This window comes from Vipera berus (genome assembly GCF_964194415.1).
Source record: "Vipera berus genome assembly, chromosome: 5".
NCBI classification, from domain to species: Eukaryota; Metazoa; Chordata; class Lepidosauria; order Squamata; family Viperidae; genus Vipera; species Vipera berus.
The window spans coordinates 23,692,646-23,955,760 of NC_138207.1; the positions used below are offsets into that span (position 1 = coordinate 23,692,646).

The 263,115-nt window shown below is 38.2% G+C and overlaps 3 protein-coding genes across 3 annotated transcripts; 1 reads left to right on the forward strand and 2 right to left on the reverse strand.

Moving 5' to 3' along the window:
* Positions 1-69,120: 69,120 nt before the first annotated feature.
* LOC308668870 (lysosomal amino acid transporter 1 homolog) lies at positions 69,121-80,578 on the reverse strand (the record flags this gene model as incomplete). Its single annotated transcript, XM_081329125.1, has 7 exons — positions 69,121-69,530; positions 71,388-71,573; positions 72,453-72,548; positions 76,536-76,654; positions 78,730-78,826; positions 79,019-79,148; positions 80,397-80,578. 7 exons carry the CDS (start codon positions 80,576-80,578, stop codon positions 69,435-69,437), a joined length of 906 nt encoding a protein of 301 aa, XP_081185251.1. The 3' UTR covers positions 69,121-69,434.
* Positions 80,579-103,365: 22,787 nt separating this feature from the next.
* On the forward strand, positions 103,366-223,692 carry VEPH1 (ventricular zone expressed PH domain containing 1; the record flags this gene model as incomplete). Its single annotated transcript, XM_081328516.1, has 12 exons — positions 103,366-103,503; positions 113,227-113,442; positions 118,583-118,757; positions 135,619-135,785; positions 137,295-137,504; positions 153,687-153,907; positions 167,002-167,396; positions 194,066-194,205; positions 198,870-199,004; positions 208,760-208,877; positions 218,263-218,399; positions 221,923-223,692. 12 exons carry the CDS (start codon positions 103,366-103,368, stop codon positions 222,157-222,159), a joined length of 2,289 nt encoding a protein of 762 aa, XP_081184642.1. The 3' UTR covers positions 222,160-223,692.
* On the reverse strand, positions 123,319-130,234 carry PTX3 (pentraxin 3; the record flags this gene model as incomplete). Its single annotated transcript, XM_081328517.1, has 3 exons — positions 129,957-130,234; positions 129,145-129,684; positions 123,319-123,938 (listed from the first exon to the last, which is right to left on the reverse strand). Exons 1-3 carry the CDS (start codon positions 130,087-130,089, stop codon positions 123,319-123,321), a joined length of 1,293 nt encoding a protein of 430 aa, XP_081184643.1. The 5' UTR covers positions 130,090-130,234.
* Positions 223,693-263,115: the final 39,423 nt, after the last annotated feature.

Genomic DNA, 263,115 nt, shown 5'->3' on the forward strand with positions numbered 1-263,115 from the left:
CCTGTTTGTAATGTTGACACTGAGTATTTGTACAGATCCTTTCCTTCTCTGCCCTGATACCAGAAGCAGAACCTTTTTATGATTAGTCTCTCTGCTGAATTTTCTAACACCAGATGAGTGGGGATTTATCGTAATAGCATGTGTTTTGTTTCCTTTATTTCTCCCTCAGGAGAAGCACTTGTCAGGTCAGCCCCCATTTCTGAGCCTGAAGCCATGCAGAGAAGGGATATCGTGTTTGCCTTGTTCTGAAGGAAGCTTTTTCTGCCGACGGCAGTGATCACATAGATACCTGCAGGCCAGAGCCTCTGAGTCATCAGTGGGTGACCTCACTGACAATCCACAACCACAAAATGCAGCTTATGAAGTTCCCGCTAAAGCAGTCAGGCCAGATTGAAGCAGTGCAATGTCAATAAACAAAAATGGACATGGTCCAAGCTGAACATTTCCAGAAGAGCATGTAACTAATTTCAAAGAATAATGGTGGTATAAAGCTCCTTGAGGAATGTTCAGAACACCATTACCTGAAGCACTTTTCAATAAAATCCAAGGTACTTAATGGAATTTTCTCTTCAGGGCTCTTTCATCTTTTAATCTGTAATAATAATGGCTAGGAACAATGTAAAATTTAACAAGCAAATGCATTTTGTACTTTTTCATTGACAGCCGATATCCCAAGAGATGTTTTGAATATGTTCTTCTGTGTTTCTAAACAAAACCCAGAAAAGCAAGAAACTGAGCATTATTTTCTAGAGCTTTTAAAAAAAGAATTCTAAATCTTCCTGAATCCCTTTCATGTTAAAGATAAGTACATACTAGCAGGCATTTCTCTTATTTACGTGATATTTAAAATAGTACAAAAAGAATATTCAAGTAAAGTAACATGTACATTTCTGCAATATCCAGAATTATTTTTGAATCAGGCAAGCAATTATACTGTCTTTAAAAGAATATAAGGTTTTGCTAAAATCTGAAAATAGATCAGAATTGCATTTTATTTTATTATTTCATATTTTTAAAAGGAAATGTGGACATTATTTGCTTATACCGTTTTCCCAGCCATGCTAATTACCTAGTATTCCAATGCAATCTTAACCAAATATATTGGGACACATATATTATTACTGTTTTGTATTGCTTTGATCTCAATATACCAAAAAGATGCACCAAAAGATGCATTTAGAAGACACTCTATATAGCATCTTGGCCTAAATAATTTAGTCCCTTCTGCCACTAAGCTCTCTTTTTTTAACCTGATACCTTCCAAATGTATTAGGATTACAAATCCCAGAGCTTCCCTAAATTATAATTCAAAACTAGAAATTGAGAGCTTTAGGTGCAACTAATCTTGAGAATACCAGATAAGTGATGGCCGCACTGAGCTGCTTATTTTTCACCTAGCAACATTGAGGTTATTGAGAAAATATGATCATTGACAGCCTGAACCCTGAAAAATGAAATTTACTTTATTACAGAAATTAGCCATTGAGCGCACAGCCAGCTATGAGATGGATCATTGGACTTTCATTGTCTCTTCAAATTTTTAATAGGACTTATTTTCCATGTGACATCAAATTGAGTAATAAACTCTTAATGTGAGAGAAAACTTCAAATTAAAATTGAGGGAAGGTTGATATTTAAACATTTTAAGAAATAACATGGTAAGAAGGTTTATATAATTCAATCTTTTTTGTGCTAGAATTTTCGCCCCCCCCCCCCCAGTAAGTGTCAAAACAACGATAGAAGTGGTTTGCCATTTCCTTTTTCTATAACATCTATAGAGATTCTCAGTCATACAGGTCATAGTTGTCCCAGAGGTGCTTTTTCAAAAGGCAACTGGACTTCATTTTTCCTTGAAGGTATTTCACTTCTCATCCAAGAAACTTCTTCAGTTCTTATTGAATGGTGGAGGATGGAAGGATATATATTCCTCGTGGTCATCTGATCATTAGCATTCATTCAGACAGTCATTGAGGCCACTTGGAGGTTTATCTGTTCCCTCAGAATAGTGCAAATAGGGATGGAACCTTCTTGGTGAATGTTTCTATATAACATTATTTTCAACTTCTGAATACAAGTAATTTGGTGGTCTTCCAAAAAAAGTATCACATTTTCTGTTTCAGATGACACCTCCAAGCCAAAAAAACAAAGCAAAAACCCAAGGCTACAGTATCCATTGATTTAATCAATAGATTTGGTTTGTTCCCTGACCTAGGGCAACAGCTATTGTAAAATCTTGTTCTCTGTAAAGAGATTTAGCTTAAAGGACATCTTTGCAGCATAGTACATACTATATTTTTTTTTGCTACATCTTGTACAACTGAGAGGAATTACATGATGGCTAACACATAATCCACGTCACTGCAGGTTGCAATTCAAAATGCTAAGTATGTATTTTTCTTTCTCTAATACAAAACAAAAAAAATGCTGTGCCATATTTTAAGGATTGTAATGATTGAATATTTGCTGCTTTTGGGCTCAATGAAAAAGCAGACTCATAAGTGCAATGATAATCAGCCCTTAACATGTCCTAATGAACATCCTTCGCATTGAAAAATAAAACACACAGAGGTTTAAAACTAATTATATGCAAGCTATGGTAACAGATTTATGTTACAAGCACTGAACTATGATCCTCATTTATAATAACATGCTTAAGGGAGGGGGGAACATCTTAACAAGACAGTTAGCCCCGGACTACAAGAGGAAAAACCAGCTTTTGTTTTGAAATGCTGGTAACTGTTTAGTTATTTATAAATAGCTTGAACAAGAAGAAAAGGTCTGGAATTAAAGATTGATTGGAACATCATATGAAAACCTCCATCCTCATTTAAGTTCTTTTGTTGAGATACATCTTAAAAAGGAAAATAGAAGCTACTTTAGGACACAATTGTATATTTCTAGAATTTTATGGAGTTGTTCTTTTTATTGTTTATAATAATCCCACTAATTTAGTTTTGAGACTGTAATCATTCTGAAAATTTAAGCACCTATTCATTCATATAGAAACAAATCATTTTTCTGGAGCATCTTCCTGATCTGTGACATCTAAATAACACCAGTTCTGGGAAGTATTCTCAAAACATATATAGAACACCAGGTTGGACAAGGACGGTTTAGCATATTAGTACATGAACCCTGACAGCCACAAAGAAGTCTTCACTGTCTCTTCTCTGCACAGCTGTTTCGTATACCTATTCTACAAGCAAATCTTCATTGTTGAGTTCTACAGAGATATAGAAATCACTTGTAGGAATTAATAAATATTACTTTGATTTTCCTATAGGTGAGAATGGACTCTCTTATATAAACTGAAGTTGTGTGAAATTAATACTCACAATAGGTAATGGTAAACATTCCAGAATTTCTAATGCTTTTTGTACTCTTAAGACTACATCAGCAGAAAGGTTGGTGCAAGTCCACAAGGAGCTAAAGATGAGATCAAGCATTTTGTACTACAAAGCTACATAGACATCCTATCCACAGAGATGTGGGACATCAGATTTTGTTGGAAGACAACTGCTTCATCCCTAGCCATAGGCTACGCTGCTGGTTGCTGATAAGAATTAAAGTCCAACAGTGCAAAAAGATCTAAAGGTCCATATGAACTCTATTTTTTCTTTTTCTGTCATGCTATATTTTTGAATTCTGAATTTCTTTTTGCTAGTTTCTCAGCCGCATCATTTCTCCTGTTCTTTTTCTACATCTCAAATCATTTGCTAAGATGTCTTTAGGGAGCTAACCATATGGCTTGGCTTCATCTCACATTTAGATTACTCAACCTATGGGGACGGTCATGAGATAGCTCACTGCATATTTAATATATATAGAAGCAGCAGCTAAAAGAGAGATGCAATTTGTGAGATCTCCAGTGTTCAGAAAAGGAAGCTACAGGGAAGAAAAACAGTTTTCTAACAGCCTTTTGCACACAGTTAAGTAAATTAAATTAACTAATTAAATATCCTTTGGGAACAATCCAGTTAATGAATGCTTGGCTTAATAATTATTTCTGAATATAGTTAGGCCAGGCACAAAAGTAAACAAAATGTGGTTCTGTTTTCTTATTAATCTAATGAGTGATTTACTAAGCACGTCTGTTAAAATATCACTGAAATTATACATTTTTTGTATTGGTGATAAAACCATAGAATATGTTTTCTGACAGATGGACTCTGGATGTTAATAGCAGAATGTGGCGGCTGGGGAGAAATGGATGAAGTTGTGAATCAAGGCCAAAGCAGCAGTGTTCCATGAGCTCCTTATAAATTCACTGATACTGGCTTGACGTCTCTTCCTCAGATATGTTTTGGATTCGGCAATATTTGCAGCAAGACACACCCATACAAAAATGATAATATGTGGACAGTGACATCATGATACACTTGCATTTTGATGTCTGACGCAAATACCCCTTGCCTTCTGCACAGATGTCCAACCACAGGTGCCTTGGTCTGGATGGTGAAAACTGATAAAATATTTATTATCCTTTAAAACAAGGTTTTTTTAAAAAAAACAGTGACAAAAGCAATGGGCAGAATTACTACTTGCTAAACCCATTCGGCTCATAATAATTAAGCTAAAAAGTGTAGTGAACAACTTCTTTTCGGTAAAAGAGAAATTGCATGGGGCCAGGGGTGTGAGCAGTAAGCTGTGATTTTTTTTACAATGAACACATATTGTGATGCCACAATAATCCCTTCTCTTTAGGTATTGGAATGCAGGTACAAAAGGGGGGATGAGTTGTGGTATCATAATGTACATTTCAATATTTGCCTGCCATGTTCTTCCTCCCTAGCAGATACATAGGGCAGGGCTAATTTTTTTATCTTTTGAGAACCAGACGGTGTGAGATCCTCTGAGCCTACATCAACTCATGACATCTGTCAATGGGCACCATCAGATTGACTGAAGTAAACAATTATTTATTTATTTATGCTACTTATGTCTAACCTAAATGGTTATTGGCTCAACAAATTCTTCATCATACTTTTACAACAATAATAACAATAAAATCTTAACACCATAGTACTGTTCATTCACCTCAGGGTAAGTAAACATGTAGTGTTGGAGTTCTCCTCATCTCTTTGGTCCACAAAGGCTGCATGAAACAACCTGGTCATTACTAATTTATGGCAAATTGAAAGAGAGGGAGCTGCTCTCAACTCAGGAGACCCAATATTCCACAAGGGAGAAGACCAATCAGAAACTGCTCACTTCTGAATTCCGTCCTCTTCACCTCATCGAGGATGGAGAATGAGCATCCATGCTTTGCAGGAAGATCTCACATGCGCCTCTTCTACTTGGGCTAGGCAAGCTCAAAGAAAATAGCCATATGCCAACACTACAAAAGTTGAAAAGAGGAGACATTACTACTTAGAATAGAAAAGAGCTGGAAGGGGCTTTGGAGGCCTTCTAGTCAAGCCCCCTGCTCAAGCAGGAGAACCTATACCATTTCAGATAAGTGACTGTCTAGCCTCTTTTTAAAAATATCCAGTGAAGGAGCACCCACGATTTCTGGAGGCAAGCTATTCACTGGTTAATTGTCCTCACTGACAGGAAGTTTCTCCTTAATTCCAGATTGCTTCTCTCTTTGATCAGTTTCCCACCATTGTTTCTTGTCCAGCCCTCTGGTGCTTTGGTGAATAATGTGACCCCCTCTTCTTTGTGGCAGCCCCTCAAATACTGGAATACTGCTATCATGTCTCCCCTATTTCTTCTTTTCTTTAGACTAGCCAAACCCAAGTCCTGCAGCCATTCTTCGTGTGCTTTAGTCTCCAGGCCTTTGATCATCTTAGTTGCTCTTCTCTGGATTTTTTTCAAACTCTCAACATATTTTTTGTGATATGGTGACCAGAATTGTCTGCAGTATTCCAGGTGTGGTCTTACTAGGGTTTTATAAAGTGGTACTAATACCTCATGTGATCTTGATTCTATGCCTCTTGTTATACAACCCAGGATTGTATTAGCTTTTTTGGCTGCTGTTGCACACTGCTGGCTCATGATTAAGTGATCGTCCACTAGGACTCCAAGGTCCCTCTCACAGTTGTTGTTTTTAACCCAGGTCTCGCCCAATCTGTACTTGTACCTTTGATTTTTCCTGTTCTCCACATTGAAACTCATTTTGGGTAGGGCCCATTGGATAGGTCCCATTGTTCAAGTTTGTCAAGATATTTTTGGAACCTGAGTTTGTCTTCTGGGGTGTTAGTTATTCCTGCCAGTTTGGTATCATCTACAAATTTGATAAGTTCCCCTTCAATCCCCTCATCTAAGTCATTGATGAAGATATTGAAGAGTACTGGGCCTAGGACAGAAACTTGTGGTACCCCACTGCTTATTTCTCTCCATGTGGATGTAGTGCCATAGTGCTCTTCTACTTGGGCTAGGCAAGGTCAAAGAAAAGAGCCATATACCAACATGACAAAAGTTGCAAAGAGGAGAGATTACTATTGTTTGTAACATTTAAAATATAATATGTTTTCGTATGAAGCACATGCTGGAAGTGACAGATTAGTGATAGATCCCACATCCTCCCTGCTCATCTTCCTTCCCTCCCCATCTTTTAATTATAGCTGACAATTTGTATTTTATAGTATTTTAATTTTTATGCATGTTTTTGCATTGTTTTATTCTTTCTTATTATTGTAGTCTGCCCAGAGTCACTTCTTGGTTAGAGAGTGGGGCAAACAAATTTAATAAATAAATATCCTGAGATGTAATATGCAGTTCAAGTGTCAAAGTACATACTAGAGAGAAAATACAGACATGGTCCCCAATTAGAAGAAAATCATATTTTTTTCAAATTTATATGCCATTTTATCTTTTCCAATGACATACGCCAGTTTTTCCTCAGTGATGTACATTTTGTGACCAACCTCTCTTGATCCTGCTTCTTCATTGTGCATTACTTATATAAAGCATTGGTGAAGCATAAGTAGAGTTAAGAGGGGAAAAAGGTGAAAATGCAATCCATCTAGTTAGAACAGCAGCAGCAATTAGGCAAAGGAGGAAACCTACTCCCACACTCAGAAACTCTTACCACACAATCTCCTTAATCACTAATTTTCCATCCATCTTTCAATTACATTTAAGGCACAAAATGTTAGTTTTCTTTTCCTTAACACCCCTGGGTGGTTGTGGCACAATACAGTAGCTGGCAAATGAAAATGAGCCCTGAATCCATAAGATAGCCTTGTGGTTAGATAAGTAAGATTCCCATAAATATTTGAGGCAGGGTCTTAATCCCTTTTACTTTTGTAAAGGCAAGCATAAGGTTGTAAGGGGTTCTTATGACACTACATTTCAACCTTTTGTTGAAGAGTATTAGTTCAGGTTCTGCTTAATTCATCCAATTGTTTCTTGCCATCCATATATATGTGTGTATAAAATTAAATTTGAATTATTGATTAAAGGATAAAAAAATCATAGAAGGCCAGTAGCGTGAGTGGAATTAAACTGCCCTCAGATACACGTGGGAATAAAAAGTGGCAACCCCTTTTTTTTACTTCAAAAGAGGGGGGAGAGAACAGACAAGGGATTCTGGGTAACCTTGAATTATGGCAAACCTCAGTCAATCATTTCCAGTTCTCTGTGCAATGGGGAAATTGTAAAAAAAAATCAATTAGGAAACTCTCCCCAAATGCTAAAATTAAGTCTTTGTCCAATTTCAAAATTTATTCCATACAAAGAAACAGAATGGATAGAGTTGTGCTTTTATAAGATAGATTTTGAATTAAACATTGTCTCATCTTTGAGAGTTTGAGTCGTTTAAATTCATTTACCCTCCCCAACCCACTGCTTTTTGTTTCCTTAGCTCCTATCCAGCACCAGAACCCAGACTATAATTATCATGCAAAACAGCATCTCCCAGGCTCATTAATGCATTTCAGACTTTAAGTTCCTTGAAGTTCTGACGATTTTAAAATATTGATACTCATTCATAGCATGACTTCCTAGGACATAATGATATTTATGGACTTGAACATGGTTGACACAGCTAAAAAAAGAAGGACCATGTCATAAGTGTTTACTCTTGTGAAAAACTATACCATGTTAATATATGCCAATTTCTTAAATTCTGTTAGCAGTTGTAAGACAGTCAGATACCACCCATGGGATTGTGTGCCCTCATGAAACACAATTACAATGAGAATATCTCATTATCTCATTGGCTTTAGCTTACTGTTCTGTTACCATGGTTTCAAATACACTGAGGAGTCTGAAACTAAGAGTGCTGCTAACAAAGAACATATCCTTGTACAATGACATCAGATCATGTTAGACAGAATAGACTTAATTAAATACCCCCTGATGTAGCCCAAAATATAGAAGTTGTGTATACCTTTTTCCCCCCCAATAAGAAACATGTTATTAGAAGCAGCTGGGAAATACACACACACACACACATACACAGAGAGAAAGACCCACACAAATACGTATAAAAAGAAAACTCTTGTGGTTATTGAAAATTAAATGTATTACAACTGTTTATTGCAAGAAATCTATTACAAACAAGAAAATAGAAACATAATGGATGGATCAGATAAAGCGAATGATGTATATTTCCTTGGTGAATATAACTTGCTGTGGATGAAACGTGCACCATTTTTATTCTGGTAATTTAGACACTGGCATTCAACATGGAAGTATAGGGACATGCCTGATTCATTATAATATAGCCTAATTTAAGAAGACACATTTCTTGGACTATAAGTAAAAAGTGTATATAACCTATTTCAGGAAGACTGTAGTCCTTTGTCTTTACATTCATCTGTTACAACAAAAGACTGTTTTTTCTTGTAAGTTTCTAACTCTGCACTTTTAAAAAACTCATTGAAACTGCCATTACATAAGCACATGTACCAAAGTACTTGATTGTGACCATTGGTTGTTTTTTTTAAAAAAATTAGAAGATAAGAGGCCAGTTATGGGTGAATGTGTACCATTCCATATGGTTCATGCTATATGTCAGCTATCCTCTGTCTTGTGACCCACAAGATGTACTTGGCATGCTGTCTTGGAATTCTAGTAGCTCTTATTGGTTCATATCCCTAAAAGGGGCAGTGCTCTGATTTATCTGTCTAATCCAGTGAGTTACCCTGCATTGTTTTAAGTAAGGCCCATAATATTATTTAACAATTAGACTGTGCAACTCTGCAAAAAGATGGGGGTGCTTTAATATTTCAAAAGGAGGTGCTTTGAAAAGAAGTCCATATCTTTTTTTCAAATGACTTGCATTAGCTTTGCTAAAAAAATATTTTTGTGGGGGATGGGGTCATTTCTGGAGGCAGAACAACACATGGATATTTATTTCTTGCACAGATTAGATTGTCTCAAGACCAAAACAGGAAAAGGTTGCCCAGAATCTGTGGTACATCATCACTATCAGGAAACACCCACAGAGAGAATGCAACATGCATAATTTAGCCAAATTTCCCATGTTTTTGTTTCAGAGTCATGGCATTAAAAATTCCACAAATCATTTATTCACCCTGGAGGATATCATGTGACATAATGTGACAATAATGACTTCCCTTGTGGTGTTAATTGATTTTGTCCTGGTAGAGAAGGCAATTTGGCATCCATAGCAGTTTCTAGATCATGGACTTACTGATTGTCTGTCTAGGTAGTATTACTGTTAATGAAGAGAAAACACACTTTCCCCTTTAAACACAGTATGCTAATTAAGACAGACAATAGTGAGCCAGAGGTCATTTATTATTTTTAAAGAGAGAGTTAATTATAAATGGGCACAGAAATACAAAATGATTGTAAATTAGTAAGTGTGATTCTGAACTCATAAAATCTAGTGTCATATTCTAACCATCTTAACGTTTTAACATGTGAATAATTAACAGTCTGAAGTTGAACAATTGCCAGCTTGTAAAAGGTCTGATTGAAAGCAGCATTTATCATCTGCCAAATGAACACAGCTCATTAGGTCAACAATTTTTAATTAATGGCTTTCTGGTAATCTAACATATTTTTAGCATCATGGCTTTAAAAGCTTGTAGTTGCTGTTGATTTTATATTTAATCTGCACAATAATTAAAAACTGTGCCTAAGCTTAAAGGATTTTCATAGCACTTGAATAACTGTTAGAAAGGATATGTCATTTCATTCAATTTCATTTTGGTACCTTTAGAAATTTTGTCCCAGCTCTCCCAGCAACCATGGCAGTAAACATGTGGGGGGAGGGAGAGACTTATTTAAATGGTCCTTCCCATGTCAAAAGCTTCCCTCCCATTGAAAAGCAGACAAAAACATTCTAGTCTAGTTTTCTGATTGCACAGTCATCCTATTTGGCATTTTTGTCTAACTATCAAGTCCTTACCAAGGACCTAGGATAGGCAGATGTGGATGTTTGATGGTATTACAGATATTGTCGCAGGATGGAAGCAGTTCCTAGTAAGGCCACCTCTTGCAATTGACTAATGATGAATTTGTCAATGCCAATAGTGTTCAAGTGGTGCTCCAGTTGTTTTGTGATTGCACCCAAGGCACCTATTACTATTGGCACTATTAGTGCTATTGCTGCTATTATTATTATTATTATTATTATTATTATTATTATTATTATTATTATTATTATTATTATTATTCAGGAAAATTGAAGATTGTTGAACATGAGTGTCAGCTCTATGAGGTAAACCATGCAGAAAACATGACCAAATAAGCTAATGCTGCTTGATAGTAAAGTTAGGGTAAGGGTTAAACAAAATCTTGCAAGTCTGAAAGTATATTTTTCCCCCATCCCCGGTCTTTTTTTCAGCCCAAGAAAGTAAAGAGGGTCTCTTTCACTGGCCCATTCCTGCTGCAGACTAAGCTGCATTTTTCCTGACTGTTCCCTTTTTGCCCTGTCTCCCAAGGTCATCCCCACATACTATTATGATCAGAAATGCCCCATCAGGCTACCTGAATACTTTAGATGGTGTGTGTGTGTGTGGGGGTTCCATTTAGATCTTTGTGAATTCTGGAAATTGGAGCTTCAGTACAACTGGAGGACTTTAGAAAAAACATAAAAACAAGGCAGGTAAAACACATATGATTAAGATATCTAGGAAAATATTAATACATTCGCATCAAGAATTGGTCAAAATCCTGCCTGATAAAAAGAATCTTTACCAAAGTTAGTGAGTGTAAAAAAAACATTATTATACATATTTTTATGGAATCTGTTGTGTGGGGTAGGAGTGGGCTTCTGATGTCCTTCAGGCTTGTCTTCCAGCAATAATCTTCTGGATTATAGTCATACTATAATCTGTTGCAAAAATTATTATATTAAGAATCCAACTAAAGCAACCCCATACAAAAATAATTGCAACAGATCATGAGGAAAGAATTCAATAACAAATAAATGGATGATTGGTGTGTAAATCATCACAGAACTGGTTGATAGCGGAAAACCACACAGAGAATGCTAGACTTCTTATACCAAAATCAGAACTAGTGTCCTCCAAAGGAATAATTTTATGTTTTCGTTCTTTCTAGATTTATAATCTGTGATGTTATAACTGTTATGTTGACCCAATGAGACAATACTGAGCTGGACTGGGATTTTGATGCTTAAATACAGCTTTGCTGCAGACAGAATGAGGCATATACACCCATGCAGCTTTTGTCGTGGTGGTGTGTGTGTGATGGAGGTGTGGAGGTGGGGCTAGGCTTTAATGATACGGATTCATAATTTATCAATAGAGTGTGTAAGTGATCATTTGCAATTTTAGGTGCACAGTTTCCTTTTGAAGCTCCCACATTAATGTTAATAGGAACAGTGCTTACATTAAAAGGAGACCATCCCCCTTGGGTGTTTAACAACTGATTTATCGAGGACTTAAACTGCATTGTGAATGTGACTTCTTTTACTTACCAAGATGACTTTTTTATGTTTCTTTTATTTCAGCTGCAGAGCAAAAAGAAAAAATGAAAGTGGAGAAGCAAATTCTTAATAATCTGAGAAACCATGATTTAAATCTAGCTTTGTATTAAACTAAAAATAGGTCAATAACCAAACTATATAGAGCCATATAGCTACAGAAGGTGCAGCTGCTCAGTTTATTGTTTTTCCCTCTTTAGCTTTGAAATCTTCCTCCTCCCCATATTATGTTGAAATGAATTTTGAATCTCTTCTCAGTTCCATATTTTCAGTCAAATACATTTTTAAATAACTATCAGAAAATTTTTTTCCTGACTCTTCTTTGGAATTCGTCAATTTAACTTCATTTGCAACATTAAATATGGCCTTCAGTATTGCAATAGCAGATATGGAACAGAAAGGGAGCTCCAAATGCTGCCTTCCACTCCTGCCCAAGAGTTATTTTAGATAGCAATTCAAGTTGCAAAATCCACTAGGCAAAATAGTTTTTTGTAGTAACACTACAGTATTAAAAGAGGGTGCAATGGCTCAGTGGTTAAAGATGCTGAAGTTGTCAGCTGAAAAGCTGACAGCCAGGTTCAAGACCCAAGGACAGCGCAACAGGTTGCGCTCCTGCTACCTGCTCCAGCTCCTGCCCCCCTACCAGTTCGAAAGCATGCAAATGTGAGTAGATAAATAGGTACCACTTTAGTGGAAAGGTAACAGTGTTCTGTGCACCTTGTCGTATAGTCATGCTGGCCACATGACCATGGAAATGTCTTCTGACAATGCTGACTCACTTGGCTAAGATGAGCACTGCCCCTAAAGTCAGACACAATGACAGGAGAAATCTTCACCTTTACCTTAATAGCACTATTAGATCCAACCAAGGTTAAGGTTTTCAAGAAGACTGCACAAATAAGATCTAGATGAAAACTACGTAAAGCTGGATGTAATAAAGCATTGTTTCAATCCTGCATGGGACTGAATCTAGGAAGTTCTTAGTGTCCACAACATAAGAATAGACTTACCTGTGCAGGTGCTTCCCAGTGTAAACATGCAGTTGTTTATCTTCTTGCCCTCTTTTGCTCCCTAAAAAAGAAATCTCAGATCTCAGTAATTCTCTCTAAAAAAAATAGATTCCACAGATTTTAAGCTAGATTACCTAAATCACTAGAAGGATTACTTCAAGAAATATTGGAACTTTTCAGGAGTTCTTCCATTGTGTAACTACATTCCATATTTTTGTTGCTTTGCCTATAACTATCCCTTCAGTTGAATGTATCTTCAGCTTTTGAAGCACACAAACAACTCTCACCATTCAGCAATGGAAAAGAGCTGATAAATGCCTTGCTATCATTTATGGCGTGACACCATAGCAAGGATAGAATATCTCTCCTTGACAATGAGTTCATTTTAGTTGTCACTAATATTGGAAGGCTCTGAGCCGATCCCGCCTCCCCGAAAGCCTACCTAGAAAATAAACCAAATACAGTATCAAATGTATACAAAAGAAAAGCAATGGAAAGAAAATGTTGAAAAACATGTACTTACCCAGTTCAACAAGCCCACAGTTCCTTCTTTTCTTGATGGAATAACCATATCTTTGCAGATAGTCCTCAATTTATGACCACAACTGAGCCCAAAGTTTCTGTTGCTAAGCGAGACACATGTTAAGTGAGTTTTGCCCAATGTTATGAACTTTTTGCCATTGAATCACTGCAGTTGTTGAGTTAGTAACATGGTTGTTAAGTGAAACTGGCTTCCCCATTGACCTTCTTGTCAGAAGGTTGCAAAAGGGTCATGTGACCCTGGGATGCTCCAACCATCATAAATATGAGTCAGTTGCCAAACATTTGAATTTTGATCATGTGACCATGTCCATGCTGCCATCTCCTATGATGAAGGACAGAATACCACCCAGATAGCAAGAAAAAGAAAAGACTGGATCTTTGGGAATTAGAGAGGATATTTTTTCAAGGGTGGGGGAGGGAATTACAGAGAATCCAAACTATTCAGTAAGCACAGCTAAATAACTGATTCCTCTGAACCAGTGAGTAGATAAAATCTCTGACTTGGTAAATTAGGAAACTCAGCAAAAAAAAGGACAATGGCAATTTCATAACAATCTATAGGACAAGCTCTTTCTGGGACATCTGGAAAACCAGATTTAGCCATTGGCTGCTTAAGAAATTTTCCAAAAAAGTCAAGATATCTTTGAGCTTGGATGTAACTCTTACTAAGAAAAATGAAGATAACATCTGTTTTGAAATTTTACAGTTGAAGCCATTTGTTGGATATAAAATAAATGAATGAATGAATCTTTTAGACATTAAGCTGAGAATCAGGATTGGGATTGCGGAGGGGGGGCATTGTGAGGAGTTTAAAAGTGGTGGGCATCAAGCAATACTGGTTTCTCCTATTCTTCCCACCATAGCCCTTCACTACCAGCTACTTTTTCCCACACAAGATAAGATAAGTGCAGGACACAAAGATGTGGAGAGGAATAGTCAGTGGTGTTGATAGATTGACCCATATTTCCTTTACTTTTTCTTATCTCCTGCCTTTAATTTCATTGTCTTACTATTTCTTACTCCTTTTCTATGCTTTGCATAACACAGTTTCTCCCAAAAGAGAATTTCATGATGGGTACTTTAAACGGAATTTGGAAACAGATGAATTATCATATTATGAGGAGCAACATTAAAGTCCCAATTAATAATCTGTCATTCAGTTTCAAACTACTTGCAGTTTCTGGGACATTTTCAAAGGCAGGGTCTTATATCCCAGACTCTAGTAATCCACAGCTGCATGCAACCTAGGGTGTTAAGTATTATTATTGATTTTTAAAAATGCTCCAAGTGCACATCAATGATTTGTTCAGTTGCAAGCTAAATCTTTACCTCCAGAGAATGTTGGAGAATGTTGGAGAATGTTGGAGAAGATTGAGTTTAACATTCAGTGAAAAATCATATATATATTGTCCAAAATGTATACCAGAGAAGTGAAAGTAGCTAAATTAATATTAACCCAATATAACTTTGCAATATATGCTCTAATACTCAGTATATGCTCTTATACTCAATTAGGGAATTATATATTTCAAAGCTCTGGACAATGTCTTGTCATTACAGAATGTCACTAGTTTAGTGGATCCTTCTTCCTCTTTTTATTTATTTTATTTTTATTTATTATTTTATTTATCAAACTGGTATGTTGCCCATCTCTCCAAGGCGACTCTTATCTTGCAACAAAGAAAATAACCAGTGCATTTGAAAATATCTTCTCTTACTGGAAGTTTACATGATCCATTATGTACCAGTTTCTATAATTTTTACTTGCTAAACGCAAGATATAAAGTATTACCTACTCTTGTTCATGTATACCAAAGACAGGAATATATGCAGTGTGACTGTGATAAATATATGGTAGTGGCCTGACCCAGGCACATTCAACCTCACAATCACAATATTGTATTAATGATAAAGTTTGGAAGTGGCAGAGGTGGCTGGGTGTTGGAAAATAGGCTTCAAAAAAGCTGGGTAATTTCCTACAACACACTGGAGCATTTGGTATTCATCTCTGTAAGTTTCTGTGCTAGTTCCTACATTCCCAGCAAAAGAGAAATGTATTCTTTCCATTTAATCATGCAAGAGGCAGAGTGGTCAGAATGCGCTGTACAATGAATTATGCATTTCAGCCCACCTGGGAGTCGATATTTACCATATCACACTGAAATCCATTATGTAGAACAAACATTCTATTTATACAACAAGTTGCAGAACTATTCATTTGACTAGCTCCAGGTTGGAAGACAAGGCAATGGCACATCCCACTGCCTGCAAAGAAATTTTATATTGCAGCATCATTTTCTCAGAGCACAGGACAATGTAGTTATTTCAAACAACAAATGGACATGTTCTAATTACAGACAGTGACTGACAGGACACTGTTTTCCTGGGAAAGCGCATATTAGGCTAGGAGTGCTTAGTCCATCATTTTCATAGCTGGCAGAAAGGCTGGGTATAAATCTGACAAACAAATGAGTGATGGTAGAAAGAAACTACTAGAAGACTACAATGCAATGATTGTGTTGCCAAAGTTTTTTCAGTACCATAGCATTATATTGTTGTAATAATCACAATTTCCACTTTTCTTATCAATGGAATAACATCAATATGAAAAAAAATAATTGCCACTTATAAAGCTAACAGGCAGCAGAAGCAAGGTAGAGAACAGAAATCTGAAATCTCATTAGCTCCTGGCTTATTGCTGTCAATAAGCCTAGAATTTAATTAATCATGAAGTGTTAATACCACTTTACAATGCCTCGGTAAGGCCACACTTGGATTACTGTATCCAGTTTTGGTCACCACGATGTAAAAAAGATGTTGAGACTCTAGAAAGAGTACAGAGAAGAGCAACAAAGATGATCAGTGGACTGGAACCTAAACCATATAAAAAACGGTTGCTGGGTACGTCTAGTTTAATGAAGAGAAGGGCAAGGGGTAACATGATAGCTGTGTTCCAATATCTCAGGGGCTGCCATGAAGAAGAGGGAGTTAAGCTATTCTCCAAAGCACCTGAAGGCAGGACAAGAAGCAACAGATGGAAACTAATCAAAGAGAGAAGCAACCTAGGAGAAACAGAACAATTAACCAGTGGAACAACATGCCTCCAGAAACTGTGAATGCTCCAACACTGGAAGTTTTTAAGAAGAGACTGGACAACTATTTGTCTGAAATGGTATAGGGTTTCCTGCCTGAGCAGGAGGTTGGACTAGAAGACCTCCAAGATCCCTTCCAACTACTACTACTACTACTACTACTACTACTATTATTATTATTATTACTACTACTACTATTGATCATCGCACAGTCAGCCAGATGTTCAGACTGGATTAGGCATTTTTGTCTACCTATTGAGTCCTTACCAAGGACCTGGGATAGGCAGATGTGGATGTTTGATGATATTACAGATATCGTCGCAGGATGGAAGCAATTTCTAGTATTATTATAATATTAGCATATTATTATTATTATTATTATTATTATTATTATTATTATTATTATTATTATTATTATTATTATTATTGCTGTTGTTGTTACTGTTATTGTTATTAATCTGTTAATCATTAAATAATCTGAATAATTTGAAAATGTCATAGTTTTGGGAGCAGGGTTCTAAGCACATGAAGAAACATATATACTTGGCTGTTTCAGAAGGAAATATGTCTGAGATTTTCTATTTCTATCATTGACAGATGCTTTCATTATTTTGGGGGCTGAGGGAGGGGGGAATCAGAAAATGGTAGGGATTGCTTATTACCACCCAAAATTATTCACAAAATGATTTATTGCCTTTTAAGGATTTGGAGGTTTCTTCATTTTCTCTTAAAGTTTATTGGCAATAGAAAGCAAACCAAACAAGTCATGTTCATAGGTATAGAAGAATCAAATTCACAATAAAATTACAATATAAACCTGGATGAGCAGAAGCCTAGTTTAATATACAATAGGATTGGTTAATGTTAATTCTCAGTATGAAAAATAATCTTAAATTTATTTAAAATTTTATGGTACAGATTTGTCCAAAGAAAATAAGATGTTCTCTGAACCCTGGAGGAACAAGATAGCTATGCACATCTATACCCCATTGTTGATTTGCCTTAGACAATGGCAGTCTTTACCCAATGAAAGTGTTCAGTAGGGTAGAGTGGATCAGCTAGGTATTTCCCACTTGTCTTCACTCATTTTGTATGTTATTGCTACTGCAGATCCTTTATTGTTTTCATTAATAAAATCCATGATACTTTCAGCCATCCATGTCACCTTTCCAGTGTGTGGATAACAAATTGTACAGAATGTCAAATCCCCGGTCTGTGTTAGATAGATAGATAGATAGATAGATAGATAGATAGATAGATAGATAGATGGAATCAATAAAGGAATAAAAATGCCAACTCCAGTCTAAACATCTGGATGACTCTGCAATCAATAATAATAATAATAATAATAATAATAATAATAATAATAATAATAATAATAATAATGATGATGATGATGATGATGATGATGATGAAGAAGAAGAAGAAGAAGAAGAAGAAGAAGAAGAAGAAGAAGAAGAAGAAGAAGAAGAAGAAGAAGAAGAAGAAGAAGAAGAAGAAGAAGAAGAAGAAGAAGAAGAAGAAGAAGTCTGGATAATAGACATGTCAGTACCTGGAGATAGCAAAAAGAGATAGCAAGATGAGAAAGAACTGGAGAAGCAAAATACAAAGACTAGCAAAATAGAAATAGAACAATTGTGGCAAAAGAAAACAAAGGTAGTACCAATAATAATAGTCTCCTTGGGTGCAATCCACAAACAACAGAGCATCGTTTGAATTCTATCAGCATGGACAAAATCACCATCAATCAATTGTAAAAGGCAGTTTTACCTGGAACTCTTTATATCCTGTGACAATACCTTTAACGCCATCAAATTTCAACATCTCTTTATCCCAGGGCCTTGGGAAGGATTTGATAGGTGGATAAAAAAGCCAAATTCAGTCTGAACATCTGGCTGACTATGTGATGAACCATAACTCAGACATTACCTCAATATCAGATGTTACCTTAATAATCTTAGATCCTTGGTTCCAACTTGAATTATTAAGGTTCTATCAGGCTATGAATTTAACTGTAGATTACCAATAACAACAACAACAATAATCCAATAGCAGCCACAGACTAATTTCATGAAGTGTAAAATAAATCAACAAGGCAATCAAGTGATAGACAAGTGGATAATACTGATTTAATATATATGATCTCTGCCCTCTATAAATGCCTATTAATGTTGATTTGGTTCAGCTAGCTTCAAGCAGGTGCATTCATGATGAAGAGTGACAGCCAAGGCAAAAAGGATGGAAGCGTTTGGAAAACAAATGCTATTCTTGGCATATTCACAAAACACTAATTGGTTAACAAGCTGGAGCTCGTGCAATGCCAGTCACAGGGCTTTATTTTCCAGGAGCAGTGTGCTTGATACATAAGTCCCAGCAGCAGTAATAAGCTGAGAAGTTCACTCACCTATGACAGTATTCCCCCAAATGCTCATGTCCTTTTTCCAGTTAATATTTGACAAGATTATGAACAAAAATGCATTTCATTCATACTTTATAGTAGTCTTTCACTTGACTGATAATTTAAATTTTCTCTCAAATAACGTTCTTTCTCTCTTTCTCTGTATGCATATGTGTGTGTGGGTTTAACTCAAGAGAGATATTTAAGTGCAGATTCCTAATTTATATTCCATTAACAGAAATTGTTCAATCTTCAAAATATACAAGCGCTTTGGGGATTATGTTCACAATGTAATTTTTGCTAAAACAGACATACCGACCAGCCCTCAGTCAAACAGCAATTCCCAACTTAATTTTCAGACAGTTCTTGCTATAAAAGAGAGAACATACTGAGTAACGTGTATCAGCTGAACACCTAATGAACACTTGCCCACATGCTACAGATGAAATTTAGCTCTTTCAGGCTTGTGTAACTCTAGCAGGTAAATTAGTACAGGTAATCCTCAATTTACAACTACAATTGGGACCAGAATTTCTGTTGCTAAGCAAGGTGCTCAGTTTTACAACCTTTTTGTCATGGTTGTTAAGTAAATGCTGCAGTTAAGTGGTTGTTAAACAAACCCCTACACTGCCTTCACTTGTTGGAAGATGGCTGGGAAGGCCACAAATGGTGATCCCATGAGGCTGAAATCATTATAAATACATGCCAGTTACCAAGCACCCAAATTTTTGATCACATGGCAAGCAAATGCTGCAACAGTCATCAATGCAAGGACTGGTTTAATACTTTCAGTGGGATTGTAACTTCAAACAGTCACTAAATGAATGGTGGTCTGTCAAGGACTACCTGTACTTAAAGAGAATTTCTGCTATGTAATCCTGCAATACCAGGAGAAGATATACAGACTATTAAAGATACATGCCAACGTCAATACCAAGTGATATTTAATATTCTATATTTAAGCCAAATATTGAAAGCAAAATTTTAGGAAATGAACTCTATAAAGTTTGGGTGCTTTCTAATTCAATGAAGTGAAGGTTTATCATGTTACAGGGACTTTGTGGACATTATTTATTTATTTATTTATTATTTGGATTTATATACCGCCCCTCTCCCGAAGGACTCGGGGCGGTGTACAGGGCAATTAAAACACTATATACAACACATAATATACACAAATTAAAATAAATTAAACCAAGTAGCCCTAAACAATAAAACACGTTCTAAAATTTAAAATCTAAAATCTAAAACCCCAATCCCTCAGTCCAGGTCGGCAAGTTCAAATAACCAAGACTTCAGGTCACGGCGAAAAGAGTGAAGGTCGGGAGCCATCCGGAGCTCAACAGGAAGCTGGTTCCAGAGGGCAGGTGCACCCACAGAGAACGCTCTCCCCCTGGGGGCCACCAGTCGACATTCCCTGACCAACGGCACCCTGAGGAGGCCCTCTCTATGGGAGCGCACAGGACGATGGGAAGTTAACGCCGGCAAAAGGTACTCCCATAAATAATCTGGGCCCATGCCATTTAGGGCTTTATAGGTCATCACCAGCACCTTGAATCTCACCCGGAAGACAACTGGAAGCCAATGCAGCTCGCGGAGCAGAGGTGTTACATGGGAGTATCAGGAGACCCCCATCACAACTCGCGCGGCTGCATTCTGCACCAACTGGAACCTCCGAGTGGTATTCAAGGGCAGCCCCATGTAGAGAGCGTTGCAGTAGTCTATCACGAGCGCATCCAAGTCATAGGACATAATCTCGTGAATTTTGTTTCTTCTTTATGAGCACAGAAAAATTTTATTTCCAGACATGGAGAAAGCTGCTAAAATCCCTCTTCTCCAACTTTTTTTTTTAAAGGAAAGCTGTAGGGCAGGCATGTCAAACCCGCAACGTCACGTGACATCGTGTGACGTATCACGACTTTTTCCCCATTGCTGGCAATGGGGTGGGTGCGGTTTCAGCATGATGCTGGCAGTTTGACATGCCTGCTGTAGGGTAAGCAATGGGCATGCTTGATTTATGTGTATTTAGCCAATCATTAACTCTCCTACTGGCTATGTGAGTAAGCTACAAAGGTGGCTTAGGTTATATGTATACATTAAAACTTCTATAATTCATACTTTTATGCCATATTTTGTGTCTCTCTTTTTCAAACTTCCTTCCTTTATAAAAACTTACTGGGATTACTCTTGCTAGAAGTCTAAATGACTTCTCGTAAAAAACTTTGAAAGTAGGCCAAAAGCTGTTTGAATTTAGGTTAGGATTCAGGCTACAATCCCTGATGTCTAGCAAATGAGTTTCCTAGAAAGGTGGTCTTCCTAATCTGACTGCAAATCCATTGTATTGATCCAGGTTTCTTCCTTTCTTCCCATTACTTAAGTTTCCTGGACCACCTTGCAAAATCTTCATATTAGTTTCAGAATGCAAGAATTACAGAATGAGAATTTTTACAGCAAAGAGTTCTGTTGAAAGATACTTATAACATCACAGTCATGTTAATGTTGTGTGCACTACAAATGATTTTGAAAAGTTTCTCTCTTTCTTTTAGAATTTGTACCAATTAGAAGTCATCTATAGAGTATTTAACTATGGCTATTAATATGGAATAAGGGACACGGTGGCTCAGTGAGTTAGGACGCTGAGCTTGTCGATCAGAAGGTCGGCAGTTTGGCGGGTCGAATCCCGAGTGCCACATAACAGAGTGAGCGCCTGTTACTCGTCCCAGCTTCTGCCAACCTAGCAGTTCGAAAGCACGCAAAAATGCAAGTAGAAAAATAGGGACCACTACGGTGGGAAGGTAACAGCGTTCCGTGCGCCTTTGGCGTCTAATCATGCCAGCCACATGACCACGGAGATGTCCTTGGAGAAGCGCTGGCTCTTCGGCTTTGAAACGGAGATGAGCACCGGCCCCTAGAGTCGGAAACGACTAGCACGCATGTGCGGGGGAACCTTTACCTTTTTATTAATATGGAATTACATTAAATGTCACCAAAAGAAGAGAATATTTGTAGCTCAAGGTTGAATTGTGGAATACTTGGTGCTCTCTGAGCTTGGTGGTTTTCTTGCAGACATTTCATTACCCAGCTAGGTAACATAATCAATGCTCACACATGAAATGTATTTATGAACAGAATAAAAACATTTTGGAAGTTCATTAAAATATTTTTTAAATACCCCTCTCTCTCTCCCTCAGAGTTATCTAAGGCTTTCTAAGAAACATCATACAGACTGTGTCATATGTAAAAGAACAAAGGAAAACAAAACTGAAAAGAGTTTTTCTTTTTACAATATACTTGCCAGACTAAATGATTTGTTCACAAGGATTACAAATCAGTCATACTTTCCTCTTTAGGGTATTTCTAGCAAGCTAAAATTAAGTGCAAAGAGATCAGCTGATGAAATGCTTTTCATTTCAAATGAACTGTAAAATGTTTACATATACTAAAAAAAATGTTTAGAAATCCCTGGTCACACTTGGACTTGAGATCTCACAGGATTTGAACTTATCTTGTTTTCACTGTGTAGTGTACAACATGTAGAGGTACAGGCTTAGCCAAAGACTAAAAAGCGAAAAATATCCTCTTTCCTACCATTATAAAAAAAGACCCAAATCACAGTAAAAATAGATAGAAATAGATGTTTACATTATTTAAAATTGATACAATCGCAAATAAAAAACTACATTTATCTAAGTTCTGCCCTGAAAAATTGCCATTACAAAATTGTACAGATAATATAGATTTCATTATCTGACCTGTTTTGATCTCTAGCAAAGTAAGCTAATTTTACAAGCAGTATTAATTGCTTTGATTTGTTATTACAGTTGATTAACAAAAAAAAATTCCTTCATTTGAACAGGACTTTTCCACGCATGATGAACCTCTCATCCAGTCTGAGATTTGATCACTCTTTACCTGGAGAGCAGGGGATAAGAAAAACGAATGGGAGATTCATCTTCCTAATCAGGTGATGCCCCATAATTTTATTCATACACTCTAATGATGATCAATAGTTTAGCGTGATGTCAAATTTCTTTCACTTCTTCAGTTACATCCCAAACAGAAAAACTCTGCAAGGAACATAAAGAAAGAAGGAACAACTGTTAAAAAGGCACTGCCTAAATCTTTCTACTTTACTTTACTAATATCATATGATCCCTCTTTCTCTTTTTTTGTTCCCCTTCCCTAGAGCAGACATTTTTCATAATAGGAACGGGCTCCAATGTTTTGTTTTATACGATATTTAAAAGGTCTCTGTAAGAAAGAGCAGCCTTATGAGAGATTCCTTGTTGCAAATATCTTTCTAGGCCTTAAAGACGATCCCTATCATTACACTTGTCTCCAAGCTAGGAAGCATTAACAAAGTTATTCTCTTTCATTCTTTATTTCACTGAAGTGCTGGTAAATGGAAGTGGCACATGGCATGTGTGAATACTGACAGTATAAAATTTAAGTAAATGTCAGGTCAATTCAGACAAAAAAAAATATCTCTCGGGCTACAAATTAGTGATGAACTAGAATAAAAGCTGCCCCAGGTGCTTAGAACTGTTGATGTCACTGAATTTCTCAGTGTATTAAAAGTTGAGCAGAAGTTTTGGATTGGATGGAACATAGTTGAACTTTTCAGTTATCCCCTTAAAATGTTAGAGATAATTAAAGAAGAGAGCAATACACGTTTAAAGATGTTAAGGTGACTGTATCAAGCTTGGGAAAAGAAATGCTCTAGTCCATGGGTGTCAAACTTGATCACATCACGTGACATATCGTAATGTTTTTGCCTTGGCAGAGCCGGGGTGGGCGTGTCCTGCGTGTGACTCATTTGGCCCCTGGGCCACCAGTTTGACACCTGCTTTAATCAGTGTAGCATTCAATGGAAAAAAAATTCTTAATACATAGAAATGGCCTTACATCTGTGGTATCAGGGCTCAACTTCTCATGCCTCCTGAAGCTGCCAGGAAAGGTAATCCTTCAGTTTCAGGTTAGATATCATTAATATGTTGATGATAGCTAGTTGTACATCTTGATCCCATTCTGATCACTGTTGTTGAAGTCTTGTCACAGCATCTGGAGTCTGTGATGATCTGTACGGGGAGGAGCAAGCTCAAGTTCACTCCTGATAAGGGCAAGAAGCTGTGGAATTTTTGGACAACCTGGGTCTGGTTCCATCTTCAATGGGGTGCATTTCCCACTTAGGAATGATATGCACTTTGGAGGTCTTCCTAGAAGCCCAGCTTCTTCTGTGATAGCTATGGCCAATGAGATCCCTACACCAATTCATCTACTGTACCAATTGTCTCCCTGTCTAGACAAAGATGCCCTTGAGACAGCATGCAACTTACAAAGTACCCACCCACACTCCCCAATGTCCACCTGTGACACTCCCCCATGCCTCCATACTCTTTACCTAGGACTCCCACCTTTTGCCACTTAACTCTTCTAACTCCAATTAGAACTGAGGAAGCTTCTTGGATGCAAAGTGAAACATTTTCAAAGCAAAAACCTAAAAAGTCCAATTACCTTTTGGGAAAAGCACCTTTGGGATAAGCAAGAAAAACTGCTGTTGTTCAATTGCCTGAAAGTTTTGTCTTCTCATTTGCTCCCAAATGTTTCTGGCTATCTTTTCTTCTTGAGGATTGTCACACTCAGCAAGAAATCTTATTCTGTCCTTCTTGATTGCATTGCTCAAGGGATGTCATGATGGATTTTTACTTGGAATATCCAGATCAAATTATGGTTACTATTTTTTTTTACTTTATTGTATTGCCTTTCCTCACTACCTTTTGAGACAATTCTTTGCTTGCATTTCTTTTTAGTCATGGCTTCTTACCTACAGGTTGGTCTGTCATCAAGAAGTATGGTATCTATACAGGCTTTATTGCTTTTGATGGATTAATTTTGATTTGTCTATGAACTTGTCAGTCATTTCCAGGAGCTTGGTTTTTGTTTCTGTAGGACTTGTGTACCTGTTTCTATTATTTTCTTATCTCTCCGAGTTATTCTCCACTGACCTTCCTGTTTCTGGTTTTTGTCAGCCTTACTCTGGCCTTGTTTCAGACTTTTCACTCATTGTTTCTCTTATGCACTAAATTAGAACTATTAGGTAGTCCTCAACTTAGAACAGTGCATTAAGTGACAGTTCCAAGTTACAATGGCAGTAAAAATGTGACTTAGGACCATTTTTCACACTTATGAGCGCTGCAGCATCCTGGTGGTCAAAATTCAGCTGCTTGGCAACTGACTCTATTTAAGTCCCAGGGTCATGTGATCTCTCTTTGTAATCTTCTGACAAGCAGAGTCAATTGGGATGCCAGATTCACTTAACAGCCATCTCACTAACTTAACAACAGCAGTGATTCACTTAAGAACTGTGACAAGAAAGGTCATAAAATGGGGGGGAAACTCAGCAACAGAAACTTTGGGCTCAATTGTGGTCATAAATTGAGGTCTACCTGTAGCTTAATCTAAATTTCCATATTATACAGAGTTTAACCTAAATTAAATGCAACATATGCTACTTCAGGATTGTGCAATTATAGTACGCAGGATAGGTTAAAAGCACAACTGTACACCACCTTCAATACAGTTTGTCCCTATATGTGAGTTATCTAGTTAATTAATTACAAACCCTTGAGTTAAGAACAGCCAGTTGGTAAACTTCAACAATTTTTTACCAACTTGACCTACCTCTGCATCTCTTCCAAGGGCATTCTGACCTGGCCCTTCTACTTCAGCCACCCCACCAAGCACAATTATTGCTTGAAATCAGGCATTGTTCCCTGGGTAACCGGGGAATCTCATGAAACAACACCCCAGATGTTAGCCCTCTACATGCTAGCAGAACTGAAAGATCTAGAGACTTCTAATGCATCTGAAACAGAAAGTCTGCATCTCCTGTGTCCTAGAATGACATAATCTCAGATGCTAACATCGTATTTGAGACATGAAGAGGAACAATACATATATCTGAACAGAAAATTTCACACTTCGGTGCCTTTAACACCATGAGGATGTTACCCAGAACATAATAAATATGGGGCTAAGATACTACTGTATCAACAGCCATATAAACTTGTTGAAGATGTGCACTGACTGCAAAGATAAAATCTGTATACGATTAAAACACTTGCGTCTGTTTGTTTGCACCTTCAACTAGACAAAATTGGAACATATAGGGGAGCAATAATTGATCCAAGATAACTCAAATGGGCTAGTTTATAGTATGCCAGCCCCAATGACATCTATGGGAATGAAATTTGGGAAAGCTGTGGCTGTTTTAGTATCACCACACTTTCCAATTACACTTCCCAGAAACCCATAGATTGCATGATGCAAGGGAATATGGAGGGGTGTATCTCCATTCATTTCTTCCCCCCTCCCACTTTCTTTCCCACATCCCTCTGACCACTGTACCCAATTGGTTAGTACTAAGGCCTAGTGATTGAGTGGCTATTGGATGCTTTGGAACTAAGGGTAAAATTTGAAATCTCTTAACAGTGGTGACTGGTGAGGGAAGGATGAGGGAATGACTGGACTGCCTGTTGGTGAGTTAGGGCTGGCTAGGGGGCATCAGAAATCCACAGCTGAGCCTTCTTCTTTTTCCTGGAGAAAGGGGGCCTTTGGGGACATGCTGGAATGGGGACTGAGGGTGCAATTTTCTTTGCAGTCTGGGGGTCCCTTTGTTTCTCCTCCCCCAGTAAAGTGACAGGCAGTTCCACAGGGCAGCAAAGGAGGAGGAGGCTTCATTGCAGCTCTCCTGAGGGTCATAAATGGAAGGAAAATGGTGCAAGTTTATATTATACATAGAAAGAAGAATGACCAAACTGATCATGAGTTCTTTAGTAAATAATAATACGGAAAAACGTTTAGATTTTTTTGGAGGTACAATTCATGTTTGAATATTCCCTTTCTTTGTATTAATAAAAAGAGATTTGTTAAAAGATTTCACTGAGTTCTCCTGTAGTTAAAATTTCCTTGTGCCTCATTTCCCCTTAAGGTCAGTCTATGTCTTTATTTTAAAGTCTTTTTACTTGGAATGACGTGCTTTCAAAAGAAGGGAAAAAAGGAGCAAAATTTGCTATTTGGATCTGTTCATCATTCAGCGACATTACTTATCAAACACATTAACCTATTTAGTACTTTTTTGATTGATCCTGTAATTATGAAAATTTGTTTAAAGTTGTTATACTACCTCCTTATTTGACACAATATGGCACAATTTTGTTAAAATATTGAAAACCAAATAAGACAACTGCAGCTGGTAACGTTTCAAAGAGATATCCCCTTTAAGATGAAATCAATCCTGTTTCAAGTTTATTCCCCTGCTTTATGATGGAGGCTCTAGGGGTATATTTTGCTGAAAAAAATGTCTTTTTGATTTTTGAGAAAGTCTTTCGATTAATATGCAGCTGTCATGGCCAGGCAAATCTAGATCTCCTTTCATGTGGCTCCCCTTTCCTGAGGCTGCAGCTACTGTCTACCTCTGCTGGAGAAGCACCCGTTCATTTGCAACCAGAGCCTTTCCAAACAGGTCATCACGAAAGGATTCATCAACTCATATTCATTTGAAACGTGTCACCTGAGCCCTATTTACCTTAAGTGAATCCACCGCATTTGCTTACAAGGTTCAACATTAATCCTTTAGCAGGGATTTCAGCTCATTTTAAATGCAATGTTATGCCTGGGCGGGAAACCAAATGCAAAGTATATTTCATCCCTTTTATCCTTTGTATTATTGTTATTTCAAACATATCTTTTGAAAACACATTTAACTTGCAGACCATATACAGTTTTCTTTCTAGGGGCATACCACTGAATAAATAAGCACTGATGGCTGTACGTGGTGTTTACATTTATATACTCTACCGATTTTTCCTACAATTTGGAAACACACACATAATACACCCAGGCTGAGGAAAATGGTGAGTTCCCCATATAGTGAGAATAAGGGCAAAACAACCAGGGTTTCTCTTCTTTGGGAGAAGAAGGCACCAAATATGCTCTGTTTCGACCATTCTGTAATATTTATTTCCTAGATTCAGTACAGTTGTACAGTTTGGCCATTTCAAAAACTTAACAGTGGATTATTTTATTTGTTATATGAAGCCGTACATCAACCCTTTGGGGCTTAAGACCCCTGCTATTCTTCCACTGAGTGAGTTTCAGGAAGGGTATTTAGGAAGTGGTCAGGATATTATTAAAGATTATTTTATTTGCGAGCGGGAGAGGGGTGGGCACTTTGGTGTATTGGTTAATGCAGGGGTGTCAAACTAAATTTCACTGAGGGCCGCATCAGCATTGTGGTTGCCCTCAGGGGGCTGGGTGGGTGTGGTCTGGGTGGGCATGGCCTACTGGGTGGGCGTGGCTAGAGTGCGTATGGCCTACTGGGTGGGCATGGCCAGCTCTATATCGTTCGCATCAAGGGTGCCTATGGGGGCCTAGGCAGGAGTGGGACAGATCTGGGTCTCTGGCAGAAGGAGGGTTTCTGGGCCAGGGCCAAGGCAGTGGGGGCCGTTCCCTCACTGTTTCCAGGATGGCTTTGCGGGCCGCATGAAACCACTTCGCGGGCCGTATCCGGCTCCCGGGCCTTGTGTTTGACGTGTCTGGGTTAATGCATCAAGCTAGAAACCCCGGGACTGTGAGTTCAGGTCTCGACTTAGACAGAAAACCAGCTGCATGACTTTGGGCCAGTAATTTTCTCTGTGCCCTGGGAGGGAAGCAAGGCCAAACCACTTGTGAAAAACCTTGCCAAGAAAACTGCAGGGATTAGTCCAGGCAGCCACTAGGAATCAACACTGACTTGAAGACATGTATATGTGGGCACACAAACATATCTATGTATAAAAAAATATATGTATGGAAATGTCTTTGTGTACATATACATACATACACACACACAAAAACATACATCTATATATACTGTATATATAAATATACTTTACATAAATATAATGTACATATATGTATATGCATACACAAACCCACAATCACACACATATAGTACCTATACATGCAAACATATATGTATGTAAATATATGTGTGTCCAGAACAGCATAGGCAGAACAATGTAAAAAAAATACACTCAAACTGACTCAGTGACCTAACCTCTTTCTTTTTTAATACTTCTAGCAATTTCCAGCAATAAGGATTATTCTTTTAACCAAGGTACTATGGTACTAACTTAGGTCTAAATTAGGAACATGTAATTTTGCAGCAATACTCCCAATTCATCAGCTTACTATTGGTGCAGATTCTAGAAATTGTAGATTACAACATCTGGAGAACACAGGTTTCCTCAAAGCATGGGATTCAAATGAAATGGGAAATAATGGGACAATACCCTCCCCCCATTTTTCAGGAGTACACAAGAATTTGTAGGTTTATTTGGATGATCAAATGCATGCAGATGTTGGTTGTCATTCATAGCATATGCAATGCTTTCTTCCCCTAATATATAGCAGAAGGATACAATCTCTTCATAAAATTCAAGATCATCATTGAATTACTACTAGTTAATATGTAATTCTTTTTATATTTCTTATCAAGGGAACTGTCCCTTTTTTGTTTTTGTAAGATGACTTTGAACTGGTCTCTGAAATGCTTATTTAACACTGAATTTTTAAAAATGTTTTATTGATTTTTAAGAATTACAATCTTTAGTGCTTAGTAAACAATGTTTTGTCTGGGCTCACATATTTAACATTAACTTCTTCAATATAAATCTGTTCAGTACTGCACAGTCCAGTATTTTTTCCCTGATCCTCCTTTCTTCCCCATGTTTTTTCCACTTTCCCCTCATTATGTTATGTTATGTTATGCTTTTAATTTTCCTTGTAAACCGCCCTGAGTCCTACGGGAATAGGGCGGTATATAAATTTAATAAAATAAAATAAATAAAATAAATTACACAGTTACAATTTTTGCTGATATTGATGTATACAAAGTTAGATATAAATATTCTCGTCATATTTTACTAATATTATACAAATAACAATAATATCAATTCATAAATTAATATCCTGTTTTTCATGCTCTATTAAGGTTTGACTTCCCATCAGTATTTGAAATATCTTTGTCAGTTTGATTTTCTCAATATTAATTACATTTATAAGAGTTCTATTCATGCCAGCCATTCTCTTATTTTCATATTTCCCATTTCAAAAAAAATACTATTTTAATTCTAAATCGTATCTTTCATTATAGAAGTCTAATTATATCTAAGGGTCATCCGTTCTTTTAATCATATTCAAACAAATATAATGCCCCTCTAATCGGTCAAATCTTCTGTTTTTTAAATCTAACTCTTGCTTTCTTTCTTTGCCAAGTAGCTTTCCAAGCCAAGGCAATTAAGTTGCCGAAGAATTTTCTTTCTATTTTTGTAAAAGTCGCTTGGCATGAGGAACACAGCTGACAGCTCTATATTCCATTTTTTAAAATCTTCCATATCATCAGGTATATTTTGCAGACCTATTTTCATTGTTATGGCTAAGTCTTGCAGTATTTTATTTATATATGGTAGTTTATATTTCCCTTCTTTTATCTTTTCTGTCTCTAGGTCTATTTCCTCTGCTTCATCTTCTGATTTCTGGTTTATTTGTTCACACTTTGTACTCATCTGGGAATTTTCTGGTTGTAGATTTAATTTTGAGATTTGCTCATTTATATTATCTAAATTATTTTTAGTCTCATTATGGTTTATTTTTGTGTCCTCTTTGTGCATGACAATTGTTTGGTGAATTAGTTGTAGCATAGAGTATATTTCCTTTCCTTTTTCTTGAGGCATCATTCATGGAGATTCTCTAGTATCACCAATCTTAATAAGAGTAGAACAAAGTTTCATCTAATTTTCTGGTCTTTATGCGTAGCCTTTATAATCCAATAGGTTCCAAAATGTGGGTCCAGTCTTAAAAGCAATATTTTATAGTGATCTTTTGTCTCAGGTGTCCAAGAATTGTCGGTCAGGCAAGGTTGTAATCCACAATGTTCAAAGTGTTCAAAATGTTCAACCATCCTGAAAACAGCTCAAAAGTCTCTCCCAACCAGACATAGTCAAAAGTCAATTTTTTCTTTCTCACCCAATAGTTCTTGAGATTAAAAGTCCAAGTTCAGTAAGTGTTTATAGTCCAAGAAGGTCAGGGTGATAAGTATGCGGCATGCCAAAATATTTTCCTTTATTGCCAACTGTTCTCAATTAAGCTAGGAGTCACCAAGCAGCCAGGAAGCTAGTTGTAGTGCTATACTCAAATCCACCACTAGATGTCATTCAAAATCCATTTTCCACTCTTAAGACAAAGGATTGATTTGTTATATTTCACCTCAATGGTTGTTGTTTTTTTTCCAAAGAGAAAATCTTAACAATTATCTCAGTTCTCAAATTTATCAAAATTGTAGCTTTATGTTACTTCCACTTCAGTATTATGTATTTCTATCCCCCATAAAAGAAATTAAAACGCCACTTCTGTTCACTTTCAGAGGGGTTTTTTTTGCATCTTGGGAGCCTTTCCCAGGAAATTCAGTTGTAAAATAATAAAGAAAGGATCAATATTCTCACCTAGTTCCAAACATGCTGTTTACGATCTGCTAATTAGGGCTTTTCTTCTTCAGTTGTCAGCAGCTAATGGCTGGCCACAGGAATGTAGCCAGTCTTTCCCCTGCCAGTTTGGAGGGCTTTCCTCTGATTGAACGGAAAGACCATGCATCTTTTGACTTATTGTATATATGTAAAGCATATATTTTAGGGGCATATTTTAAAATAGCTGTTTGTGGTACCATTTGCTGAAAAAATATTTCCTCTGTTGCCAAATAGCATGTACCATTAGTCATTACTATAGGCAGAAAGAGCTGGGACTGTACGCAGATTCCATTCTGCATAAAGATTTAAGCCATTGCTTTTACTATTACTTTGGTCTCATTCTTTGCTCTTTTTCTGATATGGGGAATATCCCTGAAAACAAATAAGGAGAATTTCTTTAAATATATTAACATAATATATAATAATAGAAAAGGGAAGTATTTGTTGTTGTTGTTAGCTGCGAAGTCGTGTCCAACCCATCGCAAACCTATGGACAATGTTCCTCCTGGCCTTCCTGTCCTCTACCATCTGCTGGAGTCCATTTAAGCTCACGCCTACTGCTTCAGTGACTCCATCCAGCCACCTCATTCTCTGTCATCCCCTTCTTCTCTTGCCCTCAATCTTTCCCAGCATTAGGCTCTTCTCCAGTGAGTCCTTCCTTCTCATTAGGTGGCCAAAGTATTTGAGTTTTAGCTTTAGGATCTGGCCTTCTAAAGAGCAGTCAGGGTTGATCTCCTCTAGGACTGACTGGTTTGATTGCCTTGCAGTCCAAGGGACTTGCAGGAGTCTTCTCCAGCACCATAGTTCAAAGGCCTCAATTCTTTGGCGCTCAGCCTTTTTTATGGTCCAACTTTCACTGCCATACATTGCAACTGGGAAGACCATAGCCTTGACTATATGCACTTTTGTTGACAGGGTGATGTCTCTGCTTTTTAGTGTGCTGTCTAGATTTGCCATGGCTTTCCTCCCGAGGAGCAAGCGTCTTTTAATTTCTTGGCTACAGTCCCCATCTGCAGTGATCTTGGAGCCCAGGAAAATAAAATCTGTCACTACCTCCATTTCTTCCCCATCTATTTGCCAGAAATTGAGAGGGCCGGATGCCATGATCTTGGTTTTTTTTAATGCTAAGTTTCAACCCAAGTTTTGCACTCTCCTTCTTCACCTGCAACAAGAGGCTCTTTAGTTCCTCTTTACTTTCTGATTCACCCATCAGTGATTCAATCATCCATCAGTGATTCAATGAGCCAATGGATTTGGCTCAGCCCAGCTAATGACCTAAAAATCATAATTTGTCATCTATTTGTCCATGTTGTATATACTGTATACTGTTAGCATTACCATTTATGAATGTTATCCTTGGCTATGGTTCAGGGCTGTCAGCTTTTTGTAATGTAATGTGTTAATTTTGATCTCTGACCTGTGGCTGGATGAAGTACTAATCACATGCAAGTAGTGTTTATAATGTTGTGCATACATATTATGAGTTGTTGTGCTGCTTATTAAGACAGAAGGAATTATAGTACTCTACTGTTAACAAGGCGTTAAAGATATTCCTGTGGGTTTCAAAGAGCATGTTCCAGCAACATCAAGCACATTGTTTTCCAATATTCCTTTGAAAAGATTGCACTTCCTAATAGCTCTAAACAATGTACAATGTAAAAGGATTTTCATTTATTTCATACAATAGATAAACGTGTCATTTAATTAATTTTAACTAAAGAGGAAGGATCAGCATTCACTAACCATCTTTCCTTTGGGGATGGGCATGAAAAATCCTTGTTTTATTCAATACAGCAGAGAGGAAAAAAGACTTAGTAAGATATCACTTGCCCTGGGAGAAAAATATTTCAGTTTGTATAAGTTGTTAGTGTGCCATAGTTCTTAAAGATATGAAGGAGGAGGAGGTTCAAAGGCAAAGTGGCATAGTAATTAGAGCATTGAACTAAAATTACAAGAAAGCAATGTGCTCATTGCTAAGAATTCTGGAAGCTGAAGTCCAGAAATCTGGACAGTGCTATGGGGAAAATCAATTAGAGAATCTGGATTCCAATTTCTTTAGATAACCTTTAGCCAGGGTCCAATTTTCATTCTAATTTAGCATTCTAACTTGTATCATTTGTACAAGATTCCAGCCATTTTTTAACTTTCCAATTTTTATTAAACTAATACAATGTTACTAAAGGATGTCTTGAATCATATCTGTGCTCTAGCAGTTGTACATTGCATGGAACTTGAGTTAGGTTTCAGTATTATGTAAAAAGAGCATATATGGAAGGACAGACAGTTTCCAGGTTAAGAATAAGTTCTGTTTCTAAGTCTCTCTTTATACAGTGCTCACAAACCAGGATGTATTACTAAAAATGGGGGACAATGTTCTCCTTGCTTGGATCGATGAACTGCTGAAGCTGTGTAATGTTTTCATAAACCACTAAAAAGTGGCTGTATAAAAAGGGAGTGGCTTTAGCAGTTCATTGGCCCTGGTGGCACAGTGGTTAGAATGCAGTGTTGTGGACAAACTCTGCTCACAGCCTGGAGTTCAGTCCTGACAAGGCTCCAGGGCTCCTTCCATCTTTCCAAAGTTGCTAAAATGAGGCCTCAAACTGTTGGGGGCAATATGCTGACATTGTAAACCACCCAGATAGTGCTGTACAGTCCTATAAGGTGGTATATACAGCAAGCCTAAGTGCTGTTGCTGTTGTTACTGAGGAAGGAGAATGCTGTCCACCATTTTTAGCAATAGACAGTAGAAGTATGAGTCATTCATAATTTGAACATTCTTAACCTGGGCATTGCCCATAATTGAATGAGAAAATTTCTAAATACTGAAGATATTATTTACTTGGTATAAATGTGGATGTGGCGATATAGATGAGATATTTGTTTCCATGTAGCTATCAAGAGATTTTATGTTCCCTTTATCTTACTAGTGCTGAATAGATCTTATTTCCCACCTGCATTTCAATAGGTAAAAAAGTTCAAATCAGAAATTCCTGAATGCATCTTTCAGTTTGAAAATCTATTGCAAAGAAATTATATTTAAGTGAAGAACTCTGAAGAACTCTGTATTATAACAAAACATATACAGCTTCACCGAAACATTATTTCCTCCTATTTTACAAGCAATGCAAAGTATTGCAATGTTTATATACATACATAGATAATCCATATTACACTGAATTATAAACTAGCCTAACACACTTGAGTTTCTATCATCTGTTAAAATATAAAACAATGACAATGAAGATTAGCAAATGTTTACCTGGCCAGATTCAATGTGTGTGTGAACCCAATTCCCACTGAAGAGGATCCCACTTCCTCTGGGGTAACTGGTTACACTGAAAAAACATCTTCACTTAAGATTTTCCCCCAGAACATTCAGCCACCATCTTCTTTTCAGTAACTTTAAGCCATTATTCTATATCCTGCTCACTGGAATGAAAGAGAGCTGAATCTGACCTTCTACTTGTGATGTTTACTCAGGTTTTTAAAGAGTGCTCTGATATCCTCCTGAATCTTCTTGCCAGAAGACTAAACATGCCCAGCATTTCCAAACTTTCTTCATGGGACTTAATTTCTAAGGCTTTGATCAAAGACTTCTTAGTGGTTCCTCTCTGAATTCTCCTTAACTGTGGTACTCAGAACTGAGCTCATCACAGGCTTTGACCAATGAAAATTAATGTCAATCTAATAGTTCCGTGATTTGGAATTTATATTTCTGTCATGCAACCTATAATTTGATTTGTGTTTTTATAGCCACACTAAACTGCTGACTCACCTTCAGTTTGCAATCAGCTACTTTTCCAAGATAATTTTTACAAGTGCTATTGCCAAAGCAAGTGTCCCCCAACCTATACTCACACATTTAATTTTTGTTTTCTAAATGCTTAACTTTGCATTTATATCAATTAAATTATATTGCATTATTTTTAACCTGTTCATACAGCAACTTATAATTTTGTCTTCTAGAATGTTAAAAGATAGATGTTCCTCACTTTCATCTTACCTATACTACTTTGAGTATCAATTTCTTCTAACAGCTAATAAATAGCAAACATTTTGCTTATTAGAAAACTGCAAATTGTAACAAAGAAAACAAGAAAGTCCAGTTGCCTCATGAAAAAGCATCTTTGAGATAACTATGACCTGGATGACTGAGAATCTCCATAGACATACTAACTTGGTTTGCTTCAACAGTGTTTGAGTTTTGATGAAAGTTATATGGCATTCTCAAAAGGTTTGACACACAAGTACTTCCTCTTCATTTTATGCAGATTTATTAGCATAACAGCAATATATTCATTTTATCCACTTGATTATATTTTCCTTAGCTAAGATAAAGTTTTGACCTTCTTTCCAAGATGGCTGCTACCTCTTCAAAAGGATTCTCTCTATATTTTGTAGTTCTTTTGGGTCATATCTGCAAATGAGATACTTGGTAACTTGGCCAAGACCATTAGGGTATCTTCCTATATCCATTAATTTTCTCCTGTTTAAACCTCCATAATATTACCGATACATAAATGCCATTATTCATTTTTCATCATGAGGAATTATTCATCCCTGATAATAAAAAATATCAAATAATTTAGAATGTTAGCCCTAATAGTGCATTCTAATAAATTAGAGCAGCCAAAACATTGAAAGAAACAATCTTTGTAGGTTAAACAATGTTAACATAACAGTGGCAACAAACAGAAAGTAGGAGTAGACTTGCCCTGAACCTTACATTGTAGAAAGTCCACCCTGAGGAATAGTGACAATTGATGTCTTTTATTAGAAATCTAGTTTTCCCATGTGCATCTTCTTGAATCCAGGTGTCTTCTGATGATTCCCTTGGAATTAAGATGGGTTATGACCAAGATAAATCTTTCAACAAAGGTCTTGCATTGCTAACTTTGCTATCCTTTTCATATTCTCAGCCTTTTACTCACTGTCAGTATAAGAAATGTTTTTATCTCATTCATGCTGGCTTTATGAGATTTTAACATACATCCTTGTTAAAATGAATGCTTTCAAATAATTTTTTAACCATTTACTATTTGGTCCCACTTCTCAGGCATGGGAATAGTAATATATAATGTCTAGAAATACATAAGGCAAAGATAGGCATTAGGAACTTAATTCTGTCTATATAAAACCCGAGACCTTTCTCACATAAAATCTTGAAATAATGCTCTATTGTTGTGTGTTTCTAACGAGTATATTATATGTAAACTACATAGCTGTCTTCCAGCGTGCAACTCTATTCTCTGATAAAAATGTCCAATTTTATAGCTGAAGTTTTATATAAAGACTGTGTTGTAATAAAGGTTGTGTTTATTTTTCCTCCATTTTAAGAAAACCCTCTTTTGAAAAAAAAGACAATGCTTAGAAATGTTTACAGCACGCATAGCAACCTAATACCCAGCAGCCTGGAGGAATCTGTAGCCTTGGCTTACTCGTCCCAGTAGAATCCATTTTTATATTATGGAAATTTCTGCAGACCTTAGGCTATGAGTATTGAACAACTTTCACCTTTTGTGGCTTCTCACTGACCTACGGAGCAATATAGGGGATTGTGAACATAAAAGAATAATTGACAACCATTATATTATTCCATGAGATTGCTTACCTATGTGGTAAGGAAAAAACATTCAAATTTACAATTAATTAGGAGTATGTTATTGAAGATAAACCTTTAGTGCATTAGAGAGGGTCAGAAAAATGAATATACTTTCTCTGTCAATTCTTATTTTGATCTTTCTCAGCAAACAATGTTTTGGTTCCGCATTAATACCACAATCTCATTTGCAATGTTTTTGTTTACCACAAAGTTATTTTTATGGTCAGGCCAACTATTTCTGTAGGCAAGCTTACATTATAGATAATATTGTATATGGATGATATATTTTCTACTTGAGCCCAAAATATAAGCTTTCCAAAGCTTCTTTATATGGTCTTTCACCTATTAATGGAAGATGGTATTTTCAGAATAGTAATTATTTTCTTCATTTTTTTATATTATTAAATCTGTCATGTGAACTATGAATTCAGGCCAGCCTAAGGAAGTTCATAGAACTGAATTTATTTATTTATTCATGAAATGTATTGGCCGCCCATCTTATCACAAGGAAATGCTTATTTGATAATAATATCTTATTTGATATTATCTTATTTTAATTATTTGATACAGTTTAGTACTAGATGACCTCCAAGGACCCTTCCATCATCATCATCATCATCATCATCATCATCATCATCATCATCATCATCATTATTATTATTGGATTTTGTTGTTCCAAAACTCCAAACTTCATAGATATTTCATACATCAACAAGTATGCTGTAAGCAACAGTAGAGCTTTAATGGAAAAATGGGATCACAGTAGGAGTAATGAAATTCAAGAAATACCTAGATTGGGATTGAAATTCTGTAAAGAAGTAAGGATACAAAATTGAGTTAGAATGCCAACTTTATTATTTTTTACTTAAAATATCTCCAGCGATCTAGCTCTAGTCTAGATAGTTCCTCTGACCCTATTAACTGAAAGCATTTGCAGGATAACTCTCTCTCTCTCTCTCTCTCTCTCTCTCTCTCTCTCTCTCTCTCTCTCTCTCTCTCTCTCTCTCTCTCTCTCTCTCTCTCTCTCTCTCTCTCTCTCTCTCTCTCTCTCTCTCTCTCTCTCTCTCTCTCTCTCACACACACACACACACACACACAGTGTGTGTGTGTGTGTGTGTTTGTGTTTGTGTGTGTGTGTGTGTGAAAGAATAGGCTGTTTGGGAAAACTGGAGGCACCTAGGCTTCTTCCTTACCTTTTCATTTTAGACTTTTCCTCAGTGTCAGCACAACAGAGTTGCCAATAAAACAGCAACTTTGACATAGGTGTGGGAGGAGAAGGAATGAGGGAAGAGAAGATGTATGTTTTTGAAGCTCTGCAGGCATCAGATAACAGAGCATTGCAGCAGTAAAATGACAGAAGGTGTGTGTTATCTTTTTCTTTCAGAGGGAGTGGACTGTACAAAGGAAACAAAAGTATAGAGGTCAAGCAAGAAAAAAACACAACTTGGAAAGGTACAAGAGCTCTACCCACTGGCTGTAAAAAGTGACAACAGAGAAGAAAAATCCCGGGAAGTGTGTGTGTGGGGGAGGCAGAACAGGCTATGTAAGAAGAAAACAGTGATGTATAGTAGATAGCAATACTGGTAGACAACAACATTGTAGAGTATGACTATATTACAGAGATAATTATAACTGTAACAGAATAAAAAACAGTACTAGAATCTAGTATAGGGGTAATAGGAAGCACTCATATTATGTATGTATGTATGCATGCATGTATGGTTTATAGATCCCTTCATTTTAGAAAATCAAAAGTTTATCCTTTATAGGGAGATATAAAAGAAACTACCTGGTCCAGGGCCCAGTGTTTGTGTGTCTTTTTTGAGTCTGGGTTAATCTAATTGGGTATATGTTCAAAAAGAGCCCATTGTGTGTTGAGGGAAATAATGGATGCAATGATTCTGTAAGGTTCCATATATTGGTTTTTATTTTAATAAATCCACACCCTCTTTCCTCTGACAGGATTTCAAGTACCGGAAGACTGTTCTTATATATCCTCTCTCCTTAACCTTCTCTTCTTTAGGCTGGACATATAAGAACCTGTGCCAAGAGAAATCCTCACTTTAAGAATGGAACAAGAAGGTAACACTCATGGTTGTCTCAATAGCAGGTTGAGAGTGACATAGGAGTGAGGTCATAAAGTTATATTCCTTAGAAGTGTTTATCCAGGCAGCCTTGGGTCACAGTAAGTGGAATGTGGGGATGAGACCTTTGTCTTCCATATAAACTATAAAATGTGCTATTTCAAGCAAACCATTGGGCAGGAGAACCCTGCAGGGTGAAACTTAATTCTGGATAATTTATGCATTAATTTTAAACATTCTTTTCTACAATTCTTCAATGGGCATAATATTGATACATAGTTGCCCACCATGGAATGCTCTTTTAGGCTAAACTTTATTCAGATTATACAAAAGAAGAAATAGTAAGTCAAAGAAATTAATATCATGAGATAAGAAAAAGGAAAAATAGCTATGAGAGGGATCTTGGGGTCCTAGTTAAATATGAGCCAGCAGTGTGCTGCAGCTGCCAAAACAGCCAACACAGTGCTAGGCTGCATTAACAGAGGGATAGAATGAAGATCACATGAAGTATTAATAACACTTTATAATGCCTTGGTAAGGCCACACTTAGAATACTGCATCCAGTTTTGGTTACTACAATGTAAAAAAGATGTTGAGACTCTAGAAAGAGTACAGAGAAGAGCAACAAAAATGATCAGGAATTGGGTATGTCTAGTTTAATGAAGACAAGGGATGACATGATAGCAGTGTTCCAATATCTCAGGGGCTGCCACAAAGAAGAGGGACTCAAGCTATTCTCCAAAGCGCCTTAAGGCAGGACAAGAAGCAATGGATAGAAACTAATCAAACAAAGAAGCAACCTAAAACTAAGGAGAAATCTCCTGACAGAACAATTAATCAGTGGAACGACTTGCCTCCAGAAGTGGTGAATGCTCCAAAAAGTTTTTTAAGAAGAGACTGGACAGCCATTTGTCTGAAATGGTATAGGGTTTCCTGCCTGAGCAGGGAGTTCAACTAAAAGACCTCTATTATTGTTATTGTTGTTATAAGAGTAATTTAATCCAATGCTGCTCATTATGCTTCTCGATACTTTCCTACCCTTAGAAACAGTCCTTGTGTCTACCATATTTATACACGGTTTCATGCACTGTGTTCTTTCAAATTCTCTCACTGCTGCCTTTTTGAGGATCTCTTCAATTTTATCCAGTCAGAACATTTCCCTTCTTCTCTATCTATTCACTCTTCCAATCAGAAGTCTGGCAAAAGTCTTCCCAGGGAACATCTCCTTGCAAACATTGCGTTCCCTCTTTCAGTTTTTCCTTTATTTAAGGAAATAATAATGGTGTTCTTCAAATAATCAGGAATAGATGTTTTCTTTTCACCTATGTTAAACAAATCAAGCAACAGCCCTTCAACAACCCACATACATATTTTAACATTTCTCTAGCTACACTATCTACATGGGTGGCTTTCAATGTTCCCACTTCTTTAACATTAAGATTTTTCTTGGGCTTTAACATGAAAGCTTACATTTCAGTCCAAATCTTTGATATAATTCTATCATTTCCATAGAAGCCTCTAAAATACTTCTTCCAGTATAGGTAGTCCTTGATTTACGACCACAATTGAGCCCAAAATTGAGCCCAAAGGGGATGCTGCGATGATTGTAAGTGTGAAAAATATTCATGAGTTACTTTTTCAGTGCTGTAACTGCAAACGGTCACTGAGTGAACAGTTGTAAGTCAAAGACTACCTGTATTCCCTTCCAAATCATTTCACTTTTATTCTTAATTACATTCACATTATTTAGCCTTTTCATCCACTTCAGAACTATTTTATTTCCATTAAATTTGTTCTGCAGTTTTACTAATTCATTTCATCTTAACAGCTCCTCACTCTTTCAGATCATATTATTTGCATTTTTTTCTTCATATCCTTATTATACAATACCTTTCAGCCCCATTTTGTGTAGCAATATTCTCTTACAAACATGTCTTCCTCATCTACAGCCTCTTTCACTTCATGATTACACCTTTCTTCCTCGTATTTTGTATCACTGTAATTCTTTGCATTTCTCTGGCACAGGGTTAGATTTTCTTTTTCACTCAGTGCTAAATATCTTCCATATTCTCTCTCCATCTACTCACTTTTCATTCGACTCTTTTGGGGGATCTATCTGCCATCTAATATTGTTTCATACAGGATATGTTTTATTTTATTTATTTATTTATTTATTTATTCATTCATTCATTCATTCATTCATTCATTCATTCATTCATTCATTTATGCATAATGGTATACAAGGCTGGGGAGTTACAATGCTATGCACACATTAGTAATTCTGGCAGCTGACAGTCCCTAGTCCACCAGTGTTGCACCAGTACAAGATGGAGAACTAACGTAACACTGGCTGGTTTGCAGCATTCTCAAAGAAAGTCACCTCATCCAGGATTTTCCTTCACCACTCCTTCTCCAATCGTGTCTGGGCAGATTCAGCACTGGTTCCAGCTGCCCATGCAAAATGCAGCCAGCAGTTTCCCATCACCAAAATGGCAGTACCTATCTATCTATCTGCTAGGTGGGCAGGGGCTAGGAACAAGAGACAGGAGCTCACTCTGTCTTGCAGAACTGGACTCAAACCACCAGAGTGATGGTAATTGCTCAGCAGATCCAGAATCATTAAGCCTCTGCACCACTGCATCTCCCCCATAGACACAAATCTACTACCATTCATTTATTCTTTCCATTTCTTATAATAAAGTCAAATAGCTTTGCTTTAAAAAAAAAGTTTGGTCATGTCTATGCAAAAGAGACTCACTGAGTCACTCAGTGTCACTCTTTCTCAGGCACACTATGGATGATACTTTGAGCTCCTGAATGAAAGGCAGGATATAAATCTAAGAAAGAACAAAAGGGAGTCTTAGAAAGCATTCCCTTTTTCTAAGCTGATATTCATCAAATATTTGCCACTCATTCATTTTTGTATGTCCAAACTGCCCAATCATTCTTTTCTGCAACTATTCTAATTTCTTTCACTATTTTCCTTTTACACCATGTCCCTTTTTCTAAAGTCAAAATTTGTAACTACTAAAACCTCATTTTTCCAATATTCAGAACTTCTCATCTTACCAACTACATGTAAAAGACACAGATAATATATTCATTTACTCAGGACATGCCTCAAATTAAGGCAATTATTTTCAGCATTCTTAATCTTATCATTACTTCAATACTGCAAGCTTCATAAATGATGCAGACCAGAGATTTGTATGCAAAACTAGTAAATGTTATGAATTTATGACATGTCTTTCAGTATCAAACTCTAGAAGAGTATGCAATTTAAAACAATAATTCAGTGAATGCAGTGAGCTTATAAGATGGAGTATACATCTAAATAAATACATGCAAATAAATAAATAAATAAAATGACTACAACCAATGTATTAAAATGCATAACAACACAACTCATTTTTCTTTTTAAGGGGTATCTACCTGTATGCAAAATATTGAGCTGGCCTGTTGGAAAGAAGACGTTTTTAGTAATAGATGCCATATAGAGAGAAAGCAGGGACGCGGTGGCTCAGTGGGTTAGGATGCTGAGCTTGTCGATCAGAAGGTCAGCAGTTTGGTGGGTCGAATCCTGAGTGCCGCGTAACAGAGTGAGCGCCTGTTACTTGTCCCAGCTTCTGCCAACCTAGCAGTTCGAAAGCACGTAAAAATGCAAGTAGAAAAATAGGGACCACTATAGTGGGAAGGTAACAGCGTTCCGTGCGCCTTTGGCATCTAGTGATGCCGGCCACATGACCATGGAGACTTCCTCGGACAAACGCTGGCTCTTTGGCTTTGAAACGAAGATGAGCACCGGCCCCTAGAGTAGGAAATGACTAGCACGCATGTGTGGGGGAAACTTTGCCTTTACCTTTTACTGATACTGAAAGCTATTGTTAGTGAGCTTCTTTTGCTTTCTCTCTAAGGTAAAGGTAAAGGTTGCCCTGCACGTGTATGCTAGTCATTTCCAACTCTAGGGGCCGGTGCTCATCTCCGTTTCAAAGCCAAAGAGCCAGTGCTTGTCCAAGGACATCTCCATGGTCATGTGGCCGGCATGATTAGATGCCAAAGGCGCACGTAGTGGTCCCTATTTTTCTACTTGCATTTTTACGTGCTTTCAAACTGCTAGGTTGGCAGAAGCTGGGACAAGTAACAGGCGCTCACTCTGTTATGCGGCACTTGGGATTCGACCCACCAAACTGCTGACCTTCTGATCGACAAGCTCAGCATCCTAACCCACTGAGCCACCGCGTCCCTGCTTTCTCTCTATATGGCATCTATTACTAAAAATGTCTTCTTTCCAACAGGCCAGCACAATATTTTGCATACAGGTAGTCCTTAACTTACAACAGTTCATTTAGTGTCTGTTCAGACTTACAAAGGCACTGAAAAAAGTGACTTATGACGGTTTTTCACACTTACATCCATTGCAGCATCCCTATGATCACATGATTAAAATTCAGACACTTGGCAACTGACTCATATTTATGATGGTTGCGGCATCCCAGCATCACCTTTGGAGTCAATGGGAAGCCAGATTCACTTAACAACTATGTTACTAACTTAATAACTGCAGTGATTCATTTAATAACTGTGACAAAAAAGGGTTGTAATATGGCCAAGCTTCGCCTCTCTTTGCATAATTATCAGTAATGAATAAAATAAGGGAGAAAAGACAAGGAATAGAAAGTTAGAAAGTGAATTAAGGAGAAACTGAGCATTAGATAATCTAGAGATGAGAAAAAAACACTATGCTTGTACCAAGATTTCTTCGTAATCTTCAAAAACCACACATAAATTTAATGACATGGATCCACACCAAGTTGTAACAGCTAAATAGGGATTTTTTTTTTAATCACTACATCCTGTTTGCTTCAATAGAAGCATAGAAACATGGCTGGGATCATAGACAAACTTAAAAGTCACTAATAAACTCTGGACAACATATAACATTCTCATTCTAAGATTCATTATTCTTTTAATTCTTACATTTATTTATCTTCTTTTAATCTGATAGTTTGTGGTGAAAAGTAAACTAAAATTAATTCTAGATAAGAATATTGAATATTATATTTGTTTGTTTATCTTTAAAAATGCTTTTTATTGCTGATTGCAATCTCTGTGTTGTGTTCTAAGAGCACATTGCATGTTCTGATATGGGTTAGTTGCCCTAGACTATGTGTAATTAATACTAATATTTATATTTTAAAGGATCAATATCAGTTCTTGACCTCAACATACAATATAAGCTATTACTACATCACTAAATATGAAATGAACTATAATACATTTGAGAGACAAACCACTTATATCGAACCCAGTTAATACAGATGATATTTTATTATACCAAATGAAAGCAGTGTGGCTCCATTTAAATACTGCAAATAAGTAAAAGGTATATTGAAAGATTTTTCCATCTTTAATTTACTGAAAGCACCGAGGAGGTTAATCAGTGCATTATCCTTTCTGAAGAAGTAAAGCAAATGTTTATGATTGAAGCTCCTATGCAAACTGAAGTAAGAATAAAAAAATAGTATATTAATGTAGTCCAATTACAGTGTGTGTATGTGGGTGTGTGCATAATAGTACATATAAGAAATATAAACTATAGCGCAGAATAAAGGGAGCTATATTTCACTTTTAAGATGCTACCTCATAAATCTTTATTACAGGCTTTAGAAACATTAATAGTGAACCCACAGAATATCCAAAATCACCATTTTCCTCAAGGCTACAAGATAACCTTTTGACTTACGAAATTTTTCCCCTATGTACTAACATAAAGCATGTATTCTTCTATTGATTAGACAAGAAATACTTATCAGAAGATTTCCATTAGTTAAAAAATTAAAGTAAACCAGTAAAAAGTGGAATTAAGTCAGCTGATAAATTAGTTCCTACTGCATGGACAAAGACCACTGTACATGGTAGGGCAACATGTAGGTAGGCCTCTGCAACTGTACATTGCAGATCTTCTTTGACTATTTATACATTTCATCAATATACGGCGTGACTTTTGAAAAGGAGAGATTATTCTATATCATGTTTTCATTATTCCATTGCAATTGTAATTCCATTACTTCTATTGGCTCCACTGTGTTCAAAATCAACATTTTTGGAACGAGGTGCTTTAAACCAGCAAAGGCAGTTTCAAGCATAGCCTGTAGAGAAACAGATGGAAACTAACTCAGAATCATATTCATGTTCCTGAATAGTTGAAAAATGATTTATAGCCTATTCCTAATATCAAGCAAATGTTTGAATCTGAACACATTTCACAAGATTTGAGAACAAGAGAAAAAACTAGAGATCATTACCTTCACCATTTGCTCTTGCTTCTGAGACGAGGCTTCCTTCTGTCACAGAGCTATTATGCAAGAATAAAGAAACACATACTATTAAAAAGTGAAATGAGGATTTATGGATTGAAAAACATGAGAATTTAATAAAGGATTGAAAGGATTTCTGGAAGATATAATAGGGAGGGTGACAATGGTTTTGTCAATATCTGTTGATGAGAAGGTCAAACGCAATTATTTTTCTTAGCTTTAGTTTTTTTCCTATATCTTTTTTATTTTTTTCTCTTTCTTCTCTATCTTTTATTTTAGATTTGTCTTTTACTTAATGAAAAATGTTCAATAAATATATATAAATAAAGAAGCAGGTGCCACTAAATCATCAGTAGGATTAACAAGGGAAAAAAAGGCTTCCTTTTTTGGGAATGGATATCTTGCCAATAAAAGAAATAAAACCGAATACATGTTTTACAAAATAATTGCAAGCAGACAATAATGTATAAAAAAATCCCTACGAAGAGCTGGCTATTAATATTAATAAAACTGACAACAAAAACCCACCATTAGTTGAATGCCTTAGGAGTAGAAAACCAGCTAAACTGTGTAGGGTTTCAGATTCCAAGGCAAAAAGGGACTCTGGAAGACCTAGATCTTTTTTTTCTTACTATTATGCATCTGCCAAGCAAAACAAGAAATAGTCTGCTTGGTTTGCAGTCCCTATTATGTATGTGCCAATGAAATTTTGCCCTTGAGTCTCTTGGGTGCACAGCCCTACTAAGGAGGGAATGGTAAGGTTGGATGATAATAAATAGAAAGCACTTTCAGTGCAGAATTATGGCAGGTTGATGATGCTTTTCAAAGGAGTGGAGAACAGTGGCGTAGCGTGGGGGGTGCAGGGGGGGCCGGCCGCACCGGGCGCAACATCTGGGGGGGCGCGCTCGCACTCGGGAGGGATGGAAGACGCGCCGAAGCGCCCTTCGCGCAGCTGGAGTCCCGCGGGGGGGATCCGGGGCTGAGGCGCACTCGGGGAAGCAGCAACTCACAACCAGCTACTCTTGGGGGACGGAGGCACAAAGCCGGCCAGACAGGGCTCGGAGCCATCCCAGACCACAGCTGCACTTCCACCTTTCCCAGGGCGGCCCCCGCAGACGGAGCGCAGTGCAGGGCACCAGCATGCCCCACTGCCAGAGAAGCGCCCGCCGGTGCGGCCCCGACTCCCTCACCCCGCGGCAGGTGGTGGCGGCGTAGCGGGACTTGCGAAAAGCGGGGCGGTCGGCGGCGGCTGCTCCCGGCGCCGGGCAAGGGCAAGCAGGGCAAGGTCGCTCCTGCTCAAAAGCCAGAGTTCAGCGGCTGGCGAGGCACTCGCGCGGGGCTCTCCCGGGGCTGGCGGGCCGAACGGGGACCGGCCTCCCCCTCTCCGCGCTAGAGCGGCCCCCGTGGTGGCGGCCCGGCGCACATGGCTGAGGGGGCGGCGGTGGCGGGAGGGGGGTCAGAGGAGCGAGCCGAGCTCTCCCGGGGCAGCAGGTGCGGGCTGGTGCGGCTCCAGACTCAGCCGCAGCTCCGGCCAAGGGCTGCCAAGCTCACGGGGCATCGTGCCGGCCCCCTCCCTCGCTCCCTGCACCCGGATGCGCCCCCGGCGGAAGCCCCGGCCAGCCGCGGTGCATGCCTGAGCGAGACGGGCAGCTGCGCTGGCGGGTCCCGCTCTCTTCCAGGCATCAGAGGTAAGAAAGGGACGGCGGCGCCCCCAGCCGCCCCCCCGCTAGCTCCGAAGCGGAGGCTCCGCTGCGCCGCCCGCCTCCTGGCACGGCCTCGGGTCCCGGCGCTTCTGCCGCACGTGAGGGAGGGGATGCCGGACCTTCCCCCTTTTCCCGGGGGAGGCGTGGGTGGGGGGTGCGGCGGACGCCCAGGATGCGGGGCTCCCTGCGGCAGACTCGAGTGCTAAAATCCACGGGTTAGGGGGCGCAAATTACTTGCCTTGCCCCGGGTGCTGACAACCCACGCTACGCCACTGGTGGAGAACATCCATTGGAAAAGGGATTTTGGGTGGCAGAATCTCCTTGGATCAAAAGAAGATCATGAGATAAACCACATGCATTCTGGATGTTCCTTTCTAGTAAGCTGCAAAAATGGAAAGGTGACCTGGGAGTTGAGCAGCTCAGAGACCCAGGATTCCATCTATTCTTACAACTGCAGTGTAGCCTATAAGGACATTAAAATCTGCCTTCCTCATTTCTTAATTACTTTTGGAAGTATTTTATCTAGGAGCTCAGAGAGATTTCTTCAGCAGTGAAGATAAAATTCCTTGTAGTCAATTTTTTTGGAATTACAGAGAAAAAAACTTAATAAAGAGATTTATGAAAGTTTTGAACAGTTATTTCTTTACTCTTTATTTCTATTATTTTTACTTTTAATAAAAGTGCTTTGGTATAAATTTGTACTGAATCAGTTAAAGAGACCAGACCTTCATTGGAAAACTTTTTGTTTATTGTTAAAGATTGCATCTAACTGGCAAACTCTACATAAGAAAAGATATAGTAATGAACTAGACTGTAATGTTTTGTTGCCATAGAGACATGGCATGTGTTGTGGTTTGAAGTTAAGGAGAGCTATTAAACTGAAAGTATTAAAGTACAGAAAGATAAAAAGGATTTTAAAAGATGCTTGCCTGTACCTTTTGCCAGCTTGAGATATTTTCACTTTTGGAGATTATAATATACAATGGCAAGTATGAAAAAAATGGCAAGAGAGGCTAGAAGACGTCACTAGAGCAACAGGCAGAAACAATAGTTACAACAGATTTGCTTCAGAAATTATTTGAACAAATGGGAAATAAATGGAAAAAAGAATGGATGAAGGACTTCTAAAGTTGGGAGAGTGAAAGAAGATACTAAAAAGATGGAAAGTTCTATTAAGCAACTATCTGGAGATGTAAAACACAACAGTGAGAAAGTGGAAAATTTAGAGAATAAGATAGAAGTTATGAATAGAGAATTGGAAAAAGAATTAGATGAAGTAGCCTTATAGATACTGAGAGAAAAAGAATTTTGAAATTCAGAGCTGTTCCAGAAGTTTCAAACAACAATATTAAAGAAAGGTTTATTAAAGTGTTGGCAAATTTTCTGGTTTAGAAGATATGGAGACAGAAATTGATAAAGTCCATATGATAAACTCTAGATTTGCAAGAACAAGAAATGTCCCAAGGGATATTTTGGTACAGTTTGTTACAAAAACACGAGGGATCAAGCTCTGCAGTAGCATTTAATGGAAGATTTAAAATGGATAATAGAGATATAACTGTTTTGAAAGAGAACCTTATCAGAATTTTATATAAAAGAACATTATTTTGTAGCTGAAAAATTAAAACAGATTCCATTTTATGGGATAAATTTGAAAGTGTGATTTTTATTATTTTAAGCAGCAGAGCTTTAGACTGAATTCTGTTCAGAAGGCAAGAGAATTCTTAGAAAGATTCAAATGAGAAATGTAGAAGATATAAACAGAAGGCTCAGAGGAAATAACAGGAAAAAAAATCACAATGGCTGCAACAGGAACTAGAAAAAAATGATACTAAATTAGGTGCTAAAGGTGATTTTATCTTACCTATGTATTTGTGATTTCTGTGGACCAGGGTAGCACAGAACTAAAATTAGAACTTGCAACTGATTGATGAACATGGCAGAGAGTTGATATCAATGTATTGTGAGGCAGATATTAGATAATAGATATGATCTAATTAGGGACGCGGTGGCTCAGTGGGTTAGGACACTGAGCTTGTCAATCAGAAGTTCGGCAGTTTGGCGGGCCGAATCCCAATTGCCGCGTAACAGAGTGAGTGCCTGTTACTCATCCCAGCTTCTGCCAACCTAGCAGTTCAAAAGCACGTAAAAATGCAAGTAGAAAAATAGGGACCACTACGGTGGGAAGGTAACAGTGTTCCATGCGCCTTTGGTGTCTAGTCATGCTGGCCACATGACCATGGAGACATCCTCGGACAAGCGCTGGCTCTTCGGCTTTGAAACGGAGATGAGCACCAGCCCCTAGAGTTGGAAATGACTAGCACGCATGTGCGGGGGAACCTTTACCTTTACCTATGATCTAATTAGTTATTAGATATGTGGCAGAGGATTGAAAGGGCAATATTCAAATTTTGTTTTGTTTGTTTGTTTGTGTTTTAAAAAGACAAATTCAAGAAGATCCAGAAATTTGTAAACTGATCTACTAGCATGTGTTCTGAGTAAACTGGTAGAAAATGTTAGGCTAAAATTATGCAACAGTACAAAAGGTTACTTAAAAAGTTAACAGATCTTCTGCAAAGATAGCATCTTTCATTTTTAAAAAAGTTTCAGATCACTTTGAAAGTTCGCTTACATTTTCCGAAAGGATCTTGGCAATACAATTCATGGAAGACTCCTGAGAAATTATAGCATAAAACAGCAATACTGTAGATATTATCAAGAACTGGATCCACATCTATAGATTCTATCTAAAAGGTCATGAGCCATATCTCTAATAATTGTGTACTCAGCAATAATATAAAAGAAGTTCTATATAAGCATACAGCTAGGCATCAAAGGGCTTTTTGTTGTCTCTGGCTTCCAGTTGAAATGGAGTAGCTGTTTAATTGTTAAATGGGTGGCTGAGAAACAATTAATAGGCTCAGTACAGCAGGAATAATAGATGATGTGAAACCAGGAGTGGCAGACAGCTCCACTCATTTCTTAGGTTTTCTTCCTTCCTTCCTTTTTTAATGCCGTGGATAACCAGATTATCTTGATCAACACAGGACAATCACTCAAGGCCAGTTTAAAGATAGAAAGCCTTGAGAAAGAACGTTGCCCAGTAGTAACGTTCAGCACCTGGACAGCACACTCGACAGGAATACACTTCAGTTTGCCTACTTAATGGTATTATAATTCTCTATACAGATTTCATGAGAAACCATGATCTTTCTAGTAAAGTATTAACTGGAGATCCTTTGTAACAAATGAGGCAGCAATGAACCTGTCTGAATTTCTGGGGTCTTTCTATCCTTTATTTTTTTGTGTGCCAGCCAGGAATATGTGGATAGTTTAGGATTTCTTGGGCATATAGGTAAATTCCTGACCAAGTCACCTCTCCCTTCAAAATGTATGTATTCATGTTTCCATGTCAATAACAATTAAACAGGAACATATTCATCAACAGCACAAGAAGAGAAGTGCTCCAAATTTCCAGTAAACAGTTGAGTAGCTTTCTTCTCATAGAAACTAGCCTGAGAAAAGCCCTGAAGTGGGGCAGGGCTGTCCATTCTTCTCCAAGTTCTGAAGTAACAGATAATCAATGTAAACAGTCCAAATTGCCTCAGACAAAAATACTTAGGGTGGGGGAAGTGGGGGGAAAGAATGTTAAGTTACAAGAGAATCAGTTTGGCTTTCAAAAAATAAGTGTAACCCCAAGTGAAAAAACTGACATAAATTCAGCAAGATGGCAAAATAAACAATGCCTGTTATTCTGAAGTTTCAGAGGGTATTCATCATTGTCAAGACTTTCTGTACAGTATAACCATTACAGCACTTCAGAAAAGTGGCAGGTCATCTCAGTTTTTCTATATTTCTATATCTTCAGGATATTCTTTTCAGACTTGGGGGAAGGGACCAACAGTACACAGAGAGAAAGCTAAAGCATTTATTCCCCTCTTTGGAAAGCAACTTTCCCCCTCTTAAATCTGATGTTTTTAAATAGGAAAATATTGATACTTACAGGACAGTAGGAGGGAGGTAATGTCAATGATAGCAACATCAAAATGGGAGACTGTATCTTTTTGCCCCCAAAATACTAGCCCATTGTCCTCATTAAAGGATCAGAGTTACCTGATGTTTCAGCTCTTTTCCAAGGTAACATAACAAAACAGCCATGATTAGAGTAAGGAAATTGCTACAAAGTGGTCAAATTAATCTCTTGCTGCTGAAAATGCAATACAAATATATATTTTTAATAAGTACTCATATTCACCAGAATTATCAAGAATTGTAGATCTTGAGAAAGATGACTAGAGTAAAATCACTTTAATTTTGATGGGATGGGGAATTCCAGAGTGGATTTAAATATTTTTTGGAGAAATGCCAAGGGCAGCCAACAGGGGAGGAACAGACTAAAATTCCTTGGAGAGAGAGAGAGACAGAGACAGAGATTGATTGATTTCCAAAGTCTTGGTATTACTGTTCAATAAAACCCCATCTTAGCTAATCCCCACCTAATATTTTATATTGTGAGAGGATATGAAACAGAATTTCTAAGGGAGAACTTCAACCAAAGGATATGATATGAGATGGAAACAGACAATTCTTAGTAACTTGGAACCACACAATTTAAAAGGACCTTTCTCAAACTAGTGCTAGCCCAATATAGGGGACTTCATCTCCAATAAACTCTATCTCAACACAGTCAACATCCAAGGTTCATGGGATTTGAAATTCCTTATATATAAAGGGTACCAATTTACCAAGTCATCTTTCAACATCACCTTCCTCACTTGGTTGATGCTGGGGTGATAAAATTGGAGAAGACAATTGTGTGTGTGTGTGTGTGTGTGTGTGTGTGTGTGTATATATATATATATATATATATATATATATATATATATATATATATATATATATATATATATATATATATATATATATATATATATATATATATAGTCTTCAGCTGCTAGAAGAAATGCAAGATATGCTTCAAATAAATGGGTTCAAACAAAATTTAATTTAATTTAATATCTCTTTTTCTTGCTCTTCTGAATAACAGCATCTGCTGAAAGACAACCACAGTCCTTCCCTTTTCTAATGTGGCGTTAATGAAGTGGCATTGCAATTCATTCTTGATTGTATCACCAGTGAGCTCCAGGTTATTGGAAACTGTGCAATTGAGCGAGGTTGGAAAGATTGTTATTCCCTTCTGTATATTAATATGGATAATGGAATTCTCTTGTTATTTGGGTTATCGCTCCCATGCTATTTTCCCTACTGCATAAATACTTTGCACCAATTAACTTGAAATATGTGTTCTCTCTCTATAGCTGCTGACACAGGTCTATAAAAAACAAGTATCAATATTAGAGCAGTTGCACCACCAAACTCTTGCATTGAGAAAAGCACCTGTAACAAGATGAACGCATACATCCATAGATGAATAAAGAAATATATCTACGTCTCCTCTATCCAAATACTTGCAATATTTTACATCTGGACACAATTGTACAAGAGTCAATATACTGCATCATCAGTTCTTATACCAAAACATTTTAACTTAATTAGGGAAAACACACCCTGATGGTGCATAATACTCTATGTATAGTAGCTTTTCTTTCACCAAACTGAATTACTATAATTATTTCTAATCCCTGGAAATCATCCACCCCCTTTTTATCAGAAGTATTTCTTTTTGATTCACTAAAAATCTCCAATTCTTCCAATTGTGAATTGCTGTAGCTCAGTATTTTTCAAAACTTTCAAGACAAGTGGACTCCAGCATGCTTGAAGTCTACACAACGTAAAGCTGTCAAGTTTGAAAAGCACTGCCCTAATTCAGCTTTAACAGCTTTTCATTCATGGAAGGGCAATTTACATCTTGCACTAGATTAGAATGTTATGTGAGATAAATTAAACTCAGAAATCTCTTCAATTTTTTTGTACATGGGATGACTGAGACTTGCTTCAAAAGTTATCCACGTGTAATTCTATGTAAAAGTTATTTTTCAAGTTATTGCAGAATATAGTAGCTAGTTATTATTATTTATTACATGTTTATGCTGCCCATCTCCCCTACATGATTTACAGGGTGGAAGTGTATTGTGACTGCAGCTCCCAGAATTCCTAGCCAAAACTCCAAACACAGAATTCTGAAAATTTCCAAAATCTGTGAAGCATTCCAGACTGAGGATGACCATTGTAAGCTGTTATAAATAATATTTATAGCGCAAATCTGTCTACTTATCAGGCTTACAAATACCTGTAAAATAAATCTAATTGTGGCACCACTAGTCCCATAAATTATATTATTCAAACATTAATCACATGTCATAACACATATAACTCTTTCTGGTGTTGATCCCATTTATTAGAAATACAAACAGCATATTATATGGCCATCTTTCCATTCAAATGACTTATTCATTGACACACTAAAACTCAATCTCATTTTAAACTAATAATTTGAAAGCTAAGCCATCAGTGTCAATTAGATTCTCAGTCACTGAATAATTACACTGCAATCGGCAAGGGTTAATTACTACTATTGTAAATGAAATGCTATGCGCGGGTCTGAGATGTGCTTGAATTGTTTGGTAAGGTGAGTTCTGAAATTGTGGCTCTTTTTTACATATTCGGAATAGTCTATAAATTCTGACAGTCCATCATTTCTGTGGAGACTAGAGATTTCTATTTTAATTACTGTTTCCTTCCTTCCAGTAACCAAGAAACAACAAGAACAGCAACACAACAGTAATACTATCCATTTTTAAACAACCCCACTCCCCAATATGACCCAAATGAAGGCTTTTCTTGCTTGAATACACTATCTTTATTACAAAAAATAAAACAATATGCCAAATGTTAGGAGCAACATTCAGTCACTCAGGTGCGAGTGAAAATAAGATTAGGGTTTAAAACATTTGACAAATGTTTTCCAGGCAAATCCAAATGGCTCTGCTGCACTACATATCCTATGACAACAAATAATCTGTTGTTTTGGTAAGGTTGCTATAGAAATTAATTATTGCATTCTTTGGCAGCTGGCATTTCTCAATATACAGGAACCAGGTGGTGCTCTGGAAGCAGATATTTCCAACCTGAAAACTTACTCCTAGAGGTCTCTTTCTGAATGTGCCCACACTTCCACTTTGCTGGGTTTTTTCCCATCAAAGTGAAGTACCATGTTTTCCTGAAAATAAGACCTGGTCTTCTTCTTTTTTATTTGCCTCCAAAAGAGGCACCAGGTCTTATTTTTTTTGAGGGGGTGTCTTTTTCACAGTCTCACCTCGCAGTGGTAGCACTGACAGCCCCACCCCACCGGCCCACTTTTTCTGTGGCTGCTCACCGCCACTCGCGCGCGTTGCCCCCAGCCTCCATTTTGCTGTCAGGGGCCCTCAGGAAATGCTTCTGCAGCTGAGAATGGAGCTCTGGATTGACATGTACGGTGCCCCCCAGTCTGCATTTCAGGTTTTGAATTTGTAGCTCGGTTCTCGGCTGCAGAGTCCTTTCTGGAGGGCCCCTGGTGGTGAAATGTGGCTACAGAAGAAGTGGGCCGGCGAGGCAAGACAGGTGTCAATTCATGGGAGTCCTGGCTGCAATGGTAAGTGAGTGCAGGGAACGTGGGGCAACTGCACACACCCCACCCCCACCCTAGCTTGATTTATAGGCATGCACCTCACCCCAAAACTAGGGCTTGTTTGGGGGGTAGGACTTATTTTAGGCCCACCTCCCCCCAAAAAAATCAAGCTAGGGCTTATTTTCAGGGTAAGCCTCACTTTCAGAGAAACACGGTAGGTGTGTAGAGGCATGTGTGCAAACAGACAAGGTGTCAGGCGCAAAATATAGCGAGTCAAGGCTAAGTCAAAAATGAGTACAAGTTTATTGCATGCTACCTCTAAACAAGAATCTGAACTACTAACAGTCAAGGGCAATTGGCGGTAGATAAGAGTCAACATAATTCAAGGAGGGCTGAATTTGTGGACATGAAGTGACTCTAAACTGATTATGTGCTTGGCTCCTCCCTCAGGCTCAGCCCAATCATCTCCGAAAGAAGGCTAGTTTCTGAAGCAGCCAATGGAAGTCCTACAAAAACCAGAGCTGCTCTAACAAGGAAATCCTTCATTGGTATTTGTCCAGCTCTGTTATACCTTCTTCTGTTTTCTTAAGACTTAGGCAATCTCCACAGATTTGGCCCAAGGATTAGAAGTTTCCAGTGTTTGTTCTTGGATATAATCCAGTTGTTTCTTCCCTTTCCCCAATCAATGAGAAAGGCTGAGTGTGAAGATGTGGTACAATGACATCACAAAGTATATAGGCATAGCAAGTTGCAGCTTACATAACTGATAACTTGCTGCATTCCATAGGATCAAAGCACTTGATCTCAGGTTTTTTAAATATTGATGACCCTGATCTTTTTTGCAGGGAGGGGGAATCACAAACCAAAACAATAACTTCATTTGGTGTGTAAAAGAGGCCAAATAATTACCGGTAGAAAAAAAAATCATTGAAATATTTAAAGCAAACTGCAACAACATCCATGTCATTAAAAAAACCCTTCTAAAATGAGTAAATTTGTCAATTTGAGCTTCTTTCTCTGCAGAAATTACCATTCATAAGTATAATTTGTCTGATTTCCACATAAAGATTTCTTTTAATTTTCAAAAAGTTTACAGTTCAATTTAAAAGTGTTAGTGTGAACATTTATTCAAATATACACATTTTTATATTTATTTAAAAGATTTATATGGCTGTCCATCTTAAACACTTATTCTTGCCTAGTGTATTTGTGTTTTTTATTTATTTATTTATTTTATTTTAATTCCATTTATATCCCGCCCTTCTCCGAAGACTCAGGGCAGCTTACAAGCTTAGCAGTAGCCTTCATTCTATGTATATGCCTGCTTATTAGGGCTTTCACACACACCCCAAGCGGCATTATTACAAAGTCAGCTTAATTGCCCCCAACAATCTGGGTCCTCATTTTACCTACCTCGGAAGGATGGAAGGCTGAGTCAACCTTGAGCCTGGTGGGACTCGAACCTGCACTAATTGCAGGCAGCTGGTGTTACTGAAGGAGGCATTAGCCCACTGCTCCACCAAGGCTTTTGACATTTTTAAAAATGCCGCAAACATTTGTATATTCTTTTCAAGGATCTAAAGGAGTTTTGCGCAGATAATTTTCTTCAATTTTTTTTTGAAATATGAAAAACTCCTTTGTAAAATTCAGAAAATTGTGCTCTCAATATAACTAGGTTTCTGTTTGGGCAAGAATTTAAAAATAAAAATGCAAACTAGATTTCTCTCCCCCCCCCCTATGATTTCTAAATAAATTCCTAATGAGAATGAAGTGCTCTCTAGAAGTTGAAAAGGGTGGTTATCTCTTTTAGGGGGATATTGCCTAAAATATAAATGGATTTTCTTTCTGAAGCTCCCTTTTGCCCACAATAGCAACAAAGATTATATTTCAGAGAAGGGGTGGAGGACATACAACAGAGGCCAATGCAATAGCTTTTGGTGGAGGTCATGTCAAGGGTGATGCTCATCTTTTCCATAACCTGTTCAATGCATACTAGGCAATTCATTATGGTGATGTGATTGGTCTCATTTAACCACCAAGGAGGACCTGGGAGATTTTGTTAACAAAAACATGCTGAACATCTTGGACAAAAATACAACCAGCTGACAAACAGTCAGCATTTTTCCATGTGTGTGGCATGGTGTAGCTGAAGGACTCTTCCCAACAGAACAAGAAAAATATATCTCTTTTATTAATGTAGTGGAGGATTTATAGGCAGAATTGCTTTTCTCAGGACTAAATAGCTGGAATCTTTTCATAAGCTGATCTGCCACTTCAGAATCACAAGTGCTCCATCTAGTGGTTCACCATTTTCTTTACCCGCCTTTCAGTCTGCTGTTTCTTAGTAAATGTTTAGTGTAAATGGAACATATGCAAAATAAGCCATTTTTTAAAATATCAGCTAAAGAAAGAGAGGAAAATGTTGAAACACCAAAAGGACAATATGCTTAAAACAGTCCAAAATTTGATCCAATAATTCTTCCAGTCATATTTGAAATGGCATTGGAAGAAAAAAATGATTTAAAAGATTATGGCCTTTTTTATAGGACTGCTCGGCACACTCATCTCCTTGCTCAAATGATGCAAAACTTCAGTTGGTATTCATTGTAATCAATTTGTTTCTCTAGGATTTAGCTAAGACTAGCTTCTCCATACAAGGACTGAAAGTTATTCCCGTATACCTCAAAAAGGAGACATTCTTAAGCAGCAACCAGTTTTACCAAGAAAGAGGAATTTTAAGACTGCATCACATATTCACCTATTTTAATTGTCAGGGCAAAAACAAAAGTATCAGGGAGAGGAAACTATTTTATTTATTAGATGCTGCCTATTTCACCCAGGGGCAACTCTACGTGGCTTATCTGAGCTATCACTCAGATCCATGGTTATTTCTCCCTTCATCTTTCTTTAAAATTGTAATTCATTTTTCTCAGCCTCAATTAGGGTTTATTTCTCCTTTGCAAAGTAATCTCAGCCAACCAGCAGTGAATAAAAAGACTTTGTGGCATTTGACTGTTGGTCAGATTTGTCTGTGTAATGATGTCAAGGGAGGACAACTGAAGTCAACTGAGATCAAAGGACTGACCTCATGATCTCAGCTGCTTAGATGGTGTCACTCAATTCCTCAAGTTTATCAAAAGCTGGATTGCTTCTTCCTATGGTTAGAAATAGTTAGGAAGATGTTTTATCTTAGCCCTCTGTTCCCACAGAAACCACTGGCAGATGAATAGACTACAAATGTCTTGATGAATGCAGTTTAAAAAAACATAGTCTACTACTGAAAATTTCAGATTGCAGCAATCTCTTCCAGCTAATCTACCTCCAGACTAGGTAGGGCTAAAATAGGAAAAAGAATTTTACTGGTCTTGAGAGAATTAACAAGAATGTTAATTAATGCTATTTCAAATAATTTTTCCTTCTTATAAATGTATTCAGGTATTTTACTTTTTGGTTGCCAAAATTTATCAGTATTAAGAAAAGTGTGTGATCTCCAGAAGTATTCTCAGACAAAAATCCTACTCAATAGCTTAGGTATCTTATATTCAAAACAAAATTCTTTCATATAAAATGGAAGAAATGCCTATTTATGCAGCAGAAGCCACAGCAGCTGCAGTGTTTAAAAACACAAAATTAACAGCTGTTGACAATATGATTGTAGCAAGAAATGTATATCATTTCTTTAAATATATAAAATATTAATTTCTTATTATCTGTAATGCTTAATGCTATATTTTAATGTACATGTCACATAAGTAAAATCCGTGTGATAATCCAGCCGATTTACCAGCACATTCACTCTTAATATAACTGTGAAAAATATATAATACCGTATATACTTGAGTATAAGCCGACTCGAGTATAAGCCGAGACCCCCATTTTCACCCCCAAAAACTGGAAAAAGTTCGTGACTCGAATATAAGCCGATCCGCCGTTCTGCAAGCCTCCGCCGCCAGCAGAGGCTCGATCCGCCATTTTGCAAGCCTGAATACACAGGAATACCCTGTGTGGCCGCGGCTCTCGGGGAAGCCCTGGCTGTCCGCTTCCTCGCTCCACGCTGCCATTCGGGGCCCGCGCGTTCCCCGGGCAAATCGCGGCGCCCAGCAGGCGAGGAAACACGCCCGCTCCAGTCGCCCCCCCTTCCCTCAGGAGACGGAAGCAAGTGACCGCCCGGAGCTTACCGAGGACTTGCGCGCGGCCGAGGCTTCGGTGCTTCCAGGATCGCGCGCACCTCTCCCAAGCCGCCGCCGTCCGGAGACCTGCCGAAGTTTGGGGAGATTTGGGGAGGTGCGCGCGCACCTCCCCAAACCTCCCCAAACGTCAGCAGGTCTCCGGATCTCCGTGCCTTGCCTGCCTGCTAATTTCCGCTGCAGAAAGAAGCAGGCAGGCAAGGCACGGAGATCCGGAGACCTGCTGATGATTGGGGAGGTTTGGGCACCTCCCCAAACCTCCCCAAACGTCGGCAGGTCTCCGGATCTCCGTGCCTTGCCTGCCTGCTTCTTTCCGCTGCAGAAAGAAGCAGGCAGGCAAGGCACGGAGATCCGGAGACCTGCTGATGATTGGGGAGGTTTGGGAACCTCCCCAAACGTCGGCAGGTCTCCGGATCTCCGTGCCTTGCCTGCCTGCTAATTTCCGCTGCAGAAAGAAGCAGGCAGGCAAGGCACGGAGATCCGGAGACCTGCTGATGATTGGGGAGGTTTGGGCACCTCCCCAAACCTCCCCAAACGTCGGCAGGTCTCCGGATCTCCGTGCCTTGCCTGCCTGCTTCTTTCCGCTGCAGAAAGAAGCAGGCAGGCAAGGCACGGAGATCCGGAGACCTGCTGATGATTGGGGAGGTTTGGGCACCTCCCCAAACCTCCCCAAACGTCGGCAGGTCTCCGGATCTCCGTGCCTTGCCTGCCTGCTAATTTCCGCTGCAGAAAGAAGCAGGCAGGCAAGGCACGGAGATCCGGAGACCTGCTGATGATTGGGGAGGTTTGGGCACCTCTCCAAACCTCCCCAAACGTCGGCAGGTCTCCGGATCTCCGTGCCTTGCCTGCCTGCTTCTTTCCGCTGCAGAAAGAAGCAGGCAGGCAAGGCACGGAGATCCGGAGACCTGCTGATGATTGGGGAGGTTTGGGCACCTCCCCAAACCTCCCCAAACGTCGGCAGGTCTCCGGATCTCCGTGCCTTGCCTGCCTGCTAATTTCCGCTGCAGAAAGAAGCAGGCAGGCAAGGCACGGAGATCCGGAGACCTGCTGATGATTGGGGAGGTTTGGGCACCTCCCCAAACCTCCCCAAACGTCGGCAGGTCTCCGGATCTCCGTGCCTTGCCTGCCTGCTTCTTTCCGCTGCAGAAAGAAGCAGGCAGGCAAGGCACGGAGATCCGGAGACCTGCTGATGATTGGGGAGGTTTGGGCACCTCCCCAAACCTCCCCAAACGTCGGCAGGTCTCCGGATCTCCGTGCCTTGCCTGCCTGCTAATTTCCGCTGCAGAAAGAAGCAGGCAGGCAAGGCACGGAGATCCGGAGACCTGCTGATGATTGGGGAGGTTTGGGCACCTCCCCAAACCTCCCCAAACGTCGGCAGGTCTCCGGATCTCCGTGCCTTGCCTGCCTGCTTCTTTCCGCTGCAGAAAGGAGCGCGGATCCAGTGGGGGGGGGAAAGCCCTTTAGCAGGATTTGCCTGCATGCCGGCGGAGGCTGGATCCGTGCTCCACAAGCCTCTGCCGCCGGCTGGATCCGCGCCCTGCCGCTGCGGAGCGCGGATCCAGCCTCCGCCGGCGGCGGAGGTCTAGGGGTAGTGGGGGGGGGCCCTCGGACATAGATGGGCTCAAGTGGAAGCCAAGCAGCCCTCCCGAATCTGGGCTTCTGGACGGAGCAGCCGGTGGTGCGTTTCAAAAAGCCAGATAAGGCAGACAGGGAGATGAAGAGTTCAACCGAGTTTCCTCTTTTGTTCAGGCTCCCCCGATCAGACAAAGAACTAGCCAGCGGCAGGTTTCTCCCCTTTTCCCTCCCATCTCTCTTCCCCCAACCCTTGGGTCCCACAGCAACTCACGAACTCCAGCCGCCCCTTCTCCTTCGAAAGGTCTAGATCCCGAGATAAGATATATACAGAAATATACATAAAGAGAGACGGATGCAGGCTGTTGGTTTCTCGCCTCATCCCACGCACGCACGAGGGGGAGAAACAACGCTCTGGGCGGCAGAGTCTTGGAGAAAGAAAAATCGGCTGCAGCCTCGGGGTAGGCTTCTCCGGGGGCGCCGCCGCGATTCTGCAGGGGCCAGGTAGGGAAAACTCGCCGGGGAAAACGGGTGCCGTTGCAGCGCCCGGCGAGTTTAAAAGCAGCGGGTGCAGATGCCTGAACAAAAGAGGAAACTCGGTTGAACTCTTCATCTCCCTGTCTGCCTTATCTGGTCTTTCAAGAGGAGGGTATTCCTTTCACTTCTTGAACTTTCCCAAAGACTTGCAAACTTTTCCAACCATTACTTCCAAGGATCTTTGATGGGGAGAGAAAGCACGGGTGAGCGATGGGGAGAGAAAGCACGGGTGAGCGATGGGGAGAGAAAGCACGGGTGAGCAATGGGGAGAGAAAGCACGGGTGAGCGATGGGGAGAGAAAGCACGGGTGAGCGATGGGGAGAGAAAGCACGGGTGAGCGATGGGGGGGGAAAGCACGGGTGAGCGATGGGGAGAGAAAGCACGGGTGAGCGATGGGGAGAGAAAGCACGGGTGAGCGATGGGGGGGGAAAGCACGGGTGAGCGATGGGGAGAGAAAGCACGGGTGAGCGATGGGGAGAGAAAGCACGGGTGAGCGATGGGGGGGGAAAGCACGGGTGAGCGATGGGGAGAGAAAGCACGGGTGAGCGATGGGGAGAGAAAGCACGGGTGAGCGATGGGGGGGAAAGCACGGGTGAGCGATGGGGAGGGAAAGCACGGGTGAGCGATTGGGGGGGAAAGCACGGGTGAGCGATGGGGAGAGAAAGCACGGGTGAGCGATGGGGAGAGAAAGCACGGGTGAGCGATGGGGAGAGAAAGCACGGGTGAGCGATGGGGAGGGAAAGCACGGGTGAGCGATGGGGGGGGAAAGCACGGGTGAGCGATGGGGAGAGAAAGCACGGGTGAGCGATGGGGAGAGAAAGCACGGGTGAGCGATGGGGGGGAAAGCACGGGTGAGCGATGGGGGGGGAAAGCACGGGTGAGCGATGGGGGGGGAAAGCACGGGTGAGCGATGGGGAGAGAAAGCACGGGTGAGCGATGGGGAGAGAAAGCACGGGTGAGCGATGGGGGGGGAAAGCACGGGTGAGCGATGGGGGGGGAAAAGCGGCAGCGGCATTTTCGGGAGCAGCGGGTGAGCGATGGGGGGGGAAAGCGGCAGCGGCATTTTCGGGAGCAGCGGGTGAGCGATGGGGGGGGAAAAGCGGCAGCAGCATTTTTGGGGGCAGCGGGTGAGCGATGGGGGGGGAAAGCGGCAGCAGCATTTTCGGGGGCAGCGGGTGAGCGATGGGGGGGGAAAGCGGCAGCGGCATTTTCGGGGGCAGCGGGTGAGCGATGGGGGGGGAAAGCAGCAGCGGCGGTTGTTGGGGGCGCAGCAGGCGAGGCAGCTTCTCTCAGCAGCCTGTTCCGAACGAAGGGACAGTTCTTTTTTTTTGTTGACTGGAGTATAAGCCGAAGTGGAGTTTTTCAGCCCAAAAAGTGGGCTGAAAAATTCGGCTTATACTCAAGTATATACGGTAACTCAACGGTCTTGTGCTGTTGCAATTCAGAACATCTCATTCAATATTCACATGAGACTGGAGAATTTGTTTTTAAAGGGGGAAAGATTTGATGGCCTAAACTGTGGCCTGCCACAAGGTTGCATTATACATTTGATGACACAAAACCCTAAGTAAACAAGTACCGCACAACCCTAATTGGTTTTGGTAGAGAAGATCTTCCAATGTGTAACTCGTGTTAAGAAGTCTGATAAATAAATGAATGTGCAGTTATTGTAACTACCTTATCAAATGCAGTCCTAGGAGTGGAACTGAAGAGAAAGAAATTTCACGGGTTACACTGATAAGCTTCCTAAGTGAATGAACAATGAAATTTTGAGCAGGAGACAGCTTACACTGATTTAGTCCAATTAAGTTCAGTAGGATTAGAGCCATCTAAGGTGTCTGAGAATTACCCTAGAGATCGTCCCTGGGCTAACTTGAAAGTGTCAAGTAATGCAAGCTGTTTAAAAGACATTATCAAAACAGACATTTCCATTTCTGAAAAGTTCATCTTCCCCCAATTTCAAAAAGTCTGCCTTAGCAATGCACAGAAATCTTTTCAATATGTCAGAGGCCAAGATCTGCTGATGAGACAAAAAAAAAACCTTACTTTTTTTTTTTTACTTTAGATGATTATTTTTACCTTTCAGAAATCAAATGGAATGTTGAGAACTTGAAAAATATTGATTTACTGACAGTTGTTGAAAAGAGCAGCCAGGGTTGGAAAGGCTTTGTTTATTTCCATTATTATTGGATGAACTGTTTTTATTTGTCTTCCATGAATTACTGAAAATTCAGACAGCAATCTTCAAGCATTTGATTATTCATCTGCTGTTTTATTTTTTGCTAGTACAGTGCAGAGGGGCAAGGTCTGAGTTATCTCATCATATGTTTATATCCAGTTTGAAATGTTTGCAAGGAAAAATAAACTGATGTATTCAGATAGGGTGGAAAATAATCCTTGCCCTTCTGCCATCTGATTCTGCCTTGCAAATCCTTTCTTCTTACTTCTGCATTCTGAATGTAACCACCTGTGAACTTCACATAAATCCTGTGAACTTACCCATGACCAGTCTGTACCCTGCAGGATCACTCCCCCAATCATGCAGCATGTAGTGCCAAACTTTCAGTCCATTTTTGTTTGTTTGTTTCCAAAGCATGCTGAAAAGCAATAATAAAAGCCCAGAGGCGTCCATTTGTAAAGCACCCGTTCTTTCCTTTAAAAATGCCCTCCAATAACTGGTCCCCAAATTTGGAGTCAGTCACTCCAATGATGTCATAATGTTGCTGGTGCCACTTCCTAATAGCCTTCAGAATCCTTTAAAAAGGGGGGGAGGGTTCCAGTTATAAGAACATTTTGTATCATTGTGTAGAAATGCTACCCAAGCACAATTTCATCTAGAACTTATAAATGTTCTGTACCAGCCTGCTACCGGCCCTGCAGAAAAAGCAGGGACAACCCCTTTACAAACGGCAAGAGGCTGGAATAAAGCCTGCCAAATTTATTAACATAAAACAAAGCAAAACAAGACACCAACCATGAAACAGGAGCTATGAAACAGGAACTATTCAAGCGGTTGCCTTCAGCAAACCAGCCCTCCCACACATTCCCCTTTTATACAGTTCAGGGCGTGGCTTCTCTCTGCCTCCTTCCGAGAAGCCCCATTGCCTTCCTCTGTTTACTCCTGATTGACTGCCTCCTGCGTCGGGCGTCCTTGAACAGGGCCAGCTGTGGGTCATCTTCATCCACGCTGTCAGGCTCACACAGCTGGGTCTCCGTGACCAGGTGGGAGGGGCCTGGCTGAGGGCTCTCATCAGCAAGCTCTCCAACCCCCTCAGCAAGCTCTCCAACCCCCTCAGCAAGCTCTTCAACACCACCCTCCTCCTCTGAGTCGTCCGACCCAACTGCCGAACCCACAGGCTGACCCTGAATCACAACAATAAAATCATTCAATTTTAAGATTGTTGCACTATTTACCTATGGATAAGTGCAACTGAACACATTAGGGACTTATTCCTAAACAAACACACCTTGGATTGTTATTCTACAAAATGCTTTTTATATTGGGAAGTATTGATGGATGTATTCCTCTTGGTTTCTTTTTCCTCTACTAATTTTCTCCTGCCCTGAAGTTCTGTTTTATTGTATAGGCACCTTTCCCAATATTTATTGTATTTACTACAAGGAGTTTATAGATGGGAATATTGTATGGTTTTACTTCTCTACCCACAGACCTGCAGGTGGGGAGCATAAGGCCCAGACGGAACTCTTGGAAACCTTGCTGAAACGTATGAATGTTTCTGTAGTCATGTTGTATGTCCATATTGCAGTATTTTATGAAACTGACAGTTTTGCAATTGCATTGCAATTTATACTCATTAACAATTGTGCTTTTATTAAATTTGCTTTTTGTTGAACTGGATTGCCTGCACACAAACACACAGCAAAAATAACCATATAATTTTTAAAAGTGGATCTATACTACTTTTCCTTTGCTGCTTGATTGGTCTGTCCCAACAAAAATCCTAATCTTAATCTCATCTATCTCCTTGCCATCAAAACATTCAATTGCTTTCTCTTGTCTTCTGGGTTTAATGTGTATACCCTCCCCCAACCCCCCCAAACAAAAATTCTACTAGATATATGGAACTATTTAGGCCAGGGGTGTTAAACTGCCAGCCCACGGGCTGGATGCATCATAGCGAAACTGTGCCCACCCCATTGCCGGCAATGGCAAAAAAGTCGCGATACGTCACGTCATGTGACGTTGTGAGTTTGACACCCCTGATATAGGCACTCCTGACAAACTGAAAGTTTCAGTGAATTCCTAAATGAACAGAAGCTCACAACTGTCCATACAATATGACAACTGCAAATCTGCAAGTATATTTATTATTTACAGATTCATAAGAAAATGAGACAAGAATACATTATTTTTCTATGTGGACTAGATTTAATGATAAGCTTTATTGAGTAAATGCCATACAGGTATTTATTCATAAGCAAAGCTTTAGATTCATATCTTATGAGATGACAATGGAATGTATGAATGCAAACATTTATTTAAAATTGTTTTAGAAAATAATAAGTGAACAGGGGAGGAATTATGAAATATTTCAAATGTGTATGAAGGTTGGTTGCCTCTGATAGCAGTACAGGTTTGCATGGGTTTAATGAAATGTTTAGTGTAATGGCTCAACACATCCATGGAGAACATGTAGTGCCCCCTTGTGTTGTCAGAAAAGATCACTCGGTTGAGATGTGAATACTTCCCAACCAATCTGTACATTTGTTTCCTGTCAATCCAAATGATCTGCAGCAAGTACTGGATGAATGACACAATAAAGAGACTGGATCTAAATATTAGTTTATCAGAGACTAAAACTCTGTGTTAGTGGAGATAGAGGGTACAATCCACCATTTACATTCAACTAACCAGTGTTTCTTTGACACACAAAACTTTCAGAACACTTTTTCTGTTCTCCCTTTTCTAAACCTCTCCCTTTACTTACACATCCATGTTCTGTATGACTGCTAGCAGTTCTGGGCTACAAGAATCTAGATCAGGTTTTGTGTTTCTTGGCTGCCATCTACTGATCCTCCAGAATGGAGATGTATATGATAGTTCTAGCTTCTACTGGACTGCAGTAGACACAGAGAATACACCTCCTCCCCAAGACGGATGGAAGCAAATTCTCCTTCTCTGCAATACCTCCTTCCCTTTTCACTCCCCGCCTTCCTTTTAGGGAAGAAGGCAAGAGAACTTGCTAGCTAAGCCAGAAAATCACATGTACAGAAAGAGGCTTTTCTGGAGTCCAATGATGCCACGTGGACCAAGTGTAAGGAACTCAGTTTAGTCAGATGTTCATTCTTTGCTCACTATCAGTATTAGATTTACTCTCAGAAACTGAGCACATTTGAGACCAGGCAGTGGATACTTAATGCTGTTGGATCTAGCAAGTCTCTCTTAAGATACACCATGATCTCCTTTAAGGCCATGGGCAATGCCCCCCTCTACAACAAGGCATTAGCAGTCTCCCAGATCCAGGAACTAATCATCTTCCCAGCTACACAAAGGAGCCAGGAAGGACAAAGATCCAGCCCACTGATGAGAAAGGACGTCTTAGAGAGCACCCTCTCCACCATCAGAGTAAGCCAAAATGCATCCCAGAGGACATCACAAAACAAGGCATTAGCCTAGGCTTTGTTTATGTGAAGTCAAGACTCAAGTGCATCTGAGTGATATTAGTAAAAAACTGATCAGTGGCCAGGTAGGAATGAGAGGTTAGGCACCATAAATACAGCTGCTGATCAACAACCACTGACATAAGAAAAAAATTTTTTTTATGGAGTAGGTCTGAATCTTGGCCTGAAACTATGCTGACATCAGGTTTATTTTTTTTACTTTTTCCAGTGATGCTTCAGACGTCGCTTGTTCTACTGCATCTCCCAGAGCCTTCAGTAAACCAAGAAACCATTCAGAATCTGAAAGCTTGGACATGGGATGGGATGGAACAGTATAGAACAGATTCTTTGGTCAACAAAAGGAAGAGTTTGGTGCAGTTTGAGGAACTATTTTTGCAAGCTGTTTTGAAGTATTTCCTTTTCTGGAACTTCCTTGTCCTTATAATCATGTACTCAGCCATTTTGACAAGATGTCACACACATTTGGCAAATAATTAAATCATCTCCTATTTCCAGTTGACTATATTTATTAAAAAAACCAAGGAGGAAGAAGTCAGATGCTTTAAGATTAAATAAAGACATATATGTATCTAAATCAAACTTACCAGGAATTTGAAACCTAAAGCAGGTTTCAGAGATGGCCTGGGAATTCAGTGTGGAATGTTCTTGACTTGTCAATAGTTCAAGGATAAAGGAAGACCTCATAATTTCTTCAGGGATGGGTAATATTAACTTTCAGAACAAGACTGAAAGTGCCTACCTAATCAATACTTGGGGAAAAAACTGATGTTGATATTCCTCCAGGTGATTTCTATTTACATTTAAAATAAAGTTGATGTTTGGGAAATAAGAAAGAAGTCAGTTTTGAACGTGTAGTAATGATGTCTTTTATTTATTTTTTTAGTCTAGTGTAACTGGGTTGGAGACCTCTAAGCATGTTCTTTGTCTGAATACAGAGGCTAGTAAGAAATAAGGAAACATTGCGTTTGTCACAAAACCTTGCATAATATGATGATGAAATACTGAACATATAAAAACAGGATTTATGTTAGGTTAGATGCAAATGACATTTAACTTAAATGACAAGATCATGGGTAGCACAATGTTTTTTAAATATTTTTTGATATTAATTTACTAAGAAAATATTTCTATTGTTTTGATTAGAAAGCCAAGGTAAACCAAGATATCTCTGCAAGGTAAAGACTTGTGCTATTATTTTGTCCAAAAGGGTTTTATAACAAATCTAAACATAAATTGAATTATTAACAATTCAATCAAAAAAATCCAGTCTGAAATGAAAATAAAAAAGTCTAATATGTACCTGAATATGTTTAACTTATTAAAAAAAGATCTTTTCCCGTTACAGGAGAAATGCCCAAAGGCAACATAATCAAATTCAAGAGATTCCTTTTTTCTCTACCCTGCCATCCTACAGACTCTACTCTTCAAGTATGCATATGTGCTTAGTTTAATGTATTAAGTTAAAATTCAATAATAATCAAAAGAAATAAAGTTTTTATACACAAATGCACACAGAAACGTAAAATTTGTCAGTATCATTCCATGCTGCTCAATATTTAATTCTTTTTAAAAAGTTGACTCAAACATCCCTCTGTACTTAATTCCAGCCTAAGCAGCAGTAGATAATAAAACCTAAGGGTCTCATTAGGATTAGAAGCAAGGCAACCATCCAGAGGAACAAGCTGCAGAAAACTACAGTTTAAAACTTGCTTAGCTTTTGGTAACTGATAACAGCTAGCAAATTTTGAAATTAAAACTCAAAAGAAAGAGTATAGTTTTTCAACACAATGCTGGGATAACTCCAAAGCACACTGTAATTCTTTTAGCGGAACTTTAAAACAAGCACTTGTGGAATTAAAATTGATATTTGCACTCAAAAATATGGATTCAAGCTGCCTCATTTTAAAATACTGAGCACAGCATCTTTATTCCCATTGTTCAGATATTGGCAGGAGGAACCACAAATGTTAGGAATAAGTACTGACAGAGATGGAGCACATGGAGTTCTTCAGCCCTGCTGCCTGCCAGCATGTTGCTTCCAAAACATTCTCCATGGATGGATGTTGCCGTAAGCCTCAACAGAAAGATATTCTATTCCTGCGGTAAACTGTTCTTACTTTCATGTGAGACTGGGACTTTCAGTGCACTATTGCTGTGAAATGTGGTTATCCATCTAAAAATCATTATGAAATGCTAACATCAAAGGAGTTATCATGATGGTTTCTTTCCCTTCTTCCTATGTTTGGTTCTTCAACAAAACAAGGGGGGAAAATACAGTACCGGAAGCGTTTTAGCAAATGATATTACATTGGCCACGCTTAGCATGCATTACACTGTATAAATTGTCAAGAACTATATATGCAACTGTAAATGTATTTAACAATTAACACCAATAAAAAAGGGAAATAACAATAACTGGTATCCAATGTTCCAAAGACTGGATAATATCTAAGAGTTATAATTCTTAAAATCCAAGCAATGTATTCACCCTGAAACTTTTAGCTTTGGCTTCATTACTTGTTGCAAGAATTTAAGATTAATCATAAATCAGCTTTAAGACTAATGTTAATGATATGGCAATCGCTTAGGAACCTAATTAGCACCATTCCCTGCTTACAAAGTTATTAACACTTCAGAATGAATATACTGGCAGGGATCCAGAATTGATCTATGCAGATCAACAATCTACTTAGCTACAGATCCATGTTAATCTAAAAGAATGCGACACCAAAGAAATGTGCACATTAAGAATCTTCATTTATCAGCAAGGGTTCCACCTCCAAGGCCACTGAACCAAGTCTCTTGTTTTGTTGTCTGTATATAATGAATTGAGCAATTATCTGGATCTAAAGTTAAGAGAAATGTTATTGAGGTCAAACAAAAGCAATTTGAAAATGAAAATGGCATAATTTAAGAAAAATTAAAAAAAACTACTCTTACCACTCGTATACAAAAACAAGGAAATATACAAAAACAAATTCATATATAGACTGCTTATCCCTTCTCTGGAGCTGGACAAGAAAATGTTCCTTGCTTCCAGGGCTGCAATAGGTAACTGCATGAGGATAAGAGAGAAAGGCAAACACACACACATGGGAGGGGGAGGGAGATTTTCTGCTTTGAAATAAAAATATTGGGAAATATACATCACTGGGAAATATACAGGTCCTTGACTTATGACCACAATTGAGCCCAAAAGTTTTGTTGCTAAGTGAGACAGTTCTTAAGTGAGTTCTGCTCCATTTTACAATCTTTCTTGCTGCAGCTGTCAAATGAATCGCTGCAGTTGTTAAGTTAGTAACACAGTTGTTAAGTGACTCTGGCTTCCCCATTAACTCTGCTTGGCAGAAGGTCGCAAAAGGGGATCACGTGACCCTGAGACACTGCAACGGTCATAAATATGAATTAGTTGCCAAGCATCTGAATTATGATCTCGTGACCGCAGGGATGCTGCAACAGTCGTGTGGAAAATGATCCTAAGTCACTTTTTTCAGTGCCGTTGTAACTTTGAAAGGTCACTAAATGAACTGTTGTAAATCGAGGACTACCTGTGTAGCTTCTTGTCTTTTTGATACTTCTAGCTCAAACATAAAGCCCCTTAACTTCTATATTAACAGTTTTCAAAATAGCCTACAGGAGGGAAAGGTATACAGTACTTCAGTAAACTTCTTTCTGCTAAGTGGGCTTGCTTGCAAAATCAACCAAAGAACAGACTCTTTTTATTGCTTTGCTATGAGAAAGAAACTATTGCAACAAGAACACTGAACTCAACAAAATTACCTGCTACCAGCTGTTAGAATATAACAATTACAGTGTGGAGAATAAGAAAAATGTATTGAGTTATACATTAAATAAAGCTTATCAGTAAGCACTGGTATTTTATGAAGGATTAAGACAATGGGAAAGGAAAAACAGTTTGAATATTAAATTATATTTTAAACATTTTACTTACAATTACAAGCTAGAGATTCAGCACTGAAGACATTAGTTTTTTATATTATGCTAGATTTATGTAATAAGAAAGTTTAAAAATGGGGATACAAATGTTAGAATAAAGCCAATTTGCAGAACCACAATATATTATTAAAATTTCATTCAGAAAATGTTCACGTATGGTCTACCAAGTAAATGCAGGACTATTTGTAGATAAGTCCTAAATAATGAAATGTTATTAAGAGTTCTTAAGGAGACAGGGAAATAATCACCAAAGTCAAATAAACATTTACTTTAAGATTTTTCCCCCCCAATGTTAGCTCTTTGTTAGCTCACTTTAGGTCCTTGTTATATTAGAGAAACAATGAAAATATATAAACATGGAAATGAGTTCACTCAGTTTTTATAATTTAATAAGAACTTAGGTTTACTTCCCAAGAAATGTTCTTTTTGATTTTATAGTTACAGCATAGGATACAAACAATTTTTTAACCCAAAGATTAGCAGATTCAAGCTATATATAAAAACAAGTTCGCATCTTAACTAAAATGTCTACATATATATTCTGTTCTGCAATAACAATAAAACTTATACCAACTGATCAGAAATCTGATGACGAAAACTAGCAGTCCTCCTTATCAATTACTATTACATGTAAAACCCTGAAAATATTTCAGATAAATTACTTTATCATTTGTCAACAAAGTCCTATTAATTTAATTAAGAATTAACAAGATTATCAATTTTCATTAGAAAAAGGATACAAAAATATCTAGTAGCAATACTCCAAAGCTCCCAATAAACCAAGGGAGATGATGCCAGAAATAAAGCCTTATAAGATATTGTGTTGCAGGCACCTTTAAGACAAGACTCAGGCCATATGTGCCGTTTCCTATCATGGCTAATGCAAACAAAAGATAAGATGTCCCATCTGTCGATCTTCTTTGGAACTAAAGGATAATATAGCAAAGCAGTGTTAAAGGTAATTTATCATGTATCTGAAATAACTGTTTCATGACCATTGTAAGCTTTTGAATTCACGTTGTCCACAGTTCCTATTCAACACAAAAATAAGAACACAGGAAGCTACATTAATCAAATATAGTGAAATTGGACATAGATGAAACTGGAGTCTAGTATGTCCTTCCTTAAATCTTCCAAAATTAAAAAAAAACCACCAATTGGAATCATTCTTATTTATTATTCCATATTTAGCATTAATAAATTAGTGGTCATTAAAAGAATGGAAAAATGGGGTAGAATTGAAAAGGTGACTGAGAAACTTGAATCCTGAATAAAAGCACTCAACATTACAATCTTTCCTTGAAAGGCTCCATTTGTAAAAAAAATATTCAAGATTAATCTCAAATGCAGATCTACAGCCTTGTCATCTCTAATCTCAGGAAATTTTTAATGACTCAGCATAAATAATTTCTATTAAAACTATCAGTTTTTGTTGGATACTGAAGAAATTGTTATAATTATTCCAATCCTGTTTCTTTTTTTAATCAGTGAAATCTAGCATTGCTCTCAATAAACTGAAATGAAATGGAAGTCCCCTGTTAAAACCAGTAAGCACTTAGCAAATTCAGCTTATTTCAAACATAGCTCAACCGATATTGCTCTATTTACTGATCATTTGCATAATTTTTAAGGTTTTTATTTTTAAATAGCAAATGGATGATTTGTAATTTTGGATATGAAAATAATATGTGATAATATGCGTGACATGGTCTACAGTGATTTTAGAAGTGAGATTGTAATTCATCATTCACTTTACCTATGAATGTTATAGGTAGCCACATTATCTTCAGAACCAATAAACTTACATTTTTATAGAGCTGAGGAATTCTAGATCCCAAGTAAAACACACACGATATATAGCCACAAACAAAGCCTGATGTTTCAACAATGCCGTGAGACTTCTGAAGAGTTAACAAATAGAAAACTATTAAAATTTGCAGGAGGCAATTCTAAAATAACGTGAATAGCATGCTAGATATTAAAACAGTGAATATGGCAATGCTTGTCAAAACTGGAAACTGAGTATTCTAAACCTTAGGGCTATTAGATATTTTCTATATAATTTGAGTTTGACGCAATCATTACAAATACTTTATAGTTCAGACTTCTGGTTTTGTGCCGTAGTTCATGGCCGAGGGACTACGGAGGTCCGCACCCCACGGCAAGTTTCACCCTGCCAGGAGACCCTAAATGGGTCTAAAGTTGCCCCAGAGAGGCAACAAAGAAAGAGGGGCGCCCCAATGATCGTGGAACAATGGCGGTCATCCTGTGTGATCCAGGGGAAGCCCTCTAACCCGACAGGAGAAAGGTTGGCCACACCTTGGTGATCAGCTCAAGCTACTTGCACCCAAAATCCAAAGGCACCAACCAGAACAACGGTGAACAGTGTGCTTGAAAGTGGGTGAGGAATTCGATCTTTTCTCTCCTATTAAACTGTTAAAACTCCATACCAGAAAAAGTATTGATGAAATTATATATATATAAAAAATAACTCTTTGCTTCAAAAGTTGGAAAATGAACAGCTACTGACACCTAGAGGAGGATTAGAGAAAACTATAGCTGATTCAAAATTTGGCAAGACGCCCAGAAATAGCAAAAAAAAACAGCTGGGAACATAGGATTGGGCTATTTAATACAGAGTGAAACTATATATGTTTAGAAACTGCTGACCTTCTGGAATTATAAACACACTGAGCTGCATTTTTAAGTTTAAGAACTGTTTGCAAAGAAAGAAAAACTTTGGCCTTTGGCTAATCTTCTACAGGGGAAGTTACTGGAAAGCTTTCAGGTGGTTAAACACTTCGGACTGAAATCTTGGCTGGATGATAATCATAAGACCCCTGAAAAGAAGAACTGTTACAAAACGCTGTTTTTAGTGGTGCTTTGAAAGGGCTCGCAACTTGGGTGTCCTCCTGGATTCACGGCTCAACTTGATCATCTAACGGCCGTGACCAGGGGGGCCTTCGCACAGGTTTGCCTAGTGCGCCAGTTGTGCCCCTTTTTGGACCGAGATGCCCTATGCACGGTTACCCATGCCCTTGTCACTTCTCGTTTGGATTACTGCAATGCTCTTTACATGGGGCTGCCCCTGAAGAGCACCCGGAGGCTTCAACTGGTGCAGAATGTGGCCGCGCGGGTGCTTATGGGGGTATCTCGGTACTCCCATGCTACACCACTCCTGCGCGAGCTGCATTGGCTTCTGGTTGCCCTCCGGGTGTGATTCAAGTTGCTGGTTTAAAGCCCTACATGGCTTAGGCCCGGGGTACTTGCGAGACCACTTGCTGCCATTGTCAACCTCCCATCACCCGGTTCGCTCCCACAGAGTCGGCCTCCTCAGGGTGCCGTTGGCCAGGCAATGCCGGCTGGCGACCCCCAGGGGGAGAGCCTTCTCTGTGGGTGCGCCGACCCACTAGAATGAATTGCCCCTGGAGCTGCGGACGACCCCTGACCTTCAGTGCTTCCGCCGTGACCTGAAGACATGGTTGTTCCAACAAGCGGGCCTGGACTGACTACGGTTTTAATTAGCTTTTACTGGTTTTAAAATTGTCATATAATTATTGTATTTATTGTTTAATTCTTTTTAAAATTTTCTATTTTATGTTTTTAATTTTTATTGTTGTGCACCACCCTGAGTCCTTAGGGAGAAGGGCGGCATATAAATTTAATAAAGTAAATAAATAAATAAATTGAAAATGTATTGGATTAAAAAAACCATATATACAGATAAGAACTACACAAGATTTGGTTGTTTGGATTCTAAGATGAGCCTTGGTGGAGCAGTGGGCTAATGCCTCCTTAAGTAACACCAGCTGCCTGCAATTAGTGCAGGCTCGCATCCCACCAGGCTCAAGGTTGACTCAGCCTTCCATCCTTCCGAGGTAGGTAAAATGAGGACTCAGATTGTTGGGGGCAATTAAGCTGACTTTGTAATAATGCCGCTTGGGGGTGTGTGAAAGCCCTAATAAGCAGGCATATACATAGAATGAAGGCTACTGCTAAGCTTGTAAGCCGCCCTGAGTCTTCGGAGAAGGGCGGGATATAAATGGAATTAAAATAAAAAATAAATAAAGCTAATTAAAGAGACTATGGCACCGGTGAAAGATTACTTAGAGGAGGGAGACAAAATGGAAGTTGTATATTTATCTAAAAGTGACAGAAAACCACGCCTAACACCTTCTCCTGAAGACCCCAGCATGGAACATCAGAGATCTGCAGGAATAATGACTCAAGACAAAGCAAATACATTCCAGGGGAAAATATATGCAATATATGCAATGCTGTGATAGATTCAAATGACAATTTGAGATTAAAAACAACTTTGATCACATAAATGAACATATTTCTAACCTAAACTCACAATTAAACACTCAAAAAATGACAATAAAGAATGAACAAATAAATCAGACAATAGAATACAAATCAGAGGAAAAAACTTAAATATGAGCTACAAATGAAGACAACTACAACGTAATACAAACAAAAGAAAATCTGCAAAATTTTGCTATAACAAAGGAAATAAAAAAGATGCTTTATCTTCCAGGACTTCAAAACAAACCTGAGGACAAAAAGGACGATTTAATAACATGGATTAAAGAGCTGTCAGAAGAATCATTAAAATGTGGGAGAGAAAAAGCGAATATTCTACTTGATTTGTCTTTTTTATCTCCAACAATAACTACAAAAATACAACCTGGCAAGCTAAACCTACTGATTTGGAAAGCGACCTGGCAAAAGAAGAAGATTAGAACTAGATTTAAGAGATGTGATCCAACTTACCAGATGGAATACTATATGACTAAACACCTGTTTGAATACAGTTAAAAATATAAAGTATGGATATAAAGAGGTCCTATAGTAAGATTGCTAGATGGCGTATTATATGATTAAATACTTGTTTGAGCATGGTCAGAAGAATAGACAAAGCTTGGACATAAAGGGGCCCTATAGTAAGAGGGATAAAATATATAAATAGTATAATATTTTTATAATATATGAAATGTAAAAATTTTGAGATAGTGTATTTGAATGAAAAGTTTGGATGTTCAAAGGTAATGAATTTTGAAAAAACTATGACTAATAAGAGTGGTTTCAATACTGAGGAGAAATTAAACAAATAAGAATCTTGAAAACAGGACATAGAATGACTTAATAAGATGACTTCTATAAATACAATTAAAACATAAGCTGATTAGAAAAGATGTTATATGTTGATGTTATTGTTATATGTATAAATATTAGAAAAATGTTTATACCCAACTCTATATGTATTGAAAGTACTAAGAATTATATTTCTTTAATGTAGACAAAAGGAGAATATTGCTGGAAGAAGAGAGGATCAAGGAAATATATTACCAACATATTGATCAATTATAAAAATTAATTATTATTGTTTTAAATATATGAACCCAGACAACACATTGTTCACTAAGCACTAAAGATTGTTACTGTAAAAAATTAATAAAATACATTAAAAATACTTTATAGTTCATAAATATTAAGATAAGTACTCCCTCAGGTACAGTTCACCTTCTGAGGATTATAGTGATATGTCTACAGAGTTGTCTTTGCAAAATATAGAAAGGGTTTGCTGCTGTCTTCTTCCAGAATGTTTTTTTCCCAACTTCCATTATAGCCTACAGCAGGGGTAGGCAACCTTGGCTCTTTTATGACTCGTGGACTTCAACTCCCAGAATTCCTGAGCCAGCCAGGAGTCATAAAAGAACCAAGGTTGCCTACCCCTGGCCTACAGTCATGGGATTTCCCATCCAAGTACTAACTAGCTCCATTTCTATCTAGGGTTTTGTTTTTGTTTTGGGAGATCAGTCAACGTCAGCTTGCCTAATGTATCTATGTGACAAATTTGACAGTAATTTAAAACAAGGATTTACCTTATTGGATCCCAAAATAGTATTCTGGACTTTATTTCTCATTAATAGCTGAGTAGGTAAGAGCAAACAGAGTAGTAAGCATATCATGACCCAGGCTATACAAGAATACTTCATTCCGCCTTGAAAGACAAATGAAAAATAGGGCAAACAAAGTATTTGATTGCTTTAAAAAAAACTGTTTGCAATATAATTGGTAATATTCTAATATACTTGAGCAGCATAGGGTTTTTATATTGACTCAAATGTTTTATCATCATTGATCTTACAGGAGACATTTTGCAATAACTCTATGTAGCAGCAGTAATGTTTATTTGTTCAATGTCTAGTAAAATTTTAAAATATACAACACAAAAGTAAAATCAAAGGGATGAAATAAAATACCAGCATAACAAGGAGGTTGAAAAGATGTAAGATAACCTATTATAATTATATGTTAATTAACTGGGCAGATGTAAATCTAAAATATTGCAATATATAAAATAAAAACACACGTCACCTAAAACATAGTAAACTGAAGTGATAAATAATATAAAAGTGGTTATTCCAGGGACCAGTTTTTTCTTATTTTCATTGCGCAACTCAACATTTGGTTACTGACCAAGTAATCACGGATTTTGAATCTTCCAGATGATTCACATACAAATAATCTGGCCTTCCTTGGAATTTAAATATTAGGGGAAGAACATAAGTAGACCTGAAATCCTTATAGAATTTATAGTGCAAAAAAACATGAAAAATAGGTTTGAATTCCTTGTAATCAAATGGGCAGGCATGCTTGGTTAATGGGGTTCTGAAGTATCTGCCTCACACCAATGCAGATGGTAAAATATGCTATCCTCAACCTGGGGAAAGTTAAGATTTTGTAAGTATTTACTGCTCCTTCTTCACTGTATCCAATTTCTGTTATATTGGGGCAACCTATTATTTTAGCTTCCTCATACCCTTTATCCTTTACTTGGTCATATCCTAAAGAAATTAGGAATACTCTGGAAAACCTGCACAATGCCAGCTTCTGCTCAGCAGCCTATTTCCAGGATTAAGGAAAATTATTTGTTAAAAGTAGAGGGGTTAGCCCAGTTTGAAAGAATTGGATTTTCAGCAATTAATTCATTCACTTCCTTCATCCCTTAACCTGGATTATGGCATTCCTATCTTAAGCCTTAACTGGGTGTTTGCTGTTCCATTGGGAGCAGCAAGGACTGAGTTCAAGAATTTTGTTTGCACCAATTCCAGTGCATCCTTCTTTGCATAAATGACCACTTGTGCATTGTAAAACATTTAGGCCAGTGAACTGACCTGCAGGACTAATTGGTCTCTCTTTATCTAGAAAAAGCACTTTATAGTAATTGAAGATCTAACGGTTAGCTACGTTACTTAATTCTGGTGCTCATTGCAAGTTCCTTTAGAATGGAAAACCACTGCAAAGAATATGCTCTACTATGTCCATACTTGAGTGTCTCTAGCAAAGACCAGATTTTTAGATTTCTCAAAATTTACAACCAGTTGATTTTGTCTGCAGTACCATAATATTGCTGCCATTGTTCTTTTCAACCCTATATAAGGTTTGTGAAATTATGGCAGTTTCCTCAGCATGGAGGAGTATAGGAATTTTGCACCTTGATAGTTTAGAAGTCTGGGTTATGAAAAAGGTCTATCACTGAATTGACATATATGTTCAAAAAAGAGGGGATAAAAATACATCCCTAATACATAGAACAATCAATATGTCACAGAGGGACCTTTGGGGATTACACCTCACTCTTATATCCTTATGGGAGACAGGAACTGCCTTATGCTGCCTTATGCTGTTGAAATGAAGTAAGATCACAAATGATGTTAAATGCATGGCACTAATGGAATGTGATATATACTTCCTTTTTGTTGGCTAATACATACAGCTGTTACTGTACACAAATTCATGCTGTAATTTGCCAAGTCAACAAAATATCCTTCAGCAACCAGGCTAGTGATGAGTTATTCAGGCTTTTAGCTTTATCTTGATCTTGTCAACATGTTTTTTCTGCTGACGTTTCATGTACACTATTCTAAAATTACAGAATTATAAATGCAACAATCTTAATCTTGCCCTATAACTCCATCATGCCATTTAAATTTGCATAGTTTGGGCAGTTTGAAATGTCACACATAAATATTGAACAAATTACACACTACTACAAAAATCTCAATTGAAAACACTTACATTTTGTTATCTTCTGATTTTTTAACTTATAGTAGAAAAACTGAGTTATCACAATTATGTCCATGTTAATATAAAAAATTGCAGTTACAGTCTGGAAAAAAGTAAAAAGAATCAAGCATAATTTCTTATATCAATTGATAGAATATATAATAATATACATATCAAAAGTTTTACTCACTCAGTCTTGTTCTTTTCTTTTTAGAGAAGATTCAATAAAAAGAACATTCAAAAGTGCTTATTTATGTGTATTAGCCACTGTCAAGTGTAATACAGCTAAATTTACCTGTATTGGAAGTTGATTTGTCAAATAGCACCCAATAAAATTGGTGAGGTCTCCTGCAAGCCAACAGAGCAGAAAACCCAAAGACAGTGCTTGCTCCACTTTTCCATTCTGGTAGGCTACATAGAGTTGACTGGGGGGAAAAAAACAAACAACAGAACTGTCCAGCAATTCAGAGTTCATAAAATGCATGTCAGTCAACACAGATAAAAGCAAAGATAAGGGCAGTATAGAGAAGTAAAGAGCCCTCTGAAATAGAACTGAATAGACCCATATAATATCGACAGTAATTATTTTCAGAGTACAAGAAATACCTTCTCTTTCAGGTTATTAATTAATTTGTGAAGACAATTAATAGTACGGGTAAGTCCCTTATGACCATTCATTTAACAACTGTTTGAATGTACATTGTTGAAAAAAAAGTGACTTGTGGCTGCTCTTTCCACTTCTGACCATTGCAACATTATCAAAATTTGAGTGCTTGACAGCTGGTTTAACAACCACAGTGATTTGCTTAACAACTGTGGCAAAAAAGGTTGTAGAATCAGATGCTGTAATGACTGTATTGCTTAGTGACAGACGTTCCAGTTCCAACTGTGGTTAAGTATCTAGGACTTCCTGTATTCATAGTGTACAAACAAGGAATGAATTTGTTCTTCTCGTCCTGTTTTGTGGCAAACTCCACTTGCTTTGCACTGCACTCACTTCCTTCAAACAGCAAAGGTATCAATATATTCTTCTCTTTAGGTCTGAGAGATAGTGACTTGCTCCAAGTTGGCTTCCATGTCCAAGGAAGGACTAGAACTTGGCTCTCCCCATTTCTAGTCCAGCCCCTTAACTACTACACCATAATGGCTTTCTATGAGCAAACTATGGAAATTAAGGGATTATTCATTAGGATTTCATGACTGAGAAAACACTGAGCTATTGATTATTCTGGCTCATCCCATTGTGGAGGTTTTCCCCTCAAAACACACATAATCATAACGTGGAACTGAGTGCAGAAAGAGCCCCAGTGAATACAGAGCAATGTATCCCACATATGCCAAGAATGGTTATTTCTTGATTTTCAAAAAATAGTTGTGTATTCATTTTTCCTCCAAGATAAAGGAGGAGGAAACATTGTGTCCACTGCTCTTGTAGGAAGAGGTTTCAGATAACATAGATTGGTGTTTTCAAGACACAACCACAATAGAATAATTTATCAACCATCACAGTAACTTAAACAGAAGAAACATGCTGCTCCGGCTAATCTATTTATAATATGTAGAAAGAAACAGAAATCCATCAAAGAATAAACCAAAGTGGCAATTTCTGAGTAAAGCCTCAGGCAAGATTGCTCATGTATAAAGCTGAAAAATACTGAAAGATTTAAACTCACGGCAGTGCAGCAAACAGAAAACAGGCAATGGAGATCAGTCCCAGCAGAATGCTCCAGTACTCCCATGCATTCCTGACACATTCTCCAAGAAGATGCCAAATCCAGGGTGTTCCATTCAGACACAATTTCTTAGCCTCTACTGGAGAGATATTTAAAGCAGGGGGATGAAGCTCAAGAGCCATCTATTCAGGTTCAGGGATATTACTTCAAATTTGGCTCTGCTCTGAGCCCTATACAAATCCTTTTATCAATTTTGAATATGTTCTTTCCCTTGTCCAAGCTCCCACACAGAGAGGGATAATTTGCTTCAAACCTCACAGATGGGCCTGCAATTCAAACAAAATAACACACCCAGCATGAATACATCAATTTAAAAAGACAGATCCAAATTATTCTATTTGGACACATATGAAAGGCAAACTCAAAGCAAGGAAAATATTGTAGACATTAACCCACAGTGCTTAAACATTTTTGCAGATTGAAGTTGGACATTTTTGTACAGTTATTGTTCATTTTTAAGTCCAACACAAAAGTTTAAAAGCAGTTTAAAGCTCTTAATCCGGCAAAAAAAAATTAAACCTGTGGTTTCATAGTTAATAAAATTATATATATGACAGCAGTGGTGAAAAGCTGGGGATGTACCAGGGCCTGAAGGAGGAACTAGAGAGGATGTGGAAAGTAAAGGCCAAGAAAGTGATGGTAGGACCATTTGGGCTGTGACACCAAAACTGGAAAAGTGATTCCAACAGATCCCATGGACAACATCATAGCTCTCTGTCCAAAAGAGTGCAGTGCTAGGAACAGCCAAAATAACTGTATAGAACCCTCAAACTCCTGGGCCTCAGGTAGAAATCCGAGACTGATACCTGACATATACCTCTCATACAGATGGGAAGAGAATTTTTTTTGGAAAACAGGAATATTAGCAAATAGACATAACAGAAGAAAGGAAAAACAATTATCACATACATTTTTATTTTTTATAATAATTTGCCATTTTCACATTATAAGAATGGATGCCTATTACTAAAACATTTAAATATATGGAATCAAATGACTGAGCTTTTTAAACAGATTTGCCACAGTTCTCCTGAGTTTAATTTACTATATTTGTTCTATATGTGTATCATGTTGCATCCTTTTGACCATTATCCAAATGTTAACGGCATTGGAAGAGGGGAGAGTGGAAAGAGAAAACTGCTATTTTCCTGACAGAAAGAGTGTTACTTCTTACTTCTTCTAATTCTTCTTCTTTCCATCTAAGATCTTCCAATATAAAACAGCACAAGGCTCAACAGAGCAAAGCAGTTTCCAGCATAAATCCAATGTCCTTTCTTGTACAACCCTGGTTTATTTCATGCAAATTCTTTTCACGGAGTTATATCCTTTGTAAATATTGTATTTGGATGGAATATTTTATTTTTTTAATTATCATCATTTGTAGAATGGCATTTGTAAAGTTGTTTTGGAATAATTTCCAGATAGATAGCTTACTATATAAAACATACCTTGAAATAAATAAATAACTCTAAAAATAATTTTGCTCAGTTCATTTTTTTTATTTAAGATGCTACAAAGCTCTTTATACTATTTATATAACTTTATTTTTTAACACAAAAGAACTGATTCTTGATATAGAAAAATGTTTAACTAAGGAAAAATAACCCAGAAATATTTAGGAACAAATATGCATTAGAATGAAAGATAAATTTTAACCCTTTAAGATACATTTATATTCTGTGTTTTGAAAATACGGAATCATTATCAGATATAGGTTATATAGTTACAATGATTAATATGAATATCCTGTTTTGTTGTCATATATTTTATCTAAAATATAAATAAGAGTAGCTAAGAGATTTTAAAAGTAATTCTCCATATTATGTGAATACACATTCTGTGTAACTAATTTTTATTGAAAATTAAAGGATTGAATTTAACTTCCTAAAACTGAAACATTAAACTAACAAAATATGAAGGCAATATATCTTGCACTGAAACTTTCTAAAATTTATTTGTATATTCAGTATTATGAAACCAGAGAAAAGATTAAAATAATGACCTAAATCTGACCTGACCCTCCTCCCCAATCTAAGGGTATGTATAGAAATGATAGAAGCAGGATGATCCCTCAAATACCATGACTCGATCTCATGTAGGGATTTGTAGGTAATAACCAACACCTTGAATTACATGTGGAAGCAAACTAGAAGCCAGTGCAGCTTGCAGAGCAAAGGTATAACACGGGCAAAGAAGGCACACCCCTAATTTTCCATTCCCGTCCCCAGGCTAGAGACTTCCCAATTTCCCATCACTGAGAAGCCTACTTACCTGCCCCATCAAGGAGTACCTACTCAGAATGGCTTCTGCCTACAGCACTCAACACACCTCCTGGCTTATCCATACACTCACATCTACCCAACTCTCCTGCTCTCACCAGGTGCTCATCCAAACAGATTTAAGGGTGATCAGAGGCAAGGGTTATGCTTTCACACATCTGCTCTCTTCTGAATAGTTTCCTAGTGCTAATTAGCAAAGTAGATATCCCAAATATGTATATAAGGTACTGTATATTTGAGAAACAGTGAGATGGACTGATTGCAGAAAAACTGGGATCTTTCGCATCTGCAATTTTAGATAGTACCTGTTATGTATAAAAGATAGGACTTTCAGGTATTAAATAGTAGACTTAGGTTGTTGCTTCATTTTATCCTCACAATACCACCTCTGTGAGACAACTTGGCTTGAAAAAGAATGACTGGTCCCAAATCACTGAGTGACTTTATATAGCTGAGGCCAGACATGACACAGGTCTGCCAATCTTTCTTCAATACCTCAATATAATTTGATTTACTGAAGATGAGATTTTGTTTTTACTAGAATGTAAAGATTATCAGATGTTAATCAATTAATCACCTTCAAATTGCTTCAGCTTGTATCCCATATTGCAATAGATATTGGAAAATACTGCTTATACAATGACATTACATTTTATTTTAGTTTTGGAAATTTAAACAACAGACAAAACTTTTTTCTTTAAAATTATTTTTTTCTTTTAAAAATCTATAGAAACTCAAGAGAATTTCACATCTGTATATTGCTCAATGATGTTACAGATTATTGGCAATTTATTATACTAATAGAGATTACTTTTCCCTTATGTTGAAAAAGAGAATTTGAAAGCCATACTACTGTACTGTACATTTTATTGTTTGCTATTTGTTGTATTGTTAATTTAATTAATTTGTCTTACACTGCAATCTTCACATCCAAATTCAGAATCAAGGCCTTTTGTGTTTAGTGGGGATCTTACTCTTAGAGAAATGACTAAAGAGTTAGAAAATTAGTACTTTTCCTTAAGTTCATTGTCTTACTTTCAACATCTTAAGAACTCTGACATTTTTTTTAAAAAAGACTATGTTTTATCACCATTTTTTTAGTTTGAAATGGAGACAAAGAATGTGAAATCAGAAAAAAAATCAAAGTAAACAGCTGTAAAACTAAAACAGTAATACAGTGGGAGGGAAATCAATGCAATGTATTATTAAAGTAGAATACACTTCATTACCTCAGGGTCTGCATGTTCTTGAGAGGCCTCTGAGAAAACTCTAACAACATCAAACTGGTAGTGAATATTGGTAGAAATTAACATCTTGTATCCTTTAAGAAAAACAAAACAATTTGGTTTAGTCAAACAAACATTTTGTTATGATATCATATCTTACCTCATTCCCTTCTAGGAGTATGCTCAAATTTATTCAGTGATATTTACACCTTAAATTTAACTGGACATCTATAAGGCTTAGCTATAAGCAGTATTAGAGAAAGCAAGAAATATTATTTATATAGGTAAGCCTACAACTCTTATGAGGCTGAAGGTCTGACCTTTGCCTTTCTGCCTTTACAATATCTCCTTAGATTCCTGTTATTCTGCTGTATGTTGCTAATTAATGTTTAGTCCATACCAGCAATTGTCAAGCAATGGTCTTACTATAGCAAAATTTTCATAGAAAACCTGTCAGATGTGCTCATAGCCAAGGCTGGCATATGCTTTTAACCCAGTTTTACACCTTAACCTTTGGAGATTAACTGTTAAAAAAATAGTTTATATTTCAGGCAAGAAGATTCAAAAATAATCTCCAAAGTAAACAATTCCCAACAATGTAATTAACAGAAAAGAACTAGCCATCTCCTACTAGATATACATATGCAAAGAGAATGATCTGGTTCAAACACTGTTTTACATCATAAATTGGGTTTTACAAATCACAGTGAATAATGTATATAAAATATTATGCCAAACCCTCATAAGCCACATTATGATGCAATGCCATGTGTGAAGATACCTCACAATCACACTTTGCCAACAGGGTGCCTGCACAGGAGCTAATATCATACAGTAATCACAGATTAATAGAGAGACTGGCCCTTCAGCATTCTTCCACCACTTCTTCACTTTCTTGCCATTATAAAGAGATAATTAATTAAGATAATGCTCTCTACATGGGGCTGCCCTTAAGGACCACTCAGAAGCTTCAGCTGGTACAGAATGCAGCTGCGCGAGTTCTTTTGGGGGTCTCCCGATACTCCCATGTTACACCTCTGCTCCGTGAGCTGCATTGGCTTCCAGTTGCCTTCCGGGTGAAATTCAAGGTGCTGGTGATGACATACAAAGCCCTACATGGCATGGGTCCAGATTACCTACGGGAGCACCTACTGCCGGTGTCAACTTCCCTCTGTCCTGTACGCTCCCACAGAGAGGGCCTCCTCAGGGTACCACCAGTCAGAGAATGTCGGCTGGTGACCCCCAGGGGGAGAGCATTCTCGGTGGGCGCACCAATCCTTTGGAACCGCTTACCGGCTGAACTACAGATGGCCCCCAACCTTCGCTTCTTCCAGCGTGATCTAAAAACTTATCTATTCGAACAAGCCGGCCTGGCCTGATGGGTTTGGGGTTTTAACATTATTTTTAACTAACTTACTACATTGGGCACAATCATTTAACTTTAAATCTTGTATCCTGTATTCTTATTTTTATTGCCCTGTACACCGCCCTGAGTCCTTCGGGAGAAGGGCGGTATATAAATCAATCAATCAATCAATCAAATAAATAAATAAATAAATAAATAAATAAATAAATAAATAAATAAATAAATAAATAAATAAATAAATAAATAAATAAATAAATAAATAATCTTAGGCAATGCTACAGTTGCCAAAAAAGGTAAGTCCCCTCAGTTCCAGGTCAGCCTTTTTCAAATATCCATGGAAAGCAAGAAAGAACGGGTGGAAGGGAAAAATGAATGTTATCTCAAATTTGCAGCTTCACATAAAGATTTGATCTTTGAAATGGTGCCTATGAGTTTAGAAACAGGATTAATGCCTGGTTAGATGAAATTCTCCATATTCACTAGCTATCCGACACTGACAAATTATTCTGAATATATCAACGGAAGAGCTTTCACCTACAACTAAATTCTCCTCTCCTTCCTCAGCTTGGTGCCCTTCAGAAGTGTTGGGGTCCCATCGGGTGGGATTCAAATATGTGAGCAACCGGTTTTCTGTGTGGATGCTGCTGCTGGAAGTCCATTCTGGGCCTGGGCAACAAAAAATTAGCTATCGGTTCTGCCGAACTGGTGTGAACTGGCTGAATCCCACCACTGGTTCCCATCATTCTCTTAAGAGCAATAATAAAAAAATGTCAAATTTCATGTTTCTATTTCACACTCTCGCTCTCTCTCCCTCTCCTCCCACCCTGCCACCAGATGCCTTCCGGCTATGTTGGCCTTCAATTCTCATAACTGTCACCCTAGCCTACCCTTCATCCTTAATAGATGGGAACTGCGGGAACTGAAGTCCAAAATATTCGAAAGCCACCAGGTTGAAGAATGATGGCTTTAAAACCATCCTTAAACCAATGTAGGCTGATGAAGCGCTCGGAAAAACCAGGCAGATGTTTGGCTCCAGGCTTTGGGCTCAGTGTTTGGAGAGGTCAGGGATGGTTCTTATCTGACCCGGGAGAAGCCTCCCAAAGGCTGCCTCCGCGATCCCTGGTTTTCCAAATCGGTCTTCACTTCGGTCCCGCTGTCTGCTTTCTTCTACCGCCTGCCCGCTTCTCCCCGCGGTCCAAACCTCCTCTCTCCTCGACTCGGCCAACAAAAGCAGCGGGACGGCGAAGCGCACCCCCGCGACACCAAGCGCCGAGCGGCCGTTTCCTTCCTTCGGCCGCAGCGGAGGAAGAGAGAAAGGAGGCTGAGGATTTGCAGCTCCCTCTGCTGCCCGCCAGCCGCCTTTTCACAGGCGATCCTCCAGGTGGGAGAATAGTTTCTCGTTTGTCTTGTGTCTGTGAGTGTTTCGGGGTAGAGGTGTTTTTTTTGGGGGGTGTCTTGCGGGTCGGAAGTTCCAGACATCCCATTCAACGTTTGCATCGTCCCGGCGCTGCTCTGTTGCGTAGGGACATCCTGGGGGGGAAAAAAACCTCCAGTATATTATTTTATTCCGCCCCCCCCGTCTCAATTTAAGCCTGAATTTGCTTTAAAACGTGGCTCTCACACACGAATATTCTATGAAATAAAAAAAAAGATGAGGTATAAATCAAAGAAACTTCCTGTCAATTCATTATGGTTTCAGAGCCTATTTCCATCCTGCCCATATACTTTTCCTCGCGATGAAAAGCGCTGCATAAAACGGCTGCTCGTGACCAAGGAAATGAGATACTGCTTTGCCTTTGTTTGTTTTAGAACATAACCATCCCTATCAGTTACCTTGTGTGGTAGCCTAAGCACATACAGGTCCTCCCCCCCCCCCCGGATAATATGAGATTCAGCGTGTATTAAATTCAGCACACAAAAAAGGTAATGAAATGAAAAAGAATAAGGCATTGCTCTAAATGTTAGGTCTCTATTGGGAATTATCTTCCACCAATAAGACCAAACAAACATATATCTGGATTTTGAGAGTACCAAATAAACATTGTGGAATTGTAGAAAAAAAAAAGGGAGGCCTGCAAGGGGAGTGATTAAGATGGCAGCTACAAGCATGTGATCAAAACCCTGCCTCATGATGTAAGCAAAAAATGGCAGGACTTCAATCACATGGAGGTGGCCACCACCATTACCTTATTACTTTGTTTATTGGTTTATTTATTACTTTGTTTCTCAAATTTTTCAGTCGACCATCTCACCAAAGGTGACTGTGGATAGCATATAATAAATAAAAATTGTTACTATTAGTATTTTAATAAATTAAAATTACTTTTTAATTACTATTTTTCTTTCCCTGATTAACTGAACGTTCAACCAATTTCTGGTGTTACTTTTACTTGTAACTTCATAAGACTAATGGTAGCAATTGTTAAGCGTGCCCCTGTAGTATGTTCTCCATTGGTCTACCACTGACACTGACCACTTGCTTAGATCGATAATTAAAATGTTTATAAAATTCATGGAAGAATGGATATAGCAGTGATAATCAGTTAAGATATTAAATACACATTCATGCTGAGATACACTTCCATATAGCGGATGCTGATACAGAATATAAGGAATGGTAAAAGTTTCATAGATTTTGGCTGCTTATAGATTATTGCAAGCAGTATTTTCTGCGGTGTAACAAAGCAATTATTACTATACACGCTTCAAAATAATTTGGAAAATACTTCACATCCTGAATGAGTTATCAAATCTTGCTGATATTCATTAAAACTTTATTTTTCCAAGCTTCCACATGAACTTGAAAAAAAGTCAAGATCATTACATATAATTGAATCAGGTTTCACTTATCATAATTGCATGAATAAATGCTCATTACCTTGAAACATCCAATCCTTGGATGTTTCAGTCCAAAAGCAGAAAGATGCTTCAGAGTAGGCATGAGCATACATGCTGTATCTTTGGTCCTTAAAGATATTTTCTTTCTGAAATATTAAAGAATTTTCCTTTTCATATGGTTTTCCTTTAAAGAAGCCTCATCTTTTCTTGAAATGGCATATTGTACATTATTTTCTTACATAAATATGACCATGTTATGTATATCGGTAAGTTTACTCCTTAGTTCTTACTAAGGTAGTTTGACTGACTGAAAATAATACAATATATTGCTTATGAATAAAGCATGTGTTTATCTGCTCCTAATCTTTTAACAGTCTAAATCTGATCAATGCAGGGTTTTCAATCAATACATCATTTCCAAATTTTCTGCTGAAAAAAATCCTAACAATCTAGTGATGCCTGTGATAATAGCAACTTGTTATATTTGCCACACTTAAAGCCATATTTAGGGGTTTTTTTATTAATTCATTTTCAGTATGATTTTTATATAAACTTTGAACAACACCCTCAGATAGAATCCTTTACCAAACTTCAGTCTTACTTAGGCCTACAATTCCTGGAACTCATAGCCAGAGCTTCCTGGGAATTCTTGTGGCAAAAACATTCGCATCTCTTCCCGTCAGCAGCTTTAAGATGCAATACCAATCTGATAGCTGCACCAAGTTAAAGTGAAGAGAGAAGAATGGGAAAGGTACAGAATGGGAAAGGAGCAGTCAGAATGGTGGTGCAGTCAGAATGCAGAGTTCGGTCCTGACCAGCTCAAGTTTGATTTAGCTTTCCATCCTTCCAAGGTCGGTAAAATGAGGACCCAGATTGTTGGGGGCAAAATGCTGACATTTATAAACCTCTCAGAAAATGCTATGGAGTGGTGCATAAGTCTAAATTCTATTGCTGTTGCTTCAGCCAACACAAACCATAAAAATATCTGGCATTTTTAAAAACAAAACCAAGGATCTGAATCTTGCTTAGTGTGGCACTTCTTATTAGAATCACAATGACCTGGGCCCCTTTTTAATGAGTATGGTTAAAATTCATGTTCTGAAGCTTCATATGCATTTTTAACAAATACAGTACATGCAGAGAACTAGATTGTGAGTGCCACCTTGTGAGTGAAAATGTGTGCTTGTATCTGCTCTGAACTGTGGTGTGTTTCTCAAAACATCTGGAGGCTATTTTTCACATTAATGTTAATCAAAGTAAGACGTGCAGTATTGACAAGATTGTTCTTAACATTAATTCTAGGAAATATTTTTAATGCCCCAAGAAAAATTACTGCTGTAAGAACAAATTTCTTATTTTTTTATTCTCTAAAATAGACTTTCAGTAGAGTAAGGAGTCATTATTGCCTTCTCATGGAGAGCTACATAGATACTTTAAGAGGAAAGTTGATATGTTAGGCCAGAACACTAACTTTATTACTAAGTGTTAAATGCAGATCAAATTATGTGACCAAGTTAGATAAAACAATCACATGAGTCTGGAAAGAAAAATGAATTGTACATATATAGCTAATACAGGCAATTATTTTCTCTCTTAAAAATATTGTAAATATTTTAACAACTGTAAAGCTATCTGCAGTTGTGATTGGAATATTAAATAAGTAAGGACACAGTATTATCTCTAACCATTTTTATGCTGAAGAAAAGGGCAGGCAAACTCAATTCACTGTATTAGATCTCTAAAGAATTCCTTATGACATATATATGAAATGTTCATCTTTTTAAAAAAAAAGTTTCAAAGTTCTCTTGGTTGTACGTACCATTATTTTTAAAATGCATCTGATTTAATTTTATCTTGTGCACAGAAGAGCAGCTCGACCATTGCTCAGTCTAGCTTAGGGGTCTCCAAACCCTGGTCCGTGGACTAGTACCAGGCCGCAGCATGCCAGCAACCGGTCCGCACAAATAAAGAAAGCCCCATCTGCAGGATGTTGGCAGCACACAAAACCACGCCCTCTCCGGTCTGCAGAAAAACCTCTTGCCATGGAACCAGTCCCTGGTGCCCAAAAAGTTGGGGACGTCTGGTCTAGCTCATTCAGCATACTGCAGTTGCTAACCAGATTCCTTTGCAAAGCACATCAATAAGGCCCTAGCAAGAAATATTCCAAAGCATATTCTATTTGAATCTGGAAGTGTGGTTTACAAAAGAGTCATAATAGCAAGTGCAACAGATAAACATTTCCATCAGGTAATCATCTAACCTCCCTCAAAACATCCTAAGTGATTATCAGTAGAAGTGACCTCAAATTGAAATGTAGTAAATGTGGGGGAGAGTGGCTAACAGAAAACAAAAGGAGTAAGAAGGAGTAAGAAGTAACAAAAGGAGTAAGAAGGCTTCCATTGGACTGGATTTTCACTTCCATTTCTCAGATCAAGAGAACTAATCGTCCACACGGTTTGTTATGGGAAGTGGGTCGAGAAGTTATTAACCTGATTGAAGAATGGTTACGAAGGTCCTGTAATGAATTTCAGAGTGCAGTATCATGTGTTTGATGTACAGTAAAAGCTTTTGATGAGTTTGCACATTTCTAAAGTAAAATTAAATTTGGCTGAAATACCATTTATCTTTTAAAGTGTTAATCTGATTTATCTCTGTTTTGTGATCTTTCTCCCTAATGTACTTGACAGCAAAATTCAATCGCTTTTACTACTGAGCTGGGCCTGAAAGGCCAATGCTCAATTTTCTGTTTCTCAGTTTTTATGCAATGTGTAAACTTGGGCACTTGATAAATTCAGACCTCAGGGACAATGCTAGAAAGTTATATTGTGAATATGAGGAACCATTTCTTTGGTTTATGTAATAGAGATTATTGGTTTATTTTTTTAACTTTATGAGAAAAATTGATCTCTACAATATAGTGGAAATTTAGACTGCTTTATTTCTGTTCAAGAAGTTTTGTATCATTTTAAAATAATGGCAACTTCAGAGAATAATAGTGAACTAACAATGTTTTTATCAAATAGGAAAGTAATGAGATAGGGTTAAGGTGGCAAGGGACAACTTTAAGACAGCAAGGGATAAATATGGCTAAGATCTAAAGATTTGCAGTAACTATTGCTTATTGGGCAGCTTGTTTCTTAGATAGACTTGTTCTACAAGAGTAAACGTTTTTGAGCAGGTATTTGTTCCCCTACCCATTACTTTGAGATACTTTCAACAGTGTCAGATTGTCCGTCAATCTAGTTTAACACTATGTGCTCCAAATGACAGTATCTCGTTTGCCATCTGAACCTTTTAACCATGATGTTAAGGTTTGAACTAGGATTACAGATAGTCTCAATTTATGACTACATTTTGAGTCCAGAGTTTCCATGCTAAGTGGAACAGTTAAGTGAGTTTTGCCCCATTTTATGAACTGCCTTGCTGCAGTTGTTAAGTGAATCACTGCAATTGTTAAGTTACTCACAGGGTTGTAAAGTGAATCTGGCTTCCCCATGAACTTTGCAAAAGGTAATCATATGACCCTGGGACACTGCAACAATCATAAATATGAGTCTATTGCCAAATGTCTGAATTTTGATCACGTGACCATAGGGACGCTGCAATGGTTGCAAGTGTGAAAAACACTCATAACTCATTTTTGTTAACACTGTTGTAACTTTGAACGGTCACTAAACGAACTGTTGCATGTCAGGGATTACCTGTATAAGCATGCAAAACATAAAATCTACCCATGAGTTAACACACATATATATGTATACATACACACATACACACACACACACATATATTCATTCATATTTACTCCAGCATTTTTTTCTTTCCAACATTCAGTAAAGTTCATCAGTTTTCTTAAGGGAATTTTTTTCTATTATCAATCTTCTTGAATTAAAAAGGAATCTCAAATTCTTGATGACACTATTAGCTACTAGAATTCGAATTCATATCATCCAAAAGGGATTAATGTTATTCTATTTAGGCATTTTAACAAAGCATATGCTTTGGGTTTTTTTCCATGTCACCTTTAACATATTTGCCTTAAGCATTAATTCTGAGGATATGCTTTTTTAACACTGTATTCCTCAACTTCAATTTTTAAACCACAAAATGTAAGCAATAAGTCTGTCAGATCAAACTGTTTATTTGTCTAGCATAGTGTTAATTTTTCCAAAAGTTTTTGCTTGCTCCTTTAAACTGGGGACGCTGAGGACTGAACCCATTAAAAAGAGTTTGAAGACTTCATTAGCTATCTAAATCAGTGGTTCTCAGCCTAAGGTCCACGGACCCCTAGGGGGCCGCAATGTCATCACAGAGGGTCCCCGAATGTTTGAAAAAATGTTATGATTTAAGTTTTGAGTTAAGTCTTAGTGGTCCATGGCCATGGTCCGTGGCCACAAAAGGTATTTAAAGGGGGTCGGTGATAAAGAAAAGGTCAAGAACCATTGATCTAGATCAGGGGTGTCAAACTCAATTTCATTGAGGGCCGCATCAGCATTGCAGTTGCCCTTGGGGCCGGGTGGGTATGGTCAGGGTGGGCCATACTGCGTGGGTGTGGCTAGAGTGCATATGGCCTACTGGGTGAGCGTGGCCAGCTCTACATCATTCTCATCAAGGGTGCCTATGGGGGCCTGGGCAGGAGTGGGACAGATCTGAGGGTCTCTGAAAAGGAGGGTTTCTGGGCCAGGGCCAAGGCAGTGGGGGCCGTTCCCTCACTATTTCCAGGATGGCTTCGCGAGCCACATGAAACCACTTTGCGGGCCAGATCCAGCCCCCGGGCCTTGTGTTTAACATGACTGATCTAGATAACCTACCCCACAAATCAATAAATCAGTTGTACAGCAGAAATAGCATTCTCTTAATACTCAGGTAAATTTTACTAGTAACCTTAAGAGTACTTGTGAATGTTTGTTCGAAGCAGGTAATCATAATGTAATTCCTGAAGTTTTTTTTTACATCTATTAAGAAAAGGAAGCAACATTTTCATTTGTGAAGAATGCAGCAGAACTAGTCAAACATTCTGGTACTAAAGCATATATCATAAATGACGCAAAAGTTCAGCCTCTTCTCACGCCCAATTCCTTCTAAGCAGCACCTAAGAATTCAGCAATCAAAAATTCAGTTTGGCTCAGTTAGCACAAGAGTGCTCAAAATATCAAGTATGCAGTTCAATTAACAAAACTCTCTGGAGATAAAGGGTGTTTCTCTTGTCAGCTCTCTGTGCAGGTAGATAATTTCAGTATGTAACTTGATCTTCCAACCAGAAGACAGCTGACTAGCCATGCTTTCAGTTTATCCGTTAGCAGCATTTGTAATACTATGCTTATACTTTTAATTGTTTAATATAATTTGATGTTACATGCACACTGAAAATTAATGCTGTTTCGCCCCATATTCCTGGCTAATTCAGAACTGGATCTACAATTTCCTTGGAGTCATCTGATAGACTTCTGATTTCAGATTGCAGGTGGGAACAATATTTTAAAATTATAGGGGCATGTTATGTCTTTTATTTATGGTTTAGTATAAATGCATGTTATTTCCTGCCTTAAAGAGAAAAACTAAGGAATAACCAGTCAATAAACAGTTTTTAAAAATTCTGGGAAGCAATGTTGCTAATCCTAGATTACTGTGTCCAGGGAGCCTTTTTTAAATTGTAAGCACCTTCTGAAATATTATCATTGAAAATATTGGCCCTATTATTGGGTTTGTCACTTTTACCTGGAAACCTTCTACTCAAAACCTGAGGTTTAAATTCAAAATACCAAAGGCTTATAGATTAATAATACATAAAATTAAGATGGGCATTATCTGCCAACAAGGTCTTATTTATAAGCTTTACTTTAGCTTGCATTTTTAATGTACTTAAAGTAATTGCTACTGAATTGTCTGAAACATTTTTTCCAAGTAAATCAAAATTGTACTGAAAAACTCTTTTTCCCTATCAGAACAAATTCTGGTATGATTGTACATGTAATCTCATTAATAAATTGTAAAGATGCTTTATAATAAACTAAATAATTGGTCTATCTAGTTCAGAAAATTGGCAAGTGTTCGTCAGCATTTCTACAAGCTTCTTTCAAAGATGTAAGTCATAGAATCTGGGATCTTCCACAGAATGTGAATTTTAATACTCTGCTTTAGCTCTTCCTGTCCCATTATTCAACCAATTTGGATAGCCTGGTTAAGAATTCATATATAGTTGAACACACAGCTTAGCCTATAGAAATCTTGGTAATTTGCCTGTTAAGAAGCAGGCATATGAAGGCTATTGCTAAGCACATTGATTTGTGCTTTAAATTGTAAGCCGCCCTGAGTCTTGGGCGGGATATAAATGGGATTAAAAAAAAAAGAAGTACAGTACTTTATTATCTAAAAATTAAAAGCAAATAATGAACAAATGGGGCTAAGAGATTTTTTTCTACATTTAGGATATGGATACCAATCACCCTTGGAAAACTAACAATTTTAATATGTCCACCTTACAAAAATTATTTCTCCTCTCAAGTATTTTTTTAAAAAATATTTTATGTGTTAACCAATTAATTTTAATTTTGGAAACAAACCTGTTTCCACTGTCTTTGGAGTCACTATCTTCCCTTTCCAACCAAAATATACATAAGAATGCATCATTTTTATCCAATACTAAACATTTTAAAAAAACAGTGGGTAAGTTTAAGTTTAAATGTTATGTTCATACTAAGTTTAAACGTTATGTTCTAGTACAGTGTGTTGACATACTCAATAGGGTGAAACGAGAATAAGTCATGCTTTTCCCCCCTCCTTCCATTCAATCGTGCTCAATTTGCAGAGACTGCCTGAACTAGTTTTCTTGGCCAGTTTTTCCAGAAGTGGCTCGCCTTTACCTTCCTAGTGCTGAGAGAAAGTGATTCGCCCAAGGTCCCCCTTTGTGCCTAAAGCAGTGCTAGAACTCACAGTCTCTCGATTTCTAGCCTGATGCTTTAACCACTACCCAAACTGGGTAGTCATGATTTATTCCCCCTGAAATCACCTAGAGTTAAATTGATAATGATAGCTTGATCCAGTGATTTAATAAGGTATAGGTTAATTTAGCTATACTTTATGATGAAATCCATTCTTTGATCATGCAGTAAGTATATAAACTTATTGTGTGGGCCAAGATAATATAAAGCAGTAAAAAAGGATTTTAGAAAGCCCATACAATTATTTGAGAGTGTGATTGTGTCAGGCACATATGACGTGGGCGTCTTCAAAGAAATAGTCCCTACTTTATTGTGCTTCTAATATTCTATGTGAATTTTCTCAGAATGTCTTTGACCTATTGAGTTTCTCAAGATTATTTTGGAGTCTGGGTCATTGTGACAATAGACTTTATCATGTTTATCAAGTATGTAAGATTTCTAGACCTATTTTTATTTCGAAATACAAATTTGGCACAATTTCAAATACTAGTTTTGTGGGCTCTGTAGCTTCCTTTTCTTTCAGCCTCACATTTGTATTCGCTATTTTTAACTTGTTTTGCTATTCCTAATAACAAGCTTCTGTGACTTATATTAACCTCTAAATGATCTTTGTTATGGTTAAAGTTTATTCATTAACTGAATTCAGAACCTCTCATCTCCTTTTAGAAGGGGAAAAATAACTCCTAACAGTATCCCTATGTGATTGTAACCACATTAATTCATACTTGCAAATCAGCTTTGCTGCTTGATTCATTTCAGTTACAAGTTTAGCAATCTGGTTTTTAAACAGAGGGGTTAGGGAGAAATGTGGGAGAAGGTATTTATTTGCTTGATTCCACATGACAACACCAGAATAATTGAATTGACTGTATGATTAGTTTGACAAGGCAGAATGTGGAATCAGCAGCGTCACATACCAGAGGAAGGAAGTAGGCCCAGAGTCTCTGACAGTTGTAATGGATTTTATCAGAATTTCTCCAAAGGCTGACCATTTTGTCTTGAATTATTAAACCTTCCCTCCCCCTTTTCTGTGAGGTAATGAACAACTGCAAACCAACATGCATTTGTATTAGCTTTTTCAAGAATGAATAATTAATTGTGTGCATGACACAGGAGATGGTTGGATTCAAATGGCTGCATGTCAAAACCCATAAGATGATCTCTGAGGCAGCAGAAAATGTAACAGCAACAATGAAGACTTGAGAGTTTTCAGAAGATGGGTATGCTTTGGATATGTGAACTTGCTGTATCAAGGATGCTATTATGTTTTTATAGGTGGTGTCTTTAAGCAGTAAATTTTTGAAACACTATTAGAAGATGAAGTAGGTTCTATTTCATTGTAAGTAGAGATAAATTGTGCTGAATTTTCTTTCAAGGCTTCAGGGTACTATATTTATCTTTTACCACTTTCCTGTCCAAAGTACTGAAACATGAGAGCTTTTATACAGGGATAACTTTGACTTAGGAAAACAAAAAAGGTATTGTCTTAGAATGAAGTTTCTTTAGTAGAAGCCCAGCTGATTATGAACAAAAGAACAGAGACACCGCTATGAAACTGAACTCAAAGTAAACTTTGATGGACAGAGTCAACTGTTGAACTCTTTTGAGTCAAATTCTCAAAATCTTCACTTTTTAAGCTTTTCTGGAATGCAAAGCTGACTACAGATCTGGATCATCCTCACAGTTCCTAATGAGCAAACATAAACTGTAAGAGGTAGTATTATCATATCCATTCTATTATTCTGGTCACAAGATTGAAGAATTTCATCACTAACCTCTATGAGGTTCACCAGATGTAATCCCAAAGATCTGCATGAAGTTATATTGTTAGGACTGCAACATGTGGTACAACATCCCTTTTTTTAATTAGAAGAATGAATATTGGATGATATGCAACATGCAAAATATCGCAAAATTTAACGTGATTCTTCTATCTTATATGTACACTTGTTATTTAGTTGTCAAACTGCTTTTAAGGAAGTACAATAATAGAACTTTAATGTCTTCATTTTTATTTAAATCCAGATATTAGTTGATATTAAGTTGGTTCACATTTTGATTTTAGTATCTTAAGTAGAGTAACTGCATGGGGGAAAAAACAGGAGTACGGCACTTTTAATAGGTAAGCTATACGTGCTGCAATGATCTGATTTACATAGCTAAGAAAGATGCAAGAACCAAGTTCAATGACCCCAATGGATTTAGTCAGACAATTCAAACTAGAAGTAGTAATATTTTTGTTTTTTAGGACATACTTTTGTTTTATCAGCAACAATAGCATTAAATCTTATTGCATTCTTTGCATTCTTAGTGGACCAGAAAAATGCTGTAGATATAATTTATTTGGACTTCAGTACGGCATTTGATAAAGTAGATCACAACCTACTACTTGATAAGATGGGATAGACAGCATCACCACAACTTCTCCCATTGATCTATCTATATATTTTAACAGGAAAGTATTACAGAGGGTAGTAAGCACAGCACAAGACATTGTGGGCTGTCCCCTGATACCACTGGATGACATCGCCAGGGCTCGTTGCCTTGGAAGAGTGAGGAAGATTCTCAGGGATGACTCACACCCTGGACGGTATCTCTTTACTCTCCTACCATCCGGTAGGAGATATAGAAGTATAGCCAGCCGTACCAACAGGCTGAAAAATAGCTTTTATCCGTGGGCTGTTAGGCTTTTAAATGGGATATAATCTCTGTGAACTTATGCAGAATTGATTTGGGAGGCCGGTGTATGGTGTAGTTGGTTCACATGGTGTGGTAGGATGGAGGGTTTGTTGTCACTGTGTGTTGGGGGGAGAGAGCACAGGGGGAGGCTCAGCTAATCTCAATGTACACATGTTGTACTTTGACAATAAAGGTTTATTATTATTATTATTTATTATTATTAACCAAAATTCTTGCACCATTTTATCATATGCTCTTTAGCTTGTTCTTTTGTTTCAAATTTCCATAAAAGCTTATACATTTTAGTAATCACTAAAATACCAAGCAATCTGCATTCCACAAAGATATGCATTACTTATTTATTTCTAAAACACTTTAACAAAAACATTTCATCCTTTAATCCATTCAAAAACTTTCTTACGTTAAATTCTAATCCAGCTTTTTGCCATTAAATTAATTAAATTTAAATAAATTAAATTGTTATTTTACTCTTCTTTTTAATCCACAATGAAGCATCTTTCATCTGTGGTTTATTATTCTTTTATAGAATTTTTAAGAGAGTTTAGGTCAACATCTAAATAAGGGGGGGGGGTTGTGACTAGGATTCAGTGATAAATCACAGATTTCTAAGACTTTACAGGTTTGCTCCTCAGCTAGACCTATAGAAGATTCACAAACATATCTGTCCTAGATGAGAATCTTTATTGTGGACAAGAATGAAGTCCTACATGATAGTTGATTGCCTGCTATTAATGAGAAGGTTGCATGAGTTTTATTGCCTTTACTTGGGTCTTCTTGATTCTGTCTTACAAATAACCAGATATTATGCCTTGTGTCCTTGAAGTCAAGAAGTGGTATGTTTACATAATGATCGTCTCCAGCATGAGAATTGTTGGTTACCATTTTAGTCTTCACATGATAGCAAGTATATTATCTTCTAAATGGCACTCATAATAGGCATAAGGAAATCAATCAGGGAGTGTCTTCTTACAGCAGCAGTGGGTTTTTTAATGAGTTATGTAGAAAATAAATTCTGATGACATGATGCTCTCAGAAAATATATAAAATTGTATGTTTGACATCCGTGTCTTGAGTAACATGAGGAATTCTCCAATCCATGACTTATAATTTTAGCAGAGAGAACTCAAGAATTAGTTTGGGAAACCTAAGTAAAATTGGGTACCTAGGACTGCAGTGCTATATATTGAACACCAGGCAATATACTGAATGCTGGAAGAAGGAATAAGAAAACAAGAATGAGGGAGAGTTCATCGTTCCTTACTATGATTTGGAACCTTAATTCTGACTGCCACAATGGTGAGGTAACAATTCCATTCTCTGATAACAACTTTATGTGAAGTTGCCCCATGCATATATCTAGAACAAAAGCTTCCTTCAAGACCTAAGATGGAATAAAGTGAAATATGTTCTCCTTAACATATTAAGGCAAAGAAAATTCAACAGACCAGAAAAGATAAAAATGCATTTTATTGAAAAAATGCTCATGATGTCATACAGGCAGATAAAATTCTTGTTCAGTTAATAAGAGGAGTTATTTTTGTTGTGAAGATAGTTGTAAGTTAAGTATTGGGAGAAATCTGAATAAACCACATTTGGCAATGCATTGTAATTCTGGTATGTTCACCTCTGACTTCTCTCCTTATGAAACTGCCTAGTGCACTAAGACACAGCAAAAATATTTTTTTTTCGTGCCCTATTACTTGGCAAAGCTTTTCTGGAAGAATGAAGCTGGTATATGAAATAATGTTTTCTGTGCTCTGAAGTTATAACAGACAGATAAACAAAATAAAAATAAAGCAAATAATTACAATTTAGAATGTAGATTTGTATGCAAAGGATTTTCTCTTTTTCACAGCCTGAAATGTATCATAATGGACATGACAAGATCATTTTTACTTTATCAGTTTCCTTTTTCTAGTTCTTCTAAGTGAGTGCCATGTAGTTACAGGGGAATTAAGCTGGAAAAAAATAAAACACAATAGATCACATCTAGCTCCACTAGTTATAAAAAGAAACAAAATCTAGGTTTGAATGCCCTCCCTCTTGTGTTTTAGGTTCCTGCTTCTTATTCAACTGATAATCCCATCATAACGGGTCTGTTTGCAATAATTCATTCTGACTTGATAGAACTCAAAAAAGCACACACGTACAGAAAGGTATATTTATCTAAAAAAGATGAAATGATTTCACAGTGTACAAAACATTTATTAATTTGAAGATCTTATTTATAAATGTTTATAAGGGAAGGTATGAGTAACTATAGGGACACTTTGTATTCCTAGCAAATTTATTCTTTAGAGAAAGTGGTCTTCTCCACAACAGTTCCATTCATTTGGTTTCTTTAAAAGAACAATAAAAACTCACTGAGGTGTCTCCCTAGGAGAGGATAGTTTTTCACCAACAGAGAATACTCTTTCATCCATATAAAAACAAAATGCTCAAGTTGAAGGCCTTTTATAAAATTTTGTTTCAGGAACAAAGGCATTCATTCAGATATAAGGCTCCTCTGCTTTTAGTTCTTTCTGGTCACCTGATCAAGCTCTTGGTAACTTTTAGACTACTTTAGTCTGCATTCCTCAAATTCTTTATACTTGGCCCTGTAATTAAGAGCTTCAGGTTCACTGCTTAAAACGTAGGTTCTATAACTTTCCACTTGTTGTGCCCTCAAATGCAAGACTAATGAAACAGTCAAAGCTCCACTCAACTCTGAGTCTCAAAACAAACCTCTTGTAGCTACAAAAAAAACCCCCAAAGTCTTCATGTGAACGCTGTGGAGTCATAATCAGGTAAAAGAGAGGCTTGCAATTTGTATATATTTGCACAAGATTATTTTCTAAAGGATGGTTGGCAATATATAAAAAGCATTTCTATTTTGAATGTGATATTTTTTTCTACCACATACAATTGTATGGCTATCATTTCTGAGTTTGGTGACCGTTAAACTAATCTGTTAATATGTGCCATGTTTATTATAAAATTGTGCTTGTTCCAAGCAAGTTGTATAATCATTTGTGGATGACTATTTGGTATAAAAGTGGGGATAAGGATAGCAGGTGCTCAATTATGACATAGTAAATGATAACTTGTTGGTAAAGCATTTCTAGTCACTATAATCATTAATACGGAGCATGGTGCTTAGTGTTGTTTTAAAATATTTTTGTACCAACAGCAAGTGAAACTAATGAAAGCTGTATAAACTTATTTTCACACTTTTGCAGTCAAACCTCAAACTGATATCTCAGGTGAAATATAGTTTGGAGATTTGTAATGGGATCAACAGAAAAAGGTTCTTGATGTGCCATCTGGAACCCAAAGATTACTTTCTGTGAGTTTATGGCATTAATGGGGAATATGTGGTGGAATCTTTTTATACAGCATATCTACCAAACAGGCTTATATTTTTCTTAAAATAATGGTAGACTATGAACACTATCCATTTTGTACACAAAAAGGAAGGTACAAAGAGGGGTAGAATTTTCAAAAATAAAATTTATTCTTAGATAAATGTTCTTGACGAGCTTGAAAAAGAAGTATAGAAGCTAAGTTATTCTTGTCCTGTGTTACCACTGTTGTGTGGTAAGAGCACATTTCAGTAATTACAAAGCTTTTACTCACTTGAGAGTAGGCAAACATGTTAATTAGCAATGGAATACACAATATAATATAATTTATTGCATCTATCACTTCCTAAGTGGGCACAAGTCAAATGTAAAATATGAGATAATGCAATTCTAGTGCACATTATACACACATCAGGGCACAAGTAGAACTGGAGAGCTGAATCCTTTATAATACTCACTGTTATGGCACATATGCCACAAGGCAAGAAATAGGAATTGCAGGAATACAACCCAGTTCACATAATACCTCTAATGTTTTATGTTTCATTCAATTCCTTGCATTCTCCTATTTATTTTCCTGCTATCTCATCCGTGACTGAAAATATGCCAGCCCTTTGAGGGGCCTGTTGTTATTTTACACTATAATATAGGCTACTTTGTGGACATAGGCTAGAATGACAGAAACTTGCAGGCCTGACTGTTTCCCTTTCTTTCTGTCTTATACCAGAGAGAATCAAGGCAGGGCAAACTTAAGTTTGTTTCTTATGCTTTCTTGTTTTCCTGGACTAAGCCCATGTTTTGTTAAAGGTCTCCATGTAACTTCTCTAAAGCCATCTCTATGTTCATCCATAGAATGTTTGTGTGTGTGTGTGTGTGTGTGTGTGTGTGTGTGCACGCGCGCACGTGACTATCTTAGGGCAATATTGCATACTTCTGATGAAGTGAACTTTTAGTCTCAGTAAAATAGGCCATAATAAGGTGATTTAAACCTTCAACTGTTTTTGCTGTAATTGATAAGACTTATTTACTTTCCCAAGAAGGACTTTGAAATTGTTCTGATTTCATGTTATCCTATGAAACCTGAATGCATTAGATCAGGGGTCTTCAAACTTGGCCCTTTTATGACTTGTGGACTTCAATTCCCAGAATTCCTCAGCCAGGCATGCTAGCTGAGGAATTCTGGGAGTTGAAGTCCAAGTCATAAGAAGGCCAAGTTTGAAGACCCCTGCATTAGATTGTTATCATTAGTGAGGGTTACTTTGCTACACATCACAGATAAGCCAATGGAATTTACATGCCTTCATTTACTCTCAAAGCATGTAGAACATTTCTCGGACTACTTCTTGGCTATGCTTGTTTTTGTGCAAATCAGCGCTGCCACTAAGCTAACCTTTGTTATTCAGGTGTGGATGTTTCTCTTATTCAGGTGTGAATATTTCAGATATGAAATAAAGTGAAGGTGGTCTTATAGGTTTTCTCCAAAACTTTACTATATAGATTGCATAGCTAAGCATGTCTTCAAATGAGTTTGGCAATGGAATAATAAAATGTAAAATACATGATTGGCATATTGTGCCATATAACTCTTTAAAAAAAATGTAGCACAGGTAGTCCTCAACTTCCAACCACAACTGAGATCAGAATTTCTAACTAAGTAAGTTGCTAAGTAAGGTGGCTGTTAATGAGCCATATCTGATTTTATGATATTTTGGACCATGGTTGTTAAGTGAATTGCTGCAGTTAAGTGAATCACATAGTCGTTAAGCGAATCTAGCATTCCCCATCCACTTTGCTTGTTGGAAACCAGCCGGGAAGGTCACAAATAGTGATCCTATGTCTCCAGGATGCTGCTACTCTCCTAAATACAAGTACGGTAGATTGCCAAGTGCCATATTTTGATCACAGGACCATGGGGATGCTGTAACAGTCATAAGTGTGAAAAGCAGTCATAAGGAGCGATCCTAAGTCACTTTTTTTCTGCTGTAACTTTGAATAGTTGCTAAATGAATGGTTTTACGTTAATTTACAAGTCAGTACGTCAACATGTATTTTTAATGAGGTCCTTTTGTTTTCCTCAGCTCATGGCCCAAAAGGTCTCGAGATTTGAAGAAGCGTTTATAGAAAAGGAATACCTGGCGCCTTATGGATTTATATGTCAACTAGCCTTAACTGAAAGAAGTGCCACCTACCTTACTTAATCTCGTTGGCAGCATCAACTATGCATCATCTCCTAAGACTTGTTTTGGAACAGAAAGACCTTTCACGTGCTGGGGAACTCTTTTCTCTGGAGGATTGTGAAATAGAAGGATGCCTATCCGAAGCTCTTGAGCAAATCAAACTAATTAGTTCATCTCCTGTAAGTAGAACCTTTCGTGCTCTTTGCAAAGCAGAGTATGGGTTAGAAAATGAAATTTAGCTGCAGAAGCTCAAGAAAACAGATTAAAAATTGCACCCTCTGTAACGTGGGAGCAGTTACAATTACTCTTCAGAATGACTGGGAAGGTAGCGTATCAAGGTGTCAGCGCTTGAAACTAAAAGCCAGCAGGAAGCAAAATTATTTGGAAATGTTTTCTGTTTGTTGAAATCAAAGTTGCCTCAAGCCTTTAGAAAAGCAGCAAATGAGTTTGATAAATAATAAATAAATAAATCATTGCTATAATTATTATTTAGAACCTTTTTATCAAAATCATGAATGTAATAATATTTCCCTGTTTTTAGGCAATGAGTGAAAAGAAAAACAATATGGAATGATTGCAAGGATAGAATGTGGCAATTAAATTTAGAAATCAGGAATTATACAAAACATTTCAATGTTTAGGAAAAAATATTTTTCATACAAAGTACACTTGGTATCTGGCCTTTAAACTCAAATATTAAATATGTTTTAGTGAGATAAAAGCATATGGCCCAAGTATATGTTTCTGCTAGATGGTATACCGTAGTTTCCGGCGTATAAGACGACTTTTTAACCCATGAAAATCTTCTCAAAGGTCAGGGGTCGTCTTATACGCCGGGTGCTGAAAATTTAGGGACAGGGCTGGCTGGAAAACCTGGAGCGGATCTCCCATTTAGTCTGCGCAGGGAAAGCGGGACCAATTGGAGAAGAAGCTGCAGTCTGTGATTTTTTACAGGCTGGGGTCTGGGCGTCTTTCTTTCTAAAGTTGAAGAGCAGCTGTAGTATATCCCAACTTGAAAGGCAGGTGGGGAAGGCAGCAGCCAGAGCAGCGGCTTAGCTCTAAGGACACATTTGACTCAGGAACTGGGCGGGCGGGCTGGAAAACCTGGAGCGGATCTCCCATTTGGTCTTTTTTTTAAAAAATCCCATTTATATCCTGCCCTTCTCCGAAGACTCAGGGTGGCTTACAATTTAAAGCACAAATCAATGTGCTTAGCAATAGCCTTCATTCTGTGTATATGCCTGTTTATTAGGGCTTTCACCACCCCCCCAAGCAGCATTATTACAAAGTCAGCTTATTGCCCCCAACAATCTGGGTCCTCATTTTACCTACCTTGGAAGGATGGAAAGCTGAGTCAACCTTGAGCCTGGTGGGATGCGAACCTGCACTAATTGCAGGCAGCTGGTTTTACATAAGGCTCTGCGCAGGGAAAGCTTTAGAGTGAATTAGGAAAAGTGAAAAAGTGAATTAGGAAAATAGGGAACGGTTGCTGGAATTGGGTATGTGTAGTTTAACGAAGAGAAGGGTGAGGGGTGACATGATAGCAGTGACCCAATATCTCAGGGGCTGCCACAAAGAAGAGGGAGTCAAGCTATTCTCCAAAGCACCTGAAAGCAGGACAAGAAGCAATGGATGGAAACTAGTCAAGGAGAGAAGCAACCTAGAACTAAGGAGAAACTTCCTGACAGTTAGAACAATTAACCAGTGGAACAACCTGCCTCCAGAAGTGGTGAATGCTCCAACACTGGAGGTTTTTAAGAAGAGACTGGACAGCCATTTGTCTGAAATGGTATAGGGTTTCCTGCCTTAGCAGGGGGTTGGACTAGATGACCTTCAAGGTCCCCTCCAACTTCTTCTTCTTCTTCTTATTGTTATTGTTATTGTTATTATAGTTTAATCCACTTGAACTGTTTTATGTTTACATGTTTGATGACAAACAGCCTTATGTTTATAAGTGACAGTTTTCCTACTAAGCACCTGCATGTCATAAGCATTTGAATTAAAATTACCATATTAAAATCAAATCTGATGTTTTTTAATTTTTATTTGGTGTGCGTTGGAAGAGGGGTAGTCTTATACGGCGAGTATAGCCCAAACCCTATAATTTAACAGGAAATGTAGGGGGTCGTCTTATACGCCCAGTCGTCTTATACGCCGGAAAATACAGTAAATCTGATGAATTACACCAGTCATCAGATTTATGCATCTTAGAATTTACTATTATTGAGAAATTTGGCAGACTAGCCAAAAGGGTCATTGGCTTATTATCAAATATGAATCATTTAAACCCAGGATTTGTATCTTTGACTGGATGGCTTACAACCTGACTTGAAACAATACATTTGGAGTAGAATAAAACAGTGAATTCTATATTCCTTGGCCAGTGTTAAAGAATATTAAAATGATGCCCATGATGAGCATTTATTGCTTTTCTCGAGAGGCTTACAGGAGAATATATGTTCCAAGAATTGTTACTTATCAAGCATCTCTGTGTTCTACTTTGAATTTTTTCTTTCAAAAGTACCACCCAATCAGCTACACATGTGTGTGCCTGCATGTGTGTGCGTGCACACGCACACACATACGCACAAAATCCCTTTCAAATTTCAGCAGGAAACCTGTGGTAACTTTGAAATATATGCATGGAATAATGAATCCACCTAAGTCACTGCCATAGCTCATTGATATCACTGTTGAATTCAGTATTATTATAGATAGAACATCCGACAATATGGAGAGAACATTTGCTATTAGTTTCCACTAGAGGGCAGCAATAATGCATAATTGACCTAAAAAAAAACTTTTTAAAATTATTTAAATGTTCAGAATTTGAAAAAGATAGGTCATTTTCCACAACTGAGAATAGAATGCAGACTTAATAGCAAATCTGTGCATTCTTCAATATCTCACAACTGAGAAACATTTTTTAAAGAATAGCATTCATACTGCTGTCATAGAATAGAACAAACACAGCAATGAGTATTAAGGCTCACTCTTTCTGATAAGAATGTGTGGTTTAGGAAGAAGGAAGGTGTGTAACTGGGATGTTCTTTTAAGACAAGTGGGGAAAAACTAGGAAAACTCGGAGTGAGCTTTGGGAATAGGAGCCATGTCAGTAGTAAGAGGGAAAGGGAAGAGGGATTTGTGAAAAAGTAAAACTATTGTTGTGTAAATAAGCAAGTGTTGTTGATATTTCCCCAACAAAAAACAACTTGTACTAGTTAATCTTACTATATTGGGTTAAATAGAGGTATTCCTTGACTTACTATAATAATTGAGCCTGGTCTTAAATTATGGTTGTAAATTGTTGCAGTTGTAAGTCACCCACTCACTGGGAATTTTCTGGCCTTTTTCATGGCAATTATTAAGCAAATGCTGCTGCCCCTTTAAGAAAATGCAGAGGTCATTAAGGAAATGACATGATCATTAAGTGAACTATTCATGTGATTGGTTGGGTTTTTTTTTGCTGGAAACAGAAAAAAGGCTGGAAACTGGCAAAAAAAATAATAATCACAAATGTGGAATGCCATGACAGTTTATAACACCCAACACGTGGTCACATGACCATGGAGGGGTTGACACAAGCACTTAGACAGGTGGGGATGCTTTACAGGCCATAAAGCACCCATTACATGGCTGTCATAACTTTGAAGAGTCATAAAATGACCAGTCCCTAAGTGAGGACTACCTGTAAAGTTTTAATTGTTTACAATCAATGAATAAAAAAAGAAATCATACACTCCCCTTAAATTCCAAAATACTATGCTAAGACCTTATTAAGAGAGAAGATAAAATCAGTAGTGAGATTTTAAATTATATTTACATACCCCGATAGCAAATTGGAATAGATTTATGCCATTTCCAGCTTAACAAATTCAGTTTCCTCATGGGCATGATCAGTTATGTTCATTGATGAATCAGTTATGATGTAGATAAATATCAAACATCATGTTCAGCCAAAAACGGGGGGATTCCTTCCTCCCTCCCTCCCAAATAGCAACTAAAGGAAATACCTTTTTCTATAGCAAAATTATACAATTCATTACTTCAAGATAATTGTGGTGGGTGCTGGTTCTAAAAATGATTAGATTAGGTAACGCTTCCAGTTGTGACCGACTTTTCAGGAATTGATGCACTATTGCTGAGGTTTGGGAATAGGGACATACTCAGGCAAAGGCAAAGCAAATCCAATAAGCAGCTGTCTATTATTATTATTATTATTATTATTATTATTATTATTATTATTATTATTATTATTATTATTATTATTATTATTATTAGAAATTTTACAAATTCAGCACTTGTCCGACAACTGAAGATCCAGTCTTGTTTGTAGTTAGATAATTTTTCTAAGCTTTAAAGTCTTTAAAAGCACACCGGTAATCTAATTACCCTTGTACAATTACATTTTTTTCATTGGAAGATCTTATTGTATTTCTTCAGCGATCCCCTATACCTTAGACTAAGGTTCCTATCTCACAGTATGAAATTTATGCTGCTTTTTCCAGCTAAACTCCCCCAAAGTCACTTGCAGCCATGCAGAAGATGGAATGTGTGGTCTGGTGCTTGGACCTGCTGTTGGATGGGATGTTGGAGAATCTAGTAGATCCCTTCCTGTTGATACAGCTCTGGACAGGATGTTATTTCTACAAGCCTACTTCTTGAGGCTGCTATCACTGGCCGTTTTTCTGGATTGCCAACACTCCAGATTTAATTTCTGGAGAGACTGCCATTGTTTTGGGCTTCTTCTAGTTCTTGAGGTGTGCCTACTGTTGTGATACCGTTCTCCATTCTTCATTGCTTGTACTGTATACGCCTCAGGCAGCTTTGGGGGTTCAATTATCCCTCACTTTTTCCTTTGCTATCTTGTTTCATTTGTCTTCTTTCACAAATCCTCACATCTTCTGCAGCCTGGCCCTTTTTTAAAGGACTAGTTTGTCTGATAGTCCAAGGATAAAATCCTTTAAATTGAAACAGATAGAAGGATACAGCTAATTCTACTCTAGTTCATTTTTTAGATATCCAGATATTTTAATTTTGAAAAGTCATTTAAACACAAATTAGGTTAATAAATACAATTTTCACAAGTAATCATAATGTCCCTTTGGTAAGAATCTGGCTGTTTTTTGGAAACTGAATATTGGATTAAACTGTCCCTTTCATTCTGATTTAACAATCTGATTTACATAGGCTTATCATAAATGACATGTGATAAATGATATTTGAGTGCAGCAACAGAAAATTTTAATTACTGTACAGTCTTTGAACTGAATTCATTTTTGTATAAAAACAAGTAATTATAAAAGTACAAGCTCAGAAAGGAAGGACAAGGGAATAAAATTTATTTACTTGGTTCATTATTTTCAATTTCAGTTGTCTAACGCAGAATTTAGAATTGGAAGGGTCCTCAGAGATAACCTAATCCACACCCCTCATCCATGCAGGATCCACTTGAGCATCTTTGATATCCAACATCTGTCTAAAGATCTCTAGTCTAGAGAAGGAGAACACAACATATCATGATGCATACTTTTTCTTCCTGTCATAGACAGTCTCTCTAATTAATTTTAGATCCAATTGCTAGTGGGGTCAGGTCACAATAAAATTGGAAACTCTTCTGCTATTGGCAGCCAAACAGTTGCCAAGTTTCTATATTGCTGCTAGCATTTTCTATCCAGTTGGAAAATGTTCTCCACACTTAATGCTTCAGGGTGTGGAGACGAGGGTGGTTTATATAATATTTATATGTGGAACTTCAGTTCTATCAGGACCAGCTGGACTGCTTTCAGTCTCAGAATGGCACTAGGTCTGTCATTTTTAACAGCATTCACTTTATTCCCCCAAAACACCATGAACAATCCTGTGTCAAACCTTCTGATAAAACCTTTAAACCAGATATATTTCAGAGCCTGTTTCTTGTAACATAATGGATGGAAAGATTTCTGGAGCTGGGATGGTACAGGATTACTGTCAGCAATGGCCAAGGATCGGGATTAAGTCTCTTCAATAAAGCACTTTCATCCTGCAGCAACATAGGTTTTGTAATAGTCCACAGAACACCATAAATTAGACCAATTGGTGGTAGTTGATAACTACGAGTACAATTTCTATGATTTGTTCTCTAGAAGACTATTATACATAATCTCAAAAAATATTTCTATAAGAAAGGTGCAGTGCTCAAATGATCCAGATTAGAAAACAAGGGCCAGTAGGTCATACTATTGAGTCCATGACCATCAGTCTTTAACCTCTAGAGTTAGCTAACCCCAAGCTTGGTTCCATATAGAACCTACATATTCATTATTAAATTTCACATGTTCCACCAAGCCATTGTATCGGTTTTACCAGCAGAGTTTCTGAAAAGATGTGTTGTTAAACATTGGACTAAATGCCAGCCATTGTAATCCTCAGCAGAGGACGTACAGTCAAAATAGGTCTGTCTTTGGAAAGTTGTCAAACTCCTGGGTTTTTACTGAAATAGTGACCATCCTGTCTTATCCTTGAATGCAAACCAGTGCAAATTTCTTGTCTTGTCTAACCATGTTATCACAGGACCAAGGATTAGCTTCATCCTACCTATTGTAAGAATCTCAACAGTCAAGATAGCTCAGGGTGGTGCAGCAATCACTGATTTCCATAATTTGGAATCATGGTACAATTGTTGTCTCTTTTCAACCAGATATCTAGGATTATAGCCAAAGAATAAAAATGCATTCTCTTTTCTCTTAATTAACAAAGATTGTTTAACCACAGTAAGTGGTGGTCAACCTGCAGGCACTTCAGCCTTCTGAAGTATATTACTAGATTACAGCCTTCTCCATTGAGGCACAAACTGACACTTACTTTAATAAGCCACAAAACAGCAGAAATGGTTGTATGTTAGGATTAAAGAAAAACAACCAGCATCCACAGAGTAAACGTAAGCAAAGGAATCGTGCATAGTACCATCCAAAATGGAATTTAGCCTTAAGGAAAATGGCTTCATCAGAAATCAAGCAAGACTGAACATATCCAAAGTAAAATCAGATTTCTAAAACACTAATTACTTATTGCCCCTAAGATGTTTATATGGATTCCAGAAAGAATTACAGTTCGTAATCTGTGAGCTTCAGGTTTTTTCTTCCACCCAGTCTGTTCTGCTCCTAGGAAGATTCAAAGAACAAAAAAAGTTCCAGCAAAGACCTTCCTATATATTTAGCCAATCGGGCTAGAGGGCAACAATCAAGGATTTTAGACAAATGTCGCTCCTTGGATTCTTAGTGGGAGAAGGATTTATGTTATAGTCAGTGGTGGGATTCAGATATGTGAACAACTGGTTCTTTGAGTGGATGCCACTTTCAGGCAACAAAAAATTAGCTATCGGTTCTGCTGTATTGGTGCAAACTAGTTGAATCCCACTGCTGGTTACAGTTACTTATGAGTATGTTCTGTTCTAAAAGGGAACCCTGAAATGTGCACTGCTAGAAGTGCCTATTACATAAAGATATTCACTTTGTTATTGAAGAGCCTTGGTGGAGCAGTGGGCTAATGCCTCCTTAAGTAACACCAGCTGCCTGCAGTTAGTGCAGGTTCGCGTCCCACCAGGCTCAAGGTTGACTCAGCCTTCCATCCTTCTGAGCTAGGTAAAATGAGGACCCAGATTGTTGGGGGCAATAAGCTGACTTTGTAATAATGCCGCTGGGGGGGCCGAAAGCCCTAATAAGCAGGCATATACATAGAATGAAGGCTATTGCTAAGCACATTGATTTGTGCTTTAGATTGTAAGCCGCCCTGAGTCTCCGGAGAAGGGTGGGATATAAATGGGATTAAAAAAAAAGTTCCTTGCTTCTTATTGTGTTTCTAAAGCCAGAATGATATAAACTTTATACATTATTAATTTGCTTATCTGTTAAACCTTTAGGAAAATTCTCATGGTAGTTTTATTAGAATAAAAATTCAAAAAAGTTAAATTATATGTAAAACAAACAGAGCAAAAATAAAAATGAATACAAATGAAAGAAGAAAGATCTTTTAAAAGGTAAAACCAGGAAGCGGAGTAGATTTTTCTGTTAAAAGATTCTGACACAGAAAACGTAGGATTTAATGTTAAAACAGCGAAAGGATAAATAAACATCAAGATTTCATTAGGGAAAACGTTCTCAATGGGCTGGCATAGGCACCTCTTCCTGGTAACCATTCCTTTTTTTTAAGTTAAGGATTGCACCTTTTTGGTTTATTGTGGCCATACTCCAAGAATTAGGCAGTGTTAGGACAAAAACAGAGGCATAAGAGTCATTGATTGAGACAGGCAACTATAGAAATTGGATGGATGGATGGATGGATGGATGGATGGATGGATGGATGGATGGATGATTAAATAAATAGAGCATTGCCTCCTTCAGATGTAGATATACTGCCCCTACCTTGTGGAATACACTCCTGCTTGAATTCAAGAGCCCATCCCCCCCCCTTCTCTAGCCTTTTAGAAGATCATTAAGATCTGTTTTTTATGAGATACTGTGAGTGTATGGTTAGAAAGCACTGAGCTTGCTGGGGGGCATCCCAAGGGGGACAGTTGCAAAACAAGTTTTTTGTTTATTGTCTTATTGTTTGAAATGGTTTTATGGTTGTTGTAAGTGGCTCCAGTTGCTTAAGATGGCCAATCAAAAAATCTAATAAATAAATAAGAGAACAAACAAGTGAAGGAGTGTTTAGCTGCACATAGAAACATCTGATAGATGAAGTCTGATCCTGGAAACCAGGATTAAACAGTGCCAACCATGTTTAGTAAGAGCATCCTGTTCTTAAGGTTTCACAGAAGAACAGGTTGGGGATAGAATAGCTCTTCCTGTTAGAGCAAATTGATCCAATTGAGCAGATTATTTAAATGCAGTAATTGCTCAAATATAGCCTATGATAAGAATGGCCAATTCTTGAAAATCCATAATGTTGCAATAAAACCTACAGCTTTAACTAGCGGGCAATAATACAGGCTTATGCCTTTATGTCTCTCTTTAAAACCATATTAATTATACAAGGGGCCACTTGAAATATTGTCCTTAAAAGTTTGGATGCAGCCCTGTCCAGACAGGTAAAGAAATTATATGGTCCCAAAGTTGTGTATACTGCACCATCCTGGCAAAGTAGAAGTATTCTAGTTTTGTCAGTATTTTCGTGACTTTCGGATTACCTTATTTTCATTATGTGCTGGGTTTGGCAGATCTATGAAAACCATGGTCAAATGTTTAAAGTTTTTAATATGTTTTGTTGTCTGGCCATTTAATCATCAGGCATGCAAATTACAGCCTTGGTTTTAGTATAGTGTAGACAGATGCTTGAGTGCTTTAGTGAACCATCAGTCACAATGATGCAGCTTCCCTGCCAGTCTAAATGCTAGGCCAGTGATGGCAAACCTTTTAGACACCGAGTGCCCAAACTGCAACCCAAAACCCACTTACGTATTGTCGGGTGCCAGGTGACCGTGGTCCATTGGGTGGGTGTAGCCATTGAGTGGGCGTGGCCCATTGGGTGGATGTGGCCATTGGGTGGGCATAGCTGCAGTGGTAACAGCAGACTGGGTGGGACTAAAAAGTTCAATCAATCAATTCCAACTTTGCGAGATCTTTTTTTTCCTGCGAGAAGTTGAAATTGATTGATTGATTGAACCTCTTTTTTTTGCACATGGCGGTGGAGGCCTAAAGTGAAAAGGTTTTATAAAACCCAGCTGAAGGCCTAGGACTGGAGCGATGGCGTGCATGCCCACAGAGAAGGCTCTGTGTGCCACCTGTGGCACTCGTGCCATAGGTTCGCCACCATGGTGCTAGGCAATATCGAAGTGAGAATAAACATCTTCCTCCAGGTATGGACTTTTGGACAGATATTCAGGAGAGTCTTCAACTGCTATCATATTTTATTTCAATCAGGACTACCAGACGAATGACAACGACCAAGCAGTTGTGGAGATTTGTATCACTCGAATTACTTCAGCCATCAGGGAGACTGAATCCATCGAGAAGCATGGAAAAGCTCTTATTGATCTCTGGGAGTCGTGTTTAGAGCACAATCTGAAACCTTTTTGTAAAGATGAAGACACACCTCATGCAAAGATTGCCTCCGATATTATGAGCTGCATTTTGCAGGTAAGAATGTTTTGCCAATGATGTACCTTTTCAGAGTATGTTGATTAATTCTTTTTTGTAATAGCATTGCACACAAACAGTCTTTAGAAATTCTCCCGCAAATTTATAAGTAGAAAAATTGGGTGGATGATTTATTCAATTTTTCCCCCCAAGGGACAGAGAAATTATCTAACAACTTCTCATGGACAAGATTCCTTTTGTGGTTACAGTAGTAAATATCCTGAAAAAGGAGGATGGGAGAAGTTCCCTCTTAATATATTTCTTGAAATAGAAAGGAAGCATGGGAAATCACAAAAAAGGCAAGATCTTCACATAGAAGAGGGCCACCATATAGCAAAATAAAATGAAGGATACTCCATCCATGAGAAATCCTCTGAAATGTTCTTCTCCTTTGGAAGAATGTCTAAAATAGTCTTTCTTTAATCAGATTTCACAAAAAGTATTTTCTTGGAATGTGTTCCACACTAGTCTGAAGCTGAAAAAAGAGTTTTAGATATGAAAATATACATTATATCTCTTGGTTCCTCCTTAAAGATCTTGCAACTTTTTCTGGGTTCATAGACTAGCCATGTGATTTCTGAAAAAATGTGGGTTGAGTTGAGGAGCAAACATTAGTGCTACCTCAAGTGAAATACTTATTTTTTTTTTTTGAGATTGTATGGCTACCATGAAATCCTGGGGCAAAAATCAGCTGATCCAATTGCTATGCATGCCTGTTTCTAAGAACCTTTTCAACTTCAGAACTAAAGCACTAGACATTCTTGCTATTTGGAAAACATTCTGGATTCTACTTTGTAAATATGTGTTCAAAATCATATTATGTATTCTAAGTGGTCAAATATATTTCAGAATAATAATTTTCTGCTATGTGTTAGAAAACGCAGAAATTGGTAAGCAGGACTATATATGTGTGTCAACGAAAATGTCATCCCTCTGCTCAATTCTTCCAAACTATGATGTATAAGAAACCTATGGCCTGATACCGTTAAGTTGTGCATGGTCCCTGGTACTGTATGTTTCACAAAGATACAGTAATGGCCTAAATTGTGGAAACCTTATGCAAAAATTGTACAGTAGAAATGCCACCTTTGGTTAAGTGTCCACCAATTTTTCTTCTAATTTCTTTATAACTGTAGGCTTGTTTACTTAATGATACTATTTTACACTGCTTTCTAGGCAACCAGTCAACTCTTTGCACCATTACTTTAATTTTATTGCATTTTACAAGCTCACTAAATGAAAGAACACAAAAAGCCCAACCAACTTGATAGTGATCACATAACACACTGACAAATGTCCTCCTCTCAGCTTCAATACATGACATCAGAATCTGAATCCTACTGTGATCTGATTGGCTCATGCCAAAAAAGATGACACCTGATTGGCTCTCTAAACACTCATGTTCATTGGCTACAATCAGATGAAGGAAAGCTACCTGATATCAACCTAAGCAAGTTGTGCTTCCTTTTTCTTGTTATTGGCTATACCTTTTCATAGAATACAGTTCATATAATTGAACAAACTTTGTTGCATTACGTTCTTGATTAAATTATCTTTCCATTGATATATAATTTTATGATACTACTCCCCCCCAAAAAAAATGGTGTTATTAGCCATCAATCCTCAAAAATACACTTTTCCCAAAAGGTTTCCACAATTTTGGCCACTACTGTAAATGCATAGCTTGACAACTAGCCTTGCAGTAAATTTTACTGCACATTTTGAAAGTTTAAGAAGCACTATTTTGATGGTAGTCCATATTTCAATTAAGATAAGTTTCTGGAGTCAAATCATTCAGTCATAACCTCTAATCAAATTCTATTACATGATGAAAGGAAGTAAAATCCATACATCAGTTCATGTACAGTTTTACACCAATTGATACGTTCAAGATTATTCTAAAATTTCAAAACTCAGATAATTTGAAGAAAGGCCAAATTCCACTACATATGACTACATATTAGCAATTAGTTAATAGAACCCAAGATAAGACAAGAAACTGAACCAAAAATGCATGTTTATTTATTAAATATTTATTAAATATCAACTAGAAAGGTTTTTTCAGGCATTATATCCACAGTAATATTTAGTTGTCCATCTAAATCAAGGAATAGAATTATAGTTAGTTTTAAACCTGTCATTACTACAGTTTGTATTAGTAATATTTTGTTGTTGTTGGGGTTGTTTTTGCTCTGCTGGTTAGTTCAGAAGTCATACTAAAGGTTTATTTACCTTAAATTCATATTAATCATATTAAAACCATATTAATCCCTTTTCAAAAGGAAGCATCATATAATTAGAACCTGGTTCATATCAATGGAGTGCAAGCTAAAACTTCTCAAGACTCAATTATTTTTATTTCAGCTTCAGAACTCTAGGATCAGGTCCAAGTATGTTAAAATCTAGGTCCTAAACAGATGTGGATTTTCAAAACAGTAGTTCTTTAATAAGTAGAACAAGATTCCATTGTCTCCATTTTACTCTAAAGGCTCTTTTGATGAATATATATTAACTACCATCAAATCAATTATACTTGATGAAAATATATGTGATCAAAAACTTAACCCAATTTTGTTAGGTTGTCTATTTTTATAATATTATTTCTGGTATATTAAAGTAGAACATAGAAAACTCATGACCAGTTAGAAGTGTACTAAAAAAAAGGCATAGGAAAAATCCAGGAAAGAGCAAACTAAGCCAGTAGCTTTAAGATGGTTTCACATATCAAGGTAGGCTGCAGTTCAGTTTTGTAGTCTAATCTTAGCATGTTGTACAAACACAGCCAATGTGGCTTGTTAATCATGATTTATGATTTTGATATTGTATGAATCCAGACAAAACCCATTTAATATTGATGAACTAACTGGGTTTTTTTAAAATCAATCAATCAGAACACACCTGGAAGGGACCTAGGAGGTCTTCTAGTGCAGCCCCCTGCTCAAGCAGGAGTCTATATCATTTCAGACAAGTGGTTGTTCAGTCTCTTCTTAAAAACCGCCAGTGATGAAAGACTCACAACGTCTGAAGGCAAGCTGTTCCACTGGTTAATTGTCCTCACTGTTAGGAAGTTTCTCTTTAATTCCAGGTTACTTCTCTCCTTGATTAGTTTCCATCCATTGTTTTTTGTCTTGCCTTCTGATACTTTGGAAAATAAATAAATAACCCCCCTTCTCCTTGTGACAGCCGCTCAAATACTGGTATACTGCTATCATGTCTCCCCTAGTCCTTCTTTTCTCTAGACTAGCCATTCCCAAATCTTGCAACTGTTCTTCACATGTTTTAGTCTCCAGGCCTTTAATCATCTTAGTTGCTCTTATCTGCACTTTTTCCAAAGTCTCAACATCTTTTTCGTAATGTGGTGACCAAAATTGGATGCCGTATTCTAGATTTGGCCTTACTGAGGGTTTATAAAGCGGTACTAATACTTCACATGATTTTGATTCTATGCCTCAGTTTATACAACCAAGGATTGCATTAGCTTTTTTGGCTGCTGCCACACACTGCTGACTCATGTTTAAGTGATCGTCCACTAGGACTCCAAGGTCCCTCTCACAGTTACTGTTTTTGAGCCAGGTTTCACCTAAACTGTACTTGTACCTTTGATTTTTCTTGCCCAGGTGTAAAACCGTGATTTTCTCCACATTAAATTTCATTTTGTTAGATAGGGCCCATTGTTCAAATCTGTCAAATTCTTTTTGGATTCCGAACTTGTCTTCTGGGGTGTTGGCTATTCCTGCCAGCTTGGTGTCATCTGCACATTTGACAAGATCCCTTCTATTCCCTCATCTAAGAGATATTAAAAGAGTATTGAACCCAGTGGTCCCCCACTGCTTACTTCCCTCCAAGTAAATATAGTACCATTAAGGACTACTCAACGAGTACGGTTTGTCAGCCGGTTACAAATCCATCTGGTTGTGATGCTGTCAATCCCACATTTTTCTAGCTTACCAAGAGGTAGGTTGTGGTCTACTTTGTCAAATGCCTTGCTGAAGTCTAAATATACTATGCCCCACAGCATTTCACTGGTCTACTAATTTAGTCACTGTCAAAGAATGAAATAAAATTGGTTTGGCATGATCTGTTTTTAACAAACCTGTGCTGGCTACTAGTTATAACTTTATTTGTTTCTAGATAAAGAGTCTTTCATTGGGCTGTTTAAAAATCTTCCCAAAGAATTTGGGAATTAAAGAATGAGGAAGGAAGAGACAACCAAATTTCCTTTTCTGACATGCTGATGAGAGCTGCTTCAAGAATCTTTCTTTTCTAGCGCTTCCTTTCCTTAACCTCATTCCTTAAACTATGTTGTGATCAACTCCTTGATCCAGCTCCTTGTCAGATTAATAATATTGATCCAACTGACTGACAGTTAAAGACAGACAGAGTTTATCCCCTTCCAAAGAAGCGGTCTTCACCTGTCGGAGACCTGCCAGGCCTCCCAAGCCTTCCCGAACCCCAGTTATGCAACACTGTCCCCTTGCATCTGCCCGGCCATCTTTGATTCCCATCTCCATCTTACCAGTTGCACTTTCTCAGCCCAGTGACTCATTCCAGGAAACACAAGGGCATGAAGGCCTCCTTTGCTTGGTCGGCAAAAGGAGAAGACAAGTGTGTTGATACGTGTTCCCGTATCAACACGACACTGGGAACACGGGAGGGCTGTAAAGCAATCCTGCCACTCAGAAGCGCTTCCCTATATAGCTTTGAAAATTATATGAAAGTTCAACTTCTCTTTCATCACGCAAGGTACTGCTGGAGTGCTGTTTTCGCCTTTTCACAAAGATTTGGATCTGAAGACTAACTCAGTTTATGTAGAATATCTACTATTCCAATATCTCTGAGTTTATTATTTATTATTTATTACATATATATGCTGCCCATCTCACTATCCAAAATGACTCTATGTAAATATAAATTTTATATTTCATCATTAAAGAGATAGATATTCCACAGTACACCTTTATGTTTATATATCATTGTAGTAAAGGTAATTCAGAATAGCTTGTTCCTACACACCTGATGAAAACGTGTGATATTTTCAGATGCAATAATAAGAAAGAACACTGAAGTGAGTGTGCATGCAATAATTTGTAATCTGTAATTCTGCAATAATCTGTTTTTGTTCTCCCCTCCCCCTCAATAGAATTATAATCGCCCTCCCATCATAGCTTTGGCTGTCCCAGTTGCAGTGAAGTTTCTCCAGAGAGGTAACAAAGAATTGTGCAGGAATTTATCCAGTTATCTCTCCCTTGCTGCAATTAGCAAAGCAGAGTTGCTTGCTGAACATACCGAAAGTATTGTAAAAAGCATCCTGCAAGGTAAGAAATACATATAAAGTACATTTTGTATTTGATTTGTATACTTCTACTTCATAAGAAGGGATGCGGTGGCTCAGTGGGTTAGGACGCTGAGCTTGTCAATCAGAAGGTCGGCAGTTTGGCGGGTCGAATCCCGAGTGCCGCGTAACAGAGTGAGCGCCTGTTACTCGTCCCACCTTCTGCCAACCTAGCAGTTCGAAAGCACGTAAAAATGCAAGTAGAAAAATAGGGACCACTACGGTGGGAAGGTAACAGCGTTCCGTGCACCTTTGGCATCTAGTCATGCCGGCCACATGACCACGGAGACGTCCTCGGACAAGTGCTGGCTCTTCGGCTTCGAAACGGAGAAGAGCACTGGCCCCTAGAGTCAGAAACGACTAGCACGCATGTGCGGGGGAACCTTTACCTTTACCTTTACTTCATAAGAATTTCCACATATTTTTAAAAGTTTAATTAAGCTGAGGGTGACTTCAAACATTATACATGTCATTTGGGGATGGGGGCCAATCAGTCAGATGGTGCATTATAATAGCTTTCTATATAGCTAGAATGTTCCTTAGAAGTATTTAAATGCAAGTGAACAATACCTGTTTATTAAACTATGATTTAATTAATCAACATTTATTTACAAACCCAGTGATGATGATTGAGGTAAAACTCAATTTTCGCTAATAACAATGCCCATCTCACTTATTATTTCAAACTACCTCCTGATAGATCATATCATCACCATCACAACCACCATCATCATCATCAAATTATTCCATATGAAAACTTACGTATAAATGTGCAAAACAACTAAAGTTAGCCTTGGTCCTTCCCAATTATTTTCCTTAATTTTTTCTGACTTTAACCTATTTAAACTTAATTGTTAATACATACACTAAACTATTATATCTTTAACCGTATCACTATAAATTATGGTGCTCAAACAGGTAGTAAGAACCCTACCTATATGTAGCAGCATTAAAAAAAAAGAATCTGTAGTGAATCAGGGAAATGAACCTGAAGGGAATCAGCAAGAAAAGTTATGAAAGCCAAGGTCCTTAAGGAAGCAAGATAATATTCAAAGGAGACTTGGGCAGGATTCTGCCTGATTCATTGGGTGGGCAGATAAAGTACAATCAGACTTGAGAGATTCTGTTATTATGGTCCATCTCAATAAAGTATAATTCGAGTCTTCCTGGGGAGTCTTTTTTTCCTAATGTAATCAACTCAAAGGAGTCTCACAGCATTTCACTTTGAAACTTTCATCCTAAAGAAACAAAAAGAATTACTGTGGAGAGTCTGTTATCTGTAGTCATGCTGGTTGAGAGATTATGTGAACTGAAATCAAATACATCTGGAGGCACCAGTGTGTTGGAGGTGCCTGTATCATATTACTAACAACCTATTTCAGTCAAATGCTTTATCTATTCAATTTGGAGGTCTCTGTAATTTTGCAATAATCTATGGTATATTTCTTTTTATATGTCTGACTGTGTTGTTTTTTTTAAAAAACTTGTAATTATTTTTGGTTCAACTTAAGGCAACGTTCATACCTAGTACTCCCTCCTCTATTTTCTCCATAATAACAACCCTATGTGGTGGATTGGTCATAGAGAGGGCTGACTGGTCCAAAGACACACAGCCAACTTTCATGCTTAAGGGAAGACTATTGTATTGTTTTGGTACAACGAATGCTAACATGCTAATATAACTCCGTCATAATCTTCAGTGTTCCTGGTTCTGGCATCTATTCGTTTTGAGATTGTTCTGCTTTTAGAGACATGATTTTATAGATAAGAAATTCAGCAGAAAGGGGTCCTCTTACATTCTGCCTTAGTGCTTGCTTTGTATTCTGAACAACCTAAAGAAAATGAATGTAATATCAATGTGATAAAGTATTTTTTTTATTTACAACTCAATTTTATAAAAAAATAGTTTCAATAAAGTCAATACAAAATCAGTTTATTTTACAATATAATACAGCTATATTAATTTCAAACCAGAAAACTGCAGTCATCCTCAATGCAAGGTAGCCTTTCAGTATTAAAAGTTCCTTGGACAAGATGCTAACTTTATGAAGATGTACATACGTCATAAAAATAGAAAAAAGTTATTGCTTCAGAATATTTAAATAGTCCAGTTGCAAAATTCACATTAAAAAAAATAAAGCCTACAAACTAAAGGGTCCCATAAGACAGCATAGCTTCCTTCATCTTCACTTCTTCACTGTTGATTGACAATATCTTTGTCTTAATATGTATCATACGCTTAAAGTGTACTCAGTTCTTACAGTAGTTTCTTGCTCATTGTTGACATAGAGCTCTTAGCACTTTAATTGTCTCTTCTTCTGCAGTTTTAATTTTGCTTTTTCATTTGATACCTGTTGATTGGCTCTCTTCAATAATTCCAAGAAGAGTTAATTTTGAAATATAATTTACTCATATTTATGTCATTCTGTACTACCAGTCTGTAAAACTATTATTAGTTTCTATCTGTTCATTTCCCTGTAATCTCATTTGCTTCTGTTAGATTTCTTGAAAAGTTCTACTTTAACTGTAATTTATTAGAGTTATCTTTCTGATTATCTTTTAAAAGTCTTTCCTTTTTCCTTGTTAATTTCCTCTATTACTAACTGTGATACCTTCCCTTATCTTTTTTTTCTTGAAAGTTTGTGTTTAACTATAGTACATCCTTCTTTTTGACCAATGCTTTCATTATTCATCTATCCCTGGCTATCATGATAGATTGTTCTGAAAGCCAGTTAGAATTTTCTGCCTTGAAATTTGGGGGAGAGTTTGTTCCACTTCGGTTTTCACAGTGTCTCTTTTCTAATTCCACAATTCCTCAGATATTCTCTTGCATAAGCATATTGATTTGTTCTCTGTTTTGATTTTATAGTCTGACTGTATGTCTCCAAATTCAATCTTGCTGGCACACCAGTTTGACACGATATGAATTTGATATAGTGTGTTCTATAATATACATTTGGAAGGGATCTGGCTGATTGGATTGCAATTCTTTTTCCTATATTATAATACATTTTATTCTGATGTCAATCTAGTGAGGTACATGTGTTATTTGAAGGAGGCATTTGCAATGAACAAAGAATTATCTTTGCAAAAACTGTATTAAACTATTTATTGTACATTGTGTTTAACAAACTACGCACCAGAGATACTACAGTCTTTTCTGCTGTTATATTTAGCACCTCTTGCAAATTACTATAGATTTCCTTAATATCATCTTTTGTTGTGTTTGAAATAGCAGCACACATTTGTATAACAATGATGTTCTTTCAATGAATATATGCTAATTCTAATAAATATCAACCTATTGTTTATTGGTTTATAGCCAGTACAAACTTAGTGATATTCTTTTGGAGTGTCATTGTCATTCCATCTCTTATTCATGCTCTAAATAATATATCACATTATCATCTGAACTAAGGTGATCCATTGCAGTCTACCAACGTTCACTGATTGAGAAAATATCTAATTTAGCATGCTTCAGTTCCATTCTAATAGTTTCAAGATTTGTTTGATCCATGCTTATTACATTGTTTGTCTTTGTAAAAGATAAACTTACTTGTCTTTCAGTTCTGATTTTGACAATGACCAGACTACTTTGTCACTTTGTTTTAGCCATATCCTCATCTATAGATTTACTATTGAAAATTCACCTTTCTTTCCAGTAGCTAGGTTTCCCCCCCCCCCCAAAAAAATCTTATTATTCAGTAACAAAAATTGCCTAAAGGATTTGAGCCATCTTCCTATAATTTTCTTGGCAACAATCCAGAAATGATTGATTACTGTTTTCTTCTAGATTTCATTTTGACATTTTCTAACTTTCCTGGGATCTGCAGAACCCCACTCCCTTCAACTTTATTATGGCTTACTTATAGCTCCACACTTCCCCTTAAATTTTATCAACAAGGATAATCCAACCAGGAGTTCCTGCTAGCAACATTTTCAATGTGATTACAGCTACTTAACCTTCTCATCATAATACATGCTAATCATGTAATTCAGAGTATGTTCCAAAAAATAGTTTTGGGTATGATTAAAATATGTGCTTAGAGAATGTTGGATCCATATAGCAGTCTAGACCAGCATGTTTACATGCTGACTTTTAACAATGTATATTTTAGTTTTCATTATGATAGCAATTTTAAATTATGCCCTACATACATGATTTCTCTATGAATGAGATTTCATTTGGATAAAATTCATTTTACTGGCTTAGCAAGTACTTGTTCTGAAAGCAGCTATAACCATTTGTGGAGAGCTATCTCCCATTTATGACAGCACTGTTCTTTTTTACAGAATCTGGAAAGCAGAGATTTTGGCTTATAGTAGTAGACATGGCAGTCATCCAAAGACTTCTTGCCATGTGAAGCCTCATTCAAAGTTTCTTGTGTGAAGCAGAGATAACTGGCTTCTGAGTGTTGTTTATACCTCTGTTTTTCCTGTGGAAGCTGTATTATGGACCAGTTCTAAATATATGTATATATATTCAGATTTTATAAGTTCTGTTTATTGGTTTGATTTTATATAGAGTTTTGAAGAACATTAATTCAGGGGCTAAAAACATACTGAGCCCCTCCATGAGGCAGAATCTCTGTAACTCCCCAGCCTACTATGTTGCCACGGTTATTACATGCATCTTCTTCAGATTGTCTTTTTATCTCTTTGTCACTGAGGATTCGGTCCCAAATATTAAAGCCAGTTATTTTTCCAGAAAAAGCTAAAGATTCATTGAAACCGCCTCCAACACAGCAGCCATTCTTTTCCTGGCCAATCTGCAAAATTCCACCATCTGGGATTATGTGGTCTTCAGCTATTTCTGAAGAGGTGACCACAACCTTTCCATTTATCCATAAAGATACAGTTCCATTGACTGAACTCCAAGTACTACAGATGTGAGTCCACTCTCCAGAAGAAATTAACTTTGGGGCAGATATCTTGTTGAAATTACTTTTTACGGCGAGAACCATAGAGTCATAGTTCAGATAAAGCTGAATTTCATAGGGATTATTCTTCGTTCCATATGAGAATACAATAGTTTTGTCCAATGCTTCGGTTACCTTAACCCATGTGCAGGCAGTGAAGGAGAAGAGTGCCATCTCACCAGTTGGATGAACACTCGTGAAGATCTTTTTAGAACGCATTGGGAATAAAATAACTGTTTCACAACCTGTAAGAACGACAGAATGTAATTGTTATCAATTATATTCAAGGCTCATGCATATCTGGGGTCATCGTAATGTAGTATAGTTCTAAGTATCAGTTAAATTATATGTTGATTAATCAGGCAACTGTATTATAAGTAGCAATGGATTTTAAGCAAATAAATTCACTTTTTGTAATATCTTTTAAGACAGACAGTTTGGTATAGTGGTTAAGACACTAACTAGAAACAAGAGACTATGAGTTCTAGTTCTGCCTTGGGGACAAAGTCAGTTGGATGAACTTAGGCCAGTCACTTTTTCTCAGCCCTAGGAAGAACGCAATGGCAAACCACTTCTGGAATCTTACCAAGTAAACTACAGGGACTTACTCTATGCAGTTGCCATGAGTCAACACTGATTTGAAGAGACCAAAAAAAATGCCCACATACTCCACAATCTTTGAAAAGGAAAGGGAGCAAAGACACTAGGAATCTGAGACCATCTCATACTGAATTAGATAATCCTCTGTTCATCAAGAATTTATATTGTGATGCAATAATTGGAAAACAATTTCAAATAACATACTTTTTTGTTACGTGTAACTAATCTCATGCTGATATCTAACTCTTTCAGTAAACCCCCAGGAGATTCCCATAGATTTTCCTCATTTACTTTCATAATTTCATAATTTCTTTGGAGGTCCATCTCTATGCCATGTAGAGTGGGGTGGGGGAGAAACCCTTTGTCACTAATTTTCACTCAGAAACATTTTTACTCATGATGTGTGAATATATGTAAATATTTGGCCATTTCAAAAATTACATAACATTGTTAGAATTTCTATTTGGCAAACAGCACATTAAAGAACTAGAGTTTCCTAAAACTTGTGTATTTATTTTCTGATTATATACTATCATAAGGATTAGAGGGGGGGTTTTCTGATTAGCATTAGCAAATCATTGGATTTTTTTTATTACATCAACGAAAACAGTTTCTACCTTATATTTTTAAATTTATAAAATCCAATTTATGATTATTACAACAAATGAAATGGAAAATAAACAGAAATTTGTTAGCAAAATATTAAGAGTTAAATGCATCTATAATTACAAATGAAAGTAATCTAATTGTTTTATGTGTGGGCTATATGCACCTCTATATCTGTTTAAATTCAGCATGTTGAAATGAGAAAGGAGAAGAAAGTAGCAGATCTTTATCAGTGGAATAATTTATAGAGTATGTTTATAAAATATCTATCTCAATCTGTATTGAAGTTTATCAGAGTGTTACACTGAATCCTTGGCTATTTTAACCATCAGAAAAAATACTTTATATCATTTTCCAATTTGAAAAAACCAATTATCTTATGCTATCCAATAGCAGTGTTCCAATATCTCAGGGGCTACCACAAAGAAGAGGGAGTCAAGCTATTCTCCAAAGCACCTGAAAGCAGGACAAGAAGCAACGGATGGAAACTAGTCAAGGAGAGAAGCAACCTAGAACTAAGGAGAAACTTCCTGACAGTTAGAACAATTAACCAGTGGAACAACCTGCCTCCAGAGGTGGTGAATGCTCCAACACTGGAGGTTTTTAAGAAGAGACTGGACAGCCATTTGCCTGAAATGGTATAAGGTTTCCTGCCTGAGCAGGGGGTTGGACTAGATGACCTCCAAGGTCCCTTCCAACATTATTATTATTATTATTATTATTATTATTATTATTATTATTATTATTATTATTATTATTGTTGTTGTTGTTGTTGTTGTTGTTGTTGTTGTTGTTGTTGTTGTTGTTGTTGTTGTTGTTATCCTAAAGTGAGAAGTTATGCATTTTCATGGATTGAAAACTCATGGTCTAGAATAAATTTTCCATGTCGTAATCTACCATTATGTTCAAAAAGACAACTGTATAAAAATAATAAGATCTATAGGATAATTTGAAGCAATAAGAAACCAAAACTTTATTGAATTATAATTATACTTTCTGTGCTTGCTTATTTATTTCCCACCTTTATTATTTTTACAAACAACTCAAGGCAGCAAATATATCCACCATATCTTTTTCCTCCTATTTTCCCCACAACAATCCTGTGAGGTGGGTTGGACTGCAAGAGGGTGACTGGCCCAAGGTCAGCTAGTTGGCTTTCATGGGACTTGAACTCAGTTGACAATTTAAAATATTTTAATAAATGTATGAGAGAGCAATTACAGGAAATTGAGATACAGCATGATGAATAATCAACAACATCACATTTTAGATTCTTTGAACTTGAAGTAAAATAAATATTGAAATAACAGCTGCAATAATTAGTATACTTTTTCTATTTTCTCATGTTGTGCTGGTGACATATGCTTTGAGTTCTAAGAATGTTAAAATGCTTTCACCACTGAGAATAGGGGCAATGGGTCATGAAAATATGCAGGAATACTTCTTCAAAGGGCAAAGAGCTCTGTGTAGTGACATGGCTTTTTAATTATCAAAATTTCTAACTTTATTATCAAGGGTAGACAAAATGAAAACCAGCTTTATAAGTCACCAACAATAGTGTGATCATAAAACCCCTTAAAAATACCTGGCAGAAATCCAAAATATGTGAGAAATCAAAACCAGTTGCTGAAAACTCTTTTGGGGAAAAAAGATTTCCAGAGGGATCTGTGGAATATTTTTTATAAAGTCAGTCTTTTTGTTCTTAATCAAATTACGAATTGCCTCCTCTTTGTCAAAACAAATAGAACTGAGTGATATCATTGGTCAAAACATGGCAAATTAAGAACAGGCCCTGCAAATTTGGTGGAGTTATGTTGGACTTAGCACTTCATAGATTAGTTCAATTGGGCCATGCATTTTCCTCCAAATTTTAGAAAAGACCAATCTTTTTATCCCACTCCTCCCTGTCTTCTGTAGCGACTAGTAATGGGAAACATGTGTGACATCATTCCATTGTGAGATTCTCTCTCTCAGGCAGTAGCCAAAGTGAAGTCGAGTTGGGAAGCTTACAACAGTTTGACAAAGCATACCACACATTTTTATTATGAGATGTTGAAAAGGGAAGGGAAGAGCAGATGGTTACTTATGGCATGACTTTCTCACAGAAATCAAGATAGCTTACACTGATGGCTGCTAGCATTATCAAACAAAAGAAATTGTTCAACTATTCCATTCTTACCTCTCTGGTGGGTTTTTCTGGCAAAAGCAAATATAAAAAAAATAGGATGGGGGAGAAATAGACATTCAAAGATGACATTCTCTGGACTTCCTATGAACACCATTTTGAAATTTTGAGAGCATAATGCAAAACTTTGTGGGAAGTATCCAAGAGTAAACAGTGCTAAAAGTGCTTTTGGGGTACTTTAGTAAAATCTTTGCACAATGAATGCTCAATGAATTGGTTTAACTTTATGACATGAATACTGTATAACAAAATAACATAATAACAGAGTTGGAAGGCACCTCAGAGGTCTTCTAGTCCAACCGCCTTCACAAACAGGAGACTGGCCTATACCAATTCAGACAAATGGCTGTCCAGTTTCTTCTTAAAAACCTCCAGTGATGGAGCACCCACAACCTCTGAAGGCAAGCTGTTTCATTGATTAATTGTTCTGTCAGGAAATTTTACCTTAGTTCTAGGTTTGTTTTTCCTTGATTAGTTTTAATATATAGTTATAATATATAGTTATTACATATTATCATATGTAATAATACACAGTTATTAAGATTATTTGATAAATTAATTCTACATATCTATTCTTGGCAAAACAAATGGCTGATCAAGAAGTATATTGTTAATATTTTCCTATCCTCTCCATTAAATCACTCAGGATCCATCAGGAATTTCTATAATTCTTTAAAGACAGATGTGAGCCTTTTAGAAAGTAGCAAAATAATAACTATTTTTAAGCACAGATTTTTGATGTGACTTTACTTTTAGAAAATTAATCAGTGTGAGCAGTAGAGCATCATCTACATTATGCTTTCCATCACGTGCTAATCCAAACGTATTTCTTCTCAGCTTGTTCAAATTAAAGTAACATTTTTCTGGAACAGTTGTAAATTAATAGAATTACTACCCAAAATTAGGATGCTTGGCTATGTAGAACTTTTCGCTTTTCACTTACATTTGAAAGGGCCTCTAGATATTGACTGTGATTCTTACAAACCTTTTGGACAAATGAATAGACAACACACAGCACGAGTTATTTAACCATCTGCTTATTTCTCAACACTACTATATTTTTATAAAATAAAAGCAGTGATTCAGAATCATAGGCAGTTGCTGCTTCAGAGATCACTAATCAGTCTATGGAATGTCACAGAATAGCAAGAACCTTCTGTAACTGGCAAACTCTTTTCTGTGGTTAATTACATGAGACTATGTCATTCTTTCTATATTATACCAATAGTTATTTAAAATCAGCCTCAAAAAACAGCTAGGTATGAAGAATACTGCTGCCTTAAAAATAATAAGTTAGATTTAAATGGGGCAAGAGAATATGTTTCAAAGCTATCTAACATAAATAGTTTCATTATTTATCTTAGCATAAATCACGGCATGTTCAGATTGGGTATTAAAAGGCAACTGGAACGGTTCAGGGGAATCTTTGTGATATATGGCTGTGCAGTTGTGCTTCACAGAGTCTAAGCTATTCTACTTTCCTGAACCCCTGTGGAGGATCTGTTTATGCCCTGAAGCGTGAGAATTAAATTGATGAATAGTCTGTTGACATAATGAGTGAGCTCACAAGGTCAAATTGTGTTCAGAAGTAGCCCCTGAGGAATGCAGTGAGGGAATCAGCAGGTATGTTAGAAGAAGACAGAGCAGAGGAACAGCCAGAAAACTGAATTGATTGGGACTGTCAATGAATTATTGTTACTGGCTTTGCAAAATAAAAATAAGAATGGAAGAGAATAACTACAAATGACTTAGCAAAACTTCATCATTGCTTTACTAATAAGTTATTTATAGATGTTTTTGGAGCTTCTATTGGCCAAGTGAACATATTTTAAGCTACAGCAACATAGCTGAAGCAGTGAATACTCGCAGTGACTTCCATACTACACTTTGAGTTTATATTGTTTGGTGCTGGACATGCTCCCACCCAGTTCTCTCCAAATTTATAATAATGATGCCCCTTTCTCTATAAGCAAAGCATCAGGTAAGGTTGAACAAAGTTATGGTTAACGTGGTTAGTTGGGAATGAATTTATAAGGCAACTAGAAAAAAGTCTGACTCACCAGCTGGCAATGAAGGCTTCGTGGTCTTCTTCTGAGATTCTTTTAGTTCAGCTTTTGTTTCCTGCAGCTCTTGCCACAGCGACTTCAACATGAAATTGCTTCCATGCATTATGTAGCCGACTCTACCTTCCTCCGATGAATGGCTCTGCTGATCACCCTCTTCGCCTCTCCACTGCCAGACATGCTCAAGCTGGCTTAGTCGGTTGGAAAGATTTTGGTTTAATTGCAGAATGTCTTGGAGAATCTTTTCTTGCTTGATCTCATGAAGCATCCCAGACCTACCTCCAGAAACTCTGCCCTTTGTTATCATCTGGTCCATTTGGCTCCAGAACTGAGAGGTTGTTTTCTCGAGATATGTGGTGCATGTGCCAGCAAAGTTTTTCACAAACTGCAGCATTTCTGCTCTCAGCATCTGCAGCTCCACCTTAAGGACTTCATCCAGAGACTCAATCAGCATGTTTTCCTTCATCTGGGAATTCTCAAGCATAATGAAGAGCTTGTCCCATTCTGTGTGTTCTCGCTGACAATCGCATGAAATGGCTGAAACAGAGCACACAGTAAACATTATTCTACATTTGAACTTATTCTCACAAAAGAAGCTGTTTAAAGAAATATATATTCCAAGGTTATTTCCATGCTTTCTTTCTCTAGAAAAGAAGGAAGGGCATGAGCTAGAAATAAGAGCAGAGAAATTTTCCTGCCTTCTTCCTTGACTAAATGAACATTCTGAAACATTGCTATGTTTAAGTTTGCTAACTGCAGATTTTGTAACAATAAGATTATTAATCCTGCTGTTAATGCAAAATACTTACTTTCTTCAGTTGCAGGAATTACACTTTCTATTTCATTATCAAAATTCAGGAAGAAGAGATCATCATACTCATCTGTGTTCTGAGTAAATGAAGAATAACATAGAGCAAAAAACAGAATAATAAAACAAAACATTTTTGGATAAAATTTCCCAAAAGCTTCCTTAAAATTCTCGGTGTCTTAGTCTCTAGCAAGACTGGAGCAGAGATGATTCCAAGAGAGAAAGCCCTTAAATAATACTGGGTGAATGCCTGAGCTTGAATGAATGAGTAATTCTAGTCCTGGTGCTGTAAGAGGAGTGCTTCTGGTTATTATTAATTTTTTTGGATGGGAACTGTAAGGAAGGGGGAGGTATGGAGATTGCACAATCCTGAACCTTGTAAGTCTGAAATGGGGGTGGATTAGTAAGGAGTGAAAGGGGAGAAATGATGGAAAGTCTGTTCTTGCAAATTGCAGAGCTCTTTGGAGGCTAGATTTTTTTAAAAAAAATGCCACAATTTTAATGAAAAACAAGACCAATAAATAAAACATCAATTTGCTGATTTAAAGAAAGGTGAAAAATTAAAGAGATTCTATGGTTTTAACTGGAAAGTACATAAACTCCAATTATTGTTTGCATTCATTTGTAAAATTTATTCATTTTATTTGGTATACTGCTGCACAACGTGGTTTGGGAATACCATTTGTATTAATTATTAAGGCATGTCCAATATTGGGATAAACAGAGAAGTTGTAAAAAGATGCAAAGGATGTATGAGACCCATTTTCCTCTAATAGCAATTATCTGATAGCAATTATTCCCTTGAACAGGAAAAAATATGTTACTTTTTTAACTTTGGTAAGCAGCATATACGCGTGGACACACATACATACACACACACAAACTTACAAAACTTACAAAATTTGTTTGGCTGCATTTCCCTCTCTCCATGAACAGTTTTCTTAGACAATGATCTTGAATATCTCTAGAAAATACACTATGCAAATAAAGATGCCCTGCTATTTGAGCAATAATTTTTAATTCATATCCTGGATATAATTAGCTCCAAAAATGTATTTATTGATACTATGCCTGGTCAAACTGGAGTTTAAAACACAGAATTTCTAAATATATGCAAAGCTAATGTTTGCTCCACTAAAAATGTTTAAGGATAACTGTGATATCTCTAAAGAATCGCATGCTACAGTTTGTTCTGCCTATGCTTACTTACACTTATTTAATGTTTTGATTTTCATGTATATTTTAAAACAGTGACCCCCAACCTTTCTGGCTCTGTGGACCCACCACAGACCCAACCATGGTAGATACCGGTTGCAGTGGGGGGAGGGGATGCTTTCACATGTGCAAATGGAGCTTCTTATGCTCGTCCTCTGTGACTGAGTTATCGTGTCAAAGTCAATGGTGGGCACACTAATACTCCTTCCTATTGCGGGACTATTAAATCTCCCCAAGAGGTGAGATGAAGAGAACATAATTAGTTGGAAGGGACCTTGGAGGTCTTCTGTCCCAACCCCCTGCTCAAGCAGGAGACCCTTCTTAAAAGCCTCCAGTGATGGAGCACTCACAACTTATGAAGGCAAGCCATTCCACTGGTTTATTGTTCTCACTGTCAGGAAATTTCTCCTTATTCAAGGTTGGTTCTCTCCATGATTAGTTTCCAAACATTGCTTCTTGCCTTGACTTCAGGTGCTTTGGAAAATAGGTTGACCCTCCCTTTGTGGCAGCCCCTCAAATATTGGAACACTGCTATCATGTTGTCCTACCTAATCATTTTTTTCACTAGACTAGACATACCCAGTTCCTACAACCATTCTTCATATGTTTTAGCCTATAGCCCCCTGGAGAATGGGCAGCTATATGAATTTGATAAATAGCAAGACTCAATTGGTCTTTTTTGGTAACAGAATGGTCCAGTGGGAATCCTTTCATTCATTCATTCATTTCATTCCTTTGATTTCAATAGCTACCCATCTCAGCAAATGACTCTGGGTGGCTCTCACTTGAGAATGCTGATTTGTCAATATATAACATCTTCCTTGCTGATACAAATAGCCAGTGCTCTGTGAAATAAAGCCATTTGATTACTTTGCATCATTTCCAGAAACACGTTTCCAGACTTATTTTCGATGTGTGGATGAAAAATGTGTGAATGAAAAAACTACATCTTTCTACCTGAGTGCATTCAACTTAGCATTCCAAAGATGGGTTCAGCTCACAACTTCTTTGAACTCATAGCATGTTCTGCCATACATTTGTCTATGTAAATCCTGGATTAAAGAGTAGAAATGAAGAAAGTAGCTTCAGAGGAGCAAATTTTGTTAGGGTAGATGAGAGGAAAATTACTTAGCATTAATTTCTTTTCCTTACCCCAATTATTCCCAGCTAATTTAGGACTGCCCATGCCTGCTAGTTACCTAAGAGAATTTGCACATGTTAAGTGCATTGGCATGATTAATGCAATGTCTGTTTTTGTTTTAATTCATCATTCAAAATGCTTCTCATTTGTATTCTCAACCTAGCATCACACAGTGCATGACCAATAGTTGACCATATTCCAAGGGATAAAATATGATTTCAAAAGTTTAAACACTTCCCTGAAAAGGTTTAGCACATATTTTATTTTACAAAATAAAGTTCCTTCCAATTTTAGTCTTATGTTTTCACAAATCAATAATACTGTGGAGATGATAACTTTACAAAAATATATCTAAATTGATCTACCAGCCAGTAATTGATCATCATTGTGCCAAAATATACAAACTGTGAATATGAAACCAATGCTGATGGTGTGCTGGGTAAATAACATGACAAAATTTGGTTGTATGAAAGTACCTTTTATGTGCTAACATCAATAGAAATTACCCAGCTTCAAGCAGACTGAGGGTGCCTCATTCATAATTCATTTCACCAAAAAAAAATTCCCTCTGGAATAATCCATTAGCCAACTTTTACTTCATACCTTTTAATTCATAAGGACCCAACTGTTTCCCAAGTTTCATACAGAAAGGCATCTCTTGTTTTACGGGTGAACATCTGCTTACATGCTGTAGAAATAGTAAGATTGGATACCCCAGATTTTGTTTTGCTTTTTCTATTAGAAGTAGAAATGAAAAGCATCATTAATTTAAAAGCAATCTGGAGGCTTTGGTAACATAGCTGAATAAAGCTAATGTCAAAAGCTTAATCTCTGGTGTGTTCCTTTCTAGTCTGACTTAAAGATACCTTATCTGGAGATTTAAAGCAGGAATGTATCTATTAGCAGCCTGGCAGCTAAATTCTTCTATTCAGAGCTTAACTATACAGACATGTTTAGTTTTGCCATTTGTCTGGAAGCTTCTTCTTAACTTCAATATAAGAATCCTGTATCTGGCCTAGGTCAGTGCAGATGACTTGTTCTGATACAGAGAATACTTGATTAGGCATATGAGGCAATCTAGCCTTGTCTTCTGCTGACTCAGATATACTTAGACTAAATACTTTGATGATATCATCCCAGGCCATTGCAAAGAAGCATGCGGAAGAAAAGGATGTGGGTTTAGAATGTATATTTTTATAGAATTGTTTAAAGAAAATTGTTTTAGTTTGTGTGGTTTAATGCTTGGATTTGATTTTACTTTTGCTATTTCTGGGTTTTATTAGTTACTGTTCATCACACTGAATCTACTATTATTATTATTATTATTATTATTATTATTATTATTATTATTATCATCATCATCATCATCATCATCATCATCATCATCTTATATATAGCCTTGAAAGGGCTCTTTTGCAGCAGAAGGCCATCTGGAGCATCTACAAATAAATATGTAAATATTTTAAAATGATGCAAAACAGGAAAATATTATCCTTAACGCCAGAGTGTTAAAACAATGGCAATATAATATATGTTAAGGGCATCTCATTTCCAATAATAAGGAATGATAATCATAAAGGAAAGCCTGCTGAATTAGACCAAAGACCCATTTAGTCCAACATCTGTTTTCCACCGGGGTCTGTCCCTATGCTTCCAAGAAAATCATGAAGAATCATGAGAATATTGCCCTTATCCATTATTCATTCTACAACTCTGCCAGCAATCAGTATTCAAAGACATATTAATTCTTGTATATGTAGATATCATTCTACTGCCCTCCAGTTATGTCATATTTCACTGACATAGTTTGATGAATGTCCACTGTCAGTATTTTGTGAACCAACATAAACTTAAAAAGAAACATTACAGACTGATGTTTCCTCGTGGAAGAGCACAGAACCATATTCCTTTTCCTATAGGACTCTCTTCATACCAGAAAAAGGAAATATTATGTTTCTGAATGTTGGTCACCTCCTTCAAACTTATTCTACAGCTTACAAAAGCAGCTTAAGATAAAGATAAGACAGTGAGGAACAAATCCCTCACCTGAAATGGATGTTGGGATCGCACTAGTAAATAAACTGTAAAATTGTGAGTAAATCTACTGACAGATATGAATTCCACTTGGTCATTTTTAAGACCGAGATTAAAAGTAGGCTGTATTTTATGTGAAAGACATGATGAATAAGTATTGTTAGTTCATATCTGCTTGATGAGAAATGGCTGTATCTGCATGATTCTCAGACAGGAGTGCTAATTAGAAAGTTATGTCATCTAGAATTAACGATTTTAAATTCATTACAAGATGCTGATGTAGTATATGTGTGTAAATATATATATTTGTGTGTGTAAATATGTTTGTGTGTGTGTGTGTGTGAAGGGGGAGGGAGGGGGTATTCCAGGAATTTAGGAGGGAAAGTGCAGTAAACTGAAGTTTCTATTAAAAACACTGAAGTTTTGCTATCCTATAGTCGTTGAGTGACCTGGTTTAAAATAATAAAAAGTACAGAAGTCCAACATGTTTTTGTTTTTTGCTAGAAAGTAAGTCCATAGAGAATTTCAGTATGTTTTGAAGATTTAGAGAATAAAACCATGTAATATCATGATAGGCAGATGTTTTCCATATGTTGTCAGCATGGAACTTCAGTCATTCCAGCGCTGTCTTGTATGATGTTTCATGTTACAAATTTCTCTGTGAATTTGGCTTCAATTCAGCTTGTGCATATACTTCTTCAAACATTCTTCCAAAATTGTAAAACTATTTTGTCTTGGTTATTCTCTCCACCTCCCCTCCATACTTTATCAGCATCTGAGCAATTGTATCCTATGTTTTTATCAGTGTATCCTTGTATTAAATGCATATTTATATAAAATATTGCTTCCAGATTTCTCTTTACCATAGCTTTCTTAAGTGTAACATAGGGTACTTAAATTCAAGTGGGATATAGAGAATAAATAGGTAAATTATAATGGTTTTTTTAACAGTTAGTATAACCATATTGTTTAATACTCAATTTAAATAACATTTTAAAAAATAGTTCCGGTTAAATACAAAGCCATCTTGCCTTACTTAATCACATTCCATATTAAATAATATTTTGATTTCTGTTTTTCTCTTGTTCTGCCATATGTTTTGGTGCAAGCATTCAGTTCCCACAGACATCGTTCCCAGAAACCATGGATAATAAAATCCTGATTCTGTTTTGCTTTATCTCTTCAGCTTGAGATCATTCAGACTTAAAGCCTTGTTGACAGAGGAAAATAGAATAGGCTCTTTGTTACAATTCTGTTCCCATATTCTTCACAGGGAATTCCACGTTACTCCGTGTATTGCCTTCTTTGTATGAAAAGCAACAAGAACCTTTAAGCAACCACCTGAGAGAATTGGTAGGACTGATGCCTCATCTGGAACCATCTGAACAGCAACATCTTCTACAGCTTTTGCTAACTGTTGCAAAGAAAAAACAGCCTAAGGTAATTTTTGTTCATTTCATATTTAGTCAACTCAAAACATGTGGTTCTTGAGACAAAGGACCCTGTAATTTTGATATATCCCAGTACAATTAAATTTCTCACTAGGCCAGGATCCAAAATTCCTACCTATAACTTTTCAAGAATTGCCTCTTGCATTAAGATTTGCTGAGTTTGAAAACCAGTTACACATCTGCTCCCCAAAGAGGAAAGTTCACCACAGACTAAATCAGTTGGCTGAATCTGTCTTGATGTAGAGCAGGGGTGGGGAACTATGGCCCCTTTATGACCTGTGGACTTCAACTCCCAGAATTCCTGAGCCAACTGAAGTCCGCAGGTCATAAAGGGGCTATAGTTCCCCATCCCTGATGTAGGGTGTCCTCTCTTTGGGCTTCACTTTAGCCTACTGAATAATTTATTCACTATGCATTTATTATTTAATGAATGTATTCACTGATGCATTTATTAATCTCTAATCAAGTATCTTAACACTGGTACTTTGGTACCCTGTCCTCATGTTATATTCACTGCACTGCACTGCAAAGATAAGGGGTTTCCCAATGCATTTGGCTTAATAAACCTATTATAACTCTTGCATAAATAAGTACAATATGTGCAAATTGTTGTGATGATAATTGACACTTTGCCATTGAATTTTCATGGCCTGTACACAGGGAAGGGCTCTAAAGCTTGCAAAATGAGTCTAAGAGTTGTTTTAACCTCTGAATTTCCAAGTCTAATAATGCAAGTAATCTCACAAGCATCACTAGAGCACATTGTTCTTCCAATGTTAGCACATATCCCTTATGTTGAAACATGTCCTGTAAAGGGATATTCCCTTGGGTCCCAAAGTTAGACTGGTGCAGATAAGCCTTATGGTAATGAAATGACATCATTGTCTACAACCCCCAATATGTATCTCTACAAAGATAAAGATATTTTCATGATTAAAGAAGAGCAAGTAATTTTATAAGAAAACAGAAAAAAGTAACATGGTATAAACATTTCATGTTTCATGTATAGCCAGTTCTGTTGCCTAGGCAGAATGTTTGTGCTGTCTCACATTGGACCAATGGTGGGATTCAGCCAGTTCCCACCACTTCAGCAGAACTAGTAGCTAATTTTTTGTTGCCCAAGCCCAGAATGGACTTCCAGAAGCGGCATCTTAAATTCATTCTTCATTTTAGGCATCAAATGTGACATTCAAGCAAATGTAGAAAGTGGGAATTTCAGTTGCCTTTCACAATATTCTATCAGAGACTTTAACTGATTTTTTAAAAAAATTAATAAAACATATTAGTCTAAGGGGAAAAACCTGTAAATATTGTAAGATATTTTTTTAAAGAATTTCCTTAATGAAATGCTAAATCAATGAATGTATAACCTCAAGCAGTATCCTGTGTGTATATGTTGAGAATAATTGAACTTGAATTGACTTATTTGAGAATTACAAGCAGATGGATTTTTCTTTACAAAAATCAGACTGGAATTTATTTTTCACCCTTCTTGTAGGTTCTCAAACAATGTATTTCTTCTCTAATTGGTCATCTAAGAGATCCTCTTTATAATGATATCATCCTAGACATATTCATAGAAATATCAGATTATGAACCGGAATTGTTGGCCAATTTACTGCCCATACTGAAAGAAACTGGGGAGACTTTTCCTAATTTGATAGGGCAAATGGCAAAGATTTTTGGAGGTGTTGGACAAGTTGATGAGGTATGTGCTATTTTCTATTTTTAAAAGGAATTTATATTTTACTGTCTTCTTAGCCCTGAATCATGATTCATAAAAGGAGAAATATGTATGATTGCTACTGCTGTTACTGCTATTGAGGATAATAATAACAGCATCTACTTTGATGATCTTGTGAGAAGTCAGTAACATCCCTCAAGTGGCCAAAATTGTTCCAGTCAAGTTAGGCTCTACTAAAAGTTGTCATTAGAACACTAAGCATTGTCTACTTTCATACTTCCTTTTTTCACAGCTTGTGATTTTGTACAAAGTAAAATATATCTGAATGGATAGATTATTAATATGAATAAGTAAGCTACTGGTTGTCACTTCCCTCACCTCTTCCCCACCACTGAGAGGTTCCCACATCCACTTTTTAGAAGTGCCACCCAAATGCCAAAGGCAACATTCCATCCTCCAAAAACCATTACAATGCCCATCACTCCTTCTCTTTGGGGCAGTCTTATGCCAAAACCAATTTAGTTGGTTGTTATAAACTGTAGTTTGCTTCAACCAAAACATGGTCAAATGTAGAAAAGAGAGCTTACCATTACACAATCCTCACATCAATGCTTGGCATTTGTCAAATCCAGAATTGGTAAGTGTAGCAAGAAGAAATCATTACTTCACTTATAGCTTTCTTTTCTGTTGGGATGAATTAAATATAGAAAATTGTCTAAGATGAATTAAAGTAGTTGTCCACACTTTCAGGTTTTCAGACTCTTCCAGCCTTGTTATCAGTAATCCTTTAAATGGAGGTGATGGGAAAAAATTGTGGGCCTTTCCACATAGAAAGCATCTTCTTTGCTCATTCCAAAGGTGCTTTTTCAAGAGGCAACTGGACTTTATTTTAGAACTGAAGAAGTTTCTTGGATGGGAAGCAAAATGTCTTCAAGGAAAAGTAAAGAAAGTCCACTTGGTTCTTGAAAAAGCACCTTTGAGACAATCATGACCTGGATTACTGAGAATAAACAAAATGGATAGATTCCACAAATAAAGAAAAAAATAGGGAAGTCACAAGAAAAAGTAAAATAAGCATCTATGTCCATGGACGTATGCATTCCAACAGATCTTTTTTCATCAGCAATTTGGGCAAAACCGTGTGTTCCTATTTTTCCAGTCTTGGATAAATTATATAATACTTAAAAAAACATCTGCAATCAAAGCTAAGTCACATTAAGATGCTATCAACATATTTTCCATAAAAAATGCAATGATACAATCAATAATAAAAATGCACCAATATGCAGAATAGAAATATTTTTGCGGTTGAAAAATATTTCATATGTGTCAGATTATTTCCTATTTAAATTCTTAAGGAATTATTATCATCTCCATGTGACAAATTCATGTGTATATGCAACCTGATCACTTTCACCTAAAATTGAATGCAATCAATTCATTTCTTGAACTCTGCTTAAGAGTTTTATGCCCTGTTTTATGTACAATAGCATGTCAAGCATTTTATACTACTTATAGATCATCCTTGGTTTAAGTTCATTTTGTTTGCTATGAAGATATTAAATCTGTTAGGTTTATCATGGTTTATATTAATTTTCCTCTGGATATATTAGTTGCTATAAACTGCCCTTGAGTAGACTTTTCACTCTTAAGAATCACATGCAGCTGAATTACAATGTCCTTCCTTAAATAACTGGAAGGAACCACACTTGATTATAGCCAGAAAATGAGTGGAACATATTAAATGCAAGCGTTTCCCAAAACATGTCTCAGTTTACTACAGTTATTCCCTACACTGCAAATTCAAGCAAGAAAGTGTCTTCATCTATCACATCATGAAACATTTTTCGTTGAATTTTATTGATGACGGTTGCCACACCTTAAATATTAATGTTTATGAGAAATGCCCTATTTGTTCAATGGGTATAACAAAAGACTATATTTCAGCTTCAAAATCATTTATTAATCATTTATTGTAGGATGTGTTTATATGATAAAGTTTGGGTAGGTGTGTGGGTGTGTGTGTTGCGTCTTGTATATAATTTGATATGCAATTTGGTTTTTTTAGCCTCACCAATTTGCTTTTTGGAAAAGCATATCTTGACGGGCTGTGATAGCTGTGCACACTTTGAAAATGATTGGAAAGAAATGCTTCAGATCTCATACAATCCAAGTACCTCTATGAGCATAAACCTGGAAAAAAATGTGGCTGCTTTAAGGAATTAACTCATTAAAGCCGCTCTTGAATTAGCAATAGCAATATCTTTTTTTAGAACACTGAAAACTGATGTGGATGCTTTAATTAGCTGAATAAAAGTACTGTGCTTGTATGAAAAGTACTGCGCAGTTCTTCTTAATCCTTTTCAAAATGCAAAGTTCTTGTTTTCATTGCAACATTCACTACTTGTATAGGCAAAGTCCACCACAAGTGGTAACTACTTTTTTAAAAAAATCTAAATATATCAAAGGCCACAAAAGATTTGGTGAATCTCTGATTTATAAATCTATCATCTGTCTGCCCGCCCCACCCATTTGTCTGTCTATCACATTTATATAGACTCCCATCTATATAAATGGTCTTCAAAGTGCATTGTGTAGTCCAGATAAGTGATGATGAGGCATGGTTTATCAACTCAAGTTCCTAATACTCCAAGTAAGGTTGCATCTGGCTATAGCTGGGCAATGTTTCCAATTACAGCTTCCACCTGCACATCTGGCAGTGTCTGTAACCCCTGCACGAACAGTTATGGTTCTACTTCTTTAGGGGCAAATCCACTCTGTGAAAAGGCCACATTTTAATGAACACACAATAACTGCATCTTGCATGAGACCATGCTAATCACTGGGCTTAGGTGTACTTAATTTGGATTGGATTTGACTTCAGAGATTTTTAAACTTTTCTAAAGGGCTGGCAGAAAGACTTTCTCTTGTTTGTTTTAACTCCTGTTTAGTGATGTGGTTAGTAGAGTGCTATTTCTGTAGTCTGTAGACTGGACTGTGTGCATAACGGCCCTCCGTTACAAACCTAATAAGAGGCCCCTGGTTAATTTTTTAGTTAAATTTTTTGTGGGGTTAGGGAGGGGGGAGGGTTTTCATGGTTGGATGGAAATGGGGGGGATTCCACCAACTGTTGTTCAGGCCAGGTCTGGGATTGATCACATGGGGGGGAGCTGGGGCTGGTTGCCTCCGGGGCTCCGGAGCGTGGCGTGGGATTACCTATTCCCACGACGTTAGGGAATGGCAGCAGGTGTATAGACAGAGGGCCCTATCGACATCTGGGATTGCGTCTCCGCTATCTCCAAGCGGTGAAGCGCTTCGACCCTCTGGTTTCTTCCCGAGGCTCCGGGAGCGAGGATAAGCAGCCACCTGAGCTCCGGCTGGTGTACTTGAATGCCAGGTCCGTAGTCAATAAGGCTCCTCTCATCCGGGATCTGATTGAGAGTGAGCATGCGGACCTGGCTTGCATTACGGAGACCTGGTTGGGCCCAGAGGGTGGTGTCCCGCTGGTTGATCTTTGCCCACCAGGTTTCCGGGTGCTTCACTGACCTCGGGCTCAGGGTAGGGGCGGGGGAGTGGCAGTAGTTATGAGGGAGACTCTTTGTCCTCAGGAGGCCACCGTCGTCCAAATAGCCGGGTATGAGTCCATCCTCCTGAGATGTGGCCCTAGGGCGCAGTTGGGCTTGCTGCTGGTGTACCTTCTGCCTAGTCGCACAGCAGCAGCCCTGCCTGAGCTTCTCGATATCCTCTCAGGGCTGGTGGTTGAGTTCCCCAAATTTATGGTTTTGGGTGATTTCAATCTACCATCCCTGGGAGGATCATCTGAGTTGGCCCGGGAGTTCATGGCTTCCATGACGGCCATGGACCTGACGCAAGTAATTCAGGGCCCGACTCATGTGGGCGGCGACACGCTCGATTTGGTTTTTCTATCTGGACTGTGGTTAGATGATCTTGGTGGGGGTTCCCCAATTGTTATACCCCTGTCATGGACCGATCATCATCTCCTGAGGCTGGTCTTCTGTTTTGCCACCCCCCGTTGTGGGGTTGTTAAACCATCAAGATGGTTCCGCCCCAGGCGCTTAATGGACCCTGAGAAGTTCCAGGCAGCGCTGGGGTCCCCACCTGCCTCCTTTGCTCACAGCTCGGTTGATGCCTTAGTGGAAGCCTGGGAAAAGGCTGCCATGGATGCACTTGACCGAGTTGTTCCCTTGTGGCCCCTGACCCGGTGCAGATCCCAGTGCGCTCCATGGTTTTCTGCGGAGCTCCGGGAGATGAAGCGTCGGAGACGGGGCCTAGAGAGCTGTTGGAGATCCACCCGATCTGAATCCGACCGATCGCGACTAAGATCCTTTACTAGGTCTTATCTCGCAGCAATGAGGATGGCGAGGTCTAATTACTTCGCTACACTCATTATGTCCACAGATAACCGCCCGGCCACCCTGTTTAGGGTAACTCGCTCCCTCCTTAATCAGGAGGTGAGGGAGGATCCCTTACAGGGTTGTGCCGAGGAGTTTTGCCAACATCTGTCAGACAAAATCGCTCGGATTCGGACCGGTTTGGACTCTGACTGGGCAGAGTCTGACGATCAGGACATGGGTGGTCTTGTCGATGTTATCTGGGAGGAGTTCGACCCTGTGACTCCAAAGGAGGTGGACAGAATTATGAGGAAGCTGAGCTCCACCACTTGTTTATTGGATCCGTGCCCTTCATGGCTGGTTTATTCGGCTCGGGAGGGAACACGAGGCTGGCTCCAGGCGGTGATATCTGCTTCCTTGAGTGAAGGTTGTTTCCCCTCTGTCTTGAAAGAAGCGGTGGTGAGACCTCTCCTCAAGAAACCTACCTTGGACCTAGCTGTATTAAACAACTTTCGTCCGGTCTCCAACCTTCGCTTTCTTGCTAAGGTTGTTGAGAGTGTGGTGGCGCATCAGCTCCCTTCGGTCCTGGAGGAAACTGACTATCTGGACCCGTACCAATCGGGTTTCAGGCCCGGGCACAGCACGGAGACGGCATTGGTCGCCCTGGTGAATGATCTCTGGAGGGCTCGGGACAGAGGTTGTTCCTCTGTCCTAGTCCTATTAGACCTCTCAGCAGCTTTTGATACCATCGACCATGGTATCTTGCTGCAGCGTCTCAGAGGATTGGGAGTGGGAGGCACGGTTCTTCAGTGGTTTTCCTCCTACCTCCTGGGACGCTCGCAGTCGGTGTTGGCAGGGGGACAGAGATTGACCTCGAGGCCTCTCGTTTGTGGAGTTCCTCAGGGGTCGGTCCTCTCGCCTCTCCTGTTCAACATCTATATGAAACCTCTGGGTGAGTTCATTCGCGGCTTTGGAGTTGGGTATCATCAGTATGCTGATGATACCCAGCTTTTCATTTCAACCCCAAACCACCCCAGTGATGCCCTCGACATGATGTCCCGTTGCCTGGAGGCGGTCCGGGTCTGGATGGGGAGGAACAGGCTTCGGCTCAATCCTGACAAGACGGAGTGGCTGTACGTGCCAGCATCTCAGGAAACTCAGATCATTCCATCTCTCACTATGGGAAGTGAGTTATTACCTCCCGTAGATAGAGCTCGCAACTTGGGAGTTCTCCTAGATTCACAGCTTTCTTTAGAAGATCATATATTAACTGTGACTAGGGGAGCCTTTGCCCAGTTGCGCCTGGTGCGCCAGTTACGGCCCTATCTAGACCGTGATGCCTTGCGTACAGTGACTCATGCGCTCGTGACCTCTCGGTTAGACTACTGCAACGCTCTCTACATGGGGCTGCCCTTGAGAACCACTCGGAGGCTCCAACTGGTGCAGAATGCAGCCGCGCGAGTTGTGTTGGGGGTCTCCCGATACTCCCATATTACACCTCTGCTCCGTGAGTTGCATTGGCTTCCGGTTGCCTTCCGGGTGAGATTCAAGGTACTGGTTATGACCTACAAAGCCCTACATGGCATGGGTCCGGAGTACCTTAGGGAGCACCTGCGACCAGCATCAACTTCCCTCCGCCCAGTGCGCTCCCACAGAGAGGGCCTCCTCAGGGTGCCGCCGTTCGGAGAATGCCGTCTGGTGACCCCTAGGGGGAGGGCGTTCTCTGTGGGTGCGCCTGACCTGTGGAACCGTTTACCGGTTGAGCTCCGGATGGCTCCCGACCTTCGCTCCTTCCGACGCAACCTAAAAACCTATCTGTTTGAACAAGCCGGCCTGGTCTGATGGGTTTTGTTTTAATTATTGTTTTTATGTAATTTATTTTCTGCATTTGGGCACTAGGGTTTAATTTGTTTTCAATTTCTGTATTTTGGGCATTTTGATATTTATGTCCCTGTTCACCGCCCTGAGTCCTTCGGGAGAAGGGCGGTATACAAATAAAATAAATAAATAAATAAATATACTATATAAGAAATTATAGAAAAGCTTTGCCTTTCATGCCATTAATATTGTTTGAACTGATTGCAAGTTTAAATAAACTAAAACTCTATTGCATTTCAGTGTTAACATTTTATCTGCTTTACTGTTTCCTGCAATATCCTGTGTGGTCTTCTGTTTAAGCTTTTATGTAATAGTTATCCTGTTTAAACTGCTGTCATTTACAAATGCTTTAGAATTTATCTTGGCTAATTAATATTCTCTGGAAGTGTTTCTGACATCAAAGCAGTTTCTCCATTACAAAAATTTTGATTCTATTATGCTTAATCTGTCAGAAGAGTCTTATCAGCACTAAGCCATTTGTCTGAAATGGTATAGGGTTTCCTGCCTTAGCAGGGGGTTTGTTTATTTATTTATTTATTTATTTATTTATTTATTTATTTATTTATTTATTTATTTATTTATTTATTTATTTTATTTTATTTGTATACTGCCCTTCTCCTGAAGGACTCAGGGCGGTGTACAGGGCAATAAATACCAAATACAGAATACAAAAATTAAAAACAGATTAAACCATAGTGCCCAAATACAATAAATAAATTACTTAAAAACAGTAATTAAAACCCCAAACCCATCAGACCAGGCAGGCTTGTTCAAATAAATAGGTTTTTAGTTGGACTAGATGACCTCCAAGGTCCCTTCCAACTTCAAGGTCCCTTCCAACTTCTTCTTCTTCTTCTTCTTCTTCTTCTTCTTCTTCTTCTTCTTCTTATTATTATTATTATTATTATTATTATTATTATTATTATTATTATTATTATTATTATTATAAGAGGGAGAGACAGCTTCATCCTTGCTATATTCCTTTTCTTTCTTAAAATCTGCCAAGAAGAGATAGATCAGAACCAAAAGAAATATTTCTCCTTCCTTCCATTTTATCCATACATTTTCATTTCATCCTGTCCTCTTCCAGCCTTTCTCCTTATCAGATGTCAGAACTGGTGGTGCTGGTTGTTATCTTTAAGGGCCTACATGATGTGGGGACAGTTATTTGAGAGACCACCTATTTCTATAGGCTTCTGGTCATCCTACCAGGTGTAGCAGGGTGGGCATGGCAGTTGAAGCACTGTCAACTGATGGGACCCAAAGGATATGTCTTCTCTGTGATGGTGTCTGCTTCCTGGAACAACTTTCTGCCTAAGACAGGTCTGATCCTCCTGGCTTCTTGGAAAGACTTTCTTCCTTAGGTGGTGGGGTCAAAGTGTTGTAGAGCTTGGTATAAATGTTCTGTCATTATGCTGTTAGAAACAGTTTAATAATGTCTCAACTATGTCTTTCATAAAAGAAACTGTAAGGTTTCTTTGGCAATTTTTAAATTATATTATATTGCATTTATGTTTCTGTTAGCTGCCCTGAGTTATTTGGTTAAAATGGGTGGTCATATAAATTTGACAAATAAACCAACAGACAAAATAATTTCTTGCAGATGGGGTCCTTCCAAAGTTCTTTATAGCTCTGTCATTGCTGAGTTTCTATCTATTCTTTCTTTTGCTTCTGGTAGAGTTGACTAAGATTATTCAACTTGTTTCTTTGATGGTGGTGATCAAAATGTCCAGTACCCTCATGTATAGATGGAAAAGAAGATTGACATTTTGAATATAGAAGAAATTAAAACTGACAGATTCATCCCTTGCTACTTTCTAGGCTTCCTTACTTTCTCTAAAGTGTTTTGCTTTGGGGTTGTTGTTGTTGTGGTGGTGCATTGAATTGATGTGGATTCTTGGTGACTGCCTGGATAAGTCCCTGCAATTTTATTGGCAAGATTTCGGAAGATTTCTACCTGGTGTCTTAACCACTACCACTGACTATCTTTAAAATGATTATCAGGTCTAACATTCAAAGGACAGTTGAAAGAAAAAAGAATAAAACAAAATATCCAGAAAGAGCCATTCACAGATATTAGTATGCGTCTGCAGTGCGTATGTTCCTGATTCTCAGAGGCTTCGTTACCAAGTATCCATCTGTGTATTTTAGGCATGATATGAAATATTCCTTAGTGATTCTAATTGTACTGATTCTGGCAACTATAACTTGGAAAAGTGCATCAGACCTCTATTTACCTTCTTTCATCTCCCTCCTGCTACATCCCCTTAATTCCTTCCAGGAATGGTACTAGATATAATACTTGTAGAAATTTGAGACACCCTCTGCATAGAAAGAAAGAATGTCCATTTGTGCAAAGGACATTCTGGACCAAAGCCCATAAATTGGAAGAGTAAATTCCCTATTCAGTTGATTAATTTATCCCCCAAAAGTCAAAATTATTATTTTCCAACATTCCAGATTGGCTCCTGTTCATTGTAGGAAATGGAAATAATTAACCATTGGATTAATTATTTATTTGTATCCCTCTGTGCAGTATGTGCCTCCAATTTCCCTGTAGCAAATTATGTCTCTAAAGCCTAGAATCTATAGTTCTGGATCTAATGAACTGTCTGCGTCATGCAGGATACTATTTCTAATCCAGTACATTCAGTATTTCATTTGGTTACATTCCCATCATGATAACTTGCCAGTATGATCCCAAGCCAAGGATACTGTCTGGCTTTCCCCAAATCTTAGGCAGCAGTTTTATTTGGAATAGATGACAGTCAGTAGGCTGATTTCCAGCATCCTTGTTCATCTTGCTTGTTTTCCTCCCCAAAAAGAAGAAGAAAATGGGAGGAAAAGAGATCTCATCCAGGTGTTCTTCAGAGTTCCATTTGCTTGTAATTATTGGCAAGAGGAGAAGGCAGAGAGAAAGTTTCCCAAATCTGAAAGTAGAAGATTTACCTGAAGTAGCACCAACATGCTTCAGTCTCTTGTTACTTCCAAAGGCAAAATCATCTACTAGCATTTAGTAGGGTATCAATGAAGGCCTTGGAAAAATTATTCAGATGCCATGACTTGTCTATACTAACAAAGGTAAAAATCATGCAGGCAATGGTTTTCTCTGTGACACTATAGGAATGTGAAAGCTGGACTTCGAGAAAGCAGGATAGAAAGAATATTGATGTTTTTGAATTTTGATGCTGGAAAGAATGCCATAAATAACCAAGAAAATTAACAAATGCATATTAAAACAAATCAATCCAGACTTCTCACCGGAGCACAAATTATTATATTCTGGACTCTAGAAAGAGTGCAGAGAAGAGCAACAAAGATGATCAGGGGACTGGAGGCTAAAACACATAAAGAACGGTTGCTGGAATTGGATATGTCTAGTTTAATGAAAAGAAGGACTAGGGGTGAAATGATAGCAGTGTTCCAATAACTCAGGGGGTGCCACAAAGAAGAGGGAGTCAAGCTATTCTCTAAAGCACCTGAAGGCAGGACAAGAAGCAATGGATGGAATCTAATGAAGGAGAAAAGCACCCTAGAACTAAGAAGAAATTTCCTGACAGAACAATTAACTAGTGGAACAACTTGCCTCCAGAAGTTGTGAATGCTCCAACACTGGAAGTTTTTAAGAAGAGATTGGACAACCATTTGGTGTAGGGTTTCCTGCCTGAGCAGGGGGTTAGACTAGAAGACCTTCAAGATCCCTTCCAACTCTTCTATTCTATTCTATTCTATTCTATTCTATTCTATTCTATTCTATTCTATTCTATTCTATTCTATTCTATTCTATTCTATTCTATTCTATTCTATTCTATTCTATTCTATTCCATTCCATTCCATTCCATCCTATCCTATCCTATTCTGTTTTAACCATCTCCCTTGAGAAGTTCATAATGCTAGGAAATGTGGAAGGAAAGAGAAAAGAGGACAATTAACAGCAAGGTAGATGGACTCAATTACAGGAAAGATAGGTGCAAATGTCTGAAGGATAGATCATTCTGGAGATGTGCTCTCAAAGAGTCAATACCAGCTTGATATAATCAATAAATCAGATTTCAAGCTTTCTTCAGACCAACCAATAAACTATTCTGATTAGTCTGCTTTTTAAAAATATTATGATATTTTTAGTTTAATCACACTGAATATAATATAAAATTTTAACACAAGCTAAAATGTTCTTCAAGAATGGTTAGACCATATTCACTTGGGAAACCAGGCTTGGTATCAGAATTAGAAGGAAGAAATGGGATTTGGGTTAAATGTTCTTCCATCATTTCCAAAGTTTTATCCAAAAATTCTAGTAGAAAGCGCCAATTCCACAATGCTTTCAAGTTTTGTTTATAAGTGAGGTCTACATTCTCTTTAAATTATAACCATTTTCATGAAAATCCATTTTCATTCCACTAATTCATGAAAACCAAACCACGTCTACATTCAGTGAAATAACTCTGCCATGCCTGACCATCTTCATTTTTGTGGCAAATATTGTTCCATGGATATTTTTTAATTAAACTATGTCTTCATTTAGAAACCTTTCTGCAAATAATTTCTTTTAAAGCAGCTTGCAGTATACTCACACACAATACCAATAACAATTAAAACAAATATTTATAAGTCTTTCACTTCTAATCAATGTAACAACAAATTTATTTTATTTTTTATTTTAATTCCATTTATATCCCGCCCTTCTCCGAAGACTCAGGGCGGCTTACAAGCTTAGCAGTAGCCTTCATTCTATGTATATGCCTGCTTATTAGGGCTTTCACACACACCCCCAAACGGCATTATTACAAAGTCAGCTTATTGCCCCCAACAATCTGGGTCCTCATTTTACCTACCTCGGAAGGATGGAAGGCTGAGTCAACCTTGAGCCTGGTGGGATGCGAACCTGCACTAATTGCAGGCAGCTGGTGTTACTTAAGGAGGCATTAGCCCACTGCTCCACCAAGGCTCTTGGACTATTATTGAAATTGAATCCTAAGCAAGGTGACAAAACATCTTTGTTTATAGATAACTGCTTTCTACTTGGCCATTGATTGACATTCCTCATTTTATACTGCTCTCTACTGAGGACTATGTAATAATTTCAGAATTCAAACAAGAACAGGACTTTTGAAATTGCAAAATGAACAATAGCACGCAAGCTCAACTAATCACAATCTTCCTGACTGCAGAGAGATACAGATATTTATTTTAGCTATAATAATATGTCTAAATTTGCTTTTTTTAAGGCATAAGTTACCTCATGAGCATTTTATGCAAATCCATGTCTTTTTAATTGATGTATTTCGATTGGGAAGTCACAAGTAGCCACTCTAAAAGTATTTCTCTTCATAATTTGACTGGATAAGACCAAGAAGCAACTGCTAATTAAAATTTCTCCAATAGTTTCTGAAAAGGACAAGGGAAATTCCTCATCCATTTTTTTATAGCACACTTAAAAAAAAAATTTAGCCGAGACCTCTTTTGTATATGTGTAAGTGGTATTTTTTAACCTTTTAAGACTAAATCATTTGAAAGCAAAATGACAAACAATTTTATTTTTAAGAAAATTGACTGATCAGTGATCTTGTCATATTATTTATTATTCATAAGGAAATTGATCGATAATGAAATAATCACAGCTGATCTGTCAAATTTTATTTTTTTGAATAATGAATGAGTAGGACATTCATTAAAATAGTAAAATAATTTTATATTATTTCACTATAATATTTCTGAAAGCCAAGGAGGAAAAAAAATCATGCGGTGATGGTAATGTCCATTTGAGTAATACAGGTAGACCTCAACTTACAACAGTTCATTTAGTGACCTTTCAAAATTACAACAGCACTGAAAAAAGTGGCTTATGACCATTTTCCACACTTATGACTGTTGCAGCATCCCCAGGGTCACGTGGTTTACATTTTGATGCTTGACAACTGATTCATATTTATGAGGGTTGCAGTGTCCTGGGGTCACATGGTCACCATTTGCAAACTTCTGACACTAAGATTATTTTTCACATACCATCTTGCATGATAAAATGAATGTTAATCTATGGATTAATCTCTGGAATGCAAAAGGAAAAAAAGATGGTTCTCTACATTTTAAAGAAATTATGTGCAGTTATCATTCTCCCCTCCTCAAGATGTCATTAAAAATCTTTACTAAAATATTTGAAGTAGTGTTACCCTTAAAATGTTTGCATATACGCAAATGCTGCATTTCTCCCTCCCTCCCTCCCTCCCTCCCTTTCTTTCTTTCTTTCTTTCTTTCTTTCTCTCTCTCTCTTTCTCTCTCTCTCTCCTTCTCCTTCAGGGTGCCACCGATCAGAGAATGTCGATTGGTGGCCCCCAGGGGGAGGTCCTTCTCTGTGGGCGCCCCGGAGCTATGGAATCGGTTACCGGTTGAGCTCCGGATGGCGCCCGACCTTCGCTCCTTCCGTCGCGATCTAAAGACATTCTTATTTGAACAAGCCGGCCTGGCCTGATGGGGGATGGGTGGGGTTTTTTATTGTTATTTTAATATTTGTATTCACTGTTTTTAGTTGGGCATATGTTTAATTCCTTTTAACTTTTGTATTTTTGTATTTTTTATATATTTGCCCTGTTCACCGCCTTGAGTCCTCTTGGAGAAGGGCGGTATATAAATAAATTATTATTATTATTATTATTATTATTATTATTATTATTATTATTATTATTATTATTATTATTACTCTCTCTTTTCTTTCTTTTTACTTTTTCTTTAAAATTAAAAAAAAGCAGTATATGCCTTAGTATATTGCCAAGCTTGGCTGATATGGAAAGTTAATTGGGATTAAGACAGGTCAGCATTCGGATATAGCATTCAGAATTCGAGTTCCACTCAAAAATGATTATACTTTTAAAAGATGATGAAGTTCTTAAAATAGCTTTGTATTGTAATTAAATGATTTCTTGCATCATTGGCTGTCCACATCTCCTTGAATATATGAGTTGTTTTATATTTTTCAGGCAGAAGAAATAATATTCCATTAAAAATGTTTTTCTCTACAATTATAACTTTCCACAGCAAGTATTAATATAAAATAAAAATGTTCACTTTTTTTAGCAAGAAGCCAAAATTCAAATATTAAATCCTGGAAATAGGCTGAGAAGGTCCCTCAAAACCAACTGCAGATATTTTCAGTCATATTTTTTAGAAAGTTGTGAAACTTTGTTCTTGGTAATGGACACTGACACTGAGAACCCTAACTCCTCTTTTAGCTTTTTTTTATGCAGTTTTTCTTCATATTAACTTTCCCTCTTTTGAAAGAAAATACTCTTGGTAAAAATAAATCATGGACTAATGTCTAACACATTCTAACCAGACAACAATAGTTGATACTGCAAAATAATTATTCCATATCATGGAACAATAATAGATTACTAATTTGAGCTAATCAGCCACTGAACATACAAATATGCCAGTACTGTTGGTATTGTATTGATAGTAAAATTGGATCCAAATTTAGTCAACTGTACTTCATCTCATTTAAATCATTGTACCCCAAACAATCACATTCCCTAACCTGGTGCCCTGCAGATGTATTTCTACAGCTACAGTTCCAGTCCCCATTAACTTCAGTAGAACAAAACACCACTAATTTAATCTAAATTTACTCCAGGGAGTTAATTATATCTTCTGAACTACAATTTAAATCTTTTTTGCAAGCTAACCTAGAACCTGTCCAAGACATTTTGCTGTTCCAGACAGCTGTTGTATTTTCGAAAGATGCACATCAGAATTCTTTGAAATTCTCATCACATGTATGTGGCCTTGGCAACTCACATTATTTGTTGCTTCTTCAGTCATTCTAATTCTGGGCTCACCTTTAAAAAGACAAATAAAAAGAGGCATACAAGAAAAGGTCCTTTGTGTATTTTTGGCTTCATTTCTGTTATTATGGTAAAGGCACAGTTTTAATTAATTTTGGCAGGATCATTGTGCTGGAATTTTAACACAATGTCACAATTGTTTCATAACATCTCTAAAGTAAAAAATCAGCAGCCTTTATAACACCCTGATTATTTCACTCATATTTACAATAAATTGTTTTACCCTTCAATTGAAATGACAATACAATAAATTTCCCGAGACTGAATTTAGGATTACCCATTTTCTTTTTTTTTCCTGTTGTTTTCTAATATTTTTATACAGTACAACAAAATGAGACATTTTAATTAGTTTTTATGCTAACTTCATTTGCCAATAAACAAATGTGACTGTATACCATGAAAATGGAAAATCTGCTTCCTATAAAGAATATAAACATATTCTTTCAACCCTCAAAATCAGCCTACAATAACAATACTAAATAAAAACATCACTTTTACCAGGAATTTTTCAATCTTAGCTATGCTAAAGAGGAAGACTCTAAAGTTGATGAGAGGAATTTGGAGATTTGAGTTTGCTTATTAATTGCATATCCTATAAAAGTGCAATTATTATCCTTTAACACACTACAAATGAACAGCAGAATTTCAATGTTTATCGATTTCCGCTGGCTGGATCAAAGTAGGAAATCACCAATGGAAATTTTTCCTCCCACTTGGATCAATTACAAATACTGTTGGGAAATAGCTTTTTTATAATGCTCATTACACTTTTATTTGCTTACTGATCCGTCTGACGATATCATCTGCCACATACAGTTGAGATAACATAAAATCATTACTTTTGATTCGTATTTATTATTCGCCCCGAGTCCCTCGGGAGAAGGGCGGTTTATAAAAACAAATAAAATAAATTTATTAACTATTATTTAAATGTAAAGATTTTAATTGGTGCCCCATTCCAATCATTCTGTATAGCTCTCTTTAAAAAAAAAGAATATGAATAGTTTGCCATGCTGAAGATATTTTCCCCACTTGATAAGTATTTTTTGCTGCTGGGTGGGATAGAACACTGAATCATAGGAAAGGGAGAGACCTCGGGGATATTCTAATCTAGTCCAACCCTCTGTTTAAGGCAGGAGACCTTATACCATCTCGTGGCTGTTCTGCCTATTTTTGAAAACCTCCAGTATTGGAGGACCCACAATCCCAGGAGACAAGTATTTCATTGATTAATTGTTCTCACTGTTAGAAAATTTCTCCTTACTTGGTTTGGGTTGACAAGCTCCCAGCTGTAGATGTGCATGTGTGATACTGTTTTATATGGTAACATGTTCATTCACTACGGAATGTTTAAAGTAGCATTTAGGTTTTGCTTCATACACCCTTAATAAGATAACTAGCCAAGTTTATAAAGTCTGCTGTCAAACTACCAACTATTGTGACATGTACATGAAAACTGATAAACTCTGTAACTGTTACACTCATATTTTGTTCCTGAAACAAAGCTCTATCTGTTGGCAGATGATGAAATATCAAGATGATCTATTTGGGATTACCCTTGAAAACCATGTGGAAGCTGCAGTTAGTCTAGAATGCAATAGTACCTATAGTTGTGGGTGGATTTTGCTAGGTCCATGCAGCACCACTACTTCTTGAGCTGTACTGATTCCTATTAGGAGTAACATTCAAGGTACTGGTTGTCACCTACATCACCCTTCATAGCACAAGGCCAGGTTATTTGCAGACTTGTTTTTCTCCAATTATTTGTATTTGTCACTGAAACCCAACATCCACCTTTTATAGTTTATCTTTTTCCAGTTTTTCCCATTCTATTTAGTTCCTATACAATGAAGAAAATATTAGGGGAATGTAGTAAAAACAATGCATTCTTTAAAATTTTAAACAAGTTCTAAATGTATTGCGTTTCTATTATTTGGATAAAAGTTTCCCTCTCTGTACAACATGTTTATTTTGCACAAGTCCATAACAATGTACCTTTTAAAGTGAACTGAAAACAATTAGCAAAATAGCTCTGGGTTCTTTCCACCACCACCACCCCCCACTCCCTTCCCTTAAACAATGTTAACTCAACTTTTTAACAGTATTATCTATTTTAAACTCCTTTTTTTTCTAAATAGGAACGAGCTCGGATCTGCCTGATCTATTTGCTTAATCAGCTGGCCAACATGGAACATTCTTTCCATCATATCATTTTGCTGGAGATCAAATACATCACTGACACCTTCTCCAACATCTTGGGTATCCAAAGCAGAGATATTTATCGTATGAGTAACAGTTTCACTGCTGTAGCTAAACATCTCATCCAACAGCTTAAAAACAACACAAGGTCGGAATGCAGGTAAATTCATACCTCTCATCTTTTTATCCTGAGGACCTGTGATGTAGCATTTTAATATTTGTGCTAAGCTAAAAGATACCATGTTTGTATTTAATATATTGGTCCAACTATCAGAGAAACCAACCTAAAGTATTTGGTTGCCAATCATAGACTGGTGAGAATTTGTGTCATAGTATAGATGTGAAAGTGATCCGGCTGTCACATCTGTCAATCACTCTGTTTGCCAGAGTTAATCCAGCTGATCTGACTGGGTAAGCAGGTGTCCCCTTCCTCCTTTATACCTTCATGTGGATCAGTCTCAAAGGTGGACAGTTGGTAGAAGACAGGCATCCTGGATGGTTGAGAATACCATTCTTCAGAAAAAGATATTGGATAGCTGAACAATCCTGCTAGAACCTTCCAACAAGTTCTCCCAAGTAGCCAATTGCAAAAAAGGGACAGCTATCTCGTGGCGGAGACCTAAAGTTATTTCTTGCAAAGAGTTTTGAAAATTAGGCCAACAAATGCCTGAATTTCTGTTCATCACTATAGTCATGTTACAAAGCCACACACAGACACACACACACACACACACACACGCATATGTGTGTATGTTTCTGTGTCTGTGTCTGTATATGTATATGTATATTAAGGGGACATTCATTCACTTCCTTTTATAGATGAAAATACAATTCTTTATTCATATTATTTTTGTACTGGAGAGTTAACAATTGATTAGGACTATGCAAAGCATTTGAAAGGGTTCTTCATTCTCTTTGAAGTGATCAGCAGCTGCATTTGTTTGCTTCAGAAACTGCTTGTGACTGTCTTTGCATGTGTGTTTTTCTGGTTGTCATGATAGAATTTTTGTTTATGCTTGATGATGCAGCAAACAGGAATGGCTTTTTAAGCAGTTGCATAAACCCAAAAAGCTCCCAAAGAGGTGCTTGGATAATTCTTCTTCACCATTTGTCTAAATAGCACATTTTTTCATATCACACAATACTTACACATGTCTGACCATGCATAGATTTCATGTTCCACAAAGTAAAATTTTAAATAGTTTTTCTCAGATTTTTTTTTAACATTAGATGAAAATATTGTAATGCAAGTAGCTTTCATTTGGAATCTTAAAATAAAATCTTTATCAGAACAAATTCATAATTTGCTACAGAATTTCATAGCTTAAAGGTAAAGGTAAAGGTTCCCCCACACATGCGTGCTAGTCGTTTCCGACTCTAGGGGTCGGTGCTCATCTCCGTTTCAAAGCCAAAGAGCCAGCGCTTGTCCGAGGACGTCTCCGTGGTCATGTGGCCGGCATGACTAGACGCCAAAGGCACACGGAACGCTGTTACCTTCCCACCGTAGTGGTCCCTGTTTTTCTACTTGTATTTTTACGTGCTTTCGAACTGCTAGGTTGGCAGAAGCTGGGACAAGTAACAGGCACTCACTCTGCTATGTGGCACTCGGGATTCGACCCGCCAAACTGCCGATCTTCTGATCTTCTGATCGACAAGCTCAGCGTCCTAACCCACTGAGCCACCCCGTTCATAGCTTACACCTTCATTAATAATCAAAATAAATGTTCCGTTTTGATTATGTTATATTGGTTTGCTTTAATTGTGAAATATAGAGTATTTACAGAAATTTATTTATTTATTGATGGGATTTATATCCCGCCCTATCTCCCGAAGGACTCAGGGCGGCTAACAACAAAACATATAATAAGTACATAAATCAAGATAAAATGAAATTGAGAACATCAGTGCAATAAAAAATTAGAGAATTTAAAAAATGAATTAAAAATACTAAATATAAATTAATTAAAATGCCTGTTAGTCTAGGTCAGCCTGGTGGAACAGGTGTGTTTTGAGGCCGCAGCGAAAGGATTGGAGGTTTTGGGCCATCCGAAGCTCAGGGGGGAGCTGATTCCATAGGGTTGGCGCTCCCACAGAGAAGGCCCTCCCCCTGGGGGTCGCCAGCCGACATTGCCTAGCTGACGGTACCCTGAGGAGGCCTTCTCTGTGTGAGCGTACTGGACGATGGGAATTTGTTCCCGGCAGCAGATGGTCCTGCAAGTATCCCGGACCTAAGCCATGTAGGGCTTTAAAGGTAAGTACCAGCACCTTAAATCTCACCCGGAGGGCAACTGGTAGCCAATGCAGCTCACGCAGGAGGGGTGTAATATGGGAGTATCGGGGAGCTCCCATCACAACCCGTGCAGCTGCATTCTGCACCAGCTGAAGCCTCCGGGTGGTCTTCAAGGGCAGCCCCATGTAGAGAGCATTACAGTAATCAATACGGGAGGTAACGAGTGCGTGGGTGACTGTACGTAGGGCATCTCGGTCCAAAAAGGGGCGCAATTGGTATATAAGACGAATCTGTGCAAATGCCCCCCTAGCCACGGCTCCAATGTGATCTTCAAAACTGAGTCGTGAATCTAGGAGGACGCCCAGATTGCGTGCTCTATCAATGGGAGGTAACATCTCTCCTCCTATAGTCAGAGATGGAACCTCTTGGACTAAACGAGATGACGGTATGTACAGCCACTCAGTCTTGGCCGGGTTGAGTCGAAGCCTGTTTTCTCCCATCCAAATCTGTACCAAATTGCTCCTTATATGAAATAACCCACAGCATAAAGAAATCAATCTTATTATCAAAATTAAAATTAGCTTTTAAAACTAAATTAAGGAAACATTTATTTAATAGGGATTTTCTTTTCATTCATGATATGCAGAAAAATAGTGTTTTTGCATTGTGTAGACCACTTTAATAATTACTGATTCACTGGACTGACTTATTGGTCATTATTGGCCATGGACACAATCAAAATATGTTGATATCAAAATATATATTTTACAGTATTTCAGTTTTTAAGCATTTTTTGAGGTTGCAAGATGTGTTTAAGAGTAACAGTGGAACAGTACTGGCTTATTACCAATACTATTAACATCAGTTTATATCAGACTAACAGATGTTTTTCAGATTTATTTTATTAAATCCATTAAACTTTAGCTAAGGGAGAGTACTTGGATTTTAAGTCTCAGAAGTCTATTCAAATTGATATGAGTATAGCAACAACCTCTAGGCTCCCTGTTTAATATTTAATATCTTAAACTCCTAGAAAATGTTTTATTTCACTTTACACTGAGGTATATTATCATTAATGCAGGATAGTAAGCTGTTACTAAGCAGAGAGCTGTTCTGTTAGCTCTATGCAGCTTAGCTTCATAAACACTTTGGTGAACTTACTCCCCAAAGTAATGTTGAATCATATTCAGAAATTTGACCCTTTAAATTAGTACAGCTTATTGAACTTTTAAAAACTGTATTGTATATTTCAAACTCAGTGCATATAACTTCAACAGCACTTCTAATACCTGTTTTAACAACTTTCCTAACATCTGGTGGGGTGTTCATACAAGAAAATAGTAGTAAAAAGTGATCTTGTCAAAATTAAAATTTTGATTCCTTTAATTTTATTAGGAAAAAATGCTTGACTTCAACTCTGAGCAACATTTTTTTAAAATAATAATAATATAGGGACAATATATGCCAGTGCTTTTCAAGCTTGACAACTTTAAGACATATAGATGTCAATATCCAGAATTCCCCAGTTGAAATCCATACATTTTAAAGTTGCTAAGTTTGAAAAACACTGATATAGACTATATGTCCAGCCTTAGTCATATCTGTTCCATATGCAGCACTTTCTGCTAATGATAGATAAGGATAGCATTTAGCAGATTTTAGTCTGTACTCCACAATTGCAGGCACAGCTGATAAAGGCATGCATTAATATGTGCAAAATAGGCTCTATAATCTACAAGAGGCTGTCTTGTAAATCATCATTCACCAATTTTTGAGGCATGTGTAGAATGCTTATAATCAGTCAAGATGTCAAGAATGGATCTTGGGGTTAAATGGATTTGGAAAGAGGAAATAACTGAAAACAGCAGAGTGAAGGTATAACAACTGCAGGAATAGAAAATGCAACTATGAGAAAGTAAATTAATCTCCAAATAGATTGGAGGAAAAATGAATGTAGAAAAAGAGGATATGGAAGCTGCTTGAAATGGAATGAAAAGAATTACGTTGCAGAGTGCTACAGAAATGTGAGAAGCTGTGTTAATGAAAGTCTGAAAAAAATGGTACAACGAAGTGAAAGAGGCTACATATGAAGGAAACATGCATATAACTATAGTCGAAAAAATGAGACTGAAAGATTTTGTATGGAGTGAAAAGAAAGAAAACAACAGTTTGCAAAAAAAAAGTAAAAAAGAGAACAGTTCAAATTAAAACAGACCAAGAAAATACCCACACTTTTAATAGAAATACGTAGTTTAGGAAGTGGATGAAGAGGGTTGAACAAGGGTCCTCCAATAGAATAGTTTTCCTGATGTTGATGAACTGTGAGTCCCAGAAGCTAATCTGACCAATGGAGAGGAATTAGGAATTGTAGTACAACAACTCCTGGCAGATCATAGTTTGCTCCATATGGTTCAAGATTTCTCAAACAAATTTAAGTTCATGGAAAAGCCTCTTTAACACAGGATCTCCTCTAGCTATTGCAGTGAGGTTTATGAAGAAATGGAAAATGGAAACGACCATCTTGCTGTATTGGTTATTGCACCATTAGGCGTAGGAGCTGGTGTCATATTATTGCACTATTATGCATCAGGATTAATCTACAACTTCTCAACCATCATCTGTGACAGTTATTCTATGTTTGGAAATGGCAGAATTCACCATGCCAGAAGCAGACATGGAGAGCTTGTTAGATCCAAAGAACAAGTATCTTCCATGTGAGCTTTCTGTAACATTTGAAGTAGGCTGATTTTGATCAGATTCAAAGTTTTGCATTAACAAATATGCTTTGAATATATGCATTTCAAGAATAATTTCATTCCTTTAGGAATATTTTTTGTACCACAGGAAGTGAAGTTTTGTACAGTAATATAGATCTGAATTCTTGGACATCAAGAATTTTATATATCTGATGTAGTTAAAACCATCTTATAATTAAAACCATTCAGCACTAAAATGCCCTGGCCACAATTTATCTCAATGATGCAGGTTATTCAGCTTGAAGAGCTTACTTTTTAAAGAAAATGAACATAATATAATGATTTCATCTTAGAAATCAAGCATGGTAAACTTAACAACAAACAGAAAATGCTGATCTACTGAAACATTCATATCTTGGTGCTTGAGAATAACAAGGCATGCAGTGTTGATTGCTATCATTCCATATTCGTGTTACTTAATAGTTAAATGTTTTGTGTTTTTTTTAAAAAAAGGAGAGGCTTGATCTGGCATATTTAATTTGGCTCTTTCAGTCCTTACATCTTTTATTTTTACTTCCTTTGTCCCTAATTAGCATAGTAATTAAGAAAAATTTGAATTGTTGGAAATGCACAATGATATTGTATTTTTGGAAATAATCCCATACAAGATATTTTGCAGGACTAGAGCAATGTGCCTCTACGTTCTTAGCAAGATTCCTATTTGAATTCACTACGCGTGTTGGCTCAATAGTCAAAGCTTGTCCAGAAATATTAAAATCACTGCACATAGATTTTTTTTTGTAAAACATATTTTCCTTTAATGAAAATGGCTAGGGAGGGTAGAACATTAAAGAACAGATACCCACAAAATGCAATATAATAAACCCCAATTATATTAAGCCTTGGAGTAGGTGAATGTATGCAAATCCTTGTGTGACCATCTCTCCTGCATATGCAGAATGCGGATCTACCTTTCTGAATTTATGTTTGTGAAGCTCTCTGAGCATACCCAGTGATGATTATGAAATCTATTCCAGATTCCACAGTGCCAGAGTTTTGGCAAAGCAGACTGCATTCATTATACTCTTTGCCAGAAATGTTTGGAATGGGATCTATTCAGTCTTAATTTTTAACAGTAATTAATTTTGTTAGTTTTTCATTTTTGAGAGCAGTCAGTAGATGAGACAGATCTCCCAACTGTCCAAGTATGAAAAGGTTGGGGCAGTTACACTTTCAGGAAACAGCTTGCCAAGAAAGCCATGTTGCTGAGAAGGTCACCATGGATATAGACCAGTCATAGATATTATTGTACCCCCTGAAAAATATCTCCAGGGATAAGAATTTTTTTTGGCACGAAAATAAAGAATCATATATGCCGTGAATCCCATGTGTATAATGTCAGCCAAATAGCAGAGTACAAGCCAAGTTCCATATTTTATTGACTGCTAAGCCATAGAGAACAGTGTAATCTATAGTTAAATGTAGAACTGAATGTTCTCTTTAAAGCAGCCAGGTGTGACAAACATTTCCTCCTCTGATCTGAGGTGATTTAGGAACTACACTCAGCACAGTTGTATTAGATTTCACTCAGGGTTTTATTTATTTATTTATTTATTTAATGGGACTTATATGCCGCCCTATCTCCCAAAGGACTCAGGGAAGCTAACAACAATAAAATACAAGAGAATACAAATATTAAAATTAAAATATATCTATAGCCCCAATTAATAAAACCTTAAAACCAGATTAAAAACCTCATTATCATCAGTCCAGGTCTAGAACTGGGATCTAGTAATGGAGAACCATTTGTGCTAAGGTTTCTTTTAAAGAGACTTTAATGGCAGAAATTGAAATTAAGTAAAAGCAAATGCATATCAGTGTATATAAAGTGTGAAATATTTGTTCAGCGTATGTGCTGATAATTTAAACCCAACCATCTGTTGATTTTCTTTTCAGGGTCTGACTCTTTTATATTTATTTATAAAAAATTATAAATTTATAAGAATTTATATGGTTGTTCAAGTCAAACCTTACAAAGATAAAAGCCCAATATAAACACAATAAAAAAACCTTATTCTCCTCCCCCCAGTGACAACAATCAAATAAGCCACCTGATGGTTACCATCCCACTCTGGGGTCCCCAGGCCCATTGGCAAAAGCAGGTCTGCAGGTCCTTGCAAAAGTGTATCAAAGTAGAAGCCAGTCTTATCTATGTGGGGATGATGTTCTGCAGGGACGGAGCCACCATGGAGAAGGCCCTTCTGCTTGATCTGGCTAGGTGGATCTCCTTAGGAGAAGGGACCTCTAACATTCCCCGCCTCCCCATTCTAGTGGGTTAGGTAGATGTGACTGGGAAAAGAAGGTCCTTCAAATAACTTAGTTCCAAGCCATGTTAGGTATTTGAAGATGACAATCCATATCGTCAGTTTGATCCAAAAGCAAATCAGCAGACAATGCAGATCCTATAAGAAAGATAAGACATGTGCACATCTAGCCCTGCACAAAACCATGTGGACCACTGCATTTTGAACCAATTGAAGTTTCTGGATATGTTTCAAGGGCAGCCACATGTAGAGCACATTGCAGTAGTCAATACAGGAGAAGACTAGGACTTGAGTGAATGCGAGCAGGAATTGTGGGTCCAGGAAAGGGCACAACTGGCACAACTCACAATTGTGCAAAGGTCTTCCTGGTTACAACTGTGACCATATGTTTATACATTTCCATACATATCTCCATACATCTCCATACATCTGCACATAAGAGCCTTGGTGGAGCAGTGGGCTAATGCCTCCTTAAATAACACCAGCTGCCTGCAATTAGTGCAGGTTCGCATCCCACCAGGCTCAAGGTTGACTCAGCCTTCCATCCTTCCGAGGTAGGTAAAATGAGGACCCAGATTGTGGGGGGCAATTAAGCTGACTTTGTAATAATGCCGCTTGGGGTGTGTGTGAAAGCCCTAATAAGCAGGCATATACATAGAATGAAGGCTACTGCTAAGCTTGTAAGCCGCCCTGAGTCTTCGGAGAAGGGCGGGATATAAATGGAATTAAAATTAAAATTAAATTAAATTAAAATTAAATTTGTGTGTCTGTTTTCAAACACACCTGCCAAGGTTCAAAATCATTTCTGTCTGTCAGCTATTTAGTTTTGGGTTTTTTTTTTACATATGACAACAGGGGTGATTTAATGTCTATATCTCAACTTCCTTTCCTTTCTAGTGTGCTGAGTTGTGGAATGTTGTTTTTTTTTTAAATAGATTGCCGCTGAAGAGTTTTGAGATTTCAAACAAGGTGCACAATTAATTTGTGGAATTTGCTGCAACAAGAAGTATTAACATAGGCCATTTTCAGAGATTCCAGGTGCATTTTAGACACTCCAGAGACAGGAACAAATTAATATTTATGGAGTGTGTAGAAGCCATAGCTTATTGGAACCATTGTACTCATAATGTTATTTAGTATTAACTGTTCAGAGCAGTATATCTGATTGTTTTAAACTAAAAAGATGCGGCCATGAAATACCTAGATAAGATTTGGAGCTAAGCAAGCTGTTGTTTCAAGCTACTATTACCATAGTTTCCGGCATATAAGACTACTTTTTAACCCATGAAAATCTTCTCAAAAGTCAGGGGTCGTCTTATACCGGGTGCTGAAAATTTAGGGACGGCTGGCTGGAAAACCTGGAGCGGATCTCCCATTTAGTCTGCGCAGGGAAAGCGGGACCAATTGGAGAAGAAGCTGCAGTCTGTGATTTTTTACAGGCTGGGGTCTGGGCGTCTTTTCTTCTAAAGTTGAAGAGCAGCTGTAGTATATCCCAACTTGAAAGGCAGGTGGGGAAGGCAGCAGCCATAGCAGCGGCTTAGCTCTAAGGACACATTTGATTCAGGAACTGGGCGGGCTGGCTGGAAAACCTGGAGCGGATCTCCCATTTGGTCTTTTTTAAAAAAAAAATCCCATTTATATCCTGCCCTTCTCCGAAGACTCAGGGTGGCTTACAATTTAAAGCACAAATCAATGTGCTTAGCAATAGCCTTCATTCTGTGTATATGCCTGTTTATTAGGGCTTTCACCACCACCCCCAAGCAGCATTATTACAAAGTCAGCTTATTGCCCCCAACAATCTGGGTCCTCATTTTACCTACCTTGGAAGGATGGAAAGCTGAGTCAACCTTGAGCCTGGTGGGATGCGAACCTGCACTAATTGCAGGCAGCTTGTGTTACTTAAGGCTCTGCGCAGGGAAAGCTTTAGAGTGAATTAGGAAAAGTGAAAAAGTGAATTAGGAAAATAGGGAATGGTTGCTGGAATCAGGGGCTGCCACAAAGAAGAGGGAGTCAAGCTATCCTCCAAAGCACCTGAAAGCAGGACAAGAAGCAACGGATGGAAACTAGTCAAGGAGAGAAGCAACCTAGAACTAAGGAGAAACTTCCTGACAGTTAGAACAATTAACCAGTGGAACAACCTGCCTCCAGAGGTGGTGAATGCTCCAACACTGGAGGTTTTTAAGAAGAGACTGGACAGCCATTTGCCTGAAATGGTATAAGGTTTCCTGCCTGAGCAGGGGGTTGGACTAGATGACCTCCAAGGTCCCTTCCAACTTTATTATTACTATTATTATTATTATTATTATTATTATTGTTGTTGTTGTTGTTGTTGTTGTTGTTGTTATCCTAAAGTGAGAAGTTATGTTAAGGTTTCCTGCCTGAGCAGGGGGTTGGACTAGATGACCTCCAAGGTCCCCTCCAACTTATTATTATTATTATTATTATTATTATTATTATTATTATTATTATTATTATTATTATTATAGTTTAATCCACTTGCACTGTTTTATGTTTACATGTTTGATGACAAACAGCCTTATGTTTATAAGTGACAGTTTTCCTACTAAGCACCTGCATGTCATAAGCATTTGAATTAAAATTACCATATTAAAATCAAATCTGATGTTTTTTAATTTTTATTTGGTGTGCGTTGGAAGAGGGGTAGTCTTATACGGCGAGTATAGCCCAAACCCTATGATTTAACAGGAAATGTAGGGGGTCGTCTTATACGCCCAGTCGTCTTATACGCCGGAAAATACAGTACATTATATATTTATCTTCTATATTAATTAATGTGTACTCTTTTTGCTGAAAATCATATAGTATGAAAAAGATCCACTTGCAAAGTAAATAATAAGAACATTTAGGAAATAACTGTTAAATATAATGGACATTATTGTAGTGAACAATTGCAGAATGCAAAAAGTATTGATTTTTTTTCACTTTTCAAATAATTAATCATGCTTTGAAAGAACTTGGCCAAAGTTGGACTTGGAATGAAGTGCATGTCTGTGAGATTTAGACATGTTGGCAAGTCCATGAGTTTTAGAGATTTTCATTTTTTAAAAAAATGTATTTCCTACAAAAACATAACTCTTAATCCCCCAGATTTTTTCCTTCTTCAATAATAGAAGATATTGCTTGAAACAGAATCTCTTTCACAGGGGGAATCTATTAAAATCTATTATGATTGGGGATGAAAAGGATAAAAAACTTCAAGTTAAAATTACAACTTTGGAGAGAAAATAAACATTGCCAAGTATGTAGGTATAGTTGCTTGGTTTCTAAAGAAGACTTTGAGGTTTAACAGGTATGATAAATAGGTGGTTTAATAATAACTATTAGCGCTGTTGCATGCTGATTGGGTTTTGTGTGTTTGTGTGTCTACATGTGTGTGTATAAAGTAATATTTCAATGAACAGCCAAGTTACACAGTACCAGTGGGCATCAGACATTTAATTGTATCCAGACTTCTTGTCAGTAACTCAGATCTGGATAAGATCGCTTCGAGTTATTTGTTTAACCTATTTTACGTTCCAAAGTATTGAGAGAGAGAGTAAGAGTGGGAGAGAGAGAAATAGAGAGGAAACTAAACCCTATATGGATTTGAAGAAACAAAAAAATCTGAAAATCTTGATTTGAGAATGTTCAGAAACAAAAATTACTTCTTCTAAATATCATGACAAGAATTGTTTTTTTCCAATGTGGATATATATGTTCAAAGAGATTTTTAAAGGAACAAAAACCCCAGGAGAAAATTACCCTTTTTCCTTCTTCTTTTCTAAAACAAAACGGCACATATATACTGATAAGACTAAAAATTGGGTATGTAATCACGCATGTCAAAGAAAATCCAATAAGTGCAACCTTGTAGCATGACTATTTCCAGTGATGATAAGAACTGAGCAGCCCAAATACTGTCTTTATGAGTCCAGGAAATTTTATTAAGATAAGTATATGAATGCATAATATAGAAAAACAGGAGGAAAGGAGGAAAAATATTCTTGATTAAGAATCAGCTAATTGTAAGGATCTCCTCCTGGAGCCTGTCAGTCAACTCTCCTTCAGCACACCCCATCCTGCTGGACAGATAGAAACAATTGGACAGAGACATAGGTAAATTGGTCCCAAGCCATGAAGGACTTTAAAGGTTGTTCTTGGCTTTGAGTTTGCCTTAAATTGTGCCTTGAATTGCACCTGGAAGCATATCAGAAAACAATGCAGCTCTTGGTGCAATAATGTCACATAAGAATGCCACCACATTCTGCACTAGCTGAAGCTTCTGAGTGATCTTCAAGGAGAGTCCTATGTAGAACGCATTGCAGTAGTCCAATCTGAAGGTCTTAAAGGCATGAATGATCATAATAGGGGCCCCTGATCCTAGAATAGTCTATGTTATAAATCAATATATAAGGAATATCCATGGTATGTTTTCTGGGAAATGGATGTTTATATACTTTGGTGTACAGATAATACTGTATTATGATATGAGAAGATAAAGATTGTTTAATGTAACAGCAGCCTAAATCTGAAAATTAGTGTATCAAAGACCTGGTACCATAAGTTCTCAACCTATGACTACAACTGGGACTGGAATTTTGGTCATAAGTCACTACATTTGTTGAGGCACTTATGTGAACAGACCTAATTTTTTTCTACCATTTTATGGCAGTTGTTAAGCAAATGACAGAGTCATAAGTCCAAATCATATGGTTGTTAAGTTAATCACATGGTCATTGAGCAAATTCATTCTCCCATGTGGGTGTATTTTGTCAGTAACTGCAAAAAAATGGCAAAAAAAAACCATTGCAACTCACAATCATGAGACCATGCAACGCTGCAATCAGACATAAATGCATCCTGGTTGCTAAGTGCCTGAAATCTGGTCATGTAACCAATGTTGGGCACACACAAGATTTTATGATGTCCAAAAGTACTTTACAAGATGCAAAGCGCTCTTTCCGAGACCGTTATAATTTTGAAAGGTCGTTAAGTGACCAATTGTAAGTCAAGGAATACTGTAGCCACTGTATACTTGACAGGAAAAATGGAATGGATAATTGCAATTCCCTCTTGGCTGTTTAGTATATTTATGATGAAATGTGTAAGGAATTCATGTAGTAACAGTAGAGATGCAATATATTGGTTGGAAGCATAAAAAATATGTGTATTTGGCAATAATACCAAAGTATTTTGCTGAGAGCAAGGGCAAATGTTACATTGATTGTGAGCTGCACCAAGGAGTATAAAACTAGAGCAAATGAGTGAATTTATGTTTTTTGGATAGATGATTACTTAAGATGACAAAACTGAAAAATTTTAGGGTGTGCAAATTCAGATAGAAAGATAGTGGGTAGTATGCAATGTTTTGACAGGAATGAATCTTTGATAAAAGCATTTTAAATTATTTATATAAGAACATATTTCTGCCTGCTTTGTTATACATTTGGAGAAACAAAATAAATGAAGGACATCCCAGCTCAGTTCCCATGTAATCTGTAGTTTGAATTAAACTACCGCTGATTACTGTGACATCTCTAGCTTTACATGAGATCCCTCCCTCCTCTTTTTCATATCCTGCCAGCTGTTTTCACCTCTGCTTTCACTTTTCCTGTTATATTGCAAGCCCTCAGAAAGGTTAAAAAAATCCTTTCTTTTTATAAAAGGCAGAGCAACTTCACCAAGGCAATGGCAATAACATTACCAACAGGGCAAACATGCTTTTGCCCCTTATGCAAATAAAGCATAAGTGGAAATATAATTCTTTATATATCAAGCAGAATCTGCACCTAAAGCTGTAGAAGGAGAAAAGGGATCATATTTTAATCAGTCTACTTTGTATTAAAAAATACAACTCCATATCTGGACATAGGATAAGCAAGTCTTTAGAATAAGCAACTGCTCTTTCCCCTGAAATAACCATTTTGGCCACAGATCATCTGAGTCCCTAGGCTATTTTGCCTCCATTCCCAAACCATTAGTCCATTCTTTGTTTACACTGCAGGTCCCAAAGTTTAGTAGTGCATGCTGGTCATATGAAGGATATCCATGCAGACAGCAAAGGAGAAGGGGAGAATGGAGATGTTACAGCCAGCATCTCTTTCACTGATCTGTATTTGAGCCAAGAAACCGACAAATTGCCTTCCAGTGCAGGCTCTGAAGAGTCCCAGCTGGAACAATCCTCATTTTCACGCCCAAGTATCAAATGTTCAGAACCAGAGAAACTGCCAGAACCTGTTAAAGAAAACTGCCATGAAGAGAACCCAAAGACCATAAAGAATCCCATGGAGTATCAAGATAAGCTTTTTTTTCACTTAAAAGAAAATCTCTCTAAAGTGAAAGCATATGTCATGGAGATGGGGAAGAAAATTCCATTCCCAGACGAGTGTCTTATAGAAGGTAAGTGATCTCAAATTTTGAACAAAAAGAAAAAAAGAAAAACAAACATGGTGCATTTTTTTAAAAAAAAGTACCTTAAGACAGGGCTTTTCAACCTTTTCACCCATTGTACCACTTTTAGGATATGGCAACATCCGAGTATCACTAGTTGCCTAGCAAGGTGTCAAAAACCTGATGACCAAAAAAAAAGAAAAAGAAAAAAGTGATGAAGTACAGGTAGTCCTCGACTTACAACAGTTTGATTAGTGACTGTTTGAAGTTACAATGGCACTGAAAAAAGTGCCCCCAAGCCACAGCCAAGCAAGACACCTGCCTGCCCGCCCAGCGGCGCTCTTCCTCCTGTCTGAGGTTTTCATTGTTGTGAGCATTTCTTTTGAGGATTGGCGGCGGGGGTGGGGTGGGGTTGGTTTTTATTACCCCATCTCTTGGGTGGTTGCAGTAGCTTTTGGTCACTTCACATGACCCTGGGACACTGTGACCATCATAAATATGAATCAGTTGCCAAGCATCTGAATGTAAATCACAAGACTCTGGAGATGCTGCAACATTTCAGCTGATCAGCCCTTCTTCTGGGCTCAGCAGAAGTGCCAGGATCAGCGCCAAGCTCCAGCTGGAGCCTGGCGCTGATCCTGGCACTTCCGCTAAGCCTTGACAACCCCAAAGAAGCACTGATCCTGGTGCTTCCACTGAGTCCTGACAGCCCTGCAGCTCCAGCCATCTCTTGCTCAAGCTTGTGTGGTGCTACCACCAGTTCAGCTCATTCCCCTCCCCCGCTACCACTTTTCTGGGATGGTCATGTACCACCTGCCAGGTGCCAATGTACCACAGGTGGTACCCGTACCACTGGTTGAAAAGCCCTGCCTTAAGAGATTCATCTGAGCCACTAACCAGCCCCCTCTAAGCATCAACATTTTAAACCCAGGATAATAAGTACACTTCAGTGTCCTTAGACTTATGGACCAGTTAACAAGTTACATTTGCCTGATTTCTGAGGTCTTCCATCAGTTTCTTAGAATGTTCCGAACAGAGTATTCTGCATATCTTGGGGACATCTGTGCATTAAACTAGGGCTGGGCAATTTTTTTAAAAAAGCATCTTCCCACTCTTGCCTCTTTATCGAGCAAAGTTCTGTGGCAGCTTTCTGCTTCATTCAAAAATCTGCAAGACTGGTTTGATGAGACTCCAAACTTAGATTAAACTTCTAAGATTAGTGCTCTCCAAGTGAACTGATCTACAACTTTCATATTTTCTAGCCATTGTGGTCACAGAGTATACTAACTGGAGATTATTTTACTTATTTACTTTCTTATTTTTCTGCTTTTCCATCATGTACTACAAAGAACTATCTTCCCCAATACTAAACTCCTGGGACATATTTTGAAGTGAGAGAGTGACTACCCCAAATCTGCCTGGGCTTCCATAGTGGAGGATAGGATAGAAGTGGGGAAAGCCAAAGTCTAGTCTACATCTTAATCACTACACCTTTTGAGGTCTAATATATTTGGTATTCAACAGGTTCGAGAAGGTTTATTTTATTATTTTTATTTTATTTATCAAATTTAGACACTACCCATCTTGTTATGTAAGGAACATAAAACTATATAAAAAGACATAATTAAAAGAGTTTAAAACAAAATAAGAAACAAGAACAGAGATAAAATTTTTGATTAAAAGATGGAAGGAGCACTCAGGACACCAACTATCACCAGGGTTACATGCCAAGAATAGCCTCACATAGAAGTTATGCACTGATTGGGTCCAGCCCAAGAGGAAGGAGATGAACCAGTACAAAACTGTTTCTCCTATCCCCAACTTTTGGAGCTGACCCAAAGGGTTACTATGATCAATAATATCAAAAGTCACTGAGAGGTCAAGAAGAACAAGGATGAGTGCATTATCCCATCCTGCTCCTGCCAGAGATCATACAAAATACTGTTTCCATTCCATCTGAACGTGAAACCTGACTGAAAGGGGCCCATCTGTTTCATCCAGGACTCTCTGGAGCTCTAGCACCATCACCTTCTCAACACTTTTCCTAAGAAGGGGATATGGGAGACTGAAGAAAATTATCCAGCATGGTAGGATCTAGCAATGGCTTCTTCAGGAGAGGGCACCCCATGGACTCTTTAAAGAGAACCCCATCTCTCAAAGATGAATTAATCATAGTTAAGACTCACCACATGTAACCTCCCAGGTGGCCTTGACCAGCCAGGAAGGGCATGGATCTAGTTCACAGGTGATTTCATTTATAGTCCCAAGGACCTTGTACATTTCCTCGGGTCCAACAAGATCAAATTTAACTTGGATCACTTATGCTCACCTGCTGCATCCACCTCTCACAGAGGCTCTGGCCAGTTGCCACTTGTCTGGCTGTTTGCCTAGGCTCATTCCAACCACTTAACCAGGCAGCTTGCATGGAAGAATCTGCCTGGGCGGCTTGATTAGTTGCTTCTTTGGGTAGTTCCAATCACCAGTTTGGGTCTACTTGACTGCCCACCCTTTGCTGCCTGAATGCTGTGGCCTCCTTCCCCTGCTGCTTGCTTGGGAGGTTCCAGTGTGGGCCTGTTTGTCCATTCACAACTGCTTGCTGCTCACTAACCACTAGGCTCTGTTTTGGCTCTTCAAGGAGACTACCAAATGCTCCAGCCTCTTGGTTGCTCTGGCCACTCAAAGGGGCTCTGGCTATTCAGCTGCTGGCCACTTACCTGAAAGGCTCCAGTTGCCAGTGAGGGTCTGCTTGCCTGTTGTCCACTCACCACTCACTTGCCACACAGCTGCTGTTCAGCCCTTTAAGGAGGCTGCCGCTTGCCGCAGCCACACAGTCACTCTGACCACTGCCTGTCATTGCCATTCCATGAACTGGTTAGCAAACTCGCAAGGCTCCACAAGTTCAAAAGAACTAGGCAAGGCTGAGAGACCCCAGGTAAGAGGTGAATCTGGGGAAGCCCCCACTCCCAACTCCGCAGCCATTCCTAGAAACACTGCAACACGCATCGGCTCCCATCTGCCATCTTGATATCCTGAGTTCGATTAGTCTAAGAGAAGGAAAGGCTCTCTGCAACTACTTCCCAATCTGTCTCCAGCTTCTGAACAACTTTATATAAACATTTTAAAAACATAAAACTGTACACCTTTGGAGTTTTCAATGGATCCTTTCTTGGGAGTATGTCAGCAGAAATAAAGTGATTATTAATTACTGAATATAATACATACAATATGTATACATATAAAATATTTATTATTTCATACATACAGTATTTTCCTTGCAGTACCCTAATACGAAAATACAATGGAAGGAAAAGAATGTCTAGATGTCAAAATGATGTTTTATTATTACTAGCAGTTGAGTGTGAAACCTGCTGAGATCTAAAGAACCAGAACCCAGTTGCTCAGAATTATTTTGTAGGTCAGGCTGTGAGTGGGATAACTGTATATTTTAGTGGAGATATATATACATTACATTAATCTGGTAGCAATCTCAGATACCTTGCTTTTTCTATCCCTCCAGTATTAGAACAGCCATTCACTGGTGAGTAACTATAAGAAAAGACTGCTTGGCTAGATGGGTCAGGAGTTGGATACACCAGGGCACTGCCTGTGTTCTTATGATTCAGCTCATCATCAGCAAATGTCTCTGCTAATCCAGGATAGCAACACAGAACAAATGATCAACCTGTGCATTATATAGTCAGCCGGTCTAGCCCAGGGCTAAAATTGCCACCATATAGAAATTCCCCAACATCACACCTAATATATTGGAATTGCAAATCATAGCTGCTTGAAAATTTTAACAATTGTAACACTAACACTTTTGAAGAGTGTCAGTTTGGGAAAGGTTGTGCCTTTGCAGCCATATTTTAATAGCTTTGTTAAGCCACAACAATGTGTATACACAGTGCTTTTTTTCTAAAAAAAAAACGGTGCCGGAACTCAGAGGTGCTATCATTGGGAGCGATGCCGGTGTCTGTAAGAACCCCCTCTTGCTACGGCATCACCGCCTGTCCTTGGAGCCACAGGCCATGGGGATTCCCCTCCCCACAGCCACCGTGGGAATTCCCCTCCCTGCAGTTACCATGCTGCAGCCCATGCTGAGCCCCCACCCAGAGCTGCTTCGAACCCCAACCCAGAGCTGTGTTCCTCGTGGCAGCTGTCTCCGGCACTGAACAGCCGATGGCCTCCGGCACTGTCCCTGACACCAGCTGAAGATGCCCCAGCCACAGAGCGCTGCGTCGGACCGCCCAGCGTCTCCAGCGCCAAATAGCTGATGGCCTCTGGCCCCGGCACTCATTCACTTACTGCCCCGTCACTTCCAAACGCAGTAAGTGAGTGAGCAAGTGGCATTTGGAAGCATATAGAAGAAATGGGGCAATAAGTGAGTGTGTGAATGAGCAAATGGCGTTTGGAAGCAATGGGGCAGTAAGTGAGCAAGCGAGCAAGAGGCCTTTGAAAGAGATGGAGTGAGTGGGGGAGAAACTGAATGAGGTGCCTTTGAAAGAGACAGAGGAGTGAGTGAGAGCAACTGGAGACTTTTTTGAGCAAAGTGTGAGTGAGTTGGGGGGCTTTTGCGAGCGAAGGGTGAGAAAAAGGGAAAAGTGAGGGGGAGAAGGGAAAAAGAAAAGGCACTGACTTCTGACTTCCTCTGTTGCAGGAGTAGAAGGAAGCATTAACATTGAACCTCAACTTTTTACTTTTCTATAACATTATAAACTAGCCATTTCTATAACAATAAATGAATCTAACCAATGAAACCCAAAATACCCTCCTTTTTTTAGTCATCAAGTTTTGACACCTTGTTAAGCACTAGTGGTACTTGAATATTGTCATGTCCTAAAAGTGGTACAATTTCTGAAAAGGTTGAAAAGCCCTGATATAAATGCAGCCTAAATTGTTTATTGCCATCCTATTTGCAAATATCTTACTTACCTAGTTGAGATGGTGTAGTTGGGCAGCAGGGAGGGGTGCAAAGTTCCTGCCTTCACTGCAGACAACTTGCCTGTGCAACGTTGGCTGGCTGGGTCTTTTGGTGTGCTCAGGAGCAATTCCTACTGGCTTTCAAAAGCCAATAGCATAGCTGACTCAGGAATTCTAGGAGTTGAACTCCATGAGTCATAAAAGAGCCAAGGTTGCCTACCACTGCAATAGGCTTTCGAAAGCCAATAGCAGCACAGCTTGTGGAAAAGCTTTTTTTTTTTTCAAAAAAAAAGGTGCCGGAACACAGTTCTGAGTGTTCTATGAGAAAAAAAGCCCTGTGTATACATAATACTGATAGCCACAATGGAATAATATTAGCAGTAATGCAATATACGATATTAAAATACCAAAAAAATTCATTATGGACAAATGCAGAAAATGTAATTGGATAAATCAAAAACACCCTTCCTTGTCCCTCAATTAAAAGACTACCTCAAATGTTGACAAAAAACACATTTTCAGCAATCCATTACTGCAAAGAGATATATATTATCTTACCAATAGAAGAAAATATTTGTAGCTCAGAGTTAAACTCTGGGATCCTTGGTGTTCTCTGAGCTTAGCACTGATGATGTTACCTAGTTGGGTAATGAAACATCTGCAAGAAAACCACCAAGCTCAGAGAATAGCAAGGATCTCAGGTATTTTCTTTTCAGAATTATACAATTATTTTTGACATAAAAAAAATTTTGATGCAAAAAATCTCCCCCAAAATGAACATATGGGCCAAGAAGATATACATTCTTTACATGTAACAATGACAGTCATGTTGAAAATCCTGTGTCTTTTCAATGTCACAGTGACTAAGCCAAAACCATGTGAATTAATGTTCCAGCTCCTTAATTGCATTTCCAGCCACAGGTAGTCATAAACAACCCTTTCTAAATAGTGCCTAGGTTACCCTATATATTTATACAACGGTATTTTCTGTTGCATTTGTTACATTGTGAGATTAAAAGAAAGCTGTGGTCACAATTTTCGTCACTGCATTGGAAGAACAGGACATCTGAGCTTGTTATTCTAAAAGTTATAAATAATTAATACTGGCTTAATCTATCCTTCAGCTTTATAAAAACAAGATACTACTTTCAGAATCTCAGTACATTCTTCCAAGATCTTTAACAAACATGGATCAGAATGTACAAATAAACTTTCAAGAAAAGCTTTAAGGTGACTCGACCTCAGTTTTAAATTCAAAAAAAGTTTAAATATTCTTAAATCAACAGAGTTAAGCTGGTCCAAGTTAATAACAGTGCTGTTACATTTTCTGTATTCCTTTGTGACTGTCATCATCCAGAAACAAAGTAATATTTCGCATAAATGTTCCTTGTCATGGTATGTCCTACAGTGGCAATGTTATGCCTTTGTAAAAATTAGTTTTTCCAAGAACACAGTTAGAAGGTTGGATAGTTTCCCATGGAAACAGCCACATTTTCTCACAACAGTGTTTCTTATAACATTATATACTTGTAATGCTTGCTTGCTTAGTTAGTTAGTTAGTTATATTCCTCCTTTTATTATATTTTATAAATAACTAAATGTGGCGAACATACCTAATATTCCTTCCTCCTCCTATTTTCCCCATAACAACAACCCTGTAAGTTGGCTCTGGCCTAAAGTTATCCAGTTAGATTTCATGCCTAAGAAGGGACTAGAACTCAGGTCTCCCAGTTTCTGGCCTGGTGGCTTAACTACTAGATCAAACTGGCTCTCCATATTATCCTTCCAAGTTGAAAAATGGAGAAGACGGCACCACAGCATGTTGGAAATGCTACTTTTATCTCACAACAAAAGAAAAAAAAGAAAAGACCAGTAGATATGTGTTTATTGGAACATGAAACAAAAATGATATTATTTCCAAATTTAATTCACTTTTTATAAATTCCCCCAAAGGGGAGCAAAAGGCTAATTGTGCTTCTTTCCCTTTTCCTACCTACTTCTCAAGATCACTGAAAATATAATGGTCCAGTGCTAAATAAATTGTCTAAAACAGACTAGACACCTGAGTTTGAATTGTGCTTCTCCAAAACAGTTATTTCAGTTTATCAGTCTGGAAAACCAATATTTTGAAAATGAATTAATTCAAAGTCAGCCGTTATTGCTATTCCGAAAAATCCCATTTACTGCAACAGACCTCTTTATGACCATCATAATCATTGAGCCGTGGTGACAAAGGGGTTAGAAAGCAGTATTGCAGGCTGACTCTGCGCATAGCCAGGAGTTTGATCCTGACCGGCTCAAGGTTGACTCAGCCTTCCATCCTTCTGAAGTCAGTAAAATAAGGACCCAGTTTGTTGGGGGCAATAAGCTGATTCTGTAAACTGCTTAGGGCAGGGGTGTCAACCTGCCAGCCTGCGGGCCAGTTCCATCATATGGAGGCCATGCCCATCCCAGCTCCGGCAATGCAAAAAAAAAGCCACGATACATCACAACACGTCATGTGACACGGAGAGTTTGACACCCGTGGCTTAGAGAGTGCTGCAAAGCACTATGAAGCGGTATATGTCTAATTACTATTACCATTATTTTTAGGGAGGGAGGGGAACTACAAGCTCTGAGCACACTTGAATAAACATGTTTGAGTTAATGTGCAGTTTAATCTTTATGTTGTTAGCTGCGAAGTCGTGTCCAACCCATAGCGACCCTATGGACAACATTCCTCCAGGCCTTCCTGTCCTCTACCATCTGCTGGAGTCCATTTAAGCTCATGCCTACTGCTTCAGTGACTCCATCCAGCCACCTCATTCTCTGTCGTCCCCTTCTTCTCTTGCCCTCAACCTTTCCCAGCATTAGGCTCTTCTCCAGTGAATCCTTCCTTCTCATTAGGTGGCCAAAGTATTTGAGTTTCAACTTCAGGATCTGGCCTTCTAAAGAGCAGTCAGGGTTGATCTCCTCTAGGACTGACTGGTTTGATCGCCTTGCAGTCCAAGGAACTCGCAGGAGTCTTCTCCAGCACCATAGTTCAAAGGCCTCAATTCTTTGGCGCTCAACCTTTCTTATGGTCCAACTTTCACTGCCATACATTGCAACTGGGAAGACCATAGCCTTGACTATACGCACTTTTGTTGACAGGGTGATGTCTCTGCTTTTTACTGTGCTGTCTAGATTTGCCATGGCTTTCCTCCCCAGGAGCAAGCGTCTTTTAATTTCTTGGCTACAGTCCCCATCTGCAGTGATCTTGGAGCCCAGGAAAATAAAATCTGTCACTACCTCCATTTCTTCCCCATCTATTTGCCAGGAATTGAGAGGGCCGGATGCCATGATCTTGGTTTTCTTAATGTTAAGTTTCAACCCAAGTTTTGCACTCTCCTTCTTTACCCACAATACGAGGCTCTTTAGTTCTTCTTCACTTTCTGCCATTAGAGTGGTATCATCTGCATATCTTAGGTTGTTGATATTTCTTCCGGCAATCTTAATTCCAACTTTTGATTCATCTAGCCCTGCCTTTCTCATGATGTGCTCTGCATATAAGTTAAATAGGCAGGGTGACAGTATACAGCCTTGCCGGACTCCTTTCCCAATTTTGAACCAATCAGTGGTTCCGTGTCCAGTTCTCACTGTTGCTTCTTGGCCCACATATAGGTTTCTCAAAAGACAAATAAGATGGTTTGGTACGCCCATCTGTTTAAGAACTTGCCACAGTTTGTTATGATCCACACAATCAAAGGCTTTAGCATAGTCAGTGAAGCAAAAGTAGATGTTTTTCTGGAACTCTCTAGCTTTCATCATCCAGCGTATGTTGGCAATTTGATCTCTAGTTCCTCTGCCTCTTCGAAATCCTGCCTGTACTTCTGGTACTTCTTGATCCACATACTGCTGGAGTCTAGCTTGTAGGATTTTAAGCATAACTTTACTAGCATGAGAAATGAGTGCAATGGTGCGATAGTTTGAACATTCTTTAGCACTGCCTTTCTTTGGAATTGGAATGTAAACTGATCTTTTCCAATCCTGTGGCCACTGTTGAGTTTTCCAAATTTGCTGGCAAATTGAGTATAGCACTTTTACTGCATCATCTTTTAAGATTTTGAATAGCTCAGCTGGAATACTGTCACCTCCACTAGCTTTGTTGTTGCTCAGTTTTTCTAAGGCCCACTTCACTTCATATTCTAGGATGTCTGGCTCGAGGTCAGTGACCACCTCATTGTGATTATCAGGGACGTTAAGCTTATTCTTCTATAGTTCTTCTGTATACTTTTGCCATCTCTTCTTAATCTCTTCTGCCTCTCTTAGGTCCCTGCCATTTTGGTCCTTTATCATGCCCATTTTTGCATGAAACGTTCCCTTCATCTCTCCAATTTTCTTGAAAAGATCTCTGGTCCTCCCTATTCTATTGTTTTCTTCTATTTCTTTGCACTGTTCATTTAAGAAGGCATTCTTATCTCTTCTAGCTATTCTCTGGAATTCTGCATTCAATTGGGCGTATCTTTCTTTTTCTCCCTTGCCTTTCGCTTCCCTCCTTTCCTCAGCTATTTGCAAAGCTTCCTCAGACAGCCATTTTGCTTTCTTGCATTTCTTTTTCTTTGAGATGGTTTTGGTTGCTACCTCTTGTACAATGTTGTGAACCTCTGTCCATAGTTCTTCAGGCACTCTATCAGATCTAATTCCTTAAATCTATTTGTCACCTCTACTGTATATTCAACAGGGATATGATTTAATTCATACCTGAGTGGCCTAGTGCTTTTCCCTACTTTCTTCAGTTTAAGCCTAAACTTTGCAATGAGAAGCTCATGGTCTGAGCCACAGTCAGCTCCTGGTCTTGTTTTTACTGACTGTATAGAGCTTCTCCATCTTTGGCTGCAGAGCATATAGTCAATCTGATTACTGTGTTGACTGTCTGGTGATGTCCATGTGTAGAGCCATCTCTTGGGTTGTTGGAAAAGAGTGTTTGCTATGACCATCGTATTCTCTTGACAAAATTCTATCAGCCCATGCCCTGCTTCATTTTGTACTCCAAGGCCAAACTTGCCTGTTATTCCGGTTATCTTTTGGCTTCCTAATTTAGCATTCCAATCCCCCATGATGATACGGGCATCATTTTTTGGTGTTAGTTCTATAAGGTGCTGTAGGGCTTCATAGAATTGGTCAATTTCATCCTCTTCAGCACTGGTGGTTGGGGCATAGACTTGGACTACTGTGATATTGAATAGTTTGCCTTGAATTCGAACTGAGATCATTCTGTCATTTTGAGGATTGTATCCCAGTATTGCTTTTCCTACTCTTTTATTGACTATGAAGGCTACTCCATTTCTTCTGAGGGATTCTTGCCCGCAGTAGTATACCTGATGGTCATCTGAATTAAATTCACCCATTCATGTCCATTTTAATTCGCTGATACCTAAAATGTCGATGTTCAGTCTTGTCATCTCTTGTTTGACCACGTCCAGCTTTCCTTGATTCATGGTTCTTACATTCCAGGTTCCTATGGAGAAAGAATCTTTACAGCATTGGACTTTCCTTTCACCACCAGACACATCCACAGCTGAGCGTCCTTTCAGCTTTGGCCCAGTTGCTTCATTCTTTCTGGCACTACTAGTGCTAGCCCTCTGCTCTTCCCCAGTAGCATATTGGATGCCTTCCGACCTGAGGGGCTCATCTTCCAGCGTTATATCGTTTTGCCTTTTGGTAATGTCCATAGGGTTTTCATGGCAAAGATACTGGAGTGGGTTGCCATTTCCTTCTCCAGTGGATCACGTTTTGTCAGAACTCTCTGCTATGACCTTTCAGTCTTGGGTGGCCCTGCACGGCATAGCTCATAGCTTCATTGAATTACGCAAGCCCCTTCGCCACGACAAGGCAGTAATCCATGAAGGGATTATGGTGTATATAATCTTTATATACACCAGCAAAAGCTGGTTAACCTTACTCCTATACACACAATTTGTATCTCTGATATACCTATGCAGCTTCCTTCAACTTCCCCAACCAATTAACAACACAGTTGCTTTTCCTAAGGAAAAGCAGCAACTTAATTATAAACACACTTTTAAGAAGTATTATTTATCATGGAGTAAACTACTTCAAAGATAATACTTTTTGCTGACATCAGGGCATTAGCTATAGATGCAAGTGGGTGTGTATGATGCTGGTATATCTTAAAGAGTAAGTCTTCTGGAAAGCATGAGCAAATCCACAAAATCACTTTCCATTCAATGAACAGTTTATGAAGGCACCTTCATTCCTTTTCATTGCCAAAATCAACTACAGTTCCCAGTATAATAGCTTTTTAATGGCATCCTTGTTGCAGAATTTATTTGACCATCATCATTTCCTGAAAATTCCTAAAGACTCTTGAGACAAAATGTTTCCAGAGTAAGGAAACTTGATGTGACTCATTTACTATATATTCACAAATAAACACTCATGTCAATTGCATAAGGGTATTCAGAGCTGCTCCATTGGCATTTAGGAGATTTGTTATAATTTCTCCATTTCTGCTCTGAGAATTAAACTACAGTTTCCAATGTTTTTTAAGAAACTGTTCATAAATTATTACCACAAATAAAGAAAAAATCAAACAAATGCTAAATAGCATCAAAGGGTTAGGGTTTTTTTTAATCTCTTTGCTCCCATTTATTGGGTGTTCAGATTCTTGCAGTCTAGAAGTTGTATGCTTTCTACAGTTGCATACTAGGGTATTTTCAGATTATGGTTAAAAAAAAGTCAAGATAGTGGCTGTGGCACACATAAAAAGTAGACAGAGCATTGCATTGTTGCATCTCGACTTTTTATGAATGAATAAAAAAAGATTTCACAGCATTTGCTGAATTTCTTTAATAATAATGTAAGGACCACCATGATGAAGCAGTGTAGGTCAAAACATTGACTTGAATGAGTCTTCGTTTAATGACTGGTGGCATAGTGACCATTTGAAGTTACAATGGACACCCCCCCAAGTTACTTATGACCTGTTTTTACAACAACTAGATACACACACATACACACAAGCACATACTCTTCTCATGTGGTCAAGGGGACACATTTTGAGCTCTTGGTAACTGGCTTGCATTTACGGCCATTTGCAGAATCCCAGTCACCTGACTGCAATTTTTAGCACTTTTTGCCAAATGCTGTAGAAGAGCAGTCCCTAGGAGTCAAAACTGATGTGAAGACACACATTTTTCCATCTTTGCTGCCGCTCCTACAATCATCATCAAATAGCTGATCATCCCACGAGCATCAGTGACCTGACTCCAGAGCCACCATTAGCTTCCTCACATCTTCTGTATCACCCTTCTTATTAATTGCACTCAGGGCATACGGTCGCCCCCACCTTCTCCCTTGGTACATCATTGGTTATAACATTGCTACATTGTAATACGCAAGTTCTGAAATTGCCGTTGCAACAGGGCAATAACTATTAAATATTGTGGAAATATATTTGCTGCTAAAAAATGAATTTCGATAATAAGTGCTGGCCAGTATACTTGATGTACCTTCAAGCTGGTAAGAAGTGGGCAATGTTACGTTGGCTTGCAGGGTTAGAATCAGTGGTGGGATTCAAATCCCTGAACAACTGGTTCTCTGCATGGATGCAGGCCTGGGCCTCCGAGGCCTAGAACGGACTTCCAGAAGTGGCATCCCTGCACTTCTGGCGGGCCGCTCTAGGCCTGGAAGGCCTCCTTCAGGTCTCCCAGGCCTAGAACGGACTTCCAGAAGCAATGTGCATTCAGCCAGTTATCCGAACTCAACAAAATTTAGCTACCAGTTCTGCTGAATGGGTGCGAACCGGCTGAATCCCATCACTGGTTAGAATCTCTAGAAACTCTGGTTTGCATAGTATGGGGTGAGTATACATTGGGTAAAATGGCCTTGCAGGTGTATTCGTAGCATACTGGTCAAATTGTGCCAAACCTGACCACTCCAGTCCTTATCTTTAGCAGGAATGCTGCATATGGCATTGTTGTGAAGGTAGCCCCCTCCCAACCTCTTATCCCAAATGTCCAATAAACAAACTTATATCAGCAGGAGAGTTGACACAGGTAGTCCTTGACTTACAACTGGAATTGAGCCTGGAATTATGGCCATAATTTGCTGTGGTTGTATGTTTAGGCACCCATGTAACCAGGAGTAAAATCTTCTACTGCAAGAAAAACACTAGAAAAATAGAATAGCCATCATTCTAACAAAGAGTGCTCAAATATAACCCAAAGAATGGACACACAATCTATTGGCAAGAGTAACTGAAGAAAGCTTGATATTTGAAAAAAAACCTAAAGGCAATTGGATGAGAGGCTGACACCAGATGAGCTAGTTAAATGTTTTTCACTAATGTCCCAAGCATGAGCTTACTCAAGCAGTTATTGTCATACAGTCCTAGTGAAATTATTTCTATAAGGTTATATAGAAGATACTGATGATCATTTTGCCAGCATGACATTACAGAGCACCAAAGTGCTCTGCTATCTTCCCACCAAAGTGGTACCTATATATCTACTCGCATATGCATGCTTTCGAATTGCTGGTTGGCACAAGCTGAGGCAAGTAATGGGAGCTCACCCTGTTGCATGGAGCTCAGGTCTCAATCACTGAGCCATTCCTGCCCCTCTCCGAATATACCATTCCTGAGCATGGTTCAGACAATTATCTAATAGCGTCATCTTGGGGGGAAATGGATATGATAGAAAAGCAAGGAAGGGAAAAGAAATTATGGTGAAAAGTAGAATGACGTCAGGAAAAGGAGCCGCAAACTTTTTTTAAAGATCTGTAACAGATTTTTTTCAGCTTTACTACTCTTGATCTTAGCCCAAAGGCCAAAAAGCAATTTTTCCAATTATTTTGCAGCAAAATGAAATTGTTTTTATTTATATTGGCAAAGGCTAAAGTTTATTTCTTCTCAAATGTTGTTTATTTTGAAAAATAAATTTCACAACAGTTCAGTATTCTGATATTTATTTATGTATATTTGCAAATCCATGCATGTTAAATTGGAAATAAAGTTCTGCAGAATGTGTACATTTTAAAACTGGGCACTATAACCTGGAGTTCAATTCTGTCCTTGGAAATGAACAATAACTACATCGCTGGAAAATTATTGCCTTTCAAAAACAATACTTTTATTTTTACTATGTGATTTCTACTTTTTCAAGTTTTATATTGCACCATATACTATATTTTGTGAACAGCTAAATTTCTAACCTGTTCTTTTTCTGAACATATCTGATATAACATTATTGGTTTTCCATTATTACTATATAATTCTCCAAATATTGGTTACATTGATTATCTTGAAAACATTCCCATTCTTTAAACATACAGGAAATCTAGGGAGTCAGTCAGTGTAGTACAGCTAGTCCTTGACTTACGAACACAATTGAGCACAACATTTATGTTGCTAAGAAAGATATTTATTGTGAGTTTTGCCCCATTTTACGACTTTTCTTGACACAGTTGTTAAGTAAATCTGGTTTACCCATTGACTTTGCTTGTCAGAAAGTTGCAAAAGGTGATCACGTGATCCTAGGACATTACAGCCATCATAAATGTGAGTCAGTTGCCAACTGTCTGAATTTTGATCACATGACGATGGGGATGCTACAATGGTTATAAGTGTGAAAAATGGTCATGTCACTTTTTTCAGTGATGTTGTAACTTTGAATGGTCACTAAATGAACTGTTGTAAGTCGAGGACTACCTGTAGTAATCTTTGAAAATGAACAAGAGCAAATAAAAGGTTATTGCTATAGGTGTGGTTTACACATCATAGTTTCTTTCCCAAGAGACTTCTCACTTACATAGTAGCAATTTTGTGATATTTCTTTGAGCTGGTTCACATTTGGGTGAGGGGCAGTTAAATATATAAATGAAAATTGGAAAACAGTTGAACAGAGGAACATAAACCAAATTTCCATTAGTTGCCATAAGAGCAGGGGTCTTCAAACTTGGCCCTTTTATGACTTGTGGACTTCAACTCCCAGAATTCCTCAGCCAGACACACAGCGCATTCAGACATGTGAACATCCAGATTCCATATCAGCCGTCTAACTTTCATGAGTCGTGTTAATAGCTAATGATACACAACGTCATGATTAAATTGAGAAAAGGACCTTGTTGTTAAAGCTTGTCTTAAGCTTTGCTTGCATTCTTCCTCATATGAGATAAAAATTAAACAACAAAATATTGAGCGTATGACCAAAATCCCTTTAAAAACCAGGGCAATGGTGTCCTGGATCTGCTGCAATTGTCTGGTGTTATGTTTTGTGCTGTACTGTGAGATAATTAGTACCATATGATGAAATACATGGAAAAGATCACTGTTCCCCTGCACTGCTTGCTTCTGGAACCTTTGATAAATTTAAGCATGGCATGAGCCAAAGCATGATTGAAGACAGATGGTATTGGACTAGCTCCATATAACCACAAACTCACAGAGACACAGAGCAGCATTTCTGAATAGCTGTTGTATTTTCACTGTGCCAGTTTTAAAACACCAACCCAAAAAAAACCCCTTGACTTTGTATTACATTTGATATTAAGTTCCATGCCCCAAATTCTGTTCCCAGATTGTAGAAAGTCACAGGCTGACACTTGCAAGTTGACTTTTGTGATAAGATTTTAGAATCAAAATCAGCACAGTTAAGAGGAAGATTTATCTGCTATCAAAATAGCTAAAGTCAGAGACCAGGAGCAAAGAGATGAGTTTTTATAAACAGAATAAATGATTTAACCCTGAGTCACAGCTCCTTAGTGGGGGGCAATGGGATATGCATGAGAATTTTCCAGTTCTCCTCCAAACAACCTCCCATTGGAGTTTATCACTCTAAATACAGTCAAGTTTAATGTGGTAGAGATGAAATGTAACGTTTACAAAAACCATAGCATAAAAAGAGAAATTATTAAGAAACCATTTGAAAATGATTAGAAAGTATTACAATATAACTATTTCTTGGCTTTTTAAAAAATCCTTTGCATGCCACTAGAGTCACTTTGATGAGATGGGTGGCTATATAAATTGTCTAAATTATATTAATTATTATATTTAATCCCACTACAAACTAAAAGTACTGAGCAGCTCACAAATCCATAACATAAACATAAGTAATTAACACAATGACCTAAAACAATATACAGTAAACTTTCCAACAAGACCTAGTAGTTCAGTAACCATCAATATATAACACAGCATTATATTCAAATGCCTTTCAGAAGAATATATTATTTTTCAGCTGTTTTTCAGAAAGCACTCAAAGTGGGACACACACACCCATCTAATGTCTTATGGAAGGCCATTCTGGAGGATTGGTGCTCCTAGTGAAAAGCAGCACTTGTGAAAAGAGCAAATCCGTCAGGCCAAGATTAGAAGGAAAATGGGTCCTGAAGATTACTTAGTGCTAAGACATAAAAGCCCTTAAAGGTTGAAAACACCACTTTGCTTTGTTCTCCTAAGCCAGGGGTAGGCAACCTTGGCTCTTTTATGACTCGTGGACTTCAACTCCCAGAATTCCTGAGCCAGCAGGAATTCTGGGAGTTGAAGTCCACGAGTCATAAAAGAGCCAAGGTTGCCTACCTCTATTCTAAGCCAAAAGGTAACTGGTGCGGGCTTTGTAGCACAGTTGTGACAGCTAACATTCACTTGGAACCAGTTGTCGCTTTTGTATAGTCTTTAAAAGCAACCCTATCTACTTTACTCTAGTCACAGATGGTGATGAGAACATGGATCACTCTAGTAAGCTCTCTCACCCAAGGTAGGGCTGCAACAGGAGTTTCAGCCAAAGCTGATCATATTCTCATCCTGTAAAAAATGCATTTTTGTTTATTTGCTTAAAATACTTCTTGTCTATTTTATAGGCTGCTAGACTCTCAAACAATTCTTGGAGGCTACAATTAAAAAAACCCAACATATAAAGAATATAATCAACTAGAAGAGCAAAATACCCCCTCAAAAAAACCCCAAAGCCAATCAAACCACAACAAAACAAAAAAGGATCTCCGCAATCACCCTTACCCTACTGCCTTTCCTGGCTGACATTAGGGTAGAAGCCAGACTAATCTCTGTTAATATATGTGCACAGTTATCCCCACATCAGAACATCTCCAATAATATTTCAACGCAATCAGCTGTACTGACACAAATGTGCATGTTTAGGGACCCCCCCCATCCTTAGTGGAATACTAATTTCAGAGAGATTACATTGAACAGTTACCCAAATAAGTATGTTTTGGTGAAGAGAATGGTAACTGTTGATAGGACTTCGTGGAAGTAGTATTAGCAGGGGAGTCAGTTCTGAACTTTCTTTGAAACCAAAAAAACCTGTAATGTACGTGATGGTGATCCAGGTGCTAGTTCTAAGCAATCAGAAATGTTCTCCTTCTAGAATATTGCATGTAAAAAATTCAGTTAGCCCAACATGCTACAGCAGAATTACTGATTGCATCAAGTTAGAATTATATTTCATTTATATTGGCTACTCAAACTCTGCTCTGTGAAAACTGTTGGGTAAATGAAGATGGCCACAAATTACTCTTCTCTGCATCCCAGGAAGACATTAGGACATTTTCTGTCTTGGAAATTTTACTTTTCTAATTTGTTACTAACATTCTTTGAGAAAGCAAGCAGTCTATATTTTGAGCCTATTTTTAATCTAATAGTTAGTTGATTTAACTCAGATGTTTTTATACACACTGTGGCTTATCAATATTCTCTGTGGGCTTTGTTTTGGATGATTTTCATTGACATTATACTAATTGGTTCATGCTTTAGTTAGAAGTTGAATGAATTATTTTTAATTGTCCTGAACAAAACTTCCATTAGTTTTAATCCCATCTCTTATTGAGGGACATAAGATCCCATACTTAGTGCTCTCTTCCCCAATTATTCCCATATCAATCCTGTTAGATCATTTAAGAAGAGAGAGTGAGTTACCCAGTCAGGTTCCATGGATGAGAGTGGAGTTAAACACAACTACTGTGCCATCATCTTACAAATTCTTTCTTGGACATCACTATTTGGAGTGTTCTCAGTAATGTTGCTATGCAAGTGCTATAAGCTCTTACTGCATCCATGACACCACCATTAGTATCAATATGCCAAATCCAAAGAACAGGTTTAGATAGGATTAATCCCTGTTTAGTTTTAAGATTTACAAGTCAGTTTCTTTTCTTCTTTCCTATCACACACCAACATAGCTTTAAACTCTGACTTTTAGCTGGATCTTATGCCAAAATGAAACTTGTTAATTGGCAGCAGGTGTTTGCGCGGAGGGCCATATCAACATCTGGGATCGCGCCCCCGCTATCTCCGAGCGGTGGCGCGTTCCGACCCTCCGGTTAGCACCCTCCTACCCGGGGATGAGGGTGATCAGGCCCCTGAGCTCAGGTTGGTCTATTTTAACGCTAGATCCGTAGTTAACAAAGCTCCCCTCATCCGTGATCTGATCGAGGAGGAATGTGCGGATCTAGCGTGCATCACGGAAACTTGGTTGGGTTCGGAGGGAGGGGTGCCTCTCACCGAGTTATGCCCGCCAGGTTTCCGGGTGCTGCACCAGCCACGGGCTCAGGGCAGGGGTGGTGGGGTGGCAGTGGTTATTCGGGAGACTTTGTGTCCCCGGGAGGCCACCATTGTCCAGATGGCCGGGAGTGAATCCCTCCTCTTGAGATGTGGTCCTCGGGTTCAGTTGGGCTTGTTGCTCACATACCTGGCGCCCAGCTGTGTGGCAACAGCCCTGCCTGAGCTGCTCGACACCCTCTCAGGGTTGGCGGTGGAGTTCCCCAGGCTTATAGTCCTGGGTGACTTCAACCTGCCATCACTGGGGGGGTCGTCGGAGTTAGCTCGGGAGTTCATGGCTTCCATGACAGCCATGGGCCTGACCCAGGTTATTGAGGGCCCTACTCACGAGGGGGATCATACTCTCGACCTGGTGTTCCTGTCTGGACAGTGGTTGGATGATCTGGGAGGGGGTTCTCCGTCCATCACCCCTCTGTCATGGTCAGATCATCACCTCCTGAGGCTGGTTTTCCGTCATGCCATCCCCCGCCGCTGGGCGGCGGAACCGACCAGGTGGTTCCGCCCCAGGCGCCTAATGGACCCGGATCGGTTCCAGAGGGCGCTTGGGCCGATACCTATCACCCTTACCCACAGCCCAGTCGATGCTCTGGTGGAGGCCTGGGAAACGGCTGCCACCAGGGCACTCGACTGTGTTGTACCCATGCGACCTCTGACTCGGCGCAGATCCCGTTGGGCTCCATGGTTCTCTGTGGAGCTCCGGGAGATGAAGCGTCGGAGACGAGGTCTAGAGAGCGGTTGGAGATCCAGCCGATCCGAATCCGACCGATTGCAGTTAAGAACCTTCATAAGGTCTTATCTTGCGGCGATAAGGGCGGCGAAGTCTAATTACTTTGCCGCCCTTATCGCGTCCGCAGATAATCGCCCGGCCGCCCTGTTTAGGGTGACTCGCTCCCTCCTTAACCAGGAGGTGAGGGAGGATCCCTTGCAGGGACGAGCCGAGGAGTTTAGTCATCATCTGACGGACAAAATCGCTCGGATCCGGACCGGCTTGGACTCTGACTGGGCAGAGTCTGATGTGGAGGAATCAGGCGGTCTTGAGCACGTTATCTGGATTGAGTTCGACCCTGTTTCCCCTGATGATGTGGACAGGATCATGGGGAGACTGAGCTCCACCACCTGTTTGTTGGATCCGTGCCCCTCCTGGCTAGCTTATGCGGCTCGGGAGGGAACACGAGGCTGGTTCCATGCAGTGATAACTGCTTCTTTGAAGGAGGGTGTCTTCCCTGCCGCCTTGAAGGAGGCGGTGGTGAGACCCCTCCTCAAGAAGCCTGCTTTGGACCCGGCTGTTTTAAACAACTATCGTCCAGTCTCCAACCTTCGCTTCCTGGCGAAGGTTGTTGAGAGTGTGGTGGCGCATCAGCTCCCTCTGTTCCTGGAGGAAACTGATTATCTGGACCCGTACCAATCGGGCTTCAGGCCCGGACACAGCACGGAGACGGCATTGGTCGCGCTGGTGAATGATCTCTGGAGGGCTAGGGACAGGGGTTGCTCCTCTGTCCTGGTCCTATTAGATCTCTCAGCGGCTTTCGATACCATCGACCATGGTATCCTGCTGCGGCGTCTCAGGGGGTTGGGAGTGGGAGGCACCGTCCTACGGTGGTTCTCCTCCTACCTCCAGGGCCGCTCGCAGTCGGTGTTGACAGGAGGGCAGAGATCCGCCCCGAGGTCTCTCATTTGTGGAGTCCCTCAGGGGTCGGTTCTCTCGCCCCTCCTGTTCAACATCTACATGAAGCCGCTGGGCGAGATCATTCGTGGTTTTGGGGTGGGGTATCACCAGTACGCTGATGATACCCAACTTTTTCTTTCCACCCCGAACCAACCCAGTGATGCCCTCTCCGTGATGTCCCGGTGCCTGGAGGCGGTCCGGGTCTGGATGGGGAGAAACAGGCTTCGTCTCAATCCCGCCAAGACTGAGTGGCTGTGCATATCGGCGTCTCGGGTTAACCAAGTTATTCCACCTCTAATGATGGGGGGTGAGGTGTTACCCCCCGTTGATAGGGCTCGCAACTTGGGCGTCCTCCTGGATTCACGGCTCAATTTTGAAGATCACATAGGAGCCGTGACCAGGGGGGCTTTTGCACAGGTTCGCCTGGTGCGCCAGTTGCGTCCCTATCTGGACCGAGACGCCCTACGCACAGTCACTCATGCGCTTGTGACCTCCCGTTTGGACTACTGTAACGCTCTCTACATGGGGCTGCCCTTGAAGACCACTCGGAGGCTTCAACTGGTGCAGAATGCGGCCGCGCGAGTTGTAATGGGGGTTTCCCGATACTCCCATGTAACACCTCTACTCCGCGAGCTGCATTGGCTTCCGGTTGCCCTCCGGGTGAAATTCAAGGTGCTGGTTATCACCTATAAAGCCCTACATGGCCTGGGTCCGGGTTATTTGAGGGAACACCTGCTGCCGGCATCAAACGCCCTTCGCCCAGTGCGCTCCCACAGGGAGGGTCTGCTCAGGGTTCCGCCGGTGAGAGATTGCCGGCGGGTGACACCCAGGGATAGGGCCTTCTCAGTGGGAGCGCCTGCCCTCTGGAACCAGCTGCCAGTAGAGCTGAGGACTGCTCCCGACCTCCGATCATTCCGCCGGGGCCTGAAGACCTGGCTCTTTGAGCTCTCGGGCCCAGGCTGAGGGGAAAATTTTAACTGGGGTTTTAATGTACAGGGTGAATTTAATGCTTTTTAAATTGGTTTTAACTTTTGTATGTTTTGATTTTTAATTCCCTGTAAACCGCCCTGAGTCCTCAGGGAAAGGGCGGTATACAAATGCAAATATTAAATTAAATTAAATTAATTATAAGCTTCAGACAGTTAGTTATACAGTATGTACAGTGAAGCTAGAAGATTGAATGGTTGTGGGTTTGGGGACCACTGATTCCAAGAATATTTCACCTTTAACTTTGAATGGGGTTGTATTTCTCCTTTCAAGGGTGGTGTGCAATCCGAGGCCTTCCTGAACTCACAATTCCTGCTCAGTGAGTTAGCTAATGCCAGGAAGGCTTTGCCACAGCTTCATCTTATGCCTCAGTTGTACCCTTTCCTAGATTGGAAAGCCTCTCAGTCACCCATGCACTTGTCACTTCCTGGCTTAGCTACTGCAAAGCACTCCACATGGACCACTTGGAAGCTTCAATTGATCCAGAATATAGTGCTATATATAGTTATGGACATGCTTTCCTATGATCATGTGACATCTTTGCCCCAGTAGCTGATTGCCAGTGTGCTTCCAGGTATGATTCAATATGTTGCTTAAAACTTATAAAACCCTTCATTATGGGATCCAGTCAGAGGGACTGCCTATTTCCTGTGGTGCCTATCCAGGCAATGCAAATTGACAAGGTTGGCACATTTGAGGATCCTTTGAATAAAAATGTTGTCTATCAAGTCACAGGAAGTATGCCTTCTCTTATCAGAGTGCCTGCTCTCTGGAATGAGATCCCCCCTGAAATCCTGATACGGTAATTCCCATCTTGTTGGCATTCTGAAGAACCATAGAGAACTGGCTGTTCTCCCAAGCCTTGGGCTAGAGTAGCTGGTTGTCAGTTGTTGACGGAATGTTTTGGGGTTTTCTGGCTTCAGCAGTTTTGCTTTTTTTTGGCCTGAGTTTGGTTTTATTGTTTGTTTCTCTGTGTTCTACGGTTTTTATATTGTTTTTATGTATTGAAAGCTGCCTAGAGTGGTTTGGAGTCAAGCAACATCAAATCAATTACTGTATATGTGTAAACATGGTGCTTTTTTCATGTGACTGGTATATTCTTCAACCTTTTTTAAAAAAAAAAATCCTGAGTCCTGGATAAAATATTGTGTTTTTGTATTACATATAAAGTAAATATTAAATGTAGTCCAGATAAATTTAGAACAGAGATTCTGGTCAAGCCCCAAAGAAGAAAAATGAAGGAAGAATGCAGGCCCAATTTAACACAGGAGAAACAAATAAGTGCATATGTCAGCAATGGTAGCAGCGGCATAAAAGTACTGGCAGTACATTAAAAAGAGATATGTCATCATTTTATATTATATTCCCCTGCATAATCCCTATACTTCTCACTTTTTTCCATAGAATGTTCTTTATAACAATGAATGTTTTTTCAATGTTCGAAAGTATTTACAATGACCAAATAATATCCCTGCAACCTGCTATAGAGGTTGAAAAACACTTCAAAGTGATATTAAATAAGCCTACCATATGTTGCTGATTTAAAGAAATTCCCCACATTTCAGAGCATGATGGGTTTTTTTATTACGTGTATGCTTCCTACTGCTTAATGTATGGTTTATCATAAGGACTCATCACTAGCCATATGGCTTTTATTATTTATGATGTTCCACTTATTATTAAACAAATAGATGTGGCTTTCATTAATCCAAAAATATTCTGTGATAATCTTCATAGTACTTCCAGCTGGTACTGGACACATCACTACAAACAGAAATGACATTTTTTGCTGTGTTTGTTACTGAAATAATAATACTGGGATTCCTCTCTAAAGTTTAAGTGTGAGGGATTCTGGTTCATAGGTTCTGAGTCTTCTTATGTGGTCAATTAGATTTTTTTACCCATGATTAATACTGTGTGAGGCTCAGTGCCATAAAAACATGATTATTCCTATCTTTTGTGTCTCAGTACACTTTCATTTAATGAGCATCTCACTATACTTTTGTTTATATATTCTAAATAGATATTTTCCTATCAGTGAGTAATGGTTCATTCAACCGTTACTAAATGCACAAATAAAATTTCAGTTCCTAATAATGGCTGCATATTATGTTTGAACTGAATAGTATATTTTACACCTTAAAATCCATTCAATTAGCATAATTTAGAAAGCATTTTACTCACAGAATCCACCAGTTAATTACAAACAGTAATAAGCAGTAATATAGCCTTAATAAAAATGTGAAAATAAACTAAACATAATAAAATATTTTAACAAGCAACAGATGGAAAACTTTAAAAGGAGCCTTCTTCTAGCCTTCCAGAAATACAGATTTCATTGCCCAGAATCCCTTAACTGCTATGGCTACAGCTTAGAATTCTAGGAGTTAAAAATCACATATCTGGAAGTAACCTAGTTTAGATAAGACTGCAATAAAAGCTAAGCTTTCCATGACATAATTTATTTAGTCAAAAAAGAGATGAGTCACTCAAAATTTCCTAAGGATAAAGATTGTTTTTTTACTCACACTAGTCATTGAAATGTAAGATCTATAATTTAGTGCAATATGGTGAGCAGACCTTATTTCCACATACAAGTCTAGTTTTAAAATATAGTTGATGTAGGATGTTGTATTCTTTGGCATAATGGCAATTTAAAAAGCACGCTGTGTTCCATCAACCACAGACTTATTATCTGGCATTCAGCACAGAACAGCTACTGTGATGGGAGAATAGTTGAATAAATAAATTCTTCTTCCCACCCCAAAAAGGAAAACAAAGGAAACGGAAAACATCTCATTTTCTCACTGTGGTAGCAAATTCCTAGCATTATTGTACTGTATTTTGCCCCATTTACCTAATTCTGCTGATCGGCCATTATGTTTAGAAACTACAGGTAGTCCTCAATGTTCAACCACAATTGAGCCCAAAATTTCTGTTGCTGAGCGAGATGTTTGTTAAGTGAATTTTCCCCCATTTCACAACCTTCCTTACCACGGTTGTTAAGTGAATCACTGCGGTTGTCAAACTAGTAACACAGTTGTTAAGTGAATCTGACTTCCCTATTGACTGCTTGTCAGAGGGTCGCAAAAGATGATCACATGGCCCTGGATGCTGCAACCATCATAAATATGAGTCAGCATCTAAATTTTGATCATGAGACCATAGGGATGCTGCAACAGTCAGAAGTGTGAAAAATGGTCAAAAGTCACTTTTTTCAGTGCCATTGTAACAAACTGTTTTAAGGATTACTTTTATACTTTGAAAGGCAGGACAAGTCAGATGCCTCATATAACCCAATGGAGCAAAACAGGAGGGGAAAAAAAGTTGCTATTCATTTTTATTGCAAGTGAAATTTTCCATTTGCAAAATACCTAGTAGAAAGAAGAGGGCAATGAAGAGCGCATGACAATATCACTGTCTGATATTGAAAAAACCAAGAGTTAAATTTAAGATTTTACAAGATGCCAGGGAAAGAGGGGGACTCAAGGCGCCGAACTTGAAATTGTACTATGATGCGGTTGCCTTGACCTGGGTTAGTGATTGGCTTAATTTAACTAACAAGAGAATACTTCATCTTGAGGGATGGGATTTGGTATATGGATGGCATGCATACTTGCTTTACGATAAGAAGGTAGACAGGGCTTTTAAATCCCATATTCTTAGAAGTGCTTTATTGCGTGTCTGGAAAAAGTATTATTATAAGTTAAATTATAAAATACCGATTTGGGGAATTCCTGGACACGTGATAGAGGGCGTATCTATGGGAGTGAGTATGGATATGGTTTCTTATAAGGAACTACTTAGATTGCAAGGGAATGATTGGCAACTTAAACCAGTAGAGGAGTTAAGACAAGAAAACATAAGTTACTCTTGGTTTCAATATACCCAATTGAAAGCTAGGTGGAAGTCAGATCACAAGGTTGGCATCACAATTACAGATCAAAATTTAGTAAAGCAAATTAGAGATTCAAATTGTGCACATATAAAGAGGATATATAATGCTTTAATTGAATTGGATTCGGAAACGGAACTGGTTAAAGACTGCATGATAAAGTGGGCACAAAATATTCAGGAACCAATTTCGTTGGACACCTGGGAGATAATTTGGGTCAGAAATGTTAAATTTACCCAGGCTCAAAATTTAAGAGAAAATTTTTATAAAATGTTTTATAGATGGCATCTGGATCCCAAGAAGTTGTCCAACATGTATCCTAATTTACAGTCTAAATGTTGGAGGTGTGGTAGTTTAGAAGCTACTTATTTTCACATGTGGTGGACTTGTAGAAATATAAAAGCTTTTTGGATTAAAATTTGGTGGAACATTCAAAAGATTTTTAAGAGAAAGATAAAGTTTTCCCCGCAATTGTTTTTATTGGGTATTGTTGTAGATTGTGATGTTAAAGAAACTAACTTGATGTTGAACATGATAACGGCAGCACGGTTACTGCTGGGACAATATTGGAAGAAGGATAGTTTGCCCACTATAGAAGAATGGGTGTTTAAAGTTTTGAATCTTGCAGAAATGTCTAAGATTTCTGCTTATTTGAAGGATCATTCACAGGAAAGATATATTTCAGTTTGGAGGAGATGGATAAATTATATTCAAAACAAATATGGGACTAAAAAGTTCCATTTAGCTTATGAGTAGATTTTAGTGGGATATTGTTATTGGTACGTTGTTTGTAGTTATGTTAAAAGAGAGTTAAAGCGCATTATGAATTTGGTTAATTGTATATTATGCATAATTTTTATTTAGAATATGATTATTGTAACTATAATCCTGTATTTAGCTCTGGGAAGTGGGGGGAAGTGGGGGGGTTTGGGGTGGGAGGGATTTGGGGATATATTCTAAAATTTTGTTTTTGTAAAACTCTTTAATAAAAAAAAGACAATATCACTGTCTGATTGCTGGGAAACTCCAGTCATTCTATAAGCAATAAGATGGATCCCACATCTGATAATGCCATATTCTTCTGCTTTTGTTGGCTTATACTGGCTTGTAAGGAATTATCCTTTTCACTGGAACCTTGAGTCATGCTACTTCCTTACAATTAAAACCATTCTGAGGTCAGGAATTTGTTCTGAATATTAAAACTGAATGACCCTCATTGTTATTTCATCCAACAATCACTTCCTGTTTACCTGAAGCGCTCTTCATAATTTAGACCATAAATATGGTTTAAAACAAGAGATCCAGAAATACGACAAATCACCCACTGATTTATGATTAGATCAATTTTACTTTGGTTCCTTCTTATTATAGGTTATGTTACAGTAAAATACAAAAGTTATATACAAAAGTAGTCAGCTGTAAATCTAAAATAGTAAATGTTTAGTCAGACTCAGGGCTTTTTTTCTCATAGAACGCTCAGAACGGAGTTCCAGCACCTTTTTTGGATGGAACCTTGTAGGGTAGGCAAGGCGGGTTGTATGACATGTGTGAGTTCTGGCACCTTTTTCTTTTACAAAAAAAACACTGGTCAGACTTATGGTACGTCTGTATTTATTGTTGATATTAATAATGTGTATGTTTGTTCCTAGATACAGTTAAAAGTTGTGTAGCAAAGTTGTCCTTCAGCTGTCCCCTGAAAGGTCACTATTGCCTGTACAGTAAATCCAGTTTTGCTCTCATCAGTCACCAGCCTCAACTTTGGATCCATATCATGTTTCTCTTTCAGCAGGTGTGTGCAATATGAATATAAACATCACAATAATTGTTAAAGTGGCTGTCAATTAAAATCAGTGTTAACTGTAATCCCTTGAGATATATTGATGTAAATTAATGTTGTTCTGAAGCTACTCACCTCCCACTCGGACGGTTGAGAGTTCAATCCTAGGCAGCCAAAAGATGTTTGTCTATCAGGGCGCAGAGAAAATATCTGCTGTGAGCTCTGCATAGCCATCAGGAAGGGCATCCAGCCAGTAAATGCTCAGTTCCATTCAGTTGCTTCAACTCCACCCTTATAAAAGGGATTAAAAATATTTTTTAAAAATGTTTTCTTTGGGTCATTTTTAGACTTGGTTTGCACTGAACAGTGATTTAATATTGCCATTCACTGTATTGATTTGTTGTTGTTTTTTAAAAAAACAGTTTTTATTAAAAGATTTTACATAGGTAATTAGAAATACATTCAAATAAAGTGAAAAAATATAGCGCGGTAAATGTGGAAACGAAAAAAGAAAAGAAAAAACAGAAAACCAAAAAAGAAAATAAAAGAACAAAAAATGTGAAGCAGGGTGGATAGATAGATAGATAGATAGATAGATAGATAGATAGATAGATAGATGATAGATAGATACAGAGAGAGAGAGAGAGATGATAGATAGATAGATAGATAGATAGATAGATAGATAGATAGATAGATGATAGATAGATAGATATATAGATAGATAGATAGATAGATAGATAGATAGATAATAGATAGATAGATAGATAGATAGATAGATAGATAGATAGATAGATAGATAGATAGATAGATAGATAGATGATAGATGTTTCGGGGTGGGGTATCTTCAGTACGCTGAAGATACCCAACTTTTTTTCTCCACCCCGAACCAACCCAGTGATGCCCTCACCGTGATGTCCCGTTGTCTGGAGGCGGTCCGGATCTGGATGGGGAGAAACAAGCTTCGTCTCAATACTGCCAAGACTGAGTGGCTGTGCATACTGGCATCTCGGACTAACCAGTTCATTCCACCTTTAATGATGGGGGGGTGAGGTGTTACCCCCCGTTGATAGGGCTCGGAACTTGGGCGTCCTCCTGGATTCGCGGCTCAGTTTTGAAGACCATATAGGAGCCGTTACCAGGGGGGCCTTTGCCTAGGTTCGCCTGGTGCGCCAGTTGCGGCCCTACCTGGACCGAGATGCCCTGTGAACAGTCACTCATGCGTTTGTGACCTCCCGATTGGACTACTGCAACGCTCTCTACATGGGGCTGCCCTTGAGGACCACTCGGAGGCTTCAGCTGGTGCAGAATGCAGCCGCGCAGGTTGTGATGGGGGTTTCCCAATACTCCCATGTAACACCTTCACTCCGTGAGCTGCATTGGCTTCCGGTTGCCCTCCGGGTGAGATTCAAGGTGCTGGTGATGACCTATAAAGCCCTAAATGGCTTGGGTCCGGGATATCTGAGGGAACTAATTATGAATTCAAGTTGATAATAATTTTATGAACTACTTATTATCGATCATTCCCTTTGTTACGATATATGTGTGGATAAAATATATTTGTGATGCTAAAAGTAGATTCAAAGCAAAATCATATTATGGAACCACTGCCAAAAAAAGCAGTAGACAAAGCAGTCCAGGATCTAGCTTCCCAAGTCCTCCAAGTCTTGCTGAAATATGTAATGAAGAAGATGGCTATTGCCCCACCAAGTATGCTCCATGACAGCCTCAATAATTTGGCTGGATGTCACACAAGACCACTGAGCAGTTCCCATTCCATTGGTGCCCAAACCAGCACCTCTAGGCAAATGAATGCTCTGTAACACTAAGGGTAGGTATACTGAGGCTGCTATCCCTATAACCATGCAGCATGATGACCCCATTGTCATAACCACTATCTGGAGAGAGATCTTTTTAATTAGTACTGCCATCTCATCCATCTTGTCCCTCCTTGGCCATTAAGTGGTAATGCTGCTTATTGGTAGATCTTCAACCTATGGTCAGTTATGGCCCTTGCCTCATACAACTTTCCTACCATCTCTCATAATGATGCCAAATAAAGTTGAATATTCTGCTTTTTAAAATAAGGATATACATACATACTGCAAATTGTGTTTCAGTTGAATTGAGGGTTCTGCCAATTACCAAACAACTTTTTGAATGAGGAAATGAAAACAAGTTTGGAGTATCCTATGTAGAAGCCTTTTAATATGAACTTCTGGCAGAGAATAGCAGCTACAAGTTTGACAGTAGCTTCAGGTCCCATTCACAATACGGGAGAGTCACTTTCCTGTGATGAGTTCCAATACTGCTGAATATGGTTTGATATTATAATCACACTGTTTAGGTCAATCTTATTGCCCCACTGCCCCTCTGCATTTTCAGTTATACCCGCAGTGTGTTCCAGATTTGCTGGTGTGTAAGCCTGATTACTTTTTGGTGTCTACTGGTAATAATGTTTATGGTAGCAAATTAAACTTAATTAGATGTAAAGAGAATATTTATTTGCATTCAGCCACAAGCAGTTACTCTAGTCCATAATGGTTCCCTTTTAATGAGCTTCCCCTTCTGCTGATGGAGCTGGCTAGAAATTCTGGGAAGTGGGGAATGCTATAATAATTTTCATTTTAAAAAATGTAATTCTCCTTCTCTCTTAAGTTCATGTGGAAGCCTCTGTACATGCATCAAAGGATTCTTTGCTCTGATTACTGTTATGCTTTCTCTTGCTGATCATTCTGTACAGTCCTAGAGTCTGGGCAAACCAATTAAGTTTTATGACAGAAGTGTTCATTATTTTCATTATACTATAATTACTGTAATTACACACACATAAACATGGACCATTTTATTATGGACTGCCAATTAAGTTAAAATGCAGGTAATTTCCATATAGTTGAGCTGTACATGCTTACCTAGGAGTGGACATCTCTGAATACAATTAACTTTACCTAGTAACAAACATGTATCAGCTTATATTGTTGATCCGTTTAATTTGAAAATACATAATTGGAAGCAAATCAGGAAAACTAAAATAAAATTGTTTTCTAATGTCAAGCATAATATTTCAGCTGGATACAAATCAATTTTTCTTTCTCTGAGACTGCTGTAATTTGAAAGAAGGGAGTCAGTCCCAATTTTTTCTCTTTGCTCATTTTAATAGTTTAAAATCTTTGTAACTACTGTCTATGAAAATTCTATGGAGATATTTGTAAATACTACTTAACCATAAGTTTGAGTTTGACAAAAATAGGAAAGAGAAGATTGTGTTGAATCAATTTGGTTGTGGCTCTGAGAATTAGACTTTAATTTATAGATGAGTCAATGTGTTCTGCTATGATAGATGCTTGGGTTGTGTTTTGCTGAAAAGCTGCTTATAGCATTGGTAAGATCTTTTATAAACACAGTCTATGCAATTGCATGACCACAATTACACTATGATTTGCATTATCTTGCACTAATGCTTAAAGATGGATTTGTCAAAATCATGAAAATCTTTAAATTCATTTAAAATCAAAACTATGTTGAATTTTTGTTCTAATGTAAGTCATTCATCCAAATATCTTTATGTTAATTAAGTTTATGTTAATAATTACGTAAGCTCCCAAAGAAGCTATGCTGCCATTGAAGCAAAACATTACCAGCTTCATTTGAGAACAGCTCTCTAAATATTTTCTCCCACATTTACTCCAAATATTGTCCTCAGTACTCGGCACATAGATACTGTCATCAATATCTCCTATAGTTAAAAAATATAGTTTAAAAATATCAGGCCCAAATCATTGTTTGACCAATGGTTATTGATTATGTGCCATCAAGTGGTTATTGACTCTTAGTGACCATATACTATAGATAGATTTTCTCCATGATGACCTATCCCTAATCTGGCCTTTCAAATCTTAAAGAGGAGCACTCATCAATGCAGTAACTGAATCCATCCATCATAGCCATCCACTTTTTCTCTCCTTCCACTTTCCCAACATTAGACACCTTCCCAACTTCTCCTGACCACTAAGTCCAAACTTTTAGCCTAGACATTTGTGCCTTGAGTGACAACTCTGAGTTGATTTGTTTGATGATACCTTTGTTAGTTTTCTTGGATGGCCATGGTGTATAACAGAATAGCAGAGTTGGAAGGGACCTTGGAGGTCTTCTCAGGTGTCAGCTCCAACATAAAAATTCAAAAACATAAATACATTTCCTGTCCTGCTTTTTCAAAGCCCAAGTTTCACTTCCATAGAGCATCACAGGAAATTCCATATCTTGCACAATTCTGATGTGCATGGTCACAACATTTTAATATCATTTCCAAGGCGTTCATGACTACTCTGCCCAGTATTAATCTATGGCATGTTTCTTAAGTTTGCCCAATAGGATCATATTTTTAGAACACTGATTTAATTATTAATTGCAAAAAATGTTTTTTGCTAATGTCCAATTTCATCTAGAGATGCAAGGGTATTTAACCTGATACGGTGTACAGGATTCTTGCAAATGGAAAAATAATACCTGAAAAGTACTGGTTTTATGCTTGATAGTTTTCTTGCACTGTGTTACCTAGTTCGATAATGAAATGTCTGCAAGAAAACCACCAAGCTCAGAGAGCACCAAGGACCCCACAGTTGAATCCTGAGCTACAAATATTCTCTTCAGTCAGTATTGTTTTTCTTTTTGTCCATTAGGGCTTGTTTCCAGAACCATTGTCCATGCAGAATAATTCTTTGCAAGTTCTGAAGACCTTGTGGGAAAAAACTCAGCTTAAAGGAACACATAGTTTTGAAACTGCAATGGTGCAATCTACATTTCCACACAAGAAGGTATTTTTTTCTCATAAACCTTCAAGGGGAGGGTATGTTATCTTTATTTACTGCAAGAAAGACCAGGACCATATCTCTGAATGCATATGGTGAAGGCAGTTAAATTCTCAAAAGTTGGAATTTTGAAGGTGATGTTTATTGCTTGATATGTGAAGCTTTCAAATGAAAAATGATGGGAAATGGTTACAGAGGATTCTCTCCATCCGATTCATCTTTGTTATATCTATGATAATCATACATGGCTGGCTAAATATATGAATAATTTATAATATTTTACCTTCTGGTTTGCTAGTAAGGTTTCGATTGCTCTGGCCTCCAGAGTTTTAAGCTTCTTGTGATATCCAACATCTTTTTAATCCCTTCTTTTTACATGCATTGTTTTAATTTATTGTATCTCATCTGTGTTCAACCAGTAAGAAAAATGAAGTCTTCTTCAGGTCAAGCTCAATTTCTGTTGTTATCTTGACAATAATCATACTGTTTCTTGGTTACAGTCTGGACTGCTTTTTGTTGCCTTTTTCTCTATTGCCCAGTTTAGCCTACAGCCCTAAAAAAATCCCTTGTAGTCTCTACCCAAATCCTAGCCAGGAACAACACTGCTTAGCCCAGCCCACACAAGGACAGTCAATTTCTACCTGCTGAGATAGATTAGAAATTTCACTGTATTAATAAAATAAGTATATTTTGTCTCTGAAGATCAGGAATAAAAGAACAGTACCCTTTAATATTTTTCCGTGATGCAGCCTTTCTTCACGTGGTTGCTATATGACAGCACTAAATTATGTGATCACAGAATATAGAATAACAAGGTTGGAAGGGATTGTGGAGGTCTTCTTGAGCAGGAAACCTTACCCCATTCCAGACAAATGGCTGTCCAATCTTTTCTCCAGTGATGGAGCACTCACAACTTCTGGAGGAAAGCCATTCCACTGATTAATTCTCACTGTCAGGAAATTTCTGCTTAATTCTAGGTTGGATCCGAAGCTAAAGCAAAGTGACCTAGGCCTATAATTCTTCATATAGTCTGTTGAATGAAATTGGAGACCATCTTACTTATTCAGCAGCCATCTGCCAGATACCTTCTGGAAGTGCTAATTTCCTTCTCCCATTGTAGATCTTCAGAAATATACTGTCTGTTGTTGTTATTCAGAAATATACTCCCTATGAAAATCCTACCAATCTGTCATAGGTAACATTCATTGTCTTTCATGACTGGAGGACAGTGGCAAAGCAATACACAGGAATTCAGTTCTGATCTTTGCAATGTTTCCATTTATGCCATCTGTTTGTAGAAATGTCTTGAGTTTTCTCACTAATCTTTTCCACATGCTGTTGATATATGAACGGAAAATGCAAATAAGCTTTTTTCTTATTTACAAAGAGAGAGGGGGAAACTCATTTCAAATAGCAGAGAAACTATCATAATGAATTGTTTAGTTCCCTTTTGCAAAGTCACATAGTTGTGGGTTATGGCAGGGACTCCAGAAGAGTAATTATTTGCGCAGGCTCTGTCGTGTCAACCTTTGCCCTTTGAAAAGATTACTGTTTCAAAGCAATTGCATTTTCAAAGATTGTAAATAATACTGTTTCAAAGTCAGCAAAGAATTTCTGGTCAAATCTATTAATCTTTAATTGGGTTCAATTGAATCTCCGGCATGGAATCTGTTTAAAACAAAAACATATTTGAGGTAAGCCTTAACTGACTACAATTTTCTTTTTTATAACAAGAAAAATATATTTGCAACCCTAACTTCAAATTGCATAATTGAAACCAAGCAATGAGAAATTCTTTCTCAATCCTTCAGTGATGCCTTGCTTTAAAAAAATCTAGAAAAAATTTAGACAAGAAAAATGCTATTTCAGTCACGTAGAAAACCTCAAAAGATGACTCTTCAGCAAGGAATGTTATCATTTCCTGCTTTGATTACCAAAGGTAACCCACAGCAAATCATCAAATATTTTTAAAGGCTCCTTGGTTTTATTTATTTATCAGATTTGTTTGCCACCCATCTTGCAAAAGCACTAGAGCAGATATGTCAAACACAAGGCACGGGGGCCGGATCCGGCCCGCGAAGTGGTTTCATGTGGCCCGCAAAGCCATCCTGGAAACAGTGAGGGAACGGCCCCCACTGCCTTGGCCCTGGCCCAGAGACCCTCCTTCTGCCAGAGACCCTCAGATCTGTCCCACTCCTGCCCAGGCCCCCATAGGCACCCTTGATGTGAACGATGTAGAGCTGGCCACGCCCACCCAGTAGGCCATACGTACTCTAGTCATGCCCACCCAGTAGGCCACGCCCACCCTGGCCATACCCACCTGGTCCCCTGAGGGCAACCACGATGCTGATAAGGCCCTCAATGAAATTGAGTTTGACACCCCTGCACTAGAGAATTTCTGGAAGCCTGGCACTCTGATAAATTGGCCCTCAATAGATACATAAACGTAAATAATATTTACATATTGTGCAAAAGAGATTATCAACAAGCCAAAAAGGGAACAAAAAAACCCAAAACACCTTCTCACCAGCAATCAACACCCAGATGAATACAGATTAACTCCAAGATTAACATCAGACCAACAATTAAGTAAACAATACCCTAATCAAGGAATTGCCAACAAGGCAACAGTAAGCAACCCAATCAAAGAGCCTCTAAAATCACCCCCAGCAACACTGATAGGGCAAGCCACTAAAATATAAACTGAGAGCAAACCCCATTCCTTACTAGCATGGTTTATATTACCTAGTTTGGGTAATGAAACATCTGCAAGAAAACAACCAAGTTCAGAGAGCACCAAGGACCCCTCATTTCAACCCTGAGCTACAGATACTCTCCTTTACTGACAACTATTTTAGTACATATAATGTGAAAGGTCTATATCATTCCTGTTCTCATATCCACCTGGTTCACAGAATTTTCCAGATTCCCACACATAATCTTTGCCTATATATAATCTTGATTTTCTGATACTTCTCTTATTTTCTTACTAAGAAAGAAAAAGGAATAGATGAAATAATGGTGGAGTTGCCACAAGATTTTTCTGCTTGGTAGTATTAGGTGAGTTTCTAGAAGGAATGCTACAAACTCAATCTAGAAATATTTTCAATTTTTTTCACTTGCACTCACTTTCAAGAAAGTAAGTTTCTAATTATGCCTTTAAACTTATTCTAAAAATTAAGGGACTCTATTTGGCATTTGTTGTTTGTACATACAACTATGATAACTATCCTACTGAGTACCAGCATGATGAAGAGAAGAATTGCAGTTTTACTTTCAGCTCTATGGCAACACATCTGGATTATATCCAACAAGATTTGTATCCATTCCCTTCAGATATGAATTCTATCAGCATGCTTGACTGCATGCATTGCAAGCATGAGGACAAGCATAGAACTAGTTTGACATTTTCAATCTACATGTAACTATTAATGCTGCTAGTATGAAGTTATTCCATACCACATTATTTTTGCTTTCTTTCTAAAGCTGGAAACATATTAGCCTCAATTGCTGATGTAAACACATTTTAACAGGCCATGTAGCCTCCTTTGACAGCAAGTTTAACTGCCCTGCGACATAAATCTGTTGGACTCCACTGGTTTCAAGACAAGAATATCCCTTTGTGGTAAAAGATTTAGCTTAAACAATTTTCCCTGAGAAAATACTTCTAACACAAAAGTGAACATGAAGAGGTAAATTGCTAAAGAGCAAGTTAAAGCTAAATAAATCTGATTGGGGTTTTTTGCTGTTTTAATTTACAGCTGGCCAATTTTAACATAATAAAGCATGTCAACTATACCACTCTGCTATATTTAATCAGAAAGAGCCAGATGTTTTATATCAGTCAAATAATTTTAAAATGCCTGGCATTCTAAATATGGTTAAAAATTCTTCACTGGGGAATCTTTTAAAAAGTGTTTTAAATATTTCTTTTTTCCCCTGGTTGATTGAAATAGTTCTTTTAAACACTTGTCATAATTACTCAGGAGGTAGGGAATAGGAAAACCTTATCCTTCACTATCTGGCATAGTTTCCTCAACCTGGATAAATCTGTCTTTGCTGGGGACCATGAATATATTTGATTATACTGTATTGTGTTTTGTAGAAATTATTGTCAGGCATTTATATGTAGTCACTATTATATCCTAGAACAGTGTCTATCAACCTTGGCAACTTGAAGATATGTGGATTTCAACTCCCAGAATTCCATAGCAAGCATGCTGGCTAGGGAATTTTGGGAGTTGAAGGTCACACATCTTCAAGCTGCAAGACTGTGAATTACTGTGCTAAAGTGTCCACTTACATATCTTCTGGGCAGGGACAGAAGAAAAATTGATCCCATCACAATTTTTAAATGAATCTATCAGTTTGATTCTGATAGATATATGAAAAACACCCAGCATGTAGATGCTTAACCAAACATACCAACAGTATTTTGCAATATCTAGTAATAGATGTGGAATGGGACAACTTACCACAGCCAACTCACCCTGGTGAACTCGCTGCAACCAACTTATCAAGGGTCAACTCGCTGCTGGACAGTTCAGTGTGGGATAACTCAAGAGAGGGACAAGTGAATTGCAGCAGGCTTTGTCTTGCTTTAGGTTTGAACCTTCTCAAGTTAGAATTCCTCAAGGTTGGGGAGAACCAAAGCGTAGAGTCCCAGTAGCCCGTCAGCCAAGGAGTGTGTTCCATCGACCAAGCCAAGTGCATCACGCCCGGGTAGTCTCTCCACAGATCCAGGTTGAGGGCATGGTGCATCTGCAAGAGGAGGCCCGCCACCACCACTTCTTCCTGGCATGCCTGCTTCAAGGGCCAGCTCCTCTGCTGACATTCAGGTAGCGATCCTCCACCTCTGGCCTCACCAAATGCAAAGGGCTGGAAGGGGAAGTGGTGAGCTAAGTTTAGTTAAGGTTTGCTTGCATGGAAAGGAAAAGGGAAGATTTGGAGCTGAGACAGAGAGAGGAGAGATGGGAAGCATTGACGAGAGAAAAAGCAGGTGCACTGGGGGAGATGAAAAAAGAAGCAATCTCAACCAAACAACATGTTCCTAACCATTTCTACTTGGGAGTCACCTTTGCCAACTTTTAAGCAAACTTATCTTTCATGCCAGAAGTAGGCATATTCTGTAGGAATACAGAAGTAGCCCCTCAAAAACTTGCCAGCTTATTCACCACCATTTTACTGTTTCTTAATTTTGTTTACATGGTGGAACTAAACAGATTGAAGTTGGATGCGTTGCTTGATTGGAAAAGCCTCAGTTTGGGTGATGTATTGCAGTTGAATGGTTGATTTCCATAAAAATTGAATTTAGGGGCTTACACAGGTTTATTCTATCTCTGGTGTTCTCTCTGTTTTTAAGACAAAAAGAATGGTTTTCAGGAGTTACAGATATGGCAGATACTCAGCCCAAAGGCTGCTTTATCCCCCTGGGGTATAGTGGGAGCAAATGGGCTGATCTGGTGAATCCCCAAGGAATCCTTCATTGACCCACCAGGAAAATGCCTCTGGACTGATTAGGAATTCTTTCTGGCTGAGGAAATAGCGCCAGAGAAATCTGAGACCCCTTTTAAAATGAAGCCAGAGAAGAACCCCGAGCCTACCACTTCTCCTTCCAGCCCTGCACATTTGGTCACTCTGGAGGCACAGGGCCAGTACTTAGATGTCAGCAGAGCAACTGGCCCCCACAGTGAGCACACCAGGAAGAAGCAGCTATGGCAACAGGCCTACTCTCACAGACGCATCACACCCTCAGCCTGGAACAGTGTAAGAACTATCTGGGTGTGTCGTACTTGCTCCACGGCCGACAAAGCACATGCCTTGGCTGACGGGCCACTGGGACTCTCTGGCCTGTCTCCAACTTCGAGGCTTTCTAACTTGAGAAGGTTCAAACCTAAAGTAAGACAAGACCTATGCAATTCACTTGTGCCTCTCTTAAGTTATCCCACATTAAATTGTCCCATGGCAGGTTGTTCCATGGTGAGTTGACAGTGGCGAGTCAGCCATGGGAGTCAGCCATGGTGAATTGTCCTTTATCTTAATGGATAATGGTAGAAAAAATAGCTTACAAAGTTTATAGACACTGGGAAAATTGCCTAGAAAAATAAGTATACTTATAGGAAGATCACATAAATATGTGAATAAATATGGATAACTTTTCTATCAAATATCAGAATTTAACATTCAGTTGTAAGATGAGCTATGAAATGCAAACTAAACTGGCAGAACCATCCAGGTTCAACTCCTTGAGCAGGATGTTGGACTAGAAGACAAGATCCCTTCCAGCTCTGCTATTCTGTTATTCTGTTATCTCTGAGCCACTGAGAGAAATAATCTGTTATCATCATTAAAAAAGTGTGGGCTTTCTGCCATCCATATGAATGGTTCCTTAATTTCCACTGAATTTAATGGGATTTCTTTCTAAATGCATATTTAGCATTGTGCATATAATTGTGTGTTATTAACCATTAATACTAATAGTTAAAACTGTTGCTAAAACCCAGTGTTTACCTTCTACTGGTATAATTTCATATTTATCCCATAAGCAAATTTGTATAAATTATTTCAATGATTTAAGTGTGTAATTATTATTGACTACTGCATATGACCAAATCCATGTATATCAATCAAATCAGTCTGTATGTTTGTTTTTAAATAAATTTTCATAGAGGGTTGTGTTCTAATTTTCAGTTATGCACATGTCACAGAAAATATTTTTATAGTGTAATGCAAATTTGCTAGTGCATAAATTTTTCCAGATGTATTTATATCCTTACATATTTCTGGTCAATTGCTTCATGGGTATTTTCAAAGGACAGCAGCTATGTTGCTTTTAAAACAAACATTGCAACATTTTCTCAATTCATTGCAAAATAATTTGTATTGGCTTATAGTGTCACTTGTCAGGGAGAAACTACTCATTCCTGTACTTTTAGAGAACCATAAAAGATAACAAACAATTATCTTTTATTTACTGTGAGAAGTAGGGCAGTTACTTTTATCATTCACATTTATCATTCAGCAGGGGGGAAAAATTTAGTAGAACAGCTCCACAGTTCATTTTAGGACATCTTAAAAAGACATGCAAAACAAAAAGAAAGAAAAATCCTCTGTGAACAAGAAAATAGGAGATTTCTTCAAAAATATAATGATGTCTTTATTAGAAAACAGGGCTGGACACCTACTTTGCTTCCAGGATCTGTAGAAGACGTTGTCAAATGAAGGACAATATCTGTATGCACAAGAAAACATGTGATGTGGAAGGGTGAGATCTTCTTCATAGAATCATGGCAAAGAGGGCTAATTAAAGTTGAAATTATGCAGAGTTTTAAGGCTTTTTCTGCTTGGAAGAGGACAGAATCTTCTTCATGCTAATAGAGAAAGAACTGTAGATCTGTGCAGTGGATACAAAGAAACATAAATGATCTGGGAACCGGATTTCTGGATAGGATAGTTGAAAGTCATTCTTTCTTTACAGTTCCTATTGCTGTTATCAAGACTGGAACAGCAGCCTTTACTCCAACAAGATAATGGCTGGACCGTAAAGAGAAAAAAAAATGTATGGATGTACTGAGCCTTATTTCTAGTGTTGATTGCCACAATCTAGTCCCTGAACTGTGATCACTCCAGTAGGGTATTACCATTAAAAACCATTTAAATCCAGATTCCAACGTCATGACGAGAACATGATTTTTCATCTCCATTTTTAAAAACTTCTACAATAGTTCTCAATAATTTGCAGGTGGTTTATGTTTTATCTTTAATTAGAAATGAATTAGAAAGCAGTTAATATGTATAAAAGCTGCAGTACAGACACAGTATTCAGAGATGATGTCATAATATTATTTAGCTTCTTAATCTATTAATGGAACAAATTTGTCTAGTCTAGGTTTTTGTGAGAGTTTCTCTGTAATTAATATCGACTTAGACTAATGCCCAAGAAGAATCTCTCTAAGAAAAGTTTGCTGGGAGAAGGCTGCTTGTTTTGTTTTCATTATTATTTACTTTGGCTAAACTGAGTACCTTGTGCCATAATCACTTAAAAATAAGTGCTCTGATTTCATGTCACTTTGGATATGTGACGAATCTAACACAGCTTGCCATCATTTTGCCTATCACTCTGTAGCTTCATGATGGTTTCAGTATCACATTGGTTAGCAAAAAGAGATCACTCTTTGCCAAGTTTTTTTAAGTATGGAAGCCTTTGGGCAGTGTTGGGCTTCAGGGTTTAGTGATTGTGGTCTAGACAGATTTCCTGATGTTTTGCCAGCAACTGTGTCTGCATCCTCAGGGGTAAAATAGGATGCCAGCCACAGCTGCCAGCAAATATCAGAAAATCTGTTATCTAGACCACAGTCACTAAATCCTGAAGCCCAGCTGTGCCCAACAGATACTAGCTATCAAAGATTACACCATGGAGATACTGTTTGCTACTTAGGAGCCCAGGGAAGCCATGATATCTGCATAGTTACATGTTCATTCCACATCCCACTAAATATGCATAGAATGTGGGAAACAAATAGGAAATCATAACTCAAGAGAAGATATGTGGGAATAGAGTATGATGGCCCCAGGGAAGCAAATAAAGAAAGTCATTATGCTGTCACAATGAATTTCCACCCATTTGCACCCAGGTTGTAATCACACAAATACAAAAAGGGCAGAACTTGCTCATCAATGGCTTGATGCTGCTTCTATCCTTTTGATGAAAGCCTTCAATTTTGCAGACATCTCTGATCACAGAACTTCCTACCTTACCTACAAATTCACAGAACAAGAATAGAATAGAATAGAATAGAATAGAATAGAATAGAATAGAATAGAATAGAATAGAATAGAATGGAATGGAATGGAATGGAATGGAATGGAATGGAATGGAATGGAATGGAATGGAATGGAATGGAATGAATTGAATTGAATTGAATTGAATTGGAAGGGACCTTGGAGGTCTTCTACTCCAATCACCCGTTCAAGCAGGAAACCTTATACCATTTCATGCAAGTGGCTGTGCAGTCTTTTCTTAAAAACCTCCAGTGATGAAGCACCCACAACTTCTGAAGGCAAGCTCTTCTACTGGTTAATTGTTCTTACTGTTAGGCAGTTTCTCCTTAATTCCAGGTTGCTTCTCTCCTTGATTAGTTTCCATCCATTGTTTCTTGTCCTGTTCTCTGGTGTTTTGGAATACTGGATGATATTTCCTTTACTCCCTATCATGCATGTACACTCCTCTGAAATAGAAATATCACTTGCCAATAAGTCCATTATGAAAATGCAACAGAAAGGGTGAATTATAAAAAAAGATCACAAAGACCCAGAGAATGCCTTGTTGGACACAAACCTCCCTAGAGTGTTAACTGATGGGGAGGACCTTGCTTCCAATGTACAAATGGGTACATACGTACAACCTGAAAAATTGCAAATAGAGTCTGGGACAAAAAGACTCCTGCCTGAAACAGCAGAAAATACCTGCCAAAATTCTCAGCTACTGGTAGTTCAAAGATTATATTATATCTCAATATAAAAGTTTATTATTGTATATTTAATTCGTTAGTTAAAACTAAAGATGTTTGTAAAACATCATCCAGAAGAGTTTTACCATCATATAATGATGAAGGGAACAATCCGGTGCTTATAAATGTTTAGTTCACATTCCAATGCTTATAAGGGATTTAACTTTATTGCTTTACTTTTGCAGGCAATCAGTTGCATGATAGTCAAATCCATTCTTACTTTCCTTATATTCCTTTTTTTAACTTGCTTAGGATCTGGACCACATACAGTTACATCTGGAAGAAGTGAGGTTCTTTGATTTATTCAGTTACAATGAAGAAGTGAGGGCTTGGCAATGTTTCATGTGTAACAATCCTGAAAAGGCAACAGGTAAGAGACTTTTCTTCAGAAGAACCGAGTGATACAAATAATACAGATTCAGAATCTAATAAATGGTGTTCTGCATAAAATATCTGAATTATGCAATCATGTTATTAACTCTGAGAACCTGCTTGGCATAGAAATTAAGGTTTACCTTTCTCTTGCTTGGAAAATTTGGCTGTAACGTTACCTAAACAAAGTTAGGTCATTATCATGAGGACCCAGATTGTTGGGGGCAATTAAGCTGACTTTGTAATAAAGCCGCTTGGGGTGTGTGTGAAAGCCCTAATAAGCAGGCATATACATAGAATGAAGGCTACTGCTAAGCTTGTAAGCCGCCCTGAGTTTTCGGAGAAGGGCGGGATATAAATGGAATTAAAATAAAAAAAATAAAATAAAATCATCATCAGAAAAAAAGGAAGAACAAGAGCAAATTAAGGTAAAAATGACATCTAAAATCAAATATTTTTGCACAGTCTCTTAATATTCTGCCAGTTCACTTTTGAGGTTGCACTTTTACCTGTGATTTCAATAGTGAAGTGTGGCCATTCCCATAGGACAGAATTCAATTATTGATGAGTTTTGTTATTTTAAAGCTCAAGAAATCGTAGGTTATTTAGTTGAGTAAATGAAACATATAAATTAGGATGTTTCAGCATTGCTGACTGAATAGAATTAGAGATGGTTGGTTATTTGGTATTCTATCCAATTCACTTCTCTTCACTTTTCTTAATGACAGAAGACCTTCTATAAGCAGAATCAGAGAGGTCAGCTGTCTTTCTTATCCTCCCATAGCCTTTTCAACACATTCAAAACCACATTCAGAAGGTTTCTCAAGAATAAATTAGAATGGAGAATATTATTACAGTAAATAGAGAGAGGTTCTGTCATAGTATTCAATACACAATATAATAGAATTGTGTATTGAATATTAACATGAGATTTCAGGATTGAAATAGTGTGAGATATAATGAGCACATCCAAACATCAAATCTAAAATTTGAGATTCCATATTTGACAAATTTAATGGCTGAGGCAATTCCACCATGCTGGAGAAAATGCAATAAATGCCCATGGTACTGTCCTTTAAATAAACAGGTAAAATGTATTTATTTTAACATTCTTGATGCTGTTACTTTACTTTTTTTAACATTGATAGTTGCTTTAGCATATTGTTTACATAAACTTCATAAGATTTTGCAGAGCAAAGCAGGAATAATTCTTTTTGTTCTGTAGGCTTTTTAAGCTATTGGTAGATGATGGGCTCTATTTCCTTGTCAATTTCTTTTTCTTCTGAATAGACCTCAGCAGAATGGAATTGTACTAATTATTCTTTGGGGCCAATATGTTTGTGCTGGAAACATTTCACTGTTTTGGACAGATGGAGTTATGAGAAGTAAAACAGATGCCAGTTAAAATGACTTGCCATCTGAAGATGTGAAACCACTGAAATTATTCAGCAGGATAGAAACAACTGGCTGTTAAGGAGTTTGGATAACTTTATAATGCTGACTGTTGACTATTATGCAGAGATGAAAAACCTTTTTTAAAAATCCACTAACATCATACAGCTTTGAATCCATGAAGTGCTTTTTATTGCATTTCAACTGGCTCATTTTTGCTTCAGAATTAATTCTATGACATTTTCAAAGGCAAATGTATTCACTTTCCTCAGTAGCACATCTGTTCAAGGATATGATCTAGACTGAATTATTATTTGGTTAAAGTGTTGTTTTTTTGCAATGGCTAAGCAAAGTGAATTAAAACTGAAATCATAACCACACCAACCAGAAGAATACGTTATTGGTATTAATAAGATGTATTTAAAGTAAAAGTAGTGATGTTATTTTATTCTGGAACTTCCTTATATAATACAAGTTCAGACATTTTAATATTATGGTATATCTTGATCCTAATACCCTTTCTCCAAGATCCATACTAAAAGCTCCTAGGAGTTTGCACAATCAACTTACCTTTCAGTCTGTTTCCTCTATTTCTCTTCCCTCTTCCCTACAATTCTACATGGTATATCCCAATTCTAAATTTATGTATGCTTCCAGATTTTGTTTTTATTCCTTTATATTTTATTCTGCTGCTGTTATTTTACCCAGAGTAGACGTAATAGCTAAAAATACATATAGAGAGAGCAGTGGAAGGCTTGTATTTATTGGTCCTACATGCTTAATTAAGTTCTGCCTCATTGATCAGTGAAAAGCTTGTTCACATAACTATCTGCAATATTCATAGCAAGGACCAATTTTATTTATGTTCCTTTATGTTTCTCTGCATTACAAATTTAGATTTCCATTGAACCACACTGGCATTTTTGAAATGTTCTATAGCTCATCGCTTTTGGCAGCCCATGGAAGCAACTTCTTATGCTTTGTACATGCTCATAGGGAATATTAACTATAAGGGCTTTGGTGCTCTCTCACCTTGAGGTTTTCTTGTAGACATTTCATAACCAAACTCAGTAATATCAACAATGCTAGAAGGGAGTGTGTTTGGAATCAAGGAACTTCCAAAAATACTTCCACCAACAGTGACAGGGCAAACCCCACTCCCTTTTAGCACTGATGATGTTATCTAGTTTGGTAACTGAAACATCTGCAAGAAAACCATCAAAATCAGAGAGCACCAAAGACCCCACAGTTTAATCCTGAGCTACAAATATTCTCTTCTGTTGGTAATTGATCAACTGCTTATCTGTCACTGTGGTTCTTTAAATGTAATCAGAAAATCATCCCTGTGCAGGTAATTATTCTTGGGATATTTTTGTTTCGTGAGTGTATGCCCATAAAAAGGTGATTTCCCCTATCTTTCCCAACATTATTCAGCCCTAGATAGTCTGATGGGATTATGAAGGTACAGGAATGCCCACGTGGAGGCAAGCACAAATGAATGGAGAAGGATGGTCACTGATAAGCAACATATTCTTTTTCTGCAGTTTAAATATCTTAATATATTGATTATATATAAAAGTCTGAATATTGTTTTTGCAGATCTGGATTCTCAATAAGTTACTAGAATCTCAACATCATGAATTTCCCAAAGGGCATGTGTTGGCTGCTTTTGGTAGTCCTTAGGAACAAAGTTCAGCTAAAAAGGCATTTAAGAGATCTGAATGTATAGTTTTATCAATTCCTGTCTCTCTCTGTTATTTAAAAGTAACCAAAGAGAGATAGAGAGAATACCAAACACTCTAATGTAGAACATACTGAATCAAATGTTTGACATAAAAAAACAGACCATATCAGGGGCTTTCTTTGCTCATTTCCTGCTGTCATAGCCAAAATAAAATAGATTAATTTTCTAAATAGTCATCTGCCATATAGAGAGCATATTATTTTTCAGACCACTACAATCCTCACTCTTAAAATATATTTTAGAGACCATGTATGTTTGTCAGCGTGGCTCTTTCTTTATATGTTGCACTATAGCTCCCATTATTCTTAGCCAGGACATCTGGAAGGGCCTGATAGGACTTTGATCTTCAGCTAATAGTTTATTATTCAACTTACACCACCAGCATATCTTTTATTTGTTTATACGATATAGCTCATTCTCATGAGTACAAAAATGCCATGTAATATCTGTTTAAAAATAGCTTATCTATTTAGTTATGTATCTTTTGCTATGGACATTAGAGCAGGGATGGGGAGGAGAGAACGTGAGATTCCATTTTTTGGTGACAGTTTCTTTTGATATCTATTTAAAGAAAGCTTTTTTAAAACACACACACACACACCACTAGAATCTGACATCCTATTTCATCAGTTTAATTGTGAGATACCTTGAAAACAGAATTTGGACATACACGAATGCCATTTACACGTACAATTTCATTCATACCATATAGAATCATTCATACCATACTTACTCATTTATGCACTATATACACATTCCATTCATATTCCTTTCACATCCTTCTCCTCAATGAGAAAAAACAGATTTCCCACTGTTTATAAGAATTAACTAGATGATGGTATTCTCTGATTTTCCTCCCATTCCTACATTTTCCATCATCCCTATAACCACTTAAAAAATTAATTAGGGCTTTCTAATGAACACTATGAAAAGACTCTATGGTTGATCATGGAATATTCTTAGAGGTCATGCTAATGTAATTTATGTCTGAAGCTTGCAACAATTTACATTTCAGCATTTTCTTTACTTAAACCTATAAACCTATAAACCTGTAAACCACCCTGAGTCCTACGGGAATAGGGCGGCATACAAATTCAATAAAATAGATAGATAGATAGATAGATAGATAGATAGATAGATAGATAGATAGATAGATAGATAGATAGATAGATAAATGGTGGTACTAATGAAGGAGAATATATGTAGCTCATGGTTGAAATAAGGGGTCCTTCGTGTTGTTTTCTTGCAGACATTTCATTACCCAAACTAGGTAACATCATCACTGTTAGACTAGCAATGATGTTGCCTAGTTTGGGTAATGAAACATCTACAAGAAAGCAACCAAGCTCAGGGACCACCAAGGATCCCTCAATATATAATGGCTTAGTAAACATACTGTAAATAGGTAAAAAAAAATAGTGACCTAAATTAATTATATACTTCAATCCAAAGTTGGGTTAGGGGGCAACAGGAGAGACCTCAAAAAAAGTCTAAGCAGGTTTCGACCAAGAGGGGAATCCACCAGAAACATCAAGGTCATGCATTAGATTGAGAAGTGAAACAGGTCATCCTGGATGAAGGCCATGGCAAAGTGCTTCCCTATTTTTGCTAACAACCCTACATGGATACGTTTGGGTAGTAAGCAAGAGCCAAGGCTTATTCAAAGAAAATTTTACTATTTTTTTTACTATAAAATATGGTTTCCAGGACTACAATAAGCTTTGAACAGTGGGCTGCCCACCCATGATTTATCATATTTTAAACACCACTTTTTCTTAAATCCCTTCACAGGTAATCTTATCATTAGAAGAGAATATACTGTATGTAGCTCAGTGTTGAACTGTAGAATCTTTAGTGCTCTCTAAGTTAGTCAGGTAAGGAAACATCAGCAAATAAATCACCATGCTCAGAGAGCACCAAGGATTCCACAATCTCATCATGCAAAATGCTTTAATTTGCAGTAAGTTCAAATCAAGCACATGCAATGATGTGACAGCACTGATTAATTTCAAGAAGCAAGGAAAGTTGGACGGAGTTAGTGTTTGGATGGAAGACCATACAGAAATGTTATGGCTATAACATGCTGTGGGGAATACTAATAATAAAAAAACACCAGAAGGCAACAAAAGGAAGCTCTTTTTATATTGTTGCCAAGAAAACTACATGGACATAGCTACAGTACAAGAGCCAGGATGAAGTTAAAGGAGATTTTATCTTTATCTTACAATTAGGCCTGAATAAAGGAATGATGGGTCCAAGAGAGCAGAGTCAACAATTGCTATAATAACTGCAGAACATATTTGCTAGGATAATGGATTTCTTTTCTATCTTTCATCCATTTATTGTGTAGACAGCAATGCATGAGTCACGATAGAGTTTCCTGCAAGTCTATTTTCTGAAATAGCCTTATGGTTATATCTGTCATGGGATCAAAGCACAGGCAGCCAAGAACTGATATTGCTTTCATTAATGCTAGTTCCACCTTCCAATAAATCCACTGATGCTATTCTATCTAATTTACAAAAGTTTAAAGGGAAAGAATTGGTTCAGTGAAATTGTGAAGCTGGAGGCTTTATGGGAATGGTGTCAAGAATTACAGAGTTGATTAAAAAATGTTTCAGGACATTCTGTTTCCTTGATCATTTCTTTAGGCACCTTTTGAGATGCTGGGCTCCTTGCTTAATGTCTCCTGCATTTTTGGAGAAGATAGAAAAGGTATTTTAAGCTGGTCAGAAAGATATTCCCCATTCTCTATAATTTTCTTCCTGTACAAATTAGGGCTATCAGATCTCAACTAAAAGAATTAAAATTCTCAACAACTCTGATCATCTGGACTTTGTTTTAGTAGGTCTGATAAACCTATTACAAATACAATGGTTCTTGCAGCTCATAATAATATCTGGGAATCAATCCTATAAGAGAATCTCACTTCTACTCTATCCATTTAAAAGTATAAATACTTTGTAAAAGTTCTGAATGTTTCAATATCGCTAGCAATTTGTGTCATATTTTTTTAAACACTAGCTTGGAAAATGTTATACACATTTTAAATTTATTGTTATTAAATAATTCCAGGTTGGCCTAGAGTAATCGCTAAAACTAGAAGATAATGCATTATATTCTGTCTGTTGTTTCAGATCTGTGTTTGTAGAGAGCAAGTCAACTTTAGGCCAAATTTATACCCATTTGTGTGTATGTAGTTAAAACCAATTTTGTTGGCCTTTAAGCCAGATTTCTCCACGATTGCTGAGTTTAAAAGACACCATTATATTATTGTGGAGACTTTAGGCTGGTGTGACTGATCAGGACACCTTCTAAGATTACAGATGTAATTTCTGAAAGCTTTTCATAATTTTAAAAATCCTTGCAAATAGAAATGTTGAAGAGCTGGAAATTTCTTTCCTCGTATGCTTGTTTCAGTTTGTATAGATTTTAGTTGAAGAACATTTAAAATTTCTCAAATGTGCATTCATTTGCAGTCTGAAATAGTATAGTACATTCTGCCATGTCAGCTTTTCCTCACAAGATTCTTAATTTTCTGTGCTTTATATATCCAAATCTTGATGAATGAAGGACCTTTGGCAAGGGTGTGGTACATGAAAAGTCACTGTATTTATCTCAGTTTTTGTTGACATTTCTGATATTGCACAAGGATTCCCCCAAAAGTAATATATGAGGGGAAATGTTTACTGTCAAGTTAGACAAATATTTAAACATTTACTCTCTTTAATCCTTTCCACATAAACATGAGTTTAGGGAACATTATATATATATAAAGGCACCAAGCACTTTGAAAACCAATTGAAGTGATGATAAAGCAAAAGTAAATCTGGACCTCTTCGGGACTTGTTGTAGAGCAGGGATCCTCAACCTTGGCAACTTTAAGATTTGTGGACTTGGTCATGTCATTTTTTTTAATGCCGTTGAAGTTTCAAATGGTTACCAAGTGAACTGGACCACCTGTACATTTTCCTAAATAATGGCTACTAAAAGGGCCACTACAGTGAGAATTCCAGTTCATAAGTGTGGTTAATTCTTCCTTTCTGCTCAAGGATATCCAAGAAGAGAAAGGAATTTTTAAAAGATCAATATGGCAACTGTGACTGAAGAGTTGATGCCCCACTCCTTTCTTATGGGCATCTTGGAAATGGGGCATCAATTGCACAATTACAATCACATATTGACTTTTTTGATCACATACAGCTTGTGGACACCCTTGCTTTTTGTTACAGTTTCAATTAAAATATCCTGTAAATTGTAATTGGCCTAGAAGGAAATCTTCCACTGGCATGAAATAAATGTAACCAGAAATTATTCCAGGGTTGGGAACACAGTAATTATAGGCATTAAACTGGCTACAGCACTGGTAGATGGAATCTCCAAAATTAAATTTTAAAAAACGAAAGAATTGGCCAAATCTTATGACAGAACATGCCCATGTCATCTCCAAGGTCAGATGTTGGCACTTGTAAAGACTGCTGCTCCAGAATCTACATTAAATGAAGACTTCTTCTTCCTTGAGCAAACAATGGGTGGGAAGCCTGGCTGTTCTTGATCCAGCTAAGCCTTGGTGGACCTGGATGGAGGCCATCAGAACATCCCTGTACTCTAAACTAGATCAGGAAGTTGAAAAACATCCCAAAGCAAGCATTGACAACAGCACTTCTGGATGTAACCTGGCCAGCCTTCTCTGTACTTAGAAGCTAAACATAATTAAATCTGTTTATTATTTGGATTAAGACACTACTAGGAAATCTTAGAACTATCTGTTAGGCTGGGAAATTTTTAAAAAAATCCTAGCAAACTATTGGAAGTAGTAAAGTACTACTATATTTGTGCCAAGTACAATTTTCATTTGCCAAGAAAATTACAGGATGATGTTCCAGAATGAAGTGATTTTTTTGTTTATCTGATATTACAGATTCTAAATGTAATTGCAATTTGATAAGGATATGTCTAATAGATATAACTATGCACTTATTTGACATTACTGTATGTAATTTTCCAAGTGACAAAAATTGCCCTGGCCACCAAATAAATAATAAATTCTGACATAGTTAAAATGTCTTGATGCCTTGTTAGGGCTCACTGTCATGACAATTCAGAATGAGTGACATTGTTAAGTTGGTTTGTTTTTACATATTGTGTTTAAGGTATGTGACTTTGGTTTGCATAATCAGAAGCTTATGCATCCCTATCAGCAATATATTACTTTGTTAAATGAACATATCTGGACATCGTTTTTGCTTTTATCTGTGTAATAACATGTAGTGCCAGTAACTTTAATATTCAGACAGGAAGATTATAGCTTACAGCTCTGAACTAAAGGCTTCACCTGGTGTCTGAAACCCTATAAAAAAGACTGTTTTCATTTAAGAAATGAAGTTCCCCAACAGAGAGGTTACAAGGTTACTGTACAAAACCCTACATGTTTAGACAGCTTAATTGCAAAGAAAATAAGAATTCCTTCAAAAAGAAATATTTAGAATACTAGTACCTTTTGACCTTTAAACTTTCTACTTTAATTAATCCCACATATTTTCTGGCATCGCATCTAACTTTTGAAGACAGCATCACTACCCATCCTTGCATTTATCTAACTATGCACCCTGAAATTTAAAAAAAAATAGAACTCTGGGGCTTCCTCAGTTCTTTGTGACATACTAACATTCTCAGAAAAATAGTATTACCCAAGAAAATGCACTTGGACCTCATTACAATCAATCTCTTTTCAAAGCTCTCACTAAATTCAATAGTATGTCCTGCTGCAAAACCTTCCTCTCTATCTGTTCCTGCACAAGATTGGCTGGAAACAATCAGTGTTTGCCAAAGTAAAGAAAATAAAAGTAGGAATTTTACCCATTTCTTAGAATTATTTCCTTTAAATATAAAAACTCAGAAATACTAGAGTAAATTAAGCAAATGTACATATCTACATGTCCAAACCAATTCCCGGTATTTCTTCTCTATTCCCTTATTGAGAGATGAATGGCAATCAGTAAATGTAAACAGAAGAGGAATTTATTACAGCTTATGTCCAGAGTTGTCATAAACTTTATAAAAAAATGATGAAAACATACTCCTGACTTGACTTTTTTCTTTTTCTTTTTTTTAAAGAACAATTTCTTTGTGATTATTGTTATTATTATTAAGGGGAAATTGAGTCTGGATTACAAAGATGCCTTTGTGGGGGGAAACAACGTATTTCTGAAATAGGACATTCAGTAATATTTTTAAACATCCACAGTTGTGAATCAAGATGGCCAGCCACTGATTGAAGGCAAGTTGAAAGAAAAGCAAATTCGATGGAAATTCATTAAACGATGGAAGACTCGCTATTTTACACTTGCTGGCAATCAACTTCTCTTTCACAAGGGAAAATCTGTAAGTTGAACAGGGAAAAAATGCTTTTTAAAAATTTCCTGCACTTTCCAACTCTGAAAAATTGTGATGATTTTTAGCATGAACTACAAATTTAAGATATAAGCATGAACTACAAATTTGTAGCATGAACTACAAATTTAAGATATAAGAATATTCCGAAGTGAAATCCACCCACCCATCAGTATTGTTTTACAGCTATGCATAGAATTGGCCCTTAAAAATTTACACTGCTTTGTTTTACAGAACCATTTTTTAAAAGAGTAAGGATAATCTGGGTTACCAGTCTTAGCAGTAGCTCTGCCATGCACGGTAAGGGCAAAACTCTTCCGTTTTGGCACATTTAGGGCAAAATACTATGAGCAACCCAATCTTAAGCCAAGTGTACAGTGCTCATTTTTTTCTAGCCAAGATAGATTTTTAAGAGTTTAGCTTGCAAGTCGCTTGCCAGTTAGAAGGTATATGTAGCGTACTGACATATATTCAGCTGGTACTACCTAATCAAAAAGATGAATTTGAGTTTAGAATATTAAGGCCATAAAAATTACCTTGTTCCCAAATGTGTGTATTAACATCTTCTGGATCTGTACTATGTATTATAGTTAATTTATTTATAAATTATAAAATATACCATTTTAACAGTTGCTTCTATGGTTTCCGATTCAGGTAACATAAAGAGACTTCATTAATCTGCTTTTTCATGTATTATGATTCTATTGGGGTTTAAAAGTGTGGTTTCAGAAAAAGCAGCTTTGTCTTTTAAACTTTAAGACACTCTTTGGTCTTATATTTTAGTTTTGGATCAAATGTTTTGCCTTTCAGCCTCTCTTGTTCAGTTTTTCTATACATTTGAGAGACAGGGACACGTCCACTGTGGCAATCATTTTGTGAATGTGTGCACTCGGCAGCAGCCATTTTTGTAATGGCATCCATACATTTAATTTAAAAAAGAGTCAATAGTCCTCAATGGACAGAGCTCTGCACTATGATGCTATATGCAGAAGCTACTTCCTCTAATATATTGGCTTCTGCAGAATGAACAGTAGCTATATTCCTAAGTAGCCTCTCTCATAAAACTTGGATTATCATTTGCTCTCACCATCTGTAAAGCAGCTGCTTAAGCATGTGACAGTGCATGTTTTTAAGGGCATGCCTAGCTTTGCCCTCTATTTTGGGAGCTCCATTGGCTGCCAGTTAGGATCTGGTTGCAATTTAATGTGCCTTAGTTACATTTTAGGCCCTACATGGCATAAAGTCTGGACATCTCCAATATCACTGATACTGGGCAGAATCTGCCCATCCAGTTAGATCAGGAAGGCAAAATAGAGTCTTACCACTGAAAAAATATCATCTTCATTGACCCTGATGCTGAGTCTTCTTGGTGATGGGTTCCCTATTCTGGAATAGAAATCCCAAGATAGAAGAATTGCTCCAAATTTTTAAAGAGCCTTGAAGACCTGACTTTTTTTACAGGTTTTTAGGTGGAAGGAAAGGTTGAACTAACTCCTGGACCATTGGTGTGATGGAATAGGAACAGTTGACATTTCATTGACTTATATTACTTAACCTGATTGGTGTGTACACTATTGTAAGTTGCTGGGAGTCTTCTGAATGAATTGGCATAAAAGACTGAGGGAAATGAGCTACAGCTAGAGGATGGCAAGTGAGGAAAGAGATATCCCACTAGTAGTTTAACTTTAATCTTCTATGGCTGTATTGGGAAAAGAAGAGTAGGCAAGGGTCAGAGAAGCAGATGACCTGTGGTGGTGGCTGGAGAAGGAGGCCAACAGTAGGTACAGAAATCAGAGTGGGTGACTTCTGTATATTTTGTCTAAATTGGAACATGGAACACTGCCAGTTGTGTTCCCACCCTCCCTCCCTCTCTCTTCTCCTTCTTTTGTTTTATACAACCACTGGCTAAAGGAAGAGATGTTACCAGTGTAATGAAATCTTGTCAGTGATGCTCTAGTGAAAAAGCTAATGAGACACCAGGCACATCTAAAAGACATGGGTGATGTCTCTGTTTTCTCTGAAATTGCAGCTTTTGACACAGCTAATGTGTTTGTGCACTAGCAAACATGACTGACAAGGAGAGTTGGCTGGATTAGTGTATGAACTATTGGTAAAATAGCAGGAGCAGCCATAGAGGAAGAAGAACTAGCATGCCCATCTTACATAAAATTCATTGTGTGGAGCACTAAGGCATTGGTAAATTAACAAAGGAACTCAGTTTTTCCCTCTGCTCGCCTCTCTACCAATATTTATTTGGTAGAATATGGAGCACTGATGGCACAGTGGTTAGAATGCAGTATTGCAGGCTGACTCTGCCCAGAGTCTGGAGCTTGATCCTGACTGGCTCAAGGTTGATTCAGCCTTCCATCCTTCCGAGGTTGGTAAAATGAGGTCCCAGATTGTTAAGTACTAGGCTGATTCTGTAAACTGCTTAGAGGGTGCTGCAAAGCACTATGAAATGGTATGTAAGTCTAAGTACTATTGTTATTGCTATTACTGTTTATTTTAACAGAGTTAAATAACAATGAGACCATTACAGGTGGCTGGAATCAGAGCCAGCTAAATATGTTTCTGTGCCAGACTGACTATGAGAACAAACAGAACACTTCTTAGTTCAAGATTATCAGATGGGCATCTTTCACATGCATTAAAAGTACTTAAAACCTAGTGGGAAAATTGGCCAAATCCTACATCTCTGGCTTCATTTAGAAGATTATTGTAACATGCATTAATACTGAAAGAGGGGAAAAATCATACATATTGATATCTTAGTAAGCACTAATTCCTAAAAAAGAAATCAGTTCCAGTGAAACAAATTAAGTGTTTGAGATTTTTCCATACATAGTAAATTGAGCCTATATTGTAGTACCACTATTTTATTTATTCATTAGATGAAAACTGCACTTTTTATTCTAGTAACTCAAAGATAGCAGATAGCATTTTTACTTTCAGAGATAAGCAATGACCACCTCTAAGTCAGCTCATTTAAATTCCAGGGATGAAGGTTGACCTCAACTGGATATTCACAACAGTCTCAGTACCATAATACATTGGTCTTTCTTTGTTCTTGCTCATGTAGAAGTTTAAATAGTATTACCAGAAACTAATGTTAACTAATGTTTAATATGAATACTGACATTGCTTTATCTTTTTCACATAAATATCTTGGATTCACTTGAGAGCATAGATGTCTGCAGATAGTGAGGACAGGATGAGGGGGACAAATGATTCATTGTGTATCATGATGTCATGATGCAAATACTAGAATGCATAGGAAGTAAGTGCACTTCGGTGGAATTTCAGTCATGGCAACACTGCACATGAATCATTATTTTAGCATAATCTTTTGCTGTGGACATCTGGGAACATGAGTGGCTATTGAACTAGTTTGTCGCCTGTGTGAACCTGGGATGAAAGCATTTAGACTGAGCAAAAGAATTAACAATAACTACTGTATATGTGCATTTTTCTGAAGAGATATAAAGCTCTGTTTCCTTCTCCATCGCTCTTTCAGAAAGATGATCCAGATGATTGTCCCATTGAACTGAGTAAAGTCCAGAGTGTCAAAGTGGTAGCCAAGAAGCGCCGAGATCGCAGTCTTCCTCGGGCCTTTGAAATCTTCACGGACAATAAAACATATGTCTTCAAGGCCCAAGATGAAAAGAATGCTGAGGAGTGGCTACAGTGCATTAATGTGGCAGTGGCACAAGCTAAAGAAAGAGAAAGCAGAGAAGCAACCACGTATTTGTAAAAACTATAGATTCGCTTATGTTTTCTAGAAGATCTTTTTCAATCATTGCTAGCTATGTGGAGCATCTTGATATCTGAATTGGAAAAGATATTATGCAGGTGTTGTAATGTATTTTGCAGTGAGAAATGATACCACTGAGATTTTTTTCCACAATATTCCATCTTCATGCTCTTTGGATATCACATAGACTAGTTCTGGATGTTCATAGAGCTAAGACCATCACAACCAGAAGTACCAGTTCAAGGGCCAGGCCCTGTTGAAGAGAAGAAGGATCCACACAGTATTTAAATAATTGCAGTTATTGAGAAGCAACTTATGTCTGATTAGCAGTTTGCTTTCAGCTCATCTTGGCTGTATTTTTAATACATGCCACACTTTTGTGGGGTCTCACACATGAATTGCAGATATAACTGCTGTTCTAATTTGTCCTGACTGCCATTTTTTGAGCATCCAAGCCTGCCATTGTATATTACTTGCATTGTACCCCGAACCAAGGCAATTGGCTGGCCACCATTGGATGGGACAAAGTCTAAAAATATCTTCCCATTCTGAGATTATAGGCTATAGTATGTAGCTTTTAAATTCAGTGATTTAATGCTAGTCATGAATACCTGAGCAACAGAGGAAAAGATATTTAATTTGTTTTACATTATGAAAGAAATCAAAGTTGACTATTTTATACTTTTTGCTATTCATCCTGCCAGTTAGCAAAGATTATATGAATCCATTTGAATCTGTGTAATTCATACATGACAACTGAAGTATATGGTTTCTTGAATCTGCTCCCACAGAAATCTGTGTGCTATATTTTAGTTGTCTAGTTGCAAATCAACCATTTCTTCAGGGAAGCAGAACTTGAAAAAAATTGCTGCCATCAGTAATGAATGTACAGCCTCATGTTCATACTTAAACATACTTTCAAATCTTATCAGCTTTGACTTTATGAATTATGAATTCAGTTTTTTTGTTAGTCTGCATGATATCAGAAATGTTATGTCTGGAGTAAGTTCCTCTGGCAGATAAGGAAACCAGATGATAACAGTGGAAGAAAAAGCATTGATAATATAGGCTCATACACCAATGGCCTTTTCTGGAGAAACTCTTCACAGTCCAGAGAAACATTTATTTCAATCAAGCTAATGTTCTGATCATATTAGGTTATATAAATGCTCATTATCAATCCCCTTAAGGTGTATTTATTAAAATGTATGATCTAACAAATTAGATTGCTTGAACTTTTGAGATGGTCTTCTTTCTCTTATCTCTATAGCTTCCTTACCATCATTTATCTAGATGGGAACATAAAACAGACTTAATATGCCTTTGTAACTTAATATGCTTTTAAAAAAAAAACCTGTTTTACTCCCCTTTAAAAAAAATTCAAAATCAGGTGAGTGATCATGCATGCAAATGAAAATTAATATAGTATTCAGAAGTTATTGTTGATCCTTCAACACAGCAGTATTAACAATTCCAGAGCAATAGCTTTTGGGAAACCAAAATTGAAACAAAATCTTTACATTTTTATCCATGAGCTGAATTCCATTAGATTTGAATGGCCTTCACTCTACTGGTGTTTTGAAGGACCCGGAAGAGTTTACTCTTCACCCAGGCGAGTGAGATTGAAGCCTCTCTTTGTTCAACATTTATTTTGCTGAAGATTTTCATACCCTCTGTGCTTTGACATATCTCCTCAGGAATTATAAAGAACATAGCCTATCTATTGCAGAACCTATGAATATTTCTTTTGACACAATTCTTGTGACTAAGACCCAAACATAAAATATAAACACATGCCTTAAAGTATCTCAAATTATAGACTTGGCTTCCACTTTCAGAAAGGTGGGTAGGATCTACCTCAGATAAATAGTATATCTTATTCCCTGTCTTTACAACATAATTGGAACAGGAAGCCATGCTAAATCATGTCACATGGTGTGTGACTTAGAACAAAACTTCTTCTGAAGTGCTCCCACATAATCTGAGATTTGGGGAGAACTGTCAGACAACAAAAGAAATATGCTAACAGTGGCAAAAATGATGGAACCTAGGGTGGGGGGGGGACAAAATATGACAAATAACCACATCAACTCTAACAAGACCCAGGTTATCTCAGGAGCTCTGGATGCCTAGAAATAAATCTGAAATTTTCTTAGATGAAGTGAAGTCTCTTCATCATTTCCTTTGGTTACGGCCTCAGTAGATAGAATTCAACATTAACTGCAATTCTAGTGACAGAAATAGTAACCTTTGCCTAGCACCTTACATTTTTGAGCCATAGGAAAAAGAAAAAAATATATATGTTAAATTATAGTTATTTATTTTATTTATTTATTTATTAGTTTTTATAAACCGCCCTTCTCCCGAGGGACTCGGGGCGGTGTACAGAGGAAGGAAGGTACACAGATCGAACAATAAAAATAATAAGAAACACTAATGAACACAAACTGGGACCCCAATTAACGCTATCATGCCAGGCCGGCCTGCTGGAACAGGAAAGTTTTTAAGTCGCGACGGAAGGTACGGAGGTCAGGGGCCATCCGGATCTCGGTTGGTAAGCTGTTCCAGAGGGCTGGCGCACCCACTGAGAATGCCCTCCCCCTGGGGGCCACCAGCCGACATTCCTTGAGCGGTGGCACCCTGAGGAGGCCCTCTCTGTGGGAGCGCACAGGATGGTGGGGTGCTGACATTGGCAGAAGGTGCTCCCGTAGGTAGTCCGGACCCATGCCATGTAGGGCTTTGTATGTCATTGTTAGCACCTTGAACTTCACACGGAAGGCAACCGGAAGCCAGTGCAGCGCACGGAGGAGAGGTGTGATATGGGAGTATCGGGAGGCTCCCAAGAGTGTCCGTGCCGCCGCACTTTGCACCAGTTGAAGTTTCCGAGTGGATCTCAAGGGCAGACCCATGTAGAGAGCGTTACAATAGTCTAGGCGAGAGGTCACAAGGGCATGGGTGACTGTACGTAAGGCATCCAGGTCCAGATAAGGCCGTAGTTGGCGCACTAGTCGAACCCGGGAGAAGGCCCCCTTGGTCACAGCTCCAATGTGGTCTTCCAGGGAGAGCTGCGAGTCTAGGAGGACACCCAGGTTGCGGGCCCTATCAACAGGGGGAAGTAACTTGTCCCCAATGTTAAGCAGTGGGACGTTCTGAATCTCCTGACTTGCCGGTACGTACAGCCATTCAGTCTTGTCCGGGTTCAGTTGAAGCCTGTTTCTCCCCATCCATTCCCGGACCGCTTTCAGGCAGCGGGACATCACGTCTAGGGCATCACTGATATTGTTTGGAGTTGAGATAAAAAGCTGGGTGTCATCAGCATACTGATGGTACCCTACTCCAAAACTGCGAATGATCTCACCCAGCGGTTTCATGTAGATGTTGAACAGGAGAGGCGAGAGGACTGACCCCTGAGGGACTCCGCAAGCGAGAGGCCTCGGGGTCGACCTCTGTCCCCCTGTCAGCACCGACTGCGAGCGACCCTGGAGAAAGGAGGAGAACCAACGCAGAACCGTGCCTCCCACTCCCAGTCCCCTGAGGCGTCGCAGCAAGATACCATGGTCGATGGTATCGAAAGCCGCCGAGAGGTCTAATAAGACTAGGACAGAGGAATGGCCCCTGTCCCGGGCTCTCCAGAGATCATTCATCAGAGCGACCAATGCCGTCTCCGTGCTGTAGCCCGGCCTGAAACCCGATTGGTACGGGTCTAGATAAACCGCTTCATCCAGGATCTGAGGAAGTTGGTGCGCCACCACGCTCTCAACAACCTTCGCAAGGAAGCGAAGATTGGAGACTGGACGAAAGTTATTCAAAGAGGATGGGTCCAAGGTGGGCTTCTTGAGGAGAGGTCTCACCACCGCCTCCTTCAAGGCGGTGGGGAAGTGACCCTCACTCAGAGAAGCAGAGATGACCGCTAGGAACCAGCCTCGTGTCGCCTCTCGAGCTGCATAGGCCAGCCAGGAAGGGCACGGGTCCAGTAAGCATGTGGAGGAGCTCAACCTTCTCATAATCCTGTCCACTTCCTTAGGAGTTACAGGATCAAATTCTTCCCAGATGACGTCGACAAGACTGTCCATGTCTTGTCCTTCCATCTCAGCCCAGTTGGAGTCCAGACCAGTTCGAATCCGAGCGATTTTATCCAGCAGATATTGACCAAATTCCTCGGCTCGACCCTGCAAGGGTTCCTCCCTCACCTCTTGGTTTAATAGGGAGCGAGTCACCCTGAACAAGGCAGCCGGGCGATTATCTGCGGACGCGATGAGGGTGGAAAAGTAGTTGGATTTTGCCACCCTTATCGCAGCGAGATAAGACCTGGTGAGGATTCTTAGTCGCAATCGGTCGGATTCGGATCGACTGGACCTCCAACGGCTCTCTAGGCCCCGTCTCCGACGCTTCATCTCCTGGAGCTCCTCGGTGAACCATGGGGCTCGCTGGGATCTGCGCCGGGTCAGAGGCCGCAAGGGTACAACTCGGTCCAGAGCCTCCGTGGCTGCCTTTTCCCAGGCTTCCACTAAGGCATCCGCCGAGCTGTGAGCAGGGGGTGCATGCGAGTCCCTAAGCGCTGCCTGGAACTTATCAGGGTCCATTAGGCGCCTAGGGCGGTACCATCTGACTGGCACCGTGCACCCACGGTGGGGGGTGGCAAGGGGGAAGTCTAGCCGCAGGAGGTGGTGATCGGTCCATGACAGGGGCGTAACAGTTGTGGCACCCCCACCGACATCATCACGCCACCGTCCAGACAAGAACACCAAGTCTGGGTTGTGGCCTCTCTCATGAGTCGGCCCAGAAATTATTTGCAACAGGTCCATGGCCGTCATGGAAGCCATGAACTCCCGAGCCAGTTCGGACGATCCTCCCAGGGACGGTAGATTAAAGTCGCCCAAGACCATGAGTCTTGGGAATTCAACCACCAACCCTGAGAGGACATCGAGTAGCTCGGGTAGGGCCGCCGCTGCACGATTAGGTGGTAGGTACGCCAGCAGCAGACCCAACTGCGCCCCTGGGCCGAATCTCAGTAGGAGAGACTCACACCCGACCATCTGAGGGACGGTGGTCTCTCGCGGGCTAAGGGATTCCCTGATGATAACTGCCACTCCCCCGCCCCTCCCATGAGCCCGGGGCTGGTGCAGTACCTGGAAACCTGGCGGGCAGAGGTCAACCAGAGGAACACCCCCCTCTGGGCCCAGCCAGGTTTCCGTGATGCAGGCCAGGTCCGCATGCTCACTCTCCACTAGGTCACGAATGAGGTGAGCTTTGTTAGCTGCGGACCTTGCATTCAGGTAGACCAGCCTTAGCATGGGAGGGTGCGCACCTTTGCTCCCGGGTCCTCCGGGGGAGAACAGAGGGTCGGAGCGTCTCACCGCCTGTACAGAGCGGAGAAGACACTCCCGGTGACGATACGGCCCTCTGTCTGTGCACCTTCTGCCATTCCCCACCATCCTAGGGATGGGACGTTTGTCAGTACGCCACTGGGTGTTATCGGCGACTGGTCCTCGTTGTACGCCGTCGCGAACGGCCGTGGGCCTGGCATGCGTTATGGTGGCTGGAAGGCGTGCCTTTCCCGCGCAACCATAGTCTCCTCCCTCCCCCCTCCCTAACCCCACAAAAAACTTAACTAAGAACTTAATCAGGGGCCTGTTGTTGGGCTTATGCTGGAGGCCCCTGACCCTGCCCGGCCATCTCTCAGAGGCCCAGTGGTTGGGCCCGTCATCAAGATTGGATGTGATGCAGGCGGGTCGCACCCAGGAGAGTGGGGAACCCCTGAGGGCGTGCAGTGCTATGCTAGAGTATTGAACGAGCATAGTCACAGGTGGTTCCGGGAAGGCTGTCCCCTGGATGGTGAATTTGCAGGAGGGTCGAGTCGGGTAGGTGCGTATCTGGATCGTCGCCCTGCCACTGCCACTTGGCCGGGCGAACCCCCAGAAGCAGGCCACTCCTCATCCTCTCACGATGGGTTGTGTCTCTGCTTCCGGAGGTGGTCCAGAACGTACTCTGGGTGAGGCATACCCCATAGAGCTCTCACCTCTGTGGGGTAGCAGGTGTAAGGCCCAGCCACTCTGCCACCGTGGCTAGCACCCAGGCCCGTTATGTCCTGTGGGGAGAGAATGGGCAAAGATGGGTGAGAGTGGGCAGAAGGCAGGATGGAGGGATCCATTAATTGGCGTCAGCTCCGGTCATGATTGCTAATTTGAAATGCCCCTAAGGTCACTGTTGAGAATCTGAACAACTTTTGAATTTTCTATTGCCATAAAGGTAAAAAAAAACCAGCATACAACAGCATTGTATAGCATGGCCTGTATATCAATCCACAAATTTGAAATACTTGAGCATTTATAATATATCAAACTGAGATTGTTCTATTTGCTTTTACAAAGCTTTCATTTCAGAGTAAAGTGAGTAGTAAAAGTGAACCTTGGAGGAGGGGTACAACCAGACACCCTATAATCCAGTTCCCCAATGAACAGTTTCAATTTTTAAAGACTGAGATAAAACAATAAAATATGCCAAAGTGAAATGGTGTGACCAGCCAAAATTTAATTCATTGCTGATTGTCATGTCCTTCATGAAATATCTGCTAAAGTCTTCAGCTACCTGGCTGAAAAGTTGCATACATGGTAAGTTTTAAATCAAATATTTTTGTACATAGTTGCATAAAAGGTATGTGTGTGTGTGTGTGTGTGTGTGTGTTTGTTGCAATGTTTACAATTATTCTAGAAAAGTCATCATTTCCATGTTGCCAAACAATACTATATGGACATTTAACTATTGTCAAAATGAAAACTAAGAAAATTTTTAGCTTTTATGGAAAAAATTCAGAATGGATTAATATTTGAATACTTGCCTTAGTGTCACAAACTGTATTTAGAGTAATTGCCCATTGCTATCTAACAGGAGTTACACAACTAGGCCAGAAAAGGCCTACTAAAACCCACCAAGAAAAACATCCCAGACAGGTTGATGGTGATTGATAGATAAGAGAGATAGATAATCTTATGATGACAATCTAGACCAGGCATGTCAAAATCGTGACGTCACATGACATCGTGCGACATATCGTGACTTTTTCCCCATTGCCGGCAATGGGATGGGCGCAGTTTCAGCGTGACACATCCAGCCCATGGGCCAGCAGTTGGACATGCCTGATCACACATCTGTGATTACAAATGCTCATTATATTTTTATCATTGCTAATATACATTTGGAGATATGGTTGGGGAAAAATTAGACCAGGATCTGAATAGAAATAAACTATTAGAGAAGAACCTAAAGAGCCTAGAATTATAAGGTAGCTTATACTTTATTGGTGGCATTCCTTAATTTAGGGAAGTATTTTAAAATGCCCTACAAGCTTAAACACAGTCTTGAGCACCCTAGACCTATATGATAGTTTGACAGAACAAAAAGAATCTAGAAAGAAAAATAGGCTCCTGCTTTTAATGAATGTATGGAAAGATCTACAGTATATGATTAATTCTAAGTGTGTTAAGTTTAGTTTGCATCAACAATAAGTGGCACATTTTCTGTTAAGTATATAAACGTCTTCAGATCTGAAGCTACATACCACTGACCTTGTCTGATATTGTGGGTTTCCAATTCAGATTAATTCTTCTCTCTAAATGATAAGAGAGAATTATCACATAAATTGAGCACTTTAAATTCAAGTTCATTTGCATATAGAGTTGAGGCAGGCATGACTTCTTCCGTATAAAGAAAAGGATCCTTTGTAGTAGTCTAAGAACTGAGGATTACCTCAACAGTATTGCAAGACAATGCTTACATAAAGACACCATTTTATTTCCTATATGGCAATATTTTGGCCTGTGTAATACAATCATTGTTTTCTTTTGCTTCACTAGAATGTGTCTGAAATCATATAGCTTAAGACATTATTTTACTTAAATTATCACCAGTCATCTTAGATCCACCCTTTCACTTTAAGGACTATTGAAACAATGTGGAATATATACTGTGAAACTGAAGACACCTCTGGGTTGGAGCCAAACATAATTGCATAAATTCAGCCTAAATTTGGTCCCCCTGTAGATGATTATAGTTTGGAATACTATAAAAGGAACCTCACTGCCATCAGCTTTCTAGTTGCCCTTCTAGAAAAACTTAAGCAAAGCAAAAGCCATCAATCAGAATACAGGGGAAGGAGTCAAAAATATCTCTATCCCACCGCTGCAAGTTTTCTTTCTCTTCAGCTGCCAAATAAACTTTAGGTTTTGTTTTTCACTATGACACTCAGAGTAATGTCTCCATTTAGCTAAAAGCTGTGGAGCTCATATGGTTGTTGTAATGCAGGATGTATTCGCTTACTTTGGTTGCTTCCATAAGTGTTTAGCCTGGAATAAAACCTTCATTCTTTTTTACCAAAGATCTGGATGATATTGCCAACCCACTGCATTCCTTTTTTTTTGCTCTAATGAACACAATTGTGTTTAAAATTGTATGTCCGTTGTGCTATGCAGTCAAAAAGGTTTATATAATGCCAATCACTTATTTTATTCAGCAGGAGAGCAGTAGAGGACCCAGTTCACTTCTAAACATTTGCCCAAAAGGATGTTAGATGGGATCAACCTGAATCTACTTACCACTATAATTCCTTGGCAACATGTATGGTTTGCATACCTGCACCCAGGTTCAGTGCTCAATTTCTTCAACCACTGGAATGTAAAGCAGATAATGGGAAGCTTCTGACTAAGAATTATTAACACTGAACAGAACTTAAATAGATCAGACAGAGATCTGATCTGGTATAAAACAAATTCATAACATAATATTAAAATCTGAAAATACATTGCCCTATAATTACATAGAAAGTTCTGGAGATAGTACTGGTAAATGATACAAGCCCATAGTGGAGCTAATGGCCTTTTCTGAAAATTGGTGGCTTCTATCAACTAAAGGCTTGCTATGTTTCTCCCCCCCCCCCTCCTGTTATTGCTTCCAAAGAAAAGGAATTAACTTTACTACTTCTTGAATCAGAATCACTGGGGTGGAAGGGACCAATGTGTTGGCTAATACTGTTTAGCTAACTGGGAATCTCTTTGATGGGACCCTCAATCACATATTGTCCTAGTTTATCAGAAAGGACGCTGTTAATGCCTTTCTGAAATCAGTCTGCTACATCTATGTTTCCTTTGTCCACTGATCTAGCTACATTGTCAAAGAAAGCAGTACAACGTTGACTCTCTTTTGGCATTTCTGCTGTACTCCAGGATTTCTTACACATTTCAGCCGCTGGCTCTAAGAAGACATTCACCATTTCTTTTAAAATCCTGGAATGTAATCCATTTGGCCCAGAAGATTAAATCCTTTCAGACAACCAAGGTTTCTCTTACCAATTCCTTACTATTCTGATCTGCAATTTTTTCTGTTCCTCACAGTTTTGCTTCTGATCTGTCCGAATACTTTTTCCTTTTGAGAAACAGCAGGTAGAAAATAGAAATTAAGTAGTTCAGTTTTCTCCCTGTTAATCTTTACAATCTTTCCATATTTTCCAACTAATGGACCAACCACTTCCCTGACTTTCCTCTAGTTCCAGACATATCCAAACAACCCTTTTGTCCTTATTGTTTGCTTTCCTAGAAGCCTTCGTTCATCTAAGTTTTAGCCTTCTTAATTTTCCTGCTGTATATCCTGGTGTATTATTGAGTACTTCTTTCTTCCTGCTTTAGTGGTGAATATAGCAATGTAGTGTGGATGATGTAGTAGATGTTGCTTTGGTGTAGCAACAACCAGTATCTCATAAAAGAAACTGCCTAAGAACATTTCTTCGACAAGCACAAACACACTACAGCAATCATGGACAGCCGAAGAAGGAAACAGGGCATCTATACAACATCTTCCAACAAAATGGATATCCATGCAATTTTATCAAAAAGTGCCTGGGCACTCAACCCGATACAGCACAACCAGCACAAACCCTAAAAAGAATAACACTGCCATACATTAGGAACATCTCAGAAATCATCAACGGACTACTACAACATGGAATCGTTATAGCACACAAGCCAACTAAAGCCCTTCAAAATATTCTAACTAAACCAAAAGTCCCAGCAGCCACAGAAAAAAAACAGAATCAGAATCATTACAACATAAGTGTAATGACTGCAACAGCCACTATGTGGAACAAACAGGCAAAAGACTGGCAGAACGAATCCATGAACACCAATTAATAGTCAGAAGACATGATGAAAATGCTTTAATTTCACACCATGTGGACAGATTTAACCATAGTTTCAACTAGGAAACTGTAACCAGCCTAGACCAAACCAAGTCCAAAAATGCAGCTAGGGAATTTCTAGAAGCCTGGCACTCTGACAAATTAGCCATCAATAGACTTATAGACATAAACAACATCTACAAACTGTGCAAGAGAGAATCAAGTCAAACAGGGAACAAAAAGACCAAAACACATGCCCACCAGCAATCAGCACACCGATGAGCATAGATTAATGCCAAGATTAACATCAGACCAACAATCAAATAAACAATAACTCAATCAAGGAACTGTCAAAAAAAGCCAATGGTGAACAGCACAATCAAAGAGCCCCTAAAGTTACCTCCACAATACTGAGGGTGAGCCATTAGAATATAAATGAGAACAAATCTCACTCCTTACTAGCACTGATGATGTTACCTCGTTTGAGTAATGAAATGTCTGCAAGAAAACCATCAAGCTCAGAGAGTACCAAGGATCCCTCATTTCAATCCTGGACTATAAATATTCTCCTTCATTGACAGCTTTATAATTTTAGAGCCTTGGACTTAATTAACGTTTTGGATAATGGGTGGAGGCTAATCTATTTAAACTGGGTTATATACTATATAGGAATAAAGATAATTTATCATACAAAAGAGTGATGCATTTCAAAATAAAAGTAATAAGTGTAATTATGTATATATATTTTAAGTAAGAAAAGATAATTAATTGAACTGGATTCTGGCATGGCCAGTTCACTCTAGGAATTTATGTTCTTCATTTCTGTGGCCCTAACATCTGCCACTCTAATTATTTTCAGATTCATGGTGTCAACCTAGGCTAAGGCAGTGCCATAAACATTCCAGTTTTGACCTCACAGGATCAGGGTCATAGAACTAGACCTTTTGTAAGTAGCTAGGAAGAATGGCCTTTCTTTTCTGCCAGAGAAGGAATAGCCATTAATCCCTTAGCCATTAATCCCTTGATTAGCCTTGCTGGAAGCCCAATATCTTTTTGTAAGAATTATTTGGAGAAAAAGAATGATTAAAATAAAGGTCACACTGGCAAATTGTGAGGATGAGGAGGAATGCATATTAAATGTTCCACATTTTAAATTTATGTGTTCACCTCCCAAGCAGAAGACCAGTTCCTGGATATGGAATGGACAAGGCTGTGAGAAAGTACAGTCTCCAAGTTTACTGGACTGGAACAGTTTTTATGAAGACTTATGTTATATGTTGACATTTCTTTTTTCTTCTTCCATTATTGGTCCCCTCCTAACTCACACTGATGCTAGCAACCACTTCGTAGTCTGGGATTGGACCCCCTGTTTTTTTGGCTATACAAAAGCAATGTTCTTCTATTCCAGGAAAGCATTCCTCAGCTAGCTTGTACAACTTACAATTGAAAAGAATAATGTAGTTTAACTTTCACCAAAATTACAGATGTAATTATTTTAATGTAAAACGAATGAGGATTATTGTTCATTTAAAGTGTGAAATATTTCTTTAAAAAAAACATCAGTTTGTGGCAGCAACCCCTCTATCAACTGTCCCCCTTCCCTCACAACAAAAAATGAATTTGCAGACATCTATAAAATGCCTACAGGTTTCCCAGAACAAAATCTGTGGTAAGTCAAAAAATAAATCAAGGCTATTAACTTTTCTGTCAGACTTCTGAAGCATTTGATCTTCAAATACACTGAACAAAATCTTACTTCTTATGGCAGTTCCTCTAAGAAACAGAACTGACTGAATCCATCAATATGCACCAAGGCCTTAAAGCTGTCCATTCAAGACCTGATACTATATGCAAAGATTGTCAAAAGGACACCCTTTCCCTTGATTTCTCAGTGGCTTTCAACTTCATCAACAATGGTAGCCTTCTGTACCAGCTCCAGGGGTTGGAACTTGGGGACCACATTTTTAGGAGCTCCTTCAAGTCAGCATTAGTAGGATTGTATATGATTGTTGGGTTGCTTCAAGGTACAACCCTTTCCTCACTCCTATTTAACAGGCAGTGTCATCAGTTATCATGCTGATAATACTCAGTTATATATCTTAATTTGAACTGCCAAATGGTGCTGTCAATGCTCTCTCACAATGTCTGGAGACTGGAAGATTTGGATGTCAAGGAATAAACTCTGACTCAATCTTAGCAAGACAAAGTAGCTGTGGGTTTTAGAGCTTCCTGGATCTGGAGAGTTGGTATGCAATCTGGAAGTCCTTCTGAAGTCCTGTCTCCTGCTCAAGGAGCAGGTAGCAGCCATGATCAAAAGTGTCTTTGCACAGATCCATTGTGTGCAGCAGTTGTGGATGCAATTCAAGGTGTTGGTTATCACCTATAAAGCCTCACATAGCATACAGCCTAGGCTATATGAGAGACTACTTGTCTCTAATGATTTCCACCCATCCTATCAGATCCAGCAGGATGAACATGCTCCAGGTCCCTTGGATGAAACTGCCATCTTATGAAACTTAGCAGGCATGCCTTTTTTGTTATGGCATGTCTGCCTCTCCCCTTAATTTTGCATATCCTAAACCTGATGGCCTTTCAGAAGGTAGAATGTTAATGGAAACTGTTTTGGGGGTTTGTTTGTTTTTTACTTTGGTTGATAAGGACATGTTTTTACCCGGTATCTTTTGCTGAGTTTTTCTATTGTTTTCATAAATATGTTCCTGATTTTATGCTTGATAGCTACCCAAAGTTATTTGATTAAGATGGGAGACCATATAAATGTCCATAATAAACAAACAAATAAGGAGCCCAAGGCAGGCCAGCCTATCTCTTCTTAATTTCATTCCCACAATAATATTTCTGTATTGCATACTGGGATGTAGACTTTTGCCTGATCAGCAATCATCCAAAGTGCATCTAGGTTTCTCAGTTCTAACTCAATACCCTCACCATTAGCTAGTTCTTTTTCTCATCTGTTTGGTCAACCTTCCAAAAACACTGATTACAGGAAATGGAGAACAGAAAATAACATTGTCTGAAGAATTGGCTTCTTAGATTTGCATTCAAAACTGAATATTTCAACTGTGCTAAGAGGAGGAGTTGTGTGTCATAGACTAGGCAAATAAAAGCCCATCCAATTACAATAGGCTTCATCCCTCTTTCCCCCCAGAAAACAGATCATCCAGAAATTCCTGAGTGTTGTTTGCACTCAAATGCTTTAAGCAACATGTTCCCGTCTGTGGAGAATGTGCAAATCAAATCCCACTAAGGTGCCATCAGCATTTTTCTTTCTTCTACCAAAGCACATGTTTTTCTGATCCTTCTTCCTCTCTCAAGTGATAAATGGGAGTGACAGTCCCATCTGGCCAAGCTAACTCGTTGCAATGAGAACAAAATGGAAACATATGAGAGGTCTGGCAGGACTTGCACTGGCTCACTCAGCAATTTAGATTCCTCCCTTACCTTGGCAAATGGACTACAGCATGGATGGAACATTATCCCATGAGATGCCTCTAGGTCACAAATCCCCCACAACTATGGCAGAGACATAGGCTAGTTTGAAGAGAGAGAAGAAATCGCACAGCAGGAATCAAAATATTGCAACAGAAACATTGCCAGGCAGAAGTTCCAGGAAACATTGAAACATAACACTCATAAATGACCTTGTGACTCAGGTATTTTTGCTGTCTACTGCATCACTCCTTTGGGGAACATTCAGTAACCCCTTTCATACAAGACATTTAATTCAGACATGGGGAGGAAAGAACTAAATACGTACATCAATTAGTCAATAGAATTAAGCCAGCAAATTAACAGTTATTAGACTTATTTCCAAACATACCTATGTTTGGAGGGAAAATAAACTAGCCAAGAAGTGGGAAGGAAGTCTTATCATCCTAGCAGGTTTTGATGCATCTGAAAGGCATTTTACAAGTAGTTGAAGGGTCATGTAATCCAACACTGTGTGCTAAGAGAAGGAATGGGTGGGAATGTCTTCCTTCTCACTTGAGATTTTAAATTTACAAGGTCAGGGTAGCCCTGGTAGACAACCATCTTTGCTTTTGCATCAAACACATCAAAATAAGAACTTTGTGGATTAAGTCACAGTCTCTCCAGTGAGGCATTTTGTTCCAAGTAGTTCAGAAATAACACCACTCTGGAAACTCACTGTGCACAGTTGATGAATCTGCTGTGCAGATATTTTCTTCATTCCTAACCATTAGTAATGCTGGCTAAAAGTGATGAGACTTATAACTCCAAATATCTGGAATACTGACATCTATATTCATCCATATTGTTTTGAAGCTAAAAGGTTGCATTTAAGTGTTGCAGCCAAGTTTTAATGGTTATTCCTAGACTTGACTTAATTGATTTGCCTGATCTTTTTTAGAAACTCTGTAACCAATGCCTCAGAACCAAGCATGGAATTAACACCCCTGCTATATGATCTGCACTAATTAACTGTTGGGTTCCAGGCACAAGTCAAGGTACTGATTATTACTTAAAATGGAGAGAGCCAATTTGGAGTAGTAGTTAAGACACCATGCCAGAATGTAGGAGATAGTGAACTCAAGTCTCGCCTTAGCCCTGACAGCCAGCTGGCTGACTTTGGGCCATTCATTCTTTCTCAGCCCAACCCCCACACTCACAGGGTGGTTATTGTAGGGAAAATAGGAGGAAGAGGTTGCGCTGGATATATTTGCCAGCTTGGGTTATTTGTAAAATTAATAAAAGGTAGGATTAAAAAAATACATATATAAATAGCCATGTATGGTGTACGGCCTAGCAATCTGAGGGACCACTTCTCTCCTACATTGTCTCTCCGTCTTGTGTGCTTCAACAGAGTTTGAGTCCTATCAATTAACCAATGTTCTTTGGTGGATCTTCTCTGTTGCAGTTCTGCTCTTTCGAGATGACTCCCTCCTCCCCCAGAGAGCCACAGAGACTACATCTTGCCTGTCTTCCTTAAAAATCTGGCTTTTCCCTCAGGTTTGTAATTAAATGGATGGACAGGCCTGTCTGAACTGCAGGGGGATGTTCCCTCGAACAGTCATTGTATGGGTGTTTGTTGATTTTGTGGGATTGTCCTTCTTTTAACTTTGTGAAGCCATCCAGAGTCATTTGGAGTTGGGCAGCCTAGAAATTTAAACAAACAAGCTCTACAGGTGTAGATGAGCATATGAAGACATTGAAGATATGCAGACAGCATGACATCAGCATCATGGCATCTAGTAATGAGTTGCCTTCTTTCTAAATTGAAATGTGTACTCCTAAAAACCATATGTATAGATACTGTAGTATTCATTGTTCTCAAGGATCAAAAAAGGATGGGGGAGAATGTATACAAAATGTCCTGACAAATCCAAAGCTGCCTACACAGCCAGAATTGAAGCAAGACTTCATGTTTCCTTTCCAGTTCTATGTTATTTCTAGATTTTCCCCTCCCACTGGTTCCAATGGAAAGGGAACTAAGTCAGTGGTGGGATTCAGTCGGTTCGCACCACTTTGGCAGAACTGCTAGCTAATTTTTTGTTACTTAGGCCCAGAATGGACTTCCAGAAGCAGTATCCACATAGAGAACCATTTGTTCATATATTTGAATCCCACCACTGAATTAAATGTGTCAGTTGCCGAAAAGGCCTGTTATTTTCCCCATTCCATATGTACATTAAGGAAACGGAGCAAAAGGTGTGAAATTCAGTGGTTTCAAATAGTTGTTAAACAAATGGTTGTAAATCAAGGACTACCTATATATGAAAACAGTATTATAAATCCTACAAAAGGCTTAACTTCTCTTAAAATGAACAAGGAAAATCTCCCATTCCTTCAAAACAAAACAGGAACACTTATCCTGAAAATCTTTGTTCTCTTCATACGTAAATCATAATCACCTCTTTTTGTACCAGAATTAAACCATAATCACATTGTGGCTCTTGGCATCCCCATGGTACGGTATGGACACCAACAACTAAAGCACTGTCTAATCTTAGCTTAAATAAGTTTGGTTAAGTGATTGTCCCTGTACTTTAAACAACGATTACTTATGTGAAGGGAGGTGGGTGCTATCCAGGAAAAACAAATACATTTTTAAAAAAAATAATCCAAATCACTTTTATTCAATTGGAACATTATTAGACTTTATCTCAAACATATTTTACTGTATAACTTATGAAGGGTAGGTTGTGATGGATACATAATAAATGTATTGCTAATAAGAAAATGCTGTACATCAGTTTTAAAAAAGCATTTAAATTACACCTATGGAGGCAGCAGGCTTTGATGAATTGGATGTCAAATTAGAGAAAATGTTTAATGGACTCTATTACATCATAAATCTCCCAGTTGCCTAATTAGAGAATGATGTTCTGCTCAGATCACAGAGCTCGGAGAATGTTTTTAAATGTTCCATGACAGTTATTAATGTCAGGCTTCTCCAGTTTTAGAGTCAAAAAGTACTATGATTACCTGAAATCTCTAATCTGTGTAGATGGTAATACTTTCAGGTTTGACATGGAATTCTGATATGTAGCCTGCCTCTGCAAAAGACCATTTAAAACTTGCAGAGCCAAAGGTTTGGTCCACTCATACACTTACATGTTACATAAGTGCAGTGATTTCAACTCTATCAGAGGGAAGCACAAGAAGAACCCTGCTGAGTTAAACCAAAAGTCTTTTCTTAATCCAACAACTTGTTTCCCACAAGCGCCAACCAGACGCTTCTGGAAAGGCCACAAAGAAGACATAGAATCATAGAATTATACAGCTGTAGGAAACTGCTTTTATCCATCATTTCTGTATCACTACTTAGGGCAGGAACCTAAATTAACACATTCCTAACCAATGGTTGTCCAGCCTCTGCTTGAAGACATTCAGTGAATGGGAACCTACCATTCTGGGCAAAGGGTTCCACTGTCAAACTGTTTTTACTGTTAGGAAGCTAAAAATCTTCCTTTCTGTAGTGTGAAGCTATTACTCCATGGCTTGTACCCCAGAACAATATCTAGCTTTGTTCTGACTGACATCATCAAAAGTATTTGAAGACTATCATATCCCCCAGTTGCAATGTATGGCAGTGAAAGCTGGACCATAAGAAAGGCTGAGCGCCAAAGAATTGAAGCCTTTGAACTATGGTGCTGGAGAAGACTCCTGCGAGTCCCTTGGACTGCAAGGCGATCAAACCGGTCAGTCCTAGAGGAGATCAACCCTGACTGCTCTTTAGAAGGCCAGATCCTGAAGCTAAAACTCAAATACTTTGGCCACCTAATGAGAAGGAAGGACTCACTGGAGAAGAGCCTAATGCTGGGAAAGATTGAGGGCAAGAGAAGAAGGGGACGACAGAGAATGAGGTGGCTGGATGGAGTCACTGAAGCAGTAGGCGTGAGCTTAAATGGACTCCAGAAGATGGTAGAGGACAGGAAGGCCTGGAGGAACATTGTCCATAGGGTCACGATGGGTCGGACACGACTTCGCAACTAACAACAACATCATATCCTACCTCAGTCTTTTCTTCTCTGGGCTAAGCGTTTCCAGATTCTTTAAACTTTCTTCATATGACTTAAATTCTAATCTCAATTCCTTTTTTGACATTATTTGAACCTTTTCTCATTTTTCTAAGATGTATATATATAGATATACAGCTCAAGGTGGGACCTGTCCAAAGCAATGCAGAATATCAAAGCACTATGTTTTGATATTTGAAAATTACACTTTCACTGATGCAGCCTAAAACTGTGTCAACCTTCTTCTTTTTTTGCAGACAAAAACATCTCTAGTTTGTAATAAACTATTATTCCAAGGTCTTTTCAGCAAATGCTGTTACAAGGCAAGGATTTCCCCATTCATTTCCATACATTTTATCTTTGTATTATAAGTGAAGAACACTCAGTCCAAAGTGGCATCTAGAAAATCTTGGCTAATCTTATAAAGCAAGATAAGATTGCATTAACTGATATTTAGTTGGGAGTTCATCAGCCAAGGGTCCCCAACCCCAGGGCCACAGCCCACTACTGGGCTGTGAGCCATTCAGAACCGGGCCGCAGAAGTGGCAGTCAAAATGAGAGTGCTTTGATAACCAATCAGGTCACGCCTATCAATTTTGAAGCCAGTGATTTATCACTTTAGGAACTGCTATTTGTGTCATCTGCAGATTTGATAAGCATCATCTTTTCATCCAAGTAATTAATAAAAATGTTGATTTATAAGCCAAAGACCAAGCCTTCTGGTTCTCCATCTTATTCCAGTTTGGTAAGAATCATAGATAAGTAGTGTCAAAAGAATAATTTGGGATTCCACCTCGAGCCGGGGTTGCACAAGAATAAATAAAAATGAGATCCAGATATCAATTTAAATTCATCCTCTGCCTGTGTTTCCATTCATCTTAAGTTTCAGTCCGTCTTCCTCATTTTGTTTTTTACAATTGCCTGGTAGAACTCCTACCTTCTTATTCAAAGAGACAGAAACAAATTGTTCTGCTGGAAGCCATCCTGAGTGTTTCATAAACAAGAAGAATGCAAATAAATAAATGCCTGTTAGATTTTTGCCATCTGCATTTAGCAATTGGTAATCTGATTACCAATTGCTGCTCTTTAGAAGGCCAGATCCTGAAGCTAAAACTCAAATACTTTGGCCACCTAATGGGAAGGAAGGACTCACTGGAGAAGAGCCTAATGCTGGGAAAGATTGAGGGCAATCGAAGAAGGGGACGACAGAGAATGAGGTGGCTGGATGGAGTCACTGAAGCAGTAGGCGTGAGCTTAAATGGACTCCAGAAGATGGTAGAGGGCAGGAAGGCCTGGAGGAACGTTGTCCATAGGGTTGCTATGGGTCGGACACGACTTCGCAGCTAACAACAACAACAATCTGATTATGTTCCCTTCTTTTTATTTAGAACAGCACTGAAGATTCCCTTTTGGCTATTCTTAGCTCTCTTTTGCCAACCTTAACTAATTTTACCTTTATTCTCTTGGTTACTATCTCTGTAATTTTATAGTCTCTGTAGTATCTCTAGCATGTGCTCTATTGTAAATGTGTAAATGCTTTTTTTGCCATAGTTTAAATTTTATATTTCTGTTTTATTGGTGTTTCTGTATTTTAAATTTTGTATTAGTGTTTTACTGATCTGAGATATAAATAAATCTACTACTATATCTTTCTTGTTCTTCTGTATCATTCCAGCTTCCATTTCTATTTCTTTTTAATGTTCATGTTTTCATGATGTCTGTGTAAACACATTTCCTTTTTATGAAATCATGTTTGGGGGAAATTGTTTACGGTAGTATTTTTACTATCTCCTTTATTGGGAACTCCCAAAGCTTCTATTTCCACTGAGCTTCTCAACATGGAAATCTACTTATCATTGTTCTGATCTCATTTAAACATCCCTTCTTAAAGCCTATTTGATATATTCAACTACACTTGGTTTTAGTTTCTTATAAAATCAATACCTCCAATATTATATTATATCTTCCTTTCAAAATTCCTGCTACTTCTGCTGGTTTAGCAAGGAGTTTCTTACTGGCTAGCACTTTCAAAGATCTTTCTGTACTACCCTCCAGTCTCTGAATGAGAAGGATTTTAGCAAGGCTAGTCAGAAGCATCTTGGTGAAACCACTCTAGATAAAATCCACATTCCAACAGATGCTGGGAGTAATTAAAATCACTCTTTATTGCTACTTTGTCCCTCTTTCAATGATCTATCGTTTTTTTAAAAAAGTATTATCTCCATCTGGTCCTTGGTTGGGCAGGCAACTCAAAACACTGACAACAATATTGCCTTAATTCCAATAATACTAACCTAAATTCTCTCCGATGTATTGCCATATTGATTCACTAGAGTCAATGTGGATTCCCTTTTATTGCTTCTGTTCTTTTTGATGAATTATATTTTTCAATTGCTGGTGATGACCTATAAAGCCCTAAATGGCTTGGGTCCGGGATATCTGAGGGAACACCTGCTGCCGGCATCAAGCTCCCTTCGTCCAGTGCGCTCCCACAGGGAGGGTCGTCTCAGGGTGCCACCGGTAAGAGATTGCCGGCGGACGACACCCAGGGATAGGGCCTTCTCAGTGGGTGCGCCTGCCCTTTGGAACCAGCTGCCAGTGGAGCTTAGGACTGCCCCCGACCTCCGTTCATTCCGCCGGGACCTGAAGACCTGGCTCTTCGAGCTCTCTGGCCCAGGCTGAGAATTTTAATTTTAGTTTTAATTTTAATTTTAACTGGGGTTTTACTTATGCAGGGACGAATATAATTTTTTAAATCTGTTTTTAACTTGTGTATTTTTGTTTTTAATCACCCTGTAAACCGCCCTGAGTCCTTCGGGAAAGGGCGGTATATAAATGTAATAAAATAAATAAATAAATAAATAAACTCCAAAAATGGGAGTCATTCTGTTAGGTTTACTTTATTGGTATTTAGTCATATTTGCCTTGCTGTAACTAGGAATTCAAGCTTGTGTTGTCTATTCTTAGCATCGTTGAATAGGCCACAAAGATCTTCAATGTATGATCAATGTTCTAAAACATTTGTATAGCCACCCTCCACCATCTTAGAGCAAACTCCAGGTGGCTCCTAATCAAGAATAAATACAGCATAAAAACCATATAAAAACTCTTAAACCATAAACATTAAAAACAAAATCTATCTTCTTGATATTTCATTAGATGATTTAATAGGTCTATAACAGCAACGTGCACACTGCTTTCTATATATTTTATATATACAGGTAGCCCTCAACTTAATTGAGCCCAAAATTTCTGTTGCTAAGTAAGACATTTCTTAAGTGAATTTTGTCCCATTTTACAACTTTTCTTGTTACAGTTGTTAAGTGAATCACAGTTTTTAAGTGAACCTGACTTTCCCACTGACTTTGCTTTACAATCTTTCTTGCCACAGTTCTTAAATAAATCACTGCAGTTATTAAGTTAGTAACATGGTTGTTAAGTGAATCTGGCTTTCCCATTGGTTTTGCTTGTCAGAAGATTGCAAAAGGTGATCACATGACCCCAGGACACTGCAACTGTCATAAATATGAACCAGTTGCCAAGCATCTGAATTTTGATCACATTACCACAGGGACACTGCAACAGGCCTAAGTGTGAAAAACTGTCCTAAGCACTTTTTTCAGTGCCACTGCAACTTTGACCAGTCACTAAGTGAACTGTTGTACGTTGAGGACTACTTGTACTTGGTAAATTTATTTATCATGGAAGAAACAATTTGGGAAACGTAATTAGCTAATGCCATAATCTCTCTGCCCCAAAATGCAAGGAAGTGATACCAGAAGTGAGTTTTGAATGCTTTCAAGCTTTAAACCTCATTCTAGTTTAGGAATCATTGTGCAGAGTATCATTGTGTTACATCTTTTCCAATAAAAACAGTCTTGTGAGCTCTTAAATAGCTTATTGTCACCTTTGTGAATCAGTCTACTTGATCATGGTAATATTTCTGATATCTAATAGAGTGGACAGTGTTCCATAGAGGCTTATGCAATAATATGTTGGTTAATTTTACGTTGTTTTTACGGTAGAGGACACAGTCATTATCGAAATGAACAAGTTGAGGCCACATACATCTGCAGTCTCCACTATAAAATTTGGCCATATGTAAAACCTCCCCATGTTTTGCCACTCTGGTGAAGTTGTTTCATATCCCTTGCATGCTCTTCCTATCATTTTTTTTCAGCATCAGTTGCTGAGTTATAAGAGTTATTCATCTTTGGAATTTCTCTGGATTGTCACCCTCCTCTTTCACCTTAATGAACTGGTTTAAAAAAATCTTTAGAGGTCAGGGTTCACAGACTGTCTGGCTGGTCACTACTGATACGATTAATCTCTGTAGCTCTTGGGATGCCAGCAGAGTGTTCTGCACAGCTCCCTCAAATACTCTGAATTATTCATAAAGTAATAAATGTTTTTGCAGCTTTGCTGTCATAGTATTGCATGGAGTATAAAAAATAAGTACACAAGTTTAATTTGGATAGTGCCTTTATGTTGTTATCCTCCAAACTGTCTCTCATTTTCACATCATGGATGACATATACATTTTACAGCCTTGCACTATGCTTGCATTCTTATACCCCATACATATGACCGACGATGGACTTTGCTAAATCTTCCATATTTCTGATCTCTTTCTTTACCTATTAATTCTCTTGCAAAACGCAAAACAATGTACATTATTTATAATTAGAAGGACACTCCCCTGTAATGTGTGCTAAATATTTCAGGTTAGATGGGCCTCAGAATAACATGATGAATACTAATACTGCTATAGCTTGTTGAAAAGGTTAGAGTTAACTTAGCTTACATTATATATGAGATTGAGCCACAAATCACAATCCAAACTTTATGAATTAGAATAACTAAAGTTGAGCAAATCTGTCAATTTTAGTTTCTCTCAGTTTCTCATTTTTATAAATTGTCAAGTGACTATTCAAACTTCAGTTTAGTGCATAAAATACACACTGCACACACACATTCACAGCTGTCAATGTACATTTTTGCAAACATATTCTATGCGTGTTTGCAATTTTTTTCAATGTGCAAATAATTTCACTAATATAATGATTTTGTATATTATTTTCATAAATATGTGTATATTTATAGGGGTTTTTTCCTAACGTGCTTCTTTATTGCCAGCAAACTTGCAGTGTTGAATTTAATGTTTAGTTTGTTTAGTTTATTAATATTTCTATACCGCCCTTCTCCCGAAGGACTCAGGGCGGTGAACAGGGCAAGAATAAAATGCGAAGTTACAAATATTAAAAGAAGATTAAATAGTTGCCCATTAAAAAACAATTAATACAATACATTTATAAAAACCCCAAAAGTACAGCAATAAAAACCCCACCAATCCCCCATCAGGCCAGGCCGGCTTGTTCGAATAAAAATGTTTTTAGATCGCGGCGAAAGGAGCGAAGATCGGGCGCCATCCGGAGCTCTACCGGTAACTGATTCCATAGTTCCGGAGCGCCCACAGAGAGGGATCTCCCCCTGGGGGCCACCAATCGACATTCTCTGATCGGTGGCACCCTGAGGAGTCCCTCTCTGTGGGAACGCACAGGGCGCAGGGAGGTTGATGCCGGCAGCAGGTGTTCCCTGAGGTACTCCGGACCCCTGCCATGTAGGGCTTTCAACACCATTACTAGTACCTTGAATGTATTGTGAATGATACATTTTTGATTGTGCATTGGATTAAACATGTAGAATGTTCACATTCAAATGCAAAGTAAATAATTTTTTCCTCTTCCTCTTTAATTTCTAGTTCTCACAAGACAGTAAACTAAATCAAAATCACACCATGCATCTATAATTTAGGGCAGGGGTAGGCAACCTCGGCTCTTTTATGATTCATGGACTTCAACTCCCAGAAGTCCTGAGTCAGCATAGCTGACTCAGGAATTCTGGGAGTTGAAGTCCATGAGTCATAAAAGAGCCGAGATTGCCTACCCCTGATTTAGGGGTTTTTTAAAATTATTAAATTTATATGGATGCCCAACTCAGATATAGGTGATTCTGGGCAGCTTACAACATTAAATCTATGACATAAAATTTACAATCTCCACCTCTGTGGCAGGAACAACACAATCAAACCAACCACTGATAACTCCATCTCCCTTAGGGGTCTCCAAGCCAACTGACAAAGCCATGTCTTCAGGGAGGGTCTTTCAGAAAAGCAAAAAGATGGAGACCAATTGCACTTCCAGGGGAATAACATTCCAAGATGGGTCTTTTTTTACAGTTGAGGCTAATGTGTGATCTATACAATAATAGACTGGCTAAATTTCTGCATTTGAAAAAGAGAGAGAAATGACTATACATTTTCATATTTCATTGGAAATTGAAAAAAGAAAAATGGAGGATATATTAAAATAATATTCAATAAATAATATTTAGTCCTCTCTCTCTCTCTCTCTCTCTCTCTCTCTCTCTCTCTCTCTCTCTCTCTCTCTCTCTCTCTCTCTCTCTCTCTTTCTTTCTTTCTTTCTCTCTCTCTCTCTCTCTCTCTCTCTCTCTCTCTCTCGTTCAAAATAGGCATCATACATCTCAACAGTGCTTGGATTTGGGAAAAGTTGCTTTTCGTTTTAGGGAGCATGAGGTCTCTTTGCTTTTTAAACTATGGTAAGCTTATTTTTATGGATTATATCAAAGTCAAAGTTTTCTTATTGTAGGAAATCGAATGATAGGTCTTCTGCAGTGGCCCTAAGGGCCACAAAAATTTTTATTTAAGTTCACGTATCATCCAGGGGCCATTGGCTATCCAACCCTATTACAGTACAGTAAGCATAGGATGGCTCAGATTAAGAACACTATATGAAAGGTAGGAAATTTAATTCTCCCTTCCAGATGCAGAAGGAAATTAATTATCTGAACGTGCTTGGATTTATTCTTTAAGACCTCAGGGGCACTAATGGATTAAAATGTAGAGGGGAGAAAAAGGTAGAGATAAATTTTCTGAAAAAGAAAATAAAGAGACCTAAAAAGGATTAAACTAAAGGATTTCTCCAAGTGCACTAGTCCTGACAAGAACCAGAACTTTGTACATTTATTCTAATAATAAAGGACATGCAAGTATGATGTACCTTTAGTATCACTTCTGCTGTCAAAATGTGTCTTAAAACCCAACAGTTGCAATACAGCTTAACTGAGTTATTGTAAGTTAAATACATAGTTAGCATAGCAATCATACTTATGTGTTACTAAACAAAGTATATATGAATATGGGTGGAAAATAAGGATAAATCCATTCTTTTCAAAATTATCGTTTGTGAGTTTTGCCTATTCTTGGTTCCCCTCCCCCCATAAAAACTGGGTTTTCTTGACCAGACCAGAAAGCTAACATTTAAATTTCCCACAGTGTCCTAGTTTAATGCTTTGGTGGCACATACTGGAACATTATGGGAGGTTTAAATGCTACATTCCTTAGCCATGAAAAGTTCAAACCAGGCTGAATAAATCTGATCACTTATCCTGCAGAATATATAGCTTTTTAATTGTTGAATTATTCTATGACACTTATTATTTTCAGTTTTGATACTAAAATATTCTCCACCTTGATACTCTTTCAATGGACTCTGAAGACATGGTTTGCCAGTGGGCCTGGGCCCCCAGGATGATACAGAGCCCATCAAGTGGGTTTGTTAGATTGTTGTTGCCTGAAGGGTGGGATTTTATTGGGTTTTGTTTTATTTCTTTAAACCTCCTGATTAAAAAAAAAAGGACTCCCTGCGGATTTTACTAAGCTAGTTGTTGCTGTCTAGCGGTGCTCATCTCCATTTTGACGCCATTGAGCCAGCAGTGTCCAAAGACATTTCCACAGTCAGGTGGCCAGCATGACATCAGAGTACTGTTATTTTCCCACCAAAATGGTACCTATTTATCTACTTGCACATGCATGCTTTCGAATTGCTGGTTGGCAGGAGCTGGGGCATGGACAGCAGCTCACCCCATCATGTGGCACTTGGTTCTCGAACCTGGGCTGCCGGTTTTCCAGCAAACAAGCCCAGCATTTTAACCGTTGAGCCACTGCACTGCCCCAGGTCTCCTAAGCAGCCATATAAATTTGCTTAATAAACCAAGCTATATGAATTGGCAATAACTGGTGAAAGGCAGGCAAATGTAAGTTTCTATTTTCTACTAAGAAAATGGAAGACTTTTAGGCTTTAGGCTTTGTTACTCCACCTCCATTAGATTTTCAATGAGAGATTGGGGTGGGGGGGAGAGAGATGAAAAAAATGTGTTCTTGTGATTTCATCTCTCTCCTGAAGAATGTGTTCAAGCAGTCTCACTGTAGCCAGTTTGGCTAAATATGCTGAGCCTCCTATGTTGGATGTTGTAAATCAGTGAAGACAATAATTCATCCACACACGAGAGTTATTTACAGTGCATATGGGTCTTTTGTACAGGTGAAAGTAAACATTCTTGATGGACGGGAATTCTTCCTGGATCAAAAGTGCAGAGCAAACCCAGTTTAGAAGACATAATTTCTATCCTAACCTCCCAAATGGTTTCACATGAAGGCTTCCTGACATGTTCTAATGAAACTTTGCCAAGATTATCTGTGCTTCCAAACTGTGCTTTGCAAATCTCAAAGCATGCTTTTGGTTCATAACTATCAACATGACAATATATCCACATATATTCATCTGAATGCTGTTGCCAACTCTGATGACAGAAGACTGAGAAATAGAATCAAGGAAGGGAAAAGATAGAACTAATCAGCTTGGGGAATATCCCTGTACTTCCAAACGTAATTTATGGAGTTGGATTTCTGCCATCAAGTTGAACTAATCATGCTAGGAAAGAAGCTTCTCTTAAGTGTTGTGCCTGACTCCTTGTACACCACTTATGGCCTCCTCAGGGTGCCACCGGTCAGAGAATGTCGGCTGGTGGCCCCCAGGGGGAGGGCCTTCTCTGTGGGTGCCCCGACTTTATGGAATCAGCTGCCGGTTGAGCTCCGGATGGCACCTGACCTTCGCTCCTTCCGACGCGACTTGAAGACCTACCTATTTGAACAAGCCGGCCTGGCCTGATGGGGGATGTGTTGGGGTTTTTATTGGGGATTTTTTACATTTTTCTACTGTTTTTAGTTTGGGCTCGTATTTAATTCTCTTTTTAATTTTTGTAATTTGTATTTTTATATATATGCCCTGTTCACCGCCCTGAGTCCTTCGGGAGAAGGGCGGTATACAAATATAATAAACTTAAACTTAAACTTATGCTGAACTGGAGTAACATTGTATCAAAAAAAGGTAAACAAAACAAGTTCAAACCCTAAATTTGTCTGCGCTTCTTTACAGATATTTTCTTCTCCGAATCACAACAGTTTAATTAATCACTGTTCAAAGTTACAACAGCACTGAAAAAAGTGACTTATGATAGTTTTTCACACTTATGACCATTGTAGCATCCCAAGGGTACATGATCAAAACTCAGACGTTTGGCAACTGACTTATATTTATGACGGTTGTGACCAACTGACAAACGGTTGCAGTTGTGGTAAATATATATAGTTTGAAAAGGCAATAGAATGACAAGTCCTCTGCCCAAGTCATTTTTAGAACCTAAACATAACGAACTTATATTAATAAGCTCACTTTGGGACACAGGCTTTTAATAAGCACTATTTTATGAAAGAAGAAGGAAGAACAATACAGAATATTTTATGATTTTAAAGATAATTGTTTATTAGCTATAAGAATTGAAAACTAAGAAAAAGTTGCACTGACAAGCAGCATCAGTTCCACTCTCTTCAAATGCCCATTTCAACTCAAGAATTGACTTTGCCTGTCCCATCATCTGCAACTCTTAAATTGTTATTTGGACAACCCTAAGCAGTCATCTGCCCTCACTTCCAGACCAACTGTAATTGCATCGCTTTGCCCCACTAAAGAAATCAGCAATGTAAATGCGGTTTATCAAGGCAAAAAATTCTTTCCTTGGATTTAACATAGAATAAAAAAAGTTGGAAGGCACCTTGGAGATCATCTAGTAGTCCAATCCCTTGCTCAAGAAGGAGACCCTATACCATTTCAGATAAGTGGGTGTCCAGTTTTCCTTAGTTCTAGGTTGCTTCTCTGCTTGATTAGTTTCTATCCATTGTTTCTTGTCTTGCCTTCTGATGCTTTGGGAAAAAAGTTGACCACCTCTTCTTTATGGCATCCCCTTAAATATTGGAACACTCCTATCGTGTCTCCCCCTAATCCTTCTTTCACTAGATTAGTTATACCCAATTTTTTTTTAAAATTCCATTTATATCCCGCCCTTCTCCGAAGACTCAGGGCGGCTTACAAGCTTAGCAGTAGCCTTCATTCTATGTATATGCCTGCTTATTAGGGCTTTCACACACACCCCAAGCGGCATTATTACAAAGTCAGCTTATTGCCCCCAACAATCTGGGTCCTCATTTTACCTACCTCGGAAGGATGGAAGGCTGAGTCAACCTTGAGCCTGGTGGGATGCGAACCTGCACTAATTGCAGGCAGCTGGTGTTACTTAAGGAGGCATTAGCCCACTGCTCCACCAAGGCTCTCAATTCCTGCAACCATTCTTCATAAATTTATTTATAAATTTAATTTATAATATATAATTTATAAATATGTACATTTGTAAATATAAATTTATTCCTGATTGAAATCATTATTCATTTATCCATTTCCTTCCCAGGAAATCCTTTACCTATGCTTCCTCTCCACTTGTTTCCTGGGATTATTCTAGTTCTTAATTTTATCATCACTCTCTGCCTTGTGCACTGTAGCTTGTATCCCTGATATTATCTGGCAGAAAGTTCTCAGGACTGCTCAGCTCTTGTTCCATGAGATAAATTTAAAACCACACTGTTTAGTTTAAAGTGGTTTAAGGATCTTGGAATTTTGGAACAAGCATTTCCCCACTGATGTCACAAAAAGACTAATTAATCTGCTAACTTAAAAAGGAACACGGACCCTTTTGACGTCACAGAAAAATAGGCCAATCTTACTAAAAAAAGGATGGGAAAACTAGGAGAACATAAGACAATACTGAAACAAAGTGAAGGGGATTGGAAAGTTAGCAAGGGAGATGTGACATTCACCAAATAACTAATTTAAGATATTTTTCTTAATTTTCACTGATATTTCAATGAAAAAGTATCAATTACTTGTTTACTGAAGGAGTTAAGTGGTGAAGGCACAGTTTTGAATCTTACTGGTCTTATTCTGCACCACCTACTTGGATTCCTTAAGAATCATGTGTTCTGGTCACTAAAAATAATATTATGTAAATCAAAACATTTTTGCATAATATTGTTTTGTTCAAGAAGAGCAAAACATTGTGCAATTCAAGGAAAAGTTTCATAGATCCATAAATTTTCTCCTAACTGAATTCGTTTTATTTGCCAGTTTTTAAAGACAGAATGAGCTGGATTTTCTTTTGGCTTTCATTGGTACAAGCCCCATAATTCTAATGATAGTGTTTTTATATGTTGTCCCTTGCAGCATAGTAATGTGCTGAGATAATGTTTCCATCACTTCGGTAACATCGTGAGATGGCTCCCAACAGAGCAATTTTTGCAGGTCTTCGTATTCGGAAAGACAAGAGTATTATTAAAGGGTATATAGTCAACATTCTAAAAAAGGATAAGCTGCTTTATCTATTTTCTACAAAATCCCATCTTTTAATTATTTGATTATAAATGTATATGTAGTAATTACTACCAATAATGAAAAAAGAGCATTGTGGATTAACAATCCTTTATCTATAAAGGCATCTACTGTATTCAAATACCCTTTTAAGCCAGTGACATCTCTTTTAGTAATCATATTGCATAGAATTGTAGGTGTTTGTAAAGAAGGTGAATCTGTCACTGGCTGATGTCATTTTTTGTATCATTCCTTTTTCTGAATTACAGTAATCTGGGAATTACAGTAATCTAAGGTTGTTCTCAAATACACATTTAAACAACAAACAAAGTCAATGGGGGAAGCTGAATCCGTTTTACAGCCATTTGAGTCACTTAACAACCATAGCAGAAAAAGATAGTAAAACTGACAGTGACTCACTTAACAATTGATTTAGATTTAGATAACCTTTATTGTCATTTTTTTTCCTGTGGGCACAATGGCACACATTAAAAATGAAATTTAGTTGCTTGGTCTCAAGTGTACACATACATAACACACATTTAAAACATATTATATACAACATATGTATAAACCTACACCCTTACATATAAGTAACATATTACGTAAGTAAGTAAGTAAGTACGGTAAGTAAATGAATGAATGAAATTGCCTTGATTCAGAGCAGAAATTGTGGTCCCAATTGTGGTTTAAGTTGAGGACTACCTGTAGTCGTATTAATTAACTATCTGGGTGGCTCACATGTAGCCATATGGGCAATCCAGTGACAGAGAAGCCAGAAGACCACAAACTCACTGTTATCTCTTCCTCCTGGCCTATCTAACAACGTAAGGCAGTGCCTGATGATTTCCCCTGGCTGAACTTGGAATGTTAAGCAACTATAGGCAAGCTGCCATCAATCACTGCAAAAAAGATGAGCCAAGGTTCTGCTTGGAGTTTTCTTTTTTCTTAATCCACCCTCCCTCCCCCTCCCACACACGCATACACACAAAACACATGTTCCCTACCCGCCACCCCAGATTGAGTTATTGACCCGATGATCACTAGAGGGCAGAAGAGATTGTTTCTTTTGATTATAATAGTATCAAGAATTTATTTTGTTCTTAGGACTTGATGTATGAGAAAGATATGTTACATTTTGGGGTACTCCAATAAATCCACATATCTTTTCCAGAATAAACCTGTCTAGAGTGCAACCTGTCAATCAATCTACTGCCATTTTTTGGTATCTACAGGGTTGTTGTTGTTGTTAGTTGCGAAGTCGTGTCCGACCCATCGTGACCCTATGGACAATGTTCCTCCAGGCCTTCCTGTCCTCTACCATCTTCTGGAGTCCATTTAAGCTCACGCCTACTTCTTCAGTGACTCCATCCAGCCACCTCATTCTCTGTCGTCCCCTTCTTCTATTGCCCTCAATCTTTCCCAGCATTAGGCTCTTCTCCAGTGAGTCCTTCCTTCTCATTAAGTGACCAAAGTATTTGAGTTTTAGCTTCAGGATCTGGCCTTCTAAAGAGCAGTCAGGGTTTATCTCCTCTAGTTTGATCGCCTTGCAGTCCAAGGGACTCGCAGGAGTCTTCTCCAGCACCATAGTTCAAAGGCTTCAATTCTTTGGCGCTCAGCCTTTCTTATGGTCCAGCTTTCACTGCCATACATTGCAACTGGGAAGACCATAGCCTTGACTATACGCACTTTTGTTGACAGGGTGATGTCTCTGCTTTTTACTGTGCTGTCTAGATTTGGCATGGCTTTCCTCCCAAGGAGCAAGCGTCTTTTAATTTCTTGGCTACAGTCCCCATCTGCAGTGATCTTGGAGCCCAGGAAAATAAAATCTGTCACTACCTCCATTTCTTCCCCATCTATTTGCCAGGAATTGAGAGGGCCAGATGCCATGATCTTGGTTTTCTTAATGTTTAGTTTCAACCCAACTTTTGCACTCTCCTTCTTCACTCGCAACAAGAGGCTCTTTAGTTCCTCTTCACTTTCTGCCATTAGAGTGGTATCATCTGCATATCTTAGGTTGTTGATGTTTCTTCCGGCAATCTTAATTCCAACTTTTGATTCATCTAACCCTGCCTTTCTCATGATGTGCTCTGCATATAAGTTAAATAGGCAAGGCGACAGTATACAGCCTTGCCGGACTCCTTTCCCAATTTTGAACCAATCAGTGGTTCCGTGTCCAGTTCTCACTGTTGCTTCTTGGCCTGCATATAGGTTTCTCAAGAGACAAATAAGATGGTCTGGTATGCCCATCTCTTTAAGGACTTGCCACAGTTTGTTATGATCCACACAATCAAAGGCTTTAGCATAGTCAATGAAGCAGAAGTAGATGTTTTTCTGGAACTCTCTAGCTTTCTCCATGATCCAGCGTATGTTAGCAATTTGATCTCTAGTTCCTCTGCCTCTTCGAAATCCTGCCTGTACTTCTGGTAGTTCTCGATCCACATACTGCTGGAGTCTAGCTTGTAGAATTTTAAGCATAACTTTACTAGCATGAGAAATGAGTGTAATGGTGCGATAGTTTGAACGTTCTTTGGCACTGCCTTTCTTTGGAATTGGAACGTAAACTGATCTTTTCTAATCCTGTGGCCACTGTTGAGTTTTCCAAATTTGCTGGCAAATTGAGTGTAGCACTTTTACTGCATCGTCTTTTAAGATTTTGAATAGCTCAGCTGGAATACTGTCACCTCCACTAGCTTTGTTGTTGCTCAGTTTTTCTAAGGCCCACTTCACTTCACGTTCTAGGATGTCTGGCTCGAGGTCAGTGACCAACTCATTGTGATTATCAGGGACATTAAGCTCATTCTTGTATAGTTCTTCTGTGTAATTTTGCCACCTCTTCTTAATCTCTTCTGCCTCTGTTAGGTCCCTGCCATTTTGGTCCTTTATCATGCCCATTTTTGCATGAAACGTTCCCTTCATCTCTCCAATTTTCTTGAAAAGATCTCTGGTCCTCCCTATTCTATTGTTTTCTTCTATTTCTTTGCATTGTTCATTTAAGAAGGTATTCTTATCTCTTCTAGCTATTCTTTGGAATTCTGCATTTAATTGGGCATATCTTTCTTTTTCTCCCTTGCCTTTCGCTTCCCTCCTTTCCTCAGCTATTTGCAAAGCTTCCTCAGACAGCCATTTTGCTTTCTTGCATTTCTTTTTCTTTGGGATGGTTTTGGTTGCTACCTGTTATACAATGTTGCGAACCTCTGTCCATAGTTCTTCAGGCACTCTGTCTATCAGATCTAATTCCTTAAATCTATTTGTCACCTCTACTGTATATTGAACAGGGATATGATTTAATTCATACCTGACTGGCCTAGCGCTTTTCCCTACTTTCTTTAATTTAAGCCTAAACTTTGCAACAAGAAGCTCATGGTCTGAGCCACAGTCAGCTCCTGGTCTTGTTTTTACTGACTGTATAGAGCTTCTCCATCTTTGGCTGCAGAGCATATAGTCAATCTGATTTCTGTGTTGACCGTCTGGTGATGTCCATGTGTAAAGCCGTCTCTTGGGTTGTTGGAAAAGAGTGTTTGCTATGTCCATTGTATTCTCTTGACAAAATTCTATCAGCCTGTGCCCTGCTTCATTTTGTACTCCAAGGCCAAACGTGCCTGTTATTCCAGTTATCTTTTGGCTTCCTACTTTAGCATTCCAATCCCCCATGATGATAAGGACTTCATTTTTGGGTGTTAGTTCTATAAGGTGCTGTAGGGCTTCATAGAACCGGTCAATTTCATCCTCTTCAGCACTGGTGGTTGGGGCATAGACTTGGACTACTGTGATATTGAATGGTTTGCCTTGGATTCGAACTGAGATCATTCTGTCATTTTGAGGGTTGTATCCCAGTATTGCTTTTCCTACTTTTTTATTGACTATGAAGGCTACTCCATTTCTTCTGAGGGATTCTTGCCCGCAGTAGTATACCTGATGGTCATCTGAATTAAATTCACCCATTCCTGTCCATTTTAGTTCGCTGATAGCTAAGATGTTGATGTTTAGTCTTGTCATCTCTTGTTTGACCACGTCTAGCTTTCCTTGATTCATGGATCTTACATTACAGGTTCCTATGGAGAAAATCTTTACAGCATCGGACTTTCCTTTCACCACCAGACATATCCACAGCTGAGCGTCCTTTCGGCTTTGGCCCAGTCACTTCATTCTTTCTGGCGCTACTAGTACTAGGCCTCTGCTCTTCCCCAGTAGCATATTGGACGCCTTCCGACCTGAGGGGCTCATCTTCCAGTGTCATATCGTTTTGCCTTTTGGTACTGTCCATAGGGTTTTCATGGCAAAGATACTGGAGTGGTTTGCCATTTCCTTCTCCAGTGGATCACGTTTTGTCAGAACTCTCTGCTATGACCTTTCTGTCTTGGGTGGCCCTGCACGGCATAGCTCATAGCTTCATTGAATTACGCAAGCCCCTTCTCCACGACAAGGCAGTAATCCATGAAGGGGATCTACAGGGTTGCCATGTAGTAATTGCCAGATTCATGTAGCCCCAATTCATGGCTAGATATATATTGTGGAAGAGCTGGAGTTTGAAAAAGGGGTTGTACTGTGCATACGTAGAAGGATAGCATGATATAGTCTTTAATTGCAATGAATTAACATCACTGCAGGAGGGGTGCCTCCATCGTGGAAAACTGCTTTTATTTCGTTGATCCCGAAGGAAGATCAGGATGCCACCCAAGCTAAAAACTACAGACCAATATCGCTTTTAAATACTGATTATAAGATATTTGCAAAAATCTTAGCTAACAGATTAATGAAGGTAATGCAACAAGTGATTCATAGTGATCAAACTGGATTTATAAGTGGTAGACAAATGAAGAATAATGTGAGACACATTGTAGATCTATTGGAATTTTTGGAAAGAAATAATCAGATCCCCGCAGCGCTGATCTTTTTGGATGCTGAAAAAGCCTTTGATCAATTGGATTGGCAATTTTAATGAAAGTATTAGAGAAAATGGAATTTGGGGAAAAAATTTTACAACCTATTAGGGCACTATATCAAAAGCAAACAGCCCGTATAATAGTAAATAACAGTTTGACAGAACCATGTAATATTGAAAAGGGTACAAGGCAGGGGTGTCCACTGTCACCTTTATTATTTGTTTTAACATTGGAAATATTACTGATTAAAATACGAGATTTGAATAAAATCAAGGGAATCCAAATAAGAGATCAGGATTATAGACTGAGGGCATTTGCGGACGACCTGGTTATTACAGTAACTCAGCCGGATTATTCAGTTGTAGAATTGATGGAGATACTAATGTTATATGGGAAAGTTTCTGGATTTAAGATAAACATACAAAAAACCAAAATATTGTCTAAGAATATGACTGTATCACAAAAGGCTGTTTTAGAAGAGCTAACAGGATTTGAAATAGTTAAAAAGGTTAAATATTTGGGGATATATCTGTCAGCCTCAAATGTGAAGTTATATAAAAATAATTATGAAATGTTATGGGGAAAAATACAAAAAGAATTAGATAGTTGGAAAAAATTACAATTATCTTTATTGGGAAGAATTGCAGCAGTGAAAATGAATGTTTTGCCAAAAATTTTATTTTTATTTCAAATGATACCTATACTTAAAAAGGATTTAAATTTGGAGGAATGGCAAAAAGGAATTAATAAATTTGTTTGGGCAGGGAAAAAGCCACGAGTTAAATTTAAGATAATGCAAGATATGCGTGAAAGAGGCGCTCTTAAAATGCCTAATTTTAAATTATATTATGAGGCTGCTGCTTTGTCATCGATAAGTGACTGGTTTAATTTAACACAAGGGAGATTATTAAATCTTGAGGGTCATGATTTGTTATTTGGTTGGCATGCATATTTATTGTATGATAAGAAGGTGGATAATGTGTTTAAGATACATATTTTAAGGTATGCTCTGTTGCGAGTTTGGAAAAAGTATAGACATAAGTTAAATTACAAGATACCAATTTGGGCAATACCTAAACATGCAATAGAAAATATAAATGTGGGATTTAAACATGATGAGACTACATATAAGGAAATCTTAAGTTTAGAAAGGAATGTATGGCAATTAAAGCCATATAATATTTTAAAAGAAGAAAAGATTGTACAACCTTGGTTCCAGTATGGGCAATTACAGGCAAGATGGAAAGAGGACCAGAAAGTTGGTTTCTCGATGATTGATGAAAATTTGGTAAAACAAATTAGAGATCAAGGTCAAGCACATATAAAAAGGATATATAATGCATTGATAGAAATTGATTCAGAAATGGAACTTGTTAAAGATTGTATGATAAAGTGGGCCCAGAATTTTCAAGAAGTTATAACAATGGACACGTGGGAAAAGATTTGGGTTAGAAATGTAAAATTTACACAGGCCCAAAATTTAAGAGAGAATTTTTATAAAATGTTTTATAGGTGGCACTTAGATCCTAAAAAATTAGCAAGTATGTATCCGAACTGCCAGCCCAAATGTTGGAGGTGTGGCTGTGAGGATGCAACGTATTTTCATATATGGTGGACTTGTAAAAAGGTTAAAGCTTTTTGGATTAAAATTTGGTGGAATATGCAAAAGATATTTAAGAAAAGGATAAAGTTTTCTCCGCAATTGTTTTTATTGGGTATTATTACAGATACTACTGTTATAGATACAAAGTTGATGTTGAATTTAATTACGGCAGCGAGACTTTTAGTAGCACAATATTGGAAGAAGGAAGAACTGCCGACTATAGAAGAGTGGACTTTGAAAGTTTCTAACTTGGTGGAAATGGCAAAGATTTCAGCATATTTGAAAGATCAATCGCAACAGAGATACATTTTTTTTATTCCATTTATATCCCGCCCTTCTCCAAAGACTCAAGGCGGCTTACAAGCTTAGCAGTAGCCTTCATTCTATGTATATGCCTGCTTATTAGGGCTTTCACACACACCCCAAGCGGCATTATTACAAAGTCAGCTTAATTGCCCCCAACAATCTGGGTCCTCATTTTACCTACCTCGGAAGGATGGAAGGCTGAGTCAACCTTGAGCCTGGTGGGATGCAAACCTGCACTAATTGCAGGCAGCTGGTGTTACTTAAGGAGGCATTAGCCTACTGCTCCACCAAGGCTGTGGAATGGAGAAGATGGATTGAATATATTCAGAATAAATATGGGACTAAAAAGTATCATTTAGCATTTGAATAAGCGGATTTTTATGACGTATAATTAGTTAGCAGTTATTTTATTAATATTTTGACCATGGAGAGTTAAAGTGTGATAGAATTTGATGTTTTATTATTGTTGTTAGCATATTTTAGATTATGCTTGTTTGTATTATTATACCCTGTATTCAGCTCTGGGAAATCGGGGAGGGGGGAGGGGAGGGGAGGGGGGGTGGGGAGAGGGGAGGGGTAGGAGGGGGTTTTTCTTTTTTTTGTATTCAAAATGTATTGTAAAACTTTTCAATTAAAAAAAAACATCACTCCTGAAGCCAGGGTTCTCATCTGTCTCACCATCAGCACAATGGTAACTTTAGAGAAAAATTGTCCAGATACTATCTATCTCCCTTAAATCCTCCTGAACTGCTTATGTCATAGCACGGTACAATGGAGCTAGTATTCAAAGAAAGGAACCAGTTCAGCACTATGCTGTGATTCAATGTTAGCACTCCAGTTATGGGAAGCCTACCTGGAGTGTTAAACTAACTGTACCAGTTGCAATGAACAGCAAACAAGAAAAAATGTTTCCTGTACTAGTGCTCATGTGATCCTTCTGCTGTTCCTCATATTGCTTATCTGATGCTGATGTTGTCATGGGAACTGGGACATTCTCCTAATGGGTGGGCTGAGCAGATGCTCAGCATGTCCATTAAAAATAAGAATTCCTTGAATATTCCATATAGATGTCCTGGAGTTGAACAGAAATCCCCTAGCACTATTTTCTGGAGACAGTGATCCAGGTCTAAATGGAACTGATTAAATCACCTTAACTTACACAACTTCAAAAGAAGGAATGGTAGTGAGAGATCCAAGAGAATCAAAGCACTGCACTCCCATTGTCTCTTTCCCAGCTGGGTGAGCAAGGCATAGCCAAAATCAGATCTGAAGCCTGAAATAAATGGATGTAGAATACAACTTTCATCCTTGAGTTTCTAGATCACAAACGCAAGCACCTTGTCCTGGAAAAGGATATCAACCTCCGGGATCCATTAAGGATCCACCTGCTTTTTTCCACCTTCATCATCGCTATAAAGCAAATTGATTAATAAATGCTTATTAAAATTCTATCAGATTCAATATGAGTTTTCCTCATCTGCATTCTAGCTGTTGTCCGTGGCTTCCACTCACTGCAGGCACTGTACAGATATAGATGCAAGTCAACCACTAGCCAATGAGGCGATTTCTTTACACGACAGGTTTTGATTACCATTAAATGCTAGCAACTTAGCAATTATTTAGTATTTTAACCATTTATTTTTATTGCCACAATGTGAAAAGAACTTGCAGATTTTCTGCTTCATGTACCAAATAGTCTGGCTGGATTTGAATGCCCTGTACAAAAAGTGCTAATAAATTAAGGAATTAAATCAGGTGCCAATGGACTGGTGCTGGCCTTGATATTTTCATTTTTACTTATCACAAGGATGAAAACATAGAAGGAATGTTTATCAAATCTACACTTTGCACAACACTGAGAGGAATAGTTAATATCTCAGAATAAAATCATCAAACTTTAGTGAAATCAACTAAAAATAAAACCGACAATTAACAGGAACAATGCAACTTCTTCATTTAGGAAAAAGAAAACAAATGCACAGCAAGAGGAGGAAGTTTTCTGCATACTTTCTATTTCTATTCTATTCTATTCTATTTCCATTCTATGACATCTTAAATCATTTGCATACATTACAGCCTTTAACATGAATTCTTGGCCTTGATAAACCATGTCCTTGTGAGCTATGTATTGCAGTACTTGACAACCTTGATTTAAATATTTATGCCATATAATTACTAGCAGTGAGAATAAAACTATGTGTAAACATCCTGCTTCTACTGTTCTAGTTAGTAACAAAAGAATGTTTCTTAAACACTAACTTAAGATAGGATCAGGATAGCATGATGGATAGTCTGGGTCCAGCAGCAGAGTTGCTCATAAACCAATTGTGGGAAATTAGCCAGTGACCATAGTAGCATGTGTTGTAGTTTACTCGTATCACGTATCCAAAAATAATACATCAGAGATGAACAAATTAATCTGGACTCTCCCCAAATAAGGTTACCAGATATCTGAACAGGCAAAGGAGGACATGGACAGTTGGAATGGGAGACAAATAAGGTGAAAGGAGCACACATTAACTGCTTAACTTTCTTCGCATCTGCAACCTATATTACAGCAAAAAACAAAAAAAAATGCCAGAAAACATACTTAGTAAATTAGGTCAATTTTGATGGGCAAGTGCTACACTTAACATTCTCAGGGAGAAGGCAAAGACGGAGGAATAATCCAAGATACTCAAGTTGGAAGACCAGGTTAAGAATAGATTATGGAGAAAATCTATCTAAGAGTTAACAACAACTTGATGGCACGTAATCAATTTTTTTTTAAAAAAAGATACATGTTTACAATCAAGATTCTCTCTTTTTAAAAAATATTTAATTATTTTTTAAAAAGAAGCATGGCCACACAGAATAACTAAGTTGGAAGAGACCTTCAAGAATCACATAGAATAGGGATTGGTAATATGACACTTCTCATTCCCATGTAGCCTTAAGCTTGATTTAGACTTGTCTACACCTGCACATAGGCACTAAAGCATACCTATGCTGTGAAGGAGTTAATAAGTATGTGTAGGTTGCAGATGGCTGCGGACAGGCCAATGTGCACACCTCCCAAATCTGAATTATGTGCTGTGTTGAGATGTGCATCCTGCATACTGATCAGTTGATCCAATTCTGTGTTTTGTTCGAGTGCCCCCTAGCCAGAAGGTTAACATTCACAGATGTACAAATGCAACCATCTCCAATGCATATGCTCTTCCACATGCAATGATAAAAGTGTAATCTTAGCTTTAGACTGTCCTTCCCTACTGTACAGGATTCTTGAAAATGTTTCTATACTTTGAGCCGCCATTTAAAGAAACCTGAAAGTCAATTCTCATATCAGGCTCGGACAGATTTCCCTGTCATCACAATCCAAATCTATTATGTTGAGTAGGAAGCAAGCCCAAATGTGTCTAATGAAACTTTACTGATGTTTGTTGTTGTTGTTAGTTGCGAAGTCGTGTCCGACCCATCGCGACCCTATGGAAAACGTTCCTCCAGGCCTTCCTGTCCTCTACCATCTTCTGGAGTCCATTTAAGCTCATGCCTACTGCTTCAGTGACTCCATCCAGCCACCTCATTCTCTGTCGTCCCATTCTTCTCTTGCCCTCAACCTTTCCCAGCATTAGGCTCTTCTCCAGTGAGTCCTTCCTTCTCATAAGGTGGCCAAAGTATTTTACTGATAGGAAACTACAAATTAAATTGCAGGTATGCTGGTCAGTTCTATCAAATCCATATATTATATAATACTTGAATATAGGATGAAGCTTTTAAATGATACATGTTTTATACATCATAATTATCGTTTACTCAGAAGTGTCTAAATCATTTGCAGTATTTTTATGGGTTCAGAAGACCTTACTGATCTCTCTTATGATGGAATGCTGACACCTTCTGGATGCAAAAGAAAATGCTGAAAGGCTTCTATTTCATTTAAGAGTGGGAAAATTGGATATTTTTTCGCCATAGCAATCATTACATTTAAGTAGCAAAACTAAAAAGGATAGCGCTTTTAAAAACACCAGGACCAATTAAATGATTAGAAAAAGCTATTAATTAAAGATTAAATTATTAGATTTGGCTGAAAATGCTTGATGCAACCTTAGGAAAAAAGAAAAATACAAATATTTATTAATTATTCGTTATTTATTAATTCAATTTGTATACCGCCCTATTCCCGAAGGACTCAGGGCGGTTTACAGGGCAAAATTTCAAAACAATACAAATATGGAAGAATGAATATATAAAATCATATATACTTTGGTGATACCAAAACTGGATTACAGTCCCTATTATTTTTCTGTTTCACAAGCATAAAACAAAGATTCTATGCCTACTTCACGGTCAATCCAAGGAAAATTTTAAAGTCTTCATTTTACTCAAGAATGCTAGGATTATTTTTCTGGAGGAGCCAGAAATCCAATGGCACTAAGAATACTCGTAAACTCCTAATTATAGTTCTTACTGTACATAGGTTCAGCTTAAAAATTGTGTAAGTAAACTTACAACAAAGGATGTGATTCTATATTAGTACTAGCCTGACTATTCTCACCTATTCAGAAACATGACATGAGCATTGTCTACATAAAAAATACAGACTGTTTCATACAATATTTCATATGTATTGCACGTCTTTTTCCTGTTTAAACATTTGCAATCTGGAGCCCTATCATTGTATCTGATGTCTCCTATAATCTCTGGGGAATCATGGGAGCTGAAAATATATCTGGAGCAAACTAAATTATAGAAGTATGTTGACCAAAATCCCTGGCATAAATGGAAAGGAACGTTTTATCTATTGTCAGACCCTGCAAAGACAGAGTACAGGAGATTAGAGAAAATGTTTGTTTCCAGCTGAAATGACCTCTGGCAACTTTGGAAAATTAAAGACATAATTGCA